General features: G+C 44.2%; 5 protein-coding genes and 1 long non-coding RNA gene across 10 annotated transcripts; 2 read left to right on the plus strand and 4 right to left on the minus strand.

Moving 5' to 3' along the window:
• Positions 1-15341: 15341 nt before the first annotated feature.
• GATA3 (GATA binding protein 3) lies at positions 15342-37295 on the minus strand. 3 transcript variants are annotated; one of them, XM_038741538.1, is made up of 5 exons: positions 37049-37295; positions 33772-34308; positions 27859-28001; positions 23373-23498; positions 15342-16418 (listed from the first exon to the last, which is right to left on the minus strand). In XM_038741538.1, the coding sequence occupies exons 1-5, from the start codon at positions 37287-37289 to the stop codon at positions 16134-16136; spliced, it is 1332 nt and encodes a 443-aa protein (XP_038597466.1). In that variant the 5' UTR covers positions 37290-37295; the 3' UTR covers positions 15342-16133. The 3 variants fall into 3 exon arrangements, with proteins under 3 accessions (XP_038597466.1, XP_038597465.1, XP_038597467.1); XM_038741537.1 differs by having other exon boundaries at positions 27859-28004; XM_038741539.1 differs by having other exon boundaries at positions 16259-16410; positions 27859-28004.
• LOC119921159 lies at positions 37077-39560 on the plus strand. Its single transcript, XR_005448475.1, has 5 exons — positions 37077-37141; positions 37557-37681; positions 38305-38389; positions 39240-39390; positions 39480-39560. It is a non-coding gene; the product is annotated as an uncharacterized LOC119921159 (long non-coding RNA).
• A 40306-nt stretch (positions 39561-79866) lies between these two features.
• TAF3 (TATA-box binding protein associated factor 3) lies at positions 79867-209632 on the minus strand. The gene is made up of 7 exons (XM_038741320.1): positions 209462-209632; positions 200146-200388; positions 115081-116900; positions 107626-107708; positions 84659-84914; positions 83073-83179; positions 79867-81879 (listed from the first exon to the last, which is right to left on the minus strand). The coding sequence occupies exons 1-7, from the start codon at positions 209625-209627 to the stop codon at positions 81765-81767; spliced, it is 2790 nt and encodes a 929-aa protein (XP_038597248.1). The 5' UTR covers positions 209628-209632; the 3' UTR covers positions 79867-81764.
• A 9167-nt stretch (positions 209633-218799) lies between these two features.
• On the minus strand, positions 218800-233161 carry ATP5F1C (ATP synthase F1 subunit gamma). 3 transcript variants are annotated; one of them, XM_038741382.1, is made up of 10 exons: positions 233054-233161; positions 225981-226015; positions 224612-224743; positions 223941-224145; positions 221940-222083; positions 221745-221809; positions 220795-220950; positions 220052-220148; positions 219469-219503; positions 218800-218942 (listed from the first exon to the last, which is right to left on the minus strand). In XM_038741382.1, the coding sequence occupies exons 1-9, from the start codon at positions 233101-233103 to the stop codon at positions 219497-219499; spliced, it is 891 nt and encodes a 296-aa protein (XP_038597310.1). In that variant the 5' UTR covers positions 233104-233161; the 3' UTR covers positions 218800-218942; positions 219469-219496. The 3 variants fall into 3 exon arrangements, with proteins under 3 accessions (XP_038597310.1, XP_038597311.1, XP_038597312.1); XM_038741383.1 differs by lacking the exon at positions 219469-219503; XM_038741384.1 differs by lacking the exons at positions 218800-218942; positions 219469-219503 and having other exon boundaries at positions 220048-220148; positions 233054-233103.
• Positions 233162-233402: 241 nt separating this feature from the next.
• KIN (Kin17 DNA and RNA binding protein) lies at positions 233403-250196 on the plus strand. Its single transcript, XM_038741449.1, has 13 exons — positions 233403-233524; positions 234500-234594; positions 235717-235760; positions 235848-235970; positions 236844-237025; positions 237608-237656; positions 237876-237933; positions 239388-239514; positions 240861-240911; positions 242842-242910; positions 244772-244871; positions 246724-246824; positions 249375-250196. Exons 1-13 carry the CDS (start codon positions 233411-233413, stop codon positions 249435-249437), a joined length of 1176 nt encoding a protein of 391 aa, XP_038597377.1. The 5' UTR covers positions 233403-233410; the 3' UTR covers positions 249438-250196.
• A 1630-nt stretch (positions 250197-251826) lies between these two features.
• Positions 251827-280795, minus strand: ITIH2 (inter-alpha-trypsin inhibitor heavy chain 2). Its single transcript, XM_038741372.1, has 21 exons — positions 280631-280795; positions 278248-278322; positions 276029-276067; positions 274223-274395; positions 273132-273236; positions 270742-270904; positions 269421-269528; positions 268170-268298; positions 266303-266419; positions 265721-265889; positions 264638-264763; positions 262497-262678; positions 261523-261708; positions 259495-259634; positions 258096-258262; positions 254691-254828; positions 254274-254387; positions 253607-253805; positions 253198-253370; positions 252665-252776; positions 251827-252239 (listed from the first exon to the last, which is right to left on the minus strand). The coding sequence occupies exons 1-21, from the start codon at positions 280712-280714 to the stop codon at positions 252092-252094; spliced, it is 2847 nt and encodes a 948-aa protein (XP_038597300.1). The 5' UTR covers positions 280715-280795; the 3' UTR covers positions 251827-252091.
• Positions 280796-288358: the final 7563 nt, after the last annotated feature.

Consider the following 288358-nt stretch of genomic DNA (forward strand, 5'->3'; position numbering starts at 1 on the left):
CCCCTTCCCACCCTAATCCTCCCAGAATTCCTTGTCCCAAGAGGGAATCCTTTAGCTAACCCTAAGGAAGTTTCTGCCGGCTTAGGATCCAGAACTTCCTCCTTGCTGCGGCAGGCGACAGGGGGAGATGTCTCCCCATCCCTTGAGCCAGGGCAGAAGGCAGCAGTAGCAGCAGGTGTCTTGACCACACCCTTCCCCACAAGGCAGAAGCATGTGCCTCCTCCTCCACCTCCCTCTTTCCTCAGAGTGGGCGGCAGCAGAAGTAGGGACCTGTGACACACCTTTTTCCCCAGGGCCCGGGGTTGGGGGGGGGGGGGAGAAGGGATGTGGGAGGCGTTGCTACAGCAACCGATCCCTTGGTTTTCTCAGGGCAAGTGACACCCATATCCGGACCACACCACTTCTCCTCCCTCTCCTCCAACCTGCCATCTACTGGGGTGATTGCCTCTCTTCTCCAGACGACTCTGGGGAGGTCCGGGGGCCCCGGTTGCACAAATCACTCTCCTCCGGAGCATCAGTACTTAAGGAGCACTCGCTGCACCCAGCTAAGTCTACCCTCAGCAGACCCAGCAGGGACTGGGAAGAGATGTGCTTTTCTTGCTAGGCTTTAGGTGTCTGCTGGGATAATGATGTGCATCTAGTTTTACTTCTATTTATTCTGATGACTTGACACCTGTTCCCATGTTTTGTTTTGTTGTTTGTCTTCCCTTCTAGACTGTGAGACCGTTGTTGGGTAGGGACCGTCTCTATATGTGGCCAACTTGTACTTCCCAAGCGCTTAGTATAGTGCTCTGCACACAGTAAGCGCTCAATAAATACAATTGAATGAATGAATGAATGAATGAATGAATATTCCTGCTTTAAAGACTGGAGGGTTCCTCTAGACTTTCCCCTCTCCTGAGCTGAAGGGACCCCATCCCCTTCACCATCAGGGGCAGTTTGGAGGCAGGAGCCATGGAGGTTGGGGGGGGGGGGGGTGGCAGTAACGTGGGGCACCATTGTCACTGCACTATGATCCAAGGCAGAACCAAACCGGCCGATTTTCCCAGAGCTGTGGCTACAGACATTTGGCCACCATGATATGGGATGTAATGCTCCCACTCCTTAGGTTGTGGAAAGAAGACAAGCGGAACCCTTGTGCCATACAACGGGACCACAATACATTCATTCAATCATTCAATCATATTTATTGAGTGCTTACTGTGTGCAGAGCACTGTACTAAGCACTTGATAATGTTGACATCTGACTCCACCTTACCTATTTGCTCTCTTTGCCCCAACTCAATGTCTTAGTTCCCTCAAACCAATCTTCTAGCTGTACCTCGCCCTCGGCTCTCCCCCACCCATCCCTATGCTCACACCATTCCCTCAGCTTAGAAGTCAGTCCTTCCCTCCCTACATCAGATGGACCACAGCGCTTCCCACATCCAAATCCCTCCGGAAATTCCCACCTTCTCCAACAAGGCTACCCAATTAATTTTTCAGCACCCTGAATCACATCATCCCTGCAGCCTACCCTAGCACTTATGAACTTACTACACCCTCCTCAGCACTCATATATGTATATAGGTGGACACAGTTATTTATTTGAATCACTCGGTAGTCAGTATTTTTGTGTTTCTCTCCACTGTCACACCACAAGCTCACTGTGGGCAGGGAATGTGTCCTGACTTCATTCTGTACTTCCCAAGTGCCTAGTACAGTGCTCTGCACCTAGTGGGTGGTCAGTAAATAATATTAGTACTACTAGATCAATAAATAGCATTTATTGAGTCCTTACTTTGTGCAGAGCACTGTACAAAGTGCTTGGGGGGAGCACAGTAGAGTGGTAATGATCCCTACCCTTAAGGAGTTTTCATTTGACCACATTCAGAAGTCTTCCTGAACCTAGAGTAGTTCTCTGGGGTGACCTCTGACCCCTCTATTCTTGCATTCCCCTCCCAGGTCCCTGTTAACATGGTGCCACATTTTTGAGCCAGGGGACTCAGGGGTAAAAGCCAAGGAAGGCTGGGAACTTTCAAACTTTCAACTGCTGCTTTCCCCTTTGACAGCTGCCTCTCTTACTTACCATCTGAACCAAGCCCTGATTTCCCCAGGCTGAGCTAATCCATCCAGGACACAAAACACTAAAGGGGAAAACCCTGTGTACTGAGGCTAGTGGAAAGAGGCCAGGAGCTCACAGGAAGGATAATCCTAGATGAATCCACAGTCTCGTGGAAAAAACCATGGTTTGGGAGTCAGGAGACAAAAAGTTCTAGTCCCAGCTCTGCCACTGACCTGCTGTGTGACCTCGGGCAAGTCTTCTTACTTCACTGTGCCTCAGTTTTCCCCTCTGCAAAATGAGGATGATCAGAGCCACCTCACAAGCATATCATGAGGATAAAATGATGTAAAAGTAATTTGGAAAGCTGAAAAGTGTTTACAAATCAAGCTATGAATGTGCAAATCTGCATGGAACTTTTGTGTCAAGGGCTTGGGCATATTTAATAATAGGCCTGCACCTCTGGAGACCCTTTTAGGAAATAACCCAGCTGTCCCTTAAAGTGCAGTAGGCCATTACTTCTGCAGAAAGCTGTCCCTCGTGTTCTGACTGTGATGATTGAACATTGCCTATTAGAGGAATCATAAAGGAACCAGACATTCTGCGATGACATCCAAGGCTAGTGCAGCTCGAACAATGGGCCAGATTTGCCTGCATCCCCCGGGACAATCCCTCTCATCTTTCAGAGAATAGAGTTTCATGTGATGAGAGTCTGGCCCACACCTCAGATGGGGCTGGGGGAGGGTAGCAAGGAGTCTATTGGTTCTCCGCTCTGACTCTCGCTTGCCACAAACAAGACTAATATACTGGGGAAGAAATGGCAAGTATAGAGAGGGCAACCGAAAAGTTATTTGATCGTCTGTTATGAAGAGTTTCTTACCATTTCTTTGCACTGAAGCCTTCAACGGAAATAGCTATTGCAACTCTTTCCTCTTCACCAATCACCTTGAAATGCTGGCCTCTGCGGCCAGGGGACCAGGCTAGAGACTGGATGATTTGGAGCAAATCATCACCGCTACAGACTATGGTGGTAAGACATACCTTTCCCTTTCTGCCATCAGTGTCAGAGCCATGCTCACCTGAATGTCAAGAGACCAACAAAGCTGCCCTACTGTAATTTTAAGGACAAAGAGAGCAAGAGATTCTCTCTCAGAGACATTCACCCTCAAAGATGCCTCATTGCCAATGGTGAGGTCGACTTCAACCTGGATAGCTTAGGATATTCCTAACTAACCTGTGCTTTTGTTTTCCCAAGCCCTTCCACAGGAATTACTTCAAAACATCTGTGTGAAGTTGAGGGGGTGAGTATTACTCTCCCTGACCATTTTACTGACGCAAAGCTAGCTCTACTGGCTCCACACTAGCAGCAGCCTAATGTTCTTTCCCTAGACAAAGCTGTCTCTGAATTTATAAACAAATCAGAAAGCAGCATGGCTGGATTTCTCAACAGGGTCCAGCCAACTAGCCTTTCCCAAATCCCACCTTTCTTTAGGGATGAGCAAATGTATGTTTGTGGACTGCCTGTTCTCTCTGGTAGGTGGATACCCAATCATAGTTGTAGTCAGAGTAGTCCTAGTGTTGACTAAAAGCCTTTTTATGCCCATCATTGAACAAAGCCCTGGGAAAGAAGTACCCAGATGAGTTATAGTCATAGCCCCTTGCCCTCAAGGGGCTTACAATCCAAGAGTTGGTGGGGAGAGGGGGGTTGGATTATGAAGCCTGAATCACAGGACTCATGATCTGGAGTAGTAGATAAGATCCTGCACCTGCACCCCAGGTTCTCCTCTTGAAAGATGGAGAACTCTGGGGAGGGGAACAGTGCTACCCGAACTTCTACAATCATAAGGGAATGTCCTCATCCAGTCTCCATTCCTCCACATTCCCTCCACCCCCTGGGGACTTTGGAGGGATAAAAGGAAAAGAGGTCAAAGGGCAACTCCAGCCTGAATGCCAGTGATGTCTCTCACCTTGCTGGTTTGAGTCATTTTAAAATCACCACTGATGGAGGTAGAGTTCCAGCGTGGAATCCAGGAAAGAGAAGAACAAAGGTAACTCAAGCCAAGATATGTATGAGGGAGTTTGTCAGGCAGCTCCTCAGAGAAGCTCCATCCGGGTCGTCAGTAGGTAAGGCGATGGTTTGGCTCCCTATTTCTCTCCCCCACATTTCCTCAGGGCTATTGGCCTCCTCTCAGAAGCCGCTGTTTTGATTTCTATTTAGTTTCTTTTTGCACATGTTTGTGTTCATTCCACCCTCCAAAGACTCCCTCCCCTTGATGGGTATCATCTGTAGATTGTTTCCAACAGGTCATTAATTTGATACAATATGGAATTGTTTAGAGGGCTCACTCGCTTCTATAATAAAAGCCATGAACTATCATAATTCCCAGCACTTGTCTTGGGCTTTGCCAATATAAGCAAATTAGCCTACGCCAGGACTCCAGAGAAGAGAGGGTCCAAGAGAGGTGTATCCCTTGAGGGAAGTTTTTCCTGAAACCCAAAAGCTGGTTCCACCTTTAGTTCCTGCCTCAGCACTTGTTGGAGTAGCCCAGCAAGAAAATATTAGGCTGTAAACTTGCTGTGGACAGGGAACGTGGCTACCGACTCTGTTGTATTGTACTCTCCAAAGTGCTTCACAGTAACCACTCAGTCAACGCCACTGATTGACCTGCAGTTTAGAAAAGAGCAAGCTGAGTGGGGATGAGATAGAAGTTTACAAAATCATGGAGGATATGGACTGAACAAACACATAAGCATTGCTCACCGAATCTCACAAGAACGAGACAGAGGGAAAGCCCATTGAGACCTGAGGCCGGTAGGTTCAAAGCAAAAGAAAAACTCTTCTTCAAACAAAACAAAAAGAAGTGCTCAATAAGTACTGTTGATGGATAGAGCCAGAGAGTGGTGAAAGCAAGTGGAATTCATTCCCATAGAATGCTGGGCTGGCTGCGATTATCAAGGCTCAAGAAAGATGTGGTTAATTCAAGGGTAACGCAGGAGTAGAAGTAGAATAGCAGTAGTAGTAGCATTAATAATATTTGTATTTTCCCATCACTTAGAACAGTCCTCTGCACACAGTTAGTGCTCAGTACATGCCATTGATTGATCACTGATTGAGCACCCACTAGCTAAAGCACTTGGAAGAGAACAGCAAAAGGATGAGACCCATTCTTGGCCCACAAGGGACTTAAATTGTAATGAAGAGCTAAATAATAATAATAATAATAATAATAATAATAATAATAATGGCATTTATTAAGCACTTACTATGTGCAAAGCACTGTTCTAAGCACTGAAGAGGTTACAAGGTGAGCAGGTTGTCCCTCATGAGGCTCACAGTCTTAATCCCCATTTTACAGATTAGGTAACTGGGGCACAGAGAAGTTAAGTGACTTGCCCAAAGTCACACAGCTGACAATTGGCAGAGCCAGGATTTGAAGCCACGACCTCTGACTCCAAAACCCGTGCTCTTTCCTTCTGAGCCATGCTACTTCTCTAATGGGTTTCTAGAGGTGAGGTGATGGTGAAGAGGGAATTATTAGGGTTGTTAGATGGTCTGTCTGTAACCATTGGAATGGATCTCTAATAGGGCAATATTCACATGGTTCCTTCCAGCATCTTGTTGTCACTGTCAAAGAGTGAGAATATTGGGATGGAAAGACCGCGAGTCTGAACCCAGTAATGGCAGAGCTGATGGTCTTGCCCACATTCTGTCCAGCTTCCACACAAGTAAAGAAAACCTAGGGAACGGTGCTGGGTGTACAATATCCTGACATGGTGGAAGAGGGGAGGGATGTAACCTCTGTCAGTACTCCCCCCTGCAACACCCCACCAAGTCCTCCCAACACTCCCCATTTTCACCAACCTTCCAAAGTCATATCCAAATCTACACTTTCTGCCCTCACCCCCTTAGCCCCAACCCACGGGTTCTCATTCCAAGTGGTAGAAATAAAGATCATTTGTTCTGTGAACCCTCAAAGTGCTTCTGGTGAACTGTTTTCCTAGACAGCTGCACATGGTTGTTTTTGATATAGAGAGTCCAAATTGCTTCACAGAATCTACCTGTGACTGGGCCCCTGACCTCTAGGAGCTAAGATCCTGAAGCAATATGATACAGACAACACACATCTGATATATTCATCACATGTTTAAATGTCACTCATAAAGGTAATGATCAATTTATGGGGTTTAATGATTGTTTTTTATTTCTCACCTGGGTTTTATCTTCAAGTTTGGTAGATTTAGGCTAGGGACAGGGGAAGAGGTGGCAGTTCTGCACATGGGTGGAGACAAGAAGTTGAAGAATTTCATTTCCTGCCACCCGATCCAAGCCACACTCCCCTCCATCCTGCCTGCCCTCTGGGAGTGCAAGCAGGGCAGTGCCTCAGCTGTTAATTCCACCTCTTGTCTTAGTTGGTCTTCCAAATCTGACTTCACCCTCACTCCCCACGTCCTCACTCATTTTTCCAGCAGAGTAATACCCCCTTTAAGTTTCCCTCCAGGCTTTCCAGAACTGAGTTGATGAGCTTCATGACTAACCGTCAGCAGCAAAAATTGAAAAGCAATCAATGAATCAGTAATAATAATTATTATTATTATTGTAGTATTTGTGAAGCATTTAATATGTACCAAGTGCTGTTCTAAGCGATGGGGTAGATACAAGTTAATCAGGTTGGTCACAGTCCCTGTGCTTCTTGGGGCCCTCACTCATCCCCATTTTATAGATGAAGTAACTGAGGCACAGAGAAGTTAAGTGACTTGCCCAAGGTCACACAGCAGGAAAGTGGTAAAACTGGGATTTGAACGCAGGTCCTCTGACTCACAGACACATGCTCTTTCCACTAAGCCATGCTGTTTTCTGGGCCTGGGACTAATGCTTCCATCTTCATTAGGAGCCATTAGCTCCACTGTAAAGAGATCAGGTGCTCTGGTTTTATTGGTTCCTATAACTGTTAGATCTGATTGCTTCTAGGCCCCTCCAGGAGATCTGACTATTTCTAGGCCCTGAATGAGCACAGGACCTATTAATTAGAGTTTGCCCGTCGCTCTCAGATCTCGGATGAAAGGTGTGAGACTGAGCGCACAGCACCATTATTAATATTATTATTACAATAATTATATTTTATGGCAGTTTCTCTACCCTCTACCATTTCAGGCAGGTTAATTTTTCCATTGTGAATGTGGGCTCCTTTATTAGACGGAGTGTGGTGAGAATTAGTCCAGCTGGGTTTTACCATTCCAAGCTCAATTAAGGGCGGCACGTCTCCAACCGGAGCCTCAGCCGTGGTTCTCTGTCTCACCGAGCGAGCTCACCATGGGAAAACCGACCGAATGCGAAGTGGCCACTAGTTACAGGGCAGAGACTCTCTGCCAGGAACCGGAGGGGCAACCTATTGCAATCTATTATTTCTAGTAATAATAATAATAATAATTCATGTTAAGCACATACTGTGTACCAAGCACTGGCGAAGATACAGTACAATCAAATTAGGCACAATCCTTGTTCCACAGTCCTAGTGGGAGAGACAGAGGGTATCTTATCCCCAGTTTACAAATGAGAAAACTGAGCCCCAGAGAGGTTAAGTCACTTGCCCAAGGTCACACAGCAGGCCAGCAGCAGAGCTGGGATTAGAACCCAAGGCTCCTGACATCCAATCTCATGTCTTTTCCATTAGACTACCCTGCTTCTTTGTACAAGCTAATGAAACCCATTGTCCACCCAAGGCTCACTTTAACCAGTAGTTTCAACCTCCCTGCTCACCAACCTCTTTTCCAGAGCTGCTAGCAAGGAGCAAAATTGGATGGCATGCTGTTTGGTTTCCTTTTTTCCCCTTGTCAACCCTCTTCGGAGGTGCTATTGAAGGGTGAAGTATGACTTACAGAGCAAAGTGGAAAAGCCAAGGGCCCGGATAAAACCGTAAGATCAAACTGTGACCGGGAAAAGCTGACAAAACCTGAGGTTCTCCAAGCCAGTGGGCAGATGCAGTAAGGCAGTGCTGTTCAGAATTCTTCCTGGGAAGGGGGAAGTAGTCTACCTGCTCAAAATGGAGAGCTGAAACAACACATTCTTGGATATAACAAACTTCAACAATCCACACCACTCCACATTACAGGAGTCCAACAGTCGTCTTGGCAAACAAGTGAGCAAACAGAATACCCTTCATCATCCCCTGTTTAGGAAATGTGACAGGGGTTTACTGAAGGGACTTGGGCTCCCAGCATCTTCCTAAGATAAGGTTTCTAAGGGGCAGGGAACAAAAAGTCAGCTAAGAAGGGAGCAGTCAGGGACCCAGAGACGCATCAGGGTCTAGCGATGCAGTGGAAGACTGACCTGAGACAAGTCTAGAGTGGAGAGAGGAAAAAGAGACATGGCTTGAAGAGAAGGGAGAGAGGTGGGGGCAGAGTCAGACCTTACCTGATTGATAATGAGGTCATGGCTGATATGGCTCGACCTCACTGACTCTGAGAGGATGAAAACAGTGATTTCACCCTCATAGTGAGTTGGCCCTAAATGGAAACTATTGACATAAACTCATCCTCTAGACTGTAAGGTCACTGTGGGCAGGGAACACGCCTATCACCTCTGTTATACTGTACTCTCTCAACCGCTTAGTACAGTGCTCTACACAGGGTAAGCACTCAATAAATGCCATTAATCGATAGTCTTCCATACTAGCCATAACCCCCCTCAGAGTCACACCTGGAGAGTTTCCTGTACTCTACCCGTCTCAGCTACAGGCCTACCCATTCCACTCCTAGCTTGGCCAGTGGCTAACAAGTGGAAGACAATCTGCTACAAGTCAAAACTCACCCACGCTGGGCAGCAGCGGCATGGGAGAGAGTCGAGGGTGGAGACTCAAGTTTACTGTGTGGAAGGCGGCAATAGTAAACCACTTCCGTATTTTTACCAAGAAAACTCTACGGATGCACTAGCAGAATGATTGCAGATGAAGAGCGGGTCTTTCTGGGAGAGATGTGTCTGTGGTGTCATTATGGGTTGGAAATGACTCGATGGCATAAGGCAAGACAAGAGTAGCCGTAAACTTCTTGGAGCAGGGATCATGTCTTCTCACTCCACTGGGCTTTCCCCAGTGCTTTGTCTACTGCTTTGCTCCCAGGCAGTCAGTGAATATCATTAATTGGCTGATTCCCCTGTGTCTGCCTGGCTCATTCTTGGTGCTGTTGCTTTTCCACAAGATGATGATGATGGCATTTATTAAGCACTTACTATGTGCCAAGCACTGTTCTAAATGCTGGGGAGGTACAAGGTGATCAGGTTGTCCCACGGGGGGCTCACAGTCTTAATCCCCATTTTACAGATGCGGGAACTGAGGCCCAGAGAATTTAAGTGACTTGCCCAAAGTCACACAGCTGACAATCGGCAGAGCTGGGATTTGAACCCATGACCTCTGACTCCAAAGTCCGGGCTCTTTCCAATGAGTCACGCTGCTTCCCTGATCCGTCATTCCAACTTTAGCCAGACTGGGAAGCTGGGATCTTCTACTGCGTGTGCAGTCCAAAGTCTCTGGGTTGCTGGGAGGAGTGACTGCCATAATAATAGTAGGATTCATTAGGTCCCTGCTTGTGTGAGGCACTGTACTGGGCACTTTGGAAGTAAAGAATGAAGAAGTGACACATTCACTGCCCTCAAGGAGCTTCCAGTGCTTAGAACAGTGCTTGGCACATAATAAACGCTTAACAAATACCATCATTATTATTACACTCTAACTTGGTAAAATGCAGCTTTCAATTGATCAACGAATCATATTTATTGAGTGCTAACTGTGTGCCAAGCACTGTACTAAGCATTTGGGAGACACACAATATAGCACAATTGGTATACACGTTCCCAACCCAAAACGAGCTTGCAGTCTAGAGAGGGAGACAGACATTAATATAAATGAATAAATTGTGGATATGTACGTAAGTGCTGTGGGACTGAGGGAATGGCGGATAAAGGATGCAAATCCAACTATAAGGGTGATGCCGAAGGGAGTGGAAGAAAAGGAAATGAGGGCCCAGTCGGGGAAGGCCTCTTGGAAGAGACATGCCTTCAAGAGAGAAGCAGCGTGGCTCAGTGGAAAAAGCACAGGCTTAGGAGTCAGAGGCCATGGGTTCTAATCCCGGCTCCGCCACTTGTCAGCTGTGTGACTTTGGGCAAGTCACTTAACTTCTCTGTGCCTCTGTTGCCTCATCTGTAAAATGGGGATTAAGACTGTGAGCCCCACCTGGGACAACCTGATTACCTTGTATCTCCACCAGTGCTTACAGCAGTGCTTGGCACGTAGTAAGTGCTTAACAAATACCATCAGTATTATATGAATTGTACTTTCCAAGCGCTACATACAGTGCTTTGCACACAATGAGTGCTCAATAAATACAATTGAGTGAATTAAGGTTTTGAAGGTGGAGAAGAGTAGTCTGTTAGATATGAAGAGGGAGGAAGTTCCAGGCAAGAGGAATGATGTAGGAAAGGGATTATAAGAGGTCTTCCCCAATTAAGCCATACTTTCCCATTCTCCCTCTCCCTTCTGCATCACCCTTGCACTTGGATTTGTACCACTTATTCACCCCACCCTCAGCCCCACAGCACTTAAGCACACATCCGTAATCTGTCTGACTCCTCTAGACTGTCAACTCCTTGAAGGTAAGGAAAATGTCTACCAACTCGGTTGTATTGCACTCTCCCTAGTGCTTAGTATAGTGCTGTGCTCACAATAAGCCCTCAAAAATACCAATGATTGACTGATTTATATTCCAACATTCCTCATACCATCTGGCTGGTCATAGTATAAAGCAACATCAGCCTAGTGTGTTCTTCAGAGCCTTGGGCATCTGATCAACCGCTCTGAGTGGAGTCAAAGCCCCAGACACCCAGACTAACTCTCTGTTTGGGGTGAAGACCCTACATACCCAATCAAACTCTGGGTATGTGGCAGAGTCCTAGCCAGCAGTGGTCCTTAGTCAGTGGATGTTGCTGTTACTCTAAACATACAATAATAATAATGATAATACTGGTATTTGTTAAGCACTTACTATGTGCCAGGCACTGTTCTAAGCAATAATGCCAACACTGGAAAAACTAGCCCAACATTGACCAGAGGCTGGGCTGGATATTCTGGTGAAACCATCTTGGGAGGGAGGACTAGATCAGTTCTCTAGCAAAATGAAGCATTGTAAGCATAGATGTCTTTTGTTTGTTTTTGTTGTTGTTGTTTTCTTTTAGTTTGGTGTTTAGAAGATGTAACTGAGTAATCTGTGTATTACTACCGAGTAATAAGTACTGTGGGTAGTAAGCCATTTGGAATCCACTGCATCAGAAGGGTGTGCCAGCAGGTTAAAAGAGGGGTTTGAAGAAATTTGGGAGCTATTTTATCTCCCAGCTGATTTTTCCCTGCAAGACAATATGGGGATGCATGCAATGAAAGAGACCTAGTCAAAGATGAGTTTATTGGCATGAGCTAAAAGAGGAAACTGAGGCCTATTTCCAAGTACCCAATGCTAGGCCTGGCACTGCCTCCCTACAATCATATCTCTCCCTCCCGCCATTTCTGCAACTCCCAGGTGGTGGGCCGGGAAGCCCAGGAGAAAACTTGGTTTTCATCATGCTGTAGGTCAAGGGGTTAAAGTCAGGCTCACACTCCAGCCCTGGCAGTAGCCAAACGCTGAACTCAGATAAGACTCATCTGAGGGACTTGAGGCAATGTAGATGGGATGCCCAGGGCCTCCAGCTGGCCAAGACCGGGGCCAGAGCCTTTGCAATGAATCATCCTACACACACTGGAAGGAAGCACTTTCTGGAGCATCCATCCACTTCCTCTCTTCCCTCCCTTCCCACCCCCCCAAAAAACAAACAAACAAACCAACAAAAAAAACCATAAGAGAAAGAAAGAAGAAATGCTGGGCTCTGGCTATATCCCTGGAAGAGCCTGTAAGCAATTCAGGCAGAATTTCTTTACACAATGGATGAGTGAAATATGAACCATGCTGCCAAAATCAGCAGACAAGCAAGCACTGTGTATTCAGCACAGGAGGAGGCTGGACATTGTTCAGTCAGAGCAGCAACTCAGCACATAAGAGGCGCTGACTCACGTTCTGGGGTGACAGTAATAAAATACAAGTTAATTTGTGTTTCACAAGATAACGCTAAGGACAGATGTTAGTGGAAACCCCTCCCTGGTCCTTGATGATCCTGGGAAGAACTATCATTCCAGGAATTTAAAATACACTTGGCCAGAGCTCTGGTCAGCAGTAGGGGGAGGAGGGAGGAAAAAGGGAATGGGGGGAGGGGGGAAGAGAAAAGGCCATTCCTGACAGTTGGACTTGAAAAAAACTTAATAGTTCCTTTCCATCCCTGAAGCTCTCTGCATTCTTTATTTTTCTTTGCCATCTTTTTTGTGATGCCAAATGGAAACTGCTCTCTCCAAATTCTAATCCCAGCTCTGCCATTGATCTGCTTTGTGACCATGGGCAAGTCACTTGACCTCTCTGGACCAGTTTCCTCATCTGTAAAATGAAGAAAAGAGACCTATTCTCCCTCCCTCTTGGACTGTCAGCCTCATGTGGGAAGGGAACTGTGTCCAATCTGCTTACCTTATATTGACTCCTACCCTTAACACAGTGCTTGGCACAGAGTAAGCACTTACCACAATTATGATTATCCCATCTTCCCTGAAGAAAAATAATTTGCCCAGGGCAAATTCATCCTTGAAGGTTTCTTGTAAAGCAGGTGAATATTTTTGTGGAACCTTTCAGTCTTGGGATTTGTAGCCACCATTTTAAGCTAGGTTGCAGGTCTATCTCGGGTTTTCAATTTTGGAAGATGTCAGTTTTTTCCCCCAGGAAATCTGTTCCAAAAGACTCTAAAAATAATTGCATGGCCATTGCATCCCCCAGAGTTACAATGTTTTCCTTGTGGGTTTTTATCTCCATGTTTTCTCTCCCAGCAGTGAACCTCAGGGAGGTAGTGGGGGGAAAGTATCCAGTTGCTGACAAGATCTGAGGACTATAGGGATGATCTGGGGAGTTGGGTTTTGTGTAAAGGTACCTGATTTGCAGTGGGAAAACAAAAAAGTTCTGTGTGAGAAAGAGCAGTCAGCTTCAGAGCAATCAGGAGAGGATTCGGATTGGAGTTTAGCTCTCGCAACACTACAAAGTTTTGAGCGCTTCAACCCTGACCGTTCATATTTGCCCACCCTCCGAAGAATGGATCTCTTGCTTCCTGCTTGTAGTTTTGGGCTCTGCCCAAGGTGTGTAGCGATTCAGGGAGAATAGAGTTAACTGATCCAAGGGCTAAATTGGTGGGGATTCTGGGATCTCTAATCTCACCCCAGTAGACCCCATCTTTAGTCACCAAACCCCACTGAACCCAGATGCCGCCTTGTCAGGGAGACAGCCGTTGAAGTGCTAATACAGTGATACTAAGGTCAAGGATTTGTGGTTTCCAGGAGACTTAACCTGACAATGCCAGGTTAAGGAAGCCCTTCACCCATGTGTGAAGCAAAGAGTGACCAATTCTGAGCCTTGTAGATAGTTGGAAAAACGTCCGCAAATATGAGTGAAAGAGGACGGCCGGCATCTTGACTAGGGACCTTTTATGATTGTTTCCCTAACCCCGCCGTTAGAGTGAGTCTTCTGCCACTCAAGTGCTTCCATAGGTTCAGAACAAATCGATCTGATGTGCTACTTCAAAAATGAGGCAAGACAGTTTCGAAATTAATTAGGGATACAGTTTACTCAGAAATATCGTAGCAATACATTGGTCAACAGCTCTTGATCTGGCTTTTTTTTTTAATCTGGATTAAACCCTCTCTAGTATTGCTCTCTGATGTGCTTCATCAAAAACAGAAAAACTGAGAACGTAAGATAATATTCTAAAGAACAAACTGACATCGCCACCATGAATTATAAAAAAGAACGCTTTGCATCACCTAAAAGCCTCAGCATGTTAACAAAATATACAGAATGATGAAATGACAGCTTTCTGAGGAAGGAATCAAGTCAAATGTGTTCATACAGCTAGATTATTTAAAAGTCAAAGTTGTTAGGGTGCTTGTTTTTGTCCAAAGAATGTAAAGAATTTGAACTCTCTGTTCTTAAAGGTGAAAGGGCGTTAACTCAGATCTGCTCATGAAGAAAAACGGAGGAAAATCCTGAGACATTGTGACTTACAGAAAAACAAAAATCTCCCAAGTTTATTATGGCAAAAGGTGATTCTTTCCTTTGGTGCTTCAAAGTAATTGAAAAATAGCATTCAAAACTGTAGGTGATTCAGTTAGGAGCCAGTATGATCTCCATTTGCATCTCAGTAATTCTCTACTCCTTTTTATTTCAACATTTAGTTTTAGGTTTAAAATATTTGCTAAGAAAGCAGAGAGGCGATTAACATAGATTCAAAATGTGCTGCCATAGTTTGTTACACATCCTGTCAACAGAGTCAAAGGGAAATATACAGCGTTACAAAATGCTTGTTTCAATGTCTCGCAAACATTCCATTAAATCCTTCACTGTGGAGCTATTTGGAAATAGAAAAGCAAAACAGAAATGAAACCCAAGAGTTGGCCCAGGTCATGTATACCTTGAAAGTTACCACAAGGAATCCGTCCGCAGCAGGTCTGATCCTGTAGCCCTGAGGCAAGCAAAATTCCCAGTCGGGATCTCCAGTGGGGGTTTTGCTAACCAAAGCGTTCTCCAGGATGAGACGGGCAACTGACAGAGGTGGCAACTGCTCTGTTGCGTTGAGGGGCTCAGAGTTACCAGGATGACTCCCCCTCCCCAAAAGACAACGTTCCCTGGGACAAATTCGACCTCCAAGAAGACGTGTCCCTGTCTGGAACTGCCAGGGGAAGCTGGGTCAGATCGAGCTCCATTTGGTGATGGCTCCTTTACTTTCTTTCCTCATTTACTTGGATCGGCTACTAGGGTTTGGCCCCTCACCCAGATGAGGCGGCATGTTCACTTTCCAATATCGAAGCTCTTCCCCTTCCTTTTCCACCGTCTGTTTACAGGCAGGGACAATTCACCCAGAACCCAGATGGAGCTCGAAGATCAGCCAGGCTCCCTTCAGCGAGACGTAAGCCCCTGAAGTTAGGGATCTGGGACCAGGCCGCAGGAGGAGTGAGTGAAAAGACAGATGCCGCTGTACCCATGGAAGCTATTTAATAAATATCATTCAAAAAAAACAAAATGAAAAATAATCCCTCTAAAGCACAACCACCTTAGATCAACCGAATGTAATCTAGTTTATTCAACCAAAAAAAAAAAGAGAAAGAAAAAATATTTAAACAAAAAAGCAGTTCTTAACACTAGCAGTAAATAAATTTATACAACAATTTAGTCTGTATAATATGATGAAATAAATCTACATCTCTCTTATTTTGGTGCTTTGAATTATACATACAAACAACAATTACAGGGACTCGTTCACAATGGATATTGGCCTGGATTAGAATGACTGTCTGCAAATCCTAAACGGCAATACCTGCATGTCAACAGCGATCACCCGCAACTCAGTATTTCTTAAGCGGAGGCCCCTCCGCCTTGAATGAAAGATCTGCCTACACACCTTTTTTTTTTTTTACTTTTAAAACGCATCCGACGGATATAGCCGGTGACGAGAAACATGACGGGCGGGCTGTCCATCCACGTGTTAGATTTGAGTTTCTTCTTAACTCCGCCTTCCTTTTCTCCCCATGTTCCTTACATTTCTCGGTGTCCTTCGTGCCTTTCTAACAGCTACCCAGATGCAATAAAGTCTTCCTCAAATGTACAGTATTTCTTACAATATAAGTTATATGCAATGTTCAGCTGTTGTTTCTCACAGCACTAGAGACCCTGTTAAGTAGGGAATATGAGTTTGAATGGCTTATTCACAAATGGGATCCAGATTCAGTGGTTGAGAACATAAGACACCCCAGTGAGTTCCTCCAAAAAAGTGGCAAACATCACTTTTGCTTTCTGCCTTCAAATGACATATTTCCATCGATTTTAGGCTTCGTGATACTGCTCCTGCAAAAATGCAAGTATAAAGGGGGGATGGGGATGGGAGTGGGGGGAGAATCTCACTTTTGAGACCGTTAGGCATTGAGCAGGGAGTCTAACCCATGGCAGTGACCATACTGGACGGGTGATGCGGTCCAAAGGAGAGGCTGGACGGTGGGTGCATCGGTGTTGGGGTGCTCAGCATGTGGCTGGAGTGACTGAAAGGTGAAATGTGGCTGAGGGAAGACATGTGTCTGGAGAGGGCGGCCGGATTAAAGGAGCTGCTCTTGGGGTAGTCCTCCAGGCTGTCATGCACCTTTTTGCACTTTTTGGATTTGCTAGACATTTTTCGGTTTCGGGTCTGGATGCCTTCCTTCTTCATAGTCAGGGGTCTGTTAATCTAAACAAAAATCCATTATTTTTTTTTTTTGCTTTCATGCTGGCTCCAAAGCGATGGAAGACTTGAACACAAAGCCATCATTATCGTTGTCGTCCTCCCATCCTCCCCATCACCCTCTCTGTCACCGCCCCATCATGCTCTTCTTCATCTTCCCCATCACCCTACCCATCACCGTCCTGCATTATCCAATCCATCATCCACCCTGCAAGTTCCATAAGGGCAGGGTTTGCATCTACCAACTCTACTTTTTTTAATGGTATTTATTAAATGCTTACTATGTGCCAGGTACTGGACTAAGCGCTAGGGAAGATACAAGCCATTCAGATTGGACACCAGCTTTGTTCCACATGGGGCTCCCAGTCTTAATCCCCATTTTATACATTGAGGTAACTGAGGCACAGAGAAGTTAAGTGACTTGCCCAGGGTCACACAGCAAACAAGTTGTGGATCCAGGATTAGAACCCAGGTACTCCCAACTCCCTGGCCCATACTCTATCCATCAGACCACTCTGCTAGTACTGTAATAATAATAACAATAATAATAATAATGGTATTTGTTAAGCACTTACTATGTGCAAAGCACTGTTCTAAGCGCTGGGGGGATACAAGGTGATCAGATTGTCCCACGTGGGGATCACAGTCTTAATTCCCATTTTACAGCTGAGGGAACTGTCTCCAAAGAGTTTAGCACAACACTCTGCACAAACTAAATATCACTGATCGATCATCACCACCACTGAATTGGGGATTCATTTTCAGTGAACGCTTTTCTCCTGTGGCTTTCAGAAATCCAAAGATGTTAGAGGTGCAAGCTGACCAGAATTCTGCCCTGTGACTTACACTATCGGAATGCTTTCCTAGCATTTAGGGCAAACAGCAGAATATAATTTTGACTGCCAGAGAGTCAGAGGCAAAACTCCCCTTGAAGGATTTCATAGGGTCAGGAATATGTCCTGGCACCCTTATTCCCTTAAAAAGGCAAGCCAGCCCACAAAGCAGGCACTGACCAGACATCAGTCACAGCGAGCACTGACCAGACATCAGTATCGCCTACAGAATGCTGGATTTTAAACCTTGGGACTGAGGAGACACTTGTCTCAGTCTCGGTTCCACTCATCCTCCCTGGTCTTTTCAGAATGAGTGGGGAACTAGACTGTTCGCCCCACACCGGGTTCATTTCCTGTGGGAAGTTACCTCAGCTCAAAGGTCATTTACTGCCATTTTTATCCCTAACCCTCATTAACCACTTAGAATGTGCTGCAGTAGCAGTAGGGTAAACGTGGGGAAATCAGTTAACATCCATTTGGTATCTGGTCCCACTAAGTTCCACCTCCCCTAAGCCATAAGAATCTGTCAGTTCAGTCCTGCTCAACTCAGTTCCCATTAGCCGAGCCCCTCCGCCCCCAAGTCCCACCGACCCTGATGATGGGAAAAGAGTTCAAGGGCAATCTGGACTCTGAAGACTCAAGTCCCTAAAGCTTCTTACATTCAAACCAGAGCCCAGGAGCAGAGCTAAGAAAGTACAGCTCCTTGTCACTGTCAGCAGGCCACTTGACTTCAGTTTCTGGGTTGAATACAACCCACTACATTTCCTCCGACTGAACTCCCTTCTTATGGAAGAGAGTCTGACCTGGTGTCCAAAGGCAGAAAGGGGGATGCCGGGAGGAAATCCATTCCATTCCCAGTAATGGGGTAGCAGCTATCCACAACAGGCCTGGGAACCACTGTCCTCCCCAACTTTTAAAGTAAAAACTTCCAAAACTAGCAAGAGGAGTAGCAGAAAGACAGACAGATGCAAGCACCTGCCAGAGAAGCAGTGTGACCTAGTGGATAGACCACAAGCCTGGGAGTCAGAAGAACTGGAGTTCTAATCCTAGCTCTACCAGTGTCTGCTGTGTGACCTTGGGCAAGTAACTTAACTTCTGTGGGCCTCAGTTACTTCATCTCTAAAATAGGGCTTAAGACGGTGAGCCCCATATTGGTCAGGGACTATGTTGAACCTGATTAACTTATATCTACCCCAGTGCTTAGTACAGTGCCTGGCACATAGTACGTGCTTAACAAATACCATTTAAAATAAAACATGTTCTAGAAGGCCCAGCTGAGCTGGGGAAGAGAGGAGGAAAGGATCTGGACTGGGAGGCAGAGCAGAAGCTTAGTGTAGTCACCCTGGCAGGGAATACAGTATCCAACTCCTTGCTACTAGACTGTACCTGTAAACCCGTGTATATGTTTAAGGTAGTTGTTAAGCAATTCCTATGTGCCAGGCACTGAAATGAGTACTGGGGTAGATGAAAGCTAATCAGGTTGGTTAGAGCTTATGTCTCACATGGGGCTCACAGTCTTAACACTGAGGCACAGGGTAGTTAAGTGACTCATCTAAGGTCCAACAGCAGACAAGAGACAGAGGTGGGATTAGAACCCAGGTCCTTCTGACTCCCAGGATCATGCTCTAGTCCACATGGCCACGCTACTTCTCTGGCAGCCTATACTGTAGTCTCTGAAGAATAGTGCTCTGCACACAGTATGATCTCAATAAATATGATCGGCTGATTGATTGACTGATACTAGCAAGACTGGTCCAGTAGCACAGGTAAAGGGTCCCTGAAGAAATGAATCTGGAGGGACTACCCTCCACCAGGGAGCTTGAACTAAAGACAAAGTAGGCCTTTGTAGATAACTTAGTCTCTTTACCCAGAGATCTAGGTGGATAAATATCTAGATACCCAGTTACCCGGATAATGTACAGATCTATAATTACATGGATATCTACCTGCTGACATGTAGATACTCAATTCTCTATGCTTACCCAGCTACCCAGATGGAACAATACCTACATACATAGGCAGCTATCTCTACATCACCAGATACCCAAAAACACCAATAGCTACCTACTCCAATATTGAGATATACAGATACCGAGACACCAAGATAACTAGAAAGATACTTATGGCCCACATTCAGAGATATCTAGATAGAGAGAACACGAACACAATGAAAATGATGACTGATAATTTTCTGGGTATGGTTATGTAAGCCAACTATAGTCAGAGATCACCCATTTCATACAGATTCTGGCTGTGAACAGAGAGGAAATGTTCCTGGCCATAAGCTACAAACTCCAAGAATGCTTTCAGAATCAGTGGAAATTTTAGGGTTTCTAGTGACCTAGATGAAAGTCAGTGACGGCCCCTTAGGAGCTAAATTTTAATGTCCCTGCCCACGTATCTAAGAAAGAGTTTTTCATAAGATGGTAAATGAGAGTTTAACACTGAATTGTAATAATAATAATTGTGGTATTTGTTAAACCCTTACTATATGCCAGGTACTATACTAAGCATAGGGGTGCATACAGGCAAATCAGATTGGGCACAGTACCTGTCCCACATGGGACTCACAGTCTCAATCCCCATTTTACAGATGAGGTCACTGAGGCACAGAAAATAAAGTGATTTGCCCAAGGTCACATGACAGAGAAGTGGTGGATTAGATTAGGATTAGAACGAATGACCTTCTGACTCCCAGGCCAGGGCTCTAGTACAGTTTATCAATCAGTGGTATTTACTGAGCAATTACTGTGTGCAGAACCCTGAACTAAGAACTTGAGAGAGAACAATTCAAAATATTGAGTAGACATGATCACTGTCCTCAAGGAACTAGTAGAGTAGTCTACACAGGGCAAAGGCTCAATGAATATTATTAATCGATTCAGTGAGTTATAATCTCAGATCACTGTCTCCAAGGCAAGGCCCTTTTCCCTCCCTATAGCTGCTTCTTCCAGACTGCAGGGTATTGAGAAGGGTAAACAGAGATATTAAGCCAGCCTAAAAACAACAACACCCAAGGCTGCCCCTCCACTGCAATAAGAAAAGCAATTGTACTATTTGGTTCAGCGCTTACTACTAGCCAAGCACTGTACTAAGCACTGGAGTAGATTCAAGATTCTCAGGTCCCTTATGGGACTCACAGTCAAAGCAGGAGGGAGAACAGGAATTGAATCCCCATTTTGCAGATGAGAGAACTAAGGCACAGAGAAGCGAAGTGACTTACCCAAGTGGCAAGTGGCGGAGTCAGATTAGAACCCAGGTCCACTAACCCCCAGGACTGTGCTCTTTCCACTAGGCCATGCTCCTTCTCACTGGGCCACACTACTTCTCAGTAGGGACACTAGCAGTAGTGTCTGGGGTGGGCTGTAATTCCCAGGCTGCCTCTGACAAACAGACTGCTGACCGGGATCTTTCAGGAAATCCAAGTGAAAACCTAAAGACTCCAACCTCATTACTGCCCAGCTTCCCCAGAGAGAAGACCAAAAACTGCTCTGCTTATTCACTGCACCGGCTCCTCAAATTTAATAACCAACCCTCAGGGGGACCAGGCCCAAACATAGAGGAATGTACTTATCCCAGGAGAATAGGAGGTTCCTAGTCGGACAGGGTCCAGGAGATGGGTGTGAGAAACGCTCCAGTGGGCAAGGAAGGTCAAACTGGAGAAGCAGTGTGGTGTAGGGGAGAGAGAATGTGTCTGGGAGTTAGAAGGACCTGCATTCTAATCCCAGATCTGCCGTTTCTCTGCTGTGTGACCTGGGATGTCACTTCACTTCTCTGGGCCTCAGTTCCCTCATCCGTAAAATGGGTGGGACGTGGACTGTTTCCCACCTGATTTGCTTGTATCTACCCCAGCACTTAGAACAGAGCCTGGCACATAGTAAGCACTTCACAAATACCATAAAATAAAATAAATAAATCAATAAATAGATTCAGTAGAGTCGACTGAATTCTGTGTCTCGTTCCCAGGATCCTGCCCACTTGATGTATACTCCGGCAGTTAGACAGAGGCCAGGTAGGATCTGGCATTCGTTTGAAACTGACTAGACCTAAAGGTTTCCTGTCAATCCATCCCAACCTGGGACGCCCCTCTCACAGATGAAAAAAAAAAAATGAACCTGGGCCGCCTTGCTTCAGTTGCGGCTGCTGACGCTACCGTGACCCCAGGGCAGTGACCCAAAACTTCTCTGCACTTGGATGAAGACCAGAGGCCCTAATCCAGCACCACCCATGGGTCGAGCCACATATCACGGTCCACCCCGACTGCCCCACAAACCTAGGAGCAGCCCCTCCGCTGGAAAATCCTGAGCCAAATTTTCCAACACCACAACAGGGAGTCTGGCCCAACTCCCTCCCCCTTCCACCCACTAGCTTTCACCTACCTCTCTCTCCTCTCTCTCCCGGCACTGAGTCAACTGCTTTGCATGGGACCACCCCCTAGAGGCCTTGGTACCTCCCTAACTCCCCCCACCCACACCCCCACACCAACTCAGCTATCAACCGAGTTTATCAGTTCGGAAGATGACAGAGAAGTTACTCTAAACCTCAACCCCCTGAATCTTCCAGCTCTTGATCACAAATCTTTAGATCTCGAGCCCGGTGGGCGAGTGGGATCCTCTGAAGTGCCAGGCAGGGCTGCGGTCTGACCCTGTCCCACTGGGCAAAGACAGGGTTGTGGGGGAAGGAACGAGGAACAGATGCATTGATAGTGCGATTCCATATTTTTAGGAGACTCCAGGGTGGGGAGGGAAGGGCCGGAAATTGACTCGGTAAGGCATAGAGGAGCGGGGTCAGGGCCGACGGAGCAGAAGAGAGACTTTTGCCAACAATATGCTTAGGTTGTCCTGAGCTGGACTGAAAAACCCCCCAAATTCCTCCCTTGACCCCAGAAACCCCAGAGTACAGTGGACAGAGCAAGCATGATTGAGAAGGTTCCAGTCCCAGCTCCAAAGGTGGGCTTGGCCAAGAGCTTCAGAGAAACGAAAAGTGCTCTGGAGGGGAAGGGCAAACAGCAATTCTGGGAGCCAAACCTTTTAGAAATCGAGATTTCTTTAGGGTCAATATGAACTCAGTTCTCAGGGCCAGGTCAGGCCTGTCTTGAAGAAGGCCACTTACACAAAATGGCTGGGGAGGCCAGTAAGCAAAGAGGAGAGACTTGCCAAATGAAGAAAGCCGGAGAAAGCGGCCAGGAATACATCCAGCCGAACCCAAGGTAAAGAAGAAAAGCCTTATTGTACTATGCAGAATTATTATTGATGAGGATTATTGCTCCAGTGCACCTGAGGAGGAGAATGAGCTCAAGGCTCTGTTTTACTGGGTATGGATAATTTCAGATTGCCGCTCTCCTCAGGCTCTCTCTGCATGGGCAAGCTAGTTAAGACAGAGTTGTCAGATGAAATCTTCCCCGACATTTCATTTCACGTCTCAAAGAGACGAAGGATCCGTTTAAAATTCACAGCACAGGTTGAGTAGGGGAGACACTTAGCCCCCGGTAACCAAATCAGTCCTCTTAGTCTCAGGAAATCAGTGTGCCACACATGACAATTCTATTTACACTCTCTCTCTCTCTCTCTCTCTCTCTCTCTCTCTCTCTCTCTCTCTCTCTCTCATACACACACACACACACACACACACACACACACACACACACACTATTGCTGTCATTTTTAGTAGGAAGGCACAAGTAAGGAAACACCAAAATACAATTGCCGACTTCTTTTTGTTTTCCAGTGGGAACATTTTTTTCTTGCAAAACCAGACCAGGCACACAAAGCATATCAGATTGCAACATTGCATGTTGTGTTTTCCAATGCATACTAAGTGGATAATATCTCTCTCTATGCATAAACCCCTCCTGTCTTGGCACGTATGTGGCAAGGCTATACTGTTACCAAACTTTACGGCCCTTTTTTTTTTCTTTTTTTAAGAAATGTTCCAAATTAGATCCCATTACCCCAATGATCATTTAACAAAAAATGACCTGAGGCTAGTCCTCTACCCCAAACTGGGGAGGCTCAATTTAAAAGGGAAAAAAGGAGGGCATTGATAAAGTGGGGGTGGTGGAGAGAGGCGTCGTGGCAAAGGCCCCAGCCAAGGGGACAGTTTCTTGGAGGGTTCCAGTTACACTTACATTGTGCAGCTTGTAATAGAGTCCACAGGCATTACAGACAGGATCTCCATTGGCATTTCTCCTCCACAGGGTAGTTGTCGTGGTTTGACAGTTTGCGCAGGACGTACCTGCTCTTCTGGCTGCAGACTGGTGGGGGGGGTGGGGGGGAGGGCGGCGGGCGGGAGGGAGAAATCAAACACGGATTAAATAGGTTGCGTTACCAATGGAGACAAAGTAAAAAAAGAAATCTGTCAATGAAATCAAAACTAGCAGGCGGACCACATGAAAGTGACGAAGGTCCCCAAAATCTTCTTAGAAGAAAAGAATCCCACAGCTTAAAAATACCTAGGTGTCAGTGACCTCAGAGCACTGATAGTTTTCTCCATTTAGTGGGGTCCGAGGGAGGATCAGGGCAGGGAGGGGAGTCTGAGAGTTGGCAAGACCCATCAGAGAATCGGTCAGAATGGTGGGCAGAGAATTCAGGCTGGAGTTGTGGTGGCAGGGAAGGCTCAGCTTTACCTCCCCTGCCCTGAAATGGGATGGGAGAAAAACCTTTTGAACTCTTGGAGAACAAAAATCACCAAATTCTGTGATTCGAACTGCCCGTATTGAGCCAGAGCAACTGGATCCCATTTATTAAGAGCCTCACGGAGTGGAACCAAACTGATTAAAGAAAGGAGAGCATGTGTAGGCATCCGCAGATGCGTGTCATTCTTCGTTTTGTTTTTCACAAAAACCTTAGAGAGCTCTGGGAAAAACCGGCTTTCTTACTTGTCAAAAATATCTCATCAAGATTTGGACACCGTGGCTGAAAATGGTCTCTTGGGCAGCCTAAACTTACGAACCTTCCCCCATGTGGGTGGAGTCTTCCTCTCTCCCTTTCAGTAACTTGAAGTTGGTGACAGAGACTGCAAGCAGAAGAAAATTTACTGCTTGATACTGACACTGGATCCCTGACCAACTCACCTGATCTCCCACAGCCCCTCGGGCTTGGGTGTTTCAACATATTCTGTGTGAAAAATCACCCAGTCTACTATTTGACTTTAGGGGCCGGGGAGGTCGGGGTGGGGGGGTGGTGGGGGAATAGGAGCAGGGGAGCAGGGCCTTTCCACCATTTCCGTGTTCGGGATACTGCTTTAATGGGACTTAAAAAGAACAATTTCTTTTCATCTTTTTCTAACTTGGATGTTTTTATTTTATTTTTTAAATAAAGCAAAAATAAACAGGAAATTACACCAAAAAAAAACCCACTCTGGGCAAAAATAAATATTTTCAACACTGATAACAAAGGAAACAAAAATGAGGGGAAAATATTGGAATTTTCAACTAATTATTTAGTTTCATTTGAGACAAGAAAGGAAAGTTAACACACACAGATACCAAACAACCCTTCTTTAAGTGGCCCAGCTCTCAGGGTCAGAGAAGAAAAAGCAGGCAAGGGCCAAAAAAGTCAAAGTCAATTATCCCTTGATTATGTTCAAGGAAATTTTAATCTAGTTATGGAAACCTGGAAGAGAAACTAGAGAGACCCAAACATGCTTTCCTGTCCGTATGGTATCAGGAGAAAAGTCTGGAGTACCACCTGGTCTTAAAGGAACTGGAGAAACCAGAAACTGTTTGACTTAGATATTTTCCAGTTTTCTTTACCGGAGCAGAACCTTATTCCCGATACAAAACAAAACAAAAAATACCCTTTTCAGACAATCAAATCATCCATCCAATCCTAGTTGACTGTGGCGAGCTCTAAATATTGGAGGCACACAATTATAAGAATGCAAGTTTTCAACTCCAGAGATCGAGGAAGTAGAAACTAAAACACAGTCCAAATGCTAATGCTTTGCTGTAAGGCATAAGGCAGGTAACTCCACAGGCCCTTAAATCCTTATGGGGTTTTATATAAGCATATATTATAGATAGGTTTTACATAAGGATATATCTATAGATATATAGATATGCGGTCAATTTACTGTGGATACACTCAAAACCCAGTAATCAAATTTATGCCCTTTGATCTCTAAGGATTATAAATTATAAGATGATATTCTCAATGATACAGCAGTTATAACAATATGCTATTCATAACCTTGTTTTGTAAAATAACCTTAAAGCGTAGCACTTCTCTTTTAAATCATCCCACCTCGGCACAGTTTTGAATGCACAGTATGAATAACTGGAGGCAGCTAACAGACGCCGATTCACTTTCTTCTCCTTTACAGTATGTAAAGGAATTATACTGAATTCCCAGTATAAATAAACCATAAAAATTCCTCTAGTATATTGATAATGGTGGGAAGGCAAATGAACAGAGAAAACCGAGAAAAGCCCTCCCAGTCCTATAAACTCGGTGAGGCATTCGCAGTGTCTAGTCAGCTACCACTACGCAAAGCACACTCATGGTTTTGAGCAGCCGTGCTGCTGACTCGCTGTCAGAAATCCTTACAAAATTCTGGGGTCATAGAAAAAACTATCTAAGGATCTTCCTTTCAGTAATGACGTCTGCTTCCTGAATTAGTTTATTCAACGGCAGATATGCATCTTACAGAAGATCTGCATTTTATGTGGCAGTGCACTTCTGAAAATCTTCAATGATTCAAAAATAAAAATCGGAAACCGGATGGGGAGAATTAGAGGAGGCAGGAGAAAATAAATAAATAAATAAATAAGTTAGATGTCCAGGAGTTAAAGTAGGGTTGGGGGGGCGGCGGGGGGAAGATGAGAAAAATTCAGGAGCTGCAGAGTTGTAATACACAATTGCCGAGGAACTTTACGTACAAGTTTTTCCCCAAGGAATAATTTAAAAAGGAATGAAAGATTAAAATGTGATAGTAGCCGTTCGGCTCTACAGTGAAAGTCGGTTACTACTCAGCACCCTAGTGCTTTCTTCAGGAAAGTAAACACAGACAAAATGATATAAAATATACGTAGGGCCTTTCACTGGAATCTGCATAGACAAGCCAACAGGGAAAATATCATGTTGACCCAAGCACAACAGACTGCATTTCCAAGTGCGGCACCGTTTTCTCTTTTCATTTTGAGGGTATAGTCCTAAGTATATTTTTAGGACATGAGTTTTTACCAGGGCCAGGTTTTGAGTGATTCAGAACATTCTTTTGTGGTGTGATCACATTAATTTTGTGCGAACACCTCCAGCTGTTTTTTTCAAATGCTTCTTGTTCTGATACGTTCAAACATCTTAATGTTTGGGTTGGGGAAGCAGAGCTGTTGTTTATGAGTTATCTCCAGTGCTCAGATATCCGGCAGCTTTTTCCTAGGAAGTTAGCTTTGCACATAAGAGAAAGAAAAAAATACAAAACAGTATTTGGAGAAGTAGAGGGTTGGGGGCATAGGCTTTGAGGAGTTGGAGACTGGGCGGGGGTGGGGAGAGAGGAATGGAGAGAAGGAAGCAAAGAGATCGAAAGCTGCCAAAAAATCAAAAATTGACATCTCGCTGGTATTCCCATCCCTAGATTTTTTTTTTCCTTTTTCTGGTGAGGATGTGAAAGGTGTGGGATTTTTTTAGTAGTGGGGTGCACTAAGAAACTGTTTAAAGTGGAATTCTGATGTGGAGTTTCGGGCCCATCAATTTCAGGACATGAACCCATCCACTGCACTGACTCTTTTCCCCCTCAGACTCTGAACTTCTCTCTCAATGTCCGCGTCACAGGTAGCATTTCAATTCCTCGCCCTGCCTACATGTCTGAAATCTGTAAGATGGCTTGCAGAGGACAGTTTCATTTTTTGATTGGCCTTTCCTTCTCTGCCCTGCTCATCCTGGCCTGCAGCTACTGGTCTTCAGACAAGGTAACTTGGCCAACATCTCACTTGCCTTTCTTAAAAATTGTCATTGGGTCAAAAACAAAAACAAATTGTTGGTGTCTTGAAAAGAAACTCAAGCAGGCAAGGTGTTAAGATTTTCTGCTCCTCCTCTCTCCTTTTTTACTACTCTAAAATCCAACTAACCCCACACAATGCCCTGTAAGAAGCAGGGCTGGACTCAGACCTCTGCCTAAGGAGAATCCCTAATTTCTACTCCTGGGAAGAAAGGGAAAGTACTTTTAACCTAGCTAATAGGTTATCCCTCACCAATTCAAAAACCAGCTCCATCACCAGCTATTTAAACTCTGACAATTTTTGAAGACCAGTCACGATCATTTTAACGAAACACAGATAGACAATTAGTTAACCTGTCCGGCACATTCCTAATAACAGTGTTATGGAGATTGAGAAAGAAAGAAGGAGTCAGAAGCTCCTTTCCTAGACATCCTACTTAAAAAAAATAAAAACCTTTCCCTGTACAGGCTGACATGATTTTGGACTGTCCTGCCAATTTCCTGCAGAAAGCTCTCCTTCCTGAAGAGAGGAAATTAAAAACACAGAAAGGTTAGTGTTGGATCAGTGCTTTCTGAGGAGGAGGAGGTGGTGAAAGAGAAGGAAGAGAAGGAGTAGGCAGGGGAAGAGGAGGAGGATGAGGAAGAGGAAGAGGAAGAGGAAGAGGAAGAAGACTTACCAGCCTTCGCTTGGGCTTAATGAGGGGTCGATTCTGTCCATTCATTTTGTGGTAGAGCCCACAGGCATTACACAGGTAGTGACCGGTTCCGTCTCTCCTCCACAGCGGGGTTGAGGTTGCCCCACAGTTTACACACTCCCTGCCTTCTGGAAACAAGATCACACATAAGTCACTTATGGAAAAGGCACAGGGACACAAGGAAGGGATGGGCAGGGAGTAGGGCAGTGGGGAGAGAGATGATGGATCTTGTTTTTTCGTCCTTACATTCTGGGAATTTCTTTTCCTCCTCAACTTTTCCAGGGTCCTTTGGTTAAAAAGATTAATTCTCTGCCCTTTCAAAATGTCTTTCTCCCTTATCCCTGCCTTCCCAAAAAGCCACCTACCATTAAATAACAACCCAATCCTGCCTTTTTCTGGGTGCCTTGGGCAGGGGAAATGGGGTGGACTGAGTTGCCACTGAGAGCCAGAGATTTCTATTCAGGTCACTTGAGCAAAAGTTACCATGCTGCCATTTCCCTCTGGGCTCTGGACAATGCCTCAGCAACATGCTACAATCAGACCAAGGGAAGGGGAAGAGAAAATAGGAATGACCCTCTACGCTGCCCTCATCCTCCTCAGTTTTCTACCTGGGATTTACCCTGATACAGATAAGAGTTTGACAATCCAGAGTCACAGTGATAGGTGCAAAGTTACAAGACAGATAAACAGATGGACAGATCGATGGAGAATGTTGCAATGAATGTTCAAGTCTACTCTGGCCCCACCAGCAACACAGACGAGGGACTGACTGATTGATTGATTGATTGATCACCGGTCACGGTCAGGCTCTCAGTCAACCCATTCCCCTGAGGAAATAGGAACAGAGAGGGCTGATGTTTCCCCCAGGGCAGCACAGGGCGGTTTCAGAAAGCCGCAACTTCCCCAGGGGCTGGTCAGATCGGGTCGGGGAGAGAAGGAGGTGAAGCAGGAAGGGAAGGGGGAGAAAGGGGAAAAAAGACAAAACGGGAGGAGGGGCAAGAGGGGGGTGGCTTTGGAGGACTACCCGGCAGGGGAGAACAGTAGGGGCGGAGGCGAGGCAGGGCTACTGTGCAGTGTGGGTCCGGTCCCGGGGATGGGTGGGCATCCCCAACCCAGGGAACCAGGCTCTGGGAGCTCATGCGTGGGGAGGGAGGGGCAATCCCTCCAAGTGGCATTTGGGGCGGAGGAAGTGGGGGAGTTTGCTGACTGATTTCTCTCCTCCTGAGGCGGAAAGGGTGGTGTTGATAAAAATGACCTTTTTAAAGGGAAAAAAAGAAAAAGCTCGGTGTTCGCTGTCCCTGCCGGCCCCTCCCCCAAACCTCGTCCTGCTGAACCCCAGCCATCCCCCCCCCCCCCCAACTTCCCGCAGGCTCAGGTCAGCAGGGCTGGCAGGATCGAGGTGGGGGGGGGGGGGGGTCTGACTTTCTCCAACCCCCAAAACCCATTCAGTGCAAGAACCAGGAGAGGGAGCAAACAACTGGCCGAAGGAGCCTAAAAAGTTTGAATCTCCAAAAGAGGAGGAAGTGGCCCCTCGCCCCAGCCTCCTCCTCCACTCCCCCAAACCTCATAGGTGTGTCTCGAGTCTAGACCAGAGGCAAGGGGACCAGGGATCCAATCTTTGGAGGGGGGGTGAAGAAAGACTGACCGAGGATCTGGAGGCAGCAGGGGTGGTGTTCAAGTACCTGTTGTTGATGTGTGTAGTGTGTGTGTGTGTGTGTGTGTGTCTGTCTGTCTGTCTGTCTGTCTGTCTTTTTTCATCTCCAAAGGGCTCAGGATGGCACTGAGAGGATGTGCTTTGAGGTGCGTGACACGTCTTTCATTTTTGGTCATAAACCTGAAGGAAGTGGGAAAATGGGTATACATGAAGAGGAAGATGGGGAGGAGGAGGAAGGAGAGGGGGAAAAGGAGGAGGAAGAGGAAGAGAAGAAGAGGGAGAGGAGGGAGAAGAGGAAGACAAAGGAGAAGCAGAAGAGAAGCAGCGTGGCTCAGTGAAAAGAGCCAGGGCTTGGTAGTCAGAGGTCATGGGTTCTAATACCAGCTCTGCCACTTGTCAGCTGTGTGACTTTGGGCAAGGCACTTCACTTTTCTGTGCCTCAGTTCCCTCATCTGTAAAATGGGGGTTAAGACTGTAAGCCCCACGTGGGACAACTTTAATTACCTTGTTCCCCCCCCCACCCAGTGCTTAGAGTAGTGCTTGGCACATAGTAAGTGCTTAACCAATACCAACATTATTATTATTAGAAGAAGAGGGAGAGGAGGGAGGAATGGGAGCTGCCCCTTGATTTTATTATATGCCAATGAGCCAGACACCAGGACCCCGCAGGGCACCCAGGCAGTCTGGCCGGCTTTGGAGTTTTGATTTTCTCTTTCCCCAACCTCTAGCACAAGGCTATTTCCCTCTATCCCCTCTCCCTTCCCTCTGTTTCTCCTTCCCCAGCTCATCTGGACCAGAGGCTTGGAGCTGACCAAGCCAAGCTGGAGCCAGCTTGGAATGGGGAGGTCACCCCTTCCTTTGCTGCCCAGGTTGGGTTCTCGGGGACAAGGGGAGGGAGGGAGGGAGGAAGGGAGGATTAGGGAAGTGGGGGTCCCTCTGATTTGCTGAGGTTGGGGAGAGGTAAGGGGAAGGTTTCCTTTTGGAGGGGGGGGGGGAAATGTGGCAGGGTAAAATAGATGAGACTCACGGGTTACCTTTCAGGGGCCTTTGTTTCCCCCACCCACTTCCTAATCCTCAGATCTTGGCAGGGGGAAGGGGAGTCTGTGGCTTCTGCAAGCGGCCAGTTTCCCTGCAAGGGTTTTGTCCTGAGACTGTGTGTGTGTGTGTGTGTGTGTGTGTGTGTGTGTGTGTGTGTGTGTGTGTGTGTGTGTGTGTGTGTGTTGGGTGAGCATTCACACTGACACCTCCCTCTGGGTGAGGAGAACCACAGGCGATGAGGCCTTTTGACATTCAACAGCCAGTTTCAGACAGAACTTGCTCAAGTTGCTGCTCTGAGCTCCGGGGACCATCCCACCGGCACCGGAGTCGGCCAGGACAATTGGGTGGGGGGGGGGAGCAATGGGGGTAAAGAGGGTGTCAGAGAATGAGGGCACATCCACCCGGCTCTGAAGTGACCCCCCTTCAAAACGGCTCTTGCCTTTTGTTTGCAAAGGTGTATTCTACTACGCAAGCTCAGGCGATTAAAAAAGCCACCCGCGCCTAACCACAAACTTTAACCGTTTCTCCAAAACGCTGTAACCCTCCCTTCTTCTCCAGCAATTGTCGCCTTTGAGAAGGAAAACACACACACACGCAACGAACAGAGACCCCCCCACCTCCCATGAAGATCCCACTGTTTCCTCCCTACCCAAGCGTGCAAGCAAGGTCGCACGCTCCCGCACACACACACACTCAGACACATGCATCGTCCTCTGAAACTTCCCTCTAGCTGCCCTCCACCCCTTTCTTATACACATTCTCGTCATCCAGGTGTTTTGGCCCTCGATTTTTGTTAGTTTTTTGGAAGGGTGAAACCAGGTTAAAATCATTTAGAAAGGTGGCGGGGTGGGGGGGGGGGGTACAAGAGGTGACCCAGGTTTGGGTTTACACGAATCGCAGCTCTCTTTCTAGAATGGCAATGTAGTTCGAAGCAAAAAAAAAAAAAAAGAGGACGAGCGAAAGTCGCCAAATTGAGAGACGCCGACATAGTATGCAAGGGTGAAAAAAGGCGAAAGGGGGGCGGGGGGAATTAGGAAGTTGGGAAAAGAGTCGTCTTCCCCTGACACATATATGCATAGAGAGAGAGAGAGAGAGAGAGAGAAAGTTGCTGTTACCATTAGCACCTCTTCCCGCTACTATGAGCACCCACAACTGGAAAAGTCCCAAACCCAGACCCCACAGGGCAGGGGGCTCCCACACATGGGGTCCTCCTGGCTCAATCCCAGCCCCTAAATCGGCCCTTCCCACTCGAGGCCCTACTTTCCCGAGACTCCCTGAGCTGCCCCTCACCCCACCTTCTCAGTCACACAGCAGACCCTCTCTCTCTCTGTCTCTCTCTCTCTCTCTCTCCTCTCTTTCTTTTGCTTTTTGTTTGACTCCCTCCCTCCCTCCGGTCTACTTTCATGTATTGAACATGCAGGTCTGAGTTTTTTGTCAGCCTAACCGCATCCGGACTCTATTAAAGTTCCTGGCGCGGGATAAACAATGCAACTGTCGCGTGCAGCAGTCTGAAAATAATTGGATTAGCTAAAACATATCAGCTAAATAGAGACAGTCCTGTTCAGACAGTCGGAGTAAATGTCACGCCCTGGAAAAAAAAAAAAAAACAAAAACCCTGAAAACAGATCTCATGCTCGCCGATCTCCCAAGCCCCGACCTCCGCCGGAAAAAAAAAAAAAAGTGGGTTTCGGAAACTGTGCTCATCACACACACACACGCACACATATGCGCGCGCACATACATGCACAAACATGCACACGTGTATACGCGTTCGAACACATGTACGCGGCAATCGGATTTCTCTCTTACTTTCTACAAAAGTGCCGGCAGGATTCGCTGATCCAGCCGATTCATTGTGGACTAGGACTCGTTCTTTCCTGCATGCGGGCACATATACACACAGACACACACACACACACAGACACACACATATACGACTCCCCATGTCCCTCATCGGGACGGGATCCGAGCGCACGGTGAGGGGGGAGTGGGGAAGAGGGAAAGGATGGGTTGGGTGGGAGATTCTGCCTAAGAACTTGTAAGAGTGAAGTTAGCAAAAATCCTACTTAGACCCTGAAGACGGTTTTGGCTTTGGTTTAAGGCACCGGTAAAATAAATTTGCCGAGGATTTCCGGATCGAGAGATAAGGAAGGAGAGAGAACGAGAGAGAGAGAAAGAGAGAGAGAGATTGTAACACCTGAATAATTTCCCTGCCCCTAGAGAGGCGTCTCCGCTCACCCATCGCCCGGCTGAATTAGGCACAGCCGGAGAAGGGAACCGGGCCCAAAGCGAAATTAGCAGATTGATTCGGCGTTTGTTTTCCAGTTCAGCTTGGGCTTTGCCTTCCCGCTGCCCGTCTGTGCCCTGTCCCTCTGCCCTCTTCCCTCCGGGGGTCCCACACTGCAAGGCCCAGCCCCTCCACCCTGGCCTGGTCTCTTCCTCCAGGGTGGGAAGGACCGGCCGTGGGCATCACCCGCCGGGCCCCAGGTGCCCTTATTCAATCAATCAATTTATTGAGCGCTTACTGTGCGCAGAGCGCCGTACTAAGCGTTAGGAAAATACAATTCGACAACAGATAAGAGACAATCCCTACCCAACAACGGGCTCACAGTCTAGAAGATCCTAGGAACCTCAGGCGAGGACCAGGGACCCGGGGCCCGCGGCTCGGGGGCGGGTGGCGGTTGTTGGGCCTGGGGCTCTGTTGGCTTGTTCGCTGTCCCTTTGTAACGTCAAACCTGTAATAGGGTTTGAGCCACGAAGCAGCGTGTCTCAGTGGAAAGAGCACGGGCTTGGGAGTCAGAGGTCATGGTTTCGAATCCCGACTCCCCCGCATGTCTACTGAGTGACCTTGGGGGAGTCACTTAACTTCTCTGGGCCTCAGTCACTTCATGGGGATGAAGACTGTGAGCCCCACGTGGGACAACGTGATCGCCTTGCCTCCTCCCCAGCGCTTAGAACAGTGCTTCGCACATAGTAAGGGCTTAACCAACGCCATCCTTATTATTAGGGGAGCGCCTCCCTCAAATCCTCGTTGTCGGGCGACGCCCCGGGGCTGCGAGGAGGTGACAGGGGGAGTCGGGGGAGGGAGACCCCCCTCTGTTTTGGCCCGTCCTCTCCCTGGGTCCTCCGGTTCCCCAGCTGGAGGGGGCAGAGGGGCAGAGGGGGCGCGGGGAAGGGTGGAGTGGGGTGGGGGGCAACCCTACCTGTGCTGGATCTCGCCTTCGGCCTTGACTTGCATCCGAAGCCCGTGGGCGAGCCGCCGAGCAGGCTACTGGGGGGGAAGAGTCCGGACCCGTATTCGGGGACGTAGGAGGGGTAGGTGGTGATGGGGTGGTGGGCGGCGGCCGAGCCGGCCCCGAGCGACCCCATGCCGGCCCGGGGGTGGGCCGTCTCCAGCTTCATGCTGTCGGGCAGCGTCACCTGGTACTTGATGGCCTCCTTCTCCTCGGGCCGGGCCGAGCCCGCCGAGCCCGGCGTGGTCAGCGACGGGTCCGGGGAGACGTCCTTGGGCGGGGTGGGCGGGAAGGTGAACAGGTGCGGGCTGGAGTGGCCGGCCGACAGCGAGGAGGACGAGGCCGGCGGGTAGACGGAGAGGGGGCCCGGGGAGCCGTGGTGGATGGACGTCTTGGAGAAGGGGCTCAGGTTCCAGGGCGAAGCGCTGTGGTGGCCGCCCAGGGCCTTGCTGCCGTCGAGCCAGGGCAGGGATCCGTGCAGCAGCGGCGGGCGGCATACCTGGCTGCCTGCGGGGCGGAGGGGACAGGGGCGATGCGGAGGGGGCGAGGCGGGCAGGCCCTACCCACCCTTGAGGCCTGGGGTCGGCCTGGACCCGGGACTCCCAACCTCCCTGGGCCCCGCATCCCTTTCGGTCGACGAGGCTGAAATTTACTTACATTTACACTTACACTTACACACACACACACACCCTTTCAAGCCGTATCTGCTCAGCGACATAGGGTTCGGGCAACGGGATTGGGGGCGAGAGGCCTTGGCCGGCCACAGTGCTTTGCACAGAATTCGCACTGAGCTGGGACAGGACTGGACTGAAGCCAGCCCGGCTAACTCAGCCTTCCTCGCCCTCCTGGACCAGGCCCGGGTGGCTCATGGTACGGGAGGCCCCGGCGGAGATTGCCACGGAGCGACACTCAATCAATCCACCTGACTGCCCCCAGCCCGGAATCTTTATCGGGACCCTTCGAGTCCACGTACTGGGGTCGGGCAACCAACTGGCCTCTCAGCCCCCTGCCTATCCCGAAAAAAAAAACAAAAACTCATCCCCCGCATCCCTCCATCGGGAGAAGCACCTTCGAGTCGCCGGCCTCTCGACTTGAGAGTACAATATTGAAACCAAAATTTTGACGAGAGGAAGAGGAAGGGATGGGGAACGCGGGAAGGAGGGCGGGGGAGCGCTCTGCGAACATGAAGGGTCAAGACTCACTCTTATCCAGGAAGTCGTATAGTAAATAATATTAAGTCTGCATCGACCGCATTTCCACTTAACGGCTGGTACGCATTGAACAGGGGCAGAGAGCGCGCCGTCCGCAGGAACAAACGTTTTAAAACCTTGGTGACAGCAGAGCGGTGAAGCCGGCGTCTGAGGAGCTCTGTCAACACGCAGAGACGGGGGCCTCGGGCTGCCTGTCTCTGTCTGTCTGTCTGTCTGTCTGTGGATCTCTTTTTTTCTCTCTCTCCTGTCCAAGAGGGACCCAATCCCTCACTTTTTCCTGGTTGACTCTAGCTCCCCTTTTTCCTTCAACCTCCACCTCGTATACGCCTTCAGATTTTGTCTGTTGGGACGGGTTTTTCCTTTGCCTATTTTTTCAGGTCCACCCTGCGACTTCTCCGAGGGGAGGCAATAGAAATCCCCCAGCCTCTCCCCTTTTCCATCCAAAGAAACACCACTCGAGCCGACGGGCCGGACCCAGCGACGGCCCGGCTCGGTTAGGCCGGGAAATCCGATGGGAAGGGGTGGTGGTATTATTACTAAGCGCTTACTACGTGCCAAGCACTGTTCTAAGCGCTGGGGTAGATACAAGGTCAGCAGGTTGTCCCAGGTGGGGCTCGCAATCTTCATCCCCATTTAACAGATGAGGGAACTGAGGCCCTGAGAAGTGAAGTCACTTGCTCCCAAAGTCAGCCAGCTGACAAGTGGCGGAGCCGGGATTAGAACCCAGGCCCTCAAGCCGGCGGGGGAAGCTATTCCCCCGGGGTGAAAAGAGAAGGCCCGGCCAGGCGGGCAGACGAGGAGGGGGCAATGCCGGGTGCTGGGCGTTTTTACCTGGCTGGCCCCCGACACCGGGAAGGGAGTGGAGGAAGGCACAGGCAGTGAAACTCCAGGATCGGCCGCGCCCCCCCCAGCACATGCATCACAAACACACACATACACACACAATTCATCACAAACACACACACAAGTCTCCAGGCGGCCTCGACCCACCGCCTGGGGTCGAAGACTCTATTTGCCCCGATTAGGGATCCGAGGCTGGCTTGGTGGGCGGGGACCCCCCTGTCAGTCCGGCCCCTCCCCATCACCTGCGGGGCTCTGCCCGGGCTGCGGGCGACCAGCCGGCTCCACCGCCAGCCAGGCCGGCCTGGGGGAGGCCGGCAATGCCCGCGGACGCCGCGCATCCTCCCGCGCCCCCGCAAACCCTCCTCGGGGGGCCTGCTGGGATGCTCCGGGAGCGTGTGTGCCTGCGTGTGCGGTTTAAAAGGCGTCGTTCCCGGTCCTCGCCCGTTTCCGGGGCGACTGTTGGGTAGGGACTGTCTCTATATCAATCAATCAATCAATCAATCGTATTTATTGAGCGCTTACTATGTGCAGAGCACTGTACTAAGCGCTTGGGAAGTACAAATTGGCAACACATAGAGACAGTCCCTACCCAACAGTGGGCTTACAGTCTAAAATGTGGCCAACTTGTACTTCCCAAGTGCTCTGCACACAGTAAGCGCTCAATATCTATTCTATTTGATTTTGTTAGTATGTTTGATTTTGTTCCCTGTCTCCCCCTTTTAGACTGTGAGCCCACTGTTGGGTAGGGACTGTCTCTATATGTTGCCAATTTGTACTTCCCAATCAATCAATCAATCAATCAATCGTATTTATTGAGCGCTTACTATGTGCAGAGCACTGTACTAAGCGCTTGGGAAGTACAAATTGGCATCACATAGAGACAGTCCCTACCCGATAGTGGGCTCACAGTCTAAAAGGGGGAGACAGAGAACAGAACCAAACATACCAACAAAATAAAATAAGTAGGATAGAAATGTACAAGTAAAATAAATAAATAAATAAACAGAGTAATAAATATGTACAACCATATATAGTGCTCTGCACATAGTAAGCGCTCAATAAATACGATTGATGATGATGATTGATTGATTGACTGACCAGAAAACGAAGAAGAAACTGCGGGTCCGGCCCCCACCCCCACGGCCCGCGCGGCCCCCGCGCATCCTCCGCGGGGCGGAGGTGGCGGGACTCACCGTGGTGGGCCGGAGGGTACCGCTGCACGGCCGTCCGCACGGAGCTCCCGTAGTAGGGCGGGACGTGGTTGCCCTGGCCGTCGATGTTAAAAAGTACATCCACCTCTTCGGGCAGAGGGTACTGCGAGGGGTCCATGTAGGAGTGGCCGAGGCCCGGGTGGTGCGTGTCCGGATGCTGGCCGTTGAGCACGGCCGGGTGGTGGTGGCTGACCCAGCGGGGCTGCTCCGCGCTGACCTCCATGCCGGCCCGGCCTCTCCGCGTCCCCCCGGGGGTCGCGGCTGGACGGGGCGCCTCGGGACGGGCCGGGGGGCCGGGGGGCCTGGGGGGCCGGGGGGCTCCGGGGGGCCGGGAGGGAGGGGACAACACGGGCCGCCGGGGGAGGATCTCGCCCTGGGACAGATGTTTCGACGGAGAGGAGCAAAGGGGAGAGAGCAGAGTCCCAGCAGCTTGGAGGGAAAGGAAAGGGGGGGCGAGTTTTAAAGTACTGCTAACGACAATTAATGATAGTCACAACAGTAACGACGGTGATGGTGACAACTGGTCTGAAACGAGAATCCCCACGCAGTCTTTTCGGCTCTGGCGGGTCTGTTGCTCTACGGGTCACCTGTGATGGAAAGAGGGGGGAGACGTGGGTAAGCACTCGAGCACCCTAACGCCGGAGTTTTGGGGACTCCTACACCCCTACAGACGGACACACGCAGGCACTCACGCGCGCTCATATAGGGTCACCACCTATGGCCTGTCGAGGAGAATACGCGCACACACACACTCCACACACACACACACAATCACTAGCTCAACATATCGGACGGAGCTCTCCCCCCTTCCCCCCTACCCTAGTTCTCCTCCAGATTCCTGTCTCCCAAGGGAAGGAAAAGAAGACAGGCGCCGACATACATACTCCAGCTAAGCACCCTAATCTAGCCAACTGCCACACCAGGCCCGGTAATCTTCGAACCCAAAGAAATCCACTCCGCTCGAGATCCCCTTCCCCCCTCACATCCTCTAATGGAAAAGAATTAAAAACCCTTCCAAGAGGAGGAAAACAGAAAATGAGTGCCTAAAAAAAGAAAGAAAGAAAGAAAACAGAAAATGCAGCACCAACCTCAGTAATGGGGAGCAGGAGAGAGGAGTGTGACCCGGGAGAGACTGACTGAGGCAGAAACTGCTTGGTCAGATTGTGTATCTCTCCTTCTTTCTCTCTCTCTCTCCCTCTCTTCCTCTCTCCCTCTGTCTCTATTTTTTTTTTTTACAGGGAATGCATTCTTTCTGAAAGTAGCAGGACGGCGCCAGCCAGCTCAGTGCTCTCAGACAGCTGTGGCGCGACGCAACTTAAGGAGGTCCTAGTGTCATCAGCTTATAAGGGGGAGGAGCCTGTCTCTGGATAAGGAGGGGACAGGATACTGAATATAAGGAAACTGCAACCCAAACCTACTCTTTTACTTTAACCCCCACCCCCATAACACTCCTCCCCTCCTCCTCTTCCCAAATTCCCTCCTCCCCCTCCCGTGACCGGAAAGTATTGCCATGAATAGCCTTCCACAACCTAGAAATACTGGAGAAAGAGTTAACAAGCGGCGTTCAGGTTTGGGGGTTGAGAGGGGCGGGGAGGAAGGGAGGAGAAAATTAGCACTCTGGTCCTTTAAACGTAGCATCGGATCCTGACCATTCGTATTGGGTTGGTAGAATGATTCCTCCTAGCCAACACTCCCAGCCCCATTCATAAAGCCAATTTCGGCGGCGGAACTTTTTTTTGAAGGGGGAGGGTAAGGGGGCAGTGAAGGAAAGGAATGGTTGTTTATGCACTTGAGATTTATAGGGACGAGATCTACTTCACCCATCCTGAAAAGTTGGAGTGAGTATTTGGGGGGGGGGGAGGGGGGATTACGCCAAGTAAAGTGAAAACAGGAAAATAAAATTTTCAAGGATTATATAGATTAACCCCGAGTATAAATTTCCAGGGAAGTTTCCGAGGTCAGGTAGAGGAATAAGCGTTAAATTCTAATTTCCGTGTTTGAAATATATATATATATATATATATATTCCTATAAATAAGCATATAGATATATATAGATATATATGTTTCCCTCTAAATGAGCATTTCAAATTAGCAACAGTCCCGTTGCTATAGCCGTCCTTCCCAAGCCTAATATTTGTAAAAAAAATGTTTTCTTTGGGTTTGAATGACAGGAGCGCTGGACGGAAGCGGCGTGCCGAAGTGAAACAGATTTCACTTGTCGGGAAGAAAGGAGAGAAAAGAGGGAAGGAGGGAGAGAGAGACGATGTTGAGAAAAGAAATAAAACCGATCCGGGGGAGCGGAGGGGAAAAGAAGTTGGAACCGTAAGTGTAAACAGCAGCGGAGGGAAATCGGAAAGAACGTCGTTCCTGAAAACTAGTTACCAAACTTTTCGCGTCTGATCTCTTCCCAGGGAGAGGCGTGGTGTCTAACCCTTCCTAGACCCCTGCATTTCTACTCGAGGTCCGGGAAGAGAGGAGGGTCGGACCCTGATCAAAAATAAAATTTGAAAAATAAAAAAAAGTTCTCCGGAATAATCCTCCAAACTGGCCGAAAGTCAATGAAGTGACGACCCGACAGCGGCGCGCCGCAGGAGACTTGGCTACTGGGGCGAGGGATGAGGAGAGCAGGGAGGGGAGGATTTCGAAAGGGGGCGTTGGGAGGGGGCAAGGAGCAGTCGCAGCCAATCAGAAGGCAGCGAGCTCCGGGACCTCGCCAGCGCCTTCGGTGATTGGCTGACGGCCGGAGTTCGAACCCCCTTTGCCTCCGCTCCGTCCATTGAGCCACTGCATCCCCTAGCGGCGCCGAGGTACCAATCCGGGCAGCGGCGATTCTACGAGCGGCGGAAGTTTTAGGGAGAAAAGTCAAGGAAAAGTTTGATTCTCCGCTCACTCATCATCATCATCATCAATCGTATTTATTGAGCGCTTACTGTGTGCAGAGCACTGTACTAAGCGCTTGGGAAGTACAAGTTGGCAACATAGAGAGACAGTCCCTACCCAACAGTGGGCTCACAGTCTAGAAGGGGGAGACAGAGAACAAAACCAAACATACTAACAAAATAAAATAAATAGAATAGATATGTACAAGTAAAATAAATAAATAAATAGAGTAATAAATATGTACAAGCATATGTACATATATACAGGTGTTGTGGGGAAGGGAAGGAGGTAAGATGGGGGGATGGAGAGGGGGACGAGGGGGAGAGATCTACCGGCGGAGAGGTGACGGTTAAGGCTTTTATGTGGAAAAAAAGTTCAAGGAGTAAAAAAAAGCAACACAAACCCCACGTATAAATTAAGTATTTCTATACACGGGCAACTGGAGATCCCAGGAGAGCTGGCAAAGCACCGACGTGTGCGTTGGGGCTGCCATCTCCATCATGGAACCCCACTTTCATAAATAATAACAATAATAAATAATAACATTTTCACCTGGAGAAGAAGTTTTTGAAGGTCTGTTTTTGAAAGTCTGCCCTTCTAGCTTGCCCGAGGCTTTTTGCTTTGCTATGCTTCCTCTGCTTCCCTGTATATATGTATATATGTTTGTACATATTTATGACTCTATTTATTTATTTATTTTACTTGTACATATCTATTCTATTTATTTTATTTTGTTAGTATGTTTGGTTTTGTTCTCTGTCTCCCCCTTTTAGACTGAGAGGCCACTGTTGGGTAGGGACTGTCTCTATATGTTGCCAACTTGCACTTCCCAAGTGCTTAGTACAGTGCTCTGCACACAGCAAGCACTCAATAAATACGATTGATTGACTGATTGATTGATTGATTCCCAACTCCGAGATTAGGCACTTCGGCCAGATTCGATTTGAACACAGGTGAGTTTGCTCCCTAACCCGGGTAAAGGCAACCGACGGGGAGAAAGGACATAAGAGTCTGGATCTTCCTCCCCTTTTTTTCCTCCTAGCTTTCCTTTTTCTCGCTCTACTTTTTCTACTTTTTTTTTCAGAATCCAAGGCTACCGGCTCTGGTTTGTTCACTCTGTCAGTTTAGCCAGAGAGCATCGATTTCTCTCTCACTCTGACCACGCTCCTCTCCAGCGTCAGCCGAGCTGCCAAGCATCTCTTACTAACTGAGTTCTCCAAAAACCTTTTAATTATTTAGTTTATGTCTAACACACACCGGAAATCATTCAACAAACAGGGACGCGCATACAAAACCCCTCTCCCACGTTTTAATGTCCTCACTTGTATTTATTTAAAAGAAAGATTTAAAAAAAAAATCAGACACAATTTTCGGCACCTACACCTTAATTCCCAGAGCCAGAAAACTCAAAACGGGCCCTAAAAACCTCAATCCTTCCTAGAGTTCAACCACATAAGCTCAAGAAATTCTGTCTCTCCCGCTCCGAGAAGCCAAGGAGGAAACTGCATCCGTGAGCTGGGGAGACCCCTTTGCCCCCTGGAGAGAAGAATTGCTGACTCAAGGCTCTGAAACGAAATCGAAGATGACATGTCGGAGCTTCTCCCAAAAGGGCCCAGGAGCTCAACTCCCAATTCAGGTGACCCTGTGCGAGGACCACGCCGACCCGCGGATCTTTGATCTCGTTTTATTATCCGTGCTGATTACTTAATATGAACGCTGCACTTCAATGGCCCCATGGACAGTACCGGGATTATCTGGATGAATGGGCCCCCACCCCCACCCCCACCAAATCCCCGCACCGGCCAGCGTGACTTAGAGGAAAGAGCCCGGGCTTGGGAGTCAGAGGATGTGGGTTCTAAAGCCGGCTCTGCCACTTGCCTGCTGTGTGACTTTGGGCAAGGCACTTAACTTCTCTATGCCTCCGTGACCTCATCTGTAAAATGGGGGTTAAGATTGGGAGCCCCACGTGGGACCTGATAACCTTGTATCTGCCCCAGCGCCTAGAACAGTGGTTGGCAGGTAATAAGGGCGCAACAAATGCCGTAGTTACTATTAATTATGATTAAAAACCTCCCTTGGGCAGGCAGGTAGCCGGGATCCGAGCTGGCCGGGGTGGTGGGCTGCTAATTAGTTATGCGACCCCCCGAGCCCCAGACTGAGCCCCCTCCTTCCTCTCTCCCTCGTCCCCCTCTCCATCCCCCCGTCTTACCTCCCTCCCTTCCCCACAGCACCTGTATATATGTTTGTACATATTTATTACTCTATTTATTTATTTATTTTACTTGCACATATCTATTCTATTTATTTTCTTTTGTTAATATGTTTGGTTTTGTTCTCTGTCTCCCCCTTTTAGACTGGGAGCCCACTGTTGGGTAGGGACCGTCTCTATATGTCGCCAACTTGTACTTCCCAAGCGCTTAGTGCAGTGCTCTGCACACAGTAAGCGCTCAATAAATACGATTGATTGATTGATCGGTGGCGGCGGGGAGGGAGGGCGTTCTGTAAATGGAGCCTGCCTGTAGGGGGGTATTTAGCTTCTAATTCCCAGCCTGTCCGCCCCCTGCTCCCGGACTGACAGTGGGTAATTGGGAAATGGGAGGTTGCTCTTTTGATGGCCCGCGCCGGCCAGTCTCGCCGACGCCACACTGGACTTGACGTCACGCGGCCCAGCCCAGAGCCAGGGGAGGGGAGGGGAAGGGAAGGGAAGGGAGGGGGTCGGAGGAAGGGAGGGAAGGGGAGGGGGCTGGAGGGAGGGAAGGGCGGGGGGCGCCAGGCGGGGCGACCACCAAGCCGGGCTAACCCACGTCCTCGGCAAGCCCGGGCCTTACGCTCCCTAGGGCAACGAGGGGAGTGGGCTCCAAGCGGGGGGCAGGGGGCTCCTGGCTTCTTGTTCCTTCCTGCCTAAAATTTCGGGGCGCCCCGAAGCCTCGGACGCCGCCTGCCCCCTGGCTCAGGCCAGCCCCGTCCCTCATCCCGCCCAGCGCCCGCCCCCCGGGGCCGGGCCTCGGGCTCGTCTCCGCCGGTGCTGCCCGGCGGCAGCCTGCAGGGAGAAAGCGGAGGCCGCCGCTGCTGCTGCTGCTACTGCTAATGCTGCTGTCTGCTAAATGCTGCCGCTAAATGCTACTGCTAAATGCTGCGGCTGCAGCTGCAGCTGCTGCTGCTGCTGCTTCCCTCGGCCTGGGAGCGAGGCCACTCCGCCCGGGTAAGGGGGAGGGGGCTCCCCGGGCTAGGGGCACTTCAGGGGCCGGAAAAAGGGCAGCTTATCCGGCCCCTGGAGGGAAGGGATGCAGGGATGCGGGGATGCAGGGATGCAGGGATGCAGGGAAGGGGTCGCCGGCCGCCCCGTGGGGCTGTGCCCGTCCCCTTTCGGGGGCATTTTAGGGCGCTAGGTTCCCTGGGGCTGAGGGATGTTCTCGCTCCCCTTGCGCGCTCTCTCCAAAGTGCATCTCCCCCATCCCCCTCGGACTCCCGGCTCTGAACAATGGAGAGGGGCCGGGAAGAGAATCGGAGGTGGGCATCGGGGTCCCCTCCTCCCCCTTGCTAAGCGCTTAGTACAGTGCTCTGCACATAGTAAGCGCTCAATAAATACGATTGATTGATTGATTGATTGATTCCCGGTCAGCTAGGCCCGGGGATGGTCACGAAGGGATCTTCTAGACTGTGAGCCGTTGCTGGGCAGGGATTGTCTCTACTTGAAGCCGAATTGTACTTTCCAAGCGCTCAGTACAGTGCTCTGCGAGCACTAAGCGCTCAGTACTGAATGACAACGTGGCGGCGGGTCCACGGGGAAACCCGAATCCCTTTCCACGTCCGAAGTTACCGAATCCCGGGAAAGGAAGAGGAAAACCCCGCGTCTCCCGCCGTGCTCGAGGCGATCCTTTCAATGTGTTGACATAAGGGCTTTGGAAGGGGAAAGGGAGAAGAATGGTGTCATTTCTCCCGAAGCAGCAAATATTTGCATGCGGGCGAGGGAGGCTGCAGCCGGGCAGCGCCGCCCCCGCCGCCCCGTCCTCCAGGCTAAGCCCGGGAGCCGGCCGGCCGGGCCCCTGCCCACTGCCCATTCCCAGGGAAAATGAACGAGGAAAAATGGGAGACGGCGGTGGGGGGAGTTCGGGGGAATGGGGGCGAGGACCGGTGGGAGCGGGTTGGGAGCCAGCACTAAATAAAGTGTGGCCCGTTCCTTGGAAAATGTCCGTCTGTCTGTCCTGGGAAAAGGGGGAGTGAGAGGGGAGGCGAGTTCGGTCCTGGCCCCGGCCCCATAGGCAGCCCCTCACCCCCACCCCCAATCAGGACCCCCGCCCCTTTCCCCAGCTCCTGTCCCGGGCCTCTCTGCAGGGGAGCCGGGACCGGGCCCGGCTTCTAATTGGACGTCGCGGCCTAAATAGACTCCATTGTTGGAGCAATTAGCGAAAGACAATCGCGGGAGAAAACCGTTTAATTCGATTTGGAGGCCACAGCGGCGCAGGCGAAGGGTCGGGGCCGTCGCGGAAAAGGGTTGGGTTGGGGTGGGGAGACGGTGCGTGGCCCCCCCAACTTCCCCGAGGGAGGCGAGAGACGCTTCCCTCTCCATCCCTATATCCCTCCTCAGCTCTCTCCTCAATCAATCAATCAATCAATCGTATTTATTGAGCGCTTACTGTGTGCAGAGCACTGTACTAAGCGCTTGGGAAGTACAAGTTGGCAACATATAGAGACAGTCCCTACCCAACAGTGGGCTCACAGTCTAAAAGGGGGAGACAGAGAACAAAACCAAACATACTAACAAAATAATTCTCCTCCCTATCTCCCCCCTCCCTCTTTCCTCCTGCCCGCCGGGGCACGGGACTGGGCGGTCCAGAGAGTGGCCAAGAGGGGCACCGCACATTGGGTGGGTTTGGGGTTTTGGTGGAGGGCTCAGAGGAAAAGAGAAGAAAGTTCCTGCCAAAGAGCGAGCCTGTTGGACTCGGCAGAGCCGGGGAAATCCGGCCGTTCCCAGCTGGGCGGCCCACCCACCAGCCCGGCCGAAGAGTCGTGGTACCCGAGGCGCAGACGCTTGTCCCGGGCCCGCGTCGGGGCCTGGCTCGGGGTGAATTTTCCATCGCTTCGAGGTGCTTCGTTTGGGCATTTGTTTGTGTGAATTTGTTTGGGAAGATCCCCATCTTACCTCCTTCCCTTCCCCACAGCACCTGTATATATGTATATATGTTTGTACATATTTTTTTTTACTCTATTTTATTTGTACATATCTATTCTATTTATTTCATTTTGTTAGTATGTTTGGTTTTGTTCTCTGTCTCCCCCTTTTAGACTGTGAGCCCACTGTTGGGTAGGGACTGTCTCTATATGTTGCCAATTTGTACTTCCCAAGCGCTTAGTACAGTGCTCTGCACAGAGTAAGCGCTCAGTAAATACGATTGATGATGATGATGATGATCTCCTCTGTGAGAGAGACAAGAGAAAGAGCCTCTTTCTGGGGGCCGCCCTGGCTCCCGCCTCCCCCTTGGCCCTCCCCACCACCCCGCCACCACCCTCCCACCAGCCTGGGCGGATTAGGTTTCGGTCGGCGGGCTGAGGTTTTACGGGGAACGAGAGGAGGACAGGTAAAGCTGAATAAACAGCCCCCGGCTGTACAGCGGGAGGGTTATACAGGGGACACGGCCGAGGGCACGGGCTGGGGGCGGGGGGCTTCAGCTGGAGCCCCCCCGCGCACGCACACACACATTTACACAACACACACAAACCCCACGCGCGCGGAGGGGACGAGGCTAGAATCCTTCCCCCCCAAAAAATCCCATTTTTAACAACCGGGTCGCCTCTCTCCTCGTCCCCACCCGTGGCGGGGGAGCGGCTATTGGACCGAGGTCACCTACAGCGAAGAGGCTGAGCTTGTCTGCCTCCCCAATTCTGGAAGATTTTTCTCTGTTTAAAATAAAAGGCCAGGTGACGGGAGGGGGGGGGAGTGTGTTAAAAATCCATGAAAGCGGGATCCGGGTGCAGGTCGAGACTTCCTAGTCCCAGGCCGCCGCCCACCCCCCTCCGCTTGCTTTCTTCTTCCGTTTTGAAATTAGCCACACACAAGCCTTTTTCTTTTTTTTGGGGGGGGGGGCTTTTTTTCTTTCTTTCTTTCTGCTAATTCAGCACGCTCCGGTTGGAAACTCAGATGGGACCCCGCCAGGGCAGCGAGGAGAGGCGGAGAGACTGAGAGAGAGAAGATGCACCGGAGATTACCCCCACTTCTGGGGATCCCGTGCCCCTCCTCTTCTCCCCCCGTTCATAAAAAACCCCGACAGCGTGAGATAACTATCGAGTGGGGCGAAGCGGAAAGACGCGGGGCACTGGGGAAATTTCGGCCTTGGCTCTAAATAATGCTCATCCCTCAGGCGGGGGCGGGGTGAGGCGGGAGAGTCAACTAAGGCAGGGAACGAAGCGCTGCCTTGGTGAAGATAACAGGAGATTAGTAAAAAAATCAATCCGGCCATCCCGTCTCTCCTTCCCACGGCGCTCCGCCCTGTCCCAGCTGCCCAGCAGGTAGCGGGAAAGGGATGGGAGAGAGAGCTGGGCTGAGCCAGGCTGGACTCAGCTGGATAAACCAGGACTGTATCCTCCCCACCCCTGCACCTTCCTTCCCCCCTGCCCCTCCTCGGAAGACGGCACCTGGATAGGGAAGCAACCGGTGCGTTTCAGTGCCCGCTTTCCCAAGGAAACAGACTCTCAGAGAACTGGTCCTCAACTCCCAGGCATCGCCAAAACCGGGGCGCAGGGGCAGAGGAATGGAGGGGGACAGAGGAGTAGAAGGGGGTGGGAGGGGATAAGGGAGGTCAGAGAAGGGGAGGAGAGGGCAGGGGAATGGAGGCAGGGCTGGAGAGTTGGGGGGAGGGCAGGGATAATAAAAATAATGGAATTTGTTAAGCGCTTACTATGTGCCAAGCACTGTTCTAAGGATAGGACAGTGGGGGGGGAGGGGAGGGGAGTGGATGGGGGGAGCAGAGGGGAAGGGAAGGGATGCGAACTGAGTTAGGACTTCCCCAGTGATGATGATGATAGTATTTGTTAGGCGCTTACTATGTGCCAAGCATTGTTCTAAGCGCTGGGGTAGATACAAGGTAATCGAACGGTTCTCCCCTTCTGCGGCAGCACCCTCTGTTCCCCACTCCTCCAGCTAAACTGAGGGCATCTCCTCTGCCTCTGCCGCCCCCCGCCCACCCTGTTCCACTCCATCCCAAGGTAAAAAAAAAATGGATTTATATCTCCCTCTTCGCGTCTCCCATCCCTTCCCGCCGACGACGGCCGGGGAAAGAAAGATGGTCCCTTCACCTCTCGGATCATCACTGGCCCACTATCGTGGAGAAGGTAGCCCCGCTACTGGGTTTCTGTGGTTCCACAGCAGCCGGTCGGCAGCTGAGAGGCACTGTTACCCGGTAAACGAGAAGGAAACGGGGAAATAGAATTGTTCTCGTCGGGACTCGCCCCTAAAGAAGTTAATTTTCGTTCGCCTCTGAAAGATCCTTTTCTACCTTTTCTCTTTTGTTTCTCAGACTTCTTCTAAGGACGGGGGAGCTAGGCGAAGAGAATACATCCTCCATCCCGCGTCCACTGCTTCTGCACCTCTAAAAACATGTTTGTCTTTCTCGGGATCCCTGCGTCTATTAAGTCATATATTACTGCGGGAGTGCGGAGGCTTCCGCGTCGCTTTGTGTGTCCGTGTAACCACGTTTGTGAGGGTGTGGGGAGTCTCCTCATCTTGTTCTCTGTCTCCCCCTTCTAGACTGTGAGCCCACTGTTGGGTAGGGACTGTCTCTATATGTTGCCAACTTGTACTTCCCAAGCGCTTAGTACAGTGCTCTGCACACAGTAAGCGCTCAATAAACACGATTGATCGATTGATTTTGTGAGTGTAATAATAATAATAATGATGGCATTTGTTAAGCGCTTACTGTGTGCTAAGCGCTGGGGGGATACAAGGTGATCAGATTGTCCCACGTGGGGCTCACAGTAATAACGTTTGTCCTAGTGGACGGAGGTCGGTGCAACAATTTTTGTGAGTGACGGTAGGTCCGCGCATCTGTTTGTGTGTCTGAGAATCGCGTTTGTCATCATCATCATCATCATCATCATCAATCGTATTTATTGAGCGCTTACTGTTTGCAGAGCACTGTACTAAACGCTTGGGAAGTACAAGTTGGTAGGGAGTGTTGGTGTCGGCTGTGAATTGTGGGCATCAGGGCCACTAGGACACAACAGAAAACCTTCCTTCTCTGGCGTTCCCGTTGCGACCCCTCAAACCCGGCACCAGAAAGGGGCTTCTGGTGGCCTTGCCCCTTCCCCGGGCCTTGTTACGGCCCAAGGAGAATAGAGTGGGGGGTGGGACCGGGGTCTCAAAACTTGGAGCCTCGAACCCCGCGTCGACCCAGGGGGTCTTCGAAGCCCCCGCTGCTGTGCGATGCAACGTTAAATACCTGTATATTAAAACCCCAATCGAAACCAAGCCGACACAACGCCACCTCTGCCCCAAACCTCCTCGAAGCCGCGGTCTCCGTTCCAGCAAATTCCGGACCGAATTGCAGGGCAGCGGGTGGAGAGACGGGGTCGCCCTCGTAGTGGTAATAGCAGTAGTAGTAACGGGATTTATTAAGCTCTTACTGTGTGCTGAATACTATAGTAAGCACAGGGAAAGAATACACAGGTGTAAGATTGGAAGGCGATTCCTTAGGGCTCTCAGCCTAAGCAAATCCGTTTGCGCAGGGGGTGGGGAGGCAGGGGAGAGGGCTATGTATTGGGCACAGCTACACTGTACGGAGCGCTCGCTGGGCCGGACCTGGGCGCACCCAATCAAACCAAAACGGAGAAATGGCCGCCCCCGCATCAGCCTCCTTGGCGGTCCCCCTGGGTCCCAACTGCGGCTCTTTGGCTTCTCACATTTTCATGGGGAAAAGCTGCGTCTCCCCCAGGACCTAACTCCCTGGTTCGCTCCGGGCTCCTCAGCCCCACTGCCTGAGACCTGCCCTAACTGCCCTGCTTGGTCTGGGCCCAACTCCTCTTTGTAGACCCCAGCCCCTGCCCATCGACCCCCAGCCCCTGCCCGTCGACCCCAGCCCCTGCCCATCGACCCCCCAGCCTCTGCCCATCGACCATCCCAGTTCTTGCCTGCCGACATCCAACCCCTGCCCGTCGACCCCCAGCCCCTGCCCGTTGACCACCCCAGCCCCTGCGCGTCGATCCCCCAGCCCCTGCCCGTCGACCCCCAGGCCCTGCCCGTCGACCACGCCAGCCCCTGTCCGTCGACCCCCCAGCCTCTGCCCGTCGACCATCCCAGCTCTTGCCTGCCGACATCCAACCCCTGCCCGTTGACCCCAGCCCCTGCCGTCGACCCCCAGCCCCTGCCCGTCGACCACCAGCCCCTGCCGTCGACAACCAGCCCCTGCCGTCGACCCCCAGCCCCTGCCTATCGACCCCAGCCCCTGCCTGCTGCCCCCCAACCCCTGTCCGTCGACCCCAGCCCCTGCCCGTTGACCCCCAATCCTCTGCCTGTCGATCCCCGAGGCCCCGCTCGCCGACCCTCAATCGCTGGACGCCGACCTCAACCCCTGCCTGTCGACCCCCCAACCCCTGCCCGTCGACCCCCAAGCCCCCAGGCTGCGATTTTCCTGGCTAACGCGCCCGGTCCCAGAGGTCGGGGGGTCGGAGGGACCCAAGAAGGCAAAGTTTTCCAGGCTGGGGCCTTCCCCGGGGCCCAAGACTCACTGATTGTCTCGCTCCCTCCGTCTCCCGCTGCCTGGGCCCCCACACCCCACGGCTCACCCCCGCACGGCCCAAAACAATTTACACCGTTCGCCTCTGCTACCCCTAAGAATGCACACGCCACTGCACGCGCACTCGCCCGAATACACACACGCATCTCGTGACACACACACCCTGAAAGACACACAATATGGGTTGACAGACCATACCCACCTCCGCCGGGGGACCCACGTTGACACTAAACCTGCGGGCTGCGACCTCCCCCCCCCCCACACACACACACATATACACACATACACACAGCCACCTTCTCCTCTCCGGGCTGGGCCTACGATACCCAGGAGCGAGGGAATGCAATGCCTTTTTACTAATCGTCCCATTACGTTTAGGGAAAAAGACAGCCACCGCTCCGGTCCTTGTACGGGAAAGACTGGGGGGGGGGGGGGGGGCGGCCAACGACGAGGAAAGAGATTTCGGCCGGCTTTCCGAGCTCGTTTTGGGCTTCCCCGAGGCGGGGCCTAGCAGCCCCGCTTCCAGGTGTGGGGTACCCGGGGGCGGCGGGGAGAGCTGAGTCGGTGATGGGAATCTGAAGCAGAAGAAGGGGAAACCAATCGGTCTGCTTCATCAACCACCTGCCCCCGCCTCTGGCTCCCTGTAACCGCCGAGATCTCGAAGCGACCCGCGGGTGGATTCAGGATCTGAGTCCTTCTGTGACAGTCAAACCAGGACCCCCCACCCCGGTCTCCTTCCCTCCTCCACCCCCGTCCCCGACACACACACACACACACGCACACACACACACACACACACACCCCGGAGACTAGGTATTATTGCCTGGATGGGTTTCGTGTTGTTTTCCACGGCCCCAAAGCCAGCGTCCAGTTTGACGGCCTTCCGCGTCCGAAACCCTGGAATACAGATGTTCACAGCATCTGGACTCTAGCATCTTACCCCCGGGGCGCTCCTGCTCCTCTTATTCTATGCAGCGATAACGAGTCTAAACAACCCCCGCCTCCACTCCCCTGGCACGCACATACGCACATTCATGCATTCATTCAGTCGTATTTATTGAGCGCTCGCTGCGTGCAGAGCACTGTCCAAAGCGCTTGGAAAGTACAATTCGGCAACAGATAGAGACCATCTCTACCCAACAACGGGCTCACAGTCTAGAAGGGGGGAGGCAGACGACAGAGCAAAACAGGTAGACAGGCATCAATAGCATCAAAATAAAGAAATGGAGTTATAGAGATATACACAACATTAATCGTGCACACATACTTCGACACAGACCCGTTTCCGCAAGCGCACACATATACTCATATACACACTCGTGCACACACTCGTACACACACACACACACACACATTCGGAAAATAAACTCCACAACGGGAGGATTTCACCACTCCATAAGAATTCTCGAACGGCCGGCCCCAGGCCTGAATCCTTCGTAGAAAGGACTTCGTAGAAAACCCTCGATGCTTCCCCAGAGGGCCTGCTGACCCCCCGCTCCTCCTCCCGGTCGATTCCCTGGGCCCTTCCCTCCGGGGAAGGGAAAGGAAAGACGAGGAATCGACCGTCCTGGAGAAGCAAAGCATTCCCGTCCCCTTCAAGGCCAGTTTCTCCCTTCCATCTCAGAGGCTCCGGAGTTCCTCCGCATCCCTCCCTGCCATTCCCGCTTCCAAGGTCACCGGAGGAAGCCGAGGAGCCCAAGTAATTGGAAAGAACAACACGGACGGGGTCGGGTTGAGGTTCTTCCAGTGGCCTCTTCCCCCTTGGGATCAGTTCCCGCTCCTAATTCTCTCCACGTGGGGAAGAGAGAGCGCGCGGCGTGGGCAAAGGGAGTGTGTGTGTGTGTATGTGTGTGTGTGTGTTGGGGTGAGAGATGGCAGGGGACAGATTAGCGAAATTCACTGACCTGGGCGGCTTCCTCTGCCTGGACGGCTGCTTTCTAGTTTTTTTTTTCCTGACTCGCTGGCTCTCGGAAGGCAGAAATGACAGACGGATTGCGCTGCTGCCTCGGCCGTCCCCGCTGCTCAAGGCATCGCCTCTCCCAGTCACCAGCGAGAAGTAAAACCTAGGTGAACTCCACCCTTCCTAGCAACTCACCCTCCTCCTCTTCCTCCTCCTCCTCCTCGTCGACTTTCTCCTCCTCCTCACTTTCAAGAGATTAGAGTTCTTCCGGGTTGTGGGTGGGGGGAGGGAAGACAGAGGGGAGGGGGAAGAGACACAGAGACACAGAGACACAGAGAGAGAGAGAGATGATGGATATATTATGACTCCCAAACCAGCATCGTGAGGGGAAGGGAGACAGATAGGGATTGAGGTTCGCTGCACCACATGCCTCTAATAAAGATTAGTCCTCCGGGAGAATTAGTCGTATTGAAATGAGCATCAGGGGCGGTATTGTTATTATTGACGTGGTCGTGACTACCGTTCTGGAGATAGGGAGAAATGACTCTCTTTCCCTCCCTCATCCAGGCGACCCCGGGTGGGAGGCTGGAAAATGGAGGGATGGGGAAGGGGGGAGGAGGATGTCCCGAGGCGCTGGGTTCAAGGCCGCCGACCCGTCGTGCTACTGTCTCACCGGCGAGCTTCCCCTCCCGGTTTTGGCTATTATTGTCGTAATTTCGACCAGCTCAAAGCGCTCGCCACCTGATTCATCCCCTCTCAACTGGGAGCCGTCGGGGGTGGGCCGGAGAGGGGGGAAAGGGGTGAGAAGCGACGAGTGACACGCTGCTGCCACTCTTTATAGCACGAATCACAGATTCAGAGAGACACATACACAAGCACGCACACCCACAGACACAGTTTCGCGCAGAAGAAGACCTTTTTCCCACGGGCAGGAGTAAGGACGCGAACGCCGGAGGGAAAGCCGCGAGCCGGAGGAAGCCGTCCCGCCCGGGTAGCGAGTCCTGATCCCTCCTGGAAGCTCGGGCCTTCCCAGAGATGGGGTGGCGGGGAATGCCGTCGACGGGAAAAAGTCAATCCTCCGCAACAGTCACCTCCAACCCTTCATCTTTCCGCCCCTTCCCACACTGTGCCCCCTGGAGAGAGCTTGCAGCTCTGCCGGGATTTAACTCACTTTATTGATCTTGGGGGGGAGGAATCAGGGCCCCTGGACGGTGACGGGTCCAGTTGCCCCGTGACTGTATTTTCAAGGTGTAAAAGAGTATTTGGGAAAGAGAACTTGATCGCCGCCAAGCCAGGGAAGCACCTAGGGCCTCATGCTGACTCCCCACTGGAGCCCGCGTTCAAGCAGAGCCCCCTGAAGGGGTGGAGGTTGTGGCCGGCACCAGTGGTATCTGAAAGGGAGTGCTAATGGGGTGTGCTTTGGGGGGCCAGCGTGGGCCCAGCCGTGGCCATGAGCCTAGCCGTGGCATGGACCAAAGGGTGAATGGGCCCGGCCATGGCCCAGGTGTGGCCCCAGGACCGGGCATTGACGTGGCCTCAGGGGTGGACTTGGGCCCAGCCTTGGACGTGGGCCCAGCCCCGGACGTGAACCCAGCCGTGGCCATGGGCCCAGCTGTGAATGTGGACCAATTCTAGTTATAATAATAATGATGATGACATTTATTAAGTGCTTACTATGTGCAAAGCACTGTTCTAAGCGCTGGGGAGGTTACAAGGGGATCAGGTTGTCCCACGGGGGGCTCACAGTCTTAATCCCCATTTTACAGATGAGGGAACTGAGGCACAGAGAAGTTAAGTGATTTGCCCAAAGTCACACAGCTGACAGTTGGTGGAGCCGGGATTTGAACCCATGACCTCTGACTCTCAAGCCCGGGCTCTTGCCACTGAGCCACAGCTGTGGCCGTGGGCTTTCCCACTCCAGCCCCGGAACACCATCTGCACTCGTAGGCATCCGTGTCTCCTGTATTCGTGCCGTTCCGCGTTTCTCCCCTTCACGGCCTGCAAGACTGGGGTGTTAGAGAACCTGGATTCCTGAACCCATTCATGATCCCACTCAAAGAAGCCAAACCCTGGGCATTCCCCCGGCCCTGCTCCTCCCTAAAGGCTACGAGGGGAGGGGGCGGAAGGTGAAGGGAGTGGGGTTAGGCGAGCGAGGGGCCTCCTCCTAATGTGGAGAAAGAGAAAGGGCACTAGGAATCGCAGAGGCTCGGGAGCAGGACAGGTGCCTGGGTCCCAGCCCCAAATCACGGCCTACCTCTTCCTTCTCCTCCTCTCCCCTTTCCTCCCTTCCTCTCCTCTTCTCTCTGCCTTCCTTCCTCCCATTCCCTTTCCCATTTTCGCCTACTCCTCCCGTCCCGAATCCCTGGCCCCGGGGCACTGAAGGGGCTTCCATATTCCCCCAGCTCGCCAACCAGGCCTCCTGGCCACACTCGTCCATCCTACTGCCGCCGGGACCCGTGGCCATCTCCGAATCTGCTTTTGATGCCACCCACAGCTCGAGAAACCCGAGCCCGCCCCCCCACCCCGGCCCTCCCACCATTCTGCCTTTGGCAAGCAAAGCCAATTACGGCAATGCCCGGGAGGGGAACGGCTCTAGGAAAAGAGGTGGCAAAGCAGGGAATCAATACCCGGCTTCGTTCCCCCAAAAGCTCGGGCAGCCATGGAGGCCTTTGCGTCTCCCTCTCAATGCCAGGCCCTCTCCAGGCGGACCCGGGCTCCCAGAGGCGCTCGCTGTGTGTATATGCGTGCACAGGTGCGTGTGCAAGGTGTGCACGCGTAGGTTCTCGCGTGGGATGGAAGGGAGGTGTACGTGTGTGATTCCACGTCAAGAAGAGGAGACTCGTGGGACCATTTGAGAAGGGGCACCACAAAAAATAACCAAGTTTGAACAGAGGACCTCTTGAACAGCGGCTTTACGGGGGAGAAGGCAGGGAGCGATGTTACTCCCTGAAAGGGGTCACTATCTGTGCAAACGCACCGCACTCTCTCTCTCTCTCTCTCTCTCTCTCTCTCTCTCTCTGACTAACACTTGTAAAAACCAGTCAGCCTCTTACCGCATTTCAAAAAGGCTTCTAACTTGCATCTTCGGTAGGGTATGAGTGTGTGGGTGCGCGCTTGGGCTGCAGTTGCCACACGGTTCCCCAGGATCTGTCCGCTTCTCTTCCCCTCTGAATTTAATCATTTCGGGGCAAGGGACAATCCTGCCTGGCGGGCGAGGAGAAGGGATTTAAGTCTCCCTCCGGGAAGTCCACTCGAAACTGTCTGCCTATGAGGCCCGCACGCACCTTCACTTCCTCTGACCCGCCAGGATCACGCGCGCACAAACACACACAAACACACACACACAACCCACACACATATCCACTCACTCCCATTCCCATTCGCACACCCAGGCACCCATGGTTAATCTTCCAGAAGCATAAACACACGCACTCACCCCAACCTCCAACTCTAATCACCCAGAAACGCACCCTCAATACACACAACCCTGGCTTCACCTTCCTGATCTTTCTCCCCACAAGTGTGTGAAAGTTACTTCCTCCTTTAACCCCCGCAACTTGCGGCTGTCCAGCCTCCTGCCAGAGTCTGGGGGACCCCGAGGCGGGAAACCAATGGCAAGAATGAAGATTTAAATGGTCCCAGGACGGGGCTTGGGACGGGACCAGAGTTTGGCTTGGGATGTGGAGTGGGAGGGCGCGCGCGTGCGTTATAAGCATCACCTATGGCGGCCCTATAGCGCCCAGAATATTCCTCCCAAACAAGTAACATTCCTCCCAAATAAAAGGTTTAATTGGATACTAAATAGAGCTATCTGCTTCTACATTATTCGATTAGACACATCTATGTGGAATGTGGATGGCAGGTAGATAATTCGTTCCTATTTAATATGAGGGGAGACATGATAAATATCCATGATACACAAATTTGTACCTCTTTCTTTGATATTAGCGGACTAGAGGTAGGAGACAGCTAGCTTAGTTCAGTGCTGTGCACACAGTAAGCGCTCAATAAAGGTCATTGATTTTGTCATATAGATAGATAAATGATAGACAGGCAGGTAGGTAGGAGGTAGACAGGTAGATGGGCAGATAAGCAGGTAGAAAGATAAATAGACTGAAAAAAAGCTCGAACGTTGGAACAAGCTAAAACCGAATCCTCAACAAGGAGTCCAGCCAGCGGCATCTTTCTTTAAATCTCCCTAAGACCAGTTCTTTCTTCATCGTTGTTCCAGATGGCCGGAAATGACAAATTTATTCCGCATCGTCCCTAATTTCACTGTTTCTGTTCCTCTGCTAGTGATCGAAAGCTCTCCAGGTATCATAAAAAGGATCACCCAGAGATTCGCAGACACACACACATCGGACACTATCGCGAGCCTCATCTAAAAGTCCTGATCTACCAAGCAAACCGCGCTTCTAGCTTTATTTTGCTTTGGTTTGGGGGGAGAGAAAACTGGGGGAGGAAGTGAAAGAAGAGGAAAGAGGGGTGTACGGAAGGGAGGGGAGGGAAGAGGGAAGGAAGAGAGGGGAGCAGCAATCTATCTATCTTTGAAACCTTTTCAGACAAACCCCACTTTTTTGGTCCATGCCAACGACTATAATTCCCTGACTCTGACTAGGCTAGCTAGATTCCTCAGACATTCATGTGAAAGTTTCCCAAATCAAAGACTCCAAATAAAAATGAAAAAATAAAGTCAGACCCATCAATACCAGCGCTCTAAACAAATGGACCCGATGTGCAAATTCCTATCAATTATATACGTGATGGGGGAAAAAAATCTTATATGAAAATAAAGCACGTGGACGTGGAGAATTTTAATTAAATCTCACTGTGGATATAATAACATGGAAACGATTTTTCATTCGGCGCTTGCCTGCTCACCAGTGTTTTATGGCGTTTTCTTGCTTCTGACTTTATTTTAAAATATTAGACGAGGTGGAGAATTATAAACGACTCCGTCCTTATCTGTGCTGCTCACATATCCAGGATCAGAGGAGCTGATTAAGAAAGAAGTCAGAGGCAACGTTGGATTCATAATGATTTGGAATAATGAATCCTTATCTCTGCTTTCCAGATTATCTGCCTTTCAGCTTCCAATGTTTTGTTGCATGGGATAATTTATTGCATCTAATACATCACAATGAATCTGATGGTAGAAAGAGATGGCCAGCGTTGTAAAAAGGGAGCCCTTATTTTTTATCCCGGGGCAGCGAAACTGCTTTTTGCAGTTTTTAATTGGGAAAATATAAGGTAGATCTGATAAAAAAAAAAAAAGGAGAGAAAGCGGGGGTATAATCTTGCCTGCTCGTGCTTTACCACGCTGCTCTTTAATTAGTGTGTCAATTTCAGGCTGAAATTAACAAGATCGACCTGAAACCGGTGCTTATTTTCTCCGAAGCGCCGAGATCCTAATTTTTAACATGATTTATTTTTATGAAAAAGGAGATAATTAATCATAAACACTGACTCAACCTCAGAGCCAAGTTGAGATAAAATGCATTTGCATCTTTATAAAAAAAGATACCAATAATGTCCATTTTTACAGTGGTTTCCTCTTTGCCCATCCTCCATCTCTCATCCAATTCTCCATTCCCGCCCCCGTTTCCGAACAAACAGGAAAGATATCAATTCGACGTTTCTCCTAGTGTCGATTCTCTCTCTCTCTCTCTCCCTCTCTCTCTGTCTCTGTCTCTCTCTCCCTCCTTCCCTCCCTCCCTCCCTCTCTCTCCTCCTCTCCCTCTCCCTCTCCCTCTCCCCTCTCTCCTCTCCCTTTGTCTCTAGAACACGAAGCGAGAGTGAGGGGATTCCCCCCTCTCCCTCTTTTCTGGTGATTTCGACTAATTAGCTACAAAAATTCGTTTTGACATTTCTTTTCCTATTGCCTTCCCCCCACCCCCACCCCAGCCCCCGACTACCCGAATTTCCCACAAATCCCAGTCATTCCTATACTCCTTGTCCATGGGGTGTAGATGGAGCGTGTTTCTTAGATAATCGGGAATTACGGATTTGTCTACCCCCTGCCCTTTCAGTTCCCAGATTCCCAGGTGATTGAAGTTGGGCGCACGCCGGGGGTGGGGGACAATTGGTATTGGTCTCTTTGGACTCCGATGATCTGTTAGGTCACCAAACAACACTCCAGATGTTGCAAATCTCTATGAAAAGGGAAATGAAATATTCGTATTCATATTCTAGCTTTCTCTTCTGACGTCAGATCATAATTTCCTGTTAATTGGCTGGATCGCATCAGTCACTGTATTCCAAGATCAAATTCACCGTAGAGACAGACAGACGGCTATAGAGTGAGCGTTGAGGGGTTCTCATTTCCCTTTTCTCTGCACACAAACCCTTCTTCCAGCCCCAGGCCTCCCACTCACGTCCAAACATTTCTTCCGCAGGAGAAGGGGTGGGGACTGCTTCGAAAGAATCCGCAATGGAAAGCCTCCTGAGAACGGTTTACAGTAATCATTAAAGTGGACCATGATTGATTATTGATGGATGGATGAAGGGGATTTTACCCCTCTACTACGCCCCCTAGATGGGCAGCTCGGAACCAATCAATCAATCAATCAATCAATCGTATTTATTGAGCGCTTACTGTGTGCAGAGCACTGTACTAAGCGCTTGGGAAGTACAAGTTGGCAACATATAGAGACAGTCCCTACCCAACAGTGGGAACCGTTTTCCAAAATCCCCCCACTCCCCTTTCCCCCACATCCGCCTCCCCTCCCTTTTCCCAAACCCATCAAGGTGGTTCCCGCCAAATGCTTTCCTTCCCCAAAGCTTCCCTGACCCCCATGAGGAAATCACCCGGACAACTGTGGGATTCTTTAGGTTATCAAGACATTCCGTGCCGAACTTTCCGAATAGATCTTCGATTTTTCCCCTTGACCATGGAGACACGATCTTAAGAGTTAGGCTGGTGGATCCAGTCAGTCGGCACTTCTGTTTCCAATCAATCAATCAAGCAAGCAAGCACTGTACTGAGAGCTTGGTAGAGTACAATATAACAATATAGGAGACACATTCCCTGCCCACAACTGTGTTCTAATCTTTGAGTTTCTGTCTGTCCGTCTCTGTCTGTTTCTCTGTCTCCCGTACCACCCTAGGACACGCTGCTCTAGGAATTTTAAGTATCAATTATAAGTAATATTAATTTCTCAGCCCCAACCAGTGAAGTGTAGATGATCTGATAGGAATATAAAAACGGCGCTTTCCTAGATGAAACAGACCATTGGAGCTTATTGGGCCGATTCCCATGCCCAGATGAACATTCAATTTTCCAGCATTATCTCCGCACTTAAACTCCCTTTCTCCATTTCGGTGCCAAGATAAATTTGCATAATATTTGCAGCTGTAATTAGCTGATGAACATCTCGCAGCTCTCCCTTTTGTTTCCCCGTGTATTTGGTCTCCCACTGATGCCACTTTTGATCTTTAATATTGCAGGATCTCCAATAGAGGATCACATCACTTATCCACTCAGCCACGGAATCTTGCAGAGGATATGGGGAAAGAAAGGGGGGAAAATAAGGAAGAAGGAGTGGAAGAATAAAAGAGACAGACCTAAAGGAAGAGAGTACAAAAATAGTGAGGCACAGAGATCGAGAGGAAAAGAGAGACAGATACATTGACACAGAGAGGTAGAGACAGAGACAACGGTGCAGAGAAATGGGCTGTTTTCTAAAGAGCGCCACAGCAGCCCGGGAAGAACGATGTGTTAGGGGAGGTGGAAATTGGGCGATGGAAAAGTCAACTTTCTTTAGAAAATCAATCACCATCTCCCTCTTTCTCTCTCTTTTTTGGGCTGGTAATTATAGTTGCTCTGAGAGAGACATCTGCGTTCATTAACTCCCCTCCTGCCGAAACTGGAACTTTTCAGACCAGGTGACTTGACCTATCTGGGGATCTGGGTGTCTCATGTGAAGACAAGGGAGCATCATTCTCCTGAATCTTTAATGGGAACGGACACTTTTCATTCTCTTCAGTCCTATTTCAAAGATGGAAAAGGTCCAGGAGGGTGGGATACGGGAGACGGGGACACAGGGAGATGGAGAAACATGGAGATGGGGAGACAGGGAGACGGGGAGTAAGAGAGATGGGGAGACAGGGAAAGAGAGACGAGGAGACAGGAAGCCGGGGAGACGGGGAAAGGGAGACAGGGAGATGGAGACAGGGATACAGGAAAAAGAGGGAGACGGAGAGAGAGAGAGAGACGGGGAGACGGGGACACAGGTCAAAGGAAGACGGGGAGGCACGAAGATGGGGAGACAAGGAGACGGCGAGACAAGGAGACACGAAGCTAGGGATTTGGGGAGACAAGGAGATACGGAGATGGAGTAGGAAAAACAGGGAGACGGAGACAGGGGAGACAGGGGAGACAGGAATACGGGCTCACGGAATATTAGCCAGAGTGAGAAGTTATGCTCATGCCCTCGGCCCTTGGCAGTAGTTTTAATGTTTGCTATTAGGGGGGCCCACTGGTTTGAGGGGTGTTCTTGGAACCGGTGTGGAGTCTGGGGAAAGGGAGGAGGAGGAGGAGGAAGATGCGGAGAATCGCTGAATGAATGAGCGTTTGTGGGAATGGTGGGGAGGAGGGAAGGAGGGAGAGAAAAAAGACAAGAAAGAGTCGATTTTCATGGCAATCTCGGGGACAAATAGCTAACATTTAACGTTTACACCCCAACTGGCGACGTCCTGGCGCTGCGAGGACGAGCGAGCCGGGCTAAAATGTCCAGAAAGTCTTTGGAGAAAGCGAGTTTCCAGCTATCAGGTTCTCCTGATCTCCCCCTTTTCATCGGGCTTTGGTTTCAGGCTGGACTAGTCCACTGTCGGCTTCACTGCTGCGGGCTCCGAAATGAGTGTCAAGGAGGCGAATATCAAATAGCACCGAGGTCAAGGCGATTGGTTAACCATTCGGGACTCTCAGGACTTTAAACTTGTTTGGGACTGAGTGGGGGCTGAGGGGGCCAGTGGGGGTGAACTCAGGGACTGGGCAGGGACGGCAGGAAGAGAAACAGAGATAATGAGAAGTAGCTGTGGGGACAGAAGACACCCAGAGACAGAATATTGGCAGAGCCAGACAGAGGGAGAAGACAGAGGTGGTGCGGGTAGAGGGGTAGAGGCAGAGACATAGAGGCAGCCGCGGAGACAAACATAGAGACAGAGGAAGCCAGAAGCAGAGACAGACGGGCAGAGGCAGGCGGGCATAGAGGTAGAAATGGCAGAGACAGAGGCAGAGATAGACGCAGAGACTGACAGAAGCAGAGAGCAGCAGAGACACAGAGGTAGACGCAGAGACTGGTTGAGACATGCAGAGAAAAACAGGAAGGGGCATAGAGGTAGCCGCAGAGACTGGTAGAGACAAGCAGAGAAAAGCAGAGGCAGAGATAGTGGCAAGAGCATGGGCTTGGGAATCACAGGATGTGGGTTCTAATCCCAACTCTGACACTTGTCTGTTGTGTGACCTTGAGCAAATCACTTCACCTCTCTATGCCTCAGTTATCTTATCTGTAAAATGGGGACTAAGACTGTGAGACCCATGTGGGACAACCTGATTATCTTGTATCTACCTCAGCACTTAGAACAGTGCTTGGCATATAGTACGTGCTTAAAAAATACCATCATTTATTATATAGAGGCAGACAAGAGACTGACAGACAGAAGAGGAGAGAGGCAGAGGAAGGGAAATAGAGGCAGTGACAGAGACAAGCAGAGGTAGAGGCAGAGACATAGAGGTAGACGCAGAGATAGACAAGCAGAGAGAAGCAGAGGCAGAGACATAGAGGCAGACTCAGAGACTGACAGCGACAAGCAGAGAGAAGCAGAGAGAAGGACATAAAAACAGACTCAAAGGCTGAAAGAGACAAGCAGAGAGGCAGAGACATGGAGGCAGGCACAGGGACAGAAGCAGAGAGAGAAAGAGGCAGAGATAAACAAGGTTGAATTAGACCCTTCTTGGGCAACTCAGGGCCAAGGCCCAGCTTCAACTCCGAGTCCCAGTGACCTGGATCTGATCCCTTTGCAAAAGTTCAGGGTTGAGGGAGATGGGGAGTTGTGGAGAAATGGCCCCTCTAGCCAGGGAGGGGAATGGGAGGAGGAGGAGGAGACTGGGTTGGGTGGGACGCTGAGGAAGACCATCAACCTCTTATATGCTGAGCCCCTACTCCAGGATGTGGCCCAGTTTCCTTGGCCCGGCCTGGGTCCCAGCTGCAACCTCCACCGCAGACGCTTATGGGACCATTGGGGATGGGGGAGTCATTTCATCTGGATTTGTCCCTCTTCCTTCCCTTTCCTGAACTCCTTTGTGCCAGGGGACTCAGTGCCCCTTACAGTCAAAAGGAATTGCTTGACCTTTTGACATTTGTTTCCAGGTGAGGTGAACAAGATCCCTGGTGGAGATGAAGAGGAGGTCTCTATGCCGACTTGTACTTCCCAAGCGCTTAGTACAGTGCTCTGCACACAGTAAGCGCTCAATAAATAGGATTGAATGAATGAATGAATGAATAAATGAATGCAAGACATTGCAGGGCAAGAGCTAATGAATCAGGTTGGGCCCTGGGTTGGAGAATATGAAGATGAAATTTTACATGGATGAACAAAATTACGAGTGTATGTTCATGTCCGTGCCCACGTAGATGGTGGTAAATGGGTGGGCAGCAGTGGGGTGGTGGGGGTCACAATGGAGGGGTCTTGGTCTCTGAACTAAAAACAGAGTCTAGCCAAGGAGTGGCGGAGCCTTCTCCAAATTCACTCTGCAGGTTTCCAGCGTGGCTTGAGCTCTTCGCACCTCTTTCCCCCACCTCCTCAGCCCAAAACACCCCCACCCCGCCAGGGACCCGGGAGAGAGGTGAAAAAGTAGGGAAGGGGTGGGGTGGGGGAGGGAATTCTGGTGGAGGAAGGGAACGTTGAGGAGAGAAGGCAGTGGGTGGATGGGGACAGTGGAGGAGGAGAGAAGGGGACAAAGAATCTATCAATTGTATTTATTGAGAGCTTATTGTGTGCAGGGTACTATCCTAAGCTCTTGGGAGAGCATAATATAACAGAATAACAGAGTCGGTAGCTACATTTCCGGCCCACAATAAGGTAAAGTCTAGAGAATGAAGGAAAGGGTGTGGTGAGGGGGAAAAGGGTCAGAAAATAGCGGAGGGGGTGGGGGAGAAGGGGGAAAAGGAGGAGAAGAAGGATCAGGGAAGGAAAAAGGAGAGGGGGCAGTGAATGGAAGTGGGGAGAGGGCAGTGGGGAGAAGGGGAAGTGGACAGTGAATAGAGGAGAGGGATCACTAAGGGGAAAGGGGAGGGAGCAGGAGTCAGTTCCAATGGGATCCCGCTGTTGGAAAGCTGGTCGGAGTAGCTTGAGCGTTTTCTTGAACACCTCAGGAGGCAGTGTGGCCTATTGGAAAGAGCACAGGACTGTGAATCAGGAAAGCCGAGCTCTAATCCCGGCTCTACTCTAATCTCGGCTCTGCCACTTGCCCGCTGGGTTACCATAGGCAAGTCACTTAACATTTCTGTGCCTCCAATATTCTCAACTGTAAAATGGAGATAAAATACCTATTCTTTCTCCTTCTGAGATCGGGAGCCCAGAGTGAGACAAGGACTCTGTCCGATCTGATTATCGTGCATTTATCAATTCCAGGGTTTGGCACATAAAAAGCGTTTAATAAATGTTATTATTATCATTATTATCACTACTACCTCTAATTTGATCCTTTCCTTCCACGCGGCTCTATTCTCAACTGTAGTCGTCAGAAATAATCACGATACTTTTTTCCTTGCTCTTTTTCCTCCTCAAATTAAAAAAAAAAATATCCCTCCCACCACCATTCCCTCCCCCAAACATCCCCGCCGTTTCCGGAGAAATTCTCAAATAGAGCAGGGTAATTTCTCAGTTGATTTTGATTGACATACTGTCCCTGGGATCATGTGTTAATCCCTTCTTCACTCAAGCCTTTTCATAACTCATTTCTCTCTTGCTAGATGGGGACTGTGATGGTTACCGAGGCAACGATGATAGCACTAAGCTATTTCCCTCTCTGCAAGGAGACCATTATTCCGCATGCATAGGCCATTTGCAACAAAGGTCGTCACAAAGTCATCCCCAACACAGCACACGTTTATTAAACTTTTATTCTTCTTTTTTTTTTTTTTCGCGGAACACAGAAACTAGTTCGCACTTGTCCCTGGGGTCTCATTGTCCTATAGGTAATGACTGCCGGAGAGATGAGCGTCCCTCCATCTCCCAGGCGCAACAACCCACCCATATACACAGTCAACAACCTGGAGTTCTCATCTGGGAGGACTTTGTCCCCACTCCTGCCCCCAGGGTGGGTAAGTGGAGCGTCCCTGCGGGTTTAGGGGGCTCCGAGGGGAAGGACCCTTGGAGGAGGGGGTGCTGCGGGGAGAGGGGATGGGGAGGTAGAAGAGGAGAAGGAGAGGAATTGGGGGGGAGCAGAGGGCTGGGATCCCAGGGGGTCTTGAGGCAGCGGAGAGACGGAGCGGCTCTGAGGGTGGGGAGAGGATAGGGGGGCTTCGAATTCCAGGCTCCTTCTTCTTCCCAAGCGCCTGGTGGGAAAAAAGTTTGCCCCCACCTCCAACCCATCAGCTGAACTCCCTCGCCGTCCGTTTTCCGCCACCGGGCCGGACCCCCAGCCAGCCGGACAGACAGCCACCCACTCATCCAGCCAGCCAGGAAGGCAGACAGACACACAGCGAGCCGCAGGGCGGGGAGGAGAAATGCTTTGCTTAAATGTGCAGCCCAGTTTGGGGGCTTCCAGGGGTCAGCGGTCCCAGGATGTCCAGGCCAACATTAGTTGGTCACGGAAAGAGCGGCAGGTTCGCCTCCAGGCTCATGGACCATTTCCCGGGGGCCATAATAATATTGATGGCATTTGTTAAGCACTTACTATATGCTAAGCACCGTCCAGCAGATTGATGTCTCTTGTCTCTGACTCCACCGACAGGCGGGCAAGAGAAGCGGGGCCCTCAGCCCCTCACCCGGTTGGGTCTCGCTCGGTTGGCTAGCTAACAATAATAATAATAATGGTATTTATTGAGCGCTTACTATGTGCCAAGCACTGCACAAAGCGCTGGGGTAGATACAAGGGAATCAGGTTATCCCACGTGGGGCTCACAGTCTTAATCCCCGTTTTACAGATGAAGTATCTGAAGCACAGAGAATGATAATAATAATGGTGGAATTTGTTAAGCGCTTATTATGTGCCACGCATTGTTCTAAGCGCTGGGGCAGATACAATAATAATAATGATGGTATTGTTAAGTGCTTACTATATACCAAGCACTGTTCTAAGCCCCGGGGTAGATACGAAGTAATCAGGTTGTCCCACGTGGGGCTCACAGTCTTCATCCCCAAGTTACAGATGAGGTAACTGAGGCACAGAGAAGTGAAGTGACTTGCCCACAGTCACACAGCTGATAAATGGCGGAGCTGGGATTAGAACCCATGATCTCTGACTCCCAAGCCTGTGCTCTTTTCACTGAGCCACGCTACAAGGTGATCAAGTCATCCCAGGTGGGGCTCACAGTCTTAATCCCCATTTTATGGATGAGGGAATTGAGGTGCAGAGAAATTAAGTGGCCGACCCAAGGTCACACAGAAGACAACAGGAATTAGAATCCACGTCCTCTGACTCCCAAACCCGACCTCTTGTCACTAGGCCAGAGAAGCAGTTCTTCTCTTCTTGTCAGAGAAGCAGCGTGGCTCAGAGGAAAGAGCCCGGGCTTTGGAGTCAGAGGTCATGGATTCTAATCCCACCTCCACCACTTGTCAGCTGTGTGACTTTGGGCAAGTCACTTCACTTCTCTGGGCCTCAGTTACCTCATCTGTAAAATGGGGATGAAGACTGTGAGCCCCCTGTGGGGCAACCTCATCACCTTGTATCCTCCCCAGTGCTTAGAACAGTGCTTCGCACATAGTAAGCGCTTAATAAATGCCATCGTCATCATTATTATTATTAGGCCACACTGCTTCTCCCAGAGGATGATCCGCTTTGGGAGACCCCCCTGCCCCCGGGGTCAAATTAACGAGACGAGAAGCAGCGTGGCTCAGCGGAAAGTGCACGGGCTTGGGAGTCAGAAGTCATGGGTTCTAATCCCGACTCTGCCACATGTCTGCTGTGTGACCTTGGGCAAGTCGCTTCACTTCTCTGTGCCTCAGTTCCCTCATCTGTAAAATGGGGATTAAGACTGTGAGCCCCACGTGGGACAACCTGATCACCTTGTATTCCCCCCGGCGCTTAGAATAGTGCTGTGCACATAGTAAGCGTTTAACAAATGCCATTATTATTATTATTATAGGTCCGCTTTGCCTTGGGAGAGCACACCTGGGCCTGGAAGGGACTTCCAGAGGTCATCTCATCCAGCCTCCTGCCTCCAGGAAGCTCCAATCCGGGGCAGGGCTGGCAGGCTGTGGCGGGGAGAAGCCCTCGGCTGGGGTGATGGGGCGGGGAGAGCGGGGTACAGGCCCTACATCGACTACTTGGTCTAGTGGAAAGCGCACGGGTTTGGGAGTTGGAGGACCTGGGTTCTAATCCCGACTTCGCCACTTGCCTACTGAGTGACCTTGGGTAAGCCACTTCACTTCTCTGTGCCTCAGTGACCCATCTGTAAAATGGGGATTGCAAGCCCCACGTGGGACACCGTGATTACCTTGTATCTACCCCAGAGCATAGAACAGTGCTTGGCACACAGTAAGCACTTAACAAATACCATTATTACTATTATTCATTCATTCATTCAATCGTATTTATTGAGCACTTACTATGTGCAGAGCACTGTACTAAGGGCTTGGAAAGTACAATACGGCAATCATCATCAATCGTATTTATTGAGCGCTTACTATGTGCAGAGCACTGTACTAAGGCAATAAAGAGAGACAATCCCTGACCACAACAGTTTTTATTATTATCATTCTTACTAATAAATATTAATAAAGATGGTATTTGTTAAGCACCTACTATGTGCCAAGCACTGTTCTAAGAGCTGGTGTGGATACAATAATAATAATAATAATAATGATGATGGTATTTGTTAAGCACCTACTATATGCCAATGACTGTTCTTAGCGCTGGTATGGATACAGTAATAATAATAATGCTATTTGTTAAGCACTTACTATGTGCCAAGCACTGTTCCTAGCGCTGGTGTAGATACAAGGTAATCAGGTTGTCCCACGTGGGGCTCCCAATCTTAATCCCCATTTTACAGATGAGGTCACCAAGGCCCAGAGAAGTGAAGTGACTTGCCCAAAGTCACCCATCTGACAAGTGGCTCAGAGAAGCAGCGTGGCTCAGAGGAAAGAGCCCGGGCTTGGGAGTCAGAGGTCTCGGCTCTGCCACTTAATCAATCAATCAATCAATTGTATTTATTGGGCACTTACTGTGTGCAGAGCACTGTACTAAGCGTTTGGGAAGTACAAGTTGGCAACATATAGAGACAGTCCCTATCCAACAGTGGGCTCACAGCCTAAAAGGGGGAGACGGAGAACAAAACCAAACATACTAACAAAATAAAATAAATAGAATAGATATGCACAAGTAAAATAAATAAATAAATAAATAGAGTAATAAATATGTACAAACACATATACATATATACAGGTGCTGTGGGGAAGGGAAGGAGGTAAGATGTGGGGGATGGAGAGGGGGTCGAGGGGGAGAGGAAGGAAGGGGCTCAGTCTGGGAAGGCCTCGCCTGTGTTATCGGCTGTGTGACTTTGGGCAAGTCACTTCACTTCTCTGGGCCTCAGTTCCCTCATCTGTACAATGGGGATTAAGATTGCGAGCCTCACGTGGGACAACCTGTTCACCTTCTACCCCACCCCCCGCCCCAGCGCTTAGAACAGTGCTTTGACATAGTAAGCGCTTAATAAATGCCATTATTATTATTCTTAAGTGGCGGAGGCGGGATTAGAACCCATGACCTCTGATTTCCAAGCCCGTGCTCTTGCTTCTAAGCCACGGTGGGGCTCCACAGGGGTTTGGGGGGGGGGGGTGTCTCCAGGGGAGGGAGCCCCTAAAGGGAGAGGGGCTTCCGAGGGGAGGGGAGCAGAGGGAGAGAGACGCCCCCCCCACCCCCCCGCCCCATCACCGAGGCTCCAGGTGGGGATTGGCTTTCGGGCCAACAGGTGTAATCCGGCCTGGGGCGACCTGGAGGCCGAACCCCCGCCTCCCCCCAAATCCAGGGCGGCCGGGCCTGGGCGCGGCGCAACCCAAGCTCCCGGATCAGCTAACAGCGCTGGGCAGGACCGGCGCCCCAGGCCACCGCCGCTCAGTTGGCCCCTGGAGGCCTGGCACCGTCCCCGCTCCCCACCGAGGAAAGGGGGGTGGGAGAAGACTGCTATTGATGTCCGTTTGCTTGTTTGGATGCCCGTCTCCCCCCTTGTAGACTGGCAGCCCATTGTGGGCAGGGACTGTCTCTTCTTGGTGCTGAATTGTACTTCCCAAGCGCTCAATCCAGTGGCAGCCCGTTGTAGGCAAGGATTGTCTCTACTTGGTGCTGAATTGTACTTCCCAAGCGCTCAGTCCAGTGGCAGCCCGTTGTGGGCAGGGACTGTCTCTACTTGGTGCTGAATTGTACTTCCCAAGCGCTCAGTCCAGTGGCAGCCCGTTGTGGGCAGGGACTGTCTCTACTTGGTGCTGAATTGTACTTCCCAAGCGCTCAGTCCAGTGGCAGCCCGTTGTGGGCAGGGACTGTCTCTACTTGGTGCTGAATTGTACTTCCCAAGCGCTCAGTCCAGTGGCAGCCCGTTGTGGGCAGGGATTGTCTCCATTTGGTGCTGAACTGTACTTCCCAAGCGCTCAGTCCAGTGGCAGCCCGTTGTGGGCAGGGACTGTCTCTACTTGGTGCTGAATTGTACTTCCCAAGCGCTCAGTCCAGTGGCAGCCCGTTGTGGGCAGGGACTGTCTCTACTTGGTGCTGAATTGTACTTCCCAAGCGCTCAATCCAGTGGCAGCCCGTTGTAGGCAGGGATTGTCCCTACTTGGTGCTGAATTGTACTTCCCAAGCGCTCAGTCCAGTGGCAGCCCGTTGTGGGCAGGGACTGTCTCTACTTGGTGCTGAATTGTACTTCCCAAGCGCTCAGTCCAGTGGCAGCCCGTTGTGGGCAGGGATTGTCTCTACTTGGTGCTGAATTGTACTTCCCAAGCGCTCAGTCCAGTGGCAGCCCGTTGTGGGCAGGGATTGTCTCTACTTGGTGCTGAATTGTACTTCCCAAGCGCTCAGTCCAGTGGCAGCCCGTTGTGGGCAGGGATTACCTCTACTTGGTGCTGAATTGTACTTCCCAAGTGCTCAGTCCAGTGCTCTTCACACAGTGAGTGCTCAATAAATATGATTGAATGAATGAATGGTCGGGCTGGGGGGCGGGGGGCGTTGCGGAGGAGGGTCTCCCTCTCCGGCTGGAGGCAAGGGGTCATTCAGTCGTATTTATTCAATCATATTTTCAAGCCCTACTGAGAGCTCACCTCCTCCAGGAGGCCTTCCCAGACTGAGCCTTTTTCCTCTCCTCCTCCCCATCCCTCCCGCCCTACCTCCTTCTCCTCCCCACAGCACCTGTATATATATATATATGTACAGATTTATTACTCTATTTATTTTACTTGTACATATTTATTATTCTATTCATTGTGCTTATGATGTGCATATAGCTTTAATTCTATTTGTTCTGATGATTTTGACACCTGTCTATATGTTTTGTTTTGTTTTCTGTCTCCCCCTTCTAGACTGTGAGCCCGTTGTTGGATAGGGACCGTTTCTACATGTTGCCGACTTGTACTTCCCAAGCGCTTAGTACAGTGCTGTGCACACAGTAAGTGCTCAATAAATACGATTGAATGAATGAATGAATTTATTGAGCGCTGGCTGTGCACAGAACCCTGTACTAAACGCTGGGAAAGTACAATACAGCAATAGAGGTAAGCCCTGCCCACACCCTGGGTTTACAGTCTAGAGGGGGCACGTGTGGGCATCGATGCGTGAGAGTGCCCGTGGATTCGTGGGGTTGGACGGGGTGGAGGGAGGCCGGGGATGCCAACTTACGTCTGTGTGTTGGGTGAGTGTGACACAGAGTCAGACAGACAGACAGACAGACAGAGAGAGAGTGTTGTGTGTGTGTGTGTGCTGGACGTGGGGCTCTAAATTGTGAGCCCGTTGTGAGCAGGGATTGACTCTATTGCTGCATTATACTTTCCAAGCGCTTAGTACAGTGCTCTGCACACAGTAAGTGCTCAATGAGTACGATTGAATGAATAAATTCACACCTGATGGGAAGCAGCATGGCCTAGGGGTAAAAAAGCACAGCTTGGGAGTCAGAGGTCTTGGGTTCTAATTCCCACTCAGCCACTTGTCTACTGTGTGATCTTGGTCATGTCACGTCTCTGTCTCAGTACCTCATCTGTAAAATGCGGATTGAGACTGTGAGCCCAATGTGGGACAGGGACTGTGTCCAACCTGACTACCTTGTATCTAACCCAGTGCTTACTACAGTGCTTGGCACATAGTGAGCATTTAACACCATAAGTATTCATTATTATAAATGAATGTGTTGAAGGTGGTGGGATGGGGAGGGAATCCAGGCCTCCAGGGCCCAAGGCAGCCTAGCAAGGGCGGGATCCTGAGCAGAGGTCCGTCCATGAAGTGCTTGTAGCCGGCCGCAATTTGGGTTTAAGATGCGGGGGAAAGGAGGGAGAGTGAGTTTCTGCCCATCTGCTCCCCTCCAGGCCAGTTCAGCTTCCCCCTGCGCCCCCAGCCACACCTTTCCCGCCCACCCGGGAGGTCCCATTCCCCCCTCCCCCAGGGCTGGCACTGGGGCCCAAGCCGGACAGAGAACAGGGCAAGAGCACGCCAGGGTCCTGCCGAGGTCCTGACCCGCTGCGGTGGCCCTCACTGAGTCAATAAAAAGGTCAAGTTCTCGGCTGCGAACTGTGTCACTGGATAGCCCTGCGCGGGAAAGGCCTGCAGACCCAGGGCTCAGGAAAGATGAAATCAATAGCTCAGCTTGGGGTGGGGGCATGGAGGGGGGACAGTGTCTGGACTGGCCTGGAGTGGGGGGTGGTATGGTGTGTGTGTGTTTGACAGAGGGTCTTGGAAGTGTGGGGCAGGCTGAGTGTGTTAGATGCATAATGTCTCGGGGGCTTATGTGACTGTGGCCTGGTGGACACTGTGTAGTGATGTGTGTGGGATCTCTCTGGCATTGAGCTCCATGTGTGTTTGAGTAGAAGTGAATGGCCTCACCCTGCTGAAGCTTTTTTAAAATACCCAAGGATGCTCCGCCCTGACAGAAAAGGTGGCATCAGGTCCCTGAAAATCAAGCACACTTCTGGGGTTCTCACTGACTCAACTAGAGATATCCTGGAGGAAGAGAGGAGTGGAAGGGGCAATAGGGAGAGAGCAGGAGGAAGGAGGAGGATCTCCATTTCTGGGGAACTGGTGTTTATTGAGCTCAGATTATCTTTCTGGTTGGCCAGGTGGTTGGAAGGCATGCACTTGTAAACTCAAGAGTCTGTTTGCTTTGCATCTATCTGAGCAGAGAAATGGAAACAACCTTCCATCCCTCTAGACCATCATAAAATGTCCCGATGTCTTCTTGTTCCCACAGGGACACTGGGTATTGGACCTAATTTCATTTCCAAGTCAGAGTGTGGCTAGGACCACGGGTTGTTTCAGCCAGATAAAATGCTAACTGCTCAAGCAGAGGTGATCTTGGGCCCAAAAGATGTGCAGTGACATAATTTACGAAATAATCCCTTGACGTTCAATGTTGTGAGAAAGGAGGGAGCGCACTTCCATGAATATATGGCAGGTATCTAAAACCCTTACACTAATTGATGGGCTCTCCATATATCATCCTAGATAAAGGGCCCTTGTGCAGTAAATGCTGATGTTTAGAACATCCTGATAGTGTTTTGTTAACAAGAAGATAACAGAAGAGCAAGATATGTTTGTTTAGCTGCCTATAGATAAACCGAAGAGTGTCTTTGTTAACTTTTCATGACCGATGGCAACCACCAGTCACACTAAATAACCCCAGATCCCTGAACTTTCTTTTAGTGCCCAGAAGGGGAACCACAATTTTCAATTATGGCAAAGTGGGGGGTTGGGGGGAAGGGGAGAGGGGTGTTTCCAGATTTTTGAGATGCCTGGGATGTCTATGAACATGGACGCATACATAGATACATGCATATACACACATACAGTAAGTTTACACACAAATACTGACACGTATTTTAAAACCTGTAAAACACTGAACACAATAAATGAGCCCTAAATCTGAGCTGGCATTCGAACCCACGATCTCTGACTCCAAAGCCTGTGCTCTCCCCACTGAGCCACACTATGTATCTAACTTATTCCCTTCCCCACAGCAGCTGTATATATGTTTGTACGTATTTATTACTCTATTTATTTTACTTGTACATATCTATTCTATTTATTTTATTTTGTTAATATGTTTGGTTTTGTTCTCTGTCTCCCCCTTCTAGACTGAGCCCACTGTTGGGTAGGGACCGTCTCTATATGTTGCCAACTTGTACTTACCAAGCGCTTAGTACAGTGCTCTGCACACAGTAAGAGCTCAATAAATACGATTGATTGATTGATTTTATGAATTTTTTTTAAACCACAACTACTTACCCACCCTTCCCCATAGCCCTTCCTTAGGTGATGCTCTGCTCCAAATCAAAGGAGTGAGCAAATCTGCATTTTGCCATGCAAGTCTTCACCAGGATGTGGCACAGACCTTGAGAATCCCAGCCAGACTGTTCCAAGTACTGTTCGCAAGATACAATGTGCCCTCCATGATAGTCAAGTGTGCTATAGCCATCTAGGCCAATTCAGCTGCCTTGGCTTATTCCGGAATCCTCCCAGAATGAAGCTTTAGGGTTCAAAGCTCAGGGCAAAACCTTTCCCCTTAATTTTTTTGATAATATTTTTAAGTGCTTACTATGTGCCAGGCACTGCTCTAAGCATTGGGGTTGATATGAAATAATCAGTTTGGACACAGTCCCTGTCCCACATGGGGCTCACAATCTTAATCCCCATTTTACAAATGAGGTAACTGAGGCACAGAGAAGTGAAGTGACTTACCCAAGGTCGCAGAGCAGACAAAAGGCAGAGCCGGAATTAGAACCCAGGTCCTTCTGACTCCCAGTCTGTGCTCTATCCCCTAGGCTATGCTGCCTCTCTACTCTTTGTACTTTTCTCTATTTCTCTATATAAACATCAGCTTCAAGTGGCTTAAATGTTGTAAATATGAATGGGAGAAACCCATTTCTAAATCCAATGGGATGGTGAAGTGGGGCTGGGCGTACATCCTACCTAACAGAGGACCACAAATTACCAAACTGAAGGCAGCTTCCCAAGGCTGGTTTTCTAGGCTCCCATGCCGTTGAAAAGAAATCATCATTTCCATGTTATCTCTAATTCAATCTTTTAAAATAAGGCAGCCATTTCCACTGAAAACCATCATTTGAATTTTTATCTGTCCTGAAAGGTAAGGGGGAGGGAGGGGTTTGACCTGACCACACAATCTTCCCTAACCTCCAGACTAATCAATTGTGATGGAAAAAGCGATACTGGGCCTGTGAAGCTAACCAGATTTACCACCAGCAAATGGAGGTCCTGGGTGCTGTGATGCTCGAGGTAGTGCAAAATATTAAATAGAATCCAATCTTAAAATGTAGAAAAATGACGATTTGAAAAAGTCACAGGTTAAATGTGTTCCAAAGTACAAAGGGAGAAAAGGATTTCTAAAGATGTGACAAAAATGAGAAACAGCTATTGCCATTCAGCTTAATTTCTGGGTCCTACGTGAAAAAAAAAATCAATCAATCAGCGAATGGCATTTACTGAACGCTTACTGTGGGCAGAGTACTGTAGTAAGTGTTTGAGAGAGGACGATAAGAGTTGGTAGACAAGATCCCTGCCCAAAAGGGGCTTACAGACTGGGGGTGGAGGGTAGGCACTAAAATAAGTTATAGATGAAGGAGATGGTAGGGTAGAAGCTATATACATAAAGGTGCTGTAGGGTTAGGCGTGGGATACAAGTACTTCAGGGGGTTCAGATCCAACTACATAACTCAATCTTCATTCTTTACATGGGGTGGCTTGGTGGTGTAAACAGTAGACTTTGCTACCTAGACTCCCTGGAACCGCAAGTTCACATCCCAAGGGGTTTCACTTCAACCCGCTGTCTTTCCTAGGTAGATAACCTTATTTCCATGTGGCAGCCTTTCAGGACAGGCGAGCCTTAGAAATACAGACTGGGGGTGGACCTTAAAGGTCACATGATACTTTCCAGGACAGTGGGGGTTTTACTCTCAACGCTGCTGAGACCTACTGAGTCTGCCTGCACCTAAATGCCTGGCTGATCCTGAGAGATACTAGAGCACTAATTGCCCGGGAGAAGTTCATTCCTGGGCTCATGATAAATTGCAGCAAAGAGACTTTTCCGTTTACCTGAATGGAAAACCACTAGGTTGTTCCATTAGATTAGGTAGGGGAGATTCTGGGAATTTTCTGTATTTAGTATCGTATTTTACATTATTCGTCATTTACACAGTGTCCTTCACCTTGGCCCTTTAACGTTTCATATTCCTGAATTTGGGTGTTGGGCTTTATTCAATGATGACTAATGACCGGATGTTATCCAATTTTTCCTTATTGGTTAGCTGATACCAAAGTGGGGAAAAAATACAAAGGCATCAGGATGCTGAAATGTAGGAGGGCTTTCCAAACCTCCTCCAGCTCCTTTTTATAGGGTGATCTGTTTCCCGGAGGCTTCACACACAGTTTGTCTAATTTCTGACATTTCTCCACTTCATACGAAAGACCATTTTCCACACTTGTAGAGAAAAAGATAACACAATGCCAGCAAAGACAAGCAAACCCGTGTCTAGAGTTTGTTTTGGTGACAGGGGCTGTCGTCCTACCTAAACAGATGCAGAAGGGATGGGGAAAAAGGCAGTAGCTTGGGCATTTCCTTACTGTGGCATTTTACTTCCCTTTGGATGTACTAGGCTATGAACAACTTATTGAAAGATGGAGCCTGCAATCTGCCTACTTTCTGTTTTTAAATCCGATTGCCAAGTGTATAAAAAAGCAAATCTTTTAAGGAAGCTTTTATTTTCCTAAGTGTATCATAAGCCACAATAATTCACATATGAATTGTAGGTATGTATGTACCTTCACAGAGACATACATTTTATATATAGTATTTAGGATATAAAGACTGTGTGTCCATATATATGACCCACATTTGTGCAGAGTGACATGAACATTTAAGTTTTTTTTCTTCTGAAAGGTGAAGTGATGAATGTCAAATAGTAACATTACACAATGGTTTGGGGAAGCACATAACCTCTTATACCATATTCTGAAATCGATCCCTTTCCCACTCCCCCCATCTCCCCTCCCAACAGATGGTTGCATTAAATTACTATATTGTCTGGGTTTACTGAGATTTGTAGCTGGGAGTTCTCGAGCTCAACCCAAAGTTCTCAAGCACTCCGATTCAGACTCAACTGATCTAAGAAAGAGTTTTTAGTGAGAGAGATTTGAACACAAAACACATTGGAAAACAAACCACCACCGAAGGGATGGAATGATCCCTATTGGCTTTATAGATGCCCCAGGGGCCCGACTCCCAACTTGTACCTGTCCACACACAGAATATTCAGACAGATTCTATTTGTGTGCATATATGTGGGTTGACTTCATCCCTCTGTTGATCCAATTACTTTTTCAAATGTCTTTTTAATCACATCACTCAAGACTAAACTCTTAGATCAGGAGAACAATATACAATGGATATAACTTGTCTCCTCTAGACTGTAAACACCTTTTTTAAAAAAAGGTAACTGTTAAGCACTTACCAATATATGGTCCAGACACTGTACTAAGCATTGGGTAGATACAAGATAATTAGATTAGTTGATGTCCCACATGGGACTCACAATCTTAATTCCCATTTTACAGATGAGGTAACTGAGGCACAGAAGTGACGTCCAAGTTCACACAGCATTCACGTGGCAGTGCTGGGATTAGAACCCAGGTCCTTCTAACTCCCAGGCCTGTGCTCTATCCACTTCGTCATGGAACGTGTCTACCAATTCTGTTGTACTGTACTCCCAAAGAACACTTTGTACAGTGCTTGCACACAGTAAGCACTCAGTAAACACCACTGATTTATAAAGGTTCCTTGAGGGCAGGGATCAGTATTGATCCCTATACTGTATGGTTCATGCACTGGAGGGAAAAGAGGACCGTGCTAGATGATGCAAATGTTAAACATGACATCACAACAAGGGACAGCCGTTTTCATGTGCAATCACTGTGCTTGGCACATAGTAAGTGCTTAAATGCCATTATTATTATTATGGCATGGGAATGTAGGTCCCACGTAGGATTTTTTAGCCACACATGCGCTGAGAGATGAAACTCACCATTACTGCTGCCTTCCTCAAATAGGAAGGACTACTATATACCCCTTGAATGGGCCCCCAATTTTTCATGCATGGACCTAGATTAATAGCCCTGTTTAGCAGCAAAGCATTCGTGGAAGTCTAGAATGAACAAAACCAGCCGATTCCATGATAGAGGGATGAAGATTCAAAAGTAACACCTCAAATAATAATAGGCAACAAAATGTGGACTAAGCCCTCATTTTCTCTTCTCCCACTCCCTTCTTTTTCACCTTTGCGTTTGGATTTGCACCTTTTATTCACCCCTCCCTCAGTCCCACAGCAGTTATGTACATATCTGCAATTTATTTATTTATGTTAATGTCTATCTTCCCTCTAAACTGCAAACTTGTTGTGGGCAGGGACTATGCTTATTTTTGTATTGTACTTTCCAAAGTGCGTGCCCTGCACACAGTAAATGCTCAATAAATACAATTGATTGATTACCTGAGACTTTGGATAACTTGTTACTAACTCTCTGAATTAGTACCCACTATTCTCCTAAAACTGCCAAGGGGACGGGGGGGCTTGCATTCTTGTAGAACTCTATGGTGGACACAGCACATTTGTGCTTCTTTTGACACTGTGCTCTATCCTGACAAGTATGTCTTGTCTCCTCATTCTGCCGTCCCTTTTCTATCCAAAATGTGTAGTAAAAACACATGTTTTGGGGGAACTGTATGCATTATTATTACTATTCTGCAGATCTAGACCAACATTTCCTACTGACCAAAGACATGTTCGCTTGATAGTGCTTCACCTACACTGGGCAACAATGTTCTCAGAGTCCTCAGCTATCCTTTACTTGAACTCTCCGGTTCTCTGAGCTGGTGGCTTTCACTGACATCCTTGGTGTAAATTTTAATTAGCCAAATAATTTCAAAGAGGCTGATACACTAAAAAACGAATAAGTAGTTCTAGGGCCCTATAATAAGTGACTGCACAGGACTATGACACTTCTCAAGATTATGCCTCGATCTCGGAGCCCAGTCTATTCTAACTCTTGGTTCAATCACACTTGGACTGTGAGCCCCTTGTGCGTTGGACTGTGTCCAACCTGATTATCTTCTATTTCAGTACGTGGCTGGCACATAGTAAGCGTTTAAATGTGCCATTAAAAAAAAATGTTGAGTGGTCTACCGTATGCTGAGTACTGTACTAAGCACTTGGGAGAACACAACAGATAACCTGACCCCTGCCCACAAGAAGCATACAATGTGCCAACGTGGATTAATCAAAAACTGTCAAGTCGAGATTTCTGCTATATAGTCTTGCAAATACTACATAAAGATTTCAAAGCTGTCATCAGCACGAGCCTCACTGTAATCTGAGGCTCTGGAAAAGACTGCATTAAACACTAGGAGAGAGGAAACAAGTTACCGTGTTAACTGCATACATAATTTGATGAAACAAAATACTGTTTACAGGCATTGATTTGCAACAAAAATTTGTAACCACAAGACAGATAGCAAGTTCTGGAGGAAAGAGAAAGACTGGTGGCCTCTGGAGACCAGGTGAGCATTGTAAAAACTGTGGTTTAAAAACTAAGATTGCATCCCCAGATCTTAAACAGGGGTAAAGATCATTGTTGAGGTCTGAGTTGTGCCTAGTGACCAAGAGTCAAGAAGTTGCACACAATATTTTATCATTAAATGAAATACCCCTTTAAAACAAACCAGAAACAAACTGTTCCGCAGTACACCTAAATCTCCCATTACAGCGTCCTCTATCAGGCTGCACACATGGATTAATAGTTGCTTTAAGATTCCCACTGAAATAGATAGTTTTCTAATAGAATGACTGATACGATTGTGGAGAGAGACTTTATTCAGAACATTATCTAATTCATTCTTTGGTCAAGGAAACTCATCTACTTTTAAGACAAACTTCTAAAGAAAACTGCTATGATCTGAAGAGATTGGCCATAAAACTATTTGTATTGAAAACTTAGCCAGCATGCCTTTAGTGAACTTCATTCATTAGCATTCTTACTGGCAAGGTTTCCATATCTCAGTGTTCATTTTATACTTTAATTTGGTTAGTAGGTCTTTGTTTAATCGTCCTATTGAAAAGAGGACAAAGAAGGTTTAGGTGATACGGTGCAGAAATGCACTATATTTTATCTCTGGAAAAGCCAGACAAAGTCAGAATACTCTGATACCCTCTGATTTTTTTTTTTTTCAGGACATTTGGAATCACAAATCAGCTGGAGGATAAAGATCCTCACTGTACTTAACGACAGACACCTTCAGAAGAGAAACACCTTGTCAACCATTGAAATTATGCTTTGTGGGACACACAGAGTTTGAAGGCAGATTATCACACTGAGAACATCTCAGTTACCTGGGAGAGAAGACATCTCTCTCGGTTCCCTAAATCCCCTCCAATAAAATCACTAGCCAGGCCATTTTTCCCCACCTAGTACTGGCTTCTCCTCAAAATCTCACCGCTAAGGCCACAGGCTTCCTGAGTGCAGAATAAACTGAAGCAGTTCATGATTTTGGTTATAACTGGAAAACTACTCCACTCATCGAGTGGAAACTTTTCTACATTTCTCATTTTACGGGAACCACCTAACCTTACTGAAGAACAGCAAAATGGATCAAACATTTTCTCTAAGGATTTTTAGCTATCATTTAATTGTGGTAGTTCCCCAATTTGCTCTCTCTCTCTCTCTCCTTAGTCATTCATTCATTCAATCATATTTATTGAGCGCTTACTGTGTGCAGAGCACTGTACTAAGTGCTTGGGAAGTACAAGTCGGAAACATATAAAGACAATCCCTACCCAACAACGGGCTCACAGTCTAGAAGGGGGAGACAGAAAACAAAACAAAGCGTGGGCCCCCAGAGTCAAAACCTTAGGGGATCTTCCCACCCTGCCTAAGGTTTCTCTCAAAGAAATATCCTATGTCTCTTTCCTGCTATGAATTCTTTTCCAGTGCTAATTCGTTCATTCAGTTGTATTTACTGAAGTACAGTGCTCTGTACACAGTGCTTAATAAGTGCTATCCCTATGAATCAATCAATGGTATTTACTGAGTGCTTACTGCGTACACAGCACTGTAGTAATTGCTTAGAAAATACAATAGAGTTGGTAGGTGTGATTGCTGTCCACAAGGAGCTTACAGTCCTCAGGGGAAGACAGTCATTAAAATAAATTACAGACAGAGAAAACAGTAAAATATAAAGATATGTACGTAAATGCCTTGGGGCTGGGGTGATTATCAAAGTGCTTAACTACTGCTTCTACTAAATATTTGCCAAGGCTACTTTTTTCCCCACTAAACTTTTTTTAAAGAGATGCAAAATGTTCAGTTCTTTCAACATTTCCTCAGATAGGTGCGAGTCCCCAAATTCTCCCTGGTTAGCGACATAGACACTTGTCCACTACAGGCTCGGGACCACCAACTCATTTCACACAGGCCACTGAACAGCCATAAGATGGTAACGACTTTTGGTCTCTAGTGACCTGGGCTGGATTCAACTCAGTGACCTTGAGGTGAAAGGCTCCGTATTCCATTACTAATCCCTTGAGCTATCCAGCCCCCTGAAAATGATTCTTTGGTTTTATTACTGCAAAGACCATTTATAAAATCATGAACTGGATTTAGGAAAGCAACCATGAAATAGCAAGGGACAACAAACTGATTGAAATTCCTTAAATGTAGTATGGACTGAAGTCTCTCAGTCAGGAGGATTGGGGAAAAACATTATATAGACACTTCCTTTCAGATTTCAGTAGCGAGACCTACTCACTTAAACGTGGCAACTTTAGATACATTGACCATGCCTGAAGGAACAAAACTGCACGTAAAGAAACTGGAAAAGCACTCTACAAAACAGCCAGCAATCTTTATTTTGAACTTCCAAAAAGGAGCAAATTTCTGCATTTGTGTGAATATATTCTGCAAAGAATAGAGGCGTTTTCAAACATGGAATGATCCCAAATTAAAAAAAAGAAGTCTCAGCAAATATGCTTACTCTGGTATTTTGAAGGAATGGAAAAACTTTAAGGGGTGGCATTGAACAAGGAGGGCAATGTAATACTGCACTCTTAATAAGCCAACTGCACCTCTACTGATTTGCAATTTAAAAGCCACAGCAGGAAAACTCTAGTTCCCTAGCCAGGCAATATGTTTTTAAAACATGATTAATTCATACACTAATATCCATTTACTTGGCATTAAAAATAATTTCCATTAATATTTGTACAAAAGATTGAAAGTCTGTACCTTAGGATTCAAGATATTTATCATCGTATGGCTCAAATTTTGATTATTCCAAAATTAAGTAACAATGTCCACTTTCACCCTATGGCTCTAAAATTAAATTCCAGGTACTGCATTACCTCCCAGTCATCCATATGACAGCACGTATGAAATATCTCATACTGGAGCAAAATTTTCTGTTACCCGGCAATTGTTTCTTTAAAAATAACAGAGTCACCTCAGAGTTTACTCAATTGCTCTCAAAATACAATGTCAATGATAAGGTTCACAGAAACACCATAAACACAAGACACCAAAGGATTTGTTTTTTTGCTCTTTATGGGATTCTCTATGTCCTTTTAATCAACTTAAGCACAGACACATTGACAGAAATGAAACTGGGTTGCAAACAGAGGATTTCAAATCATCTGCTACAAATTAAAATTCCCTTGCTATCCTTCCAACTACTAGGGTCCTTTTCCTCCCACAGTGCTGTTGGTTGGCTGCACTGGCCCAACCACGGGGAAAATCACCCCTCTCTGCTCTCGTGGGTGCTTGCAATCTCAGCTGTTGCAGAAATCACGGTGGATTTCATAGACAGCTAGAATCAAACACTTGATCAAAATATTTAAAAAAATCATTAAGTATTTCATAAATATTCAGTATTTACAGTGGGGAAGATCTTTAATGTGAAGTGTTTTTACACATGTTGATGAAATGTACAATTGGTGAGAAGGGACACCGGGGAGCTTAAAGGAGAGCAAAATTACAAAACAACAAATAATATAAAATATATTACAGAAACTTCAAAAACAATTTGCACAGAAGAAAATCGGACACAATAGAAACTTTTCTTTAAAAAATAGAAGATATTTCACAAAAGCCTGAACATGTTTATATATGTTAGTACTAAAAACAAGGGTGTGGGGGGGGAAGCTTCATATATTCTTCTCACAAAAATATTTACCAGCACTCTGGAGTTTTCTTCTGGGTTGCTGTGATTATCTGACTATGCAGCGAAGAGGTTGAAAAACTGTATTCAGACTAATGAAATCACTCCAGAATGTCGTCTTAAATTACAGTCAAGGCAATTTACACTTTATCCTCTCATCTGACACCGTAAGGAAAAGGCTCACGAGAGAATAAAGAAAAAAAAAATCACAAAAAGAAAAAAAGATGATTTGTTATTTACAACACCTGTCCCTGTTGCTGCAGAACGGCAGGAGACGGGGCTGGGCGGAATTTACCCTCTTACCACTCCACTTTGTGTGCCTCTAGCTGACAGAAACCAGCGATACAGTATTATAGTACAAATCGTTCCCACGGGGCCGGACGATGGCAGGAGACAGAGGTCCAGGGTAGACGATGTAGTCTCATTCCTGAACCATCCACGATTCATCATCCTCATCACCTGACGATAGAGGAGTTGGCAGAATCACCCCAAATCTCTTTACCAAGGCAGAAGCCCCGATATGACACTGTGCACCTCCGACCCCCTCGCCCTGGGGTTTCAGTGTGCTCTGTGCTTCCTCTTCTTATGTTTTTTATCTTTCTTTTTGTTGGCACATTTTGGGCAAAACCACTGCATTTCTTCTGGAGGGGCAGCCATGATTCCAACACAGGGCCTACAAAATAATAATAATAATAATGATGATGGTATTTGTTAAACCCTTACTACGTGCCAAGCACCGTTTTAAGTCACAGAACGTCCACATCTCAGTTCACTACTTACTACCAAGCCCCATTTTCTTTCTTTTCTACATTGTTCAGGATGGTTTACTTATTTCCAGCATACAGCATACCTGACCAGAACTCTAGCCTAACAACAGGTCACGTGAAACGGTGTAGGCACAGTATTGGGTTTTTATTACATTTCCGAAATAATTCCGCAAAACAAGTTTTTAACAGAATCGACTAGTTAATATTGAAATAGTGCAGGCTTCTAATATTCAAATATTTTGTCAAGAAAAAGATCCTTTTTGGCCGAGTAGGATTTTATAATATCATAGGTATTATAGTAAAGCACACTCCACCCTGCCCAGCACAAATTCTAAGACTATCCCTTTCACTCATTATCACACAGATTACTGACGATACCATGTCATTCATTCATTCATTCAATATATTTATTGAGCGCTTACTGTGTGCAGAGCACTGTACTAAGCGCTTGGGAAGTACAAATCGGCAATCAATAGAGACGGTCCCTACCCAACAACAGGCTCACAGTCTAGAAGGGGGAGACAGACAACAAAACAAGTAGACGGGTGTCAATACCATCAAAATAAATAGAATTATAGCTATATACACATCATTAATAGAGTAAATAGAGTAATACATATGTACAAATACACACAAGCACTGTGGGGAGGGGAAGGAGGTAGGGCAGAGGGAGGGAGAGGGGTGATGAGGAGAGGAAGAGGGGAGGAAAAGGTGGGGGCCGAGTCTGGGGGCGGGGGGGCTTAGTCTGAACAACAGTCTGGCAAATTATGGCCATTTTCAGAATTCTAGCTTTTCATAATCAACTGATGTTCAGTAATAATGCTGAATACCGAATACATACATAGGTGCTTTCATCTAGGGATTTCAAAACAGTTTTACCAGGACATCTCTGCCACCTTCACACCTTGACTTGGGGAACTGGAAGTTCAGAGAGGTTATAATGCTCTTGGTCAAAATCTGTTGGAGGCAGAGTTGAGGAAGAAACCTGGCATCCTACCCCTAATTATGTGTAGACTGCATTCCCTCTCTAAACTGCTCAGCGCCAACATCAAGCCAAATTATAAAGTTCACCCGCGACAGGAGAGGCTGAAGAACTTACCAATGGTACCAGTCATCACAGTCATCACAGCCAATCATTGGACTACCATCATCTGGTTTGTTACAACCAGGGCAGATCCAAATTTGATTGCCCCATTCATCTCTGATCTGGGATTTTCCAAGTCGGGGGAGGAGGAAAGGGTATAGACACAAAGGAAGGAGAGAAAGAGAATGATTATTTTTTCACCTTAAATACAATAAAGTACAATACAGTTGAAGACAGCATTTTCCAAGAAAGTCAATACATCAAGCTCATATGCTAAAGGCATTATCATTCACAGTTTTCTTATGATGTTAAAGAGGAAATGGCTTCAAAATACTTAATTATTAGTCCAAATCTAACGAATTTTGGCATTTTAAACCATCTGACTTTAGACATCTATTCCATTTCATACATATCAGTGGGAATAATAACATCCGTAAGTCAATGAACTCTCTTTTCCCCCACAGAAAAAACTATGCCAAACATAAAGGACTTTAGAAATTCAGACCCTTTTGAGAATTAAAACCGATATTTTTGAGGCCTATGTTGCTCAACTATGTGAAGTCCCTGTATGATACACAGACGTAGATTTAATATATACAGGGCAACATGTGTGTATTACCTTCTTATTACTTATTAGCCAAAACCTTCCCCTGAACTAGCTGATAAGATCAAGGATATAAAAGACTTGTTACTAAGTAACTTTCCATTCCCTTTATGACATTTACAGTTCAGTACAGTCTACCAAAGGACAAATGAAATAAGGCAAAGAAAGCCAAATGATTATACATTTCAAGTATTTGCAACATCTTCTCATTTTGACTGAAATTAATTTGAAGATGGTGGGCCATTTGAAGTTGTTCAATAGAGGCCTGGGTCCATGAGTGCCCTTTTCATCTGTTAGAATGAATCCAGACCTATGGGATCTCCAAGACTGACTCAGGAATTTGCTCTCTTGGCCTTTAAGGTTGCTCAAAAACACAAGCAGCTTCAGGTACAAGTTTTGCTCACGGTGGGTCATAGCGTAAGACTTAAGCACACTGTGGTTTTAAGAGGATGTAATTGCTCAATCCCTGTGTTAAAAGCAAACAGGTCAAATATCATCATTATGCATACTGCATATTTTCATTTGGGCATGCAATTCTGTTCAGCGTAAAACTGAGCTATGTTCAGCATGATGTGCAGTACAATTCTGAGCAGAGGGAGACAACAACATTCAAGGTTATTTCTACATTTAACTGGCTCAGACATTTGCGCTCGTGGATCTTAAATCCACAGCAATATTAGCCTTTAAAAAGGTAGACTCTAGAGAGCATTAAATAGGGAGGATTTCCATCTTTTCCAAGCGCCACTGACTCTAAAATAATAAAATCTTACCACTTTCTGCCTGCCTGCCATCCTTCATGAAGGACACACTGGTTTAAGGACTAATACTACACATCTTTCAGGGAAAGGGATTCTGTTAAATGCCTAACTCCAACAAGAACTGATTTTGAAATGTATTACACAGTAAATATTAAAAACCAAACCAAACCAAAACAAAACAAAAAAACCAAAGACACTGCAAAGCAGTTTTTGTTCAAGTGAGAGTGAAATTCACGCACCACATAAGTGCTGACTGTTTCTGTTACCACACTCCGGACAGGGGTTTTGGAGCTTCCTGATGCAGGAACAGCAGGAGATGGAGGTGGGATCAAAGCAGGAGCTGCAGCGGCTTGGGCTGGAGGGGGTGCAGGCACTGGTGGGGGAGACACGTGGACAGGTGGAGGTGCTGGGGGAGCGGCCGGTGGTGGCGTCTTGGGTCTGTTCGCAGAGGGAGGTGGTTTAGCCTCCGGTGCTGGAACCACTTTGCTGATCACACTGCCAACACAGGGGAAGAAAAGAAGAATTTAATATGAGACAGTTACAGTTTGGAAAACAAAGCAAAACAAAAAACCCCCAAACCCTCGGAAACCACAATCCCTCTAACCAATTCATTTCGCCTGGCAAAAGACAATTTTGGCTTTGTGGCAATCCTAACTTCTGGGCAGTTGTGAGACATCTTGGAGGTAAAAGCATCTTGTGGGCAAGGGCATAGTAAATACTGATGATGATGATGAAAATCGCACATTGATTTTCTGCTGGGAGAAAGGCGGCAGGTTTCCACCTCACCTAGCCTGACTCTACATGGGGCTTCTTCATCACAGGGAGGGAGAGGACCTGGTACTGACCGCCCTCTGCCCTTGACGAGGGCACTGGAATTGACTGTTTGAGACAACTCCTGGTCCGACACCAATCTTTCTGAGTTCTGTGGCAGCGCCTGAGGAACTCCGTAATAATAGTGGCCATGGTGGCTGGAAGTGTGGGGTCGGATGGCTTGGCCATGGTGCTCCTGGATTACTGTTAGCCTGGAGACTTCGAGGCCTCCCTTGACTGCCCCTTTCTCATTGCAGCCCCAGAAAGAGGAACTGGAGCAAAAACGGGGCAATCATGGGGCTGGCCTATTACCTGCCAGATTGGACTATTGTGAAGGTCGACACTAAACAGCAAACCCCACAGCAAAATGCAACACCGATTCTGTTCCATCACCAACAGCTGATTTTCAAGTGGGAACAAAAAGAAGTCTTAAGCACTGAAGTTGCTTGCTCACCAAAGGAATCAGAACTATGTTTGATATGCGAAAAAGTATCAGAGAAGAACTTTAATTATGTGATTAGGAAACAGATTGTTTGCTTTAATCTCTATGAAGAGAGAAGGGCACATCCTTTAGGGTTTTTGAATTAAGGTTACAAATAGCTGCTAATTTAATGCTTCCCTTTTCAAAAAAGAACGGATGTAAGGGAGTTGGCTGGTGCTGAGACAAATTTAAGCAGAAAATACTCTAACTAGTTAAAACATTTTCAGCTACTTTCCTAGCTAGTTGAAATGACCGATTTTTGTGATAGGATGCAGTAAGACAGGTGATTACACCTGAAAAACACCATGAGATTTTAAATTCAGATCCAGTGTTTATCTATAAAAGAAGATGTTAAATACTTAAATACATGTGTTTTAAAAGCTTCATTCAAGTGGGCTAAAACATTCTTTAGCATCACAACTGATCGCTGATGATTAGAGCAAACTGCCAGAGAGCACATTGGCGTTCTTCTCCTGGGGTTTTCAGAATGAGGCAGGTGATGCACATCCGCATGCTTCAATCTATCAGGTAAGATAAGTTAAATTAAAAGGAAGCCGAGAAAACCTGTTATGTTTCAGTGATGAACTAATAAAACATCCAGCCCAGTAACGGAGCTGGTTTTGGGGTAGGTGAAGCAGGTGGTGTTGGGCAGCTAAATTTCTGCTAATATTCACTCGCTTAGAATTGTCAGCTCACAGGAGGGGTGAGGGAATGCTAAGACCTAATAACAATAAAAACAGCAACAACAATAATGGTAATTTATTAAGTGTTTACTATGTGCCAAGCACTGTACTAAGCATTTGGGTAGATTACAAGATAATCAGGTTGGACACTGTCCCTGTTCCACATGGGACTCAGGATCTAAGTAGGACGGAGAACCGGGATTTAATCCCCACTTTACACATGAAGTAACTGGGTAGAGAGAAGTTAGGTGATTTACCCAAGGCAAACAAGTGGCAGAGCCAGGATTAGAACCTAAATCCTTTGACTCCCTGGCTGGTGCCAACGGAAATGTGTCGAGTGGGCCCGTTTCTTGGACCCAGGCAGGGAGGGCCAGGGAAGTACGACAAATGGAATTATGTGCCACTTTGGTACCTCTATTCTCTAAACTGCCCCTTCCCTGGATGGAGCCTGGGAAGTGGGAGGGTGAGTGGTGATGAACCCCTAAACCAGTACTCCCTGGGTTCGTTTCCAGCAAGACAGTGGTTCAGAAAGCAGAACTACTGGAGTGGCTAGTTCTACCCTTTAACCCCACAACATCTCCCCTGGCAAAAATGAAAGTTTGCCAACACTAGCCCTGCCCACATGTGGTTTAACAAAACAGAGGGGGGAAAAAAGCCACTCTGAACTATAAGAATCTCATTCATCTACACCAAAATATGTGGCTTTGTACACTCACTGCTATTCTCTTTTGCTTGCCCGGCCCCCAAATGACAGATAATGCAACTCAGACAGATTGCGAGAATGAGGGGAAACAATCACCCTAGAGCTTGTACAGTGCACTTCGGATTAGCAGTGCCTCCTCGCCCCCGTCATACTCCGGGTGGCTTCCCTCACCTCCCACCCAGGTGCTGCAGCTACCCCTTTCATCAAACCAACTCTGGGGATACGCCCCTCCTCCATCTCTAGGATGTTGCTGCTTCTTCACCCAGTTCACTCAAAGGCTCTTCTTCTTTTTCACCCTTGGCTCCAGCCCACCCCAGGGCACCTGCTTGATTTCTCCCACCTGACTAGGGCTGGTGCCTGCAGCCACGTCAACAAGAGAGCAGAAGAAGCAACTTAGATGTGTGCGTGTGTGTGTGTGTGCATGTGTGTGTGTGTTTATTAGCTGCTCTTTCAATTACCGCATCACTTCCCTCATGGTTATCTCGGGTAACTGAACGTGTATCAAATTGTTTACTTCATCTTTAAAGTGGTTTTACAATATTATTTTCCCACTTCATGAACCCCCTGTGGAACAGGGTCTATGTCCAATCTCTTGAATCTATTCCATTCATTCATTCATTCATTCATCCGTATTTATTGAGCGCTTACTGTGTGCAGAGCACTGTACTAAGCGCTTGGGAAGTACAAGTTGGTAACATATAGAGATGGTCCTTAGCCAACAGCGGGCTCACAGTCTAGAAGGGGGAGACAGACAACAAAACAAAACATATTAACAAAATAAAATAAATAGAATAGTAAATATGTACAAGTAAAATAGAGTAATAAATCTGTACAAACATTTATACAGGTGCTGTGGGGCAGGGAAGGAGGTAGAGCAGGGGGAGTGGGAGAGGAATGGGGGAGCTCAGTCTGGGAAGGCCTCCTGGAGGAGGTGAGCTCTCAGTAGGGCTTTGAAGGGAGGAAGAGAGCTAGCTTGGCGGATGTGCGGAGGGAGGGCATTCCAGGCCAGGGGGAAGGGGGAGGACATGGGTCGGGGGTCGATGGAGGGACAGGCAAGAACGAGGCACAGTGAGGAGGTCTGCGGCGGTAGAGGAGTGGAGGGTGCGGGCTGGGCTGTAGACGGAAAGAAGGAAGGTGAGGTAGGAGGGGAAGAGGTGATGGACAGCCTTGAAGCCAAGAGTGAGGAGTTTTTGCCTGATGCGTAGGTTGATTGGTAGCCACTGGAGATTTCTGAGGAGGGGAGTAACATGTCCAGAGCGTCTCTGCAAAAAGATGATCCGGGCAGCAGCATGAAGTATAGATTGAAGTGGGAAGAGACAGGAGGATGGGAGATCAGAGAGGAGGCTGACACAGTAATCCAGTCGGGACAGGATAAGAGATTGAACCAGTAGGGTAGCGGTTTGGATGGAGAGGAAAGGGCGGATCATGGCGATGTTGCGGAGGTGAGAGCAGCAGTTTTTGGTGATGGATTGGATGTGAGGGGTGAACGAGACAGCAGAGTCGAGGATGACACCAAGGTTCCGGGCTTGTGAGACGGGAAGGATGGTAGTGCCATCAACAGTGATGGGAAAGTCAGGGAGAGGGCAGGGTTTGGGAGGGAAGATAAGGAGTTCAGTCTTGGACATATTGAGTTTTAGATGGCGGGCAGACATCCAGATGGAGATGTCTTGAAGGCAGGAGGAGACACGAGCCTGAAGGGAGGGAGAGAGAGCAGGGGCAGACATGTAGATTTGGGTGTCATCAGCGTAGAGATGATAGCTGAAGTCGTGGGAGCGAATGAGTTCACCAAGGGAGTGAGTGTAGATTGAGAACAGAAGGGGACCAAGAACTGACCCTTGAGGAACCCCTACAGTAAGGGGACTCCAGCACTTAGCACATCATATATGCCATAATTATTATCTACCAATTAGGAACTTAAGTGCCCAACATCAAAGAGGAGATAATTTAAAAGCTAGACACAGAATCCAAATACTCTTGATGACCTAAGCCAATATTCTGACTAGTTTTCCTTCTATAAGGACTTCCATTTCACGTGGCATTCATTTAATCTACTTGAATAACAAAATGATTCATAAAGTCTGCTTTATAATCATGTATGTCAAGTAAATAAGTGGAGATACCAAAAATAAGATTATATCAACTTTGAGAGGATTAGACAATGGTGATTAATACGCACGCACACCAATGAGCAGAACACAATATAGGGCAGTCAGTCTGATGTAAGAATGTGTCCGGCTTAATCCTGGGTTTTCTGGAGATGATGTAAGACCGGTTCAACAAATGCATGATCGAGTTGGTCTTGGGCACCAAAAAGCCATCCAGGCATCCCCAGGTGCCAATTTTCCTTTCTGAATGTAGCAGGGGAAAGGGAGGCAAGCGGAATATGGGGTTTGAGAGTGGTAGGTAGCCTGGGAAGAGCAAATTGGTCAGAGAGGTCTGATATTGGGCACTTTTATTCCCGCATGGAAGCCCTTAGCTCTTCTTACCCCTGTTCAGCCAAGGTTGGGTGAGGCTGGGGATCAAGCCTTAGGGGAAGATATGATGACTCCGTTCCACAGCTCTTTGGACTGGATTCCTACCTCACCCAGCTCAGGCAAGGGCTCAACAGTCCCCAGACAGTCCCCAGTGTCTCTACGAGGGCTGACGTTTTAGGTACAAGCTGCCTCTTTTCCCTCTTCTCTCTCTCAAAGCTGAAGGGAGCTAAGTTCCAATCCCACCAATGCTCTGTTAACAGAGCCAGAGACCAGTGTTCTTTAGTACCTGTGCCAGGCTTTATTCTGGAAAGTGTCGGGACAGAGTAGCTGACGGTGTCAAAAATGCCTGGGCCAGTAAAAATCTGGCAGGGAAATATTTACTCTGATAAGGCTTATCTTTGCAGACCTATTTCCTCTTGCTGAGAGGGGGAATATCACTTTATAAAATAATAATATATGCAGGACTAATTAAAATCATTCTGATACCAGGAAGACCCAGACAAGTATACAAAATCTAACCATGCAGATTAAAACACAGGGAAGTATTTATTGCTTACTTCATTAGCACACTTGCAAACAATCTGCATGGATAAGGCGATACATCTTGCCCATTTCCTCAAGAACCCTCCTGCAGAAAGTTATTGCTTTGTGCTGACTTCATTAACAGAAAAATATCCTTGACTAGTCGAAGCTGTGCTCTATTCCTTACGTTCCTCTAGGGTGAATGAAAGGAGTAGAGATGAAAAAAATAATATTAGATTTAACAGTGCCTGAACCATATACAAGTCTTGGAAAGTGCACCTAGTTCAGTGGCTCACTCAGCATCCAGTAGGTACCTAATAAATGCTGTTAACTGAAGTGACAGAAAGCTGTTGAGGCCAAATGGCTGATGGGGTATGTGGGCGGAGTCCCAGGGGTCTATATGCGGACACAAATCGATTACACATTTAATGAAACTTCTTTCTATCATCTAGACAAGAAAGAGATTACAAGGGAGATACTGCCTTATCTTTTCTTGCTTTCTAACTAATTTATAAAAATGGCACTTTGATGAAAAAAAAATGTTACTTTCAAGGGAAGGAGGGAGGAGCAAAGGGGCAGAATTATTTACTGCATTATCCATCTTGTTCCAAAAATAATTATTTTATTTGAAAGATTAAGCACTTCCTCTACAATTTTGTTGTGTACATCAATCAAACTGTTAGGTTTCAATGAAGTCTCACTCACCCTCGGACCTCCTGCCACTCTTCCAAAATCCTGGCTGTCAGAAAGAAGCCTAAAGTGAGTCTACTGGTTTGCTCTCCAATTTCCAAGTGAAAACCAGCAGTCCTGGAGGGCTGCTTACTTCACTCTACCACAGAGTGAGCATTTCCCCTTTCCAGATCCCTAACTGTACAGTGATTTGGACAGCCAGGACATTTCTACACCTGACACAAAGCTCCAGTCCCATGCCCAGGCAGTACTGCACTGTCCATGGTGAAAGTGGAGTGCTAAGGGCCAGAGGGTGAATTCAGGCCCCCCTCCTGGTTCTTATTTGGGCAGGGAGACTCTGAGTGCGCAGGAGGGGGAGCTGACAGAGAAGAGGCCTGCCATCCATCCATTAAGCGCTTAGTACAGTGCTCTGTACACAGTAAGCACTCAATAAATATGATTGATGATGATCCATGATGCCCCAGAGGATTCCCCCGTGTAAACACTCCTCACTCATGAGTAGGCGAAGGAGATGCACTGAGGGAGGGTGGGCACACTGGCCTGGGCTGGAAAGTCAGAGGACCTGGGTTCTAATTCTGGCTCTGCTACGTGACTTTGGGCAAGCCAATGAACTTCTCTGTGTTTCAGTTACCTCATTTGTAAAATGGGGATAAAATACCTGTCCTCCCTCCCTCTCAGACTGTGAGCCCCAGGAGGCGCAGGAACTGCTTATATAGCATCTACTCTAGCACTCAGTACTGTGCTTGGCATACAGTAGGTAAACGCTTAAATGCCCACCAATATTCTTACTATTATTATTTTATTATTATTACTATCTTGCCTGCCACTCTCCTGATGACTCCTAAAATTTGTTTCTCCCCTGTTTTTTCCTTCATTAATTGTACTTGGAGCTGATAGAACCTAAATAGTTGGCTCAAGGCTTTTTCTAGAACAAAAACTTCAGAGATTACATAGGAAGCTTCTATTCTCAACCTGTTAACGCTTAATGGTAGTGCATTGTAAAATAATTTGGGTTCCCATTAGCACTGTAATAAAAACAGACATTCACGGCCAGGTCTCTATTGTTTCATTTCTCCCCAAACAAGCGGTTTACCTTCTCTCCTTGGCTCCCTGAAGTATCACTTTTTCCCTCCTATTTAATTGCATAGTAAGTTCTCCTCCAGAGCTTTCTGTTGAATGAGCAATGTCTCACAGAGTAACCAACACCGCCCACAGCTGTGTGCCACAATAGCTCCATGCTGCTTGCATTACATCTTTTGGAGGATTTGGTCACGGTGCCCTAACCGCTACAAACACTGGTCTTATTCATAAAAACGTGCAGAAGGAGGGACTTCCAGCAGGGTTCCTTTACCTGTTTCCCCACCACAAAACAGTGAAATAAATGGAATGGGTCATGAGCTGTTTGGCCTGTAATGCAAACCCACTGCTTGACAAGTCAATAAAGAGCCAATCCTTCCCTCCCCAGCCACACATAAAGAGCCAAGGTTAGAGGCAAACACCATTTGGATTTGCCTTCCCCCGGAGTTTAATGATCCCCATTTTTCTGCTACTGTGCGCAAACACTATGATGCCAGTAATCTAAATGATCAAGGTCTGAGTAACTGTCCTCCAAAATGCATCCGAAGTTCAAAAGTGTCTTGCAATGACTTATGCTTTAGGGTGCACAGCTTTTTAAAAAAGAAAATAAAAATATGCTCAGATGACACCTGAAAAAATCTATTCATTATCTATATAAAATCCAAGTAAATTTTAGTCAAAGGTTTGACTTAATTTAACACACCAGGAATTTAGGAAGTGGCTAATTGAACCAGTTCAATTAAAAGTACATTTTTTCAACTCAGTCTTCAATTCAGGCTCAGTATGAACCTTTCTAAACATAAGCTGTTGGTTTTTTTAAAAAAACTTTCATATATTCCTTTACTACTGCAGAACTATAAATGCCAAAATCCTGTTGAAATAAAATTTAACTTGCATAGGGTATCAGATATACAATCTTAAATTCTACAGTTTTCCAAACTGATGTATACGGCCCCAGAATGCCTGGCACAAAAGTTAGCACAAAACTTAATGACTGGTAAATTATCCAGGAATCCCATATCACCCATAAAGCTTGTCTCAAACTTAAGATCAAAAAACTCCCCAAATGGTAAATTCTAAGATAACTAGCATCTTGCTTGGTCAAATTATTAGAGCAGGATTTGAATGTGGTTTTCATCTTAGTCGACTGAAGTGCTTCCTCTGGTTCTTGTAACAGGTCTCCTGATCCAACCAGAATTTTTAAGTACCAGAGTTCTCCTACAAAGTCATAGCATCTTAATTTTGTGGAATTTTTTCCATCCAATTTTTGTTAAATTGGACTTTGTTATGTGTGGCCAAACATCCTATACTTGTTCAATTAAAGTATCTTGTAGAGCTACCCAGTAGAGAAGCTAAATCTAAATGGAGTTCAATGCTTTTAACTTTTTGACAGCGCAGAAAGACTTTTTCTACAGTCATATGTTCAAATTCCTATAGATAAAAAAATGTTACTGCCCCCAGCTAAAGGCAATGCTAGTTGAATTGTTTGCATTATGTCCAAATTAGCTCACGGCTCTAAATGGGAGACAATCGGACATATACAATATGGAAAAGAGAATAGATGGAATAATACAAGGTAAACTACCAAAAAACCAAACCACAGTTATATACATGACTGGGAAGGTTGATGGGGGGGCAGGATCAAGACGGTAAGGAATTAGTCTGGAAATGCCCATAGGAGGTGACTTTTCTGGGAGGATTTTAGGTGTGTATAGAGGGGTGTGGTTGGAGGAGAGCGGTTTACGCATGGGGAATGACAGGGAATTGCAAGCTAGTAGGTGCTCAAGAAATTCTGTTGACCACAATGAAGATGAGGTACAATTAAATGTGGTTGGGAGGAGCCAAAAGAGGGAGTTGAGGAGAAGCCAGACAACATGATAAGAGGGAGACCACGAATAGAAAGGCTTTTCCAGTGCTATTAACAAATGTAAACTATTATTATTATTACTATTTCTATTAATACTAAATTTACAGTATACCACTATTTATAATAAAAGTATACTGTAAAGTTACATGTAGGACAGATTGAAGAGGGAAGAGCCTTGAGGTGGAGGCTGTTTCAGTAGACAAAACAGTAGGTGAAAAGGGCTTGATATGTGGTTTCAGTTCTATGCTGGGAGAATAAGGGCATCTGTGAGTTAATGTACAGGAAGAACTGCAGGATTTGGATGAACCCTGGGGGTTCGGTGGAAGGTTAACACTAACAAATTACAATGGACCTAGTCACTAATCATCACACAAAATTATCTGATGAAATGATTATTTAAAAAAAATTCAACAAGAATGACAACTTTCCATCTTAAGTAAATTGACAAACCTGGAAGAAAGTTTGAGAGTTTTGTTGTTTCATGAAAGACCAAATTCCCACTGAATGATACAAATGAGAAAGGGAAATGTCAAAAAGGAGAGAAACAAATAAAACCTTTGAAATGGGTGAACATTTGCTTTCAATAGCTCCAGAAAGGATGCTAGATAGGCAACAGAAGAGGAAAGGGGCTCTCACTAATTAAAGCAGGCCTTATCAGAGGAGTTGAAGTTAACCAAAACAGGAACACCTTTATTTTCTGGGATTAAGCTCCTTCCAAAAAGATACCAGACAATGTCAAAAGCAATAAGATGATAAAGGATCAAGACCTACTGGATTTAATAATGAACAAGACTGGGAATAAGTATTTGATAGTTCACTGGAGTGTTACAAGTGATATAAAAATCTGTTATTACTAAAGTTACATTTAGAGTTTGAAATGGCAAAACTTCAGAACAATTTAATTCTACAACCGGCTGGTCTGTCTTCACTAAGATTACCAAGAAGCATTATTTGAATTTTTATCCTTGCTCCTAATGGAACCGGACCAAGAATTTTCTATTTCGGGCCAAAGTAGATGAGTGAATCTGTAAAAATGGATCTGTGGGCAGCAGCAGGGTCATTTCCTCAATAAACAGTGGACACTGGTGCTAGTTTCTTCCTGGGCTTTATCACTGAAGGTAACATGAGATCTTAGACTGATTATTAAATAATATAAGAGGTGGTTTAGGATTATTTCTTTGAAAAGAGCTTGTGTAATATGTTTTGGGGATATGAAATACAGAGCATTTTAAAGTCACATCTATAAACAGATATTTCAGTAAGTAAGCTGCTTTGAAATAATCATCGCTCCTAAACTGCTCCATAGACCTTCGATTTATTCTCAGATTTGATGCCACCTTGGCACCACCTTCACTCATTTTCTCTAAAGACACTCTGGCCTTAAGTCTGTCTGAAAAGCAAAATTCAATCACATCATTCAAGTCTATGCCACCAGTGGAGAGTCCTAGTAGTACATACTATTGGTACATAACCAAGGTCTTTTTCATTCAGTTTGTATTTTATATACCTATACGTACTTTATTATAAACTGAAAATGAGTTTATAATCATCTGTTGGTCTTCTTAGTGTGTTCCCATAGTCTTGAAGGAAATAGCACTTCTCTGTGATTTGATTCCAGGATTTTCAAAAGTGTTTTCGACTTGACTTGGAAGTTTCCTAGTAGACCGGAATCACAATCTGAACCTACTTCCAAATTTCTTTTTGGATTCTTATGAGCAGCTGTGCAGCACAGACTGAACAAAGCTACGCCTAAAACATAATCCTGTTTTACTCAATTGGGGATGAGGAAAGGACCAGACAAAGCCCTTTCGGTTCCGACAGCCAGCCACACCACTACGTAATAGGGACTTTGAGAGAGTCTCAGAGCAGTCAAATTTATTTAGTAGTTGTCAGAGCCCAGGTCTGCTGATGGTGTCAAGTCCCTTTGAAAGGTCTGTGAACATCATGAAGAGGTCATGATGTTTCTTGTAACAGTGTAACACAATGGCTTTCAGGTGATTCAAAACCCACCAAATTTTAGAATATTCCAAAATTCAGGCAGCAACCAGAGTAGGGTGAGAAGGCAGTGAAATAACTAACAAGGCAGACAGCAAATAAAGATACATTTGGGAAAATATAGCGATAAAATGCTATAAGAAATCATAAAAAAGTTGTCATGGCAGACCGTCAGAACCTTAAGTGAAATAGCTAAAAGATTCATCACTTAGAAGTGAAGAAAGATGAACGAAATGGTGCAGAAGTCACATGAGGTCTTTCAGAAAGCCCCAGACACAACATACTAAAAACAAAAAGCTACAGATTATAGTAAAGCCCTGATAATTCGAACACATGGAAACAGAAAAATATGAATTTGAATTGACTTGGTGGTGATTAGCTGATATTTTCATTAGGGAACAACAGTTGGCTGGGAAGTAGCAGTTGCTTGGAAATTATGTGCTATTTTAAATAAACTGATACTGGATTAAGAAAGTTTTACTGTACAGGTATTAGAACAAAAATGTGGCTTTGGGGAAAACAGTCACGTTTGACAATACTTTTTTATTAGACAGTTAAATAGTATATGGTAATATTTTCTCTATGTCTCTATTTCTCATAGACTGTCTCTATGTGATGCCAATTTGTACTTCCCAAGCGCTTAGTACAGTGCTCTGCACATAGTAAGCGCTCAATAAATACGATTGATTGATTGATTGATTGATTTAAGGGATTGGATCATTTACCATGCCCTCTAACATTCCTAACTTTCCTCTAGAAACCCATTATGGAGCACTTATCCATGAATTTACCCTTTTGAACCAACTGCTATTTTCTGCCTGCCCAACTTCTTGGGGGTAATACATTTCATACGCTTAACTAAACCCGTACATGACGGATTTCCTATTGCTTGTTTTGAACCATCTACCTCCAAGGTTCAATGGGTGTCCCTTATCCTGGTGGTGAACTATAACCTCACCAGGGAACAGGTCTACCAACTAGGTACTGCACTCTCCCAGGTGCTTAGTACACTGCTCTGCACCCAGTGAGTGCTCAGTAAATACCATTGATTCACGGACTGATAGGAAAGAAGAATCCTTGATGTAATCTGTGGATTTTGGTACAGCAATCGCTTTCAGTGACAGTTCTTTCTCTGAGCTCCTCCGTTAGACTGTAAGGTCCTTGTCGGCCAGAAAAGTGTCTCCCAACTCTGCTGCACTGTATTCTCCCAGGCACTTAGCACAGTGCTCTGCACACAGTATGCACTCAATAAATACCACTGATTGATTGAGTTGGGAACTACTTCTGTGTGCTCTACATTTCGATTGTGCTTTGAGTTGCTGTCCCTGGTACTATGGGGATAAAACGGTCACTTCTTTGTTGATGGCTAAACTCAAATGGATTTATCATCACATGCCCCACCAGGAATCCTGAGGATCAAAATCGACCGCTGCATAGTTATTGTGATGTATTTTACTTATTTTGGAGGTCAGATTCTGTACCAAAAGCCTCGTGGTTAGTCTTTTATATTTGGATATATGTAATGGACTTAAAGCAAGATGCAATGGCTATTCATTACTGGGATGCCATCAAAGTGGAGTTGCAGCAATTAGGAACTGGGAAGCTCGCTTTGAGCAAAGTCTCCAAACACATGAAGAGTCAATGTGGCAGATTTAAAAATAGCACCAATCAATGCACATTTCAGCTGCAAGAATGGTATGTATGTGCATTTTTTGTGTATAAAACGTGTAAGTACACAATTACATATAATCAGTATGGGAGAGATGGTTGGGTTCATCCTCAATCCTTCCAGCCATTCTCCTGCAAACAGATAGTGATTCACCAGCAGTGGCCTCATTTTAGAATGGTACGATATTGCGCAAAAACACAAAATTTCTCTTTGACTGTCTTCAGCTCTTGGAATGATAAAATTGCCAAACACTTGGCAATTATGAGGCGGGGTGGGGGGGCTATGGCTTCTCTTTTGCACAGATTGTGTGGAAACGTTGTAGGTGCAGTGCAACATGGTTTTTCTTTCTTTTCCTGGATGGGATTATCTACTGAAGGATCAGTGTGACTTGCTTTTCTCAACTCAATTATTTCTTCAAGTTGCTCTTTTGTCTCGATTCCCTCAAGCATATTATAAGGCAACTGGACATATGGAGGCCAACTGGCTATTAATCAAAGTTAAATCGGTTTTGTAAAAATCACTGACTACTTATATTCCATAAAAAAAAATAAAGAAAATAGTATCTTTTTGTTCTGACTGCATCACATACTGTCATTTTATTCACGATGTTTGCGTAAACGTTTGTTGTCACTGAAAAGGTGTGTGCCAACTGAATACAAAAACACAAAACTGCAGTTTTTAAATACCCATTTTAAATATTCTTTAATTTGCAATTTCCTTTTACTACCTTTAGTAGACTGCTTACGGTTGCTGGAGACCAAACTTTACCTGAAAAGTATATACTTATGCAAGTGTAAGTGATTTTTCACTTGCTCTCAATTTCATTTGCCCCCTTGGCACCTTTGGCACTCTACTGCCAAAACACAGTGCTGGTTCAGGGCAAGTCTGAGTACTTAACTGAGGGAAAACCCTCACAACTAAGTAGATGGGCAAGTAAAGCAATCACAAGACTGTGGGGTCTTTAGGAGAGACAGACAATGGCCCTCCATGTCCCTGTTGTATAGTCTCTTCCCCGCACTGTAGTTAGGAGGGTCAGCTTCTCCTGTCTCACTCCTCGCCTCAAAGTTGTGACAGCAGTGTAGAAAGGATGCAAACCCTATTATTCTGCAGTAGCGACAACCTTCAGGACACAATGGGGCTTGGCTATTTGTCGGTAATGTTCTGCCAGCTGGTTACTTGTGGCCCTGAATGTCTGCAGTTCTTTGAGCTACTCAGGGTGGCATTAGCCATTTTCTGGTATCAATGATGACTTTTTGGGAACTTCAGGACGGACCTATCTGTCACCAACTGCTTAATAACACTCAGTTGATGTGATGGGACTTCCTTGTGCTTCGCACACAGTAGGCACCTACTAAATAATGTCAGCTGATAGATTATAGATACTCATGGGAGTCTGGCAACCTATTCCTGTGATTGCAATATAGATTACAATCATAAAAGCACCAACAAAAAATAAATAAAAAAATTTCAAAGGAACTTAAACACCAAAATGTATTCACCTTTCGCACCACAAAAAGAAAAAAAAAAATTGTTCACTGCTCCAAAGCTTTACCCAGAGGTACTGTAATTCATCTGGTCCTAAATTTCACTAAATATCAGAAATTACTAAACCCTGATAAACTTAAATATTCTTTGTCATTAGTAATAGCAACGAGAATATCTGTGTTTTCCCATCAACAAAGACGCGTGTTTTTAAAACCAGAAGGATCGGTGCCTGTTTGATCTTCAAGGAAAAAATATCTACGCAATAAAAAAAGGGCCACAGTGATATAGCTAAATGATCTGTCCATCACAGGTTAAAGGAGACTTAAATTCAGGAAGTTCACATCAGTTTCTTATAGATAACACATCTTAAGTACCTTCCTATATTCACTCAATTAGCGATTTTGTGCTTTGATAACACTGCACAGAGAAACTTTCCAACATATCATTCAAATCATATCTAAAAAGGTGGTCATAAATATTTTAAAACCTAAGCGAACTAATAAGACCTAGACCCATTAAGGATAAGATCTTTTACAACAAATTAAATAAAACAATTTATTGAAGCCTGGACTCCAGATAAGGTAGATTTACTAGCTGACCTTTTATTCATTTAAAGAACAAAATTAGCTCTAATTGCATTAGAATGGAATCCACTAAATTTTCCCAAGTCTTCTAATGTGGCATCCATGCAAGTATTGGTGTAATTGTTTACAACCAAGATGGAAAAGCTTTGATTATGATCTTTCCACTTGTTTTACTGTGCCATTAGAGCTCTTGCAAAAACCTAAAGCCAGGTTTTTTTTGACACTTCCTATTTTTCCTCTTGTTCGCATTGCATTTTTATTGTTTTCGCTTTATCATCACACCTTACCTATCTAAAGCAATTGAGAACAAAGTGAAAAATGTTAGCAGCACACTTAAAATTCACAGATCATGTCAGGAGAGCAGTACAGTGAAAAGACAGCCACGCCAGGCTCTAACATGCATTTCGCTGGAAATCTAGGCAGAGGACGAAGGCTTGAATAGGCCTAAGCACTGAATTTTTGCCATGTCCTACAGGTGATTTTATATTGTATTATGTTATATCATTATATATTATATTATCATTGTAATTTCATAGAAGGCAGAAGTCACACCTACTGAATTTTGAAAAGGAAAGTGATACACGGGCAAAGTATACAAGGACAACCTACATTACCACTCTCAGTGCATTATGTACTTACTGGATTTTGAGGACTTCAGGCTTTAAATCTGTCACATAGTAACCTCAAAAGGTAGCTCTAATGATGCACTACTTGCTTCACTGCTTTAAGGCAGGGGCTCAGACTACAACTCTAGTAAAGTGGGGCTACCTTCTGTTCACTGTCTGACGCTCATCTCACCTCACCCATGGCACTCCAGGTACTTCTCACCCCCCTTCTAAGAGACACTGGGATTTCATCTTCATTCATTCATTCATTCAATCAATCGTATGTACTGAGCACTTACTGTGTGCAGAGCACTGTACTAAGCGTTTGGGAAGTACAATTCGGCAACATATAGAGACGGTCCCTATCTTCCTGCAACTTCTGCTCCCAGATCTGGGAAAATACCTCACCAGGCCTGAAAGGGGACGTCTGCAGCGAACTTCCAACCCTATGGTCCCGCTACTCCCAGAGACTCCCGCTTGCCACCCTACGGCCCGGCTCAGGGGACTAGGGACTTTAAAACTGGGTTCTCCAGCAGAGTGGGAAGCAGCAAATATCACCGTCAGATTTGGTCCTCCAGGGACAGTCGGTCTTCCGTTTAGAGCGGGGAAGGGCCTTGCCCTCCCTCGAAGTCAACAGGCCTCCCCAAGATGGGCAGCCTATTGACCACAATCAACTGGGTGGATAACCCTTCTTTCCTAGGCCAATGAGAGGCAGTGAAAGCACAGAGAAATTCCATCACTACCAAACCAGTAGCAAAAACAAAAAGGACCATCTTCAAGCAGGTCTCTTGTTTCTCTCCACAAATAGGCTTATTTTAATTAGAATTTAAAGTGGTGTGCCTTGGGGCAAATGGCAGGAAAAGACCTTCAAGAAAGGGCAGATTCCAAGTTCTAAAATCTGGTATAGCTGTATTTTCTTGCAGCATTGGTTTTTAAATGACCATAGCATATCACCGTTAAATATGAGATACTTGAAGGTTGGGATAAGGCAAAAATGGCAACAAAGGGCCCACCATATGTGAGTGAAAAACAGAAGGCCCCCCTGCTCCTGCTCTTTGTGTCTTCTCAGTGTGCTTCTGCAAAGATTTAAAACCCCAACTCTCACCTTGCCAAAATAAAACAATGTTCCAAAAGGAAAACAGGAATGTTGCAGCACGGAGGGAAAGCAAAAAGCAGGAAGAGAGATAAAACCATCTGCCATTAAATTTCTAAAGTCCTTAGTACCAGAACAGCACATCTCAAGCTTCATTCTGTGTTGATCCTCTCTTTCCTATGCTATATGAAGACATAATATTATTTTCATTAAAATCATTTACAATAACTATTTGGGACTTTTCTACTTTTCCTTCCAACATCTGATTTTATTAGCATTATCAAAGGCCTAGGAACAGACGTGTTATGTTACTCAAAGACAACCTGGGTCTCTGGATACTTGCATGCACTTAGCTTTGACTTATGTTTTTCATAATTAAAGAGTGATGCTTCAGCTCACATTATCCATAGTATTAGAAACTGAATCTGACCAAAGCCCCCTACCGGGCTCACGCCCCGAAGCTTAACCTCTTAAGGCTAGATCAGAAATCTGTGAATCACATGAAAAGAGAAACTTCCTACTTTCAGAACCCCTAATAGAAGAGGGCTGCTTGGTGAAAGAATTTCCTGAAATAGAAGAATCTCAGTAACACTCACTCATAGTTATGTTACCTTGGGAAATCATTCACTTCAGAGCAGGAAAACAATAAATACCAGAAGGCAGGCTGATCGCTTAAAATTATTTTGAAACGAACAGAAGGATACAAAACATGAAGGCTACTGTACTACACACAAATACTAATAATTATGGTATTTGTTAAGTGCTTACTATGTGCCAGGCAACGTTCTAAGCGCTGGGGTAGATACCAGATAATCGGGTTGGACACAGTCCCCTGCCCCACATAGGGCTCAGAGTCTTGGAGTCTGGACTCAATTATTCCAGCTCTGACACTGTCCCATTTAATATTTGAGGTTTCAGCAGTTTAAATACAGAATGTGAAAATGACAGTGGCCATAATGCTGCTAGTTACTAAGTACTTCAGCCTGACTATTAGAGCAGGGAACTTCTTGAGATGGTCTTTATGCCATATTACAGTAATGCCACCACAATAACCACTTGGGAGATGAGGCAAATGTTGCAATCCAATATTATCAGCAAATGAGTGTGACGCACTGTACTAAGCACCTACATACTTGGGAGGGTGCAACAGAAACGCAATTTGGATGATCATCGGCCTCTAGGAGTTTACAATCAAATGGGCTGGACACATAGCTGTGCATTTTCTTGTTGCTTCTTTCCTTGTTCCCTCTCATTGGCCTTTTCAGGCTGGAAGAAGCCTGGAATTCCAGGACACAAGGGTTGGGATGAGGGCAATTTTGAGGCCTAATGTAAGGATGCCCACCTTCCTCCCTACACCCTACCCTTGGGATTGGCTTTCCAGAATGACCGCGAATGAGGGAGCTGCCCAGCTTTATTTTACTCCTTCGAAGTGCACACAAAGTGACATTGCTGTGGTGGCATTTTTTTTTTTAATTTTTCTCTCTAGTTCTGTGGTCTCAGACTTCCCTCTCTCACTTAGCCATTTTACATTTCAGATTTTAATCTGGGCTCAAATGCACTTCATGAGATGATCTTTGAGTAGAACACAATTAAGCGAAAACCAGAAACACATGAGATATCTTACAAACCCAAGGAAGGGAGCTCAACTTAATTCCTTGTTTCACTCCATACACATTTTGGGGGTTCCCTCCCCCACCACCCTCCTAGGGCTGCAGGCTGCAAAGATAACTGGGATGACCTTTTTCTTTTGGCCGAGTAAATCAAGACTGAATGCACTCTGATCTTTCCCACACCTTAGGAGTGCTCTGGACCTCTCTTTTCCTCTCAGTTTCCCTCCTCGCCTTCATTCGGCTCTCTCCTGGATCCGCTCAGTGTGCAGGCTAAGTCAATGACCCTAGCTATACAGCTTCCCGTCCACCCTCCCCTATAACATTGCTGAATCCGGGGTAAAGGCTTAAAGGATAGGAGGTGGCTCCCTTCTCTGGTTTTATATTTTTCATATCTTGGCTTATGCACGTCGAGTCATAGCAACACCACGGACACATCTCTTAAAGAATACCCCGCTCTCCATCTGCAATCATTCTGGTAGTGTACCCGTAGAGTTTTCTTGGTAAAAATAGGGAAGTGACTACTTGGAAATGAAGTTGTTACCTCGAAGCAAGAAAGCTACCTGCAAATCAGCTTCATTCCACTTTGAAAGAAAGAGAATGCAATCCTTTGGTGACCACTACTTTACTACTTCCTCTGAGACCTCCTGCCTTCTGCGCAGCAAACTGGAGTCTCCACCCTCGACTCCCACGCTGCTGCTGTCCAGCATGGGTGAGTTTTGACTTGGAGCAGATTGCTTCCCGTCACTAGCCACTGCCCAAGCTAGGAACGGAATGGGTAGGCCTTTGCTTAATTCTCCCTCCCGTAGCCGAGACTGGTAGAGTACTGAAACACTCCAGGTGCGACCCTGAGAGGGGATTTTTCATAAATAAACTGAAAATGTATTTGATTGCTGGGTTCTTATAGGCTGCAGAAACTCAGGTAACTTCCAGGGAGCAGTACATAGTAGGGAGCTTTGCGCATAGTAAGTGCTTAATAAATGCCATCATCAGTACTTCATTCATTCATTCAATCGTGTTTATAGTGCGCTTACTGTGTGCAGGGCACTGTACTAAGCACTTGGGAAGTACAAGTTGGCAACATATAGAGACGGTCCCTACCCAACAGCGGGCTCACAGTCTAGAAGGGGGAGACAGACAACAAAGCAAAACATATTAACAAAATAAAACAAATAGAATAAATATGTACAAGTAAAATAGAGTAATAAATATGTACAAACATATATACATATATACAGGTGCTGTGGGGAGGGGAAGGAGGTAAGGTGGGGGGATAGGGAGGTTGAGGAGGGAGAGAGGAAGGAGGGGGCTCAGTCTGGGAGGGCCTCCTGGAGGAGGTGAGCTCTCAGAAGGGCTTTGAAGGAAGGAAGAGAGCTAGCTTGACGGATGTGCAGAGGGAGGGCATTCCAGGCCAGGGGGAGGACGTGGGCTGGGGGTCGACAGAGGGACAGGCGAGAACGAGGCACAGTGAGGAGGTTAGCGGCAGAGGAGCGGAGGGTGTGGGCTGGGCTGGAGAAGGAAAGAAGGGAGGTGAGGTAGGAGGGGGTAAGGAGATGGACAGCCTTGAAGCCGAGAGTGAAGAGTTTTTGCCCGATGCGTAGGTTGACTGGTAGCCACTGGAGATTTCTGAGGAGGGGAGTAACATGCCCAGAGCGTTTCTGCACAAAGACGATTCGGGCAGCAGCATGAAGTATAGATTGAAGTGGGAATAGACAGGAGGATGGGACTTCTATCTTCTATCACAGACCAGGCACATACCATGGTATGATCTGGTGGCTACCCATTTTCAGAGAACCTGGTCAAAACATCACCTCTTATAACACTGGCTCTGTTACAGAAATATCCATAGCCAGTCCTTGGGAAAAAGCCATGGGATGCCAGCTATGGGCCACTGTCCCTCTTTGAATTACACTTGGCTAGAACATCATTAATGTCTTGGTCCTTTGAATGTTGTTCTAACATGGTTCTTTTGTGATTTTTTGAGTCCTGGCCATATGGATCGTAAACAGGAACTTTCTGAAGAAGGATACTGTGAGTCTTAATATTTGTGAAGCACTCGCGAGGTGCTAAATGAAAACTGTCATATAAGATTGAGTTAGTGTTACTGGTTTCAATGGATAATGTGCTATTTCTTTTATCATATCAAAAACTCTACGACTACTCTAGCTGAAAGAGATTCTAAAAGGTTGAAAGGAAACTTTTTTTAGAGAGATTAAAGAACAAAAAGGCAGCACCTCCTCTATATAAAAAAAGGCTCACAGTTGCACAAATATGGTAACTGAAAGCACATTTAGATAGAGAAAATTTACTTAGTTTTCCTGAAAAAATTTCCACAGGGCAGGGGGAAAAAAGGAAGCTTTGTAACTCTGGGAATTCTAGTGCCCAGGAATCTTTTATATTTTAAAACTATCTCACAAATAAAAAGAAAAACAAATGATATTACGGTTATTTCAAAACTGGGTTCTCTACATGCTCATTTCTGGTTATTTAAGAGTTTAATGTGAAAGGAATTATTTTTGTGATTTAGCTTATAGCCTCTCTCTATCCATAATTATAAGTAACTGGCAACCACACTGCAGTTTTTTCCCCTTGACCAAATGCTTCCACCCTGAAATCAGAGGAGGCTTGAGTTTCTGAAACACAGATGTCTGCAGGTCGAGCATTACTTGACTAGAAAGTCTTTGGGGATTCTAACTCTGAAGATCCTTCAGGTTTTCCTTCCTTGTGGGGGTCTACCATGAGACCTGAGCAACCTCAGCCATCTTGGTTTCCAATACTATAGGAACGAAGTAACTCACCCAAAGAGATAAGCAGATAAAGTATAGGAGACAGAAAATTGCCTATTTCTTACCTTTCAGGGGTTTAGAAGGGCACGCTGTGATAATTTGATATATCATAATTACCTTTAGAGAACTAAGGTTACCTGTGAATAATCCCCAGTTCCCTGAAGAGCGATGGCTATGCCACACTATAACGCACGTGGGAAGATGGAGTAGTTGAATGTAGGTCGCTTTGGAAAGTGGGAGTGTGAGAATTTATGGGGAAAAAGGAGATGGAAAACTGAAATGCTGAGGCAGCATTTGTGTTTGGAAGGGATGGAGTCGGGGCTGCAATGTTTGGTTGAAAGGGATCTAAAATCCTTGTACTAAAAAGTGTGGGCATCTGCTGAACAAAAACTGGGCATAGATCACAAATTCACTTCTCAAACCCAAGACTGAAGTGGCATGGGCAGGAGGTCTCAGAGGAAGTAATAAAGTAGTGGTCACCAAAGGATTGCGTTCTCTTTCTTTCAAGGTGGAATGAAGCTGATTTGCGGGTAGCTTTCTTGCTTTAAGAGGTAACAACTTCATTTCCAACTAGTCAGAAAACTGTCCTTTCTGATAAGTGATACACCATGTCTCTGGGAAATATTTCAATGCCTAGTGTTTAGAACTGCAGAGGAAGCTGCTTGAAGCTACAGACTGCCTCTTGGATAGAGCTAAGTGCCGATCTCATCTATACCTCGATCTTGATCTCATCTACCTCGTCTCCGATCTCTTGGCCACGTCCCGCCTCTGGCCTGGAATGCCCTCCCTCTTCATATCCAACAGACAATTACTCCCCCCACTTTTAAGCCTTACTGAAGGTATATCTCCTCCAAGAGGCCTTCCCTGATTAAACCCTCATTTCCTTTTCCTCCACTCGTTTCTGCGTCACCCTGATTTGCTCCCTTTAATCTCCCCTCGCTCAGCCCCATAGCATTTATGTACATATTTGTAATTTACTTATTTATAGTAATGTCTGTCTCCACCTCTAGATTGTAATCTCATTGTGGGCAGGGAATACGTCTGCAATACTGGTAATATTGTACTCTTCCAAGTGCTTACTTAGTACAGTGCTCTGCACACAGTAAGAGCTCAATAAATATGATTGACTTATTGAAAATATATGACCTCCATCTTCCATTTCCCATCCTGACTCTGCTGAATCAGTACTGGGTTCCCTTTAGGAACCTAACCTTCCTTTTTATGGCTTGGAAAATTGAGTTGAACATGAATGAATTCAGAAACCACACTTGTCCCAATCTCTTCTTGGTTGCTGCAAAAGTGGCTAACTGTCCTTAGGCTTTAGGGTGGCAAGAATTGGAAGGAGGATTTCAGGAGAGAGGGCTCTAGCCTGCAATATTTCCTCGACAGAAATAAAGCCTTTACTCTTCAATGATGCAGCCTAGTTGGCTCAGTGACCTAGCGGAAATTGTTGTGCTTAGCCAAGCAGAAAACCATTGTTTCCTTTTTTAAAAAAAGTGGCCACCAAGGGCTTCCGTTATCACTATTCCACCAACGGAATGGAGCATTTATTGAAGTCTGAGGCAGGAATCTTTTGTCTTTCATCCCCCAAAGCATCTGTCATTTGAGCTCAAAGAGAATCATTTTTCTTGGCTGCAGTCATACTTGAGTACCTACGAGATAACAACGGCTAGTTGATAGCAGGACAGTTAGCTCAATATATGGCTCCATTCCCCAGTTGAACCCATCTTAGAAATTGTAAGACAAATGCCTGTGTTACTAAAATGGGCCCATAAAGTGGTATAAAAGGCATTAAATGGCTTGAGGATTGAAGCAAGGGAAAACCTTCCCTAAACTTAATAGTCTCACAGATATTGGCTCTTGGGTGTGGCAACAAACACATGCACCACTGAAGTCCCTAAGAATTGCAAAAATATTTCTGTATTTGGAGAAGATCTTAAAATACCACAATGCCAGAAGTTGTCTGCATATTTCAGACACTTTGGAAAGGGCAGGATAGGAGTTCAAAGCTTAAGAAAATTAGAAAAGATTTTTTTCCCCCCAGTCCAACTCAAACAGTGTTCTTTTGTACTTACATTTTGTCTTGGCCAGCACCGACTCGCAGAGTTAGTCGGGGGATAACAGGTGATGGGGCTGGAACAACTGGTTCCACTTTTATCTGTTCAGGGGAACACATTGAAAATTAAGCATACATCTTTGATAAACACACCTCCTCCTTCTGCTCCCCAACAATGCATGCAAACCTGATGAACAAGTCTAACGCCCCAAGTACGGCCTGGCTGAGATATTCAAAAAAACTTGAGGGCCAAGGTACTCATTCCAGCCACATTTTATGTGGTGGTTTCCTAACTGCAGGTCATATGATATTTCAAGAAACATCTCCTTCGGAAACAGTACAGTCCTATAACAAATACAGAGAGATTTAGTTTTAAGTTGGTGAGTTAATTCTGAGCTCTCTAGGGTTATCTGTGAAACTGGCTTTTGTTATTTGAACCACCTTTTCGATCATATTTATTACTTATTTATTTATTTATTATTATTTATTACATATTTATTACTCTGTTTATTTATTTATTTATTTATTTTACTTGTACATTTCTATCCTACTTATTTTATTTTGTTGGTATGTTTGGTTCTGTTCTCTGTCTCCCCCTTTTAGACTGTGAGCCCACTATCGGGTAGGGACTGTCTCTATGTGATGCCAATTTGTACTTCCCAAGCGCTTAGTACAGTGCTCTGCACATAGTAAGCGCTCAATAAATACGATTGATTGATTGATTGATTGATTGATCAATCAATAAACAAAATTTGGCTCTTCAGACAACTTGGTAGATGTAAGGCACGAGAGATAAAGTCTGTGTTCACAGAGAATCCAATTGTCAAATAAAGTCTATCTTCAGTGGAACCTGACGAAATAATTGAGTGTTGGTGTGAGTGTGTCTCTCCCATCCCTCTACGTCTCTGTGCTGGGGTTTCTCTGTGTGGTGGTCAGGCTCAATCCTTCTTGGATTTGGCCTGGGTCTCTGCATCACACCCACACAAAGAACAAGTTGTAAATTTGAAGGCAGTGTGGTCTAGTGGAAAGACCTGGGCTTAGGAGTCGGGGGACCTGGGTTCGAATCCTAGCTCTGCCACCTGTCCGCTGTCTGACCTTGGCCAAAGCACTTCTCTGCCTCGATTCCCTTACCTATAAAAATGGGGATTAATCCTACTTTCACCTACTTAAACTGTGTTATCCATGTGTCCAATCTGATTATTTTGTATCTCCCCCAGTGTCAAGTACCCAGTAAATGCTTAACAAGTACCATAATGATAATAATGACAATAATAATTATTATTATTATTCATCACTTCCAGGCACCAGTACACAGGTCTGCATAGCTGAGGAGGGGAAATCAGCAGTAGGAGAGCAACTCTCTGAGCTGTGGAGATGCAGGAGAAGGCCAACAGATCTCCCAGTTTAGGGAACTGTGCAGAAGCGGCATGGCTTAGTGGAAAGAGCACTGGCCTGAGAGTCAGAGGTCCTTGGTTTTAATCCCGGCTCCACCACATGCCTGCTGTATGACCTTGGGCAAGTCACTTAACTTCTCAGTGCCTCAGTTACCTCATCTGTAAAATGGGGATTAAATCCTACTCCTTCCTATTTAGACTGTGAGAGCCGTGTGAGACAAGGACTGTGTCCAATCTAATTAATTTGTATCTACCCCAATGCTTAAAACTTGGCACATATTAAGCACTTAAGTATTACTATTATTATCATTGTTATTATTACTAACGGGTCAAAAAATTCCTAACTGAAGAATCTGGGGGGAAGGGATCAGGAAAGGCTCTGATCTTTGCTTAATGTGCAGTGCAGGAGGTGCCAGAGCTCGAGTGGCTATGTAAGTTTACATTTCAAATTTGAAATGACTTTGACTCTACGGTGGTGTTGCCATTATTGATACTGCTGGGCTAGGAACTGCTGAGCACAAATAATAATAATTATGTATTTGTTAAGCACTTACTATGTGCCAAGCACTGTTCTAAGTGCTGGGGTAGATACACGGTGATCAAGTTGGCCCACATGGGGCTCACAGTTTCAATCCCCATTTTACAGATGAGCTGAGGCACAGAGAAGTTAAGTGACTTGCCCAAGGTCACACAGCAGACAAGTGGCAGAGGCGGGATTAGAACCCACGACCTCCGACTCCCAAGCCCATGTGTCGGGGCTAGGAATTGCCAATTCCAGAGCTGCTGTAGCTGAGCTATGGACTATCAGAAGTGTCACTGCTGGGTCAGACTAATGGTCCACCCAGACCAGGATTCTGTCACCCAACAGTGCAATGAGATTCTTGGAAGAATCCCCTGGACATCCACCTTATTGTATAGACATTTACCACTGAAACAACCTAACATTTCCTCTAGAAAGCCAGTAGGGCCCATTCATTCCAAAACGGATCCCAACACCTCTTGATTCCGAACAGTTTCCTGTGGTACCAGATTCCAAATGCTCACTACCTCCAATGAAAGGCACAAATTAGCCACTGGCCCTGACCCACAGTGCTGCCCAGTGAGCAGGGAAGGGGTGAGGTCACAATCCGTGTGCACGTGCATATACGCACACACAAAAACAAACAACCTATTAAAAGAGATATGGGTATTGGAGAGGCCGAAACTGCCCATGTGGAGCAGAGATAGGCGGGTAAGGGGGGCTCAAAGCCACTTTAGGTCTCTGAGTTTGAAACGCCACTGGTGGCTGTCATTTTGGTATCAGGTAATCTGGCTAGCTAGGGCAGGAAACCCTGGAAGCACTGATTTCTAAATGGTGACCCCACAGGAAAATCTCTACTCCACTTCACTTGGACTGGCATTTCTGCCTGAGACCCATGACTCTGTGTGTGTGTGTGTGTGTGCGTGCATACGTGCACATGCGTGCGTGCTTCTGTGTGTTTGCATACAGGTTGCGCTGAGGGCTTGTGGGTGTTTGATGGATGCTTGGCTGGATTTCTGTTGTGTGTGATGGAGGTATGAATGTAGGTGGGATGGAAGGCAAGTGAGACATGAAAAAGGGATGAAGGGGAGAGAAGGATAAAAAAAGACAGAGGGGTGAGGGAAAGGCCAGGGAAAAGCAGAAAAACAGGAGAGGAATAAGTGTTGGGAAACTGACAGGGGAAAGAAAGGGTTGATCAGGGAGATGGAGAAAAACAAGAGAAAGGAAACCACAAAAATCTCAAGAATTTTTCAAGGGTCTAAGCTAGCTGAATTATAACATTGAACTTATTGTTATGGTATGTGGACGTTTCCTAATTACAGTTAGTTTCCAGTATTGACCTCTTTAAAGGAAAGGAAGTCCCTAAATTGAAAACATAAATGACCTGTGGTAAAGCGAAAATACATTCTGAGCATATGTGTGGCCTCACTTCCACTTTAGGATTGAATGGCAGTGGCCCAGGGTCAAGGAATGGGCGAATAAGTGTGACAACGGATGAGCCACAAATACGCAAATAAGGTGACAATGACTGATGAGGGTACGGCCTTCATCTCAGGAGACTTGGCTTCCATTTTGAGCTCAGGCATCCTAGAGTCCAGAATTTCCCAAAGTGGGGTATGTGTATCCTTGGGGATATGCTGCCCCAGTTGAGGAGCTCTGAGAAAATGAATCAGTGTTGGATAAGACTTGAACTACAGATGATTTTTTAATCATCTTTTTTCCAATGAAAAAAGGATATATGACCTTCAAGATCAATTCAACAGGGATATGCAAATACAGGGCTTGGGGAGGGCTGTGGCAGCAAAAATTCAGGATTAGCTATAAGGAAGCTAAATGTAGTTCCTTCACTCCTTACAGTTATGCCGGGTTTAGGAGTAAATGAAAAAGCCACCATCCCCAGGCTCCCTCAAGAATTTAAGATTGGAAGCGGGGATGGGGTTTACTAGATGACAATCCCACCACCTGGCCTCTCCTCTACTACCTGTGAGGCTGGCCCAGACTAAGACTATGAAGTGGTAAGATGGGTAGTTCCCTCTTGGTGTAATCATGATCTTTGCACCAAACTGGCCTCTGCATAAACAAGGAAACAGACCTACGAAATATAATCGTCTCTCAGAGGTGACGCCAAGCAAAGTGGAATTATTCTCTTCCACACCCATAATTCAGGTGTCCTCTTCCCACTCCAGTGTTGTTCAATTGCTCCCCCTGCCTTATATATACCCATTTCTGGTCTTTCCTAATGGACAGAACTAATGAACTGTAGTCACCTCAATATCAAATTTATGCTTTATCCAGATGCTTGGTTTTCCCTCTTGCTCTCCACCCTTTGCCCACTTCACTTTTGACTAGCACATCAACTAGAGGATAATCTCAGAAAGGAAGTCAAATATGCTAGGCAAATCAACTTTCCTCTTGCTTCTTAACGGCTCTGGCAGAGGTTTTGTAATGGTGAAGGGTCAGGGTGAGGGAACCTGATATTAGTGGCTAAATTGATATTTTTGAATATTAGCCTAGACTGTCCCCTGTCTCTGTACTGATCTTTGAGGTTTCTATAATTGGAACAAGCTCTCCATACTTTTTAAATTTGGGGTATTTCCCTCACTCTTCAGCCAAAGGAGAGATTTCCCACACTCCCCACCCCCTAGAACCATGAGTGACACACTGCTGTGCCTCCGACTTTCCTTTAATCTCCTCTTAAAACATTCCTCTGTTTCCTTGTTAAAAATCTTGTGAAGACTTAGAACCAAAAGCTTTCCATTGTCATGCCAGGTCAGACCTTTTCACTGTATAGCTCGCACTGTCTTGTATGATTTGGTTTAGTCAAAAGGATCTAGGACACGGTCTACTTGAGAGATGCTATGAAAAATAAAGTTGAGCTACGAGTCATGTCAAAACCTGGTTGCAATCACATTACAAGTTAGGATTACTGTTTCACCCGTGTACACTTATGGCATACAAAGTGCCTTAATTCAGAACCTCCAGTTTTACAATGGAACAAAGATTCAACTGTAATGATAGGTTGAGCAACAAAGCAAAACCACATTTAACTTAGAGCAGAAAACTCAAGCTGCTATAATAAAATTTACCATACCAATAACAATTAACAGCACGAAGGGGTGAAATAACATTTTCCAAATAAAAGTTTATCAGCAGTCGCTCCATACAAACAACGACTGCTTCAAAAACCGACCTCCCCTTCTAGACTGAAAACTTCTTGTGGGCAGGGAACTCTGTCATACTGTACACTCCCAAGTGCTAAGTATAGCGTTCTCCACACAGTAAGCACTCAGTAAACACGACTGGTTGATTTTTCAATGCTCATTTTCCCCTAATTTCTCAGAAGCAAACGTAATTATTTAATTACCAGCCTAGTCCCTAGAACATCCCTCTGTAACAGTTCAAGTTTAGGGGAAAATTGCACTGTAGGAGTTAAAATAAAAGAGCAGTATTCTGAAGTAATACTAGGAATTGGGGCCGGCAGAAGAGCATTTACAGTGGATTACTAAGCTTCCCAAATCACCAAAGAGGTAAAGTCCAGCAATATAAAACTCCTTTGTGGCTAACTAAAAATACATTGTCAGTGGATTTGTCCAGTTTTATGTATAAGCAATACTTCTTTCACCTGAACTAATACTAGTAGTCATCTAAGCCCCTTATTGCCATGTGCTGCATTTTTTTTGCTAATCTTCAAGGATTTAGCTTCTTTGCCACATACCTCAGGGCACCAACTGATAAAGCTCTAACTCTCCATTTTTCCAGGACACCAGCAGTGCGGCCTTGCAAAAAATGAAAATCGCTCAAGAGATTTAAAGGGGAAATTTATTTTTAAAATCCTGACTTGCAGCAAAGAGGTGGATTTAGGAAAAAAAAGCTTATCTCCCCAAAATCAGTTTAAATTTTAATTCTATCTGGGAACTCTTTCATGCATTCTAGCTTTAAAGTTTATCTTTTGACAGAGACTTTTTGCCAAGGTAATGGCCAGGTTTGTCAATTTAATCTACCCAAGTTTTTATTAATGTTCAACTCCTTTTACTAAAGACTATACATTTAAGGTCTATATGTATGAAGGTAGCACAAATCTTCAGAGGTCTGGATTCCTTTGCATGCATAAATGTCTGACAAAATATCACAGGTTCTATAGAAAAACCTTATTTATAGCCTAAGTGTCATGTTACAATCACTGGTCCAAACACTGGGTTGTGTGCACCATTCCGTTTATATATTATCATTATATTATTGTTCTACTAAGAGCTAGTCACTGGTGAGAAAATCCAAGGATCATAAAGATAAAGAATTCACAAAATAATCCCCGGCAGTTAGGGGAGGGGGCAACACAACTGCCAGGTTAGGAGGATAAGGCAAATGAATCTCTGGCCTTCCTCTGGCATCAGGATTCTGGGCAGAGAACATGTCTTCTCAAACCTTTCAAAAACTACGGGTTGGTGATTACAGGGAAATATAGAGTACTGACAGACTTTATAAAAATGAGGTGGTCAAACTGGTCAAAGCACGCAAACAAAATAAGATAATATGGAAAGAAAAAAAAGGATTGGAAGAAGAATGGTGTGGCCAGCCTACTTGGGAAGAGAACCATAATAATTTGACTATTAAAGTCATTGGCTTTTCTGCAAATCAGGCAGCACGATGGAATTGGAAGGCTATATTATCTTTTTCTATTTCTGTTGGCCATCATCCTTGGAGACACCCCCGCCCCTCCAATTCCTTTCCTCTTAATACATAAAAATGACAACAACTGAGCGGTGGATTGGGCGTGGGGCCTCAGGAAATACACTCATCAATATCCAAAGGGAAACTGATCGTCTCAGTGAAATTCCAAAGTGGCACAGCCTGGGAAATGGATGATGCATCCTCTTCCACAAAAGTATACACCTGTCTACCAGAGATCAGGGTTCTGTACCACGACAACATTGTAAGACCAGACGCCAATTCATTAGTCATGCAAAACAAATTCTACAAACCACAATGTTCCATAAACTGGGAAGGGAAATCTATTCTTCTGTTTCATCACTGACATCATTACCCCCAGCATTTTCTCCATCTCCTATATACTGGACACCCTGCCATGCTTATTTATTTTCTCATTTAAAAAAAAAAAACAAAGCAAGTAAAAAGCCTTCACTATTATTTTGTGCAGAAACCACGATATAGCTACAAACAGAAACAGGTTCTAAAAATGGAAGACACAAACCTTAGCTGGGAGGATAAGCTGTTAGTGTGGAGAGAACAGTGGGTCATGCATTAGTCTTTTGGATAAACCACCAGCATTTTTGTTCACAGAGGAAAATGAAATCCTCATGGTATCTGTGAGCCACCCCCTTTGCTTGTGAAATTTAATGTTTTTAAATGCGTCCATGGCCTAATTAAAATTTGATAATTTTTATCATTTTAAATCCTGAAATTAAACAGCAAAACTGAGTTTCCTTTTCAAAATGAGACCATTTTTACAAGGTAGGAAGAGGCAAAATAATAAGCATGCACTTTGGTTACCTGTATATTTTCTTGTCAGAGTAAAACCTTCGAAATCATCAAAACTACTCACCTTTTCGTGTTTGTGCTTCTCCTTCTCCTTCTCTTTCTTCTCCTTCTCCTTCTTCTCCTTTTCCTTCTCCTTCTCCTTCTTCTCCTTTTCCTTCTCCTTCTCTTTTTTTTTCTTCTTCTCCTTCTTGTCCTTTTTCTTATCTTTCTCTTTAGGTTTTTCTTTGTCCTCAAACAACTTTTCTGGAAGTATCGGCGTCAGGGAAGGTAACATAGATGGTAGCCTCATTGCTGCAGTGGGACTAAACAGAGGCAAAGCCATCTCTTTGGGAGGCAATACTAGAGGGGCAGAAGGGGCTTTCACCTTCTCTTCTTTTCCCTTCTCCTTAACCTTTTCTTTTTCTTTCTTCTCTTTATCTTTCTTGCCTTTCTCTTTATCTTTCTTCTTGTCTTTATGTTTCTCTTTCTCCTTCTTCGCATTGCCTTCTTTCAACTTCACTTTAGTATCCACATCATCAAAGTCTTTAAGTTTGAATTTGTAAGGATCCGAGTCTTCCTCTTTGAGAAGGTCCTTCCACTGAAACTTCGTTTCTTTAGTGGCTTCCTTTTCTTTCTCCTTTTCTTTGCTTTTATCCTTCTCTTTATTTTTTTCCTTGCTTCTGTCTTTCTCCTTCTCTTTCTGCTTTTCTTTCTTTTTTATTTTTGTCCTGAGCTCCTTTTTCAACTTCTTTTTCACTTCAACTGATGAAGTTTGCTTGGTTTTCTCCTCGTACACTTTTAGAAGAGGTTCTGGGGTGGGAGGGGAAGCAGAAGGAGAAGAGAAATATGGAAAGTTGGTGGGCACACTGGAGGGGGTTCCCATGTTTGCCTTCCGGATCACTTCATCGATAGAGTCATCCATTGTCCATGAAATATCCGAGCTTGAAGTTCCCCCTGAAGGAGGAACAGGGGTGGATCCTCCTTTACTGAAATTGTTTGAAGAAATGGAAACCTTGGGTGTTGGTGCCTCTGGAACCGAAAGTCTCTTAGGACTGGTAAAGATTTCTCCCTCTGATTCGGAACCTGAAGAAAACTCAAAGGGATCTGGTTCCCGTTCGGCACACGCACGGGCAATTACAGCATCGATCGAGTCATCAATGGCTTTGTCCACTACGGAGGCTTTCTTGGACTGGTTCTCACTGTTCAGTTTCCCAGCTTCGGGAGGAGTTTGGGCTGGTTTTACTTGAATGTTCTCTTTCCCCATCTTTTCGCTCAGTGCGGCCAGAGGGGTTCGATTTGGCGTTTCCACTTTGACTGCAGCTTGGGGAATATGTATTGGAACCTTTGGACTCTTGGGACTTTTGGGGCTCTTGGCACGTCCTGGAGACTTTTTCTCTTTGGATCCGGTTTTTGGGGACCGGATTGGACTCCCCACCACAGCTGGGGACTGAGCAGCTTTAGGCGACTTAGTCTTTTGTCCAGGAGAACTAGTTTTGGCCTTGGTTTTGGGTGTGAATGGTTTTGTTTCTAATGCCTTTGGAGTTGGCATTTGTGACTTTGCAACTGGAGCCAACATTGGTGGCTCTGGTGACGGTGGGGCTAAGTCTGAACTCTCCTGCACATGCACTGGAGAAAGCATTGGCGGAACCTTCTGTGTGTTTATTAGGCCAAGTGGTTCTCGTGGTTCCAATACTATATCTAACGTGTCCCCTTTACTGCTAGCTAGTCTTGGTCGCTTCACGGCAGGCATTTCTTCTACTTCAGGACTATCTAGTGGTCTTTTGCTCAAGAAATTTTCATCATTAATAGCCTCGTCCTCTTCCAATTCTCCTTCTTCCTCCAGCGGAACCTGCATTGCTTCGGCAGATGTACCCCCATCAGTAGGTACTTGCTCCTCTTCTTCCTCTGTTAAGACACAAAGCAAAATGGTTTATTGGATCACATCTTAAAACAATACATAACAATCTTGTTTACTTTTTAAAGATATGGTGACATTTAGAAAGCAGACCTCAGACACTGTAGATATTCAGAAATATTTGGGGGCCTACAAAACTTCTGCAAATGTTCTCACCACAATACCTATCTCCAAAGGATGCTAAACATTGCTAGGTAGCAGCCTGCCAATTTATTCCACAATTTTCAGAACAGCTTGGCTTAAAATGTGGTCGCTTCCAGTCTGCCCTACTTTCCTAATACACCTCCCTCCATTTGCCTCTTTCTGTTCCCTGTTCATACTGACTGTGCTTTCATAAAGAAAATATTCAGAATCCATTGGCGAGTAGTCACCAGCCTGCTGTACTAACGGGTGTGATGGCCAGAGGGAACGGTTTGTCATAGCTTTTGAACAAAGCTGTAGTACTTAAGAGTTTGCACTGGTACTAGTAGTAGCGGTGGTGGTAATAGTAACAGCACTAGCTTTTAATGAGTGCGCTCTTGGTGCACTACTTGGCACTAGCAAAGTAAAGAATAATGACATGACACAGTCCCTGACCACAAGGAGCTTACGCTCTAACACGGAGGTAAAACATAAAAATATTTATGAGTGTCAAAATAAAGAGTATGTATATATGGAGATACATATTGATATAGAAGACGCATGATCCTCTTGACTACTAGCTTAGGCAAAATTCCCAACTTAGTCTGCACACAGTAAGCGCTCAATAAATACAACTGAATGAATGAAGTCTGCCTTATCTCTTAGATGTGTTTCTCAGGATCCTTGACTTCTGAGGGGCAACAAAAAGAGCTAAGGACAGTTGCAAAAGGCAGAGGAGAGAGGTACAGATAAAGAAGTAAAACATCAATTAATTCCTTAAAATTAGTCTCTAATTTCTGGGTTTGGCAATATTACTTTATGGTAATATTTCCCAAAATTTCAAGCTCTGGTAATGTTAACAAAATACAGTACATTCATCTGAGAAACTCAAAACACGTTTCCAAAACCAGCATGTGAATCCGCACAATGAAAATGAAGTTCACCTAAAATAAGTCAATGCTGCTGATTCCATTTAATGAACAATAAAAAAAGTTCAGTTCTGTGAAACACCGATGGCACTGTCTTAAGACTGACTACTAGTTCCTGGAAGTTGGGTGGTTGTTCTTGGGGAGCCCAACCGCAAAACAACCAAAAGACTTCACATCTTTACCGTTCAGCCATGAAGTCAATGATAACCTTTAGAGTTCCAGTCACACTATTCAGTTCTATAAAAATGCTGATAATAGGCGAAACAAGCAATGATGACAATAATGCCCAAAGTGTTAGAACTAGTGAACTTCCTGAAACAGTTTTGCCAAATGCAATATAAATACTTTCCTTTATGTAACTTGGAAAGCTGATGTAGACAAATCAAATAGTTTACCACAGGGTATCAAAGGAATTTGATTCTAAATGGAGTTAAAACATGGGAATTCCAGGGTCCAAATATCTTCTCTTTCTTTTTGCAAAAAGTTTGGCCTTTTCAGCTTTGGATTTAAGGTTTCAGAAAAATAATTTTTAAAAAATGTATAAAAGTGGTAATAGAGCTATCAACTCAGGTGTGAGTCTCTATCATTAATTGGAAGCAGAGCTGTGATGATATTGCTCCAGTAGTGTGTCTTCTGCTGAATCCTGAACATTTCCCAAATCTGCCCCTTTCTCTCTAACCAAACTGCTACCACCTTGGCACAAGCTCTGGTTCTGCCATGGCTAGAGTACTGCCTTAGTCTCTTCCCTGACCTCCCAGCTTCCCACCTCCAGCCTCTCCCGAACTTCAATTTAGGCTACATATTGCTATATAAATCATCTTCCTGAAGGACAGCTCAGCCCATATCCTTTCCTCTTTTCTAACCCTCCATTCCCTCCTCCCCTCAATTTTTTTATGGTATTTGTTAAGCACTTAATTTGTGCCAGGCCCTTACTAAGCAAGCACTGGGGTAGATATAGATAGTCGGGTTGGACACAGTCCATGTCCCACACAGGGCTCATGGTGTTAATCTCTATTTTTCAGATGAGGTAACTGAGGCACAGAGAAGTTACGTGACTTGCCCAGGTCACGAAGCAGACAAGTGGTGGAACCGACATTAGAACCCAGATCCTTCTGACTCCGAGGTCCACGCTCTATCCACTAGGCCACGTCGCTTCTCCCGGTGTCCCTTTCCATCAAACAACTCCTTGCAAACAGTTTCAAGCCAGATTTGATCTCATGGTTCACTTTTAGAAGTTGCTGACACACGAATGCTATTGCCAGAAGAACTGCTAGGAATTTTGATCCCAGGTAGCCTAGGGGACAAGTCTACATGCGTGAAACTACCAGACATGAGTGACAGCTGGACTCCTCACCTCCAGCCCGAAAGTCCTAAAACAGGAGTGGAATGGGAGGGGAAAAAGCGGAGAGGGACTTGGAGGGATAGAAAATAGAAGGGAAGGCTGAAGGGACATGATGCCCAATCTTGTTCTGAGGTTCCCAACCAAGCCCTGTAGGTTTGGGAGTCACAGGCTGGATCTGACACAAGCTACAGCATCCCCTCCCAGCCCCAAAGCACTTATGTAGATATCTGTAATTTATTTGTTTATATTAACGTCTGCCTCTCCCTCTAGACTGTAAGCTCATTGTGGGCAGGGAATGTGTTATAGTGTGCCCTCCCAAGTGCTTAGTACAGTGCTCTGCACACACAGTAAGCAGTGCTCAATAAATATGACTAATTTGGATCTTCTTTAGGGCTCAGGATGGCTTTGGTACTTCCCAAGTGCTTAGTACAGTGCTCTGCACACAGTAAGCGCTCAATAAATACGATTGATTGACTGATTGATTTGGTGGGACTACCGTGCATTCCCAAGGGCCTGGGTAGTGGCTCTGCATCCAGCTGGTGCTCCACCAACACGGCTGAGGTTGATGGAGGGCATGCTTGGAGTTTTGTCCCACTTGATGGGGCCGGGCCACTCCAGGGATGGCTTGGCAAGGTGACTGCACACCTGCAGCACTAATCCCCAGCTGTGGGTATGCTTGCCTAACTCCACAGTCAATTTTTAAGGAACAAAATCAAGCACAAATATTTTTGAAATGTTGCCGTGTTGACTTTGGAAATGTTAAAAAATTCAAAGGAAGTTTCCAAACCGGTCATTTGAAACCCTCTAACATTTGGAAGAAATATTTCTGGGTCTTCTGAGCTACGGGTTCTTTCTCCAGAATCTACCAATACTCTCTTCTTACTGCGAAGACTGAATCTGAAGGCTTAGGCTGCAGCCTGAATCTTGCCAGCATCAAAATTAAGCAAATTAGCAAGCAATGCCAATGGTTGTTGCTAGAGTCCAGCAGATTTTCAGCAGTGGACATGGCACGAGGAGTTTGCTGGACAAAAAGGCCTTGTCTTTGCTGGGAAACAGAAAGGGCTGGGAGCTACCGGGTTTAGCTTGAGTAGCGTTCACACTTCATTTCTAAATATTAAACCCGAAGATTAAAGCAAGAAAAGCTACAAATCAATAAAAAAATCAATGGAATTTATTGAGGGCTTACTGTTTGCAGCGCACTACACTAAGCACTTGGAAGAGTATAATACAAGAGTTGGCGGACATGTTCCCTGCCCACAATGAGCTTACAGTCTAGCGGTGGAACCCACCAACCTAGTCTGCGTGAATTGAAAATGGAGAATGATCTGATGGTTGAGCTTGAAGGAGGGAGAATTGATTTCAGATCCTGTCTCCTCTGCTGTAAGAAAGACCCTAACACAGGACTCCAGCTTGCAATAACAAAATTAATATCAGGTAAGTCTACAGCATCTGATCGTACTGGGTGGAGTTTTAACATTTCCCTCTCCTAGGTATTCATTTTCATTTGATTTACCCTCTCCATAGTGTAAAAGTTAATTTAAGCATTTTGAGGACTAAAAGTGTCTAATATTGAAAAATATCTTATCTTGTCATGTTCCCATATAAGATGAGGAAAAACGGAGCAGAGTTTGAAGGTGCGTGATCAACCAAAGCTCTTAGAGTTGTTTTGCAACTATTTTGGCAAAGAACACAAATATTAGTGCAGTCACTGAGGTCCAAGTTCAACAGTCAAATAGCACAAAGTAGACTGCAGCAACTTGGAAACTGCATGACAAACTAATAATTTTTGAAATGTTTATTACTGAAGTCCAGTATTTTCACTCCACGATGTCATCACCTAGAGATAACAGTGGATGGGCAATGCTGTATGCATCAAAGCAAAAGAGGGGAGACGGGCTCTGGCTAAGCAAGGAAAGCAACTAGTTGCTGGGTGATCTTGAGTGAGTCACTTAAAACTCTTGGCACCTCAGTTTCTTCCGAGGATCCATATCAATCACTGACCCCATGGGCAATGTGAAGGTTAAATGAAATGTTTTACATGAGTCACAACAACTGTGGGCCTCAATTTCTCCATCCATAAAATGGGGTTAGGACACCGTTCTCCCTCTCTTTTAGACTGTAAGCCTGGATGTGATAGGGACTGTGTCCAGTCTGATTTTCTTCTATTCTACAGTTTAGCAAGGAGCTTAGCGCATAATATGCACTTAATAAATTTCATTATTATTTTTATTGCTATTACTAAGAAAGGTAAAGTGATACTTGCATCCAAAAAAGACATATAAGTACACCTACTTTAAAAATAATAATTATCATTATTATTGGCTAATATTAATGTGAATGAAGAAAGGACTAATCATTAGAAACTTCTGTGCATGCCTCAGGATTTTAAACAAAACAGAAAACTACACCTTGATCTCTAACCTCCTTATAAAGTGCTCCTGAGGTGGCATTTGTGGGTAAATCAGATATCACCGTAGCAATGCCAGTAATTAGCTAGTCACCAACAATAAGCACCTTACAGGGGCTGGAAAGACTTTTCCAAGCTAGCATGCATTTTAGTTTAACAGTACCATTTTCATTCATTCATTCAATCAATCGTACTTATTGAGCGCTTAATGTGTACAGAGCTCTGTACCAAGCGCTTGGAAAGTACAATTTGGCAACAGAGACAATCCCTACCCAACGACGGGCTCACAGTCTAGAAGGGGGAGACAGAAAACAAAACAAGTAGACAGGCATCAACAGCATCAAAATAAATACAATTATAGATATATACCCATCATTAATCATGCACACACATACTTCAACACAGACCCGTCCCCACACGCGCACATATATACTCGTAAGCACATGTTAAGTGAGATGCTGGTCAAAAGGCAGGCCCAGAATCCCAGAACTGTGCTTCTCACAATACCGAAGTTAAAACAAGAAAGGCTTTACTACACCTCATTTCTCTTCAAATTGAGTTCAAATTTAATGCCAAAGTGCAGTATGAGGAAGCCATCCAAACAACACTTGGCCAAATCCACAATTAGAAGAACACTTCAACAAAGGATCCTCTGAAGTCTGTATAGGGCTTTCCCCTTAGTCACTATGATTGGCCCTGTAGTTTCAAGAACAACTAACTCCAGGAAATGGGTCGCCCCTGAAAGTCAGTCTTAGGAACCAGATCACTGTCAAAACATTGACAATATGTCATTTTCATCTGTTCATAAAGTGCCCATGACTCAAGTGCTCGATTTATAACTACTCAGAGCCTAGACTGTGAGCTCGATATGGGCAGGGAATATATCTGCTAATTCTGTTGTTTTGTACTCTCCCAAGCTCTTAGTACACAACTCTGCACATAGTAAGCAATCAATTGATTGACTGATTGATCTGGTTAGTTTGCACCACTCCCAGATAATATGGCTCACAAAGTCTAAGTTTAGGCCAAAAACAAAGGACGTATCCTAAACCTATTTTGCGATAAGCAGAAAGCAAAAAACAGGCCCAAATGCTATTTAACGGAACTTCCTATCCATCCCCACTCAAAAAGTGGTTTAATTTTCTAACTCACCCAATAGAAGCCATAAAAAATAATTACAAAAACAAACAAAAAAACCCCCAACAACTTCTCAGAGCAAAAACAAACCACCATTACGCTAAGGTAAGGCATGCTAAATTCCAACCCCCAAAGGTAGTTTGAAACCACGGAAAATACTGACTTTGAACAAAAATCCCTTCTTAAATAGAGCTATAAGTATCCTTAATGCAACACTATAATCTAAAAAGCTTCTGGACTTAAAAAAGGAAATTGTTTTCATATGGCATGAAAGCCTTTTATCTCCTTAAGTACACAGATGCATGCAACTTTCAATAGTAGTGGCATTTTCCCAAAATAAACAGAAAAGATGCTTGCAAAATCCTATCCTAAACTTGTATCCAAAAGCCTAAACACTCACACCCAAGAAGTTACTTACACTGACTAATCCAGAAATCAAGTGCATTTAGTGCTAGGTTGCTTTTCTGTGATTTTTAAGTGTATGTTAGACCTCAAAAGAAAAAAAAAATGACACCTTACAAGTCTTAAGCCCTTTATTCATTCACACGGCACTTACAGATGGGAAATATACTTCACGCCGCTGCCCGGATCATCTTTGTGCAGAAACGCTCTGGGCATGTTACTCCCCTCCTCAAAAATCTCCAGTGGCTACCAGTCAACCTACACATTGGGCAAAAACTCCTCACCCTGGGCTTCAAGGCTGTCCATCCCCTCGCCCCCTCCTATCTCACCTCCCTTCTCTCCTTCTCCAGCCCAGCCCTCACCCTCCGCTCTTCTGCCCCTAATCTCCTCACCGTGCCTCGTTCTCGCCTGTCCCGCTGTCGACCCCCGGCCCACGTCCTTCCCCTGGCCTGGAATGCCCTCCCTCCCCACATCAGCTTGCTCTCTTCATCCCTTCAAAGCCCTACTGAGAGCTCACCTCCTCCAGGAGGCCTTCCCAGACTGAGCCCCCTCCTTCCTCTCCCCCTCCCCATCCTCCCAGCCCTACCTCCTTCCCCTCCCCACCTGTATATATGTTTGTACAGATTTATTACTCTATTTTACTTGTACATATTTACTATTCCATTTATTTTATTTTGTTAATATGTTTTGCTTTGTCATCTGTCTCCCCCTTCTAGACAGTGAGCCCGTTGTTGGGTAGGGACCGTCTCTATATGTTGCCAACTTGTACTCCCCAAGCGCTTAGTACGGTGCTCTGCACACAGTAAGCGCTCAATAAATATGACTGACTGAATGAAATAGCAACACAGGCTTCCTTGCATGGCATCACCCCTCCCGTGTCATTCATTTAATCATATTTATTGAGTGCTTATTGTGTGCAGGGCACTGTACTGAGCGCTTGGGAAGTCCAAGTCGGCAACATATAGAGACGGTCCCTACCCAACAACGGGCTCACAGCCTAGAAGGGGGTGACAGACAACAAAACCAAACATGTAGACAGGTGTCAAAATCATCAGAACAAATAGAATTAAAGCTGTAAGCACATCATTAGCAAAATAAATAGAATAGTAAATATGTGCAAGTAAAATAAATAGAGTAATATATCTGTACAATATATATACAGGTGCCATGGGGAGGGGAAGGAGGTGTGGCGGGGGGGGATGGGGAGGAGGAGAGAAAAAAGGGGGCTCAGTCTGGGAAGGCCTCCTGGAGGAGGTGAGCTCTCAGGAGGGCTTTGAAGGGAGGAAGAGAGTAGCTTGGCAGATGTGCGGAGGGAGGGCATTCCAGGCCAGGGGGAGGACGTGGGCCGGGGGTCGACGGCGGGATGGGCGAGAACGAGGTACAGTGAGGAGGTTAGTGGCGGCAGAGGAATGGAGGGTGTGGGCTGGGCTGGAGAAGGAGAGAAGGGAGGTGAGGTAGGACAGGGCGAGGTGATGGACAGCCTTGAAGCCGAGAGTGAGGAGTTCTTGCTTCCTGCCCACCCCTTCAGTTAACGCCTCATGCTAACTGGATGATGGGCGCTCCATCTTTGAACCAACACACGGGGGCTGATTTCTGAAATAACCCAGGGTTTTCTGAGGGTTTTTCCATTAGCCTCTCCAAAAATCCTTAAAACCCAGTTCTTTGGCTATCTATCTAAGACCTGTTCAATATGCCATCAGCCCAGGAGCACCAGCTTGGTTTTACAAGGAGGAAATTGGGGAGGGGGGGAGATTGATTACAATGGGAACCCATTTTCTCAAGCTTCTTGAATAATGACTTTTTTCCCTATCTATATTCTAACTGAAATTAGACCCTATGGTGGGTGCACGTGCCTGTGAGTGTGTGTGCAGGTGTGATGATTTTTTTTAAAAGAATCTATCTGACTTTTAAAAATGAAATTATTAGTAAAGACAAGGTAATTAGGCAATGACAATTCATACAGTACAACCAATCAATAACACAGGACATTAACAGTAGTGACAGAGGTGTGAAGATGATACGTGTTATAAATGGCTATAGACTGACCTGTAAAAATGCAGTGTTTCTCTAACATTCTACACAATAAAAAACTAAAATGCTATATAAGCAAGCCAACCTGAAATGACACCAAGTATTATAAATGGCCTAATCTATATGTTAATACTGTTGTATCACATAACTGCAGCAAGACTTAGATAACAATATGACTTTGAGGTTTCTATGGCTACATCCTGGGCTAACGTGCCTGAAAAGGCTGGCTGCTGACACCACACAGGCATTCTGAGTGCTTCTCTTTGGTTATTTATGATATGATTTATGATAACGACAACATCTCCTATTTTCTCCCCTCGTCAGATACAATAAATTGCTATCGTTAATCACCCTTCTTGGTTCAGCTGTGATTACAATAGCATAATGGGTTCTAGCTATGGTAATATGGGGGTATTAAGGGGCTTTTTATTTTTTTAAAGTAACACAAGGAGATCTCTTTAGACAATGACTATATCTGTGGTATTTTAATAATCTTCCTGTAAGTATCTGTATAAATTCTATTACATCTAAGATCCTGACGGCAAGATGCAAGCCTCTTTCTCGTGCAGGACAAATTCTTCACCAACCACTACAAACACACATGTGCCTCAGCATTCCCTTACACTCACTGCAGTAGCAAGATGTTTTGTAACCTCCAACTTCTTCTCAGAGTCATTGCTAAATCTTTCTCGTCTACGGCAATGCAGTTAAGCTTATCCTTACGTTTTCCCCAAAGACATTCTTTTTTCCAGAATCCCGGCTAATTCTTGGTAATTTAGGATTAAGGTACTTTAGGGCAGTACAAAAGTACCACTTATAACTCCACCCTCTTGGCCCTCTTTAGGAACCAACTTCTTGGCCGGGACTCCACAGATAGCCTCCTCTACTTGTTGGTGAGGAGTGAAAAATCAAAGCTGACCGGCCAGTAATTCTGTATGTGATTAGCAAACACTGTAGGGGAGGGAGCGAAATATCGAGGCAAGACATTAAACTGAACAAACAGATATTTACGGGACTGCAGGACACATACAGGTAAAGGCAGAGAGCATCGACCGGTGGTATTTTTATATGACAATCGTAGAGCTCCGCTGGTGACAGGTTGAAAGAAAAATACAGTTAATAGATCCTGTCTGTTTCTTAATGGCGCTAATGTTCCCCGCTTTACTTACAACCTAAGGAATGGATGTTGGGTAACCAGTTCCTTTTGTAGCAATTCATCACAGTAGGGTTGGCAAATAAAGTAGCCAATACTACAGGCCTGCCCTCACTGGAGGGGGATATACATAATTGATAGTTGCTGATTGAGGGGGTAAGGGGCTTTCTGCATCCCACTCCTGCACAGTCAGTTTTCTGGGCTCTAGGGGCTTGTTGAGGCTTCCAGGGCAGGAATCATCAGCAAGAGAAGACAAATCAGACATGCCCTCTGTCAGTAAGGTGGATATGAGGAGATCAAACTCAGAGGAGAGTCTTGCCCAGCTCTCACCCCACTAATTGTTAAGCTTTCCCTATGGAAGATTTGGAACTACCACTCTATTTTTCTACTGAGGAATTTTCACCTATTCAAATAGCTCAGTGGCTAGTTAAGCCTCGAAGTGGTGAACTTCAGCTGATTTCCTCAAACACGGTTGCTATGGATAAGAGAACTTAACAGTTTTATTGTAAATTTGATTTATTGTTATTAACCAACCAGTAGGTAATAATCTTAACAGCCCAGAATTTGGCTGTTAGAGTACAGTGCTTTGGCATATTGTAAGTCTTCATAAATACCATGCTACTGCTGCTGCTGCTGCTGCTGATAATAATACTCATATTAAAAAAACTTCAACAGTTTCTATAGCACACTGCACCAAATGCTACCTGGCAATGAAATGCAAATGTTAATATTAAAGGTAACTGCTTTATTCACTATAGTGAAAACTTTATTTCTAATAACTGCCTGCTTCTCTCAAAACAGGTTCACCAAAGGTAGCTTTGAATTTGTAGGGCTATAAGGCATGCAAAGAAAATAAACAGTGCACCCCAGAACAATGGGAAGCTACGGGACACTGATGGCAATAGTCACACCAAAATAAGGCTGGCATTTATTGCATACGAACCGGCCGGATTCAGAAATGACCTTCTTGCAGGGAGCAAAGTCAATCTGCCCAATGAAGGAAATGGATGTTAGAAACCCACGCATCCATGAAGCAGCGTGGCTGAGTGGAAACAGGCCGGTTCTGGGAGTCAGAGGTTCTAACCCCAACTCTGGCAGTTTACCTGCTGTGGAACCTTGGGCAAGTCACTTAACTTCTCTGTGCTTCAGTTCCCTTACCTGCAAAATGGGGATGCAATAACTGTTCTCCCTCCTACTTAAGACTGTGAGCCCCATGTGTGACCCGATTATCTTGTATCTACCCCAGCACTTAGTACAGTGGTGGCACATAGTGAGCATTTAACAAATACCAGAATTGTTGTTGGTTTTATTATTATTATTATTATTACTATTATTAGTAATAACCCCAGCGTGGCTCAGTGGAAAGAGCCTGGGCTTTGGAGTCAGAGGTCACGTGTTCAAATCCCGGATCTGCCAGTTGTCAGCTGTGTGACTTTGGGTAAGTCACTTAACTTCTCTGGGCCTCAGTTCCCTCTGTTAAATGGGGATGAAGACTGTGAGCCCCCCGTGGGACAACCTGATCACCTTGTAACCTCCCTTGCACTTATAACAGTGCTTTGCACATAGTAAGTGCTTAATAAATGCCATTCTTCTAGACTGTGAGCCTGCTGTTGGGTAGGGACCATCTCTACATGTTGCCAACTTGTACTTACCAAGCACGTAGTACAGTGCTCTGCATACAGTAAGCGCTCAATAAATACGATTGAATGACTAAATGACTGTCCCTTGTCAGAGAGATTTTTCTCATGTTACAATAAGACAGTCCATAGTCTCAGGTCTCCTGTTCCTGCCCAGAGGAATAAATGAGCAACTAATGACCCTGTGACCCTACGGTTGCTTCTGAAACTAAGGTATTCTGCCACCATCATAAAAACTTATGTGTAGCAGAACCTGACCTGTTGAACCCATTCTTAGGATAAGACCAGGGCCTAGAAGCCCGTGTCAAAGTGGGTTTAGGATCCCCTGGGATATTATTTCAACCCAACAGACTCTGAGCGCTACTGGAGGTCTGGCGGTTGACATTCAGGAAATTTTGATTCTACCAAAACATGATTTAAAACTTGGTTCCCTAGAAGCGTTAGGATGGTCAGTTGCTATCAATGTTCAGATGGTATCGTTGCATAATTCCAGTGGCTAATAACAGTTGTGGTATTAAGCATGTACTCTGAAACCGAGCACTAAATTAAATCCTGGTGCAGATACAAGATCAGCCGGATGGACACAGTCCTTGTCACAAATGGGGTTAACAGTCTTAGGGGGAGGGAAAATGGATTTTGAAACCCCATTTTACAGAAGAGGAAACTGAGGCACAGGACTTATGTGTGACTTTCCCAAGGTTTGAACTGGGATTAGAACCCAGGCACTCTGACTCCCAAGCCTGTGCTCTTTCCACTAGACCAAACTGCTTCTCTATACTTCTTTCCTTTGAGGAAATGATAACCCCAGTCAGTTTGGGGTGGGGGAAATACCTCAAAGGATTCAGAGGGACTTGAAACAAATAAATTTCAACTTGACTTTACAAGAAAAACAGGAAAACCATAGGAGTTATACAAATCAAGGAGTCCACAGCTAATATGATTCTTGCTTGTCCAGAACCCGCAGTTAATTCTTCTTTCTAAAAGGCTCTGAAGCTGATTTCATATGCACCCACTTATGAGAAGTACTATTTCACAGCATTAATTCCGTAACCTCGGAACGCCAAGGAATGAGGGCAAGTATTTCCCTTCCCAAGTGCTTTTTCTGAACCGGCCACTTATTCATGAGTTCCACTTTTGGGTTATGAAAATACTCTTCCAAAACTGTGAATATCTATTAATTTGATGCTCACCCAAAATAGCAAGGTCTAGGAATTTCTAAGAAATGGAAATTCGCCAAACAGCTCTCAAAGCTCTAAAGTTCTGAAGTCCTCCAAGGGATAAAGACCTCATCGTTCAGTGGTGATTCACCTTCAGGGATGAACAAATATTTTTGCCACTAGTTTCCAAAAGCTTATAGGACCTCGCCAGTTGACGATGCCCGGTGGCCCCTTTTTGTTTCTAAAATCCTTATCGAACATGAGTTACTGTATCACTAGTATAACTGTCAGGCTTTCACACATTGCGATGAATCTTCATCTCCTCAGACTTACGGCCAGCATACATCCATAAGGTTCACGGTTTGGGTGGGAACAGGAGGTAACCAGGTAGACGGTAAGTATGTACAGGAAACAATTTCAATTACACACAAAAAACTGATAGCAATGCTTGGGTGAATGTCCTCATGGAAAGAGCCTTGGACTGGGCTCTAACTCTAACTCTAACCCCAGTTCCACCATTTGCCGCTGCTCGTGACCTTGGGCACGTCACAACTTCTCTATGCCTCAGTTTTCTCATCTGTAAAATGGGGGTTCAATACCTGTTCTCCCTCTCCCTAAGACTGTGAGCCCCACTTGCAACAAGGAATGATGAACTTGTATCTACCCCAAGGCTTAGTTCAGCATTTGGTACAGAATACACACATCAAATAACACATTATTATTATTATTATCTCTCCTTTTGCTACTACTCAGGCCTGTGTTCTTTACTTTTTATATTTGTTAAGCATTTACTATGTGTCAGGCACGTTGTTAAGCACTGGGGCAGACACAAGCTAATAATGTTGGACACAGTCCATGTCCACACAGTCTTAATTCCTTTTTCACATATGAGAGAACTGAGGCACCGAGAAGTTAAGTGTTCCTCACAAATGTACATTATTTCTATTACTAGAAATATGACAGAAGAAATATGACAACTGAATGTGATCACAATTTGTAGAGGTACAAAAGGCAGTTTGAAAATGGAAAAGGTTCTGGTGTGCAAGTTGCATTTTGCTGAATGTTTCTGCTTGTGTCTGGCAAAATTCAAGAGGGAATGGGAAAAAAACAGAACTAAAGTGTCCTTGATTTGGGCTGCTGATATTTTCTTCCCTAGGGGCAGTCAGTAAAATCTATCGCTTCTCTCCCTAGGACCTCACTGATCATGACAACATCTTCAAATAAATCTCACATCCAAAGGAGTCACAACCATTTCCAAGCCGCAAAATGAATCATTCTTAACTGTGTCGGAGAAGTTAGGGCAATTACAGCCCCACTTGATGCTAGACAGCTGCCACTGAGGCAGCCCTTTAAATCAATTGATAGTCCACTAATATGCTTTATGAGCAGCACAAATTAAATAATATAAACCCACAGCACTTTTCAGAAAATTTCAGAGTAATTTTTAAAATGTTATCCCTAAATTGAAGCAAAGAGAGGTTAAGTGCCCAGGGTCGTATCATTAGTGGACAGAGTGAGAAAAGAGCAAAAGATCTTAACAAGCACTTGGCCCAAAAACCATTAGAAAACACTTGAAAAGTGAAATAGTCCTTTAAACCACTAAATGCTAACTTGAAAACATTTGTTAGGGCAAAATGAAGTTAAAGATTCATCAAAAAAGTCCGACGACCCTTAAAATGATAAATGCTGAAAAACCGCCTAAGAGACCTGGTTGTTGGCCCCTTCCACATGATAAAAGAATAAAAGGAAATGTACTGTTACATGAAACACAACATCTAGCCCCTCCGACCCATCCAATAGTTGTACGTTGAAGTTCACAGACTCAACTGCAAGAAATTTTAATCCACCTCTCTAAAGCCTGAGGTTATGCATTTAGGAATGTAAATCCAGAGAATCTGTTTATCTTTGAGTGAATATCACAATTCTAAACTGTTCCAGCTTCAAATTGTAAACTCATTTCTATACCATAATTATCACTGCAAAGGTAAAACTAGAAAACCACTCATGGGTTGACACTGCATTTTTACATTTCATTCATTCTTGAGAACATACTAATAGACCCTTTAAATGAAACCTCTTCATTCGGGTGCAGGATCACCCCAGGTGCTCTGAATGACCTTGACCAAATTCTGGAAAAGTATCTCAGGACCTAGGGCTCTAAGGCTATTTTAGAATTAGCTCTGAATAATTGTCCCACAATATGAGTTTCTTGATTAATTGCTTAAGATAAGTTCTCCTTTTCCTTGCTGGCCTCCAGTGGCTCCCTCTACTTCCCATAATCACTTTTGGTCTTGTTCTTCCGTTCACTGGATGGCTAAAAGAAAAATTAGAGATACAACAATTCCATTACTTGAGGATTAATGAAGAGATAACCCTTTGTATTCCATTACTGACCATTATTTGAGCAATTATTCAATCAACTTTAGTCCACTTGAAAGATGCACTAATTGTTTTCTATGGCTTGCTCCCTTTGCTATCACAGCTTAAGTAAGCTACGTCCTTTAACACTGACAAACTACAACTGGGTTATAAAAGAAAAATGAGAGGTAACTTTTATTGCATTCTGCAATACTTTGTTTTATCAACATAAAAAGTAAAAGCTAAAACAGGCATAATTAGGCTGTTGAAGGTCTTGCCGCCTAACTAGAAAATTAGGACTCTATTTGGACCATATTTGTGCTTTATAAGAGTCAGATTCCTGCATAATTTAGACAGAAAATTGGCAGAATGTGGCTTTTCCATCTAATTTACACAAAATTGGTATTCAGCCACCTGAATTTTTGGCAGGGTTTCAGGATTCATTACCAGGATGCAATAGGTAGACAGAGAAGAGGAAGAAAATTGAAGATCAAGTCTCAACAAGTTAGTTTCATAATTTTTTAAAAAATGAAAAACTAAGAACATTAAAAACATTTGGATGACTAACTTGAAATTGCATTCCACGAATGGCTTTCTAGGTAGCCTTTTCTAACATCTCCCTATTTCGAAGAACACAGGAAAATCTCCCTTTGTTTTTGAAGGAGGGAGCACCCTATCATTTTGATCCAAGGGACGGGGAGCATTCTCCTATTAGTCAAAATGAAGCATTAGGGATCTCAAGCTCAGCAGCAGCCAGGGAACACAGTGACCTGAATGAGTCCTCACTGGGCTGTAATGAACACCCGGGGAGAGGGCCTGGGAAGGCACAACTGCCTGTATTTTTTGGTCAAGGTAAAATGAATTATTGGAAATTTTTCCCCTGGAACCATCGATCCAAAAAGTGAGGTAAGCCAACTCCTCTCCCCCTTCACTGCTGGATTTGTTCCCACTTGGACAGAAAGGATTGGTTATTACATCCCAGATGACCAAATGGGTTCCCTGGGTAGTCACCACCAATCTCTCCCCATCTCCTCTACTTCTCTCCCATTCCTTTGCTGGATAAGTATCCAAGTCACTGTATATTATTTATCTGGTCAACTTATGTGTCCCAGGACAGCTTAAGAGTCAAACAGCATGACCTACTGGACAGAGCATGGGTGTGAGAGTAAGAAGGACCTATGTTCTAATCCCAGCTCCACCATTCATCTACTGTATGACCTTGGGCAAGTCACTTCACTTCTTTGTGCCTCAGCTACCTCACCTTAAAACAGGGACTAAGAGTGTGAGCCCTTTAAGGGACAGTTAGTTGTCGGCAGGCAATGTGTCTGTTTATGGTTGTATTGTACTCTCCCAAGCAATTAGTACACAGTACTTTACATGCAGTAAGCGCTCCGTAAGCACAACTGAATGAATGAATGAGTAATCATGGCTAAGAACACTGTTTCAGGGAATACCCATGATTTCTGCATTGCTTGGAGAGAACTGGGACCATTTTTTGACTCTGTACTATATTAAAAAAACCACCCAGAATTATCTCACCTTCCACAGCAATTCCATAATGACCACTCCTAAGCTATTTCAGAGCTATTTCTTCTCCAGTGAGGTGATAGGAAGGACCACCACAACCATAGGAGGTGATGGGGAAGATTGCCCCCAGAGTTTTTTTGCCTAGATTCTCAAGCTTCCTCTTCCCAAGTCTTTGATTAGATTTGAAAGCTTCCAATTCAGGCTGCAAAGACCAAAACTGATGGATTTTGGGCTGACTTGCTTCCCACCCAATCATCATTCCTCCTAAAATGCATGGCCCCCTTTCACCTCTGTTCAATAGAAAAGTTGGCACCTATGTCCATGACTCTTCAATGAATTCCGACTGAAATATAAAACACAGCAGAAAACTCCCAGAGAGAAAGGTAGGAAGAAATAAATAGGAGAGAGAATGATAATGCTGGAAGGAAGTGGGAAACAATCAGGTCAACAAATACATGCAAAATTAGGTGGACAAGAATAAAACAATACTGTCCAAAATAAATCTGGTGGCATATGGGGCAGATATTACACTCTTAAAAAATATAAAGACAATCAATTCTTTAGTGTTTCTCTCTATCCCCAGAATACTTTTCCTACATCGGACAACTTGCAAATACAGTTCAAAGTACTGTGAGAATGATTTTTTTATAAAAAAGATCTCTGTTACACAGAGCAATCCAGTCTGGCATGAATCATATATTCATGTGACAGATTTCAGAGTACAGCTCTGGTGAGAAAAGAAGACCTATAAGTTTAAGTCACTCATATTTTGACCATTTGTTCAGCAGAGCTACCTTTATGTTTAATAAAAAGTAAAGGTGAGATGTATTAAAGTGATTGGTTAATTACCTAAGGAACTGATCTATTTCCCCTGCTTTAACAATGTTCAAATATATCACTGGATTTCACATAGAGGAGAAAATGCTAATCCCCTTCAAATGTTGGGGCAGTTTGTCATTCATCTCAAGTGGAGAATGAGACATTATAACTTTAATAGCTTCATTCATTCAGGAAACTTCCTTCCTATGAGCATATATTGCCACTCAGCCTTAAATTTGGCTGACAGAGATAGCTTCAATGATAACCGAAAAACTTAACCTGGCACGTGCGACACCCCGTCCCATAAAGACAGGTCAACTTTAGCTCTACACTTCTGGCCTCTAAGTTTCTATCTTGAGCTAACCAAACACAATTGCAGGAGGCGGGAACAATGGTACTGGCAAGCCAAACCTGAACCAGACAGAAGCTTGGTGGTCTAGGGCCTGAGGAAGGCGGGCATCCTACCAAGTCTCTCATGGAAGCCCACAGATCCTTCCTCTCATTTCCCAACGACTCCAAGTTTGGGGATGTTTCTCCTTCGTTCCTAGCAGCCTCTGGCTCCCAGGAGGGTATCCTGTCTCAGCTTTGGATCACGGAAGGAGGCGGGTTCGGCAGACACTACAACAGGTCTCCAGAGCTAAGAGTGGAGGGGGCCCATCCTGAAGCGGTTGCCTGGGAGTACATGTGGTCCTTCCCTTTGAAGGCAAAGTGAGAGTGGATGGGTCACAACCTCTTCCTCGCTCTCTGGCCAGCTCTATTTCCAATCTCTGTGCAGCCCTTTATTCCCAGCACCAGAGAGCTACCCCTACAAACCCACACGGGTTTGACTTGTCTGGAATTTGGCTGCATTCCCAAGTCCCACATTACTCTGCTCTCAGTTGGTAAACTTTGGGCCCAACTTGATTTTGGTAAGTAAAAAGCTAATTAACAATGCTCTGGTACAATTAAAAAGTATTTACGTAAGAAGAGTCAAGATGGCAGTTATGGACAAGTGTGAAGTATTAATATTTTTGAGGCAGTTCTTTTAGTTTTCCAGCATATCATTTCTTCCAAGATGCTAAATGAAAATAACATTTAGGCAAAATAGTTAATGAAATCTAAATCACTTCTCATAAAAATGAATTGGAACATTAATTATTCAACTTTTTTGTGGAAGCCTAGCACTGACTGTGCTACCAGCATAAACACACCACTACGGATTCTAATAAATCTTCCCTAAGGGGCAGATTAAATCTTACGGTAAAATTTGTGATCAGAACAATGACACCTCCTTAATCCTCCAAGAATGAAAAGTGCTGTCAGGATACAGCATTTGGGACTGCTAGTCTGAAGGGGAGAAGTTGAAAGTTTAGCTAGAGAGAAGCAGAGCTCAGCCCTTTAAACAGTGTCACTGAAGAAGTCGGCAGGGATTTAGCTATCACTTCCCCGAGACAATACAAACACCCAGAGCTCCATTTTCAAAAGGGAAAGGAAGCACGATTACAATCCATGATGCATTTCAGTGCACTTTTCCAAGGCTGTGACTTAACACATAGAAAGCATATTGTTTCCTTCCGAAAAAATACACAGCACTAACTTTCTTTGGAATGCCAAAATATGCTGAATTTCTAGAGATAAAGAACATTATTAAAAGCCTGTATAACTGCCAAGGCTATTTAGCTACAGCAGAGAGGTTTGCAAAATCTTCATTAGGATAAAAATAAGGGTTTACCATTCAATATGTTTCCTCTAAAATTAATAGGGCCATTAACCTAAACACTTTATTATGGAATTCAACTAGGGCCTTCAAAAGATAAATTTATGAATCAGTTAAGCATATCTGTTGGATTAGACTTGCCCAGAAAGATTTCATCCAAGTGATAATGCTCTAAATCAGAAATTACTAGTTAGTCTGAAGCCCAATAATATTAGTTATTAATTTTAGTTATAGAAGGGGGAGGCTGGGAGGAATAGGCACAGAGGTTTTGAATGAGAGGAGGTCCCTGACCCCCTCAAAAAGAGTCACCCAGTAGACAGTTTCTTCCTATCTCCAGCCCCCAGGGGCCTCCAGGAAACCGTGCCCATAGGTTTCCTCTTCCTGGGGGTGATGGCCCCCTTCCCAGTGCTTATTCCTCCCACCTAGAATTCCTGCCTCCGTTTCACCCCTGGGCAAAGTTGGCATCTCTGGTTTGATCCCCACCCCCACCCCCCGCCCAGTGATTCAGACAAACCAGTTCTGACAAGAAACAGGGAACAGAGAGAGTCCATCACTGTCCCTTCTCCTTCCTCGGCCTCTGCCCCAGTTTGAGGCCAAGGAGGATGATGGCAACCCTTGAATCTTTCTTCCTTCCCACAGCCCCATTCATAATGATCTCAGCACAGTCTCAGGGCTAGGGAGAAGGAACATGGCTCTTCTCTCTTAAAATTCCATTCCTCCAAACCCCCACCCCCCAACACAAAAACTCAGTGGTGGCTAAAGTTGTACAGAGGAGCACCTCCTCTGTCTCCGCCTGACCCTTACAGACAGCCTTGTGTGGGGGCTACCAGCCTGCCCTCACTCTGGGCCCCTAACAACAGCTTCCCTAAAACCCTCGTCATTCTGCTACAATCATCCTGGGGCCACTCCTGCCCTTTAGCCAGACCCTCAATCCTGCTCCCTTCAATCAGTTAATCAATCAGTGATATTTATTGAGTGCTTACAATGTGCTGAACACTCTACTAAGCGCTTGGGAGAGTACAATGCAACATAATTAGCAGACACATTCCCTGCCCATAATGAGCTTACCGTCCACGAGACCCAGTCTTCCTGGGGGGTTCCCACCACTCTGTTCCCTAGAGCCCTTGGGCAGGCTAAAAGAAGGAGGCTGAGCAAGATGCTTCCCACTTCCTACTGCTTTCCCATTCCTCCCTATGCTTAGGAGAACAGGATCATCACTGAGTTTGGAACATGATGGAGAAAGGTGGCTTTGTAGCTGGGCCAAGAAAGCAGTCTCTCAGCAGGGATTGAGGGGGGTCTGGAAAAAGGGGAACCCCCAACCAATTTTCTAGCCCCAAGGTCATCCTTATCCATCCTGTCCAATGTCTTTGCTGGTACACGGACCTGGCTTCCCCAGCCCCCAGATCCTATGGGGGGGGGGGGGGGGGGGGGGAACCTCCCAGCCCTAGAAAAATGGGAAACCAATTTATTTTTCCTATCACCAGGTGCTCTCCACCTGCTGCCTCTGGGGCAACTGCAATCCCACTGGATCCCAAGTGGGGTGGGTAAAATGGTGGGTAATATGGCTTTCAAGAAGTCCCCTGCTCAGCACAGAAAATGGAATCAATGAAAGTAAATGGCTTTACAAGACAGCTCTGACGTCAGACCTAGCACCTGGTTCTATGGCTCCCTCACCTTTCTCCCCCTCCCCTGTACCTGAACACGTCTTAAGGAAAAGCATCCCATTGCCAATCAATTAAAAATAATTTTAAAAGGGCTGATGATATGGTTGCATTTCCACTTTTCTTTGGATAATCTTTGGTGGGAAAGGCCAATGCCCCTACCCTAGAAACTCTTCTCAACTCACAGCCAGAACTCCCCGCTATAAACACGGGTCAAGGATTGGTGCTGGGAGTCCTCGATGGACAAGCCATTTATAACAAGATCCAACGAGAATTTACTACACTTTCGCGAGTGTTGACCCCTCGTTCCCAGACAATACTACAGAACAGATAGTACAGTTACCCAGTTATGCCTCCAGAAGAAACAATTTCGCTTCTGCCACTACCCCTAAGCCTCTGTCCGGGAAAAGGCCACCCTGAAGCTGCCGATGATAATAGGACATTAAAGAACTTAATAAAAATGTCAACTTGTCACTTCCTGAAATATTATAACTGAAGTGGATCCACATGTTACATTGCTAGCTCTGACACAACCCCACTTGTGAAGCAAGAAATTGACCTCAGAATAAATTTTCCCATCTCCTTGAAGCTGTGCTCAATTTGTCACTTTTGGGAAAATAAGTAGAAGCTAAACTGAAATGGAACTGGTAAATGCTCTATTAAATAAAGAGGTTGTAGGAATCCCCAGGTACAGTGCATATTTTTCAAACATTTTAGATAGTTCGTAAAATCAAAGGTGCTTTTTCCTAAGGACCCTGTTACTGAAAACTTAACAAGGAACAATTTAAGAAGGAAGGAGGGAGAGAGAAATGTAGTAAAATATAGATGGACCTACAAATTTTTAAGTGTAAATTTCTAAACCTAGTTAGACTGTAATATGGACTTACGTCCGTTACAAAAACTTTTAAGTACACTTCTAATTTTTTGAAGCTCCTCTTGAAAGTAATGTACTCATATAATAGCCTTGAATTATGGGTTGGTGTAGTCATTTTTAGGCAGTGGGTGAGGAAACTGAGGCACAGAACGAGAAAAGACTGGGCCAAAACCCCAACAAGAATCACTTTTCTTTATGTTCACTATGAAATCTAGCATACTGATAGCCCTCAATGGAGAATTTGTATTTCCACAGGCAGAACACTGTGATTTGATTTTTAGGAGCTGGAAGCTTAACTTCTATACTGAGAAGAGCCTGGATTCTTTTCTTCTTTACAATCTGACTGAAAGGCTGTCACTCAATGTGCCAGAATGCGCCCCCCCCCCCCCCCATGATCACTCTTGTTTTTCCTGATGATGAAGATTATAACAGAAAGAAAAATCATCTCAGAGGACCCATGAAAGATAGCATTGATTTTGGGGGTAAAAAGTGGCGGAAGTTTTTAATACCACTTTATCTTTGTGATTGGTATAGTACTTTTTCTTCATTGAGAAGGAACCTAGCTCAGGAATTCTCTTTGCAGATTTTATCATTATCAGGAAAGTAACTTGCTGGGATGGAAAATAGTACAATCTATTCTCTTTGGGCAAAGTGGGACTGTAGCACACCATCAGTGCAATATTTTGCTTCACGCTGGCCATTTCCATTTCTTAGTTCATTCATTCATTCAATCATATTTATTGAGCGCTTACTGTGTGCAGAGCACTGTACTAAGCGCTTGGGAAGTACAAGTCGGCAACATATAGAGACGGTCCCTACCCAACAACCGGCTCACAGTCTGCTCAATGAGAGTACTAAGAGAAAATTTATAATGTGAGGCTGATGGGATAAATTCTTTCCATTCTGTGCTTCTGTTCTGGAATTTATTCCATGCAACCACTTGTACTTTCAGTATACTGACATTTTTAATACACTGAAATGCCATCTTGCAGTAATTTCAAAATATTTGAAGTCTTACTTTCATCTGCAGGTTTGTTTTAAGGCATCAATGATTGAATAAGAACCAAATCCTGAAATACAGATTCAGGGCATCTCCAAGAGAAAACTACTTGTCTACGGTAACACTTCCTTGTCTTAATTTCTCTTTCAACAGCAAGACTGTCAAACTCCAACTGTCAAGAAGATTTAGGCAGAATACAGGAACCCCTCCAGCTTATAGGGTCGTGCCTTTTTAGCAGACTAACTGCAACATGAACCAACCTCAGGAATGAGTTTTAAACACCACTGTCTTCTTGGCTAAGGGAAGGATTACTCAACTGTTCTCTTTATTTTTAATTTGGAAATCTGAAATGACAGTAAAGTATTAAAAAATGTCTGTTATTTTGGTGATATCGATCAACTGATTGATTGATTGGTGATATGGCCCTTACTCCTCGGAACGTTTGTGTCTTCACAGACAGACACCCCTGATGCCCTCACCGTGGTGGAGTGTTGCAGAGGCAAATAAATCTAGATGAGGGGATCTTGGGGGTTCCATTCTTTGATGGAACACTGGCTAGATGTGATGCTATTTCCTCTTGTTGAGTGACTGAAGGCTTAGCCAATTCATTTGGGGTTCTCCTAGAGGAAAAACTGATCTTTCTGCCCAGCAGATAAGTGATACAGCTTTCTATTACCTAGATGTGGTTCTCATTTCATTTAATGGGACCTACTTGTCACACTGTCTAGTACCAGTAATTTGTCCCTACGATTTGAAGTGGTAGAAATTATGGGAAAGGAAGCAAAGGTCAGAGTAGAAAGATGGAAAAAGAAATGCAGGGAAAGGAAGAGTGAAACAAAGATTTCTTAGCAGTAACGGAACATTTCTGGTATTTGATCCCTGATATCCTCATGACTTCTCCCTTTAAAGCTCACAGGGGCTGTCGGCTAAGGAGCCCGGCATCCTGGCCCGGGTGCGATCAGAGTCCCTCCCTTACAGGGCCCTGAGGAGGTCAGCCCCTTCTGCCCTTCGGTTTTCTGATGGAGCCACACCCTGGGGACGCAATCTGATTACTGATGTGGAAGATGCCAACACCCTGACAAGACGGACGCTGCTACAGATGTGATCATCTGGCCTGTCCACACATCTCTGAACAATTCAAGTTATGGTAAGAAACTCTTGTTTCTCCAAAGGTAGAGAAAGGTATCCTTCAAGCTGACCACTTCTGGCACATCCCCAGAAGGTTCAATTGAAATAAGCCTCCTTGATGGATGCCACAGCCAGAGAGTAATGGCTGATGACCATTAAACAGGTTATTCCCCAGCAAAAGAAGAAGAATGCCTCATCTTTTACTGCTGGATCACAACCCCTTTTATATGCAAACTTGTTCATATTTGTATTTACCTAAATAATACCATTTGCTTAAACAGGTCTTTCTGCAGAGTTTAGCTAGTTCTTTTGAAAAATAAGGGTGTATTTGGGTACCAAAAAAGGCACTAGGATGGAGGTTTTGGCCATGGATCCCAAACCACAATGGCATACCATGGAAGTGCAAAATTTACAAAACCTGTTTCATGAGAAAATTTACAAATCTGTTTTGGGAGTCTGGAGGTCTTTATTCCAGAATCTCATCTGAAGGTTTCACAAAATAATTACTGTTAGAATCAGCACGAAATCTCTGGGTGCGCTCCAGAGACAAATGAGTTTTGTATCCGCTGTGGCGAGCAAACCTGAGATGAATCTCGAGGCCCATGAAAATTATGAAGACATGCTTGTACGAGACCTATGTGGGTTAGTAATGTCTATTCAAAAGATCCTTCAGCTCAAGACAATCACACTGGTTCGAATTTGGATGCAGCTGAACAACCTGAGTCTGCTACTGATACTTGCTATTAGTTTACCACTGGTGGATTCAACCTTCTCACAAAACTCAATTGGCTGTGACCGAATTAAATGGCAACTAAAGCTCACAGGTTAAGTTCTTTCTGTAACAGCCACATGCCACAGTGCCATAGATATGCAGGGCAGCTGTGGGAAAAGGAGAATGAGGGCATTAAGAAGCAGAGGGATGCTTTCTGAAGAGACCCACTCCCCCCCACCCCCCCACCCCACCACTACGAAGAAGCATTTTGGGGCAGGCCTCTGTGGACAAATAGATCTGCAGCTTCCTGGGACAGAAAATAATAGGGCAGAAAACACAGTTAAGGTTGCGTTCATAATAGTAACAGTAATAATAATGATTATTGTGCTATTTGTTAAACTCTTACTATGTGCCAAGCACTGTGATAGATACAGGATAATGAGTCAGAACCAATCCCTGTCCTACACCAAGGTTCACAATCTGAGAGGAAGGGAGAACAGGTATTGAATCCTCTTTTTACAAATAAGGAAACTGAGGAACAGAGAAGTTTAGTGATTTCCCCAGGATCACACAGTAGACAAGTGGTGGAACTGTGGTTAGAACCCAGTATTTCTGAGTAAAATAATCACATTTCTTAGAAATGTAAGATAGTACCATACTCAGTTACCTGTTAACACATTTACTGATAAGCTTTACTGACATTAAACATTTCCCCAAATGTTGCTCTGAGAAAGTGATCACACCTTTTTATTCCAACTTCCTTCCCTTTTTGCTCCACCTGCCATGCTTCATTTTCAATTAACACACTGAGAAACTGAGGCTTAAGTGCCACAATTATAGTCATTAGGTTTGTTTCAGAAAACTTCAAATTGCAAATTAATAATAATCTGCAGCAGAAGTAAAGGGCACAGCACCCTTGAGGCATAATGTTCACTTTGCCTAAACCCACAGAAGTCTAATTTCCCTCATCCTCACCTTGGGGCAGATTATTGAGGGGTTAAGGGAGGAAAGAGGGGGGAGAAATAAAGGCAGAAAAGAAAAGTGGAAGAGAAGAAATGAGGGAGAGAAAAAGGATGAAGGAAAGAGGAGGAAAAAAATGGGAAGTACTTTAGACCGTGTCTTTTATTTCTGTTGTACTGCTCTTTCCACAGTGGGTGATCAGTAAATTAACTTACTCTACCCTGCTGTGTTGTTGGCACCTTGCCCTCCTCCTCCTCTTTCTTCTCTTCCTCTGATGTCACTGCTGCCACTGAAGTCATTTTTGCAAGGCTGTGGGGCTGGGCCACAGTCTGCCCTGGCCTCAGGCCCAGTGAGACACCTATAGTCACTACCCTCCTTTCTGTGCTAGAGTCAATAAATACGATTGAGTCACTTCAGGCAGCCCACCCCAACGGCTGTTGCTACTGGCAGGTAGTGGCAGGGCTGGGCAGGGTAGGGAGGACAAATGGTAACTCTGGATGGGTGCCCTGGTTCGGCGAGGATGAGAGAAACCCTACAGATCCCAGGATCCTGCCAGCAGGTGGTAAGACATGAAGCTACCATCTTGGTTCCACCTCTGGCCCCTTTCCAGATCCGAGGAGTGGGGCAGGCTAGTCCCGGCTGTATCTTCTTCCCCATCAACTGTGGAGGCAAAGGCATTAATTTTGCCCCCAGCCTGCCAAGTCCATGGGGGCAATCATCCCCTCTGCCCCTTGCCTTGAGGTTCAAGGTGTTTCCCCCCGGAAAAAACACTCAAAAACCTCAACAGACTGCATGCTCCTTACCCGAAGGGAACAAATATTGACTCAGTCCAGTCAACCAGTTACACAAAATCACCCATTTGGTATATTTTTTCTGCTCTGCCTATCTGTTTGTTTGCTCACTTCAGTATTTTTTTTAATGTCTTCTCTCAATAGCTCCCTGCCTTCCATTACTGTGTTTGTTAATTACACATAGAATTCAGGGGCAATCCACTCATTAGTGTTAATTTTTCACTCTCACCCTTCTACTTCTTACAATTATTTTTGAGCCCTGTCCCGTACTGCTAGCATAAAGAATGAGAATTAAGTTTCTGACAGCCTCAATTAGTGAGTCAGGAAGAGTAATCATAGAACCAAAGACTGCATTTCCCGACACCCGGCTTTAACATTTGTTCCATGAACGTTTTTCTTTTTTTTTTTTTTTGTTGGGGTGGGGGAGGTGTTTGGGGAAGGGGGAGTCACAGGGTGATAGGAGGGCTGGAAAGAGATGGCCCATGGATTCTTAAGGGAGAAAAGGCAAGGGGGCTACGAGTAAGCGCTTAGTACAGTGCTCTGCACACAGTAAGTGCTCAGTAAATACGATTGAATGAATGAGTAGGAAGATAATTGGCAGTGGACTCCTTGTGGGTACAGAATGTATCTTTTATTCTAATATAATAATAATAATGACATTTGTTAAGCGCTTACTATGTGCAAAGCACTGTTCTAAATATCATTTTCCAAGTTCTTGCTACCATGTGTTGCCCTCAGTGGACATTCAATAAATAATATTAGTAATATGACTAGTAGCAGCAGTAGTAGTATACTGGAGGGTATAGTTCTACCAGCTTCTCTCCCTAACCATGATGCTGAGCCAAGGAGAATGAGCCCCGGGGAGTTGATTTTATACAGCTACTTAGGTGTTAGCATTTAATGCTACCAGCTCTACAATCCAATAAAATAAAATGCCTAGTGCTTTTTATGATATCAGGAGGAGGATGTGGCATATGCCATTTACAGACATTCTAAAGCTGATCCCCACTTAAAACACATAATAGTTATTGTGTTGATTTGTTACTATACAATTCGTGTTTTTGAGGCCACATTACCTGAAACTCCACAGTTATCCAAGGTTTCATCTTCTTAGTGGAATGGAATGTACAAAAGCAAAGCATTTAGTTTTACACAGAGTGAACTATCTAGACAATTTGGTACTCATTCAACTGACAAATCGAAAAAACAGATTATGGTAGTTTACTAATTTGCTACTTTTCTACACTCTAATAGTTTACCATGACTTTTCAACCTATTAATGCAACTCAGTAAAAAGCAAAGCGATACAGTAAAAATTACAGAAACGTAATACAAATTTCCACCTTTTCCACAAGAACCTCTGGTAAAATCAGCCTTATATAATAAAAAAAGTAAGCAATTTTACTAAAATTCAGGAACAACTTGCCATTCTAATTTCGTAGCATTATTTAACAATTGATATTAGTTGCAAATTATTAATTAGGCCTTGTATAGATCTTTAAGAATTAGGATCATATCCATTTACCTATTGTACTCTCCTAAGCATTTTGTATAGTACTCTGCACACAGGAGGTGCTGAATAAATACAACTGATTGATTAAACTAATAGTTCAACTTCACTGAATTCAAAATACAATATGAAACAATAACCTGGGAGAGCTTTATGGAGCGATTCAAACACAGCAGTAAACCCAATGTACTTCGGGTAGAGTTTAATCCTAAAATAAAATGGAAGGACTGGAATGCCAAATAGACATTCAAGACTTTGGTTAAATGACAGATCTATCGATTTTGCTAGGACATCCGAGTTAAAATAATGCCATTTATCTTGAAAGTACAGTAAGGTGGAGAACCAAAATGCAATGATAAGGTGGCAAGGATTCATCATCTAACAAAAGAGGGTTTGTTCACACAAGAGCTTTCTTAATCAGTTTGCTTTTGCTTTTATGATGAACCAGGCTGCCTTAACTTTTAAGGAAAACTGGTCTTTTCAACTTCATTCCTTATTGTCCACTTTATATTCCAGAGAGCAATATAACATTTCTGCGGACAAGAAAACTACAGTCACAATCGTTCTTCCTAAAGAACTCAAAACAGACCAAGGGCATTAAGCTGATCAAAATTCATGATAGCTCTGCCGTCTCTAATCTAATATTTTTAAACTTGCAGTTCTTATCTTTCATGTTTGAGTGTAGGTGGATGTGGTGACAGCCTACTTATCACTGATTTTGCCAACAGTGGTGCCAACTCCTTGGGTGCAAGAAGGGCTTTGGGGACAATCACAGCTACAGTTTTATGAACACGACTGCCAGGGCTTGTCATCTGATGTCTCTGAGGGGACCTGAGAGTTGCGCCAAAATGGTGAGTTTCTGGCCATTTGACAATCTAAAGCCTGTCCTCTTCATGTCCCTACCCCAGCCAAAATCCCCGTCCCCCGCTCGCTCCCAGACTCCAATGAGAAGTTGGTACCTATGGCTGCTGAGGTCTGGTCCTCTCAATTCCTTGTGCCAGTCACCACACGAAAGGAGCTCTGCTGGCCTGCTGGAAGAGGAAAGTTGCCTGATACTTGCCCAGAGGAGGCACTCAGAATGTCAGAGATTGAAAAAATGTCTCTAGCAGTCCAGAATCCAAGAGGACATCAGGGCAAGAAGGAAGTAGTCATATCTGATGCCTGCTCTTTTTGGCTTTTCTGATTCTTGAGACCTCGATACATTTCCTTTGGTTCCACTGAGATTTGAGATGTTTTTTGAACTCTTAAAACATTTGTTCTGAATGCTTGCCTATTCCCAGAGTAGAGTGTGAATCCTGCACAGGGCAGAGGTTTCACTTTCTCACCCTCTTTGTAACTCAGGGTTTGGATGGTGGTCTCCTCATGGGTAGAGAAGGTGTCTTCTGCTTCTGTTAATCTTTTTCCAAGTGGTTACTAGTTCAGGGCTTTGGATGGAGTATCTAGGCCTCAGTCAGTGTTGATGAGGATGATGGTGGAAAACTTCCAGAAATCACAACAAAATTCAAACACCAGTATTACCAGTATTTCCTGAGCTACTGGTGAGATTATGGAACCACATTAGCCTATGCTGTCCTTTCTTGGCTTAAACCGAGAGCAAAAGTGTGACACAGTAAGGGGTAAACTTCTAACAATTCTCTCTGACTGTAGATTTAGGGAGCAAAAGTGAGGTCTTCCGCTGAAAGTCATTCCAGGACCACAAAATTGAACTAGAACCTACAAAGCCTAAATTCAATTTTTTAATGGGTCAAAAACTGGCTTTTTGAAGGAAAAAAGGGCATCAGTTGACTTCACCACTTCCCAATGAGACCAGTGACATTCTGCAGCTAGTAAGGTCTTTCAGTTTAATTTAAAATATGATTCTATGGACCAACCAGCTAATTTCTTGCTAAATCAAGGTTCAAGCTGCAGGGCTGGTTACTCTAGCTTCCAAGGGATTGCCACACCGGGAAAGCCATTATATGCTAGACAGTGGTTCAATCAAGTATCACTTTTCTTGAACTATATAACACATTTACTTACTGAGGAGATGAATTCCTTTAGAAATAATCTGTTCTTGAGAACTCCAGTTACACAGGATCTGAATAGACTTCAGTGCTTTAACTTCACAGTTAAAAGAAAATCCTGATGCAACAATTTAAGTGGAGTTCTTTGTAAGCCTTTAATTTAAGGTACTAAAAAACAAATAAGGGGTCAAGTCTTTAAAGAGAAGATATTGTACAAAACAAGAGCACTCGACAGTTTATAGGGGTCACAACCAAGATAGTGACCTCTTAACTTCTACCACCAGAAATGAGTTTGGGGTAGGGAGAGGTTAACAAGGAGGGGTTGCAGGCGGTATTCACATAAAAATGGGCAAATGACCCGCATACTTGACTTTTGTGTTTGTTATTGTTTGATAGGCAGGACATCAGACTTAACAAGCAAGGCTCATGGGGATTTCAAACCCTCACAAAAGGAATAGCGAAACACACGCACAGTTTCTCGGAGTCAAACTGGCTCCATTACAAGACATCGGTATGTGCAAGCAGAAAAGACCGTCTCAGACAGACAACCCAAAGAGCCTGCAGAGTCTACCCTTGCTGGAACTGGCTGGAAATCAACGCCCTTCAGCAGAGACCCACCATCTCCCACAAATCTGAGTGCATTAAAATACTGTTCTTTTTGATAAGGGCCACTCTAAAAACAAACACATTTTGTCCATCCAGTCCCTCCCTCACCATCCAAAATTTCTGATTTCTGCTTCCTCCACCTCCACCCTCTCAAAGGCCTTGGCGCCAAGCTTTGAACAGTAAATAATAAACATGGGCTAATGACTGATACCATCAGACTCATGCAGAGTGATGACATACAACCTTGAATACCTTTTCCTTTAATTGTATGGAAGGAGAGTAGTCAGGTGGCATTTTGTTTATGCCAAGTTGCATCCTCAAGTCTGTCATCAGCTATGGAAGAAACCTTTATGCGATAGTAATACTGTCCTATTTCCTGATTTCTGTCTAAACTAACAAAACCAAATACTAAATACATTTTGTGTCTTAGAGTATCAATGTTCCTCGCTATCTGTCAAAATGAAAACCAACAAGGTCTTATTATTACTTCATATCAAACTCAAGCTCTTTTCATATTCTGTATTCACGATGTCTAACCTCGGTTAGCTGAATAAAAAGTCAATCATGTGTGCATAAATTCAATATTTCCCCCCATTTATTCCAATACAATAGGCTATCCTAGACAGCAGTGGTTTGTGTGCTGTTTCAAAAAAAAATTATCTTTTTCTTGCCCACATTTTGTTTCTATTTAAAGCAGGCAGGTATATTTTGTTTAAACAACAGTTTTATTATCATGGATAAGCTATTGTGCTTAGTTCAAGATGAAAACCAGAGCAGCCAAAGAAAAACAAACCCATGCTCAAAAGTCAGGATTGAAAAGGGAAAAAAGGAAAAAAAAACCCACCTCATTGCTGCACAAGAAACATAATATTATTAACTCTAGAAATAAAATGAAGCCAGAAAACAATACTCTAGCTCAATTTGGAGTATTTAAAACCCCAAGATGCAGCAAACACTGGGAAATTTAAACATAAACCATTTCTTATGCAAGTAACACTGCGGTGCTCATGAACGCAGACTTTAAACAAGTTGAGGCAAAGAAAGGACCTAACTTTTAATTATAATGTCATAAAAAACCCACAATGAGAAAGTTAATAAACACACAAAAACTACGTTTATATTAGTACTGGGTTTTGACACAAAGCAAAGCAATTTAAAATTATGGCTGACACCCTATTCTTATTGTGTGCCCCAAGTCTTTATTTTTGTTCAACGGCACAAGGTGAGGTTATAGTGTCAGCTTTCTATTTGAAATGTTTTCCTTTTACAGGTTTTTGTCATAATTATAATGGGGTTTAAATGCAGTTTTTCATAATTAATGGCTTTGGTTTAGCTAAGGCAAAAGGAAAAGAAAAAAATACTCCAAAATGACCGTATAAAAAGTTATTGTTCTCTGAGACAGACCAGGACGATTGCACAAAACTGGTTTTTATTCACTTAAATGATATCATTTATTTGATTTAACATATGAGTTGAAAAGTATTTGTATCTGGGTTTGGTTACTATTGATCTAACGAAGGGGGAGGGGGGACATCAAATAAGTAATGTAATTTCCTATTCTATTTGTATAACATCTGAAAAACAGTGCGAGTCCCCAAGCTGAAAGGAGTGACTGTAAAATTAATTCAAGTAGTTCTAAACTAAGTGGCTATTTGAATCCTTTAAGCAGAAGAAGCATTATTAGTCTGAACCCGGCTTGAAACTGGATTGACTCTTTTACATAATTGACTGTGTAAAACTTAAACCTTTGGCAGTCAAAATACACACAGAAACACTGTTACTATGTAATAAACAAATGCCCAAGAGATTGATGTCCCTGTGCTTTTAAGATCTGCAGCCCAACATATTAAATAGGGGGTGGAATAAGCTCCAGTTTGGGGTCAACACTTCTACCTGCATCATTAAAGAAGGAAGGGTAAAATGTTCCTGTACAATATTAGAGAGGACTTTACACCAGAGTATCATAGGCCTAATGCTAACACTTTCTGCTTTCCATTTTTTTTGAAGGCTTCTCCACTCATTTTTTCCTCTTTAATATTTCTATAATGTACTGTAATAATCTGTAACAAACTGACTCCATTTTAGAAGCTGAAGGACTGAGGCCTGAGGAAACTGACTGGATTCTATGACTATAAAACAACACAATGGAAAACTCCAAAAGTTTTTTTTTTATGGTATTTGTTAAGCACTTATTATGTGCCAGGTGCTGTACTAAGCACTGGGGTAGATACAAGATAATCAGGTTGGACCCAGTCCATGTCCCACATGGCACTCACAGTCTAAGGAAGAAGGTGGGCCAATTAAAAAAAAAAAATATATATGTATATATATATATATATATCTACATGTGCATACACACACACACGTACATATAAGCTTCCTAACACAAACAATTCTTTTCCTAGTGCTTTACTATCTGTCCATCAGGATTTTTTTCAAAGGCCACTAACACTTATGAACTTATTTATCCCTCTAAACTGGAAATTCCTTGTGGGCAAGGAATGTCCCTACCAATTCTGTTATACTGTACTCTCCCAAGCTTTCAGTACAGTGCTCTGCAAACAGTAAGTGCTCAATAAATATGATTGATACCCTCCTCATCACTCATGCATATGTGTGAACTCTATCATTTATTTTGACCACTCCAGCTGAACATATTTTTAGGTTGGTCTTCCCCTGCTCCCCATTAGACTTTAAATTCCTTGTGGGCAGGGAAAATGTAGTTTATTTATTCTGTAGCTCCCAAATGACTAATATAATACACAGTACCAAATGGGTAGTCAATAAATGTTACTTTTACTATAAAAATGAGAATTATACCCATTTAATAGATGGGAAAATTGAGCTCCAAAATGAGGGAGGTGAATAAGTAAAAGTACATAGTGAATGAGTCCCAGAAACTGAAGGGAACTGGGGACTTAAAGGTTATCTCATTGAGAATCTCATTATTGCTCAAGGGGCAATGACAAATTTTTCAAATAACCATTTAAAACATTTGAGCAGTCCTGAGGTTTTTAGTATTTGACGCTATAAGGAAATCAGCAACACATTAAACTCCATAATTTATTTTAAAGGAAAAAGTAAAAAGACATCTAGCCGATGAAACCTTCTCATAATATATATCTTATGTGCTCTTGCCTCACAAAAATTCTAGCAATTACATACAATCAATAGCATTGAAAGGGGTATTCCTTTTAAAGAATATAGCGTGAGATCTAAAAACCACAATTCCCCAAATTTTCTTCTACAATATCCCAGTGAGCAGATGTTATGAAGCAACTTGCTAAAATTTCAGCTTTTAAAAGCATGCTACTTGGGGGTTGGGTATACATTAGAGAGGAGAACGTGAAATGTTCACTTCTTCAAAAAGTTAATAGGGAAAAAAAAAAGAAGCAAAAACCAAGTCCCGGAGAGAAGTCACGTATGCCTCATTTAAGCCTGGAGCAAAATTATTATCGATGAGTAATACACTCCTCGATTTAGGGGGAGTTTCTAAAGGAACTACTGAGGCACATTCAGCTACAGAGGCATGGATATAACAACACTATATTGTTTAACTATGGGGAGAGGAGTTGTAGGGGCTGGGGCAGGGAATGGGGAAGACAAACTGAGTAGTGAGGTTAAACCTCCTCTCAATCTTTTTTTTTCCTAAGTAAAACTAATTATGTCTTTTACTAATTACATTTCAAAAAGACCTACAAGGCACTATCAGTGAAACCAACGAGACTTAGGAAACAAAGCAGTGTCTGGGCTGCTCTTGCCTATAAAAGAGCTTCTGAGAATTATCCAGGGATTCCAACTTCCCTCAAACACAGCACCACTAATATTCTCCAGATTTGCTGGCCCTGCCTCGAACCATCTCAAGAAAATGTTTACATTAAAGCTGGGTTCAAATAGAAGGTCACCTAACTTTAAGACTTTGGAAACCAGCAGCAGCTTTTTAGCTACATTATGTCTCCCTAAATGGGGGGAAAATGAAATAGAAATCATTAACTCGCCACCTCACTGAAGACTAATTTCACTTTATTTCAACCGCTACCAGGGCTCCTCTTGACTATGTTTTGGATAAACAATCAGCTTTACTTCCCAAAAGTTTCACCTGAACTTCAGAGGTCCTTTAAGTCCAGTTACAATTTTTTGTTGTTTAAAAACCATAATGAAAATAATCACACTATCTTATACAATTAACTGTTACCTTTACCTCTTCCCTAACTTGGAAACTCTACATATATTTGGAGTAAATACCACATGATATTCAGACTGTACAAATTCTAACTACACTCTTTAATAAATGTGGTCATTTAGAAATGGGGATTTAAGTGACAACGCTAAAAGGATAGCACTGTTGAAAGAATGTGATTAGGTAATTTATCCAATCACTTCTCAAAACAGTCACTCGTTGAAAAATAATAAACTTTTCTCTATTTGAAATATTTAAGGAATTACTTTGCACAATTGGAAGTACGTGACCCTTTTGGAAAACTTAGTACCTTTGAGTACAGAAGGAAAAGAGGAGATCACTACGCTGACCTTATTTCCTCAGAAAATAGTGTTCTCTGAAGAGGACTATTTAAACTGTAGGAAAATGTGGGTGCCTTTCGAGGGATAATAACTGTCACATGAGCGTGAAAAATGGTTCTCTTTGAAAGACATTCCTCTTCCTGGATACAGTCTTACATAAGTAGCATTGACTTCAAACCACAGGACAACTCTACTACAACCTGGCCTCCAATTTCCATGTCTCCTGATTTCTGGGGTGGTGCTCTTTCCACTGGATCAACTGTCAACCTTCAGCTTGCTGTCCTGGTTGAAGAGAGGCCTGGAAACTGGTGTCAGAATACGCTTATGAATCCCCAGGAAAATCTTCCAACACAAACACAATCACTAAAAGTCTTTGAAAATGTCATCTAAAATATGCCAAATGCTCATTACTGTGCTCTAGAAGACATGGACTGCCAAGAAACTCAAAGAAGATTGAGATGACGTGCCTATCAGCACCATGGAAAATCCCTCACCCTAAAATTTCAATGACCACTCAGAGCCAAATGCCATCACTTTACTCTTCCATCTAGGTAACACACTGTCCACTGACCCCCAGAAAAGCAAGGAATGCAAATCAATTCCAGGAGTCCCTATACATCTTTGGGGAAGAATGACAAAGTTCTGTGACAGCAAGTCATTAAGCTTCATGCCCGGCCCAAAAAGTTTTTTTTGTTTTTTTTTTAATTTTTAGGGCCCCGTCTTTTAAATTATTGGGAGACCTGGACATTGACATAATGCACATTCAGCTTCTCAAGAAATTTCATCAACATCATTTTCAAGCAATATTTAAGGTCAATTGAAAAGACAGTATCACCCACAATATGATCCTGGTATCCAATCCTAACACCGTTACTCAGGCAACACTCATTACAACACAGTTCAGCCATGCAGGGCATGTGATGGAACTGAATTGGGACAGTAGAGTCAGGCAGCTACTGTTTGGCCAGCTAAAATGGGACAGATGGGCAGAACAAATACTTTTAAAGAGACAGAGGAACCCAACCTCAACTAATTTGATATGAAGAGAATTCTGGTGAGACCACAGCAAGTCAATTAATCAACTGCATTAATTGAGCGCTTACTGTGTGCAGAGCACTGTAATGTCAGATAAGCCCAGCATGCAGCATTCAGACAGCAGCTTGCTCTCCTAAAACAGAGACTTACAGAAAATCAGGATACCAAGAGGCAGATCTGGCAGCAACGGCTACTGCAAACAGCAAATATTAGTATAGCCCAGGATTATCTTTATGTTATCTGTGTGGAATAAATTGTACCTGCAAAACACCCTTCCCTGTATTCACAACTGCCCCCTCACCAACCTCACCATTACCAGGCTTATCTTTAAACAAATGAAGGGCAGGATTATACACTGGGGGCAACATCCTTTGGGCATTCTTTTTTGTCTTCAACAGTTTATATAAAACAATTAAATTGTCATATCAGAAAAAGATGATTTTAGCATTAATAGCTACTTCAGCTATGTATTTGATTTGGCAACATTTGTGCCCAGTGTATGAACAGGGATACATGATTTGAGTCACTAACAATGTGATACTGCAATACCAGCAAATGATAAAATCAAAAAGGCTGACTTCCAAATCTGATGAAATGCAAAATTTTACTTGAGAAGTGCCCATTCTGAAAGACTTAAACCAACCACCTTCTTGTTAAGTGAATGAATTGCCCCGAAACAATTTACAAACCTTTCACTCATTTTGACACAAAGGATACAGGAGACTGTTTAGACTCGAGGACAAGAGCTTTTAATGCCACACAGTATTACTAAACCGAGGATGGTGGCAGCCAAGAATACAATTCCTTGGAGAGCTTGAAAAAAAAGAACCCAACCTACTTCTCTAACATGAGTCCACCATGCAGGAAGGAATCACATAACAGAGACTAAAATCAGCAGCTTCTTCTAAAGATGGCATGAATGGGGCAAGGGAAGCTTTTGAGGGGTGTCTACATACGTGTTCATGATGTGACCATATATATATATATATATATGGGACAACCTGATCACCTTATAACCTTCTCAGTGCTTAGAACAGTGGTTTGCACATAAAAAGTGCCATTATTATTATTATTTATTATGCATGACAGAGTGGAGTTTATCAAATGCTTCGTGATTTGTCAACAGAGAAATATACCGCTTTCAGTTCCTCAAGAAGATTGGCACCTGCTATGCAAAAGCCCACAATAGCTTCTTCAACATTAATTGGCATGTACCATTAAAGACATCACACTTGCTTCACTTAACAGTTTACCCAAATTAGAACTCTAAAAATAGAATTCAAATTACCTACTCTCTCACCAAAAAGGTGTGGGGGTATTTTTTAATCATTTCCACTATGGCAAAATTTGCAACTCTAAAAGGCCACTAATAGATGAAAATGACATTTTCCACATTAAGCTACCTAACAAGGCCTGGAAAATGGAACACCAGCGTTAATGGATTCCTCTTCCTCTCGCTAAATAGGAGGAAGCCTCATTCGGTGGTCATTAATAGGAGGCTTGACAATGGGCTTTGGGTCTCTCCTCCATCTCTCACCACGTTATAAGGCAGCCCTCTTCACCTGCCAATCACCATCACTCGCTTCATTCCTCTCCAGCTATGCTGTGGCTGGACTTCACTCTCGACTCTCCCTCCTCAGTCCTCTCACTCATGCTGTTTCACCAGTCTGGAACTGCCCCTCCCCACCAGACAGACCACAATTCTCCCCACCTCCAAAGTCCTCCTAAAATCCCACCCTTCTCCAAAGAGCCATCTCAGATTAACTTCCAACACCCTAAGTCACATCAACCCATCAGCCACCTCTAACAATTTGAATGCATTTATTCACACTCTCCCTTAGCACTTAAGTTACATGTGCATTACTGACTATATAGTCTATTTTGTTCATTCTGATTTTCCTGAAGGTAAATATTTTTATGCCTGTCTCCCCCATTATAATTAATAAATCATGGTACTTGCTAAGTGCTTACTTATTATGTGCCAAATATTGTACCAAGTGCTGGAGTAGATACAGAGTATTCAGGTTGGACACAGTCCTTGTCCCACATCAATCAATCGTATTTACTGAGCGCTTACTGTGTGCAGAGCACTGTACTAAGCGCTTGGGAAGTACAAGTTGGCAACATATAGAGACAGTCCCTACCCAACAGTTGGCTCACAGTCTAAAAGAACATGTGGTTCACTGTCTAAGTAAGAGGGTGTAAAATTTAATCCCCATTTTACAGATGAAGAAACTGAGGCACAGAGAAGTGAAGTGACCTGCCCAAGGTCACACAGCAGATAAATCATGGAGCTGGGATTAGAACCCAGATCATCTGACACCCAGGCCCTTGCTCTTTCCACTAGACCACCCTGCCCAATTAGAATGTAAACTCCTTGTGGGCAGGGAACATGTTTCCTGCTTCTACTGTACTTTCCTTTGCACTCAGTCTAGTATACTGCACTCAGTGGGTGCTCAATAAATGCCTTTACTATTTTAATGATAGGGCAAATTTACTTAATGTTTCTATACAACAATGTAAAAATGAATGTAACATTAAAATTTAAATGATTGTTTCACAAATAATTAAAATATAACAATGAACTTGTGCTACTTGCAGGTGCATAAAATCAACAAAACAGACAATGAAAGCGCTAACTCAGAAACTAATTACTTCACATAAAAAATTACATTAACTGCAAATGACATAAAAATTATGTTAACACTGCCACTCATTCCAGTGCCCAAATAGAAAATAAGCTGTATACATATTTGTCTTCAAAAAGGAAAAAAATCTCACTGTAAAATGATTACCCCAACATTTGGGTTTTTTAAGTCCAGTTTTAATAACTTGACCACAAAATTAGAAAAAATTATCTAAAGTTCTACATGCAGAGGATATCCACACCAAAGCACATAAAAACTGTAACATGAAGAAAGAAAAGTTCTGCAATTCTTCATTTTATACGTGCAGCTGAATCTCCCCATATTATACTTTCTTAAGTTTGAGAACTTGGACTTTTGGCAAAAGGAAAATGTATTTAGTTTATAATTTTACGGCTTATCCACTTGGCCCCAATTCAAGGAAATAGAATCAATTTACATTATGGTAATTTCAAAAGCTTACAAAATGTATGTTATAGTTCATCAGGGCTTCAATGTCCAGAACATTATCCCCGGGAGTATGACCTGGATTGAGCTGTCAGAGGGTGGTTTGTCTCTCCTTTTCATCAAGGCTTCCTTTTCCTTACGTGGCTAGCTGATACGTAAAACCGATCAAAGCTTGGGCTTGAAGATTTTGGTCATCAACTCACTGTTGGCCACCCAAAACTCTGCCTGAGCCTGGGCTGTTTGGGCAATCCAGCTGAGCATTTTCACAGAGAACTTCATATACTATGGGCTTCCCAATTGAGGCTTCTGTAAAAATGCCCCAGAGCCAACTGCCTTCATTTGTTTGCCACTGCTGACAGTCCAAAGTGGTGTCAGAGTTGGAGCCCAGGGCTAGTGGAAGGCTTCTGAGTGCACCTCTGCCTGCCCAGGGGTCAAGTGGCAAGGCTACAATGGACAGTGTTAAGTCTGCTCCTTTACTTAATATTGGCACCCCATCCTGCTCTGTCTGCCCATCACCTAAACTTGGAATGGTGACTGGGAATGGTGTCTCTTGCTCAGGTGTGTTCTGCTTAGCATCTCATGGGTAGAGGTGGGCTGCGTGACTACACATTATTTTAGTGTCTGTCTTGCCCACTGGATTACAAATTCCTTGAGGGCAAGGATCATGTCTACTCCTTTTATCGTTCTCTCAGTTCTCAATAAAGTGCTCAGCACAGAGTAAACACTCAATAAATAATACTGATCAAGTGGCAAGAGCGGCACACCAACAGCCACCAAAGTTAGCTCCTTAAGGGAGCTATGGGAAGAATGGCTTTAAAAAAACAACACAGAAAACAACCAAGAAAAAGCTGGCAAGCCAGCAGCCAAAAGAATATGTAAAATTGTGACTCTCAATTTAAGATCTAAATTACCTAAAGGGCTCCATGTGAGCTGATCTTCAGCGCGGCCACTTCTGCAGCCTCTCCCTCAGGAGAACAATATACACACAAACAGAAGCTAAATTATTATTATTAATATCGATTATGATGATGACGATGATGACTGTGGTATTTGTAAGGCACTTACTGGGAGTCAAACCCAGAGTTAAGCACTGGGATTGGTACATCATAAGCAAATTGGATACAGTCCCTTTCCCACATGGCTCACTAATCCCTCTATGGCATATAACTTTAAAATGATCAACAGGTAAAGATGGAATGTGTTAAAATGATGTCTTGAGAGAATGAACATGAATACAGAGGTGAACAATAAACATATACATGGACTTGGACTTGTTTAGAATTATTTTTGCCTGCCCACCACCGAAAAGCCCAGAAATAAAGCTACAGGATTTACTCTGCATATTTTAATTGATAGACTAATTCTGAACTAGATCTCTGCCATCAAACCAGGTACGACAGAGCCATTCTCTGAAAATACATTTACCTGAGTCTTTCTGACTTGCTGTTTGCATCTGCACACGTGCCAAATGCCACAGTATTTGCTAAACACTTAATCTGCCTTCTTTGAAACTCATGATCAAATGCTCATTTCTGAATAGCTAATGGCAGTGATTTTGTAATGTGCTTTCTTTTTAGAATGTAAATCCAATGTCTTGGAGGCAAATATTGTTTTTGGTCCCAACTACCAAGTCTGATTTCGTTTTACCAACGGTGGCATATACAAACAAAAAGATGAACAGACTTGAAAATGTCGTCAAAAGGCTATATCCTCCTCCATGGCCACTTCTGATTGTCTATTAAGAAATGTTTTTTCATCACCTTTTAGCAACTTTTAAAAACAACAACAAAAGAGCAAATTGGTTAGCAATATGTTCTCAAACAATGGAAAGAATGGAATTAAATCTAGGTCACATTTTTTATTCCAGGGGATTAGTGTATCTTGATCAATGAAACCCAGGTTTATTTTATGAAAGGGGTTTCCATTTTTACCTTTGTCACCAGTGCTACTAATTAACAGAAGGGCAATCAAAGCATCTGCAATCAATCAGGATGTAACTACAGCATTACCTCCTTTTTCCCTTTAACCTCGTATTTCTCCCCAATATTCACATATGCAAAATAGAAATTTTGTAGTGGACTGTTTTTCTGAAATAATTATATACTCTAGTATGATCTCTGTACAGGACTTCTGGGAAAAAAACATTCTGAAATAGGACTGAACTTTAACCTTATTCCTCCTGAGCTGGTCTGTAAAAGGACAAAATACAAGAATTATTTTCTGATTTATATGTTCCATTCAAAAACAAACCAAACAAAAATAATACAACCCACAGCCACAAAAATATTTCTCTATATTTATGAACTGTACTGGAGTATTAAAGTTGAGCCCTTAAATTACAATTCAGTAAACATCGAGAGAGGAAAATACATTCTGTGCAAAACATGTGCCATACATTACGTGCAAGATCTGTACAAATGTTTGGTAACAAGCGTAAGACTTGGGGTGCTGTGACACAATTTTCAGAGTACACATGTTAAACTTAACAACAGTAAAGGGATTTGGTATAATAAAAACACACCCGGCTTCCAGCAGTCAGAGGCCACAGTGCCCATGGAAGGGATGTTCTCCTGAAAGTGTTTAGTACCACATAGTTGGGGGGGGGGGCATGGGACAATGGGCACAGATGCTGCCCATCTCCCCATTAGGGTTATAGCTTTGTCTCAGAGTTGAGGCCACCACTTTATTTTTTTTTTAATGGAATTTAAGTGCTACTATGTTCCAGGCACAGTACTAAGAGCTGGGGTAGTTACAAGATAATCAGGATGGACACAGTCTTAATCCCCAGTTTACAGATGAAGTAACTGAGGCATAGATGTTAGGTGACTCGCCCAAGGCCTCAAGCAGGCAAGTGGCAGAGCTGGGATTAGAACTCAGCTCTTCTAACTCCCAGGCCCACACTCTTTCCACTATACCACACTTCAAAAAGCAGCCACTGTTGCCATGAAGCATAAAGACCTAGTGAAAGACTATACAGGTCTATAGAATGAGATGGTGAAAAGACACGGGGAAATGACTTAGTTTTATAACTCCAAAATTACTTTTACTTTTTTAGCAAGGCATTGTTGATGAGACTGAAAAAAATGTAAAAGCTCACCTCTGGTCAGTTAAATAAACCAGGTGTTCCTTCGGGCTGTGTGCCCAAATCAAAATAAATGTAAATCAGTTACATCAAGGCTTCCTTATATTCCTTTGGAACCTCTGGTCAGTTTGGAAAATACTCAAGGATTCACTGCAGGTTCTAAATTCAAACTCTTGAGGAAAGGAAGCTTAAAATCTCCTTCTACAAGAGAAGGAATATTCCCTACTGAATGGTTTCGATAAATGGCACACATGACAGACCACTCTGTTGAAAAAATTATATTCAGCCCTCAAGAGTTCATGTTCGAACCTTTCCTCCCTCACACAACTCCCCTCCCCCAGTTTTATAGGGTGCAAGCAAACACACACACACACAGAGAAAGAATCACGTAACACAAGCATCAGCCTGCAGTCAATTCACAGAAAACTACACCTCTTACACCGAGATTAATCTCAAAAACCACCCAGCAAAGACAGAAGAGAATCGATAATGAAATGCAACTCTCCTTGGACCAGCAGTTAAGGGTGACCACATGGACCTTGTTTCCAGCCCCTGCTCTAACAATAATAATAATTATGGTATTTGTTAAGCACTTACTAAGTGCCAGGTACTGCACTAAGCACAGGACAGCATGGGGACCTAAATACCTGCAAGATTTTTATGGATGTTTCAGTGACTATTGCCCAAAGATAGTGCTGATGACAGATGCTAAGCTGGAAAAGCACAACTACCTAACTGCATGCACAATTATCACATCGAGAAGCAGCGTGGCTCAGTGGAAAGAGCCCGGGCTTTGGAGTCAGAGGTCATGGGTTCAAATCCCTGCTCCGCCAATTGTCAGCTGTGTGACTTTGGGCAAGTCACTTAACTTCTCTGGGCCTCAGTTCCCTCATCTGTAAAATGGGGATGAAGACTGTGAGCCCCCCCGTGGGACAACCTGATCACTTTGTAACCTCCGCAGCACTTAGAACAGTGCTCTGCACATAGTAAGCACTTAATAAATGCCATTATTATTATTATTATTATTATCAGACTGATTCCTTACGGGGAAGAACCTGCTGTTCTTCACCCTCCTTGTTTCTGATGTGGAAAAAAAAATCAGAGTTCCCTGGACTCATCCTGGTTTCTCTTAGTTGAGGCGCTAACCAAATGACTCTAACTCCCTGTTGACTCTAAGGAATTGACTCCGCTGCTATCTGAGGAGTCTGGCGCCTTCCTTTCCATTTTCCAAGACTGAATTGAAAGATCTTGCACAATACTAACTGGAGAGAAAGGAAACACAAGAGAGTGGAAGGAAAAAACAACAACAAAAAATCGTACATATCAAGGTCTGGAGTTTTCAGATGACTTTAGAGAAAAGTGATCACCACCTATCCCTAGTCACAACTTTAATCATTCTTGATGCAATTTCACTAAAGCAAATTCCATTTAATTTCATTGTGCCTGACCAAGTAATACAATTCCTCCTAACTGATCACATTCTAGTCTTCATCAAGCTTTTGCAAGAACTCTCATTCCCTCCAATTTATCAGAGCATTTATCACATCATTTCCAAAAGCTCCAGCCACTGGAGGCAGAATCTCCGGCTCAATACTTTATTTGTATTCTGCATATCAACTTTTGCCTTCTGGATTGAAACTCTGATCATTTTCTCTGTCTCTAAGAGAACTTCTACTTCTCTGCAACGCAATCGTGCCCCCATTTGAAAAGAGCACTGTCCTCATTCAAAGATCAGATTGCTTGAATTTTTTGAGATTTCCTATAATTCATTTAAGTCAATCACAAGTTTGCTTCTGAAAGATTCCTGATGTGCATTCTACTGTCATTTCAGTGCAAACTTAAGACTGCAGCTGTTCGAGCTAAAAGAGACAACTGATTATTATTCACTTGAAGGAAATTTACGAGAATCAGGCCTAAAAATGTCAACTTGAAATACATGATGATATTACAAGAAATAGAAAACCTGGGTACTTCGATGTGTTACAGTAGAACCGGGTGTCCCAAAATAAGCCCAGACTATGTGGAGAAAAATATTTACATTTACATTCTTTCCTCTTTTCCTCCTAATTTTGGAAATGTCAGTAAAAGATTAGTGAAGAGATAATTCTAGACTGGGAGCCCATTATTGGGTGCCGATTTGTACTTCCCAAGTGCTTAGTACAGTGCTCTGCACACAGTAAGCACTCAATAAATACGACAATGAATGAATAATTAAAACGACAAAAGATTATCTCCAAAAGCATATTTCTTCAGTGAAACTACAATACTTTTTAAAAAACCTGACAATCAAAATAATTCTTCTTTGCTCTAATGCCTAACTTTGTATCAAAGCAATTTACAAAAATTAACCAATTCTCAACAGCTCTGAAAGATAGGCACTGTCACCCCTACTTTCATAGATGAAGGATGATAATATTAAGCATAACAACCAAATTTTTTTGTTTTATGAAAAACAAGTCATTTGGGGGCTTCACCCCTTTACACAACAAAAGAATAAAGGAATGAGGACAGGATTGGGGCAGAAATCAAATTAAAAGAAAAGGAAAGAGTTATCGTCAATACAAACTCTCTACTTTGTGTCAGTCATTTCTAAGTGGTTTCCTTTAATTGTTTAAAAAGATATAGGACAGGTCAGCGTTGATCTAATTCACACTTACCACAAGAATTTAAAAAGCTTTCACTACAAAATTTAAGAAGGCAATTCAATTCAGTATATACCTGAATATAAAAATCCATCCATGTGCATCCCATCTCCCAGGCAAATGTAAAATATAACTAGCTACTGGACTCAAAGATCATGGGAAAAAATGTTGATGACCAACTGTACCTAACCATCTAAACTGGGCTGCAATGCAATACAGTGTTCCACTCAAGCCCAGTTTCAAAGGAAAGTCGTTTTCAATGCTTGGCTGGTCAAACACAACTTTAAATAGCAAGCACTAAAAAGTTAATTGAATGTTTGCCAGGAGACGTATGAGCCATTTTTATACTGGATAATTAATTTCTTTGTTTTTATAAGAATTATAAAGAGTGACCAACATGCACCCTGAGGGTAATTAGCTTCATTCAAGAGAGACTTCTGACTTGTTCTGACACGGGCCTTACTTAGGTTTGGAAATACTCCAAGAATAAATTCACATGGGCATTGGTTTTTATCATTTTACTTCTTGTAATACCTATTTTATCTTGCTTTATCTTAAGGAAATGCATTATTGTGGTGCAGTCTTCAAGCTCAATTATCAATAGCATTACAACTTGTCCTTGACAGTTTCAGCTATGCAAGACCCATGTTGAGATAAAACCAATGTATTTTCAAATACATGGTAAATGATCAACCATTATGAAGTTCAAAGTTTTTGAATAAGCTGATTTTTGACCTTCCAAAATAACCTGGGATCAATCTCTGAAAATAAAATAACCTGAATATCTGGTGAAAAGTTTCTGAGAACAGAATATTATGTTAAGTGAGAGAATGTCACAATCAAATCCCAATTTCTTTGCAACAGAATTTAAATCCATTGACTTTAATACCATAGGCTAAAACGTCCACTAATCTGGGGAGTTTTTCCAATCAGGACATTTGCTTTTACAAATACCAAGTCTGATAGGAAACAAACTTTATAAATTGAACTGTCAAAAGAGCCAATTGCAACAAGATGTAGCTTTCTCGTATGGAAGAAAAATCAACCAATCGATCAAAAGTGTTGGAATGCCTACTGAGTGTGTTTGTACCAACACTCTCTAGGTTCCTTCCAAATTAGTCTTTGGGAAACCCTAAGTACACTAAGACCTTTCACAAGCATTTTTTCCTCTAACAATTACAAAACAACCACTACCTTTAACACGCTTATTTTAACATACTGTAATTCATTAGACCACCTCAAAAAAATTTAGAATTAACCACCCCAAGATGCTGAAACAATCACATTGTGTCTACTTAAATATATTATATATTTTATACTTTATGTAGCTCAGATTAAATCTTAAAATAATTTTTAAATCAAAAGCACTAATTTGAAGGACAATTTATCAATGCTTGTTTTTCAAAGCTATTTTAACATGTTATACCTAAAAAAAGCACGTTTATTTTAGCAAAAATAAATGACAAGAAAAGAATTATTAGCAGTTACTGGAGCTAGGGAATTCAAGGCCTAAGGAAAAAGGGAAAAAAATTTTGTTACACTGCGCCAAACTATTCTGTCTTGTTTGGAGGGTCTTATGGCCACTGCACTATTCAGAGTGCAGAGTAAACCACATTTTAAGCTTTTAAAAATTATTTTTTAAGTGCTTGTCAGTAATTTTACATTACTGTATATTAAAAAATCATATCTCAAGTGTTTCAGCTACAGCAAAAATTCCAGATAAGTCAACAAAACTAATAATCAAGGCTTCCAAAAATAGCAATCCATATCAATAGTAATAATAATAATAATGGCATTCATTAAGCGCTTACCATGTGCAAAGCACTGTTCTAAGCACTGGGGGGATACAAGGTGATCAGGTTGTCCCACGGGGGGCTCACAGTCAATCCCCATTTTACAGATGAGGGAACTGAGGCACAGAGAAGTAAAGTGACTTGCCCAAAGTCACACAGCTGACAGTTGGCAGAGCCGGGACTTGAACCCATGACCACTGACTCCAAAGCCCGGGCTCTTTTCCACTGAGCCACGCTGCTTCTCAATAGGATCTAGTTCCAAGCTATTTAAGTATACAAGGCTACAGATTTTTAAAAGTTCAATTAAGGGAAAAGATAGCAACTAAAGGGGAAATGTTAACTGAATTCTTATTAATAATTACACAACTCTATCTAGTACCTGCCCTCCAGTAGCTTAGTCTTTAAGCTGACACTTACATAAATATATACTCCTACGCTCATAATAAGGAAAAGACAATTATGTATAATTACAAGCAAATAAGAGTAAAAACAAGAATTGAAAACTGCATTCGGTTGGATGGGCTAAATGCTTTGGAGGACAGAAAGAATGTTGAAATCTAAACTTCATACTGACTTATATGGAGACAGTTTTGGGTTGCACTGAAATAACTTTAGAGGAATGGGATGGAGAAATACATGGGGATGGGTTCCGGGTGAACCAGTGAGAAGTAGTGTGGCCTAGTGAATACAGTATGGGCCTCAGAGTCAGGAAGTCCTGGGTTCTAATCCCTGCTCCGCCTCTTATCTGCTTTGTGACCTTGGGCAAGTCACTTCACTTCTCTGTGCCTCAGTTCCTTCATCTCCAAAATGGGGATTAATACTGTGAGCTCCATGTGAGACATGGACTGTATCCAACCTGATTAGCTCGTATTTAACCCAAGGCTTAGTACAATACCTGGCACTTAAATAATACCATTTAGGCAAGTCACTTAACTTCTTTATATCTCAGTTTTCTCCTCTGCAAAATGGGGATTCAAAACCTGTTCTCTCTCCTACTTAGGCTCTAAGCCCCAAGTGGGACTTAATTACCTTGTGTCTACCCCTGCACTTAGTACAGTGCTTGGCATATAGTAAGCACTTAATAAATACCATTATTATCATATAAAATAAATAATAATAATAATAATAATAATAAGGCAGAGACACTGTGTAAGAGCAACGAAAAAATTTAGAGGTCTAGATTCTGATGGCTAGAGACTGACGGGAAGCCTTAAAGTTGAGGCTGATGATGACAACAATATTTGTTAAGCGCTTATCATGTGTTGAGCATTGTACTAACTGCTGGGGTCCCACATGGAGTTCACAGTCTAAGTAGAAGGGAGAGCTGGTACTGAAACCCCACTTTGCAGATGAGGGAACTGAGGCACAGGGAAGTTAAGTGATTTGCCCAAGGTCACACAGCACCTAAGTGGAAAAGCTGAGATTAGAACCCAACCCTAAACTCTTTTCTCTAGGCCACCCTGCTACGGTTTATTAATATAAAGGACAAAGGAGAGCAGTTGCAGAGAAAAGAGGAGGGAGGTGGTGAACATGTCTATACAAGACAGTTGCATGCCACCTTGGGAAAAAATACAAAAGTAGGTTAACATACACCGCCTGATGCTTATGATGAAACATTGGCAGATTTGCTTGCAAGCTTCCAAAAGGAAGCTTGGCTGTATTTGTTTCTACATTTATTTATTGAGGGGTTGGTGGGGGTCAGTTCAAGTTTCACCTGGAAAACACTAGGTTGGGCTCAAGGCATCCGAGAAGAAACCATGCTGCGGCATTACTCCCTCATATGTACCTGTCTTCCTTGAATAATTCACCACACCCCTGTCATGTCAGACTAACATCCTCTCTCAGCACTTGGGCTGCTTATCTGCAAATTTTTAGCTGTACGTTCAATTATTTCTTCAGGTATTTTGTCCTGGTGGGTCTGTACTGCTTCCTGCTTTATCCGTGTTCTTCCTCAGACTTTCAGCATCTGTAAATCGTTTTTTATCTTTTTCCTCCATTAAACTGTAAACTCCTTGAGGGCAGGGAACTTGTGCCTTGCTACTGTTGTTCTTTCCCCAGGGAAATGTCTAACACTCACTAGGAGCTCAATAAATATCATGGACCAACTGAAGCAGCATGGTCCAGTGGATAGCACAAGCCTGCGAGTCAGGAGGACCTGGGTTCTAACTCCACTCTGCCATTTATCTGCTGTGTGACTTTGGGAAGATCACTTAATTTCTCTGTGCCTCAGTTACCTCATCTATAAAGTGCGGATTAAGACTATGAGCCCCAAGTGGGACATGGACTGTCTGTCTCCCTCTCTAGACTGCAAGCTCGTTGTGGGCAGGGAATGTGTCTGTTTACTGTTGCACTGAACTCTCCCAAGCATTTAGTACAGTGCTCCGCACATAGTAAGCACTCTATAAATATGACTGACCGACTGATTTGCTTGTATCCACCCCAGCGTTTAGTACTGTGCCTGGCACATAGTAAGCCCTTAACAAATACCATTAAAAATATTGATGAGCTGCTCAAGAAATACCACCGACTGACTGTACAGGAGCCTGCATGATTGACAGCTGTTTTCCAGGACTCCTAGGTAGTCTTTGGTTCATTCCCACCCAGTCAGCGACTGCCGAGCCTCGACACTTGGGGCCTGCTCTGCAAACTGCCAGTTGGGGTGGAGTGAACAGACCTGGGGGAAATGGAATGTCTGAGATGCAGAACAAGTGTTGAGTGCTTGTTTGGTCTACGTGGCTCTGGCCCTGCTAACGTTCAGGTGATGCTTAGTGTTAGGTTTCTCTGCAGAGAATTTTGACAGAAGTGGCAGTTCCTAATGAAAATGTATCTCTTCACGTTCACCACGGGTACACATGCCCGTAAATCAGAAAGGTAAGCAAGAAAGATAAGGTCTGGAGCAGCATTTGGGATATGGTGCTAGAAGAAGGGAAGTCAGTGAGGAGTTTTTTACTATTCAGCTCAGATAAAACCACAGACTAGGCTAGAGAATTCCCCTTTTTGAAATAAAGGATGTATTAAATAATGCTCTAAAGGCACTTGACAATATACTGGACAGGGGTGCATAACTTAAATCTTCAGGTCTCAGTTTCAATGCGAGATGCTTAGTTTAGTAATATAACCAGAAATTTACGTGACTTGGAGAAGAACCTAAAAAAAAATTCTCAATTTCTAGCTAAAGCTCTCCCACAATCAATTAAAATGCATGGAATGTAACATTCCTCTAAGAGGACATGAAAGCAACACGGTACGTTCGTAACACATTTCTGGATCTATCCCAATTTGGGGAGATATGGGGAGCTACAAAATGGTGGGGGGGGGGGGGGGGACGCTGCCACAATCAAGGGTGACCTCCACAATGTCACGTTAGGGAGACCAAAGAGTGACCTTGAATTTAAGGATTAAAAAAAATACAGAGATGGTCACTGTTTGTGTATAACTTGCAATAAAACTCTGTAAATTTATGAATTGGTTATTCATAGCTATCTTCAAATGTCTTTAACTGTTTTTACTATATATACAAATACATATACATACATCTGCATGCACACACACACACTATACTGCCAAGTTATACTACTGTACTTGAGTTAACACACAATGCAAATATTCCATTTACACTGGCAATGCTCCATTTAAAAATAAAAACCAAGCCAAGTCCAGTACATACAACATTTTCCAAATGCATGAAAACTATTTAGATGAATTCTTTCTACTGACAATCCCAAGGGACAGAAGAGAAAATGATGTGTTTTACCCTTAGAGCTCAAAGCTCTCTTGGGAGGTAATTCAATTGAAATTTCACATTCAGTCTAGCCAGGCAGTGATAAACAGATGCTTAAATTAGCTGCATTACACCATAATCAAATATCTTAAGAAGAAGAAGAAAAAGTTTCCAATAAACAAACATGGAAGGGAGGGGAAGGCGGGTGGAAAAGCTTCCTGATATTTTGGAAGAACTGTTTTTTATATCGTCTTTCAACAATCCACCCAATTCCCTAACATTCTTCAAATACATTTTATTTATTAGTTGTATTATTTTGTATTATTTTGCCATTACCTCAGTACTACAAGATAGTGAACAAAAAATGCCTCGCAGTTCATTAGTAAGATTTTCTGAACTGATAATGTATTATTTCTTTTTTAAGTGATATCATTTTGGGTTCTGCTTGGTTTAAATGATCTCATGCACAATAGCCATAAAATCCATTTGAAATGGCTGACCTACAGAGAAAGATTATGGAAGCTCAGTCGTGATTACTTACAAGATGTAAAATGGAGAAAGTTCCTTTTACTGTTGAGGTTTTTGTTCCTATCACTGGACCTATAGGGTCTGTTGTCTGAAGTGCAATGAAGCGCGGAAGCATTTTTAGGGCCCAACTCGGGGTATACAACTGGATAGTTCTGGGATTCCAAAAGCAAGAGGCTGCAGAAAATTGATTTTTCATAGCTTTGCGGTTTGGCATGGGATTTCAAAAAGCAGAAGCCAAACATAAGTTTTTATTGAATCAGTCTCATTATGTATTATGTACAGCAAAGGAAGTTATTGACTGGGGGGTTATGTTAATATATACTGATTTTTTTCCCTTCCTTCCACCCAGTTTAAAAGGCAACAGATTTCCTCTAGGCTTTAAAAATCCAGTCCATTGCACATAAGGTTTCTAAAATGATCCATCTTGACTTTCCTACATTAATATATGTTTGTGTTTCTTTTCCTCCTCCTCTGCCATTCCCCTTCTCTAGTGCACATTTTAAATTAATAGTCTCAAAAACATAACTAATACATTATTTGTTGTTGATACTACAATTAAAGTGCCCACTTTGTGCATGAATGACCCTGTATGTCAAGTTAAGATTTCGAACAAGACACCGTAACTACGCTTCAGGATCTTATAATCTTAAGCGGGAGATTAAAAACAAATATATGATGTTGACAAATGAAAAATGAATATGAGAATGTAGGCAGACACACAGACACACACACAGACACACAGAGCCATGCATACACAATCACATACATATCTTACAAGTGAGTGTAAATAAATAAATATTTTGGGCCTGTGTTCAACAAAAAGACAGTGTAATGAGAACCTGATTTTTTACACAATAAAAGGGTAGGATTCGGTTCTAAGACCCTCCAGGCTAGCCACGGGTATACAAGTTTCTACCAATACAGGTTAATAGGCCTTTACGGCGACTGGGAGGGGAGATTTTCTGTGATGAACTTTATTCTGAAGGGAGATCTAAATGGTCATTTCACAAACTCCAACACTGCTGAGGGAAAACCCTCTAACTTTCATCAGCTTTTGCTAACTTGTGGTGTTAGTCAAGTGCATCATTAAAAAATGAAAAAAGAATCCTAAAGTGACTGTAAGTTCCTTGTGGGCAGGGAACATGTCTACCAATTCTTTGTACTGTATTCTCCCAAGCGCTTAGTACAGTGCTCTGCACACAGTAAGTGCTCGACAAATACCACTGATTGACTGATTAAATGATATAGTGGGGGGGGTGCACATGCAACCTTGTGTTTGCAGAAGCAGCGTGTTGCAGTTTGCTTCACACACTCTCCCTTCTTCGCCTCTCCAAAGTCCATGTATCATAGCTTCAGCACTTATATATCTATGATACTTTTACCTGCATATTCATTTATTTCATCCTGATATATTTGTCCTATTGTCTGATATATTCTTGTTGTCCTTCCCTTTCCCTCTTTTTGTAATAATCTTTGTCTGTCTATCCACCCTCATAAGATTGTAAATAGCTGAAGGAGAGTGATCATGTCCAGAGAAGCAGCATGGAGAGGTGGATAGATCACGGGCGTGGGAATCAGAAGGTCATGGGTTCTAATCCCACTCCGCCACTTGCCTGCTGTGTGACCTCGGACAAGTCACTTCACTTCTCTGGGCCTCAGTTACCTTCATCTGTAAAATGAAGATTTAAGACTGTGAGCCCCAGGGCCTATGTCCAAACCAATTTGCCTGTATTCACCCCAGCACTCAGTACAGTGTCTGGCACATTTGTAAGCACTTATCAAATACCATTTTATTATCTTGCTTTAGGTGTATTTTCCCAAGTGTTCAATGCTTTGCTAGAGATGTTGCAAAGTAAATAACACTGATGATGCAGCTCTGCTCCCATCATGAACCAAGAACTGTGTATCTGTGGCTGCAGCTTGTGTTTGTCAATATTAGTGGCAAAACCTAAACTTTAAAAAAGTTGGCATTTCTAAATTTTGTATAATGAAGGAGGCCCTAACATCCACTCTGTGTGACGGAGGGTGAGAGAGTCCTGATGAGATTAATATTATGCATAAGGTTATTTTGAGGAGTCAACATATTTTGAATCTGGGAAGGCTTCAAGGAGGAAGTGAGGCTTTTCCCCCCCATGCATTAAGGGCCAAATGGGACATAGTTTGGGGTAGTGCCATTAAGAATGGTTTTTATAAGACCCAAAGACAAGAAAGAATATGAGCAGAGAGGGGCCAGTGGAAAGCAAGGTCAAGGATGTAGCTTAGTTTGACCAGCTGATGGAAGATCCTTGAATTCTGCACCGGAAGCTAGGCCACGATCAAGAGTGTAACAGCCATTTCAAAGTCTGGAGAGGAGAATTGAAGTAAAACTTGAGGAAAATTATTTTGGCAGTTTTGTTACACGGATTGCAACATGGTGTGGCTACAAAGTGGGCAGGCCTGCAAAGAGCAGATTGGTACAGCCCAATGCCAAAGACAATGACCAGTGCCTGGAAGATGGCCCTGGCAATGAGATGATTGGGGGTGGTGTCTGGGCAAGATTACATGGGTAGTAACAACACAACTTGGCCCAGGCGATATAGGTGAAAAAAAGACAGAGGAGGAGTCAAAAATCATTCCAAAGGTGATAACGACTCCCTGTAAATTATTTTTGTGTCTCTATCGAAGTCTACCTAGTGCCTAATACCTTGCTCCGAGCAGAGTAAGCATTAAATAGAAAGGTGTTAAAGGAGCACAATCGCCTGCAAATAAATACTACAAAAGCCCTTAAAAGGACACAAAATTGCCAAGAGATCAGATGTAGAGAGAGAGAAAAGAAGGGAGAGCTCCCTACTGAAGCAAGATGGACCCCAATTCATTCATTCATTCATTCATTCAATCACATTTATTGAGCGCTTACTGTGTGCAGAGCACTGTACTAAGCACTTGGGAAGTACAAGTTGGCAACATATAGAGACGGTCCCTACCCAACAGCAGGCTCACAGTCTAGAAGGGGGAGACAGACAACAAAACAAAACATATTAACAAAATAAAATAAATAGAATAGTAAACATATACAAGTAAAATAGAGTAATAAATATGTACAAGCATATATACAGGTGCTGTGGGAAGGGGAAGGAGGGTGATCAGTGATCACCCCAATGATCAGTGGAGGGTGGAGGAAACTATAACAAAGGAAATCCCGAAATTCTGGGAAGGTCAGAACCTTGGAAGCCAATGTGGCACTAGAAGCTATCCAAAAGGAAAGGGCAGATCAATGGTATCATATGCAGAGGAGAGACTTAGTAGGCTTAACACTAAGAAAAGGTCACTGGATTTGACTAAAAGGAGGTCATTGGAAACTTCTGTGGAGTGCCTGAGATGGGAGTCAGATTATGGTGGTTAGAGAGGAAGGACAAAAAGAAAAACTGAAGGTAAAAACCTTCTTGAAGAGATGTGATATGTAGGTGAATAATAAAATATGTGCTAGTGGAAAAGTCAGAGCAATTCTAATTCTAATGCTATTTCTGCTTTATTGTGCTTCCCCAAGGGCTTAGTAAAGTGCTCTGCACATAGTAAGCACTCAATAAATACCACTGACTGAGCAACAGAGTTACAAAGTTTGAGGATTTGGATATTTATGCATGGGAGCAAGGTCCCCACCTCAGTCTACATTAAATTTTAACATTCTCATCTTCCAAGTCCAAGGATATTTTTCTTGCTTCCTTCTCTCAGCTCCACCTGTCTCCCACCCAAATTCCCACCTCTATGAATTCATTCATGACCCCTTATTATGTACAGGCTGATATTGATTTTGCTGAAAACCAAAGCAAGCAGGTATCACCCCAGATTTGTGCGCTTCCTGTTTTCCTTTCAGCAACTGTGGGAACAGAGTGCCATGGGATGAAAAGCGAGGTTAAAGTCCCCAGGATTCTGCAGGGGCTATAAAAAAAAATTCCAGAAAGCAGTGATGGTGCCATGGGAGGCAGTGTGGCCTAGTCAGAAGGATCTGGGTTCTACTGCCAGCTCTCCATTTATCTGCTTTGTGACCTGGGGCAAACCACTTGGCTTCTCTGTGCCTCAGTTCCCTCATCGTAAAATAGTAATTAAGACTGTGAGCCCTATGTAGGACAGGGACTGATCAACTTAATCAACTTGTACCTAACTCAGAGCTTAGAACAGTGCCTGACACATAGTAAACACTTAAATACCACAATTGTGATGATGATAATGAAGGGATCCAGGGCAAGTCATTCCTCATCTGTAAAATGGGGATAAGGTCCCTGATCTCCCACCCTCTTGTCTGCGAGCTTGTGAGGATTTGGGACATTAGGATGATCCTGTGCCTACTGTAGCTCTTAGCCTAGAATTTGTCATATAGTAAGAGCTTAATAAATGCCATTAAAAAAAAGCATGTTAATGTACAATGGAAGAGTCTGTCCATGAAAGCCTAACAATGTTTTGTTTGATTACTCAAACTTGATTAACTGAACAATATTCAGTCCCAGTTACTTTGAATAACTGGCTTTTCTAATTCATTCAGCTAACAAAGTGGACATTTTTCTCATTGATACAATTTCTGTCCCCACAACTACAGTCATTCAGTTAAATGTCTAGGCAATAATAGTACCTTCTGTTTCTACAGTTATGATCTCATTTTATTCTCATTCATCCCTGAGAAGCACACTGGCACAATATTATTTTCATTTTACAAATGTGGAAACTGAGGCACAGAATGATGAAGAGCCTTGCTTCAAGTCACACAATTAGTCAGAAGCAGAGCCAGGAGTAAATCACAAATCTACTGACTTCCATGCAGATACTTGAAAAGAAAACAACAAATTGTCCTTGAGAGAATGTCTTAAGGATAGACAAACAGTGCCAAGAAATAATGCTGCATCACAATAACAGTACTGATATTTTCAGGCCCCTACAAGTATAATACCAATATCTAGTGATTTATTTCAGTTTGGAGAACATTTTTTCTCACTAGAATTGCTAGGTTTCAAGCACTATCTAAAGAGGAAAGGGAAAACTATTAGCTACTTGTAATTCTAACCCCTGGGAAAAAAAAAAAGGAGTTCACAGTTTTACTATGACTGCAAAATGCATAGACAGCTATTATGAAACTATAGGCATTCAGCTGGTAACTTTAAAGTTTGAATTATTTGAGACCCATGGTAGACATGACAAGCTTGGGAGCACCATGAAAGTCAATTCACAGGAAACCTTGATAGACATACCGCCAGACCCAAGTTCATTTGACCTGTAGGTTACTATCACACTGCAGGCTACTGTTGTGGTTTCTCTCTCAATCAAACATACACTCTCTCTTTTCTTCCCCCCAGGGACTCGAGGGGACCCAAGATAACAAAGATAAAACAAGGCAGCTACATTTCTAACCTCATTAATAAAGCTCTATGTCATAACAAAGAATAAGTACAGCAGGCCAACATTACCACACAAATTCAAATTTTTATTTTTTTTAATGTCTTCATTCTTGGTGGGGAGGGAAGGGGGAGAATGGGCAAAGGAAGAACAATCCATGAGAGTTTCAGAAAGACTTATCTCCAAAAATCAAATATAAAGGAAACAGATTCCAAAGCATTATTTAATTTGACACTTCAAATGGTGATTTCTGGTTTAAAATATAACCCTTTTTAACACTATTTTAAATTCACCAAGCAGATGGCACCGAAAGAAATAAGGGGAATTTAAAAGTTGGTTCCTACATATTACCTTCTCCCGTAGATCCCTTAATAATGGCTGCCAAATGTTGGCACTTCTGATTGTCTAACAGTTTGAGGGGAGAAAAACATAAGCCAATTTTTCCACACACAGTTCAGTGAATCACCAAACTACAAACCTTGACTTCCCCCCTGCTTCCAGGCAGGCTTACACTAAGCCTTCCAAGTAGATGACTGCTACTGAGGTCTAGAAAACTCAGGAGAGGAGTGAGGAGAGCAGGACAGAGAGAGGGTTTAAGAAGCTCCTACGGCAAATGGAAAGGTGACCACTGGATAGGGCAGTTCCAGGGTGAGATCTGACTATCAGGATGCCAGTTTTATTTAACTTGTTACGGACTGAGGAAGCAAATCTAGATAAAAGCGATGGGGTTGCTCTCTTCCTGGAATGAGCCAGCAGTCAGGGAGCAGAATGTACACTTCTCAAAATCTGAGGAGATATTAAGGAGGTAAAAATGAAAAATGGGGGGCTGCAATCAACAAGAAAGAAACTGACTTAATAAAGATCTCGGAGGAAGACTGGATTTGAACCGTGTTCCAGTGGGGATGATCATGTGAGGTGCCATTTGGAAAGTTATATTTTCATCTTAATTCATGGGAATTAACAGCCAGGCGCATTAAGGAAGAGATTGTTGATTGGATCATTTCTTGCGCCCAACAGGATTATTTTTACTTTTATTTTTTTCAAGTACTTCTGTGTTAATGAGCAGTGCATTTAATTTTTTAAAAATTAGCCTTGAAATTTTCAGCCCCCGAAGACCAATTTAGAAATATTCATAAAATGGCCAACTTTACTCCAAAAGAAAGGAAAACTGCACACTGTGAATTTATGCTGAGGCTCGGCGTGCAGTTCAGAACTCAAAGTTAGAAATGAGAGAATCACCTAGAACTGTATCACATCAACCTCAAACCTCTTTTCTGATGGAAAATGAAAAAGTTGGTTAAAATAAGATGAACACTTGACATGCCCTTTTAAGAGATCGGCTCTATGACAATGACAGTGTTACTTAGCAACCTCTTTCTTTCTGTCTCTGATCTTAGAATTTTTTTCTATACCTATTCAGGCAGCTGAGGAACACACGAAAATCTATAAAGAAAAATCCCCCCAGATCACTAGTCAATTTATCAAGATGCAAACAATTTCATTTAAACCATTAGCAGCAATTATGAATTGTCTTCCTTTGAAAACTCATTATTATGGATGATAAACAGTAGATGTGCCAGAAAAAGACAGTACAGGTTCTTTGATAATATAGATCAAAATGCAAAGGCAGCAGTTTAAGATGAGCTTCGCTTCTTTTGGAGTTCATTAGCTGTGACTGAATTCTGGACTGTGAATGATAAATTTATATTTTGATTTTTTTTCCTCTTGAAAGCCGAGTAGTCTTTTATTGCCACACTGATTAAAGTGGAATTAAAATGTTCTCCATGGAAAGAGGTGAAAACTTGTCACTTTTTTTTTTTGCAATGTACTTTTTCTTCTTAGTAGATAAGGGTTTTGTCTTTCTTTTTGGTTTTTGAATCATAGACACTGGATACTTTGAGAGGTAAATGAACTAAACATTGAAAAAGGACCATTGTTTGAATTGTAAAGATCTAATTTTCTGAATAAGGCATCAGGACTGTTTTAAAAAGATAACTTTTGCAAACAGACATTTTTTATTTGATATTATTTTGCAGCTTGATTCCAGGAAGTCCCACAATGCCTCCTCATTCCACATGCATTTTGGCAGCCTCTCTGTGGGTTTTCTTTTTTTTCCCCCCTTTCGCTTTTTCCTTATATCCTTCTGTTACATAATGCAGTCCATCTACCAGAGCAATAAAAAGTGACCCTTCTGCAAGTGTAAACTTACAGTTTAATTCGGGGGTGGGGGGGACGGGACGGGAGGGAGAGAAAAACAGGAGGGAGATTAAAGGCGAGGTTGACTTATACACCCACATTAAATACTTAAGAGCAATTGAGTACATAAAAATTAATTTGATTAAGCGTTTACACAGCACAGCGCTTCTCCAACAAAATGCATATTACAGTCTGCTGAATGCTCAATACCAGCTGTTTACGCATTACTTCCAACTGGATATGTTAAAGAGTCTAAGGACAAAAACTAGAAGAGAAAAATAGTGGAATGGAACAATTGTGAAGCAAGCTCAGCAATTGCAAGGTATGTTATTCACCACCAGGGAAGCAATAACTTTGATAAATCACACCTTTAATGAACCAACGAGATGGGGTTCTGCCTCCTTAATTCAATTAAAAATATCAGGTATCGAACCTTAGTTGGAGTAAACAAAATGAAAAACCTAGACTCAAAAGTAAGCATTAAAAATGAGTAATTTTGCATTTCTGAGAAACAGGAAGAATACACTTAAATCTCTATATATAGATTGGTGATATTTAGACCACCATTTTCATAGTTTAGAAGGGTAAGATATGACTATTTAAAATCACACAATTTAAAAAGGTTTAAAAATGGCCCATGTGATCATATAGCTTGAAATACGTAGATTATAAATTAACAACATCTGACGAGGTCATTCCTTTCTAGATGCACATTAGACACACCACAGACCTACTAAATAGTTGTTTTTGTATTTTATAGTCCTCTCTTTAAGGAAGTGGAAAGAGAAAAACAAAAAAAGAAATACGGGTTTACAATAGCATTAAACATTCCCTTTGTCTGATTCTCCAACATATCTATAGTAAATTATGAACATTTAATAATGAGACATTATTGACGGCACAGCTCTTTTTTTACAGCTGAGCAATTAAACTGACATTAGTAGTTCTAAAATTTCAAGGATAGACCAGGATGATGCCAATACAATTAAGAGTATCCACTTCCAAATGATTAAGTCTCTTGAAATACCAAATACCAATTAGCAATAAGAATTTTTTACAATAATCTTTTATTTTGGGAAGGAAAAAAGATGCAGAAGTCGGAAATTTCACATTCCAAATATGCCACTGCATGCACAGAAAGGCTAACATATGGTGCACCTATCATTACTGGATTTACAAATTAAAATTAATTTTGTTTGAAAGGTAATGACCTATCTGCAACTGCTTATATCATTTTGGCATAAAATCCAGGTATCTCCCTTCCTTTGGAAAAATTGGCCTTAATACTTTATCAGTTTGGTTGAAGGCAAGATTTACTTATCTATACTACAGATTAAAGGTTTTAAACTTCAACCCACAACAACAATAAAAAAGAAACCATGCTAAAGAAGCTATAATTTTCACAACACTCCTGGGTACCATACACATAGAAACACACACACACATGTGTGTGTATAATAGCATACACAATTTATATGACAAAATTTAATAAACTTTAAAAATTAATCATGGGCTGGCAATAAACATTGTCAATATATTTTGCTGTAACTTGTATTGATCCAACTACACTTGACTTATCGGTACAGATAAAACTTATCTTGACCTTGTTGAATACAAATAGTCTGGACTAAAAACCTGTGATAGCCTCTCTTGGGGAAAACACTCTGATAACAGTTACAGAACTGATAGTGGAACGGTCCTCGGTATTACTCGGCCTAAATGGAAATTTACTTTGATATCAATTTAGAAATCCAAATAGAGTAATATATAATGGTATAACTTTGATGGGGGGGACCCCCTCTAAAATACATTAAATAGTGGCATGTGAGTTGAAAGAATTGGTTTGTTATAGTAATGAACTAGCCAAAATATGCATTCATTTCAGTTGTGCTATTTCTGCTATACACGGAGTCTTTAAAGTATTTCTTTTAGCAAAGATACAGGGCAGCAAGAGGGCAAGAAGAAGCAACAAAGCCTTCCATGGTGGCAAGTGTCAATTACATTAGAATAGCTTAGAACCACAGAAAGAGACTACAACTGATGCTTTAAAAACAAAAAAACCCCAAAGATATGTGTAATATTGAACTCCTCATTTCAAGTCCCATTTAAAAAATTAAACTTTTTGCTGGCAGCACATTTTAATACTTTCGAGAGCAAGTTGCTGCACAATAGGTGTTTTTGGCACCTCAACAGTAGCAACACCATTGTATGATTTCATTTTGGCCCCATAAAGCACTGTATTGCCTTTCCCAAAAGCATGCCACCTGCATTTACACGGCGTATATGTCATTTAAATGCAATACCATATGCGGCTTCCCTCTCCCCCTTTCCAACTGTACTGTACATTCTGAGACCATCTCCAGGTTTTTCATCCTTTTAAAATAGTTCTGTGGATTCCTTAATTATTTTAAGGATGAAAAACTAAGAAGTACCTGGGAAAATGAGAGCTCAACTTTATAATTAATTATATGGAGGCTACCAGGCTATGGTGTGACTGATAATTAACACACTCCCATTTCTCCCAAGTTGTGTTTTGCAGGTGCAATTGCCTTACAAAGTAAAATGATTTACAAACCAAGAACGCATAATTGGAGAAACATGCATTTTATTGTTAAAAAGCTTCTGAAATATATTTAGAATTTATGCAAGATGTACATGAAGTTTACAAAGTTATTGTGTTACAAATGTTTAGGGGAGTACAGCTTCCTCGGATTTTTTTTTTAATTTTCCAATCTACAGACGAATGAGATGGCTATTATAATTGTACCTTTTTAAAAAAGCAAGTATACTTTGAGAAGGGTTCTAATGCTTTACATTTCAGTAGTGAAATTTGGCACCACTACATGACTTTTCCTAAATCTACAAACGGAATGAAATACAGGAAAATCGGCTAAGGGAACCAAGTCGGCTTCTTCTCCCGCACACATACATTCCTCTTTTAAAAAATAACCTGCAAGAATTAGTTGTCCACCATTATTATTCAGGGCACCTGACCGCAAGATAATATTACTACGGTGCATTAACTCTGCTATTTCTCAAGCTAAAAGGAAGAATTTTAAATGCTCCCGATCGAATAATTTGCTCAGGGCAACTAAATGAAACACACTGCAATTTAACATATTTCCACCTATATGTACTGCTTAGCTTTGATAAACAGCAATAAAACTTTCTACATTTTAATAAGGGACGGTCTTTGGCACTGACTACCAAGGAAACTACACACTGAAAAATAACGCTATCCACCAACAGTGCCACAGAGAATAAGGCTCTACTGCTAATTATAAAGGGGACTCAATTTAATTACGTAGAGACCATTACTTTTAAAATCACTTTCCAAGCTAGGGGAAAAAAAATTACCCAAAATTTTCATGTTACAACAGTGCCCTCTACTGATATTTTCAGTGATATTCCAGAACAGTTATTTACATTTTTGCCTGGGGGAAGGGAAATCAATCAATCAATCGTATTTATTGAGCGCTTACTGTGTGCAGAGCACTGTGCTAAGCGCTTGGGAAGTACAAGTTGGCAACGTACAGAGACGGTCCCTACCCAACAGTGGGCGAAATACAGAAACTCTTAAAACAACTGGAGTTTCAAGATGGTGTTTTAGAATTTAAATACCTTGCCCTTTAAAATGACTAATGCCGGAACATTATTTCACATGCCTTCAAAATAATTTGAAAACCACATTTCATTAGAAACTGGAAAGATTTCGGAGTGTCCAACTGACATTGTACAACTGAGGGTTGCAAAAACCGTGTCTTTCAAATCATGTTCGCTCCTTTGGTTAAAATATCAATCAATCGTATTTATTGAGCGCTTACTGTGTGCAGAGCACTGTACTAAGCGCTTAAAATACTGAGGTATTCTGAAATTTGCAAAATCCCGAAGAACCACCTTACTCTTAACACCAACAAATGTTAAGCACTGTGGCTCAGTGGAAAGAACCCGGGCTTTGGAGTCAGAGGTCATGGGTTCAAATCCCAGCACTGCCAATTGTCAGCTGTGTGACTTTGGGCAAATCACTTAACTTCTCTGTGCCTCAGTTACTTCATCTGTAAAGTGGGGATTAAGACTGTGAGCCCCCCGTGGGACAACCTGATCACCTTGTTACCTCCCCAACACTTAGAACAGTGCTTTGCAGTAAGCGCTTCATAAATGCCATTATTATTATTATTATTATAAGCCCAATGAGGAAATGGTTGCAATAAGCACACCACTTTAAATATAATACAGGAGTGAACAACATTTACTTGCTGTTAATCTTAAATTGATATATCTTTGCACAATAATATTCTGTGATAAACTGAACAGACGGTTCATAAATAGTATCTATTGAACACTTCCTATCTGCTGAGCACTCTACTCAGTGCTTGGGAGAGTACAAGAATAATATACACACAATGATGATGGCATTTATCAAGTGCTTACTACGTGCAAAGCACCGTTCTAAGCGCTGGGGAGGATACAAGGTGATCACATTGTCCCACTGGGGCTCACAGTCTTAATCCCCATTTTACAGCTGAGGGAACTGAGGCTCGGAGACAAGTGACTTGCCCACATGTGGGGGAGCCAGGATTAGAACCCATGACCTCTGACTCCCAAGCCTGGGCTCTTTCCACTGAGCCACTCTGCAGACAATGCGTTAGGTCACTGACAATAGGGAGTCAAGGGGGTTTTTGTGAGAAGGGGAGTGATGTGATGGGATTTGTTTTTCTCAGAAGGCTGACATATAAGTAGCTGCATGTAGAAAGGACTGAAGGAGGAAGAGATTGAAAGCAAGGAGACCAGTAAGAAGGTTGTTAAGAGCAATCAGTAAGAAGGTGTTAAAGTGTCAATAGCTCTGTTAAATTATATTCACCCAAGTGCTTTGTACAGTGCTCTGCACACATCATCATCATCATCATCATCATCATCATCATCAATCGTATTTATTGAGCGCTTACTATGTGCAGAGCACTGTACTAAGCGCTTGGGAAGTACAACCTGGCAACATATAAAGACAGTCCCTACCCAACAGTGGGCTCACAGTCTAAAAGGGGGAGACAGTAAACCCTCAATAAATTGATTGATTGGTCATAATAGAGGAGAGGACGGGACTCATCCATGAAATTCTACTCATGAAGAAGTGGCAGGATTTGGAGTCAAGGCACTTTTTTTTTATAGTCGATCAATAGTATTTATTGAGCACTTTCTATGTGCAGAGCACCGGACTAAATGCTTAGGAGAGCCAGTAGATATGATCCCTTCCTGTTATCTCTTAATACACATTTTTTTTCCCATTCAGCAAACAGCATGGAGAAGAAAAGGGCTAAGTCACCACAGTAGATGTTATCAGTAACTACTACAAAATATTATATAGAATCTTAAAAACCATTTCTTTCCCTCTCAGAGTACAATTCAAAGCTTCCCAGTAGATCGCTGATTTTCCACTTATAATCTACATTCCTAGCAGTCCCTTCCTCTTCAGGGTCAGTGATCACGAAAAATTAGTAAAGAGCTACATCAATAGCCTAGCAAACAGGCTGAGCAGTGGAAATCAATGAGGAGCAAAGGCAAAATGGACTTAATTATGAGTTATGCTAACTACCATGAATCAAGTAAATTAAAATCAATCAATGGTATTTATTGAGTGCTTACTATTTGGAGAACACTGTACTAAGCCCTTGGGAGAGTACAATACAACAAAAGTAGTAGATACAGACTGGATGGTTTAAGGTAGATTCCTGCTGCTGCTTTAGACTGCTTAGCAGATGAAAAAAGGAACAAGGCAAATGCTATGCGGGGCAAAAGAACTCTCATCTTGACTCTAGATAATTATGATGATAATGATAATGGCATTTATTAAGCGCTTACTATGTGCAAAGCACTGTTCTAAGCGCTGGGGAGGATACAAGGTGATCAGGTTGTCTGATATCAGACTCAGTACCTTCTAAATGCAAGAACGGCATCTAGCACACTGTGGGTCTAATAAAAACAATAAGCTCGCCTTTTTTTCTTTAGTGGTATTTGTTAAGCGCTTATTATATGTCAAGCACTGTTTTTTGTTGTTTAGTTTTTAATATATTTGTTAGGTGCTTACTATGTACTAAGCACTGTAGTAAGCGCTGACCCCTGGGGTAAGTACAAGTCAATTAGGTCGGACACAGTCCCTGCCCCACATTGGGCTCATAGTTCAAACTGGAGGGAGAACAGGTATTCAATCCCCATTTTGCAAAGGAGGGAACTGAGGCACAGAGAAGCTAAATGACTTGCCCAAGATCAGACAACAAGCAATCTGGCAGATACAGGATTAGAATCCAGGTCCTTTGACTCCCAAACCCGTAGTCTTTCCAGTAGACCATGCTGCTTCTCTTCCTGTTCATTGCTGAAATCAAATTTGAGATGTCAGTAAATGAAGTCCTTGTCTCTGGAGCCTCAATGTCCAAAATCAGACACCCTGTGGCCTCAGCAAAAGGCTGCTACGTAAATCTCCTCTAAATCATGTTTAACAAGCCTAGGTCTACTTATACATACTCAAGGCAAAGAGTAAAACTATATCATATTAATATTCAAAAAATTACATTCCTTATTACAAAGTATTGTCCTCAAACGTGGACCTGCCTATTTTTTAAAGTGAGATCTTGATACCAAATACTAAAATTAATATTCCTTTTCTCCTAGAAATCTCCCTTCAACAGATAAAACAAGCATATGAGAAACTAATTTTACACTTCATTTCTCCATTTAAAAAACTGAGATTGTTTTCCAACACCAATTAGCTTCAAAATTTGAGTTGGTGAAATTCACACTTAGTGCATTCAGGAAAATGTCTCCTGAGGAGAAATGAACTTAGTAACCGGACATCCCTTGCCCTAAAGAAGAGGTAGATGACTACCTGAGGAAGTAGTTCTCTGGGAGGCATCCAGATGTATTTCTTCTTGCAAGATGGAAGTGATGACCTCTCCGGCCTACCTGAGCCCCATGTGGGACTGTGTCCAACCCCATTTGCTTGTGTCTACCCTAACGCTTAGTACAGTGTCTGGTACACAGTAAGCGCTTAACAAATACCACAATTATCATTATTATTGTTACCTGAGGGTCACAGTAGCTACCTGAGGCACCCACAAAGTGAGGGGAGGGGTGTGGGGCGGGGGGCTACAACCCAGCAGGAGCTCTGGAAGTGATTTTGTTTTACTTTTATTTCCAAAGGTGTGAAAGGGAATGAAGGAGAACTGTGAAGGCTCATCCCCTTATCCCTAAAGCAATTTAGGGAAGAAGGAGAACTGTGAAAGCTCATCCCCTTATCCCTAAAGCAGTTTAGGGAGACTGTGGGTTTCCGTGGGTCCAAAGCCACAGTTCCCCCACAGGAGGTCAAGGCAGAGGGAGGGGGAAACAGGTCACAAGCCCAACAAGGAGGATGACCTGATTCCATAGGGTTGGCAGTTCATTCCTCCCCTTCTCCCCTGGTGACACTTCTGGGAGCAAGGGGAAAGGTCAAGGGGAAAGAAACCAATGGGGGAGAGTCTCTAACCCTGGATCCATGGGGAGGGTTTTGGAAAAAGTGCAGTATCCCTTCCCAGAGAACCACCCAGGAATTGTATCAGACTGGGCGATAGGAAGGCCAGAGTGTTCGGTCCTTTTCCTCCCAGGCAACTGCCCTCAAGAGCAGCTCTTATAAGGAGCATAGTTACCAGATGTTAGCCATGTTCACAAAGGACCTAACATAACAGCTTAAATTAAAGCAGAAAGTGCTTCTTGACAGTCGATAATAATAACAACAACAACAAGGTAATGGTATTTGTTCAGCACTTGCTATGGGCCAAGCACTGTACTAAGCGTTGGGGTATATACAATTTAATCAGGCAGGACACAATCCCATTTCCAAAAGGGGCTCACAGTCTAAAAAGGAGGGAGAACATCCCTATTTTACAGATAAGAAAACCAAGGCAAAAAAAAGTGAAGGGACTTGTCCGTAGTCATATAACAGGTAATTGGGGGAGCTGAGATTAGCACCCAGGTCCTCTGACTCCTAAACCCATGATACTTTCACAAAGTCACGTTGCTTTGAGGTGATAAAACATTGGAATGGAATACTGGGAGAGGTTGTGTGGCCTCCCTTCCGGGAGATCTTTAAGGAAACAGACCTTTCCTGGATGAATTAGAATGTTACAAGCCTAGTCACAGGTGGGGCTTCTTCCCACCTCCATGGTACTTTGCTAATAATATTCCCCAAATTTGAGAAACCCTGGAGAATTCCAAGCCAGATTAGACTGAGTAGCATTTTTTGTTAAGGGGATCATTCAGAATCACCAAGATATAGATTAACAACATGGACCAGTGGCTAGAGTATGGGGCCGGGAGTCAGAAGGACTCCCAGCCCTGCCACTTGCCTGCTGTGTGACCACAGACAAGTCACAATTTCTCTGTGCCTTGGATACCCCATCTGTAAAATGGGGATTAAGACTGTGAGCCCCATGTGGGACACGGACTGTGTCCAACCTGATTAGCTTGTATCTATCTCAGTGCTTAGTACAATGCCTGGCATACAGTAAGTGCTTAACGAATACCATAAAAAAAGGGCAATGGTCTGGTGGAAGAAGTACAGGACTGGGAATCAGGAGACTTGGTTCTAATCCCAGGCTACTGTGTGTCCTTGGATAAGTCACTTAACTAGGCCAGTTTCCTTGTCTGCAAAATGGGGATAAAGGACCTGCTCTCCCTATCTCAGAGGGTGAGCTTCGTGTGGGATAGGTGTGATGTCCAATCTGAGCATCTTGGGTCTCTCCCAGTGCTTAGCTCACAGTAAAAATCAATGCCACAATTATTATTATTACATAGAAAACTTATGTGTTCATTTCAAAGATTTTAGGATTTTTACAGGTAGTGCTCCAAAATACTATCAGAAGTCTAAAACTTCTGCAGTTTCATGAACTAGGTTTCTCAGGTATTACTGCATTATACAGTAAAGAATGAAAAAAAGTAGGTGGCCCTAAGGTGAATTATGAGCTCTGCAACATTTCCAATAGACTAATACACATCTTTTAACGGTACTTTTCATAGTTCTAACTAGGATGCAGGGAGTATTCCTGGGAAAGGGGCACAAAGTGGCAAAAGTGAGAGAGCTGGAGAGATTTCTTCATGCAAAATGTTCAGAGAATTAGAGACACAGAGTCTGAAAGGGACCTCACAGGTCAAATCCAGCCCCTGCATTATTCCCCTGAGTGTGTTATCTAATCTCCCTCCCTAAAAAAAAAAAAATTTAAATTTCATTCATGGCGCCACCACCCCTTGTCAGGATAGTGCATTGTCGACTGCCTGGTAATATTAGGTTATCAGCTAGATATCTGGATTAACATATTTTAAGAGGGTAAAAACCAAATTCATTACAAAAATAAGAATTTATTTCAACTCTAAGCTAATCGTTCTATAGATAGGCCTAAACCTAGAACCTTCTCTCATTTTCAACATTTACACACAAAAAAAGATAAAGGCATCTTTTTTCTAAGAGTAATATGTGACTACAAAGAATCTTCACAAGATGTGCTTCCAAATTACTCATTCCTAGTTTCATCCTTAATGATCTTTCTGGTACAAGATTAATTTAGACACAAGGAAATTGACATTATGGAAATACAAGCAATAATTAGCATGGAGCCACCAGAGTATGGGGAACTTAAAGTGAAGCCTCAAAACCAAGAAACAATTCTTGTAAATAAACTTCAAGTGGTAGCAATAGTATTTATTATGCACTTACTGTGTGCAGCACACTGTACTAAAAAGTATACCTTGAGAAGCTCACAAGTTACAAATCTAAAAAGACAGAAGTCTTACGAAGGATTTTACATTCTATGCTGTAAAACGACTGTTTCACAGATCAGTGACTTTTTGATCGCTGGTACTAGCAACACTAAGACTACTGCACGTTTTAAGTGGAACTCAGCCCAAGCCTATTGGTAAATCACACTTTCTCCATTAAAAAGCTGCGCTGCTGCTCCGTACAAAACTGGGGAAAAAAAAAAAATAAAAAGGATGAGGAAAATAAAGTTTTAAAAACTAGAAAGGTGGCCGCAAATGGTATATACATTTTACAAATGGGGGGAAAATGAGGCACATTTGAAAACCTTGCCCAAGGCAACAGATCAATCCACAAATAAAACCTGGGTCTTTTGACTTCCAGTCCAGTGTTCTGGTTACTATGCTACAAAGGAGAATATAAGTCTGGATTCTTTCTCACTAATTTATATTGACTAAGGCCAACGAAAAATCAGTCAAAACAAATGTGTACACTTAAGTGAGCTACAGCACAGAACAGACAAATAGACCTCGTCAAAGGCTAATATAGTCTACATGACACTCTAATGTGGAAGGTTCCACAAGATGTACAGTGTTAAAAGAATACCATGTTGCACAAACAGCAGCCAAATGCAGCAAAGGAATCAGAATCCAAGTTTCACTACAAGAACCAATATACTTTCCCATAAACTAACTCTGTTGTATCATAATCTTCCAAGTGCTTAGTATAGTGCTGTGCAAATAGTAAGTGCTCAATAAATACCATTGACTGATTCATTGATATAGTGCTTAATTAATCAGTCCTTTCAAAGAGGTATGAGGCCAAATGGAACACTGGCTTTGGAACAAAGATGGAAGTTTCAACATTTCAACTTAAAGGTTCCTCTGGGAGGATTGAGGCCGCTTGACTATTAGGAGCATCACCTGAGCTGATGGGACATTGAGGTCTCTGGTTACTGTGAAATTTAAGGGAAGGCGCCACAACTTAGTGGTTTACCTGAGTAATAAAATGGAACACTAGGAACACTTCCAAAACGAATTTGCTAAGTGATCCAAATATATTTGTAATTTGGCAACATCCTCAATCTCCAAGTGATCAAACTCACAAGTGAGAAAGTTTCTGAGAAGTCTTTAGGGTATGTGTGAGAGGGGTGACTTGGGTGTCCAAAATCATCAAAAAAATACATAAATACATAAATAAATAAAAATCAGAATTTTCCCTAATGCAGTTTCAGAAGCTCAAAGCATTGCCATAACTTCTCCATTTTCTCCAGCCTTTCTTAATCCTACCAAAACATCAAATAAGATACTGAAGTAAACAACTACGATGAAAAGCTAAGAAACTAAGAGACTCTTCTAGATGATATTTATACCTGTGTGAAAGGTAAAACCCATTATTTCGCTCAAATCAAAATACAATTCCCCTTTCATGAAATAACCTACCAATCAGGCTAAGGACCCAAGCAACATAAAATCAAAATGCCTTTTTAAAACTTTAGAATGAGGCTGAATGGGAGTCCTGGGACAGGCCAGCGAACAGGGCATTATCCAGTGTCTGCCTGAATACTCCAAGGACTCTCAGGCACCAACTTTCCTTCAGGCTGCAGACTCCCTGGAAGTAGCCATGGTTATTTAGCGGGCCCCCGGCCAAACTCTCCTCCAATTCCACTCAATTCTCTCCCAGAATATCCTCTTGGTAACAACCACTTCTAAGTTGCTAATGGGATAACTACATGGCAAGTGGTATTACCCCAATTTCAGAGAGCAGAGCGCATGGCTGCCACACATTACTGTGGATTCTTTGGTTTTATCCAATTGTTCTTTGTTTATTCCCCCTCGCCCTTCCTTCGGATCACTTTACTCTGGGCACCACGGAGACCACCCGGGGCAGGTCACGCTAGAAACAAAGCAAGCTCAAAATGCTATTTAAGTCAAAAAAAAAGAGAACAGATCTTATTCCCCTCTGAGGCAGTAGTGTTGTCTTAGGAGGAAATTCCAGAACGCTCGCTCGAGGAGGGCAATTTATAATGCTCGAGGTTTTCTTACCTTTAGTAAGGGCTTGAACTTCTTTACCAAAATGTTACTAGTTTTTTATAAAGTACTCTCCCTCTAGTGGACTTAAACATATAACCGATTTTCCACTCAGTTTTAAGAATTTTCATCTTCCGACAATATTCTCTGAAAACCGCACACACTGTCATCAGGGTTTCAGAGGGTTGTTTTTTTCCCTTAAGTATGACTCTGTCCAAGCACCTTTAGACCTGTCGATATAAAGGCCTATGGTTTGGTTTACATATAAAATGATAAAGGATATAGTTAATAATAACAGCAATAATAATGGCATTTGTTAAGCGCTTATTATGTGCGAAGCACTGCTCTAAGCGATGGAGGGGGGTACAAGGTGATTAGGTTGTCCCACATGGGACTCACAGTCTTAATCCCCATTTTCCAGGTGATGTAACGGAGGCACAGAGTAGTTAAGTGGCTTGCCCAAAGTCACACAGCTGACAAGCGGCAGAGTCAGGATTAGAACCCATGACCTCTGAGTCCCAAGCCTGTAATCTTTCCACTGAGCCACACTGCTTCACTGAATGGCATTCACTGCCAGTATGTCTTTATTCTCTTGGGCTCTGAGCAATGTTGAATTTTCATGGCTTCAGATTCCTAAAGAATCTTGCTTTACTCCAGTTAGCGAGACAGAAGCAGAGTGGGCTAGTGAAAAGAGCACGGGCCTGGTTATCTTGTATCTCTCCCAGCACTTAGAACAGTGCTTGGCACATAGTAAGCGCTTAACCAATACCATCATCATCATTCTCTGTGCCTCAGCTACCACATCTGTAAAATGTGGTTCACTCCTACTCCTTCCCGCTTAGACTGTGAGCCCCATGAGGGACAGGGACTATGTCCAACCTGACTCATTTGAATCTACCCCAGCACTTAGTGTTTAGCATACAGTAAGCACTGAACAGGTACCATAATTGCTATTATGGTACTAGCAAACAGGCATCAAGTGAAATCACAGTGGGCAGCATACTCGGGCAACAGCACCTGCTGCACAATTTCAGCCATGGTTTTCTTTTAGAAACGCCCTTCTCTAATTTGTTGAAAGGGATGTGAGAAGATCCCAGGCCTATGTGACAGAGTCTCCTGCTGAGAAGGCTGGGAGAGCCTTGGCTGGACGCTTCAGGCTGAGAGCCTAGCCTGTTCCAAGGACCGTAGATGGCAGCAGAATGAAGGAAAAACAGACCAGGGATTGGCAGACTCCAGCACACCCCAGAGGGGAACAACCAAGACACCCTGGCTGGTTTAACCAGTTTCTAGGCACACTAGGGCCGCTGACGTTTGGTTCTTGTTTTTTTTTTTGTTGTTTGGTTTTTTAATGGTATTTGTTAAGCACTTATTATGTGCCAGGCACTGTACTAAGCGCTGGGGTAGATACAAACTAGTCAGGTTAGGCCCTGTCCACGTCCCACATAAGGCTCACAGTCTTAATCACCATTTTACAAACAGGCACAGAGAAGTTAAGTGACTTACCTATGGTCACTCAGCAGATATGTGACAGGGCTGAGATTAGAACCCAGGCCCTTTTGATACCCAGGCCCATGCTCTATCCACTAGGTCACTTCAATATTCCATAACCAGTAGAATTGATTGAGTTTCTCCTGTTGCAGAGCATTATACTAAGAACCTGGGGGAATCCAGCAGAGTTAGAACACTTTGTCTGCCCTCAAGGAGCTTCCTATTTGGAGCAGTCACTTGAGAGACCAGCAACACCAACCCTGCATATTCTCAGCTCTGTGACTAGTGGGCAAACCAAGGTTTCCATAGCAGCATGGGTCTCTGGAGTGATGGGTGCTGGGGGCCTGGCACCATTATGATAACTTCCTCTGAAAGACCCTCGACCCCCGGCAGTTTCGGTTAGTACCTGTTATTGCTGATCACTGCACAATACTAAGTGCAGTGTGGAAATCAGCATATTAACTTAATCATAAGACACTTTCTCGAGAGGGAAACTAGCCCAAAACTTCTTCAGTCTTCGTGTCCAATGAATGCTCTGTTCGCAGAGATTGCAACTGACCCACTTAGACCGCCATCCTGAGAACTGTATTGCCTGCAAAGCACTGTCAACTAGGTTGAACATCCCATTTCTGGACTTAGCCCTGGTTTGGGCTTTCACCTCAGATGACCCCACCTAGTCTCCAGGTCAGAGCCACTTGCCCATGGCTCCAATCTCTAGGCAGAGATCAGGTCTACTAATTCCACTGTACTCTCCCAGGCACTTAGCACAGTGCTCTGCACAAAGTAGGTGCTCTATACATCATACTGATCAACTGGCTTATAATTCAAAAAAATTCTGACTTTCAAAGATCATTACACAATCACGGAGTGTATACACACATGTACTGCTGTGATCCAAGGGAAAAGAGAGATACTTTGTTTCCTTACTAAAATCACACCTCCTCCAGGAAGTCTTGCCAGAATAGGCTCTCATCCCCCAACCCTACTTTTCCTCCCAAATCCCTCTCCCTGGTACTTAGTTCCACCCCCAAAACAATTAGGTATTCCCCACGCCCCATCTCCACGGCACCTTAGTTCATAGCCTTGTGCTCGATAACTTCCTTTATCCACTATTATATTTAACGCCTGCCTCCCCCATTTTACTGCAAGCTCCTTGAGGGCAGGGATCATGTCTACTAACTGTACTGCATTCTCCCGCGAATTCAGTACAGTGCTCTGCACAAAGTAAAAGCTCTCTAAATGTCTTGATTGATTTACTGTTTATTGATTGATTGAGGCTATCACAATCTCCAACATAACTACAGAGCATCCACCTTATCCTTACATTTTTCTTCAGTTTGTGGTATGTTATTGTGTTCTATTTTCTCAGATTAATTAAAACTGATGGGGGGTGATATGGGAAAATTCATATGATGTTAATGTAAGAGCTGCCTATTACCGAGTCTACAATAAAAACATGAACTAACACTAACCTTCTGTGAAGCAACATTCTGGAATGCTTCTGAAATACATAAGGAGGAAAACAGCAATTGCACATTCAAAGCTGTCGGTTTTCTCAACTGTAAATTTTATTTTTCCAAAGCATCTACTTGAAGTGACAGCAGAAAGGCGGGCTCCAATTCACTCTAGCTTTTATGTATCTGAAATCACTAAAAGCCTCATTTGAAACAGAAATAGTGCCCTTCTGAACAAATACTTTGGTTTTCATGCAAAACTAAGTGTATCCTTGTTTCGTATTTAATTTGCAATTGGATACCCAGCCGCTAGCAAGGGGCTGGAAGCATTTTTTTTGGCTGTTGACTAGACGCCTGCTGAGATGGGCTCCAACCCTAGGTAATGCACTATTGGAGACCAAATCCTCAGAGCTACACCTCGCTTGCCTTTAAAGTTAATACGAACACAGCAGACTCAAAAGGAAATGAAAAGTGAGTTTCTCTCCCTTCCTATGGCACTGGGACTTCCTGAGTGTTTTTCATTTCATTGCTGATTGGTCAGGAACCATTATTTCCTTCTATTCCCAATTGTGTCTGTCAGACATAATTACAAGTGCACACTAAAATAAGGCAAAAGTGTTAATGTTTAACAATGTCATAGGCTTGAATTACACCTTTTAAAATTCAACTTTGAAAAGCATTATTTTTAAAAAACTCATAATAAAAATACTCAGCCCACTACTCTGATTTCAAATTTTTAAACATGAAAATTCCAAAGCTTCCAAAATAGTCACCAACAAAGATTTTCACAAAACATTTGCCAGATGATGAAGTACACGTCTGCCCTTGATAAACAGGTTTCGTTTTGTTTCCAAATACACTCATGGAAATGACAAAATTTGGTACTTAAAGGAGCTCACCTGATTAATACTAGAAAATTGCCCTCAGAAGCTATTTTTTTTTCCCCACTTGGGGCCAAGAAATTGCTTTGTTTGTTTTTATTAAAATGAAGCAAGAGTTTTTTAAAGGTTAATTTCCATCCCTAGAGTCCTGAATACCTTTAGGGCTATGCATACAGATTAGGTATGTTCAGCTATTCCTTGCTGAAATGCAGTCATCTCTGAAGTGGAAATTCAGTTGCCACTCTGCATCACTGCTTTTAAAGAGAGTAGGTGAAGAATAACCTCACCCTGAAACTATAGAAGAAACTTAAGTAGGCAGCCTATAACAAGTTGGAATCAGGCCAGGGCAATTGAGAGAATTCTTGGGGAAAAGTATCTTGGGCCCTGCAGTGAGTCCAAGAATTTTTATTTTATGCCTAATTCAAAAAGGGGCAATCTAGAAATTGGAGTTCTGTGCTTTGGCTACTATTGACTGACAATTCACCTTTTCAATCGGAATCATTATCCTATGGGGACATCGAGGAATTTTCTTCATTTCTCATCTAAGTCAAAATGGCCAAGAAGATGCATTTATTCAAATGGGGGAATGAAATCTGATGTGGTCTGGCAAAATTAGTGGTTTCATTTTGTCCCCTTCCAGAACTCTCTGCCAAACTGGTCAAGTCACAATACAAGAAAGTCGTCAATAAAAAAATATGGGGCAGTTCTGAACTAGGCACTAAATTGGCTTTCATTTTGCTATATCTCTTATCGGATATCAAAAATGCTCAAATACAAAACAGCAAGCCTCAGCATAACTCCCACTAGTATTTCCAACAACTAATGTGCACAATGTCTTTCTGAAAATGCCGATTGAACTATTGGGAAAAACAGAACAGGAAAATTAAAAATTACCCCTAAAACAAGGGCAGTTTGGACAGCAATAATAAAATCACATTAAAGTTACTTTCATCCTCAACAAACTGCATGAGCAGTACCTGGATTTTATTTCCTTCAACTTAAAACCTCCTTTTGTTTTCCTTTTTGGTACTGAAATCAGTAAAACCACATGATCTAAATTATTTTTTCCCCTTTTGTAACAGATACATTAATTTATTTTCATATCTGAGTAGCAGAATGACCCTTTTTTTTATCCAGGTGAGATCCAGGGTAGCCTGTCTCCTCCCCAGAATTGGGCACTGCAGGGCAAAAGGGGAGGCCTGGGTTCTGTTTTTCACAGCTACTCCATTCCCTGAAGTTGTCCTCTCCTGTTCAGAGAAAGGGCCGGGTGGACACTTGAGTTCATCATATAATCCTACAGTAAACTCTTTCTCGGGGTTAGAAAACTTGAAAAAAAAAGAGAGCCTCCCTCTTGCTCTGACACCTCAGTGCAATGTGGGTGAGGAGGTAACGTATGGACCCAGCTTTACGACCCTGGGACGTACTCAGACTTTCTTGACAGGTCAGAACAGTATCTAGATGTTTCCAGCCTCAACTGTAATCCCATCTGTGGCCCGGGTAGAAGAGAGCTATTTTTAGCATAATTTCAGTTCAAAGATTTAGGACTGCCAAGGAAGAGAGGGTACCTGGGTCCGTGTCCTCACTCTGGGGTGGTCCCCAGGTTCCTCTCCAAGATCAGAAGTCAGAACCCAGTGATCCCCTCTGATTTAGCGGCTCCAAACTCTAAAAAGGAGGCAGACTAAAAACAGTCCGTAAAATTATAAACTCCTCCAACCTGGAGGAGAGGGAATCGGGTCTACCAACTCTACTGTATTGTTCTCTCCCAAGAACTTAGTATGGTGCTCTGCCCACAGTAGGTGTTCAATTAATAGCATTAATTGACTGATAACCCCCTCCTACCAGGGGGCTGCCAACTCTGTTGAACTGTACTCTCCCAAGTGCTTAATTCAGTGCTCTGCCGAGAGTAAGCGTTCAAAAAATACCACTGATGATAACATTTTTAAGTCCAAACTGACGAAATACAGATAAATTCTTAACGCTTGAAGACACTTTTAACATTACAGATATGTCATAATTTTATAACACTTTTTGTCCAAAGTTTATGTGAAGTTCTCGAGTGAAGGGCTGTCATTTATAAATATCTGTGAGGTTTCTTAAGACAACGGTAGTACCATCATACAAAATCAATGCATAAAATCCTAGAAAAGACAATCGCAAGCCCCCATATCTGGCAATGCCTTTTTAAGGACAGCCAGTCTATGAGCAGGTACCCCTGGGATTTGCTTAAATAAAATTTTATCTTCCTTGATGATTTCAATCTCAGGAAAGCGGGCAAGGAACAACTGCTGACCTTTGAAAAAAAGACTTACTTTTCAGTCTTTCATTAAAACAAACAATGGTATTTCTCAGAACAAAAGGTGCTTTTTCAAACCACCTTATGTTCTGAAAAGATACAGTAAATTAAAGAACTAGAGTACTTAAGAAAATAAAAAAAAGAAGCATCACCAGCTTAAAATTTACCAACCAAATTTGAAAACAATGAAGTCTGGTCATGCTTCAAATATTCTTCCCCAAAAAAGGCTTATTAAAAGCAACACACTTGTTCAATCATCCAAGAAGATCAACAGAATTGAACAACTATTAGGAAAATATCCTAATATAAACCTGCTGCTTCTAAATCATACACCTGTGTCTAATGTTTTGTGTGGGAAAAAACAAAAACTTCACCCCAATACAATAGTAAGGCACGATAGAGTACAAAATCTGATGTTGTTGAAACACATTGGGAGAATATATTTTATAAGCCAAATCAAATGAAAATTTGAAACGAAACTTAGCTGAAGGACTTGGTGGGGATACCTTCTATAAAAAGATCTTATTTTCTGCTGAACACCCTAGATGAAAGGGAGGGCAAGAAGAGAAGCTGCTGTTTTGGAAGAGGTTTCAGAACTAGGGTTGAATCTACTTATGTTAAAGCCCTGCATGGGGCAGGCCTGGTCCCCACGTCTCAATTCTGGGTTGGGCAGGTTGAAGCCAAATCTGGGAAGGTTGGATCGACTTCAAAAGAAAAATCCCATCTCATTGGGTCCAGCCAGCAAAGAGATGGATATCACTTGGAGACCAAGACTGAAGCATGGTTCATCCCTTGGGCTCACCCAGTGACTATCCATCTTTGGAGAATGTAAGCTGATTTGGCAGGTCCTTCTGCTAAAGTAATCAAATTGATTTTTCCTCAAAATTACTATTTGTTTTTTTATTTTCAACAGACATTTGGTAAACTTTGATTGCATTTAAACTTGATGATGGGTCCCTTTTTGGGTTTTTTAAAAATGTGCCTTATGCTTTATTTTCCTAGATTAATATGGTGTTCTTTTACTTTGAAATCCGCCTTTCCTACTGGCTCTTGTCCAGTGATTTTCCTATCTGTATCTCAAGGTTGGCTGCCTTTCTCATTTTGCCTGTTTCTCCCATTGATTTCTCCTGACTAAAGGGATGCACACATGGAAATTCATCCATTCAAAAGCAATCAGTGTCTGGAATATAGTACACACATGGGCTGGCAGGGGAACTTAACCCAGAGCTTGAACATTTTAGCAACCAGGCCACGGTTGGTGGCTGGAAGAAAAGTGTTCCAGAACTCTCCATAATACCATTATCTTTCCAATTACTTGATACCACACTTGTCTGGTTAATACATTCACACAAATACCATGTGGTCAAATTTCTACTACTGTGGACACCGGGGCGGCTTACATTATGTATTTGGAATGAAGCCTTAAACAAAATGGGTATACTGAGGTTACTTCAGGCTCCTCTGGAGCTTTTAGAGAGCATAATCTTGTTAACCCTTCCACTAATATCAGCTGGAAGATCAAGTGGCAGTAAAAGCAATGTATCAGTTCCTGAAAAAGTTATGGAGGTTATTCTCATTATACTGAAAGCCACAAAAGCCCAGATCTAGGGGATGTTTTCTGGGGGGAAAAACTAGAAACCAAATAATGACTAAAGGCTATTTCCTTGGAGGGAAGAATTCAATTTGATCTATCGAGTTGGACTCTGATCCTTAAAGCATTTCCCTTGGGAGTCCAGAGGTCTAAGAAATTTTAGTGATATGGAAGTAATGGCTTAAGATCCAAGATCAAAGACGATGTTTTCCATTACTACAACCTGCAAAACAGTAAGGCAGTAATTCAAATCTCCTTATGCCCTACAACAATATGGGACTCCAGGAATTCCACTAAGCTATGATGTGTCAGAAAGGAAAAATAATTCATCCCCTTTTTCACATTTCTCCACCTAGCTATGTGTTAGTCACCTTGTCCTCTGTGATTAGAAAACCCTGTGGCTAAGACACCCAGCAAATGAGACAACCAGTGAGGGTTTGGTTGAATTGGTTTATATTAGCACAGGGCCTGTAGTTAAGAGTTTCTTAACAGTAACCATTACTAAAATCAACAATACTAAGTACCTAATGGTTACGATTCTCAGTATTACCAAAATTTCACAGATGGACTTCACAAATCCCTGATGAACTGAAAGACTCTTTATTGAAAGACTCTGCATTTATTACAAAACTAGCGATAGCAAAAAATAAAAACCACAAAGTTCCAAGCCAGGAATAATTACAAAGCTTAACTTTGGACTTATCAATAAGGTCTAATGTAAAGGGCCCGGGAGTCAAGAGGCCCAGGTTCTAGTCTCAGTTATGCCACTTGACTGCTGTGTCACCTTGGGCAACTCACTCAGCTTCTCGGGGCCTCAGTTTCCTCAACTGGAAAATGGAGATATGGGGAGAAAACCCCTGTTCTTCCTCCTTCTCAAACTGTGAGCCCCATATGGGACAAGCACTGTGTCCAATCTGATTACCTACCCCAGTGCTTAGCCACATAGTAAGCCCTCAGTAGATATCACAATGATATGGTAAAGAACTGCCAATAAAATTTCATCTAAATCTACATAAGCTTGGAAACCTTTTCAGTTTATTCTGGTATCTGCACACAGTTGGAGTTCAATATATGCTACTGGTTAGCTGATGGATATTTATATCTCTAACTCTATTAGGGGTACATATTAAATTACTTTAATATGCCCAACCAAGTGGACAATTGTCCACAAATGTGGTCCAAAAGAAAATTAACTTGGTCTCCACCATGTCAACACATTAAGACTGGTGGACAGCTGGCTGCTGACAAAGAAGTAATGCCATCTTGGTTCTAGAATAAAAGAAGTTAAACAGGCACTGTCCTGAGAACTTCTTCCTTCATTACATACTATATATAGAGTTCTCAGAAATACTCTCCACACTGCAAATTGACCATCTGAGGCAAACTTCATATGTTTAAATATGAAAACCTACAATACAGGATTGTATTCATTAACACTTCTCTAAAAGCAGAAAAATAAACCCCAATTTGTTATGGTGAGTTTTTATAATAATAATAATAGTGATGATGGCATTTATTAAGCACTTACTATGTGTAAAGCACCGTTCTAAGTGCTGGGGAGGTTACAAGGTGATCAGGTTGTCCCACAGGAGGCTCACAGTCTTCAACCTCATTTTACAGATGAGGGAACTGAGGCACAGAGAAGTTAAGTGACTTGCCCAAAGTCACCCAGCTGACAAATCGCGGAGCCGCGATTTAAACCCATGACCTCTGACTTAAAAGCCCGAGCTCTTTCCACTGAGCCACGCTATCTCTCCATATACCTGTCTCTCTAAGATATGCCTTGTGCATAAGGTTTCCTGATTCTTATCTAATTGGAGATATAGAATCCTCTTGCTTCAGGTGCTAAAATTTTCCTAGAATGTTTATAAGGTCCTCCTTAAACTCTCCAAGGCTAGAAAATGAAAATGGAACACTTTCAAGGGTAGAAGGTAGATGGACACCAACAGGACCCGCAAGAAGCAGCAAAAAAGTTTTAAACCATTGGCTGAGTGAATGGAAAATTTATGAACTCGATCATCACCTATCAAATAACTCATCTAAACCGAAGAAAAATCATAATTTCTGTTCAGTATTACTGTACGGCAGGGCCAAAAATTATTCTCTTTTATTCTCTTTAGGAGAATAATTTACAATTAAAAAAAAAGAAAACTCTCAGGTTTTCCCCAACAGAGTCTGACAGTCCATTATAAAAAAGTAGCTTCAGCCAGAAAAAGTTTGTCTTATTTCTTCAAATAGCCCCCACTGCCTCCCATCATATCAGGGTGGGGCACGTATTTTTTATGGTACTTGTTAAGCACTTACTGTGTGTCCAACATTGCTTCTAATATTGAGTTGCTTTAAGACAAGCCAGGCACCATACATTTACCAGGCTTCTTGACACCACCAGTGGTCTCAGGGAATCTATAATTCACAACCTCGAGTGCTGTCTGACCATAATTATAATATTGGGTATTTCCTTTCCAACCTTCAGTTCAAAGTACCCAGAAAACAGTAATTTCTCAAATGTGACAACACTAACTTAACATGGTTATCATCTCCAGAGGCAATTCCAGATAAAGGAAGCTAAGTGGTTTGCCCAAGGCCACAAGTTTACAAGGGTTACTATTAGAAAAACTGTTCTAATCTCCCCCGGGATTGCAAATCTGCCCCTCTAAACCACCCCTTTAGACTGTAAGCTCCTGCTGACAGGGAACATATCTACTGACTCTGTGGTAAGGTACTCTCCCAAGCATTTGGTACTGTGCTCTGAGAAGCAGCGTGGCTTAGATGAAAGAGCCCAGGCTTGGGACTCAGAGGTCGTGGGTTCTAATCCCGGCTCCGCCACCTATCAGCTGTGTGACTTTGGGCAAGTCACTTCACTTCCCTGTGCCTCAGTTACATCATCTGTAAAATGGGGAACAAGACTGTGAGCCCACCTGGGACAACCTGATTACCTTGTATCTACCCCAGCATTTAGAACAGTGCTTGGCACAAAGTAAATGCTTAACAAATAGCATAATTATTATTATTATTATTATAGCAAGCACTCAATAAATACCATTACATACTATAATTATGTACCAGAGAGGCAAATTAACTGTGTAGCAAAAAATGAAGAATGGACCATGGTTCTGGCACAATACTGTCACAAAATTGCTGGCTTACATTTAAACATTTGGTGCCTGTTTTCCCTAAAAAATTGGGATGTCACCTGCCTTTACCCAGCAGAAATATTGTGAGATAAAAATGATCACCGCAAAAGTGGTAGAGCTCCTTGGAAGGAAAGCCAAATGGCTTAAATTTTGGCAGACTTATCCCTGAGTAGCTGTGTACAGCATTTCGCAGAGAACCATACTCATGAAGATGTTTAGCAAATTGCACTTTATGGCAACAAAGGTGATTCTAGATCTCCTTGGCTCATATTTGTTGGGAAAGAAGGAAAATCTCCAACCTCCTTCTTTCAAGTCACTATAAAACCCTTTCTGAGATACTCTCCTGTCTACGCAATTTCATAAATTCTGTCTATTCATTACCCTACTAGAAAAGCAGCATGGCCTAGTGGAGAGAGCACAGGCCTGGGAGTTGGAGAACTGGAATTCCAATCCCAGCTCTGCCTGTGGCCTGCTGTGTGATCTCTCTGGACCTCCGTTTCCTCATCCATAATATGGGGATTAAATAACGATTCTCCTTCTTTCTTAGTCTGAGAGCCTCATGTGGGATAGGAACTGTGTCCAAACGGACTAACTTGCATCTACCCCAGCGTTTAGAACAGCACTGAAAACATAATAAGCACCTAACAAATACCATAAGAAAAAAAAGCCAGGTATTATTTGAAATCAAACTTTCTGACCCCTTACATCTTAGCTTGGAAATGATTCAATACCAAATCACTTTAATTGGCTGTTGAGGACTGGGTGGTTGCTAAAGCAAAGGAAACGTATTAAGGAAAAGGTACTAATATGTTGAAAACGATGAAGAGGCCTTGCAACAAAAAGAAAATGGGCATGAGTGTCACTTCCGTGCACTACAACGTGGCTAACTAATAATAGGTATTAGGACTGTGCCTCGAATTACTTAAAAGTCACAGATCTCAGTAGAGTTTCCTGGATTCCACAATACATAAATAATATTTAATGAAGATTATCCATTAATCCAGACCTCAACCCTGTGCCTAACCTCAATATTGTTTCTTCAAGGCGAGCCAACTATGACGTAGCTGTAATAGCTCGTTTCCTGGCTAGATGATGCTACTAATTGGCTTCTCCTCAAAATGCCATGAGAAGTGAGGCAAAGGATTCAAAGGGATGCGTCATGCCTAACTTTTAGATCACAGCACGAAAAAAGATGGAAGTCAGAGCATTTAAAAACATGTCTTCACAGACTTCAAACTACCTTTCAATCAATCAATCTATGGCATTTATTGTGCGCTTACTGTATACAGAACACTACAGTAAGCACTTCGGAGACTACAACAGAGTTATGGAACAGAACACACGCCCTGCCCTACAACAAGCTATCGTCACTAGGAATTTTGCAAATGACACAAATGGGAAGAATTCTATGAAGCCAAAGGAATGAGTTCAATGGCTCCTTTTCAGATTTGCAACATATTACCAACCAGACTGTTGGGTCTGGGTCACTGACTGGGGGGCTGTTGAACATTCTGACTACACTTAAATACTCAATATGCAGATTCAAGTAATGTGAAGCTGAAGAAATCCTTGATGTTTCAGTCAATAATAATAATATTTGTTAAGCGCTTACTATGTGCCAAGCACTGTTCTAAGTGCTGGGGAGGGGATAATCAGGTTGTCCCACATGGGCTCACAGTCTTGATCCCCATTTTACAGATGAGGTAACTTAGGCACAGAGAAGTTAAGTGTCTTGCCCAAAGGCACACAGCTGACAAGTGGCAGTGTGAGGATTAGAACCCATGACCTGACTCCCAAGCCCCTGCTCTTTCCACTGAGCCATGCTTCAAGGAGCAACAATTCAAAAAATTATTTCTGCCTTTCTTCTCATAGAATGATGTACCTGTCACTCAACCAATCAGTCACACTGAGGGTTGTGTGTAGAGCACTGTACTAAGAGTGTGGGAGGGTACAATCTAAGACTTGGTAGATACATTCCCTGTCCATATGGAGCTTCCAGACTAAAGGGAGAAACATTAATACAAATAATAAATGATATAATAAAAACTCAACTGAAATTTGCACCCATCCATTGTTTGTGATTGGAAGGAGCCATATGACTACTTTCAGTTCATCCTTTCATTTCAAAGAATTTCTGATCAGCCTCGAAGTGGGCAGGGAATGTGTCTGTTGTATTGTACTCTCCCAAGGGCTTAGTACGGTGTTTTGCACACAGTAAGTGCTCAAAACATACGATTGAATGAATGAATCAGCCCACTCAAAATCTGTTCTTACACAAGAATTTCACTGAAAGGCTACCTTTACAGCCACTTTCCGTTTTCCCCAGCCTATCGACTTTACACCTCTATCTACTGATTTCCATGGCAATAAAGGCCTCATCTCAGAGACAACTTCGACCACAACGCTGCTCTGCATGCCTATGCCAGCCAGCATGCTGGACTTGAACTGGGTGTGTTTTTCAATTGGCAGGATTAATAAATAATTACTAATTATTAATTAATACACGACACTGGACCATTCTTGTACCTTTCTGGCATTTCATTTTGAAACTTGGGACAGATCACATGATCTGGGTGGGTTAAGAAAACAGCATTAACTAAAATAGTCTCAGTTGTATGAATAAAAACAAATTAGGAAACCAAACACAATCTGTACCTTCTTGAGATGAGACAATGGGTGGCATATAATCAGGAATGTATTCTTTCCTTTCCTCGGCATCTTTACTTCCAGGTTGTGGAAACTGGAGGACATTGTTCTTGCTGACTGGAAACGAAGGAATTTGATGTGGAAAAGTCACAGGTTCAATATTGTGAATATAGTCTTCTAGTTCATGAAAATTGACTCCCATAAGTTGGAAAGCTTCACTAACATCATCCAAAATGGGGTCCGTCCGGCCATCTGAAATAAAATGCAATTCTTTTAAATCTACTGCAGCATACTATAATTATAAGCAGCAGCAGTGACTTAACGAATACCATTAAAAAAAATGAGAACCATAAAGGGCATTTTGCGTTTTAGAAAAATACATTCTATGGATGAAGGCTTCATATTTGCAAACTCTTTCGAGGAGATTCCGCTTTCAATATCCTGGGATAATCAACTTGCACATCATGAACGATTTGTGATGACAGTTTACTGACCCTGTAACGTCACATCAATCTCAGTTTAAGGTGGCTGAAATTAGGCTGGGTAGTTAAAAAAAAAAATGAAATCACTGGACTTGCTTACTATGCTTTTCACCTTTCCACAGAGTTTCCCCTGACTTTGAAAGTATTCAGCATGAGAATTTACAACAGAGTGGCCAATAAAGGTGTACCTGCATCTCAACTCATTGTAAAATCCCTCTAACCCAGATAATGTGGAAAACGGAAGAGTAGCACAAGTAACCTTTCCTTTTCACACCTTCCTGCAGGCATTATCTATGTTAGTCAGTAGTATAGATTTCTGGTTGTTTCTTTGGGTGTACTTCAATCTCCTCTTGTGATACTTCACTTGGGATTCTAGACTCTGAGCCCGCTGTTGGGTAGGGACCGTCTCTATATGTTTCCAACTTGTACTTCCCAAGCGCTTAGTACAGTGCTCTGCACACAGTAAGCGCCCCATAAATACGATTAAATGAATGAATGAATGTATTAAAAAAATCTAAGTCACTCCCTAGACCCACACCTACTGCATGAGACCAGAAACACCACTCAGAGAAAATTGTGTAAGGGGTTAGACTATTTGGGATTTGCCCCCTCAATATTTTGGGAAACTCATGCTCCTTTCGCTACTTAGCATACTATACACTTTAGTCTAATGTTTAGTATAAAACCACCACCAGACTATTCTTCAAACTCTGTCTAGATAAACAGAGGTCTAAGACCTAACTCCATAATTATAAGAAGCACAAATCTATCAAGATCCCAGTATGCTGTGAAATAAGATATGGGACAAATGGGGTTCTAGTCTTAAAATGTGGATAAAAGAAATGGATCCTGGTAGCAGCAAACTTTTCCTGAATCTATATTAAACATGCACTGGAGTTTGTTCCCATTTTCACCACCTTCTTTGTGTCTCCAGACCCTCCACAATCTCCTTAATGGACAGGGCCTTCCCAATACATTTCTTGGAGACCACACAATATGCCACATAGATCTGTTTCTCCAACTCAATGAGTCCATCCCTCCTCCAGTGTTGTCTTGTGGGGCTCACAATCCTACTTAGACTGAAGACGCATACGGGACAGGGACTGTGTCCGATCTAATTAAATTGTACCTATTCCAGCGATTAGAACAGTGTTTGACAAAATTTTACTCTCATTAATGTGTTGATATCAATGATCAATCAACAGTATGGAGTGCTGGCTGTGCGCACAGCACTGTACTAAGCACTTGGGAGAGCGCAATATAACAGATTTTGTTGACATGTTCTCTACCTACAGGGACCTTATGGATACCAATCTTTACTTTTAAACCTAGTGCCAAACATAGGGAATCCTTGTCCAAATTTGACAATATACAAGGAGAAGTTATGAACCAAGTTTGGAGTTAGGAAAAAAAAAGCAAGATCACAGGAAAAAAAAATATGTAATAATGTTTGAACTGGCCATTTGCACCACCCCCTTTCTGCTTCATTTATGTACTTGGATCTCTACCCCTTATTAACTTTCCTTTTCATTCCACTCCCACAGCACTTAAGTACAGATCCATCTGTAATTTATTTTAATGTCTGTGTCCCCCTTTAATCTGTAAGCTCTTTGTGGGCAGGAGTTGATTCTACCTACTGTCATGTACTGGACTCTCAAGCCCTGTACGTAGTAAGAACTCAACGCACATCACTGATTGATCAGTTGTAACTCACTATATACAAAGCAGAAGTAATCCCTAGATTTCTTTCTCACGATACTGAACTTTCTGGTCTTGAACAATCAGTATGCTTAGTACAGTGCTCTGCACACAGTAAGTGCTGAAAAAATTCCACTGATTGATAAACCACCTGTCTTGATCGTAAGTAAAGGAGCTTGGAGAGGAATGAGCAAGGATCCGGGTTTAATTACAAGTGCATATGCATGTGCTAGATCAAAAGTACCGCAAATGTTCAAATTTTGGGAAGTGGAGAAACCTGGACAGAGGTCCCTGGGGACCCTGAGAGAAGCAATCCTTCTAGTGGATCACTAAATGTATGTTTTTAATAGTCAGGGGACACAAAGAGATAGTGAACAGATTTGGGCTAACTAGCATTTGTTTTATGACAGAATTTAGGGAAGGCACAGTTCCTATGCATTTTGAAAATGAAATAGTATTGTCAAGGTGATTATCGATGGGCATAATGAAAGTGTTGAGGTATGATTAAAAACCTGCAAGTTCTGATCTGCTGCCAAGATCATTTTTCTAAAACAAAAGTTCTATCCACATCCCTCCACTCCTTCAGGACCTCCAGCGGTTGCTGTCCACTTCTGCATCAAACGGAAACTCCTCAGCTTCGACTTTAAAGCACTCAAGCACTTTTCATCACTGACATCTTACTACAGCCCAGCCCGCACACTTTGCTACTTTAGCACCAGTTTGCACCACTGTGCCCCAATCATCATTATCATCATCAATCGTATTTATTGAGCGCTTACTATGTGCAGAGCACTGTACTAAGCGCTTGGGAAGTACAAATTGGCAACATATAGAGACAGTCCCTACCCAACAGTGGGCTCACAGTCTAAAAGACTCCAATCGCCTCTATCTCACCATCAACCCCTTTCCCACATCCTCCCTCTGGTCTGGAACTCCAGCCCCTTTCCTACACACCAGACCTCCGCTCTCCCCACCTTCATAGCCTTATTAAGGTCCCATCTCCTCCGAGAGGCCTTCCGCGATTAAGCCCTCTTTTCCCCCGACTGCCTCTCCCTTCTGTCTCGTCTATGGCAGTTGGATCTGTACCTTTTGGGCACTTGGTACTCACCCCACCCTCAGCCCCGCAGCACTTCTGTGCATATCCAGTTAAGTCACTTAATTTCTCTGGGCCTCAGTTACCTCATCTGTAAAATGGGGATGAATAATAATAATGATGATGATGGCATTTGTTAAGCGCTTCCTATGTGCGAAGCACTGTTCTAAGCGCTGGGGGGGGATACAAGGTGATCAGGTTGGTCCACGTGGACCTCACAGTCTTAATCCCCATTTTACAGATGAGGTAACTGTGGCACAGAAAAGTGAAGTGACTTGCCCAAAGTCACACGGCAGAGAAGTGACAGAGTCGGGATTCAAACCCATGACCTCTGGCTCCCAAGCCCGTGCTCTGGAAGACTGTGAGCCCCATGTGGGACACCCTGATTACCTTGTAATAATAATAATAATAACTATTATTATTATTATAATAACAATGATGGTACCTGCTAAGTGGTTTCTATGTGCCAAGCACTGTTCTAAGCGCTGGGGGTGATACAAGGTAATGAGGTTGTCCCACGTGGGGCTCACAGTCTTCATCTCCATATTACAGATGAGGGGACTGAGGCCCAGAGAAGTGAAGTGACTTGCCCAAAGTCACCAAGCAGACCAGTGGCAGAGCCGGGATTCGAACCCATAACCTCTGACTCCCGGGCTCTGGCCACTGAGCCATGCTGCTTCCCTACCCCAGCACTTAGGACAGTGCTTGGCATATAGTAAGCCCTTAAGGAACGCCATCATCATTATTATTATTAGCGTGGCTCAGCAGAAATAGTGCGGGCTTTGGAGTGTGAGGTCATAGGTTAAATCCTGACTCCGCCACTTGTCAGCTGTGTGACTCTGGGTAAGTCATTTAACTTCTCTGGGCCTCAGTCCCCTCACCTGTAAAATGGGGATGAAGGCTATGAGACCCCCGTGGGACAACCTGATCACCTTGTAACATCCCCAGTGCTTAGAATGGTGCTTTGCACATAGTAAGGGCTTGACAAATGCCAGAATTATTATTACTCTCTGGGCCTCAGTTCACTCATCTGTAAAATGGGGATGAGGACTGTGAACCCGACGGGGAACAACCTGAGATCACGGGCTTGGGAGTCAGAGGTCATGGGTTCTAATACCAGCTCTGCCAAATGTCAGCTGTGTGACTGTGGGCAAGTCACTTCACTTCTCTGGGCCTCAGTGACCTCATCCGGAAAATGGGGATGAAGACTGTGAGCCCCACGTGGGACCAAATCACCTTGTAACTTCCCCAGCGCTTAGAACAGTACTTTGCACATAGTAAGCGCTTAACAAATGCCATCATTATTACTATTCTCTGGGCCTCAATTCCCTCATCTATAAAACGGGGATGAAGCCTGTGAGCCCCCCGGGGGACAACCCAATCACCTTGTAACTTCCCCGGCACTTAGAACAGTGCTTTGCACATAGTAAGCGCTTAACAAATGCCATCATTATTATTATTCTCTGGGCCTCAATTCCCTCATCTATAAAACAGGGATGGAGACTGTGAGCCGCCCGGGCGACAACCTGATCACCTTGTAACTTCCCCAGTGCTTTGAAGAGTGTTTTGCACATAGTAAGCGCTTAACAAATGCCATCATTATTCTTATTCTCCGGGTCTCAGTTCCCTCATCTGGAGAACGGGGATGAGGACTGTGAGCGCCACAGGGGACAACCTCATCACTCTGTAACTTCCCCAGCGCTCTGAAGAGTGTTTAGCATGTAGCAAGGGGCTTAATAACACCATTATCACTAGGATTGTGAAGGAAGTGACGGGAAGCAGCATGGCTCAGTGAAAAGAGCCCGGGCTTTGGCGTCAGAGGTCATGGGTTCAAATCCTGGCTCCGCCAATTGTCAGCTGTGTGACTTTGGGCAAGTCACTTCACTTCTCTGTGCCTCAGTCACCTCATCTGCAAAATGTGGATGAAGACTGTGAGCCCCACGTAGGACAACCTGATCACCTTGTATCCTCCCCAGTGCTTAGAACAGTGCTTTGCTTATAGTAAATGCTTAACACCATCATTATTATTAACAAATGCCATCATTATTATTAGTCTCCGGGCCTCAGTTCCCTCATCTGGAAAATGGGGATGAGGACTGTGAGCGCCACGGGGGACAACCTGATCACCTTGTAATTTCCCCAGCGCTTTGAAGAGTGCTTTGCACATAGTAAGCGCTTAACAAATGCCATCACTATTCTTATCCTCCGGGCCTCAGTTCCCTCATCTGGAAAACGGGGATGAGGACTGTGAGCGCCACGGGGGACAACCTCATCACTCGGTAACTTCCCCAGGGCTTTGCAACACAGTAAGCGCTTAACAAATGCCATCATTATTATGATTCCCCGGGCCTCAGTCCCCTCATCTGGAAAACGGGGATGAGGACTGTGAGCCCCATGTGGGACAGCCTGATCACCTTGTAACTTCCCCAGCGCTTTGCACATAGTAAGCGCTCAACAAATGCCATCATTATTCTTATCCTCCGGGCCTCAGTTCCCTCAAATGGAGAACGGGGATGAAGACTGTGAGCGCCACGGGGGACAACCTCATCACTCGGTAACTTCCCCAGCGCTCTGAAGAGTGCTTTGCAACATAGTAAGCGCTTAACAAACGCCATCATTATTATTATTCCCCGGGCCTCAGTTCCCTCATCTGGAAAACGGGGATGAGGACTGTGAGCGCCACCGGGGACAACCTGATCACCTTGTAAGTTCCCCAGCGCTTTGAAGAGTGCTTTGCACATAGTAAGCGCTCAGCAAATGCCATCATTATTCTTATCCTCCGGGCCTCAGTTCCCTCAAATGGAGAACGGGGATGAAGACTGTGAGCGCCACGGGGGACAACCTCATCACTCGGTAACTTCCCCAGCGCTCTGAAGAGTGCTTTGCAACATAGTAAGTGCTTAACAAATGCCATCATTGTTATTATTCTCCGGGCCTCAGTTCCCTCATCTGGAAAGCGGGGATGAAGACAGTGAGCCCCATGTGGGACAACCTCATCACCTTGTAAGTTCCCCAGCGCTTTGAAGAGTGCTCTGCACATAGCAGGCGCTTAACAAATGCCATCACTATTCTTATTCTCCGGGCCTCAGATCCCTCATCTGGAGAACGGGGATGAGGACTGTGAGCACCACGGGGGACAACCTCATCACTCTGTAACTTCCCCAGCGCTTTGCAACATAGTAAGCGCTCAACAAATGCCATCATTATTCTTATCCTCCGGGCCTCAGTTCCCTCATCTGGAAAAAGGGGATGAGGACTGTGAGCGCCACGGGGGACAACCTCATCACTCGGTAACTTCCCCAGCGCTTTGCAACATAGTAAGCGCTTAACAAATGCCATCATTATTACTATTCCCCGGGCCTCAGTCCCCTCATCTGGAAAGCGGGGATGAAGACTGTGAGCCCCACGTGGGACAACCTGATCACTCTGTAACTTCCCCAGCGCTTCGCAACATAGTAAGCGCTTAACAAATGCCATCATTACTATTATTCCCCGGGCCTCAGTCCCCTCATCTGGAGAACAGGGATGAAGACTGTGAGCCCCACGCGGGACAACCTGATCACCTTGTAACTTCCCCAGCGCTTTGCACATAGTAAGCGCTCAACAAATGCCATCATTATTCTTCTCCTCCGGGCCTCAGTTCCCTCATCTGGAGAACGGGGATGAAGACTGTGAGCGCCACGGGGGACAACCTCATCACTCTGTAACTTCCCCAGCGCTTTGAAGAGTGCTTTGGAACATAGTAAGCACTCAACAAATGCCATCATTATTCTTAATCTCCGGGCCTCAGTTCCCTCATCTGGAGAAGGGGGATGAAGACTGTGAGCGCCACGGGGGACAACCTCATCACTCGGTAACTTCCCCAGCGCTTCGCAACATAGTAAGCGCTTAACAAATGCCATCATTATTATGATTTCCCGGGCCTCAGTTCCCTCAACTGGAAAACGGGGATGAGGACTGTGAGCCCCACGTGGGACAACCTGATCACCTTGTAACTTCCCCAGCGCTTTGCACATAGTAAGCGCTCAACAAATGCCATCCTAATTCTTATCCTCCGGGCCTCAGTTCCCTCATGTGGAGAACGGGGATGAAGACTGTGAGCGCCACGGGGGACAACCTCATCACTCGTTAACTTCCCCAGCGCTTCGCAACATAGTAAGCGCTTAACAAACGCCATCATTATTATTATTCCCCGGGCCTCAGTCCCCTCATCTGGAGAATGGGGATGAAGACTGTGAGCCCCAGGTGGGACAACCTGATCACCTTGTAACTTCCCCAGCGCTCTGCACATAGTAAGCGCTCAACAAATGCCATCATTATTCTTATCCTCCGGGCCTCAGTTCCCTCATGTGGTGAACGGGGATGAAGACTGTGAGCGCCACAGGGGACAACCTCATCACTCGGTAACTTCCCGAGCGCTTCGCAACATAGTAAGCGCTTAACAAATGCCATCATTATTATTATCCACCGGGCCTCAGTCCCCTCATCTGGAGAAGGGGGATGAAGACTGTGAGCGCCACGGGGGACAACCTCATCACTCTGTAACTTCCCCAGTGCTTCGCAACATAGTAAGCGCTTAACAAATGCCACCGTTATTATTATTATTCCCCGGGCCTCAGTCCCCTCATCTGGAGAACGGGGATGAAGACTGTGAGCCCCACGTGGGACAACCTGATCACCTTGTAACTTCCCCAGCGCTTTGCACATAGTAAGCGCTCAACAAACGCCATCATTATTCTTCTCCTCCGGGCCTCAGTTCCCTCATGTGGAGAACGGGGATGAAGACTGTGAGCGCCACGGGGGACAACCTCATCACTCTGTAACTTCCCCAGCGCTTTGAAGAGTGCTTTGGAACATAGTAAGCACTCAACAAATGCCATCATTATTCTTATTCTCCGGGCCTCAGTTCCCTCATCTGGAGAACGGGGATGAAGACTGTGAGCGCCACGGGGGACAACCTCATCGCTCGGTAACTTCCCCAGCGCTTCGCAACATAGTAAGCGCTTAACAAATGCCATCATTATTATTATTATTCCCCAGGCCTCAGTCCCCTCATCTGGAGAACGGGGATGAAGACTGCGAGCGTCACGAGGGACAACCTGATCACCTTGTAACTTCCCCAGCGCTTTGCACATAGTAAGCGCTCAACAAACGCCATCATTATTCTTGTCCTCCGGGCCTCAGTTCCCTCATGTGGAGAACGGGGATGAAGACTGTGAGCGCCACGGAGGACAACCTCATCACTCGGTAACTTCCCCAGCGCTTCGCAACATAGTAAGCGCTTAACAAATGCCATCGTTATCATTATTCCCCGGGCCTCAGTCCCCTCATCTGGAAAACGGGGATGAAGACTGTGAGCCCCACGTGGGACAACCTGATCACCTTGTAACTTCCCCAGCGCTTTGCACATAGTAAGCGCTCAACAAATGCCATCATTATTCTTCTCCTCCGGGCCTCAGTTCCCTCATCTGGAGAACGGGGATGAGGACTGTGAGCGCCACGGGGGACAACCTCATCACTCGGTAACTTTCCCAGCGCTTCGAAGAGGGCTTTGCACATAGTAAGCGCTTAACAAATGCCATCATAATGCTTATCCTCCCGGCCTCAGTTGCCTCATCTGGAGAACGGGGATGAAGACTGAGCGCCACGGGGGACAACCTCATCACTCGGTAACTTCCCCAGCGCTTCGAAGAGTGCTTTGCACATAGTAAGCGCTCAACAAATGCCATCATAATTCTTATCCTCCGGGCCTCAGTTGCCTCATCTGGAAAAAGGGGATGAGGACTGTGACCGCCACAGGGGACAACCTCATCACTCGGTAACTTCCCCAGCGCTTCGCAACATAGTAAGCGCTCAACCAATGCCATCATCATCATTATTCCCCGGGCCTCAGTTTCCTCATCTGGAGAACGGGGATGAGGACTGCGAGCCCCACGTGGGACCGCCTCATCACCCTGGAAGTTCCCCAGCGCTTAGAGCGGCGCTTTTCGCACGCCGTAAAAGACACCGAAACGATGGCTGTGAAGGGGGTGAGGGTCCGTCGTGGCCTTACAGAGCTCGGAGTATCGGTGGCAGCCCCGGCCGAGCTGCTGGAGGTAGCGCTGCAGGACGTCGGTGAGGAGGTGGCAGGCGCTCAGCTGCACCGAGTCCCAGCCCAGCGCCTGGCAGATCTGCGCCACCGACACCCGCAGCAGCGAGCGCGAGTAGCTCTCGCACATCCCGCTCCTCCTCCTCCTCCGCCGCCGCCGCCCCGTCGTCCTCGTCGTCGTCGTCGTCGCCGTCGCCTCAGCGGAGCCGCCGGGGGACCGTCCCCGCGGCGGCCCCGCTCCCGGCCGCCCGGCCGGCCGCCATTTTCGGGGAAGCTCCGCCTCCAGGCCCCGGCAGCGGCTGCCCGGCGCCTCGATGGGACGGGGCGGCGCCCGCGCATGCGCGCGCGCAGGCGCCGGCCGCTCCTCATCGATCGCTCGGGAGCCTCCGCCGGCCGGGGCGCGCTCTCGCGAGACTTCGAGGCGCGCGCGCGGGGGCCTCGCGGCGCCCCTTCAGACGGGGTGGTCGCCTCGTCAATCAATCGCACCTATTAATAATAATAATAATAATAATAATTATTATTATTATTATAATTGGCATTTGTTAAGCCTTTACTACGTGCCAAGCACTGTTCTAAGCGCTGGGGAGGACCCACGTGGGGCTCACAGTCTTCATCCCCGTTTTACAGATGAGGGAATTGAGGCCCAGAGAAGTGACTTGCCCAAGATCACACAGCAGACAAGTGGCGGGGTCGGAATTCGAACCCATGACCTCTGACTCCAAATAATAATGATGGTGGCATTTATTAAGCGCTTACTATGTGCAAAGCACTGTTCTAAGCGCCGGGAAGGACACACGTGGGGCTCACAGTCTTCTACAGATGAGGGAACTGAGGCCCAGAGAAGTGACTTGCCCAAGATCACACAGCAGACAGGTGGCGGAGCAGGGATTCGAACCCATGGCCTCGGACTCCAAATAATAATGATGGTGGCATTTATTAAGCGCTTACTATGTGCAAAGCACTGTTCTAAGCGCCGGGGAGGACACACATGGGGCTCACAGTCTTCATCCCCGTTTTACAGATGAGGGAACTGAGGCCCAGAGAAGTGACTTGCCCAAGATCACGCAGCAGACGGGTGGCGGAGCCGGGATTCGAACCCATGACCTCTGACTCCAAATAATAATAACAATAATGATGGCATTTATTAAGCGCTACTATGTGCAAAGCACTGTTCTAAGCGCTGGGGAGGTTACGATGGGATCGCAATGTCCCACGTGGGGCTCACAGTCTTCATCCCCGTTTTGCAGATGAGGGAACTGAGGCACAGAGAAGTGACTTGCCCAAGGTCACACAGCAGACAGGTGGTGGAGTCGGAATTCGAACCCATGACCTCTGACTCCAAATAATAATAATGGTGGCATTTATTAAGCGCTTACTACGTGCCAAGCACTGTTCTAAGTGCCGGGGAGGACACAGGGTGATCAGGTTGTCCCACGTGGGGCTCACAGTCTTCATCCCCGTTTTACAGATGAGGGAACTGAGGCCCAGAGAAGCGAAGTGACTTGCCCAAGATCACACAGCTGACGGGTGGCGGAGCAGGGATTCGAACCCATGGCCTAGGACTCCAAATAATAATGATGGTGGCATTTATTAAGCGCTTACTATGCGCAAAGCACTGTTCTAAGCGCTGGGGAGGACACACGTGGGGCTCACAGGCTTCATCCCCGTTTTACAGATGAGGGAACTGAGGCCCAGAGAAGTGACTTGCCCAAGATCACACAGCAGACGGGTGGCGGAGCCGGATTCGAACCCATGACCTCTGACTCCAAATAATAATAATGGTGGCATTTATTAAGCGCTTACTATGTGCAAAGCACTGTTCTGAGCGCTGGGGAGGTTACAGTGGGATCACAATGTCCCATGGGGGGCTCACGGTCTTAATCCCCATTTTACAGATGAGGGAACTGAGGCCCAGAGAAGCGAAGTGACTTGCCCGAGATCACACAGCAGACAGGTGGCGGAGGTGGCATTCGAACCCATGACCTCTGACTCCAAATAATAATAATGATGGCATTTTATTAAGCGCTTACTATGTGCAAACCACTGTTCTAAGCGCCGGGGAGGACACAGGGTGATCAGGTTGTCCCACGTGGGGCTCACAGGCTTCATCCCCGTTTTACAGATGAGGGAACTGAGGCCCAGAGAAGTGACTTGCCCAAGATCACACAGCAGACGGGTGGCGGAGCCGGGATTCGAACCCATGACCTCGGACTCCAAATAATAATGATGGTGGCATTTATTAAGCGCTTACTATGTGCAAAGCACTGTTCTAAGCGCCGGGGAGGACACACATGGGGCTCACAGTCTTCATCCCCGTTTTACAGATGAGGGAACTGAGGCCCAGAGAAGTGACTTGCCCAAGATCACGCAGCAGACGGGTGGCGGAGCTGGGATTCGAACCCATGACCTCTGACTCCAAATAATAATAACAATAATGATGGCATTTATTAAGCGCTACTATGTGCAAAGCACTGTTCTAAGCGCTGGGGAGGTTACGATGGGATCGCAATGTCCCACGTGGGGCTCACAGTCTTCATCCCCGTTTTGCAGATGAGGGAACTGAGGCACAGAGAAGTGACTTGCCCAAGGTCACACAGCAGACAGGTGGTGGAGTCGGAATTCGAACCCATGACCTCTGACTCCAAATAATAATAATGGTGGCATTTATTAAGCGCTTACTACGTGCCAAGCACTGTTCTAAGTGCCGGGGAGGACACAGGGTGATCAGGTTGTCCCACGTGGGGCTCACAGTCTTCATCCCCGTTTTACAGATGAGGGAACTGAGGCCCAGAGAAGCGAAGTGACTTGCCCAAGATCACACAGCTGACGGGTGGCGGAGCAGGGATTCGAACCCATGGCCTAGGACTCCAAATAATAATGATGGTGGCATTTATTAAGCGCTTACTATGCGCAAAGCACTGTTCTAAGCGCTGGGGAGGACACACGTGGGGCTCACAGTCTTCATCCCCGTTTTACAGATGAGGGAACTGAGGCCCAGAGAAGTGACTTGCCCAAGATCACACAGCAGACGGGTGGCGGAGCCGGATTCGAACCCATGACCTCTGACTCCAAATAATAATAATGGTGGCATTTATTAAGCGCTTACTATGTGCAAAGCACTGTTCTGAGCGCTGGGGAGGTTACAGTGGGATCACAATGTCCCATGGGGGGCTCACGGTCTTAATCCCCATTTTACAGATGAGGGAACTGAGGCCCAGAGAAGCGAAGTGACTTGCCCGAGATCACACAGCAGACAGGTGGCGGAGGTGGCATTCGAACCCATGACCTCTGACTCCAAATAATAATAATGATGGCATTTTATTAAGCGCTTACTATGTGCAAACCACTGTTCTAAGCGCCGGGGAGGACACAGGGTGATCAGGTTGTCCCACGTGGGGCTCACAGGCTTCATCCCCGTTTTACAGATGAGGGAACTGAGGCCCAGAGAAGTGACTTGCCCAAGATCACACAGCAGACGGGTGGCGGAGCCGGGATTCGAACCCATGACCTCGGACTCCAAATAATAATGATGGTGGCATTTATTAAACGCTTACTATGTGCAAAGCACTATTCTAAGCGCTGGGGAGGACCCACGTGGGGCTCACAGTCTTCATCCCCGTTTTACAGATGAGGGAACTGAGGCCCAGAGAAGTGACTTGCCCAAGATCACGCAGCAGACGGGTGGCGGAGGCGGGATTCGAACCCATGACCTCGGACTCCAAATAATAATGATGGTGGCATTTATTAAGCGCTTACTACGTGCAAAGCACTGTTCTAAGCGCCGGGGAGGACACACGCGGGGCTCACAGTCTTCATCCCCGTTTTACAGATGAGGGAACTGAGGCCCAGAGAAGTGACTTGCCCAAGATCACGCGGCAGACGGGTGGCGGAGCTGGGATTCGAACCCATGACCTCTGACTCCAAATAATAATGATGGTGGCATTTGTTAAGCGCTTACTACGTGCCAAGCACTGTTCTAAGCACCGGGGAGGACACACGTGGGGCTCACAGTCTTCATCCCCGTTTTACAGATGAGGGAACTGAGGCCCAGAGAAGTGACTTGCCCAAGATCACGCAGCAGACGGGTGGCGGAGCCGGGATTCGAACCCATGACCTCTGACTCCAAATAATAATGATGGTGGCATTTGTTAAGCGCTTTCTACGTGCAAAGCACTGTTCTAAGCGCTGGGGAGGATGCACGTGGGGCTCGCAGTCTTCATCCCCGTTTTACAGATGAGGGAACTGAGGCCCGGAGAAGTGACTTGCCCAAGATCACGCAGCAGACGGGTGGCGGAGGCGGGATTCGAACCCATGACCTCGGACTCCAAATAATAATGATGGTGGCATTTATTAAGCGCTTACTATGTGCAAAGCACTATTCTAAGCGCTGGGGAGGACCCACGTGGGGCTCACAGTCTTCATCCCCGTTTTACAGATGAGGGAACTGAGGCCCAGAGAAGTGACTTGCCCAAGATCACGCAGCAGATGGGTGGCGGAGCCGGGATTCGAACCCATGACCTCTGACTCCAAATAATAATGATGGTGGCATTTATTAAGCGCTTACTACGTGCAAAGCACTGTTCTAAGCGCCGGGGAGGACACACGTGGGGCTCACAGTCTTCATCCCCGTTTTACAGATGAGGGAACTGAGGCCCAGAGAAGTGACTTGCCCAAGATCACGCGGCAGACGGGTGGCGGAGCTGGGATTCGAACCCATGACCTCTGACTCCAAATAATAATGATGGTGGCATTTGTTAAGCGCTTACTACGTGCCAAGCACTGTTCTAAGCACCGGGGAGGACACACGTGGGGCTCACAGTCTTCATCCCCGTTTTACAGATGAGGGAACTGAGGCCCAGAGAAGTGACTTGCCCAAGATCACGCAGCAGACGGGTGGCGGAGCCGGGATTCGAACCCATGACCTCTGACTCCAAATAATAATGATGGTGGCATTTGTTAAGCGCTTACTACGTGCAAAGCACTGTTCTAAGCGCCGGGGAGGACGCACGTGGGGCTCGCAGTCTTCATCCCCGTTTTACAGATGAGGGAACTGAGGCCCGGAGAAGTGACTTGCCCAAGATCACGCAGCAGACGGGTGGCGGAGGCGGGATTCGAACCCATGACCTCGGACTCCAAATAATAATGATGGTGGCATTTATTAAGCGCTTACTATGTGCAAAGCACTATTCTAAGCGCTGGGGAGGACCCACGTGGGGCTCACAGTCTTCATCCCCGTTTTACAGATGAGGGAACTGAGGCCCAGAGAAGTGACTTGCCCAAGATCACGCAGCAGATGGGTGGCGGAGCCGGGATTCGAACCCATGACCTCTGACTCCAAATAATAATGATGGTGGCATTTATTAAGCGCTTACTACGTGCAAAGCACTGTTCTAAGCGCCGGGGAGGACACACGTGGGGCTCACAGTCTTCATCCCCGTTTTACAGATGAGGGAACTGAGGCCCAGAGAAGTGACTTGCCCAAGATCACACAGCAGACGGGTGGCGGTGCTAGGATTCGAACCCATGACCTCTGACTCCAAATAATAATAATGATGGCATTTATTAAGCGCTTACTATGTGCAAAGCACTGTTCTAAGCGCTGGGGAGGACACACGTGGGGCTCACAGGCTTCATCCCCGTTTTACAGATGAGGGAACTGAGGCCCAGAGAAGTGACTTGCCCAAGATCACACAGCAGACGGGTGGCGGAGCTGGATTCGAACCCATGACCTCTGACTCCAAATAATAATAATGTTGGCATTTTATTAAGCGCTTACTATGTGCAAACCACTGTTCTAAGCGCCAGGGAGGACAGAGGGTGATCAGGTTGTCCCACGTGGGGCTCACAGGCTTCATCCCTGTTTTACAGATGAGGGAACTGAGGCCCAGAGAAGCAAAGTGACTTGCCCAAGATCACACAGCTGACGGGTGGCGGAGTCGGGATTCGAACCCATGACCTCTGACTCCAAATAATAATAATGATGACGGCATTTATTAAGCGCTATGTGCAAACCACTGCTGTAAGCGCAGGGTAGGTTACAATGGGATCACAACGTCCCACGTGGGGCTCACAGTCTTCATCCCCGTTTTACAGATGAGGGAACTGAGGCCCAGAGAAGCAAAGTGACTTGCCCAAGATCACACAGCCGACAGGTGGCGGGGTCGGGATTCGAACCCAGGACCTCTGACTCCAAAGCCCGGGCTCTTTCCACTGAGCCGCTTATTGTGTGCAGAGCACTGGACTAAGCGCTTTATTGTGTTAGTATGTTTGGTTTCGTTCTCTGTCTCCCCCTTCTAGACTGTGAGCCCACTGTTGGGTAGGGACTGTCTATGTTGCCGATTTGTCCTTCCCAAGCGCTTAGTCCAGTGCTCTGCACACAGGAAGCACTCAATAAATACGATTGATTGATTGATTGATTAAAGGACAAGTTGGCAACATCTAGAGACAGTCAATCAATCAATCGTATTTATTGAGCGCTTCCTGTGTGCAGAGCACTGGACTAAGCGCTTGGGAAGTACAAGTTGGCAACATATAGAGACAATCAATCAATCGATCGTATTTATTGAGTGCTTACTGTGTGCAGAGCACTGCACTAAGCACTTGGGAAGTAAAAGTTGGCAAGATAGACAGTCAATCAATCAATCAATCAATTGAATTTATTGAGCACTTACTGTGTGCAGAGCACTGCACTAAGCGCTTGGGAAGTACAAGTTGGCAACATATAGAGACAATCAATCAACCGATTGTATTTATTGAGCGCTTACTGTGTGCAGAGCACTGTACTAAGCGCTTGGGAAGTACAAGCTGGAAACAGAGAGGCAGTCCCTACCCAACAATCATCAATCAATCAATCGTATTTATTGAGCACTTACTGTGTGCAGAGCACTGCACTAAGCGCTTGGGAAGTACAAGTTGGCAAGATAGACAGTCAATCAATCAATCAATCATATTTATTGAGCGCTTACTGTATGCAGAGCACTGCACTAAGTGCTTGGGAAGTACAAGTTGGCAACATATAGAGACAGTCAATCAATCAATCGTATTTATTGAGCGCTTACTGTGTGCAGAGCACTGGACTAAGCGCTTGGGAAGTACAAGTCGGCAACATATAGAGACAGTCAATCAATCAATCGTATTTATTGAGCGCTTACTGTGTGCAGAGCACTGTACTAAGCGCTTGGGAAGTACAAGTTGGCAACATAGAGAGACAGTCCCGACCCAACAGTGGGCGTCGTGCGCGGGGTGCCAGCCGAGCAGGGAAAACTGAAAAAAGGGACGGAGGGTCATTCAGTCATTCCTTCTATCCTATTTGTTGAGCGCTTACTATATGCAGAGCACTGTCATTCATTCAATCGTATTTATTGAGCGCTTACTATATGCAGAGCACTGTCATTCATTCCTTCAACCGTATTTCTTGAACGCTTACTGTATGCAGAGCACTGTCATTCATTCAATCGTATTTATTGAGCGCTTACTACATGTAGAGCAGTCATTCATTCCTTCAAACGTATTTCTTGAGCGCTTACTATATGCAGAGCACTGTCATTCATTCAATCGTATTTATTGAGCACTTACTGTATGCAGAGCACTGTCATTCATTCCTTCAATCTTATTTATTGAGCTATTACTGTATGCAGAGTATTGTCATTCCTTCAATCGTATTTGAGCGCTTACTGTATGCAGAGCACTGCCATTCATTGTCATATTTCTTGAGCACTAACTGTATGCAGAGCACTGTCATTCATTCAATCATATTTATTGAGCACTTACTGTATGCAGAGCACTGTCATTCATTCCTTCAATCGTATTTATTGAGCGCTTACTGTATGCAGAGCAGTCATTCATTCCTTCATATTTATTGAGCACTTACTATATGCAGAGCACTGTCATTCATTCCTTCAATTGTATTTCTTGAGCACTTACTGTATGCACAGCCCTGCCATTCATTCCTTCAATCGTATTTATTCAGCGGTTACTGTATGCAGAGCACTGTCATTCATTCCTTAAATCATATTTCTTGAGCGCTTACTGTATGCAGAGCAGTCATTCATTCAATCGTATTTATTGAGCACTTACTATATGCAGAGCAGTCATTCATTCAATCGTATTTACTGAGCACTTACTGTATGCAGAGCACTCATTCAATCATATTTATTGAGCGCTTACTGTATGCAGAGCACTGTCATTCATTCCTTCAATCGTATTGAGCACTTACTGTATGCAGAGCACTGTCATTCATTCCTTCAATCATATTTCTTGAGCGCTTACTGTATGCAGAGCACTGTCATTCATTGTCAATCAAATTTATTGAGCACTTACTATATGCAGAGCATTGTCATTCATTCAATATTTATTGAGCGCTTACTGTATGCAGAGCACTGTCATTCATTCAATCGTATTTCTTGAGCGCTTACTGTATGCAGAGCACTGTCATTCATTCATTCAATCGTATTTCTATACACAACAGTATTACTATACACAATGATTACATTGAGTCACCATTTAGGATCTACACCTACCAAGTTGGTGATGGGGAGGTTCCGTCCCAGGGGAGGGCTCTCAATCACTCGCATTTATTGAGCTTTCCATCATAATAATAATGGCATTTGTTAAGTGCTTACTATGTGCCAAGCACTGTTCTAAGCACTGGAAAGGATGTAATAATAAGAATAATAATAATAGCATTTGTTAAGTGCTTACTATGTGCCAAGCACTGTTCTAAGGGCTGAGAAGGATGTAATGATAATAATGATGGCATTTGTTAAGCACTCACTATGCGCCAAGCACTGTTCTAAGCGCTGGGAAGGATGTAATAATATTATAATAATAATAATGATGGCATTTGCCAAACACTGTTCTAAGCGCTGGTAAGGGTGTAATAATAATAATAATGATGGCATTTGTTAAGTGCTATGTGCCAAGCACTGTTCTAAGCGCTGGGAACGGTGTAATAATAAATATAAATAATAATATGAAGATGGAAGAAGAGGATGAAAAAACTGCCCTAATGGCTCCTTCTAAATGAGTTTTGAAGTCAGAGAAGCTTTTTCAGAAGTTGCATTTGGGGAATGAATTTACAAGGTACCACCATGCTCTTTAAGAAACAATAGTATCGAGAAAGGACAGTTCCCAAAGTTTTGGTTTTTTTTCAGAACTGTTCAAACCACAGGAACGTGTTACACAAAATTATTTCCAGGAACAAGTGGCTTGGTTTGGAAAGTGAGTGCAGTACGATACCATGATTTGTACTCCCACACAATGTAGACAAGATAAGCACACAACGTAGAGAAGACAGGGTAAAATCCTTCCTTGTAAGATGTTTATTGTAAGATAATTTACAAATACGTCATCATCTTCCATAATTACTTGATGGACCAACAATTCCCTTGACATGGACCAAAAGCAGGCTTAACCGACTAGCTGGCTTGGTTTTCCTCTTCTTTACCTGTGAATAACATTACATTTGTTATTACACAAAATGATTAAGTTAGCTGGGCAGTGCCTCAATGGAAAGGCAGCCCCCAATGCCACGTGAACCCTAAACAAAGGTGGAGCCCAGCCCGAAACAAAACAAACTTGGTTCTCATGTGTGGGAAGGTAAGCCATATGGATAAAATTTAAAGCAGAATCTTCATAAAATTTCACCTTTACACCAAAACCCATAAAGTAGAAACCAAGCTGCCAATAATCATTCCCCACTGTCCCTTATCTTGGCAGTCCCTTCCTATCTGCCAAGGCTGGAAGACCACTTTGATTTCTAGTTCATTTTAGGCACTCAGATGCTCAGTGACCATTCATGTGCTGCCCCAGGCAAAGAAATATGTTCCCAGAGAATGGGTGACACTTTTTTAAAAATGTTATGAATTTTAGATAAAATCTAAACCTAAACAGACATTTTTTCCCTGCTTCTGAACTGACTGCAGTTTTGACTTTTTTAATTTTTATTTTTGAAAAAAGCGTCACCACTTTACCTCAATGTTGGATGAAACTTGGTTCCCATTAATTCCTGGTTATTGTGTTAAAGGATAAAGAAAAAAAAAACACAAAACAAGCAGGTCAAGAAGGAATCCATGCAAATTAACAAAGTCATCTGACCTTTTCAACTTGTTATTCATAACACACTCACAAAACAATTCTTTGAACAAGCCAAAAATTTCAGTTTTGTTAGATGCAGTAAAACCAAACCAATGCAAAAATACAAGTATGCAAAATACAATACTGTGCTTTAGCTGCCCACAACATATTAATTTTTTCTTACATAGGGTTAAATTAAAATAGCATCAGTAAATACTTTTGTTTACTCTGGATTTGCATCCTGTTACTAAAGATAAAAATTATTCTCAATAATCAATGAGAAATTGGAGGGAGACCATTAACATGGGTGGGAGGGGTCTTCATTCTACAGCAGGCTAAAGAGGTTGGACAGAGGCATTCTCCCTCCCTCGTAAGAGCTCATCCCCCAAATATACAAACTCATGATTTCTGAATGCTCTCAACAAAACTAACAATTTCCGTATGCGCTCAAAAAGTGTGAACTCTACACTCAATACTTACAGAGCAGCAGCACCAGAGATGATCTCAATCAGCTCCTTTGTGATGACCGCCTGGCGAGTACGGTTGAAGGTCAATGTCAATTTGTCGATCATCTCAGCTAGGAGATAGAGTTTTAGTGATAAAGGATTAGGTTTCAGGGAAATAAAATCTTCCTTGGCATCAGACATGAAAAACACACCACTGACACACTCTTGAGTCCATGCAACTGGGTGACTCTTTCCATTCGGATTGTCTGTCCAAGAGAAAGGACCCTTTAACGCTGAATTAGGATTGTTTCATTACTATAGGTCTGGAGCTTCAAGGTCTGATTCCTGCCTCTTGGCAAAACTCCTAGATTTTAGAAAAGACGGTGGATCAATAGTGCCTTTCACGATCGAACCCTACTTCTAACCCCCTGGTGGGCCTGGCATTGGGAGTTGGGAAATTCCATTACTCTCAGCAAGCAAGATCATTCATTCATTCATTCACTCAATCGTATTTATTGAGCGCTTACTGTGTGCAGAGCACTGTACTAAGCGCCTGGGAAGTACAATAATGGTGGTGTCATTGTGCAAATGCGATATCGCATGTGCATGCAAAAACCACTCTACCAAGTTCTGCAGCTATGATAAAGGGATGCCACAAGGATCAAATTTTTTTTTAACACCTCTAGGGTGGAACATGCTCAGTGCTAAATAAAATAAAAAATCTGCCCCTGCCTTTCTGGTTCACGCAATCCTTCTGAATAGGTCCTAGATACTTACAAGCATTCTTGCTGGCATTGTCCATAGCCGTCATCCTGGCACTTTGCTCACTGGTGGTCGACTCCTTTAGAGAGTAATAGATGATGTTTGCCAGACTATACTCCTGATAGTTTTGCAGGACATCGGCATCGATATCGTCATAGATGCTCATGCTTTCTGTTAAAATACGAAATTTTGAAATGTTTGGATTCACATCACAGACATCACCACTCCAAAATTCAAAATGGCCCTGATACAAATAAAGAAGAATGTCTTCCTTGCCATGCTTTCCATGGGTGATTTCACACACGTCCAGCTCAGATCTGCAGGTCAATCAGCTGCGTGCTTTCAACTCATGCATGACAGTGCGTGCATAAGTGCCCAATTCATATTCTTCTACCAAATGATCAGGTACTTTGCCCAAGGAACGGAGAAATTTGCTGGAAATGGTCATTTCTCCCATTTGCTCTCCCTTCTACACTGCCTATGCACTTGGATCTGTACCCCTTTGAACCTGGTATTCACTCATTCCCACAGCACTTAGGAACAAATCTCCATACTCGCCAATCCCCCCCAACAGTGATTTATTTTAATGTCTATCCCCTCCGTCTAGATTATAAGCTCCTTGTAGGCAGTGTCTACCAACTCTATGGAATTGCCTTCTTCCAAGCATCTAGTATACTCAGTGCTCAGAACACAAAGGGCTCATTACCAATGACTGATTCACTGCTAGAACACTGATCCACCTTACCATGTGGCATGATACCAGAATAGTGGTATTTATTTTTAAATGTAAAACCCAGCTTTACTTTCAGTGAACTTTTAGCACTTGAATGTTGAATTGAATGTATCACTCAATCTTCTACCTTAGGCAAGAGGCAAGATTGGATATGATGGCCAGATAAGTTTGTAAGCTTTTCCTATTAGATTTATGCAATTGAGCACCTGCAGTTTTTCACAAAAATACTCACCAGCACTTGCAACAGTATTAAGGGAAAAGATAGGTTTCTCATCTGTCTTGTAGGAGATGACAGACCTGTTTGTGAGAAAAGTAACTGTAATTTTCCAGTTATATAATTTACCAACATTCACATCTTGCCGAATAAGTATTCCAAACTTATTTCAATGGTTTTTTTTACAATCTTTTGCTTCAAAAATGATCTTGCCTGAATCGATTATAGATGACAGATCCTTCATCAAACTCATAGCCTGAATTTAGCAGCTCCAAGGCAATGACTGAGGCATCTCCAAAAGTCGGGGGTTTCCTCCCCACTTCCTTGAATGTCACCAGAAAGTGCTCAGAATGTGTCCTAAGAAATAGTTACAAGCAGTAAGTAGTTTAATGAACAACACAGTGCAGGAACAAGACCGGAAACGAAACAGAAAAGCTTTGACAATCTCAGCCTGACTTTTCCTGGGTCTTCTTAGTAGCAAATTTCTTTGGTTATAAACTAGAGGTTTCCCAGACTAATTATAATTTTTTCCCACTGTTGAAACACATCTACTGGTGGTTTGCTCCCTCTGTCCCCTCCCCTCCCCTTCTACGAAACATAATTTTGTATTTGTTGGACAATAAAACCCACAAGACATTAAAATGCATGCAGAGTTGCAAAACCTAGGCAAAAAACTTGTCCTAAATTTTAACTGTCTGGATTAGCCCTGGTGACTTTGTTTGTACGTCCAATTTCATAGCCAGTTTATTGGACGTTAATACCTTTTCTTCCTGCTAAAATTGCCTTGTTAACACATGTGGTTGAAAGGAGGAACAGAAAAAACACCCCAACAGTCTCAATGGCTCCAGTCAGTAGAGAGGCCAGAAATAATATGGGCAGCTTCTGAGATAAACTCCCCATATGGTATGACCGGGTTGCTACCCACTTTTGGAGAAACCATTGTACATCTACTTCAGTATGAAACTATTACTGGAAAGGGCACAGGCTTGGGAGTCAGAGGACCTGAGTTCTAATCCCAGATCTGCTGTCTGTCTGCTGTGTGACCTTGGGCAAGTCACTTGAGTTCTGTGCCTTCTTTATCTCATCTGTGAAATGGGGATTAAGACTGTGAGCCCCATATGGGACAGTGAAATTTTCTTTTCTGTTGAGTGAATGGAAAGTAATTCTAAACATGGGATGTGTGATTCTATTTATTTTATTTTGTTAGGATGTTTGGTTTTGTTCCCTGTCTCCCCCTTTTAGACTGTGAGCCCACTGTTGGGTAGGGACTGTCTCTATATGTTGCCAACTTGTACTTCCCAAGCGCTTAGTACAGTGCTCTGCACACAGTAAGCGCTCAATAAATACGACTGATTGATTGATTGACTGTGTCCAACCAAGCTTGTATCTCCCCCAGCTTAGTACAGTGCCTGGTACATAGTAAGCGCTTAAATACCATTAAAAAGAAAAGTGGAAGCATCTGACAGCTTGAAGTACGAACAATTTCCCAACTTCTGAGAAAAGCTGTCCAAACCCAGAAGTGGTAGGGGTGACTTTTTAGCCTGCCCTGAGGTCAGGGCTACAAGAGAAGGAAGGGAAGCCTAGTCTTCCCCCGCCCCCAGTCAGAGCTCACAACAGCTAGAAGGGGAAGGACAGCATACCTGGATCTGCTTTTGATACAAATGGGCAAACCCAGGGTGAGAAATGGGACCAAAGTATCTCCTGTCTAGATTATTTTCAGCCTTATTGTGAGAGGCAGACATAAAAGTATTCACAGAGAAATCAAAATAACTAATTGAATACACAACTGAATAGACATATTTACATTAGTGCAAGCAGGTTCCTAAATGCTACCAATGGCTAAGGGACTGATGTGTCTTGAAGTTCTGAGAATTAATCGGGGAAGACATGCCGGAAGAGGTGGACTTTCAAGACAGCTTTGACTATGGGGAAGGCTATGTCTGACAGATTTGAGAGGGGACATAAGTGAGAAAATCAAGAGCGAGATGCAGTTAGAAGGTCGGTTCAAGGGAAATGAAGAGAGCAGATATTTGCCATGGGGTGAGTGGGTGAACACTTGAAGCTAACCGTACATTTTTGTTTGATTGTAGTTTGGAAAAGCAGGATTTTGGGTTTACTATACAAATCTTTTCCCCCATATCATCAGCATTTGACTGTGTGAATAAGTTGGCTAGGCAGCAAGTCACAATCTATTTCTTATAGTAACATTATTACCTATGAAGAATGCCTCTCAGTTTGTCACCAATTCCAACAAGCATGACTTCTTTCCCTGCTGCTGTGAGGGAAGCAACTTCACTTTTCATCTGCTTAGCAACAGAAGAGTGGATAGCACCACAAAGGCCTCTATCTGAGGATACCCCAATGATGAGATGCTTCTTCTTGTCTTCGGGAACCTTAATGTCCGCTTTTTCATAGAGAGCTTAAAAAACAAAAGGAAGAATTAGATGGACTTGTGAGAATAACAGAGGCTCTAAGAGGGCACACATCAAAGTGCCTCAATCAACAGTGTACCCTTAATCTCAGAAATAAATTTGTATTTAAATACAGACACTCTGAATAATTTCTGTTATCTAAACAGACTTTTGACTGCCTTCACACTACTCAATTCACAAGAAAGTGAAACCGAACACTTAGGTCACTAAGCAAGAAGAATGTAAAAATATAGATGTTCATAGAAATCAATGATTTGAATACTAGTAACAGTATTTATTAAGCACTTTCTGCCTGCAGAGCACTGTACTGAGGTGGAAATTGGACCTTGTCCCTGCCCCTCAAGGGGCACAGAGTAAAGACAAGAAGCTATAAGACAGTCACCTTAGCTAGGCTACCTTCAGACTGATTTACAAACTTGGTATTTCAAAACATCTGTACTTCTTTCCTTTTACCTAGAGCTCCTACTCCATAAACGCGGGCAGGTTTCAGCTCTCTTTCAGCTCGGGCGTATTTGGCCGCTGCAACCATTTTCATAGACTTGGTAATTTTCTGGATGTTCTTGATTGACTTCAATCGCCTGGTAACTGAAGATAAACAGAAGTTAGAGCACCTAAAATTTTTTTAGCATCTACAGCTAGCATTTGCTAAGCATGCTGCACTACTGAAAAATTGCCAGCTGGTCAAAACCCAGGAGAAACCTAGCATCTCCTCATTTCTGCTTTTGTTGAGCACCACGAATGGTGACTTTTGGGATTCCAATTACCCATTCATAATCAACAGTCTATCCCTACGACACTGTCAAGATTCGACCCATTTATTTTAACTTCATCTTCTCCGTTTGTACACAAGTACAGCAGGACCTCTTTTAATGCACCTGTGAGCTCGTTACGGGCAGGTAATGTGTTTGTTTAATTTTGTTGTACTGTACTCTCCCAAGCGCTTAGTACAGTGCTCTGCACATAAGCGCTCAATAAATACAACTGATTGATGCACCTAATTGAAAGGGCAACCTATCTACAGAACTGCACTACAAAGCATGCAGTCCTGCTGATTCTTCCAATGAATGCAAGTATTGTTACCTTGGATTCAGCCATGCCCTCCTCACGAAGAGCAAGCAGCTCAAATACAACATGAAGAGCAGAGATGAATGTTGTTAATCAGGGCCAGGTGCAGGGAAGATTAAGGGTATATACCTTTTGCCTTGGACCCCAAAAAAGGAGTTGGGAGCCAAGCAGGATGGTGGAATTTCAGTGTGAAGAAGCTTAGAGTCGACAAAATATGAGGAGATGAAAGCTTTGAAAAGAACGCCATCTCTTCTATTGGACTCAAAGCCAACTTGCATGTTTCTTTTTGATGGCACCTCATTTAGAATATTGGAAGGTGTAATGGGTCCTTCCTCTAGCTCCACGTAGCACCCAAGTTTTGCCTGGGGGCATCCAGTGCTTGGGGAAAAAAAGAGATGCTTGGTGCCGGGAACTCTTTCGTTCTTCCTGTTCTAGTACCTTGCTCAGGAGTCAGGCAAAAAGAACTCTCTATCCACTAAACATTTATACTGAGACCGCAATATTACGGTGAGTGTTTTATCTGCTCCAGGCTTGTCTGTTGAGCTATATTCTTCTACAGCAACAGATGTTTCTTAAATTTCTTTAGTACCACTGTAACTTCCAGGTGTTCTGTGACCACACTGCTGCCATTCCAAGTTTTCCCCAAGGCTCTTGGGCCATTCCATAACACTCCTGGTGATATTTTTAGAAAAGGACTGTCGCACATTATCGTTCTACTGAGACTACACAGAGATTCGAAGACACAGAAGATACTTACTGTCCTTTAAAGTTGCCATATTTCGAACTTGGATCCTAAAAAATGAAAAGTGGGTTTTTTTTTACATTTCAGCTTTAGCTCATCAAGTACAGAACCAATATTTCAATGAAAACAACATATTTGGTATTAATCCTATTTATGGGTTTAATAAATTAGCCAGTCTTATCACCACCAAATAAACTCTCACTGCATGCATATTAGAGAGCATGGGAGTTGCATAAAATGTACAAAATATGGTTCCTGAATTTGAGACTCACAATCAAATGGGGGCAGGAGAAGTGTGAAGAAGTCATAAAAAACTCAGAAATTTGAACTATTTTTAACAGTAACTTTTATACAAATGATTAACCAAACAGAAAAAACTCACACCAAAACTTTTTGCCATTTCAGCCATTCCAGGGACTTTAAGATTTGATTGTGACCCTTTCAGCAGTGAAATAAACACTCATCAATGTTTACAAGATATAGTGAGAGACTTTGCCTCAAGTTGCAGACAGGCTGACAATCTGACAGCAGTTTTAAGCAGAAGGCCTTGAAGAAGCCTGAGAAGGGAGTGGAGGCCTTGGGGAAGGGGATGAAATCTTCAGACACCCAAGGCAAGACTCATGTTGTAAGATGGTTTACCTCAATGAAGTAACAAGACACTCCAGCTTCTACTTTATTTTTATACCAGTTAATAGTAATAGGAATACATCATTCTGGCACTCATTTAAACATACTTTGGTCCAGAAATTTTTGAACCATTTTTTAAATCCAGAACAGCCAATGGCAACGTTAACTCACACGGCATAATGCTTCCCGGAATTATCACTTTATATTTCCCTAGCATATCCTGCCTTACATGACTGACGGCTTACCTGTACTGACCTCTGAACTCCCACTAATAATCTTATCTAAAGAATGGGAAATTGTTTCCCAGTGCAAAAAAAGGCGCAATGGACTGAATTATCCCACTGGGCCAAACATCATTTTTTTACTTCGAATACTTAGTGGTGGTGCAAATCAAGGTTAGAGATTCCTTCCCAATTAAATTCCTCCTGTCCCCTCTCCAAATTAACAAGAAAATTTGTTCAAATGACTACTCCAGTAACAGAAGCTGCATGGCCTAGTGGCAATACCATAAGCCTGGAAGACAGAGGACCCGGGTTCGAATTCTGGCTCTGCCAACTGCTTGCTGTGTGACCTTGGGCAAGTAAACTAACTTCTCCGTGCCCCAGGTCTCCTGTTCTCCCTCCTACTTAGACTCCGAGCCCCAGGTGGGGCAGGGACCGCGTCCAACCTAATTAGCTTGTCTCTCTCCAAGCACTTAGAACAGTGGAAGTGTTTAAAAATACTATTTTAAAGAACACTCCAAAATCTCCTAAACAAATCTGAAATCAGGAAACTGAGATGGCAGCCCTCCTCTTCAATATACCCTGAGGCTAATCCCATCCCCATTCTGGGCCTACACAATTCTGGGACACTCACCATTCCAGGTTATGTCTTTCACATCCACAAAATGAAGCATTTCTATTTCCCTCTAAAGGAACTTTTTAACTGGACTAAGCCAATTACTGACTTATATGAGAGTCAAGGCCTTTTCTATATTGGCGGTAGTAATACTACTATTACTATTATTTATTGCCAATGATTTATGAGAGTCAATGTCTTTTCTATTCATTCAATCACATTTATTAAGCGCTTACAGTGTGCAGAGCACTGTACTAAGTGCTTCCATATGCTTCAAGTCTCAAGGTATCCTCTCCCTGTAAATCAGCTCCAAGGGCATGATGTGTTGGGGCTTTTATCCTCTGCACTCACCTATCCTGACTCCTGTACTTTCTCTTGGAAGACCTTCCCAAGCCCCTACACCTAATGGTTCCAGATCACTCGCTCCAGCCCCTTATTCAGCCACTGACTTCCTACAGCTTGCTTCCTTCCTTCCTTACTTCCTAGAAAAAGCATGGCTTATTGGAAAGAACCCGGGCTTGGGAGTCAGACGATGTGGATTCTAATCCCAGCTCCACCACCTGTCTGATGTGTGACCTTGGACAAGCCACTTAACTAATCTATGCCTCAGTTACCTCCTCTGTAAAATGGGAATTAAAACAGTGAACCCCAAGTGAGACAACCTGAGTATCTTGTATCTACCCCAGGGTTTAGAACAGTGCTTGGCACGTAATAAGCACTTAACAAACACCGTAATTATTATTATTATGGCTAAATGGGAGCTCCGTTTTCCCTGATCTGCGGTCTTTCGTAAGCCAGAGTCTCAAGCCATTCATTCAATCGTATTTATTGAGTACTTACTGTGTGCAAAGCACTTGTACTAAGCGCTTGGAAAGTACAACTCGGCAACAAGTAGAGACAATCCCTACCCAACAACGGGTTGTGTGACTTTGGGTAAGTCACTTGACTTCTCTGGGCCTCAGTTCCCTCATCTATAACATGGGGATGAAGACTGTGGGCCCAACGTGGGACAACCTGATGACCTTGTATCTACTCCAGTGCTTAGAACAGTGCTTGGCACATGGTAAGTGCTTAACAAATGCCATTATTATTATTAATGGGCTCACAGTCTAGAAGAAGCTCCACCCTAGGTACTATCCTTCCTGTTGTTCTTGCGGGTTTACCCTGCACGGAAATTGAGATCCCCGTCTCCCTCCCATTGTTGGATGGCAAAGTCCTCCATTAGAGTATAAGCTCCTTGGGGGCAGGGTTTAGGACTGCCAACTGTACCGCAGTCTTCCAAGACCTTAGGACAGCGTTCTGCACACAATTAATACTCAATAAATGTCACTGATTTGGGGGTGGGGGGTGCCATGCACCCTCCCTGAACTCCTTGCACTACTCAGCGTGGCTCAATGTAAATAAAATGGCATTTATTAAGCACTTTACTATGTGCAAAGCACTGTTCTAAGCGCTGGAAAGAGCACGGGCTTGGGAGTCAGAGGTCATGGATTCAAATCCCGACTCCACCAATTGTCAGCTGTGTGGATCTGGACAAGTCACTTCTCTGTGCCTCAGATACCTCATCTGTAAAATGGGGACTAAGACTGTGAGCCCCACATGGGACAACCTGATCATCTTGTACCCTCCCCAGCGCTTAGAACAGTGCTTGGCACATAGAAAGCGCTTAACAAATGCCATCATTACTATTATATTCATTCATCCAATCGTACTTATTGAACGCTTACCGTGTGCAGAGCACTGTACTAAGCGCTTGGGAAGTACAAATCATCATCAGATAGAGACGGTCCCTCCCCACCAAGGCGCTCACAGTCCCTGGGTTCTGGGCCCGTGCATTTCTCCTTGGGTGACCTCGCCGGCCCTGGGGCTTTGAACACCGGAGTCTTGATCATCAGCTCCTTCGCTGACCTTCATGGCCCTCCCTCCCTCATTCATTCAATCGTATTTATTGAGCGCCTACTGTGTTTAGAGCACTGGACTAAGCGCTTGGGAAGTACAAGTCGGCAACAGAAATAATAATAATAGTAATGATGGCATTTATTAAGTGCTTACTATGTGCAAGGCACTGTTCTAAGCACTGGGGAGGTTACAAGGTGATCATGTTGTCCCACAGGGGGCTCAGTCAGCGTGGCGCAGTGGAAAGAGCCCGGGCTTTGGAGTCCGAGGTCATGGGTTCAAATTCCGACTCCGCCAACTGTCAGCTGTGTGACTCTGGACAAGTCACTTAACTTCTCTGGGCCTCAGTTACCTCATCTGTAAAATGGGGATGGGCATTTTTGTCAGCCCCCTGCGGGACAACCTGATCACCTTGGAACCTCCCCAGCGCTTGGAACAGTGCTTTGCACATAGTAAGCGCTTGATAAATGCCACTATTATTATTAATATTATTATTAATTGGGCTTTTACTGTGTGCAGAGCATTGGCCTAAGCGCTTGGGGAGTCCAAGTTGGCATCATATGGAGCTGGTCCCTACCCAACAGCGGGTTCACAGTCTAGAAGGGGGGGGACAGACAACACAACAAATCAACAAAATAAAATAAATGGAATAAATATGTGCAAATAAAATAAATAAATACGATTGAATGAACGAAGGGATGAATTCCTTCATTCATTCAACCGCATTTTTGTCAGCCCCCTGCGGGACAACCTGATCACCTTGGAACCTCCCCAGCGCTTGGAACAGTGCTTTGCACATAGTAATAGCTTAATAAATGCCACTATCTATTATTATTATTTATTGGGTGGACAGACAACAAAACCAATCAACAAAGTAAAATAAATGGAATAAATATGTACAAATAAAATAAATAAATACGATTAATGAGTGAAGGGATGAATTCCTTCATTCATTCAACCGCATTTTTGTCAGCCCCTGCGGGACAACCTGATCACCTTGGAACCTCCCCAGCGCTTAGACCAGTGCTTTGCACATAGTAAGCGCTTAATAAATGCCACTATCATTATTATTATTATTTATTGGGCGGACACACAATAAAACAAACCAACAAAATAAAATAAATAAATACGATTGAATGAAGGGATGAATTCCTTCATTCATTCAACCGCATTTCTGTCAGTCCACTGCGGGACAACCTGATCACCTTGGAACCTCCCCAGCGCTTAGAACAGTGCTTTGCACATAGTAAGCGCTTAATAAATGCCACTATCATTATTATTATTATTTACTGGGCGGACAGACAAAACAAACCAACAAAATAAAATAAATACGATTGAATGAACGAAGGGATGAATTCCTTCATTCATTCAACCGCATTTCTGTCAGCCCCCTGCGGGACAACCTGATCACCTTGGAAGCTCCCCAGCGCTTAGACCAGTGCTTTGCACATAGTAAGCGCTTAATAAATACCACTACCATTATTATTATTTACTGGGCGGACAGACAACAAAACAAACCAACAAAATAAAATAAATAAATACGATTGAATGAACGAAGGGATGAATTCCTTCATTCATTCAACCGCATTTCTGTCAGCCCCCTGCGGGACAACCTGATCACCATGGAACCTCCCCAGCGTTTAGAACAGTGCTTTGCACATAGTAAGCGCTTAATAAATGCCACTATCATTATTATTATTATTTACTGGGCGGACAGACAACAAAGAAACCAACAAAATAAAATAAATAAATACGATTGAATGAACGAAGGGATGAATTCCTTCATTCATTCAACCGCATTTCTGTCAGCCCCCTGCGGGACAACCTGATCACCATGGAACCTCCCCAGCGTTTAGAACAGTGCTTTGCATATAGTAAGCGCTTAATAAATGCCACTATCATTATTATTATTATTAATTGGGCTTTTACTGTGTGCAGAGCGCTGGCCTAAGCGCTTGGGAAGTCCAAGTCGGCATCATATGGAGCCGGTCCCTACCCAACAGCGGGCTCACAGTCTAGAACGGGGGGGCAGACAACACAACAAATCAACAAAATAAATTAAATGGAATAAATATGTACAAATAAAATAAATAAATACGATTGAATGAATGACAGAACGAATTCATTCATTCAACCGCATTTTTGTCAACCCCCTGCGGGACAACCTGATCACCTTGGAACCTCCCCAGCGCTCAGAACGGTGCTTTGCATATAGTAAGCGCTTAATAAATGCCACTATCATTATTATTTATTGGGCGGACAGACAATAAAACCAATCAACAAAATAAAACAAATGGAATAAATATGTACAAATAAAATAAATAAATACGATTGAATGAACGAAGGGATGAATTCCTTCATTCATTCAACCGCATTTCTCTCAGCCCCCTGCGGGACAACCTGATCACCCTGGAACCTCCCCAGCGCTTAGAACAGTGCTTTGCACATAGTACGCGCTTAATAAATGCCACTATCATTATTATTATTTTTTATTGGGCGGACAGACAACAAAACAAATCAACAAAATAAAATAAATAAATACGATTGAATGAACGAAGGGATGAATTCCTTCGTTCATTCAACCGCATTTCTGTCAGCCCCCTGCGGGACAACCTGATCACCTTGGAACCTCCCCAGCGCTTAGAACAGTGCTTTGCATATAGTAAGCGCTTAATAAATGCCACTATCATTATCATTATTATTAATTGGGCTTTTACTCTAAGCGCTTGGGAAGTCCAAGTCGGCATCATATAGAGCCGGTCCCTACCCAACAGCGGGCTCACAGTCTAGAACGGGGGGACAGACAACACAACAAATCAACAAAATAAATTAAATGGAATAAATATGTACAAATAAAATAAATAAATACGATTGATTGAATGACGGAACGAATTCATTCATTCAACCGCATTCTTGTCAACCCCCTGCGGGACAACCTGATCACCTTGGAACCTCCCCAGCGCTTAGAACAGTGCTTTGCACATAGTAAGCGTTTAATCAATCAATCAATCGTATTTATTGAGCGCTTACTGTGTGCACAGCACTGTACTAAGCGCTTGGGAAGTACAAGTTGGCAACATATAGAGACAGTCCCTACCCAACAATGGGCTCACAGTCTAGAAGGGGGAGACAGGGAACAAAACCAAACATACTAACAAAATAGAACGAATAGAATAGAAATGTACAAGTAAAATAGAGTAATATATATGTACAGACATATATACATATATACAGGTGCTGTGGGGAAGGGAAGGAGGTAAGACGGGGGGGATGGAGAGGGGAACGAGGGGGAAAGGAAGGAAGGGGCTGAGTCTGGGAAGGCCTCCTGGAGGAGGTGAGCTCTCAGTAGGGCCTTGAAGGGAGGAAGAGAGCTAGCTTGGCGGATGGGCAGAGGGATTGGGGGCATTAACCTGATCACCTTGGAACCTCCCCAGCGTTTAGAACAGTGCTTTGCACATAGTAAGCGCTTAATAAATGCCACTATTATTATTATTATTAATTGGGCTTTTACTGTGTGCAGAGCGCTGGCCTAAGCGGTTGGGCAGTCCAAGTCGGCATCCTTTGGAGCCGGTCCCTACGCAGGGTCACGACCCCCCGCCCTTCGCCTCCCTCCTCCCGGGCGAGCGAACCACCCGCCGGCCCCGACCTCTTCCTCCTTCCCTCCTCCTCCTCCTCCTCCATCCTCCCTCCTCCTCCTCCTCCTCCGCGCCGCCCTCCGGGTCCGGTACCATGGCGGCCTCAGGGCCCAGGCTGAGGCGACGGCGGCTCTGGAGAACATGGTGACCGGCCCCCTGAAGGTCGGGCAGACGGGCCGCAACGCGCAGGCGCCGGAGGCCGAACCCGCCCTCCTCTCGCGAGACTGAAGCCTCCTTCGCCCCCCCCTTTCGCCGGGAGAAGAGCCTCCTCTCGCGAGACTGAAGCCTCTTCGGGCTCCTTCGACCCCCGTTTCGCCGGAGAGGGGCTTCCTCTCGCGAGATGAAAAGCGTCCCGCGCGTCGTTCTCCTTCTGGCTCCGTCGTTCGCCTTTTCCTCAGCACATCCGGGTCCTGAGGGGAGGCGCTCCGAGCTGTCGTCGTCGTCGCCGCCATGGGGAAGTCAGATTTTCTGACCCCCAAGGCCATCGCCAACCGCATCAAGTCCAAGGGGCTGCAGAAGCTGCGCTGGTATTGCCAGATGTGCCAGAAGCAGTGCCGGGACGAGGTGAATAATAATAATAATAATAATAATAATAATAATAATAGCATTTATTAAGCGCTTACTCTGTGCAAGGCACTGTTCTAAGCGCTGGGGAGGCTACAAGGTGATCAGGTTGTCCCACAGCGGGCTCATTTTACAGATGAGGTAACTGAGGCCCAGAGAAGTGAAGTGACTTGCCCAAAGTCCCACAGCTGACAATTGGCTGTGCGCATCAATCAATCAATCAATCGTATTTATTGAGCGCTTACTATGTGCAGAGCACTGTACTAAGCGCTTGGGAAGTACAAATTGGCATATATGTATGTATGCACATATATGTATGCACATATATGTATGTATATGCACATATATGTATATATGTGCGTATATGTATATATGGGCCCACAGTCTTAATCCCCATTTTGCAGATGAGGTAAGTGAGGCCCAGAGAAGTGAGGTGACTTGCCCAAAGTCCCACAGCTGACAATTGGCTGTGCGTATATGTATATATGGGCCCACAGTCTTAATCCCCATTTTGCAGATGAGGTAACTGAGGCCCAGACAAGTGAGGTGACTTGCCCAAAGTCCCTCAGCTGGCAGTTGGCTGTGTGTATATGTATACAGCCGATCTGTATATATGTGTGCAAATATTTATTACTCTATTTTATTTGTACCTATTTATTCTATTTATTTTATTTTGTGAGTATGTTTGGTTTTGTTCTCTGTCTCCCCCTTTTAGACCGTGAGCCCACTGTTGGGTAGGGACTGTCTCTATGTGTTGCCAATTTGTACTTCCCAAGCGCTTAGTACAGTGCTCTGCACCTAGTAAGCGCTCAATAAATACGATTGATGATGATCAGCCCCCTCACTGACCTCCCGGCCTCCTGTCCCTCCCCTCTCCAGTACGTAAATACCATTGATTAATTGATTTCACAAGGGCTAGCACATTTTAGTGACCTGTCAGAATCAAATAATTTGTTTACATCTTTCTGCTTTCAGAATGGCTTTAAATGTCATTGTATGTCCGAGTCTCATCAGAGACAACTACTTTTGGCTTCAGAGGATCCTCAGCAGTTTATGGACTATTTTTCAGAGTGAGTACCTGGAAAACATTCTTATCAAATAGTTTTATTATGTTCACTTAAACATTCTAACATATCCTTTATGATATTTAAATGGAAGGTTTTTTTTGTTTCCTGAATCCACATAGGACATTGTTTCTAGGTGACAGCTAATTACTGTTTCATTTGATACATTTGTGGGATAAAAGTCATTTTTTGATGATACATTTAAAATTCTACTTTTAATAATTTCTCAGGAAGTGAACAAGAGATAGAAAAGTAGCAGTTCCTATTTTCTTATTAAGTACCACCAATGAAAATGATATAGAATAGCTATTCACAGACAGCGTATATGAGTAGTTGCCAACAGCTGCGATGCACTTTTTCCATCGGTGCACTACACGCTGTAAAACTTGTCACAACAAAAGTAATCACAAACTTTTCTAACTATTGCCCTGTTATTAAAACGTTGCTCGTGTAATCCGTTCTCAGTGGATTTAAGCAATGATAATCCAAAGGTGCGAGACAAATTTATCAGCAAAGTGGGACTAGAGTGGTCTGTCCCAAGGTCCATCGCCAGAGTGTTGGCAGACTAGTATGAGGTTAGGAATTGTTACAAGGGAGAAGCATGTTGTTCATGTTTTAATTTGAACAAGTACATGGTGTGCATCTTTTCACTTTCTTCTTCGTCTCGGTGAACTTCTGAGTTACTCGTCATTCCCTTTGGCATAAAATCCCACAGGCAGGATCCTCTTTGTGTCTCAAACACAGATTCTGTGATTGGATAATGAGTTAGTTGCAGAATCCTCATCTTCAGTGTCCCAGACCTGTTCAATAAGCTACACTGCCTTTCTGGACTCAGACTTTCTCTGAACAACTGTTGTGGTGTTTCACCAAATTGAATAGTATAAATATAATCGGATCTGAAGCAGAGGATGGAAAAATCATCCCTGGTTCCTTCTAGGCCTTTACCTGATTTTATCAGTTTGGGGCAAGAACAACAAACACCTCCTAAATTTCATAGAACATACAATAAATATCATTAGTATTTCATAGTCTAATATGATTGTTTAATTTGCAAAGTAGTTATTGTGCTGATAGACTCGTGCATGGGTTTTGCCCACTATGTGTATTTTTTTTTCTCTCCTCCACAAGGGAATTCCGAAATGACTTCTTAGAACTTCTCAGGAGACGATTTGGTAAATATGTCTAGATTTTACCTATATTGTCATTTTAATTGCAATTCTGTAATCTCAAAAATTTTACAGTTTAATTTGTTTTCTTAGGCACAAAGCGAGTCCACAACAACATTGTATATAATGAATACATCAGCCATCGAGAGCACATCCATATGAATGCCACCCAGTGGGAAACTTTGACGGATTTTACCAAGTGGTTAGGCAGAGAAGGTAACTTCAGTTCCACAAAAATAAATTATTTGAATGATGGATACGTGTCATCGCTGAATGGAGAATTGATATAATTTGGAGCCGTAGTGCCAAAAGCCAAAAATGTAATGGGGCCAACAAGCTGAGGCACAGTGTTGAGAGGAATATGACGTCCTGCAATGAAGTAAGCATGTGTCGTACAAAGACGGGCACTAAACTCGAGTTGGGGTTGCCTTGATCAGGATAAGGAGGGTCCTTTATATTAAATTTAAACTGATTTTAACTGGAAATCCCCAGCTTTACAAAAAGTAACCTTTTTTTCTAATTTTACCCAAGAAAGGGGACTCAGGCGTCCCCTCTTTCACACAGATACCTTAATTTGTTTTTATTGGAACGATCTCAACTCCCCTGGGAAAAAAGAATACAGTAAAAACCCAAAAATAAAAGACTCTGAGAACAATACTTACCCTTTTTCCTGACTTTTGAAAAGTGCCTTTTTGAGAAGTTTACCCCAAAGTGGGGTAACAGTATTTGTCATTTTCCATCTCCAATCTTCAGGGAAGGAGGAGTTTGGAAAGAAGTGAGAAGAGGTAAATATTATGTCTGTGTTGCAATAATGAAAAAATAATCAATTTTATGCATGACATCTCTTTCACTAGCTCCTTGAGGGTGGTGACTATGACTTTTTAATTGTACAGTCAGTGAGAAGATATATGCCTAATAAATAATGAAAATGAACACAAATTTCCCCACTTCAAGATTGATGCCTCAACTTTCTTCATCACCTTTGCCGTTACTGTATGTTTGCAGATGTTTTCCTTTCTTAAATGTGATGAAATGCTTTAAATTTTTAAAGTAGACTCTGATTATAAATTTAAGGATTGTCTTTTGAAGGTTTATGCAAAGTGGATGAGACGCCCAAAGGGTGGTATATCCAGTACATTGACAGAGACCCTGAGACTATCCGCAGACAACAGGAACAAGAGAAGAAGAAGAAGCAAGACCTCGATGACGAAGAAAAGACCGCCAAGTTCATTGAAGAGCAAGTGAGAAGAGGCTTAGAAGGAAAAGAGCAGGTGGGAAACTATGTATCAGTTCACAGCACCAGTAGTGAGTTTACAGAAGCAAAATTTCCTGGATTTTAGTATCTAACTGAATTTTGATAGCCCATTTTTTACTTAAATGATTCTGCTTGTCATTGTACTTCCCACTCTGAAATTTTAAGTGTAGAAAATTGGCTGTGAGAAGCCTATGGTGGAACTGACACACTACAAAAACCATTGAGGGTATTTGATATAGAATTATATTCTGATCTTGTGGCTCTGGAAGTGGTTTGTTACTTTGATATTTAAATTGGACCATCAGTCAAGCTGGGTCACCCATGCAGCTGCAGAAGAGATAGGGCTCCAAACCAGAAAAATCAGCTCCCCTTTATCCGTGGAGTCCAACTCATTGGTCCCATGTAGTAAATGATGTTCAGTAGAAAATCCTTCATGGAAGATGGGAAATAATATTCATAATCTAATTGGAATGATGCCAGACTTGTTTACTAACATAGAGATGGTAAAATATAGACCTAATGCAGGGTTATGTGGTCTTCATGTCAGTTTAATGGTGGATTGTCACCTTGAAACTTTCTTTTCTTTTTCTTTGGCCAGGGAGTCTCTGTTTTTACAGAATTAAACAGAGAAAATGAAGAAGAGAAAGGTAAGTGATATTTTTAAAAAGTGAATGCTTTGATTTCTGTAAATTAAGCATATTAGTGAATGGAAAAGATCAACTCCTAATATATACAAATTTCCCTAAACTTTCCATGAATAAGGTATAGTTTCCTGTCAGTTTGTCTGAGAAATTTAACTGTTTTTGCTGAGTTTCATATTATTTGATGTAACCCTGTCCTGCTTTTTAATTTTATTTTTTACCTAGTTGCATTTAATTTGAATAAAGGAGCAAGCACATCAGCATCAACAACTCCCAAACCCAGGTGAGATAAACATTTGAACATCTGGATTAAAATGTCATTCAGTAGGTGTGCTTTTTAAGGAAAGGAGCTATTTCACTCCATATATCCCCATTTTGATTGAGTTTTTTTAACTTTTAGTACAGGTTTTATGTTTACATCACTGCAATGAAAATATAATGTTATTTGATCTCTGCAGTAAAGTAATTTTTTCAGTGAAAGGATTCTTTATATTTAGTGGTAACATAGATCTAGGTCCCCAGTGGTCATGTTGGCAAATTCCTTGTTTTTTTCTTTAAAAAAAAAATAGTTTTTGTTAAGCACTTACTATGTGCCAGGCACTGTCTTAAGCACTGGGGTAGATACAAGATAATCAGAGGTTGGACACAGTCCCTGTCCCACACAGGGCGCATAGTATTAATCCCCATTTTACAGATGAGGTGACTGAGGCACAGAGAAGTTAACTGACATGGCCAGAGTCACACAGCAGATGTGGCAGAACCAGGATTAGAACCCAGGTCTTTCTGATTCCCAGACCCGTGCTCTATTCACTAGGCCACACTGTTTCTCGCTGGTTTTCATTCCAAAACTGTGAGATTTGATAGTTCCACAACCCCGCCCATGAAATCTGGGGGAGCATATAGGTCATCTTGCAAATAGATTAAAATAATTTTCAGACCAACAGACAATTTTTTTTGCTGTTTCACGAAGTTTTTGCCAGCTGTCTACCAACATTTTAGCAACGATACATCTAGTGTAACTGAAAGACAGTAGCCTAAAGAAATAAGTGCTTTAGGTAAATTGTTTTCAATTTTTGTTAAAACCCTTTTAAAACCTTTGTTAAAGCCTCAGCGTAATTTTCTTATAGGCCTATCTTAGTACTTCTTAGGTTCTTGGACCCGGGGGTCAGTGTTTATTCCTTAGTGCTTTGCACATAGTAAGTGCTTAACAAATACCAAAATTATTAATAGGAGGGTACTGAAGACAGTTAAGAAGGTCAAGAATCAGACAGAGGCCAAGATGTAGAGAGTGAACTAGTTAGGGGAGACAGCATGGCCTACTGGGTGAGCCATGCGCTGGAAGTGGAGACCCAGGATCAAATCCCAGCTTTGCCATTGGCCTATTGTATGACTTTGGATAAGTAATTTAAAACTCCTCTGGGTCTCAATTTCTTCACCTTAAAATGGGAATAAAATAGAACATGAGCCCTGTGTGGGGCAGGGACCGTGTCCCGTCTCATAACCCAGCATCTGCCCCAGCGCTTATAGCATGCACTTCTGTTAGTGTTATTACTAAATATAATAATAATAACAATAATAAAAAGCATAGTCCAGCCAGCCCTACCTGGGAAGAGACTTTATCCTAAAGACAGTTCCAGATACATAATCAATTTTCCAAGTGCTTAGTATAGTGTTTTGCGCACAGTAAGTGCTTGATATATATCAGTGATTGATTGTAACTAAAATTCTTTCCAACAGTTCCCTGGGGACCAGTGCATTGAAGATGGTCAAGGGTGCAGCATCAACAAAACGGAAAGAATCTTCCCATAGCTCATCTCAGTCGAAAGAGAAAAAGAAGAAATCTGCACTTGATGAGATTATGGAGGTACGTTGGGTTTAATTATGAGTTCAGTGTTCAAGTCCAAGCCAGTTGCCATTGACTTGCTTCAGCACTAATGAAAGCCCAAAGAAAGTATTTCTTGTGGTTAACTGAGGAAAGCTCAGTGAGTTTGGGGAAATATACACTCCATTCTTCTGTAATGTGGGTTTTCTCTAGGCTCTTTGGATAGAACGTTGTTAGGGAATTAGGGAACTTTATTCTGTCAGTGCTTGTCTACCTGGATACACAGTTGGCGATACAGAGTTGGAAGAAATGGTTGTGTGTAAGCAAGTAGTGGAGTTAAGGGGCACCTATTATCCCAGCTCTGTCACTTAACCTACTGCGTGACCTTGGGCAAGTTACTTAACATTTCTGTGCCTCGGTTTCCTCATCTGCAAAATGGGGACTTCAGTACCTGTTCTCCCTCCTATCTAGACTGTGTGCCCCATGTTGGACCTGATGATCTAGTGTCTATCCTGCCACTTAATACAGTGCTTGGCACATAGTGAGTGCTTAACAAGTAACATTTTTATAATTATTATTATTATCATTGCTACCCTGGGTTTCATCAAGAATCTAATTATCCCTGTTAGATGAGAAATGAATGTATTATGTGTCTGGGCAACTTGTGAGTACACAGACTTAAATGGCAGTCTGGCACTCAGAAAATACAGTTGAATGAAATGCAGGAATGGGCAATTTGCAAAACTGATTGGGGAAGGAAGTGGTCAGTGGAAATGGGAAGAAAGATAGGAGGCCCACTCTCTTGCCTAAGGAGTAATCACAGCCACTTTGTAAACAAGAGGTTTAGTCATGATAGCCAAAGAACTTGACGTCCAAAAGGCCAACTTCTCTATGTCTCTGGTCCGTCCGTGTGGCCATTTTCAACTAGTGTGGGAGATAAATTCCCCTCCCAGACCTTTAAGCCCCTCGTTGCATCCCAACTTTAACTCACTTCCTCTTCTTAGACAACCAGTACCTTGGGACCAGGGGGTGGGTACAGTTACAATGTTGGGAAGGTTGAGGCAGTTTCTCATCGAAAATGGTTTGGCATGAAGAGTGCTCCTATCAGTTAATGTTTCATGTATATGCTTTACTGGTTGTAGTTTTGTACTATTAAATTTTAACCTGATTTTCCTGTTGGTTTGATTGTATTATTCTCCCCCATTTAAATTGTGAGCCCCTTCTAGGTCAAGGACCATGTCTTAGCTAATATTCACGTAATCACCCAAACTATACAGTGTCCTGCATGTTGTCCACATGTAATAATGTAGTAGTAATACACCTGTAGTAATAGTAATGGGACCCATGAGTTACATAAAATTAAGTAGGATAGCATATTTGTTTTTCAGTTTGAGGAAGAAAAGAAAAAAAGTTCTCGGACAGATTATTGGCTGCAGCCTGTAAGTATCCATCAAGAGTTTGTAATGCTCTAAGTTGTTTGAGAGTTCAGCAGCTCTTAAATTCAAATGATCACAAGTGATTTGGACAAGTAGAGTTGGCTAATAAAAATATTTTTGGTTGCTTTAAATATTTAAGGTTTGTGTGTACAGCAGTGGTATTCTTTATTTAAAATACTGTTTCTTCAGTTGTTAAATCTACTATTAGATGTTATTAATGGAAGATTGTAATTTTTTGAAGACTGCATTATATTTTCCATCTTTTGCCCTGAAAACAGTGATATTCTTTTTAACACACTGAAGAATAAAAATATAAAAGTAGAAGTACCACTACTTTGTAAAATGATTGTGTAATTTAAGAACATCTTCACGAGCTCTGCAGAAGAAAGTGAGTTTGAATTGCAAGTTGAAAAAGTATATTTTAGTTGTTAATGCATTGGTTTTGAGCAGGCCAAAATGTGAGGTTTACATGCAAAAAACTCATCCATTTTTATTTTCTTCATAAGCCGTCTGACCTTTTATCAGTTATGAATAATAACAATTGTTATTATATTTACTAAGCAATTGCATATGCTACATCTTGGGATGTGTATAAGATTGAGCACAATCCCTATCCCTCAGGATGTAGACTTTAAAATCCCCCCCCCCCCCCAAAGAATACTTTTATTGTGCTTGTATCAGTGTCGTGATTGTTGTGACAAGATGGGATTAGCATGTACTAATCCTCTGGTCACTATTTACAATCTTTTGGAGATACTTGTTCCATTCATTGAAAAGCAGTTGTGTCACAGAAACTGCTTATGTTGGCAGCTTTGTTAAAAGTCATAGAAAGATGCAAATTGTTCATCCTTTATTTTGCTCTTTGAATAAGCCTTTCAAGCTTTCACACCCTTCACCAGGGGCATTTAATTTGCTTCTTATTCCCTAAGGACTGTGATTTAATATCAGACTTTTTCCTTTTAGTATCTCTTTGCTTTGTTGAAAGGAAATAACCAATGCTGAGTAGGGCATCAACCAGTATAGCAATACTGTAAAGCAAATGATTCAATTAGCATTACTACCTTGTAGAAACCATCTTTATCTTTACATTAGGACTCAAAAGTCAAACAGTCTCAGATTTCTCTACCGTCATCATCAGTGATATTTGAGTGCTTACTATGTGCAGAGCACTAACCACTTGGCAGAATATAGTACAACAGAGTTGGTAGGCACATTCCCTGCCCACAATGAGCTCACAGTCTAGATAAGGAGACAGACATTAATATAAATAATTTATAATATGTAAAATATAATTTATAATTTAAATTTACCATTTTTAGAATTAGATCTCTCAGGAGAGGAAAAAAAAATACTCCCAGTAAAGCCAAGTTGATGTAGAAGAATTATTTTTGATTCAAAGATTGATAACATGGTAAGAAAGTTTCATGGATGATAAACATTGAAATCTTAATGTGATGGGATTCACCCTTTGCAACTCTGTAGCAGGACTTCCATAACCTGTCTCATCTGATCATAGGTCAAGGGTGAATGCATCTCTCAAGCTGTTTATATTTCCAACCGGAGATATAGTGCAGGGAAGATCCTGATTTGTGTTTCTGAGCTAAGGCAGACTTCTGTTGACTACCTTTGCAAAAGGACCAGGATTTCAGAAAACCAAAGTAATGAAGAGTAAACCCATTTCTTAGGTCAACATGCTTGTGTGACCAATTAGGCAGCCAGCAAGAAGGAGCGGAAGGAAAGAAAAGAGTCATCGGGTACATTTCCTGATACCAGAAGCTAATTCTGAATTGCCATCAGTAGGAAGGCTTCTCATATTCTATAGCACAGTAAACCAGTTTCTCTGAGAGTATAATGTCATGGTTAGTGATTAGAAATATAGGAACAGCATGGCAAGGGGCTTTTTATTTACATTTTATCTCTTTTTGTTTTGCAGGAAATAGTTGTAAAAATTATGACCAAAAGACTTGGAGAGAAATATCACAAGAAAAAAGCAGTAATCAAGGTAATTTGGGAATCTTTAAGAAGGTGACTTAATGACATTGTTAGTTGGATTTAAGACAGACCCCTCCCTAAAATCTAGTGCTTTAAATGGAAAAAATAATTGAATGAATTTTGTATGATACATATTGAAATTGCTCAAATGATTCCAAACTGTTCAGTCTTTTTTGTGATGCAGTGGTAATACAAGGTGATAAGCCATAAGTTATTACCTAGTCAGCCACCTGCACAGACGCTCATCCTACCTTCCACCTACATGCCCTGACTTTCAGGGTATAACATGTAGAGGAATGGCCTTTTTAGTGATCCGTTCTCCCCAGGTCCTCCCCTGTTCAGATTGAGGAAGGAGGATGAGAGGAGTGCTTAAGGAGGAGCTGTTGTTTTCGTGGGAAGCAGGGGAGGAGAAGGACTCACCTTGGAGACTCCCCCATTTTCCAGTTAGGGATTTGGACCAGGGAAGATCCTGATTTTAAGACTTTCTGTTCGGCCCCATGGTTTTTATCCCCATCAATCAATCAATAAGTAGTATTTTATTGAGCACTTACTGTGTACAGAGCACTACACTAAGTACTTGGGAAAGTAAGGAGAATTAGAAGACATGATCTCTGCTCTTGTGGAGCCTGCGGTCTAGTGGGAAAGTCAGACACCAGGTAACTATGGATGGGAGGAAGAATGGATGAACTGGATATGTGGATGGCTTAAGTAGAAGAGTAGGTAAGACATTTTGTTCAAAAATGTTATTTTGTGTGTACTTAAATGAGAAGGTAGTTCAATAGTGCAGAAGAGTTGGGAGGATACGACTTGCAGGGAAGAAAAATTTAGCTGCAAAGGAGGAAGGAAGGAGTCCCAGGCAAGAGGAAGAATTTGAGCAAGGAGAGTCAAAAACATTCCTCTCAAAATCATCTCATTATGCCTAAAAGAATGCAAGCTGAGGTCTGGTGGGAAGAGTAGGTAAATAAAAGGAAGAGTAAGTTTTGGACCAAAATTAAGCAAGGTTGCTTTAGCATTGTTGAGATGCCCACTGATATCGATGATGTCCAGAGTCTGCATTGTGTTCAGACACAGGAAAGAAGTATTATATTTCTAAGGAAATACTCTCCATGCAGTTGTTCTATGTATATCAGAAATATAGTTAAAACCCCAAATTTTGAAGTCTTTGAAACTTTTTACCAAATAAAAAACGCTGATAGTCTTTTATTGCCTTGTTTTAAACCTCACAGGCGATAGGCTGCAAATGTATTCTCTTCCCCTTTTTCAACCCCCAAACTAATAATGTAATAATAATGATAGCGACATTCGGTAAGCATTTACTATGTGCCAAGCACTGTACTAAGCACCGGGTAGATAAAAGATAATTAGGTTAGACAGAACCCATTCCTGCATGGGGCTCACAGTGTAAGAAGGAGGGAGAACAGATATTGAATTCCCATTTTAGAGATGAGGGAACTAATGCACAGAGAAGTTAAGTGACTTGTCCAAAGTCTCACAGCAGAAAATGTCAGAGCCAGGTCCTCTGACCCCCGGGCCCACATTGTTTCCACTAGTCCATGCTGCTACTCTGTGATTTCACTTTAGTCTCATGCATTTCTCCTTTTGGTAGATTTGAAGCTGGGCAAAGCCCATTACAAAGCCAAGACTTCACCGTGCGTTTCCGAGGAGAGTTTGTCATCTCCCAACGTTGCCATCTCCACCATCCCACCAGATAAATCCCCCAAAAAATTCCAACCCAGACCCTCGCCCTGTAATGAACACCACCTTTTTTGATTGGCATGTCACTTATCAGGCATCAAATTCTCTTTTCTTAGCCTGTTTCACTGAGGTTAATGTATTTCTTCCGTAGTAACAATGTTAATTCTACATGGCAGGAAGTAATCGACAAATACACAGCAGTCGTAAAGATGATTGATTCTGGAGACAAACTAAAACTTGACCAGACTCATCTAGAGACAGTAATACCGGCACCAGGTAAATCAATTTGCAAAACAACTAGCAAATATACTGTCAGTATGATTGATTCCATGCTTAGAACCATAATTCATCAACTTCATTTAAGGGTTATGGGTACAAGTTTCCTTTTTGGTGCGTTATTAGCTAATGTTGCTGATCAAGATCTGCCTTAAGATATTTTGGTAATTTACCATCCTTGTATACAACTTCTTTTAGCATGAGCATTTTATTTTTTTCCCCCCCAGGACACTCATACAGCTTTTCGAGAAAGACAGTGACATTTTGTGGATGACATGAATTGGTTTTGGCAGATGAATGTATCTTTTATTGGTTGTTACCTGAATGAGTTATGTACAAACTAGGGCTTTTCAAATATTTTTTCCCATTATCTTTGTTGCTGGATTTTGTGTGCACAGACATCTGGGTGCAAGCACGCCCTTTGCATTTTAAAATCATTGTCACTCCTCCAAGCTGAGCTTTTACCATAGGCTTTTTAGAAAATACTGTCTAGTAATACTTCATCTTCCCTGTCGTCGGTTTCATAGCACAGCTTATTAATCCTAACTTTACGTCGTTACGGTAACAGACTGGTAGCATCCAACCCATTTTACTGCTGGGGAAACTGAGAGACAGAGTAGAGACATCAAGGGTAATAATGGTATTTATTTAAGCCCCTACTAAGAGCTTAAGCACTGAGGTAGATACAAGATAAATGTAGTTTCTGTCCCATCCAGAATCCACAGCCTTAAGAGGCAGGGAGAGCTGCTATCCGTGTTTTATAGATTTGGAAATTAAAGAGGTTCCTCACCATCGATTTTTAAAGTGCGTACAACTTGTCCCCTCCTCCCTTTACCTCACTGTTCTCCTACTACAACCCAGCCTGCACACTTCCCTCCTGTAGCACCAGCTTGTTCACTGTGCCCCAATCTCATCTGTCTCTCTGCTGACCCTTTTCTCATAGCATCCCTCCCCCTCCATATTCGCCAGACCACCACTCTTCCCACTTGCCAAAGCCTTATTAAGGTCCCATCTTCTCCAAGAGGCCTTCCCCGATTAAGCTGTCTTTTTCCCCGATTCCCTCTCCCTTCTGTGTCATTCCTGCATTTGGATCTGAGACTTTGGGGCATTTGGTATTTGCCCCACCCTCAGTCCCATAGCACTTATGTACATACCTATAAATTATAAATTGTTTATTTATATTAATGTCTGTCTCTTCCCTGTAGGCTGTAAGCTCCTTGCAGGCAGGGAAGGTGTCCATGAACACTGTTGTGTTGTACTCCCAAGTGCCTAATACAGTGCTGTGCACACATTAAGAGTTCAATAAATACCACTGATTTGTTGATTGATTGGAGGTAAGTGACTTGCCCGAGGTCACGCAGTAAGCCATTAGCAGAGGTGGGACTAGAACCCAGATCTCTGACTCCCAATCCCATGCTGTTTTCACTAGATCATGTTACCTCCTTGATCGTTCAGGAGTTGGGCTGGAAAAGTTACCAACATCTCCTGATTTCTAGTTCTTCACTCAGTTAAATACACACTGTACTTTCTCTCTGTAGCTGATTTCTTCCCCATGTGAAAACATCACCATGAATTTTCAAAGTGGCAGATGAGGAAAATATGATTTCTCCAGGAATCTTAGCAATGGTCTCTCAAGTATAGTGTTATCGTTTTGAACCCATGTGAAAATGCTTGAGCATGCAAATATATATTCTAAACAATCAGAGAATGTTTCTTTGGGGCTAAAGGAATTCTTCTTATTCAAAGAGATTTTATGTTTTTCCTTCAGGATAACTAGCTTTGTGGCTAAGAAGCCAGAAAATAGAAAAATAGATTTTCTTTGCATTAAGTTTCCTTTGGTTTGCTCTTTCAGGAAAGAAAGTTCTGGTTCTGAATGGGGGCTACAGAGGCAATGAAGGAACTTTAGATTCCATCAATGAAAAAACTTTTTCGGCCACTATAATCATTGAAACAGTAAGTGTGTTAATATAGAGACAATTACTTCAAGCTGCAATGTTAAGAATGTTAACTTTATAGGACTTTTGCTGTCCTATACAGACTATAAATGCTCCCCGAAAGATAGTCACAAGTGGGATCAGAAGGATTTCAAAATAACCAGGAACAAAGTGGTTGTGGAGCAAAAAAAATCCTTTCCTGAATCTTCCTCATGTTTAATATGAAAAACAATTTGTTTATGTGATAAGTCAAACTCTAATGGCAGCAGTTGTCTTGTTATAATAAATGGAAAAAGGGATAATCAGGCACAGAGAGAGCACTTAGTTAACTCAGGGCATCAGATGATGTATGCTGAAGTAATTTACTTAGAGAAGACTGGTTTGGGGACATTATTCAAAATATGAACCAGAGAAAAGTCATTTACATTTCAGAAGAAGATAACACACTGATATTTCCTGGTCTTCTGAGTTCTGAGGGAAAAATGAAATCCAAAGTGTATCTATTCTTGTTTGACTCATTATTTATTCTTTCTCACACCCCTCTGAAAATAGTTGGTTTCCACTCAGCATTTTCTACAGTTTTTTCTGGAAAGAACACTACTTAGGTCCTAGTTTGAGGGGGTTTGAGTAAATCTAATATTTAGTCCTCAAGCTGCATTAGAGTGCAAGCTCCCTGTGGGCAAAGGAAGGTGTCTTGTAGGTCACTATTATACCTTCCCACTAGCTTTGTACAGTGCATTTTAGGTACCTAATAAATACTGCTACTAATACTATCACTGTCTAAAAATATCACTCACCAACTGAAACCGTGGGGACCTACTGAGGATATCAAAGATAAGGGAGTTCAAGTTTGGCATCCAGGAGTTGTCCAAATGATTTAAGTAGGGTGTCTTGAAAACCTGATAAATTATTCCATGATAGATCTCATATAAAGTCATGGAAAAGTCCGCATTTCCTCACCTAATTGGATTTCACCCTTTCTACGTTGGGCTTTTGTGAGATCAGTTTTTTCATCTCAGGAGAAACATTTTTCTTGACTAAAAATAATTGATGACTTTTGAGTTTTTTCTATGTTGTCAATACATCTTCAGTTCAGAGTTTGTCGATTTTCATCAAAAGCTGATCTCTTGTCTCCCTGCCTGGAAATCCGAGGTATACCCATCTCAAAACGTGGCATTCAGCCTCTTCCTTCCTAATGCCCTAATTGCCTGCAGAGCTGCCCAAAGAGAGAACTTCTGAGGGAACTTTGTGGCAGAGCCACATAAAAAGCCTTTTTTGCTGATGGCAAAGCAGTGTGAGTTTAGGTCCAAGATGCTGCTGGAGGGAGAGAACCCACCTGCTGGGTTCTTTCTCTTCCCCCCAAACTGCCAGACACAAACCACAAGAATCTTTTAAGTGGTCTCTCCTGCTGTTTGAGTCATTCCTGGTATCCTCCTCTTTTTCAGGGACAGTAACCATAAGCTACTGGGAATTTATAGCAATACCCACAAACAGTTTATAAAAGCAACCAACCACCTAAGCCATTCTGAATTAGCTCCCACTCTTTGCCATCAGAAGAGTTACTCCACCACGGACTGCTTTCCCAGCCCCTTGTTTTCTGGTTACTCTGTTGTTAGACTCTCATGAGTTTCCAAAATAACTAACTCTGAGGTCTTATAGCCAGCCCCCATTGGTCATAAGAAGACAAAAATCAGACCCCGGAAAATCTATCCCTGCACTGCCAGTCAGGATATTGTTTCGTTGAATGCAGAACCTGCAGTATGAGCTTGCCCTGGCAGCTTGGATGTAAGCTTCAGTTCTCAGGAGAGCATGGTGGGGTTTTTTTTGTTTTGTTTTGTTTTTTCAAAATTTATTTCTGTCTTTTCCAAAGTTGAGAGTAGATCCCAATCCTAAATCTGAACAGAAATAATTAGGTTGACTAAAGGGCATTTTGTGATTGGGGTTTTTATGTGACAGGAATTTGTGTCTGAAGGTAGTGAATTGCCTCTGTTACTTGATTTATATCTCATGTTTTTGACATCTCTTTTATACATACATAAATACCTACACACACACACTCTTTCTCTCTCTCCCCCCTCCCTCCCCTCTCTTTCGCTCTTTCTCTTTTTCATATATATAAATGAACAGGACTGATTTCATTAAAGTCAAGAGGTTTACCTTGACACTTTTCAGAAAACCAGTAAACTAACATTCAAGAATGGAATGGCATAAGTAGGTCTTATAAACTACTTACAGCACTTTTCAGGAAATCATTGAAGTGAACTCAAATCTTGATGTTGAGGGAATCAAGTAGACTTTTCTTAAAACTTTGAAGAGATATAACTATTTAAATATCCACTTCTGCACACTTACAGCACTTTTCAGGAAATTATTGAAGTGAACTCAAATGATGTTGAGAGGGAATCAAGTAGACTTTTTTTGAAACTCTGAATAGATATAACTATTTAAATATCCACTTCTGCACACTTTAGATTCTGGGGGAAAACTATAGAGGGTAGGAAGAGGATATACATTTGTATTGTTTTCTTGACACTTATCCAAACATGTGTTTCTCATTTTTTATTTATAGGGTCCTTTAAAGGGACGCAGAGTTGAAGGTATTCAATATGAGGACATTTCCAAAATTGCCTGAGGAGGGAAGTCAGTTGGTAAAGACACATATTAAAACTCCAAAACATCAAATTGGTGTTCTCTAAGCCTGTGTGACTCTACTGTGTTAGGGTTTTAATTTTGTATTGGCTGAGACCAGTGAGCCTTTCATGGGTTTTTGGTACTCCCCCCACCGCCCCCACCACCTCTCTCACTAGGCTCCATCTGTTACCCCTTCTCTTCTTTCCCTATCCCTCCCTAAATGTTTTTGACCATAGGGTCATGGCCTCTCTTTGTCCTGTTAGCCTTGGCTTCTCTCTCAGTTGCCTTCAGGTAGCCTGGGCTTTTTCCAGGCAGCCAGAGGATGACCCAAGTGTTTATATGTCTTTGTGTCTCTATCTCTCTGTCCCCCTTCTCTTCCCTGTAACCTGAGTGTCCACCCGACACATATGCAGCTTCAAAACCTGCATTTTTATCAAGCACACCTCAAGGATATCATGTATAAAGTGCAAACACATGAATTTATTTAAATGCCATTGTAAATTTATCTGAAAATGTTAATTTTTTTGTCAGTTTGTAGCGTTTTTGTCCTTAATAATTTTATTTCTTTATTTGTAATATTTTCTGTATCTTTGCAGTTGGACACTTTTATTAAAAAGTAAAGTATTTTATACAAAGCAAGAAATATTTTCAGATACTTATGTGGCATCATTATTGGAAATTCTTTTTGGGGAAACTACAACTTTAATGGTGAAGTGGGAGTACAGTGCCTGACACTTAGTAAGTGCTTAATAATTATCATTTAAAAAGTCTAGATTTGAGAGTATGTAAAGGAAATAATAAGTAGGATGAAAAAGATGAAAAACAAAATTTTTTTCAAAGTTATGGCACTTTAAAAAGAGGTCTGTATATTATACCACACTAACACAATTTAAAACTTTTAATTGTTACTTTGCCTAAAAAATGCCTTAAAAAAATAAAAGCATAATGGCATGTTATCATCTGTCAAGAGGAAGTGGTGAGAAGCAGGCCAAGATGAAGAAATGCAAAAATACTATCAGATACCCAATCTCAACCCCATGAATTTTTCCATAGAATTTCAACTGCTTTGGAGTCAAGTTACTTTAATCCTGGAAAGTCCCCATTTAAATCATTTCATGGTTGCTGTTTTTATCCCCAACTGAAAAAATTGCATTTAAAATTATCACCATCATTGTGCATCTCAAGACACAGAACTGGGATCTAATATCTCCTGGCTTCTAAGTCCATTGTTGATGACTTTACACAGACAGTTCTCTCCTTCTTCCGCGGGTTTCCAGTTAGTAATATCTGCCCATAGTATTTCTTAAGCTGCAAAGACCAGGTGATGTTCAGAATATCCATAACTTAGTTCTATTCTTGATTTATCTTTCATATTTGTAATTTATATTAGTCTTTTTCCCCCATAGATTGTTACAACTGTTATATTGTACTCTCCCCAGTGCTTAGTACAGTGTTTTGCACACAGTAAGTGCTCAATAAACATGATTGAATGAGTGGAAAGGACTTTGATGACATATTACAGAAATGCTGAGGATTTGTCATAGTAAAAGCAGCCATATTAATTGCCCCAGTTTGCCCAAAATTATTTCTGTCTAATGTAGGGATTGACATCAATAAGCACCAAGGAACAGGAAAGGTTTTGCCCACATCATGTAATTTCCACCCCCTCCCCAATCTCCCATCTCAATCAGTTGCTGCAGACTTTGAGACTGACCAGTTGATGCACTTACAAGCACTACTTTCAGTTTCGTATAATTCTCTGGGCATCCAGGGAAGTTAACGCTATTTTTTTCTTCCTTTCTTTTGGGCTTCAGAAACATCAGAGCTTGCAAGCTGCCTAAAACCATGGTCTCATGGGGACATCCGCAGGCTGAAGTACAGATTGCATGTACTTCTCAGAGGTCAGATTGGAGATTTTTTTCTAGGGTTTTGCCAAATTTGTACTATTAATTATGGTACTTGTTAAGCTCTTACTGGGTGCCACTCACTGTACTAAGCCATGGGGTAGATACAAGACAATCAAGTTGGACACAGGCCCTGTTCCATTTGGGACCCACAGACTAGTCTACAAGTCAGGAGGGCTGCAAGGATTATGTGCATATAATTTGCACAATTCACTTAATCATAAACCGAGCCTCTTCAGTGTGGTTCAAAAGTTATTGGAGTTGCTAACCAAGAGATATTTTATTTCTGTCTGGATTAAAAATACTTGCCACCTTGTCATGGAAACTTGATGTGGCCAACCTTTGAACGATTATGATCAATGGAAAACAGTTTTTTGGGCTACAGTCTGAGTAATCAGCACCTACCATCTTAAATCCAGGAGTTTCATTAGTGAGACCTAGTTAAAAAATATTAATATTTCTTGAAATAACTGATTCAGTATCACATTTGTACTAAACTTTAGTCAGTTCAGTTTATTGAAATAGAGATTTCCAAGGCTGAACAAGTGAATATGTCCAATACATCTCACTCTATCATAATTAGGTGTAAAACAATCCTCATCCAAAAACACAAAGCTAGATGCTTCATTTGGGACTCCCAAACCTTAGGCCCTCACTGGGGAAGAACTCATTTTCTCTTGGACTTACTGGCTTTGTTTCACCAAATGGCAAAACCTGGTTTTTAGAAGAGGACATTGGTGTGTGCAAGCTATCAAGGGCGTTTAAGGAAGCTGTAGAGCTGTGGGACAAGGTAATCTTTGTAATGCCCATCAATGAATCCTTTCCCATTGTTGTGCACAAACCAGCAGGGAACATCTGTTCCCAGTATTATATCCGTCCTGTAGTCCTTCTGCAGGCCTCTGTAAAAGAAACAAGACCCAGGGTTAACAACAGCCAATAATAACGATGGTATGTATTAAACATTTACTATGTGCCAAAGTAGTATGCTCCACATTGGAATAGAATCAAGTAATGAGAGCAGACAAAGATCCTGTCTGACATGGGGCTCATAGTCCAAGAGGGAGGGAGGACAGGTATTATATCCCTATTTTACTGAAGAGAAAACTGAGGCAAAGAGAAATGAAGTAATAACTTGGCTGACATGACTTGACATGGCAAGGTCTCCTGACTTCATGTCCTGCTTTTTCTGTTAGGCTATGGATTTACACCAGCCTGGCAAACAGACATCAAGGAGGAGCAGAACTGTGAGATGGTACCAGCTGTCCAGGGACCAGTCAGACCCTTAGCCATGTTTTTGTTAGAACTCCCTTCTCTCCTTTCCTACCTGGTGACAGTCAGCTTGTGTCCTTTCACATCCATGCTGGCTTCTGGCTTCTTTGGATCCCTGCCGGGCCTCTCATTGTAGATAAGAACTTCTGGCTCAGGGATAAATTGACCTATGAAAACATGACATTGATCGGAGACTCCTCTCCCACGCTTCTGGGAGGAGAGGAGGACTGATGGGAGGGGTTCCCCAGGGTCTTGATTTCTCAATTAGACTCAAACCCTTGCTGCTTTACCACTTCTGTCAGGCAGTTCTCTAGCTGAGGTAAGGCTGGCTTGATGACAGTTGAATGGGAAAGCAGAGACGGAGGGTTGGGCCAGCTGAGTGGAAACTTGGGAGATGACAAGGTGAATATGAAAATCGTTATTCCCAGCTGGACCACTGAACTCTGCACTGAACCACTTCTTCTAAACCCCATGCCTATGATCCCACACTGACCTTTCCCAAGCCAGTCCTACCCTCCAAGGTTAACCAAGGTCCTTGGAAAGCCAGAGGACTCTGTGTTACCAACAGGTGATTAACAGATACTCTACCTATTAGTCCATGTACACTGGAGGAGAATTTGTTGGTGGGCGGGATGTAAATGCCCAGGAAGTCCACGTTGATGGGATGTTTCTTCCAAACACGGTGAAGCAAAATGGAGAAAGACATTTCTCTATCCAAGATGATTTTCATACTCTTCTCTTTTCTCACAGAAACAATCAGCCTAGAACAGGGAGTGAAGCGCAGATGGGACTGGTTTATTCCAGGGCAGAACTCTCTCTCTCTCTCTTTCTCATCTCCCCTTCCAAACTCTCACTCAACTGCATTTTCCTCACTGTGGGTGAAATTTTTTCCTCTAATGGGTAATTTTGAGGTAGGTAGTGTTCGGGCTTATGGCTGAACACTAGATTAGCCAAAACAGGAAGCTGAGAACAAACACTGGGCATGGGAAGAACTTGCCTCTTGTCGGTGATTTGAGCTGTGTCTGACCACAGCAAAATGGTGGTGTGAGATCCTTGCTTGAGTGTTATCATCTCTGTGCTGACTTCCACTTTGACCCCTTGGCTTTGGAAATAAAAGGCCAGTTTTCCAAAGTAGGTGCTTAGCTTCTGATTCTTCCGCACCTTGGCTCCAACAAGCTCCCCATTGACCACAATCCCTGTGACAGAGAGAAAAATCTCATCAGCTCCTCCCCTCCTCTCCTGAGCCCATACAAAATCACAGAAATAAAATCTAACTGGGTGGTCCTGGAAGACCCGTTTCTTCATCATTTAAGTAATATTGTCTTATTTTATTCTCCATAAGTAACAACTCATTTGCTTCAGCTGGAGGCAGGAGGCTGGTCCAGTTGATCTCCTGAGATCCCCTTTTAGTTCTTTGAGTCTTTGATATTTTGGATAACAACAGTCCTTGCTATTACTCACCACAACCTAATATTCTGGTTTCAAACAGTTGAGCACTTTGCTCAAAGCATGTTACAATGCAGTATTTTTAGCTATCTTTGCAACCACAATGGGACAGTTAGGTAAAAACTTCCATAAAGAAGACAGAAATAAACCTGGAGAGTAAGTGTGAGGACTCACAACTTATTCTATTTAGTTGATTCAAATAGTTTTCTGTCTCTTACCTAAACCTGGATCAGAAACCAAGTTGAGGATTTTGCCAGGTTCTGAGTCGATGTTGAAGCAAATGTTCCTTTGGCTCTTTGGCAGGTAAATAATGAAGTGGGGGTCATTTTCAACTGGAAACAAGAATCAAGACATGAGATTAAAATCAGAGCAGAGCCAGGACAGCAGAGTGAAAATGGAGGACACAGCCTCACTGCTGCAGTTTGACTTTAACGGTCTAAATTGTTGGCATCTAAAGAATGGGAAATGCTACATGTCACTGTCCTCAGTGAGGAGCTCTGACAGGGGTACTTATAATAGAGTTGCGGAAAATAACTCCAGAATTTAAAAAGCATCTCCCGAAGCAAATGGAAAATTGGGCTGCATCCGCCGTGAAATGTCGGGAGAAAGGTAGAGAGCAACCGTGGGCCTTTTACCTCTCATTACATGAGGGGGAGAGGTAGCCATCAGCACTGCAGCTTGCTTCACATTCATTGGCTCCTCTTGTGTTGGTGTGGGCCTAGCCCATGGTGGGATGGAATTCTTAGCAGTCTTAACGCCAGGGCTTACGACTCCTGAATAGAGAGAAGGGATTCAGAAAAACACAGCTTACCACCAGGGAGATAGGGGTGCCTTCTATAATTGACTTTTTTAGTTTTTTAGTTTTTAAACGGTATGTGTTAAGCACTTATCATGTGCCAGGTGTACTAAGCAGTGGAGTAGACACAAGATAATCAGGTTGGACACTGGTGGGCAAGGAACGTGTCTACCAGCTCTGTTACATTGTCCTCTCCCAAGCGCTCTGCACAGAGTAAGCACTCAATAAATACAATTGATCGATTGACACAGTTCCTGTCCAACATGGGGCTTACAGTCTAAGTAAGAGAGAAGAATATTCAATCCCCATTTTACAGATGTGGTAACTGAGGCACAGAGAAGTGAAGTGACTTCCCTAAGGTCACACAGCAGGTTTGGCAGAGGTGAGACCAGAGCTCAGGTCCTCTGATTTCCAGGCCCTGTCCTCTTTCCACTAGGCCATGCTGGCTCCTGAGAATTATGGTGTCAAGTTTCTCTCCCAGTTCATGACAGCTGGGTTGAATAAAATAAACTCCCCATAGGAGTGTCCTGGTTTGTGAAGTTGGGGCAGAAGCAACTAGGGATAAAAGAGGATTTGGGGTCATCCTACCTTTCCCATCTGGGAAAGCACTGCAGTGTGGTCACAAAATAGACCCATTTATCTGCCCTGCTGTGGCAGGGGAGCTTCTGGGAAACAAAGGAAGGAAGGGAGGGAGGGACCAGACTTTAAAACAAAGGAGGGAATGAAGTGAGAGATATGGACATTAGTGGACACTGTGGATAGGTGAGGGTGACTTTTGCCCTCCTAGTAGCAGGGAGGAGTAAGTTTACCCACAGTACATGAGCAGTTAAATGTTACCAGATGCGAATGAGGCCTTCTGAGTGAACAAAGCCCATTGCCAGTGAGTGACTTAATAAGGGTGACTTGAAATGAAATGGTGTTCGATTATGACCAGTTAATTTTAGAATCACAGCACCTAGAGGAGAGAGCCTTGGTTAATGAGGTGCAGGGTCCGTATTGTGAGTCACTTTGGGAGGTTGATTTGAGGGGATTGGAGGAGAGGCTTGTCCCAAGGGTAAATTTCAGTCCCTGTCCTTTCCATCTCAACTAAAAGTCACAAAATCCTGACCATTTGGGAACAGAGTCTGTTTCGACTAGAGCCGCACAGCACCTCGCTGGACCCGTGGTTGGTGGGGTGGGGGGAAATTTCCAGTTGGATGGATGGGATTGCTGTCGTGGTGTGGCTATTGAGGGCGGGCAGGGTGAGATTCAGAGAGTGCATCCTGGCATCAGGCTGACTGATGGTCGAAAGCATGGTTTCACACGGGTGGGAAATAACAGGCTGGAGTTTAAAGCACTCAATCATCTTGCCCCTTCCTACCTCATCTCACTAATGTACCACAGCCCAGCCTGCACACACTGCTCCTTTAGCACCAACTTACTCACTGTGTCCTCATTTCATCTATCTCACTGCTGACCCCTTTCCCACATCCTCCCCCTAGCCTGGAACTCCCTCCCCCTCCATATATGCCAGACCACCACTCACTCCACCTTCAAAGTATTATTAAGGTCACATCTTCTCCAACAGGCCTTCCCCAATTTAAGCCCTCTTTTCCCCAGCTCTCTCTCCCTTCTGTGTCATCTGAACACTTGTGACCTTTGGACATTTTGATATTCACCCCGCAGCACTTATGTATATATCTTTAAATTATATATTATAAAGTAATTATTCATATTAATGTCTGTCTCCCCCTCTAGACGTAAGCCCATTGTGGGCAGGACCGTGTCTGCTATTCTGTTGTACTGTATTTTCCCAAGCACTTAGTACAGTGCTCTGCACACAGTAAGCACTTGATAAATATGATTGATTTTCACCTTCCTTTGCTTCTTATCACTTTCACTGACCTCCAGTCTCCCATCGTTTGAAGGACATGTAAGGACAGTTACATAGAATTCTGGGTTCCATTTCTTGAGTAGTTTTGCTGTGGCGGGGGGGTGGGGGTGGGGGTGTCGCCCTGCCTGTAGGCTTACATGCAATTTGTACTCAGAAGAAGGACAAATAGAGAATAGAGAAGCAGCATGGCTCAGTGGAAAATAGCCCGGGCTTTGGAATCAGAGGTCATGGGTTCAAATCCCAGCTCCACCAATTGTCAGCTGTGTGACTTTGGGCACGTCACTTAACTTCTCTGGGCTTCAGTGACCTCATCTGTAAAATGGGGATTAGGGCTGTGAGCCCCCCGTGGGACAACCTGATCACCTTGTAACCTCCCAGCGCTTAGAACAGTGCTTGGCACATAGTAAGCACTTAATAAATGCCATCATCATCATTATTATTATTATTTGTCAGACTCCATAACAGAACTAGCCCCGGTGTGATGGCCAAGCCCCTTCTCACACCTTCTCTTCCAGCTTCAGAAATGGTTCCCGTTTCCACGATCATTATTAAAATCATAATTGTCTGGCCTGCTCACCTCTCAAACCCTCAGCTCCGTGCCATCCACCTCTACCATAGATGTCAGTTTCTCATTATCAGTGTGGGGACAAAAAGAGGATGTGGATTTTAGGGAGGAACAAGCAGTATTGAGCCTAGGAGGAGGCAGGCTTCAAAGAGTTAGCAGCCCTCTTTAGCCCTCAGTGGAAACTCTCAGGACAGACCTAGCTGATCTAGCCCCATATAAGCCCCATATAAGCCGCTCCTCCACCGCTAATCTCCTCACTGTACCTCGTTCTCGCCTCTCCCGCCGTCGACCCCCGGCCCACGTCATCCCCCGGGCCTGGAATGCCCTCCCTCTGCCCCTCCGCCAAGCTAGCTCTCTTCCTCCCTTCAAGGCCCTGCTGAGAGCTCACCTCCTCCAGGAGGCCTTCCCAGACTGAGCCCCTTCCTTCCTCTCCCCCTCGTCCCCCTCTCCATCCCCCCATCTTACCTCCTTCCCTTCCCCACAGCACCTGTATATATGTATATATGGTTGTACATATTTATTACTCTATTTATTTATTTATTTTACTTGTACATTTCTATCCTATTTATTTTATTTTGTTGGTATGTTTGGTTCTGTTCTCTGTCTCCCCCTTTTAGACCGTGAGCCCACTGTTGGGTAGGGACTGTCTCTATGTGTTGCCAATTTGTACTTCCCAAGCGCTTAGTACAGTGCTCTGCACATAGTAAGCACTCAATAAATACGATTGATTGATTGATTGATTGATTGATTGATAAGCCATCCTGGCTATCCACATTATTGGTCAGAAATCAAAGGGAGCCACAGACCTGGGCAGCACTTGTGGTCCAGGGGAGAGTCCGCCAGCATTCTCTCGTCCCCGGCTGCGTTCTCAATCACCATGGCAGTCAGCGGAGTCACGATATGGTGCTCCAGGGACATCTGGAGGATAGTTTTTGTGATTTTCCTTTTGTCAGCAGCTGTGGTTGCCAGGCTTCTGCATCGGAAAGAGTGAGCTTGACTCTTCCCCTCCAATTTCATTATCCCTGTACCTTGGCAGGCCCAACCGGGAGGGAAGCTGATCTCAGTCCCCACCACCTTGCACGCTCCAGGACTTCTGAGCTAATGCTTGGGCACACCGGCCATCTGTCGGGGGCCGCCACTGGGTGGTAGCCAGGAGAGGAGTCCAGCTGTCACACAAAGTGTGTGTCGCACAACTCTTTATGGGCAGAATGAAAGGGCTGGTCAGCACACCCTGCACTAGTGCTACAGGAGCGGGCATTTTGCCTTCTCCACCCACTCCCATAGCTAGGCAAGAGTTGCAGCACCAGTGTTTTGGGGAGAGGGGAGCGGTTTCTGCATACTTCTTTCCCCAGCCTCCACCCAACATAAACATTTATCGGGTGGGTGAGCCAAAAGATGCCAAATACCGCCGCATCAGAGAATCAGTCATCTTAATCCCTCCAGAACAAACCATGTCTCAGCAGTCAGCACCCAGGCTAGCTCCTATGGCTTTAGGCATGTCTCCACTTTGTTCATAAATGTGTATGTTTCACTCAGTAATAGCACAGCAAAGGAATGCAGGCCCAGCGGCTGTCTGTTACAGGCAGTTGCCTTGAAAATGGACTTAAAAAAAATGGTATTTAAGCGCATACTAATTATGTGTCAAACACTGGGGTAGATACAAGTGAATTAGGTTGGATACAGTCCCTGTCCCCTCTGGGACTCACAGTCTAAGTAGGAGGGTGAACAGGAAAACTGGAGCATGGAGAAGTTAGGTGACTTACCCAAGGTCACACAGCAAGCATTTGACAGAACAGGGATTAGGACCCAGGTCCTCTGATTCTCAGGGCTGTGACCTTTCCACTAGGCCCCACTACCCCCTCTAGACTGTAAGCTCATTAGGGGCAGGGAATGTGTCTATTTAATGTTGTATTGTACTCTCCCAAGTGCTTAGCACAGGGTTCTGCACACAGTAATAATTCAATAAATATGACTTCTCCCAAAATGAATGTATTCCCAGAACTTTTTGCCAGACTACAGAGGTTTAAGAGCCACTGCCACAATGCATCTGTTGAGCCCGAGTAGCGAAAGCCTGTGTGAGCAATGGAATCAGTGTCCTGCTGCTTTGCCTGCTGACTATTCTCTGAAATCTCGAAGATCCAGAGGAAACCTTTTCCCTATTGGGTGGATGCCCCGTTCAGGAGAAATTCCTTGCACCCTTCTTACCGCTCGGCGAGGAGCTGGTTGATGGTGAGGTAAGCCCACAATTTCTTGGTGAAATCAGGATCTGCATACTTGGACTTTGCCAGGAAGTCATCTAATCCATCTGTTTCAGCCAAGGTTTCCATGATCAGCTCTGTGCTGGCCTAGAAGATGAAAGGTTCAATCAGAGTACAGCAGAGGAGCAAGTGGTTTTCAGGTCTGAGCTGTGGGAAAGGGACTGATATAATTTTGCCATGGCTGTTTTAAATACTACTTGTTTAGTGTAGAGAAGCAGCATGGCTTACTGGAAAGAGCACAGGCTTGGGAGTCAGAATTCATGGGTTCTAATCCCACTCCACCACTTCTCAGCTGTGTGACTTTGGGATAGTCACTTAACTTCTCTGTGCCTCAGTTACCTCATCTGTACAATGAGGATTAAAACTGTGAGCCCCAAGTGGGACAACCTGATAACCTTGTATCTATCCCAGTGCTTAGAACAGTGCTTGGCACATACTAAGCACTTAACAAATACCATCATTATAGGTGCTTAGTACAGTGCAAGCACTTAGTACAGTCTCTGCACACAGTAAGCGCTCAATAAATATGATTGAATGAATGAACTGAGGCAGGGAGAAGCTTGTTCAGTAAGTGAATTGCTGATGAGTCAGAGGGTCTACTGTGCTCTGCACACAACAGGAGCTCACGAAATATTATTTTAAGAGATTTTAATTATTTGATTCTTTTAATTATTTAGTTTGACTTTAAGAAAGCAAAATACCTCATCTCAATAAAGAGTCAATCCATCAGGAGTATTCAGTGAGCACCTACTGTGTGCGGATGGGAAAGTCTGCACTTGGGAAAGTACAATTGAGTTAGAAGAGATGATTCTTGCCCTTAAGGAGGTTAAAATCTAGTGGGAAATGGACCCTAAAATAAATTACAAGTAGGAGGGTAAAGAGAATGGAAACTTAGATAGAAGAATCAATAAATGCTTAAAGGGAATGTGTCAACTGACCCTGTTACACTGTACTTCCCAAGGGCTTAGTACAGTGCTTTGCACACAGTAAACACTCAATAAATATGAGATGAGCAAAAGAGCGAAGGGCATAGGTGCTGAAGTGGGAGTTGGGAGATCATAACCTGGGGAGAAGAAAAATGAATGGGGAGAAGCCTCCAGTGGAGAGGTGGGATCTTAAAAGGACTTTAAAGATGGGGAGAGCTATGGTTGGTCGATTTGAAGGACGAGGGACTTCCAGGCAGGAGCAAGGAGTCAGAGTTGGGAAAGTGGAAAAAGCAGCACAGTGAGAAGGTGATCTTGGGTGGAGTGAAGAGAATTCCCATGATTCCTGAGAGTATTCACTGGGATTCTACTGTGACTGGCTGTTTGCTTTTTCCCTTTCCCTTCATCTTCTTTACACTTCCACTCATTCTGTCGATGCAAAAGCAGTAGGGATAGGAAAAAGACTGAGCATTATAGCATCCATTTCTGTTGTTCACACTGATAGCAGCTTAAGCTTCTCAAGAAGTACTTAAGGGCAGGGGCCATTCCTTCTGACTTTCCAGAGTGTGCTCAAGAAAACTCAAGCCTTCCTCTCAATTCTGATAGTAGGGCTCTTTACTAATAAACCATCACCTAGCATCTTAATGTCCTACAGCTTTACCTCATTAATCATGACACTTATTAAATGGTTATCATATGCTAAGCGCTGGGGAAGAGAACAACGTTAACAGATTGGACTCAGTTCCTGTATCACATAGGACTCAAAATCTCAACCCCTTTTACAGATGAGGTAACTGAAGACCTGAGAGGTTAAGTGACTTTCTCAAGATGACACGGCTATCCAATAGCAGAGCAGGGATTAAAACCCGGGTGTCTCGACACCCAGTTCCATGTTCTTTCCACGGGGCCCTGCTGCCCCTCCAATGTCTTTCTTTTTGTTCCTCACATTGTCTCTGGGAGGAAGAGAATAGACGCTGATACAAGGGCAAATGGCAACTGTCTTTTTGAGGAGAGCCCTGTTGAGCTGTGGCCAGACAGATGGACAGACATACCGAGGTGGCTGTGATGACGCTCTCCACCTGGTCCAGTTTCCTGGGGTCGACTTTGCCCGCTACCACGATCTCCGAACCACCAAAGTAGTTATGGAAGCTGTTCTGGGTGACATCTGTCACGAATTCCTGGGGATAGTTGAACTGGACATTTTGGAGCAGAGGGGTGGAGACCTGGTTGTAGAATTGCTGAGAATCAAACAACAGAAAAACCGTTAGTTTGGGGCCAGCCTGCACTAATGGAGCACTTTGCTCTAAAGATCTTTACTTTAGAACCATGATCTCTTCTGTCCTAATACATTTCTGGGATGAAGGTAGAAGACAGGGAAGTGGGGATGTGGGGAGCGTATGGAAGTAACCATTACACTCAGAGTCCAGGATGTTTCAGGAGAATGATAAACAGCACCTCTGACAACTTCTTCCCTGATGTTGCACAAGGTGGGGAGAGAGACTTCAAACTCTTCCTTGAGGTCTGGGTCATGATCCATCAGAAAATATCCATATGCAAGGAACTTAATTTTGTTCCTTTTTTCAGAGCCTCACCATCTTGTGAGTTCCTCCACCTGCTCCTGGACTCCCAATCCTGTAAATCTCAGCTGTTAGTCAAAAGCCAAGAATGCCCCACACTTGGTCTCTTAAGTTGGGTCTGTGGGAGGTGGGATCAGTTTGGACACCTCTGTTGTCATGCCCCTCTCCCTCTAGAGGTCCAAGCGGAGGAGGAGCTAGCCTGGGCAGGGAGGAAGAGAAGAAGGAAGAAGAGAAGGAGGGAGAGCAGGAGGAAGCAGTGGCCATGGGGGTGGGGAGGGGGCTTTAAAGCAGCAACCCCAAACCTCAGCACCCAAAGATTCGGCCACCCCCTGACCCAGCCAAATGGTTCAGGGGCCCGGGTACTGTGATACGGTGCCACTCGCTCAGAGGAGCAAGAGCAAGGAAGCAACTGAAGGGTAGCCAGAAAGCCGGAGGGTTGGAAGGGGTACCTTGAGCTGGGAAGAAGTGTCCTGATTTCCATAAATCCTCTGGGCCATTCCATGGTTTTCACGGGACAGTCTCTCCAAGAAATCATAGTCTACATCAAATCCTATCCCCAAGCTGAACAGAGAGATATTGTCCCGCATGTTTTTCTTCACATTCTTCTGGATCACGGTCGGTTTCAGCTCGCCTTGAGGAAGTGGAAGGGGAAGAGAAACAGCCCTGTTCAGTTGGGTATTTTGGGAGCCGAAGAAACTGATCATTAGAATCTTGAGGTCTGGGTCATGACCCATCAGAAAATATCCATATGCAAGGAACTTAATTTTGTTCCTTATTTCAGAGCCTCACCGTCTTGTGAGTTCCTCCACCTGCTCTGCTGATGGGAAGAAGGAGGCGCACAGACGTGATGTGATCTCTCTGAGGTTCAACAACTCATTGTGGGGTAAGAGCTGTTAAACAAAACTAATGAGATTCATCTCTGCCTAAAGGAACACCAATAGGAGACCAGTCAAGGCTTATGAATCTAAAGTCATGTGGTTCGTATCGTCTGCATTAGAGAAATGGTATTTTTCTGGGCATCCTTTAATAATAATATCAATAATAATTATAATAATAATGATGGTATTTGTTAAGCACTTACTATGTTGCCAAGCACTGTTCTAAGTGCTGGGGTAGATAAAAGGTAATCAGGTTGTCCCACGTTAGGCTCACAGTCTCAATCCCCATTTTTACAGATGAGGGAAGTGAGGCACGAGAAGTTAAGTGACTTGCCTAAGGTCACACAGCAAAGAAGTGGTGGAGCTGGGATTAGAACCCACATCCTCTGACTCCCAAGCCCGTGCTCTTTCCACTAAGTCATGCTGCTTCTAGAATACATGACCCTGGGAATTAAGAGACTCAAGTTTTAATCCCTGCTTTGCCACAGGTTAGCTGTGGGACATGGGGTAGGTCACTAAACCACTCTGTGCCTCAGTTTCCACATCTGCTCTCCCTCTTAGACTGAGAGCCCTATGTGAGACAGGGATTTTTCTGATCTGGTATCTTATATCTACTCTTGTATCTAGCACATAATATACTTTGCTAGAGTACTATAATGAAACCTTAAAGCAAAAGTATTTCGTACTCATTGATTCAGCAGAGTTCACTGGGAGTTCCCTCAACAGGTCACTCACTCTGGGGAAGGAAAATTGTTATGCGAAACATCCAGGTAGAAAGAGAATTAGGTGACACTCTGTGTAGTTGAAGACTTCATTAGACTTTAAGTTCCTTAAGGGCAGGAATTCTGTCTCCTAGCTTTCTTTTTTTTATTGTACTCTCCCAAGCCCTTAAGAATGTTCTGCATGGAATAAGTGTTCAAGAAATACCATTGATTGATTGATTAGGAATTCTGTAGTGATTTTTCCTGGGGCCTTTAGGAATACATTGCCATCATAAACAATCATCTCATCCTTGATGTTTCTCCTGAGGTATTAACAATAATAATAGTGGCATTTGTTAAGCGCTTACTATGTGCAAAGCACTGTTATAAGCACTGGGGAGGTTACAAAGTGATCAGGTTGTTAAGAGCACTTCCCAATTCTGGGCTAGGCACTGCTTTCTCCAGTTTATAGCAAGGCTCAGCGAGGTTAAGACCCTCATTCAAGACCCCAGAGGATGTTGATGGAAGAGCTAGGGCTACTCTGTGTTCTTGTTTGTCCCCTGAATAATCTAGCCTCTCTATCAATTAATGTTCTTGAGTGCCTAGCAAGAGTGAAGTGCTTGGGAACATTCAACAGAAGGAAGATGGGTGTTCTCTTCCCTAATGGGGAGCAGATGAAAATGATTTCATCTGAAACCGATGAAAATGACTTGCAAATAGTGGGTGCTGCAGAAAAGTTATACAAATCTATCAGGATGAAATTTATCGGCTGATTAGGAAATACAAATATACATAGGGATACGAGTGCTGAAGTTGGGCTAGACTTGGGGCACGAACTAGCCACAATGACATGATCAATGCAGCTCAAATGCCGGCTATACAAATCGACTAAGCCACTCATCTTCCCAGTGCCAAAACCTCTTGGCAGCCATAGAAACCATCATATGCACGAGCAGTGGAGGCCCCCATCTCTGAGTCTCTTGAGGTGACTGCACCATCCCTTTGACTTACCTACTGTGGGATCTCCATCAGAAACTAAGATGATCAGCGAGACAGAGTTGGGATCCAACAAACCCAGGTTGCTGGCTTCACGCAAAATGAAGATGGCTCTCAGCAAGGCCTCGTTGATGTTTGTACCTGAGAACATAAGAACATCACCAAGGCTATTTCCACAGCAGACCAAATAGTCCATCTGGCAGGGGTGGCAAGAAGCTGCCTGGGGGCATTGTGTGAAGGCTGCCTTTCTTGGCACCCATCTCATGGTGGGGGCTGGACCATTCTTTTTTATTTAAGTAGCCAAAGGAGAGCAGAAGGCTACTCACCAGCTTGCGCTGTCTGAAAAACAAACCCTCGTTCCCTAACAATCTCCTAGCCCAAACATGTAGTGAAAAGGTACTCTGAATCAATCTTGCAACAGATCATCTCCCTGTCACCCAGGACAACTAACCCTTTACAGTGGAGAAATAGTAAACAAGCGTTGTTTCAATGATTATATCACCTCAGTACCTCTTGGAGAGGGGGAAGAGCTAATCACATTTCTTTTGTTCTCCTTGCAACAAACCTTTCTGTGGATTCAATGGGCAGAGCACTGCTCTGGGGATCGGGAGTTCTGGCTTCCAGTCCCAGTCCTGCCTGCAGCTGGTTAATGCCAGTGAAGAATTCACATACACTTGTCAATGGGCTGCACCACTGTCTGCCCCATCACCTGTTGAACTCGGGGCCCCGGCGGAAAAACAACTGGCAACAAAAAGAAGGCGCCAGTGTCACTGTGCCAGCCACTTGTGCCAAGCGCTTAGTACAGTGCTCTGCACATATTAAGCACTCAATAAATACAACTGAATTGAATGATTGAATGAATATAATCGATTCCTTTGCTCAGTTTCTCATCCGTCCTTCCTGATGGGAGCCAAGACACCCTGTTATGTTCTTGCAAGTCTGGTTTCCATGGAACCTTAGCACTCTAGTAATTAAAATTGACTTAAGGAGGACAGTGGGCAGATGGGGAAACTGAGTCCCAGGAAGGTGAAGTGAGCAATTTTCCACCCTGCCCTGTCAGCACAGTGCTGGCATTTCTCCTTGGATAAACCCACATACCTCCGTTGGGCTGGATTTTCTCAATGTACTTCTTGGCATCGGTAGTCATCAAGTCAGTGGCTGGAACTAAATTATCTTTCCAACTTCGGACATTGTGGTTGAAATCAACAACGGAGAATTGGTCTTCAGCTCGCAGGTCATCCAATATTGTCTTCATGGCTTCAACAGTCTAGCCAAGGTGCGGGGAGATAAAAGAAAGCACCAACATATAGAATCCAAACCTGGACAAGATCTCCAAGGATATCAAGTTTTGTCCTTTATCTTTCCTGAAACCATCACACTGGTTCTGATGGATGTCTGACCTATTCAAAGTGTTTGGGAACTTGATCCCACAATGGAAATTCTATTATCTACTAATACTTGCCTCAAATTAAAGCCTGGACTATACGAAGATCTTGAAATCTGGCTGACCAGGTGGAAACAAGACTGGGGATAATTGGGGCTCAAGAGGTTTGCTAGCCAGCCTGAATTTTTAGGCCCTGATGAGGGCAACCATGGAAGCCAAACAGGGTGAATTCTGTAAATACTCATGCCCCACCTATACCCATCACCTGGGTCTCTCGCCACCTCTAAGATACTTACTTGCTTCATCTTAACTCCCCACATTGAGCCACTGACATCAATGACAAAGAGGATGTTTTTAGGAATTGGATCCAGGTTTTCCGGAGCAAAGAAGTGAACAAAATATCCGTTAAAAATCTGTAAGAGAGAAAATTCAGTCTTGCACTTAGTTTCCACAGCTAGATCATCACTATAAACCAATGCTGGATACAGAGAAACAGTCACACTCACCCGCAATCAATCAATCATATTTATCGAGCACTCCTCAGAAACCTCCAATTGTTGCCCATCCTGCTCCACATCAAACAGAAATGCTTCACTGGTGGCTTCAAGGAACTCAATCAGCTCTCTCCTTATTACTTTTCCTCACTCCTCCCTCAGTACAACCCAGTCTGCACGCTTGGCTCTTCTAAAGCCAACCTGTTCCCTGGACCTCACTCTTGTCTCTCCCCCATTGACTTCTTCAATCAGTGGTATTTACCGAGCATTTACTCTGTACAGAACACGGTATCAAGCACTTGGAAGAGTTCAGTACAGTAAGAAAACATTATCACTGCCCTCAAAGAGCTTATAATCTAGTGACCTCTTGCTCACATCCTTCCTGCATGGAACTCTCTCACCCTTCACCACTTACTCTCCCCAACTTCAAAGGCCTTCTAAAATCACCTCTCCTTCAGGAAGCCTTCCCTGACTGATCTCCCATCTCCTCACCACATTTCCTTCCTATTGCATTACCTATGTACTTGAATCTGTACCCCCGGAGCATTCAGGTACTCAGGCCACCCCAACCTCCACAGTTCTTATATACATAGCCCTATATTCTATTCCTTCCCATTATCTGCACTTCAGTCTATCCTCCCCTACTAGACTGAAAGCTCCTTGAGGGCAGGAATTGTTGTTCTCTCCTAAGCACTTAGCTCAGTGCTCTGCATACAGCAGGTGCTCAATAAATACCATTAATTGATTGAGCAAGGCCTGCCCAGGTAGTGGGCATTCCCACTTGTGCCCAGCCTTTCCCAGGCGGGCCCAAGTTGGGGTCCTTTGACCCCTATCACTGAAGTCCATTCAAACACTGTTATGTGATGTCAGATGGCCTATCCCATCCTTGGCAAAAGAGGGTGTCACTAGTTTTCCTCATTTATTTTTGACCATGATAAGCAGAAGACAAAGTGGGTTTCTCTACCCCTTCAGGAGAGAAGGTTTAGGAAGCCCCTTGGGGTATGACATTGGTCTTGCCTACAGGCCCCAAATTTTCACTGGCTCTGACCACCCTTCCTGCCCAACTCCTAGCTCTACCATCAACCCCTCCTGCTGTCAATCAGTGGTATTTATGAAGAGCTTACTATATGCAGAGCACTGTATTAAATGCTTGGATATCCAGTTGCTCCACTGACTCTCAAGTCTTTCCCCCTCATCATCAACAAAAGAGATCATGAGTGTCTACAGTGGGTTGATCACTGGACCTGGTGCTTGGAATCCCATAAGAGAAATAAAAAGCCACAGTTCCTGTCTTCACAGAGTTTCTAATCTGTCATGGCTCCCCTTGAGCACTTGAGATAATCTCACAGATCTTCCTAATCTGATACCTTTGAGGGCCCGGGGGGCTACTGGGTTAGAGCCCTATTCAAGACATAGTTCCTTTGCCCCCATAAGCCCTGATGAGTGGCCCCCAGCCCATCACCTTCCTCACCAGAAGATCGGAGCTAAAACGCTCCTTGGTATTCTGACCCCCTTGGGGAAACTTGGTCTCTTCCTTCTTCAGCCTGACTAGTCCCGCTACAGTAACAGGACTCCAGACTCAATGGCCACTGGTGTGTATAGACAGGAGAGTTCTCCTGCCCCTTGCTATTTCTAGACTCCTCCCCCGGTTAAGTCCTTGGAAACTTACCTCCAGTTCCCCAGCTTTCTTCTCTCTCGCCACATCGTACTTGACCACAAACTCTCCTTCTACTGAGGTCTGGGGACAGGTGGGACATTTTCGTTGCTGGGCCACGGTTGGTTTGAAGGAAACGTGGGCCTGGAAAAAAGCAGGAGTCTGTGAGTTCCGGCTGAAAGTGAGGACAGGCATGGGAACTGAGCTGTGAGGAGAGGGAATGAGGGGCTCCCTCCTTCTGCTGTAAACCCCTGAGGGGTAGGGGAGGACTTCCTCCCCACCCAGCAAACACGGGGGCAGTTCCCTCCCTGCCCAGAAAACCCCGGGAGACTTCTTCCACAACTGGAAAACCCCCGGAGGCTTCCTCCCTGCCCAGCAAATTCTGATGGGCTCCCTCCCTGACCAGCAAATTCTGAGGGGCTCCCTTCCTGCCCAACAAACCTTGGTGGGGGGACCCTCTCCAAACCTAGAGAACCCTGGGGAGTTCCCTTCCTGCCCAGTTCTCCCTCCTACTCAGACTGTGAGTCCCAGTTGTGGGACAGGGACTGTGTCTGACCTGATTATCTTGTACTGACCCCAGTGATTAGTACAGCCCTTAATAAGCACTTAAAAATACAATTTTTAAGCTTATTGGTGCCCATAACTTCTTACTAGAGGGAACAGTCAAGAATTGGTGGCTCCCAAGTCAGCTTAGTCTAGAACTAGCCCAAGTTCTCTCCTGTATCAATAATAATGATGAAGGCATTTATTAAGCACTTGCTTTGGGCTAAGCACTGAAGTAAACATAAAATAATCGGATTGGGCATCGTTTCTCTCCCACATGGAACACACAATCCAAGGGGGAGGGAGGAGCAACTATCTTGAGAAGCAGCATGGCCTAGTGTTTAGAGTATGGGCTCAGGAGTCAGAAGGACCTGGGTTCTAATCCCAGATGTGCCACATGTCTGCTGTGCCACACATCTGCTTGTAGGACCTGGACAAGTTACTTCACTTCTCCATGCCTCAATTACCTCATCTGCAAAATGGGGATTAAATGCAACTTCATCCTACTTAGACTGTAAGCCCCATGTGGGACAAGGACTGAGTCTGGATTAGAACCCAGGCCCATGCTCTTTCCGCTGGGCCATACTGTTGCTCTTTGGTGTATATGTGCCTCAGGCTGTGTAGACTTGCCTCACACTAAACTCAGCCTTCCTTGAGGCCAGAGGAGGAAGGTTAGGGTTAGAGTTAGGGTTCAGGTGGACTCCGGTCCTGTTTTTACTGTACCTTCTTGTCGCCTTGAGATATAGTTGCGATTCCTTCAAATTGATCCCCAAGTGCGTGTGGAACATGGACAAAACGAAGGCCTTGCGGTTCAACAATGTGGATATCTACCTGGAAGCAGGAGAAAAGATCACCTTATGGTTTTGAGGATGCTTAGGTCTTTACATCCTCCTCTCTTACCAAGTCTTCATCATCACCACCAGCGATACTGATCAAATGCCTACAAGGTGCTTGGGAAACATACAAAAGAAGTGTAAAATACAACCCCTGCCTTCCAGTACCTTATAGTCTAATCGGGAAAATAGACAATAGGAAACAGTAGGAAAGAGCCTGAAAAGAAAAAAGAATAATAATGGTTTTAATCAAGCCCTTACTATATGTCAAGCTCTGTGCTAAGCGCTGGGGGAATAGGAAGAATAAATATAAGTGGACAAAGGAGTGGCACGATCAGGACGGTGAGAGTTTAGTCTTGTCTGGCCTCTTGGAGGAGGTTGATGTTCAGAAGGGCTTTGAAGAACGGGAGGGTTGTGGTTTAGTGAAAGTGATGGTGGGTGGACGTCTCTAAGAGGGGAGAAAGGTGACAAAATCAAGAACAAGGAATAGGTAGGAGGCCATCCGGTAATGTCTTCTCTGGAAATACCCTTACTGCAATCTGAAGTACAGCCCAGACGGCTGACTTGGGAAGGGGAAGTGGATTGAGATGCTGGGGAATGGAGACTCAGAGCTTTCAGGGTTTGATTTGCGGGGGCTCCTTCTGCAGTCTGGAAAGCCCCTTTGTGGGGCCAGGGGCTCTCTCTGAAAGAAAGGGCAGGGAACTCCGACCATTTCTCTGCTTGGGCATTTCTTTCTCTTCCACCTTGAACCTCATAGTGACCACCTCCATTGGGCAAGGGAGGTCAGAGCATGGGAGAGATGAAGGTTCTACTTGAGGGATTTAGGGAGAAAACCCATCCCCGTAAGAACTGGATGCAGCAGCCACCCCTATGTGCACTTGCCAATATCCAATCCTCCAAGCCTTGGAGAAGTCATGGGAGAAAAAAATAAATCAATCAATCAGTGGCATTTATTGAGTGCTTAGTACATGAAGAGCGCTTGAAAGAGTAGAATACAGCAAAATTAGCAGAAAAGAAGCCTTAGCGGCCAAGGCAAGGTCATGGAAGCCAAGAGCAAGTCAAGGCTGAAGCTAGAGGTGGCAGAAGTCCTGAAGGTGAAGAGGTTTGGGATCACACCCCTCCCCTCATGGTTCAGTAGAGCAAACAGGAAGTGTGTGTCAAGGAAGGAACCGCATCAGGAAGACGCCCCCATTTCACAGACTGTGTCTTACCTCTAGATGTTTGGCCAGCTGGCCAGGCTTCAGGTGCACCTTGTGCTCATAGGCACCCAGTTTCCTCCATTTCACTTCTTGGTAATGAATTTCAAACTGCACCTTGGCTCCCGGGGGCACAATCACTGTTGTTTGAAAGTTCTCCATATCCACGCCGCTGCTCCTGGGGGGGAATAAGGGTGAGGGGGAAGTGGCCACCCAGTACCACGGGTCACTGGGGCTGCAGCGACTCTGAGGGGAGAGGCGAGGATAGCCCCATTCCCTGGCCCCTGACCCCCAGGGCAGGGTTGTGTCCAAGCCATCCGAACGAGCCCTAGCCAACTTTCAACTGGCCAGAGTGATGGGGCTGGGAAAGCACAGGCAAACTAAGTCCCCACATACCACTCAATAAGAAAAATAATAATTGTGGTATTTGTTAAGAACTTATGTGTCAAATACTGTACTAACAGCTGGGGCAGATCAGACACAGTCCCGGACCCACTATGGCTCCCAGTCCAAAAGAAGGGAGAACAGGTATTGAAACCCCATTCTAAATCCCCATTCTAGAGATGAGGAAACCAAAGCCCAGAAAAGTTATGTGACTTGTCCAAGGTCACAGCAGACAAGTGGCTGAGACAGGATTAGAACCTAGGTCTCCTCCCAGGCCTGGGTGCTCTTCATTCAATCATGTTTATTGAGCGCTTACTGTGTGCAGAGCACTGTACTAAGCGCTTGGGAAGTACAAGTTGGCAACATATAGGGACGGTCCCTACCCAACAGTGGGCTCACAGTCTAGAAGGGGGAGACAGACAACAAAACACATTAACAAAATAAAATAAATAGAATAAATATTTACAAGTAAAATAGAGTAATAAATATGTACAAACAAATACATGTATACAGGTGTTGTGGGGAGGGGAAGGAGGTAAGGTGGGGGGATGGGGAGGAGGAGGAAGGGGAGAGGAAGGAGGGGGCTCAGTTTGGGAAGGCCTCCTGGAGGAGGTGAGCTCTCAATAGGGCTTTGAAGGTTGCTTCCCACTAGACCACGCTCCTGAAGTCAGCCGTTTGCTTCCACCCACCCCCACACCTTCTCCTAATCCTTGATGGAGTAGGATAAAAGTCAAAAATAAGCACCCGTATCTAAAGTTAAGTCCTGGGTGTCAGAAAACTTCTACCGTCCATCCGTGCTGGGTCGGAGGAGATGTCTCCCTTCAGTTCGGCTGGTTGATTTCAGTCAATCTGCCTGGAGGGGTTCATCTGGTTGAAAGGGGGTCAGCTGCAGTCCCAATATTCTTTTATGGTATTTGTTAAGTTCTTACTCTGTGTCCAATCCAACCCTGTTCTAATTTCTAAGGTAGGTACAAGTAAATTAGGTTGGATGCAGTCCCTGTCCTGCAAGGGGTTCACAGTCCAAATAGGAGGGAGAACAGGAGAACTAAGACACAGAGAAGTTAAGTAACCTGCCTAAGGTCACATAGCAAGGAATTGGCAGAGCTAGGACTAGACCTAGAGAATTAGAGTTGCCTAATGAAAAGAGCAGAGGGCTGGGAGTAAGATTTAATCCCCACTTTACAGTTTCCTCAGTGGTAAAATGGGGATGAAATCCTACTCCCTCCTACTTAGACGGCAAACCCCATGTGGGACAGGGACTGTGTTCAACCTGCTAAACTTGGATCTACCCCAGCTCTTGGAACAGTGTTTGACACACAGTAAGCACTTAAATACCGTGAAAGAACTCAGGTCCTCTGACTCCCAGCCCCATGCTCTTTCCACTAGGTCATGCTGCTTCTCAAACTGTAGATGAGCTAAGGCTAGTCCACCCCTTCCTTCCTGGATCCTGAAGCTCCAGCTGACCTTGTTTCAATCTGCAACCCAGATCTCCTGATTGGACCCAGAGAATACTCTCAAGCAGCTGCCTGACTGGCTGAATTAGGCCTCACCTACACAGCTGGATGACAAGCTACAACACCAGCTAGTTTTCCCATAAGATGGGTTGTTACCATGCATTGTGGATGAAATGCTGTTGAGGAATTACTGAGTGCCCACTTGGTGCAGTGTCCTATATTAAGTGCAGAAGGTACAGAATACCAAAATGTCACATTCTCTGTGGATGAGGAGCTTCCACTTTTCCCAAGATGTGTCTCTTTTGGGATACAGTGTGATGCGGAGTTTTGCACACACTCATGATGAAGGTAAAACTGAGTAGACTATAATATGAGTTTTCAAAAACCTGAAATTCTTTGGGAATCCAAGCCTGCATTATAGAAGAACTGACTGCATGACTGTCGGGTAATCAACTCCCTAAGAGTTGAGAATTGGTGGCAGGTGTCTAACCTCCAGGATGGGAAGGAAGGTTCTTCAATCATGGGACCAAAAGAGTAGGGGATATGTCTCTTCTCAGCTGCCATTACCTGACCAATCCAGTGCTTTTGTCTTTTGCTCGGGCCAGTGCGTAGAGGCCTCGGGCCACAGACTTCTCCTTGATCGAGCTAGTGAAGGTCACCCCATTCACAGTCCTAGAGGAAAGACAGAGGGAGTTTGCTTGGTTAGAGCTCAGGATACTTCAGGAAAATAAGCACAGGACAGCCCTTCTCCAAAAAGTGCCAGCTCGAGCCCTTGACTTCTGGCAGGAAAATGGATTGGACTTCATTGTCGTGTCCTGCTCTAAAAGACGCCCATCATCTTGTTGTCTCTCCACCCAACCAGTGACCTACCCAATTAGATCGACTCTCCTCCCCAGGGGCCCAGGAACCCAGCTAGAGAAGATGGAGCACTAGCAGACATGCCACCTCTCAGAACAGGGTGGAAACAATAAAGAAGCAGCGAGGCCTACTGGATAGAGCACAGGTCTGGGAATCAAAAGGACCTGGGTTCTAATACCAGCTCTGCCACTTGTCCGCTGTGTGACTTTGGACAAGTTGTGTCAATTCTCTGTGCCTCAGTTACTTCATCTGTAAAATGGGGATTAAAGATTGTGAGCCCCATGTAAGACTTGGACTGAATCCAACCTGATAATAATAATAATAATGATGATGGCATTTATTAAGCGTTTACTATGTGCAAAGCACTGTTCTAAGCACTGGGGAGGTTACAAGGTGATCAGGTTGTCCTATGGGGGGCTCACAGTTGTAATCCCCATTTTACAGATGAGGTAACTGAGGCCCAGAGAAGTGAAGTGACTTGCCCAAAGTCACACAGCAGACAAGTGGCAGAGCCGGGATTAGAACCCATGACCTCTGACTCCAAAGCCCGGGCTCTTTCCACTGACCCCAGTGATTAGTACAGTGCTGGGCACATAGTAAGTACTTAGCAAATACCTTTAAAAGAAAGCAATAGTAAATCACCTTGCCCCTAAAGCAAAGTAAGAGTCAAATATAGGGCCTGTGTAGAAAAGAGCTAAGGAGACCATTTTGTTGGGTTCCTGATACAAACTCGGTGATTCTGGGTATTGGTGGGCAGAAAGCAGTCCAAAGTGTTGGCTTTTTAGGATACGAGTACTCACATGGAGAAGTTGCTAATGAAGGCCCCTCGAGGTATCTGCACATCGAATGCTACATTCTGGGACCGGGGAGAGTTATTCACCACTTTGCTTTGCACAATGGTGTTGGCCAGACGGGAAGTCACAGTGGAATGAACTTTGTAACTGTAAAGCATTATCTGGTCATCACCATCCACCTGCAACACAACAAAGTAAGGGCTCCTGACCACTCAATCAGCACTCTTTCCTTCCTATTTATCAACTCTCTTCCCCCACTAAGCTGCAGTTTGCAGTCTATGTTCCTGTCATGTGCCCCCCAACTCTCATCTCTCCAGCTGCTGACCATTTGCCCACACCCTCTCCACTGCGTGAAACTCCTTCCCCCTTCAAATTCGACAGACCACAGCTCTCCCCATTTTTAAAGCCCTTTCTTAATCTACAACTCTCCCCATTTTTAAACCCCCTCTGTAGTCAGTCTCTTCCAGGAGGCTTTCCTTGATTGATTTCTAATCTCTCTCTCCACCACTTCTGCACTAAGTATTTACATATTCCTGGAGCACTTACATACTCTATTATTTAAATATCACCTAATGAACATAAACCCTTTTCCTCCTTTGATTTCTTGCTTCCTGAACATTGTGCTACCACCATGAAGATCTTATGCATGATTTGTTGTCACTTCATGGAGCATCTCCTGTGGATACAGCACTGAACAAGGTGCTGGGGACAAACTAGAAAAGTTGAAATGGTCCCTGTCCTTGAGGTGTTTACAATCTAATGACCTTTCAGCCTGGTGACTGTAATGAGTAATAAAGTTAAAAGGACAATTCCATTATGATTTGTATTAGTCAAAAATAGTGATACAAACTTCTCTCTCTTTTCCTAGAACCGAGCTCTAAGCATAATAGAACTAACCTCCTTTTGATGGTTTCCAAGTCACCAGAAACTATATTTTCAGGATTTAAGGGTCATGGGCCATTTAGGATTTAAAAGTTTCTTCTCCTCCCATGAATTTATCATCCAAAAAGTGTTTGTTAGTTTTAAATTTTACTTTGAAATGAGCAAGCAGGGGAAGTTGGGTAATGAATAGTGTTAATATTATATATTAAGCACTTACTATGTACAAAGCACTGTACTAAGTGCTGGGAAAAATATACATGTATTCTTTAATATTGCCAAAATTCCAAGTTAGAAAGGAATCACACTTCTGACTGGCAAATTCAGCTTACAGTACATTTGCCAGGAGCAGTGTGGCCCAGGAACCTAGCAGCATGGCCTAGCAGAAAAAGCGAGGGCCTGGGAGGACCTGGGTTCTAATTCTGGCTCCACCACTTGTCTGCTGTGTGACCTTAGGCAAGTTACTTAACTGCTCTGTGTCTCATTTACCTCATCTGAATAATGGGTATTAAAACTGTGAGCTCCATGGACTGTGTCCAACCATGTATCAAGCCCAGCTCTTAGTACAGAACCTGGCACATAGTAAGCCTTTGGAAACACCACTTAAAAAAAACAAACAAACCTTACTTAGTCTATGAGCTCCAAAGTGAGACAGGGACTGTACCTACCCTGATAAACTGGTATCTACCCCAGTGCTTAGAACAGTATTTAACACTTAGTAAGTGCTTAACAAATGGCATTAAAAAGTGTCAGTGAGATGTCTTATAAACTCTTCCACCATTGTGCAAGGAAGGGTTCTAAGGGCAGGTAAACATAGGCTCAGTGACTAAGACAAAGAAAACAACCAGATTGATTTCTAGACAATGGTTAACCTAGAAATCATTCTTCCACCAAAATGTCACCTGCTTCAATAGGAAAAAAAAAACAACTTACCTGCTCTTCTTCAGATTCAGGACTACTGGATACACTTCTCTGAGAAAGGAAGTTAGATCAATAATTACACTTCACCATCTGGTTAATTCATTACTTAGACTGTGAGCCACATGTGGGACAGGGACTATGTTCAACATGATTATCTTGTATTTGCCCCAAGAATTAGAACAGGGCTTGGCACATAGTAAGCACTTAACAAGTACAATAAGTACCCCGAGGTCAAAAATGGGATGATCTTGAAGCACAGAATTTCTTGGGACTGCTGGGTTGGGGAAAGGAAGTCACAAATAGTAAACACCAATCATCAATCAGTGGTATTTATTGAAAACTTACAATGTGCAGAGCACTGTACTGTTTGGGAGGGTACAATACAATAGAATTAACAGACACATTCCCTGCCCATAATGACCTTACATCAATGAATTAACAAAGGGAGTTCACTTGGCTCCATCTCTAGGTTCGGTCTCCATGGGGGTTCACACATAATAATTGATCATTACGGTTCTGAGCACTTACTATGTGACAAGTACTGTTTTAAGCACTGGAGTAATACAAGAAAATCAGGTTGAACACCCCCTGTGCTACATGGGGTTCAAAGTCCAGGTAAGAAGAAGAACAGGTATTGGACCCCCATTTTACAGATGAGGTAACTGATACACAGAGAAACTAAGTGACTTGCCCAAGGTCACACAGCAGACAAGTGGCAAAGCTGGCACAGGAACACTCAGGTCCTCGTGCTCTTTTCACTAGGCCACGTTGGTTCTCCACCTACTCACCCATCCATCCATCCATCCATCCAGGTGCTGCTGTATCTGAGAGAAACCAAGTACCTCCCTAATATCCATCGGGGGCCCCCCGGAGGGTGTCTGGGACAGGGAAGGACTCTGCTGCCCCTCCCAGGGTTGGCACAGCTCTGATGAAAGGGACCTCCTGGATGGGGAAGCGTCAGACATAGGGTGGCTATTTGTCCGGTTTTCAGCAGGTCACTTCCCTGTGTGGTACTGTGCTGTGAGAGAGTGGGGTCAGCAGAAGTCAGCCCAGCATCTGAGGGCTGTCAGGGACTTCCAGAGAAGCAGCATGGCCTAGGGGCAAGAGCATGGGCTTGGGAGTCAGACGATGTGGGTTCTAATCCCGGCTCCTCCACTTTGCTGTGTGACCTTAGGCAAGTCACTTAACTTCTCTGTGCATCAGTCACCTCATCTGTAAAATGGGGATTAAGACTGTGAGCCCCATGGGGGGCAACCTGATTACCTTGTATCTACCCCAGTGCTTAGAACAGTGTTTGGCACATAAAAAGCATTTAACAAATACTATTATCATTATTATTATTATTTAATATTTACTGGGTGCTTACTGTGGACAAAGCACTGTACTAAATACTTAGGGGAGTACAATGCAATAAAGTTGGTAGACACAAAGCATGGTCCTGGGAGTCTGAGTTCTAAGATCTGCCACTTGTCTGCTGTGTGACCCCTGGGCAAGTCACTTCACTTCTCTGGGCTTCAGTTACCTCATCTGTAAAATGAGGATTAAAACTGAGTCCCATGTGGAACATAGAGTGTGTCCAACCTGATGATCCTGTATCTACCCCAGTGCTTATACAGCACCTGGAACATAGTAAGTGCTTAACAAATACCCTTAAAAAAACCCTGCCCCTGAGAAATTCATAGTTTAGATGGGGAGACGGAAATTAAAATAAACTACAGATAGGGAACAGTGTATAAGGATATGTATGTAATTGCTGTACATAAATAATGGACAGGTGATGATGGTGACTGCATTTATTAAGTGCTTACAATGGCCTAACCTTTGTGCTAAATGCTGGGGTAATCAGATCGAAGTCCCTGTCTCATGCAGGGTTTACAGTCTTAGAAGGACAAGTATCTTATCCCCATGTTATAGATTAGGAAACCAAGGCACAGGGAAGGTAAGTGACTTGCCCAAGATCATATAGCAGCCAACTGGCAGAGCTGTGACTAGAACTCAGGTCTCCCGACTCCCATGCCTCTGCTCTTTCCATGAGGCCATGTTCTCTCCCAAAATATCCACATAAGCCAGTTTCATTTGCACTTTCTTTTTTTAGTTGCATCCACTGGGAGCAACACACTATACTAAACATTTGGAAAAGTATAATGGAAGCACAAGAAATATTTTCTGCCCATAGGGAGTAAATGGTCACCTTCCCCCAGCTCCCTCTTTAGGCTTAACCCTTATTGTACCTGGTGTCTTCGGTTCCTTGACATTATATGAAATTTGCCAGGGGCTAGTTCCAGGAGATCGTCATACTCCACAAACTGAAAAAGAAATAGGGAAACTTCTGAAACTGACTCTGCTGACAACAACTATGTTGCTAGGCGCTTGGATCTGTATCCTTAAGCACTTAATATTCACCCCACCCTCAGCCGCACATCACAGGACAGACGCAGAGGGGTGCAGGTAGCCCACCAAGCCCAAGAAGTGGATTGTTAGCTGGAACCTTTTAATAATTTTAACACAAGTTGGCTTCCACGGCTTATGCCAACATAACCTCTAGATTCAAGTTCACTGCGGATGGGGAATGTGTCTACCAACTCTGTTACATTGTACTCTCCCAAAAACTTAGCACAGTGCTCTGCACACAGTAAGTACTCAATAAACATGATGGATTGACACCAAATCTGAGTGATGGGAAGCAGAAACACCCATTTTATTGTTGCCCTTGCAAAGCATGCTGGATGCCCTCATGGGACCCCTTCACTTTACTGGATCAAGTGGCTACTTAGTTAATTCAGTATCCACACCAACTGAACAGTTAGGGATTTGAGCCAGTGAGCTTTGCTACTATTAATAATAATAGTTATTATACTAATAATAAAATCTATAGTGACTTTTAGTGAGCACTTACTGTGTACCAAGTACTCTATTAAATACTGGAGTAGATTTGAAATGATTGTATCAGACACCATCCCTGTCTCATACAGGGTTCATAGTTTAAGGAGGAAATTTTGCAGATGAGGAAAATGAAGCACCGAGAATTTATAACTTGCCCAAGGTGACCTACAGGCAAGTGGCAGAGCCGAGATAAGAATCCTGATCCTCTGACTCCCGGTCCCATGCTAATGGAAACAGGATTGGGACACTACTCAAAGGAACTGGATTTCGGCCCCAGTTGGTACACTGAGAGTCCAGGGTTTTGGGATCTAGGTTCAGCTCTGCCACTGGTCTGCCCTGGGACCTTGAACAAGTCTCTTTAACCTCTCTGTGCTTCAGTTCCCTCGACTGTAAAATGGGAGTGATAGAGTAGTAAAGAAACAACTCTGGCTCTCCCAACCCACAGGGATATTGTGAGGGGAAAGGAAGAGTAGTATTGAGAAGATCTTGCTAGCTCAAATCCCTGTGGAGTTCAGTTGGGGCAAATATCAACTCCCAGGAGCCTCAGGAGGGGTTACCAAGGGAGCATCTTCAAACATCTGGACAACAGTATAATTCTTATCATCCCCACACGGTAAAGACAGTCACCCTACCCTCAGCACTTATGTAAATATCTGTAATTAATTTTAATATCTGTCCCCTACTCTAGGCTATAAGCTCCTTGTGGGCAGTGAACATTTCTACAACTTTGTTGTTCTGTATTCTCCCAAGTGCTTAGTACAGTGCTCTGCACACTGTAAAGCATTCAATAAATACTGCTGACTGATTGATTTACACCATCAAGGTTCCCAAGTAGCCAATTTGTCTGCCTCAATCCAAAAGCAGCATGAAAAGTAGTGAGTCCTACTAGAAAAAGCATGGGCCCATGAGTCAAAGAACCTGGGTTCTAATTCCAGCTCTGCCACTTGCCTGCTATGTAACTTTAGGCACGTCACAACTTCTCTGAGCCTCAGTTTCCTTTAGGGCACAATGGGGCCCTATGGGGCACAATTCTTGTTCTCCCTCCCTCTTAGACTATCAGCCTCATGTGAGACAGGGACTGTGTCCGAATTGATTATATCTACCCCAGTTCCTAGCAGAATGCATGGCTCATAGTAAGCGCTTAATAAATACCAATTGATCAATCAGTGGTATTTATTGAGTGCTTATTACATGCAGAATACTGTTCTAAGCGCTTGGGAGAGCACAATACAAGAGAATTAGCGGACACATTCCCCGCCCATAATGAGTTTACATTTAATTTCATCATTAGTAATGATAAGCATCTACACATTCAGTCCAGTATAATGGGATCACGACTCACAACAATTTGCCAAACTCATATGAGGAACAGTAGATCTTATACGTCTGTTCGCCTTCAAAACCAAGAAGAGGAGGTGAGAGAGCCAATGTAATGAAGGACGATTTCTGGAGTAACTCGACTAGCTATTAACAGATTTCATCCCCTTGCCTTTCTTCTGCCTTTGCATATATGAACAACAACAACAACACAGTTAACATCGCCTCCCATTTCAATCGAAGCTCTCAGCATATTTGATATTTACCAATGAATGGAATTTGGAATAGAGGCCTAAGCCATAAAGAACTGGCTAAACAGAATTGGACTCTATGACAAGAGCAGAATGCAGTTATGAATGAAGAAGCAAGGGAAGGAAGAGTGGCTAGTGAGCGAGGCTCAAGACCGATACTCACGTCAGGAAGGGCATTTGTTGGGACCTCCAGGCTGTGTAGCTCAGGAAGAAAAGCAAAGGCCAAGAAACAGATGCAGAGTTTCATGTTTGTGGTTGACCTCTCCCGGGCTAACTTGGGGCTACTGTGCTTCCCTGACTGAGCCAAGTTCAGGGAATGAGATGGGGAGGAATCTCTTTTAAAAAGAGAGGGGGGAAAAGATTCAAACTTTGTTCAGAAATGGGACAAATATTTGTTCTTGGAGCTCAAATGTAAGCCACGGAGGTGACGGGGTTGTCCAAACAGAAGAGCCGGGCTCGGCCACCAGGGCTGTGATAAGAGATCAGAGTGACATTGGCTCTGGGAAAAAAATGCAGTGATTTTCAAAGGAATCAAGCTGTAGCTATTTCCAGAGTATGGACTTGGGTTTCTTTTGGCATTCTCATTCTAGTAAAATCTTTGAGACTCAAGGGGTTCAAAGGTCACTTGGTCCATTCCCCAGGCCCAAACAGGAAAGCCCCATAACCATGTCAGAATTAGTCTTCAAAATCTCAGGGACAGGGGATTCCTCAGGCTCCCTTGGTAATTTGACCTGGCAGATCACAACCTGATAATAATCTCCAACTGTATAATAAATAATGAGAATAGTAATGGTATTTGTTAGAGCACTTATTACTGAGCTAAGCAGTAGAGTAGATTCAATTCAATTAGGTCAGCCAGTCTCTGCCGCATGAAGGGCTCACAGTCTAAAGGAGAAGGGGTAACAGGTATTTAATCCCCAATTTGCAGATGAGGAAACTGAGGCACAGAGAAATTAAGTGATTTGCCCAAGGTTACACAGCAGGCAAGTGGCAGAGCTGGGATTAGAACCCAGGTCTTCTGACTTCCAATATTATGCTCTTTCCATGGAGCTCCACTGCCACTGTCAGCCTCTTGGGTGAGTTAGCTCTGGTTTGGGGGGTGGGGACATTACCAGAGGGGCAAGCCTCGGGATGGGCAACAATGAGCATGAATTATTATTATTATTATCGTTGTTAATAATTATGGTATTTGTTAAGCACTTACTGTGTGTCAAGCATTGCTCTAAGGGCTGGGAGAGATACCAGTTAATCAGGTTGGACACAGTCCCTGTCCCACAAGGGGCTCACAGTCTTAATCCCCATTTTACAGACGAGGTAAGAGCACAGAGAAGTTAAGTGACTTGCACAAGGTCACTTAAGGCCTCACTTGGGGTACCGTGGTATGGTGGGTGGCTGGGGTGCCTGCGGCCTCACCTTAACATTTCCCAGAGGGTGGTAGGAGTGGGGAGAAATAGCCCCAGACTGGGAATAGAATTTATTAGGGATTGGTTTGAATTATCAGCAATTGATAATTACCAATCAATGGTGTTTACTGAGCACTTACTATGTCAGAGCACTGTACTAAGCACGTGGGAGAGCATAGTCTTCTCCCCTGCATTGATGCAGATAATTTGGAGTTTGCCATATCAATAATTTCTTGTGCACCATGATTTTCCATGTAGTTGGGATGTCAGAGCTGCCTTTTGGGTGAAATGCAGTTTCAGATCCTGGCTTTCCCCCACTCCCATTTTTAAGACCCTGCAACACTTTTTCTGTGGAAGAACGCAGGATAGCTGTGGCTGTCGTCTTAAAAGGGGTTATTTAAATTGGACCTGCTGCCTCCATTTTGGGATTCAATTAGACTGAAAGCTTTGGTTCGCGCCCCTCGGTTCACATTGATACCATATACTCTCACTCCCCTAAAGACCTTGAAAATAACATCCCGTTTGACAGCCACCTCTAACCCCCCTACCTGATGGCTATCAGTCACATGTTTATGTATCCAGGCCACCAGGATCTCAGCCTCCTGCTCCCGCTCCATCCGAACAAATGTCTGTGTTAAGTTTTAAGTGGACTTTCCTGTGTAACTCCCACTGTAATAATAGCTGGCCTTATTAAGCACTTACTATATGCAAAACATTGTGCTAAGCGCCGCACTAGATACAAAATAATCAGGCTGGACACACTTAGAACAGCACTTGGCACATAGTAAGTGCTTAACAAGTACCATAATTATTAATTATTATTCTCTTTGCCTTGGTTTCCCAAGTGGTAGGCTTTGAACCCCGGGTGGAACAGGGACTGTATCTGCCTAATGACCTTGTTTCCTCCCTAACATTTAGTACAGTGCTTAGCACACAATAAGCTCTTAACAAATACCTCAATTATTATTATTATTATTACTACAATGATAATGCTGTGATAAAATCCCCAGAACTGAAGGTTTTCTTGCGGCTTCAGAATCTTTCATGGTGATTTCTACTGATACTAGGTTGTTCAGGAAAGCCAATGACATGATTTTAATCCCATTTTCTAAAACAAAACTGGAAAGACTCCAGTGATCACTTCTGCCCTGTCCTACCCAAGGTCCCCGATCAGGGCAAATGTTCTTGCTTCCTTCCCTTCCTTACTGTTGGTCCTAAATCCAGAGCTCCTCACCTGACCTGGGAACCCGGACAAGAAAGGACAGAGGAAAAAGGAAAAATCTGAGTTTCTATTCCCAAAACATGGACCTGGACACTTGACATCCTCCTGTTGCAATATGTGTAACCACTAGATGGTGGAAGGCGCCCACCTATTTTGAACGAGTCTAAGGCCGGACAAGGTAAGGACAATTGGCGATAAATTAAAGACAATTTATACATTCATCACAGAGGGATTATCGAGCTGTGAAAAATAATAATTGTGGTATTTGGGAAGCACATTCAATGTGTCAAATACTTTGCTAAGCACTGGGGTAGATACAATACAATCAAGTCCAAACACAGTCCCTCCACTACATGGGGCTTCCTAAGTGGGAGGGAAAACAGGTATTTCACCCCCATTTTACAGATGAAAAAAGAGACACAGAGAAGTAAATTGACTTGCCCAAAGCCAAACAGCAGGCACGTGACTCCCGACCCTGTGCTGTATCCGCTAGGCCACCCTGCTTCCCTATAAATATGCAGAAGTGGGAAGAGTTATGGAATTACAACTACCGTAATGTTGGATATGATAATTAAGTGTGAAGGGTTAAAATGTTTTGCCCCATTCAGGATTTGGTCTTCCGCTCCACTCCAAGAAGCGAGGTATTCAATGGTGGGCTTGCCACCTTGTTGGGCTAGTTTATGATTCCTTTGCTAGGCATCAAATGTGAGTCAATTGGAGCTGACTGACCTATCCAGTGCAAACACAATGCACCTGGGTATCTCCTTTCCACTACATCGTGACAGTAGATGAAACCACTTTACTCACAAGATCCCCATCTCAAGGAATAAAATGTCAATATCTCCAGATAATATAGATATAAGATAATCAGTTTGGGCACAGTCTATGTCCCACATGGGGCTCACAGTCTTAATCCCCATTTTACAGATGAAGTAACGGAGGCACAGAGAAGTTAAGTGACTTGCCCAAGCTCACACAGCAAACAAGTGGCAGAACCTGGATTAGAACGCAGATCCTTTGGACTCTCAGGCCAATGCATAGGCCACACTACTTGGGTTGGAATCAAGTCAAAATTTCAGGAAAATGGAAAAAAAAAAACCAATTCTCTACCCTTATACTCACAAATTCTGCAGTAGCAGTAGTAATAAGTGCCTACAGTAAGCAAAGCCCTGTACTAAGCAATGGGAAAAAATACACGGGTGAGAATTAGACATGGCCCCTCACCCACTACGGGTTCACAGTAAGACAGAGAGGAGGATTTGGAGATAGACACGTAAGGAAAGATGAGGCAATCAAAACACAAAGAAAGCATAAAGAATGAGGACAACGATCAATGTGAAAAATAAAAACAAGGAGGCAGGAGGGTACTGGAGCTAGGGAAACAGAGTTTTAGATTCCTTATGGCTCAGAGTCCAACATCACAGCGACAGCCATGGTAACCACCACCATCTTCCCAACAGTCTAAATTTTGGGGTGGCCGTGGGCTGCTGATGCTTTTGTCCTCTCCACTAGCGCAGGGCAGGGCAGGTGCAAAGCCCCAGAGTGGCATGGGGGAGGGGAGTAGGCGCTTAATTCAGCGCTCTGCACATAGTAAACACTTAATATACCACTGATCGATTACCCTCAAGCGTAGCACATAGTAAGCACTTAATACATATTATCATTATTAGGATATTTAGAATTTCTTCTTTCCTCTTTAGTCACTTGACCTAGGAAAACTACATCACTCTAATCCAGGAAAGGCCAAAAACAAACAAACAAAAACCCCCAGGCAATAGTTGTCTAGGGAAATGATCACTTTCCAGGGTGGGTAGCATATGAGATGGTTAAATGCTTCAACCTGTGACATTATTAATAACTTAAACATATTTTCTCTGTACCCAACACATTTGCTGGGAGAGGCCCAAGACACTTTAAGTGATCCAGTATCCCGTCTCCTCAGTGAGCCATTGATAGAGTCTGCTGCACATCCACCTCCTCACTTTCCAAATTTGGTTACACCACCACTAATCCCCAAGGTTTTTCTAGCAATTCAAGAACTACAATGAAAAATACAACATTATAGAATGAGTTGGACCCGATGAAGCAAAATGACTATTATTTTATAATGAAAATGTGTATATGAATACTTGAGCCAAAGGATCACTTTCCTCATTCCTGAGGCAGTCTTGATATTGAGCTACTGCAAATGAAGGGAAGGCAGGAAGTAGAGAATCTCACCCAGATTTTTTAAAGAAGTAGACATTTAACAAACAATTTTAGACTTACTCCCTATATTTATAAAGAAGGAACCTGGCAGGGGGCTTAAAAAGCTCTCTGACTGGCTGATGCATGGCTTCCAGACAGTGATTGGCAGGGAGGCCTGGGCTTTGGAAGGGTCAGGACAAAATTTTAGGTGAAGGAGGAGAAAGAATAGATTGCAAACAGGATTGTAAAACCTTCTGTTAGATATTAAACTACTTGAGGGTAGGGATCATGTCTATTAACTGCTGAACTTCCACAAGCGTTTAGTACAGTGCTCTGCACAGAATAAACACTCAAGGAATACTCCCGATGGTTTGAGTAGCCAGAGGAAGAGGCAGACTTTCAAAACAGATGAGAGATAAAAGGTAGAGAGCATGGACAGTGTGCAATCTGGAAGCTGCCCTTTAAGGAAGCACAAAGGGACTGGCAGTGGCCTTGGGTAGCAGGGCTGGGGTGAAACTATAGAGATGAGGAGGAGGATGGAATCAGAGTTGACTTTAAGCATGGATTCTGACCTGAACAGCAACAGTGTTCCCTTGTTTGGGAATTTCCTAAATTCTCAGCAAAGTGCTCCTCAAAAGCAGGATACACTGACTGGTGCCTGGAAATGCTTTGCATTAGGAAGGGAAAGAGGTGTGGTGGTTCCCCCCAACCCTCTCATTTCCGGGCCAACCCCCACCCCCTGCATCCAACAGACTCAAAATAAGAGGCAATCATCACCCTAAAACAACCCCATCCTGCTGGAAAGATTGCTGTTGAGTTTTGCCTCTGTTGTGCATCTGTTCACACCGGCCACACACACTCCGAACGACTTGGTTAACACCCAGTTGCGGACACACCTGCCAATTTCTGCAGCAGCTCTCCAGAGAGCTCAGAAAATGCGCCTGGAAGGCATCTGACTTGTCTTTGAGAGCAGATACGCCCTGCTGATTAATCGTATGTTTAGTTATTGGTGTTCTTGTTCAGCGCCCCACTGAAAAGAAAAGTTAAAGCAGTGAGAAAAGGAGTGGAGGGAGGAAGAAGGGAGGTGGAATCCATAGCCAGATTGAGGCCTTCCAAAACAGTACAAGCCTATCCAAACCATCGTCATAAATTCACTTCCCATAAATCAGCCTTCAGAGCATGAGGAAGGGAAGTCATCCATGATCCTTTGCTCTGGATTAAGACCTCTCTGTTTTGAATATTCACTCGCTCAATCATACAATGGTATTTATTGTGCATATTCTGTGTGCAAAACACCATACTAAGCACTTGGGAGAGTAAAATAGAATGGAGTTGGTAGATATGATCTCTGTTCTCAAAGAACTTATGATATTCTACCTCCATTATATCTCTCTCAACATCTGGCCTCAGATCACTGAGTTGATTTATCTCTAATACTTCATTGTAGACCATAAGCTCCTTGTGGGCAGTAATCATGTTTAACTACTTTGTGGTACTGACTTTCCCAAGAACTTAGTACAGTATTCTGCCTACAGCGAGCACTCAATAAATGCCACTGATTGATTGATACCAACTCTTTCCCAAGTGCTTAGTATAGTGCTCTGCACACAGTAAGTGCTCAGTAAATGTGATTGATTGATTGACTCTGGGCTACTGAGCCCAGGTAGTTTGAATTTAAGGGAAAATGCAGTGAGGTCTAATGGAACAAGTACGGGCCTGTGAGTTAGAAGGACCTGGGTTCTAATCCCGCTTCCGCCACTTGTCTGCTGTGTGACCTTGGGCAAGTCACTTCTCTGTTCCTCAATTACCTCATCTGTAAAATGGGGATTAAGACTGTGAGCCCCATGTGGAACATGGGCTGTGATTACTTTGTATCTACCCCATTCTTAGACCAGTGCCTGGCTTATAGAAAGCACTTAACAAATACCATAAAAAATGATAATATAACCTTGGATATTTTTTTTCCTCTTAAGAGCTGAAAGGTCAATATGTCTGGTTTGGCATTTGACAGTGGGTGCCCTACCTCTCTCCCAATGCAATAAAAATAGTAGTGTTTTCCTTCCATTCGAAGATGATACTGCCGAGGGTACGTCTTCATTCATGTTCCAGCAGGCTGTGTGCTTGAATTGTTTTGGCAGTAGTGGAGATAGTTTGCGCTGAGTCATCCACACTCTCTCATCAGGACCTCTGGGAAAACCAGACACACTGCAGAATAAAACTGTATCAAGTCATCATTTACAAAACTACAGCCCTCTAAATAGCATACATAGGCAACAGAGAAGGCAAAGAGGTGACCTGCCCATCTGAGCTTTGTACAAGGAGAGAAGGGGACAAAGAGCAAGGAGAGAAGGGGAAAAAGAGCAAGTGAAAAGGATCATAACTACAGTACTTATTAAGTGTTTATTAGGAGCCAACCAATAGGTGAAAAATCATCACCTTGCCTGCTGCTCAGCCCAGCTTCTCCTCATTTAATTCTACTAAAATCTTACTTCTGTCAAGAAGATGGGTATTGGTAAATTAAGGCATTTATTTTTGTCACAATAGACTGTAAGTTCCTTGATGACAGGAACCTTCTCTTATACATCTCCTGTAAGTCCCTTCCATGCTTAGTAGACTATTGCACAAAATACCATAGTTGTTAATAAATACTACTACAACTCCGACATTTCATTATTAAGATCACATCTTCTCCAAGAGGCCTTCCCTCATTAAGCCTTCTTTTCCTCAGCTTCCTCTCCCTTCTGCATCATCTATGCACTTGAGTCTGTGGCCTTTGGGTACTTATTTGCCCCACACCCAACCCCACAGCACTAAGGTACATATCTTTGAATTATTTGTTTATATTAATGTCTATCTCCCCCTCTAGACTGTAAGCTCATTGTTGGCAAGGAATGTGTCTGCTAATTCTGTTGTACTCTCCTAGCGCTTAGAACAGTGCTCTGCACATAGTATGTTCTCAATAAATACCATTGATTAATTGATTTCCAGCACTCGGAGATGGATCAAGTAGCAGTCAAACCAGAGTCTGAAAACAGTTCTCAGGCCTTCCAACAAGCTCTCGCTGGTCACGTCTGAGTCT

Source organism: Tachyglossus aculeatus (genome assembly GCF_015852505.1).
Source record: "Tachyglossus aculeatus isolate mTacAcu1 chromosome 12 unlocalized genomic scaffold, mTacAcu1.pri SUPER_6_unloc_1, whole genome shotgun sequence".
NCBI lineage: Eukaryota > Metazoa > Chordata > Mammalia > Monotremata > Tachyglossidae > Tachyglossus > Tachyglossus aculeatus.

Bases quoted from the DNA above. Each gene is read 5' to 3' on its own strand.
- GATA3 (XM_038741537.1), bottom strand. From the start codon at position 37,289: ATGGAGGTCAGCGCGGAGCAGCCCCGCTGGGTCAGCCACCACCACCCG. The intron at 23,499-27,858 runs GTAAGTCTTCTT...CCCCCCCACCAG, and splicing joins TTAAGCCCAAGCGAAGGCTG to TCTGCAGCCAGAAGAGCAGG. The intron at 16,419-23,372 runs GTAAGTGTAACT...ATTTTTGTTTAG, and splicing joins TCTATTACAAGCTGCACAAT to ATTAACAGACCCCTGACTAT.
- TAF3 (XM_038741320.1), bottom strand. From the start codon at position 209,627: ATGTGCGAGAGCTACTCGCGCTCGCTGCTGCGGGTGTCGGTGGCGCAG. The intron at 200,389-209,461 runs GTAAGGCCACGA...ATTTTATTTCAG, and splicing joins CCACCGATACTCCGAGCTCT to ATGGCCGGACGGACCCCATT. The intron at 107,709-115,080 runs GTGAGTAGTTTT...TCCCCTGAACAG, and splicing joins AGAAGCACAAACACGAAAAG to ATAAAAGTGGAACCAGTTGT.
- ATP5F1C (XM_038741382.1), bottom strand. From the start codon at position 233,103: ATGTTCTCCAGAGCCGCCGTCGCCTCAGCCTGGGCCCTGAGGCCGCCA. The intron at 224,146-224,611 runs GTAAAAGGAAAG...TTGTTTTTTAAG, and splicing joins TTATGGAGTAGGAGCTCTAG to CTCTCTATGAAAAAGCGGAC. The intron at 220,951-221,744 runs GTGAGTATTTTT...GTATTTTAACAG, and splicing joins TAATACTGTTGCAAGTGCTG to AAAGCATGAGCATCTATGAC.
- KIN (XM_038741449.1), top strand. From the start codon at position 233,411: ATGGGGAAGTCAGATTTTCTGACCCCCAAGGCCATCGCCAACCGCATC. The intron at 237,934-239,387 runs GTGAGATAAACA...TCTTTCCAACAG, and splicing joins TCAACAACTCCCAAACCCAG to TTCCCTGGGGACCAGTGCAT. The intron at 246,825-249,374 runs GTAAGTGTGTTA...TTTTATTTATAG, and splicing joins CCACTATAATCATTGAAACA to GGTCCTTTAAAGGGACGCAG.
- ITIH2 (XM_038741372.1), bottom strand. From the start codon at position 280,714: ATGAAACTCTGCATCTGTTTCTTGGCCTTTGCTTTTCTTCCTGAGCTA. The intron at 268,299-269,420 runs GTACAGTAAAAA...GCTTTTTTCCAG, and splicing joins TATCTCAAGGCGACAAGAAG to GCCCACGTTTCCTTCAAACC. The intron at 254,829-258,095 runs GTCTGTGGCTCC...CTCTCTATTCAG, and splicing joins GGACCACAAGTGCTGCCCAG to GAGTCGTAAGCCCTGGCGTT.